General features: G+C 38.3%; 4 protein-coding genes and 2 pseudogenes across 14 annotated transcripts in view; 4 read left to right on the top strand and 2 right to left on the bottom strand.

Annotated features, from left to right (window-relative positions):
* LOC134534933 (cell division control protein 6 homolog) overlaps window positions 1–33,873 on the top strand; it is a 42,695-nt gene extending 8,822 nt beyond the window's left edge. For all 4 annotated transcript variants that reach the window (XM_063373668.1, XM_063373678.1, XM_063373696.1 and 1 more), the window contains exons 4-10: window positions 4,401–4,600; window positions 10,139–10,305; window positions 12,039–12,285; window positions 12,773–12,941; window positions 17,880–18,097; window positions 23,855–23,995; window positions 26,266–33,873. In XM_063373668.1, the coding sequence (XP_063229738.1) occupies window positions 4,401–4,600; window positions 10,139–10,305; window positions 12,039–12,285; window positions 12,773–12,941; window positions 17,880–18,097; window positions 23,855–23,995; window positions 26,266–26,364 (1,241 nt within the window). In that variant the 3' untranslated portion in view covers window positions 26,365–33,873. The remainder of the gene's footprint in view (window positions 1–4,400; window positions 4,601–10,138; window positions 10,306–12,038; window positions 12,286–12,772; window positions 12,942–17,879; window positions 18,098–23,854; window positions 23,996–26,265) is intronic.
* LOC134534953 (tRNA-dihydrouridine(20) synthase [NAD(P)+]-like) lies at window positions 21,984–48,737 on the bottom strand. 4 transcript variants are annotated; one of them, XM_063373716.1, is made up of 7 exons: window positions 48,418–48,737; window positions 47,021–47,159; window positions 45,246–45,578; window positions 42,522–42,809; window positions 41,279–41,606; window positions 40,908–41,026; window positions 21,984–24,030 (listed from the first exon to the last, which is right to left on the bottom strand). In XM_063373716.1, the coding sequence occupies exons 1-7, from the start codon at window positions 48,584–48,586 to the stop codon at window positions 23,958–23,960; spliced, it is 1,449 nt and encodes a 482-aa protein (XP_063229786.1). In that variant the 5' UTR covers window positions 48,587–48,737; the 3' UTR covers window positions 21,984–23,957. The 4 variants fall into 4 exon arrangements, with proteins under 4 accessions (XP_063229786.1, XP_063229795.1, XP_063229802.1 ...); XM_063373725.1 differs by having other exon boundaries at window positions 23,943–24,030; window positions 41,279–41,611; XM_063373732.1 differs by lacking the exon at window positions 21,984–24,030 and having other exon boundaries at window positions 34,471–41,026; window positions 41,279–41,611.
* A 3,655-nt stretch (window positions 48,738–52,392) lies between these two features.
* Window positions 52,393–63,814, top strand: LOC134534924 (uncharacterized). 2 transcript variants are annotated; one of them, XM_063373655.1, is made up of 3 exons: window positions 52,393–52,445; window positions 58,017–58,205; window positions 59,521–63,814. In XM_063373655.1, exons 2-3 carry the CDS (start codon window positions 58,040–58,042, stop codon window positions 59,931–59,933), a joined length of 579 nt encoding a protein of 192 aa, XP_063229725.1. In that variant the 5' UTR covers window positions 52,393–52,445; window positions 58,017–58,039; the 3' UTR covers window positions 59,934–63,814. The 2 variants fall into 2 exon arrangements, with proteins under 2 accessions (XP_063229725.1, XP_063229717.1); XM_063373647.1 differs by lacking the exon at window positions 52,393–52,445 and adding an exon at window positions 52,453–52,743.
* A 38,420-nt stretch (window positions 63,815–102,234) lies between these two features.
* Window positions 102,235–262,436, top strand: LOC134534912 (protein big brother-like). 4 transcript variants are annotated; one of them, XM_063373632.1, is made up of 7 exons: window positions 102,235–102,655; window positions 113,376–113,462; window positions 119,295–119,405; window positions 197,541–197,657; window positions 209,060–209,179; window positions 238,957–239,045; window positions 262,249–262,436. In XM_063373632.1, exons 1-7 carry the CDS (start codon window positions 102,245–102,247, stop codon window positions 262,268–262,270), a joined length of 957 nt encoding a protein of 318 aa, XP_063229702.1. In that variant the 5' UTR covers window positions 102,235–102,244; the 3' UTR covers window positions 262,271–262,436. The 4 variants fall into 4 exon arrangements, with proteins under 4 accessions (XP_063229702.1, XP_063229683.1, XP_063229692.1 ...); XM_063373613.1 differs by having other exon boundaries at window positions 238,957–239,049; XM_063373622.1 differs by having other exon boundaries at window positions 238,954–239,045.
* LOC134528648 (U1 spliceosomal RNA) lies at window positions 221,777–221,923 on the top strand (annotated as a pseudogene).
* LOC134528669 (U1 spliceosomal RNA) lies at window positions 221,883–222,055 on the bottom strand (annotated as a pseudogene).
* Window positions 262,437–288,358: the final 25,922 nt, after the last annotated feature.

Raw genomic sequence — 288,358 nt, 5'->3', positions numbered from 1 at the left:
CGTTCATCGATTTATTAGACGTCACGTCAAAACTCAACTTCTATGTGCGCACACCTTTTTAGTATGTATGTGTGTGCACACACTCAAACACACACACTCACTCTCACTCTCTCTTTGAACAAAATCTTTTACCGTTAAATTATCAGTAGACATTTGGACATACATTTTTGTGAATAAATTTGGCTATAACTTTATAACATTTTACATATGAGAAAATTGAGTGTTCATAAAATGAAATGTAAATTTGTTTTTTGCTGTCAGTTATGGTGTTTAAAATAGTTACTCATTTTGAATTGCGTGTATTTAGTTAAAATGTGGTGAGTACCAAAATAAATAACAAAATTAATAAAAAAACATGGTTTAAACCAAAAAACTTTTTTAAACATGGTTTTTTTTACCAATCCTGCTTTCAGGTAAGAAAATAGACCCTGGGAAAATAATGGAAGTAAATGATTTTACATGTGGTGCTGTGAAGTAGAATTTCAAGAGTTTTATGCTGTAAGAAAATTGGTTCTGGCATTAAAGTTCGAGAAGACTGCATTTTAAACTGTAGCAGGAAATACTTGAGAAATTTACTGAGGAAGCTAGGGTTCTGCTGAAAAAAGTGTTAGTCAAAGCGAAAGATTTTGATTGAAAATCCTGAATTAACTGCTTGGAGAGGGTGCTATCTTGAACAAATACGTGAGTTTTGTTAGGTTGGCAGAACTTTTGTTTTTGCTGTCATAACTTACACTCATGCTACACACAGGTTAAGTTCTTGGCTGTCCAATAGGGAAATAGGCATCATAGAATATTTGGTGAAGGTCCATGATTATTATTGTGTATGTAGGAGGTAAAGAGTATGGCTTTGTTCCGAATAATTTGCTTATTTTTAAGTCGAAAGCAGATGTCTGGAGATTACAACGATGATATGAATTTTGAAAACTTTTCAGTGTTTGTGGAAATTACATTATTACCCAATTTAACTGAAAAATGTATTGTATTGGATACCGCCAATTTTTGATTGTTCAGGTGAACAAAAAACCTACAGCATCATTCCTAAAACAATACCTCCAAAACTGGCTGACAGACATTAATATTGCATTATCTGCAACAATTTTGCATTAAGTAAGAAGTTTGTCAGCAAAAAAAAAAATTGACATATTAATTATGGAATATGGCTACGATGTCATTCGTCTCCTTCATACCATGTCGATCTGAATCCCATTGAACTGATATGGACAGACATCAAAAACAAAATTTGGGAAAAAAATATTCTTTGTTGCTAAATGAAAAAGAAATAATAATTGTGCAAGGATGATAAGAAGGATGTGAGAATGAACGTTGAAATCAATAAAATAATAATAATTGTTGGATGTTAATGAGACCAACTCGTGTCTTATGTGTTTCAATGAGTACTTAAATGCAAAAGCTTGGAAGCACTGAGCAAAAGTTGGGAGTGAGCCCTAATACCATATCATCTCCCAAAGGTGACACGAGCGGAAACAAGACGAATTTAGAGCACTCACTGGAGAACAGGTTGAGTGTTTGAGAATCGACAAGGCAATAAATAATCTTAAAGGCTACGGTGGTACATAGTTTATAAGCATATTCATTTTATTGTTGACATGGGATTATATATTAGATCAAATTATTTCTCCCTTTTTTTTTGTTACACAGAAATTTCCATTATTACAATGCAGTCTTACTTTAAACTAGTTTATACATCATTTGAATATAAGTGACATCATGTGATTACGAAGTTACTCTCTCGTTATGTTACCAAATGTTGCAACCTATCCTAGCCCGGCCGGGGATCTAACGGAAGTTAACATACACTATCAAAAGTAGGATACAATTTCGAATTTTAACCATACCAACTCCACTTGTACCCTTACATTAAATTACTTCTGAAAGTACATGATTATTTAATCATGCTAAACAAGATCAATTTCGGTACTGCTGTCATTTACAATTTTTGTTGTAAACTATAATTTCCTTAACAATAATTACAGACTAATTTCATAGTCCTGTTGGCTGGCGCATGTCGTCAAGAGGGTGAACAATGGTCGCCGAAAAGAAAAAGAAGCCTGCTACAGGGTCGCCGGTAGAAATGGTTGCATTGGTAGTTGAATTTGGTACTCGGGAGACGCCAGTGTGGTACTTAAACCCACTGCACAGAAGCACAGTGTAAAATTAGGATATAGGAAGTTTTCAATTTTATCAAAACAAAAGGGGAACGTCAGACTAACTACAGTGGAATGAGGTGTAGATTATTACTCACCATCGTGGGTTGCAACTCGCAGATTAATCCATGCAGGAAATGTGACACGACCGCGGGTGTCGAGCAAAACTACTATGCACTTCCGGCACTACTGAATACTGCTTAAAATCAATAATGAAAATACAATATTTTGGGAACACTCCCGGGTCAAAAGCGACTACATACTAAGTAGCCAACTGGAGAGATCACTGGAAACAAAATCTAACTAGCGAAATAATTCGCAGACGAAGTATCAGGACGTGATCTGGGCTCGGTCGAGACAGAAGGATGAGTTGCCTCATCATGGGAAGCGCAGTACATTAAAATGCCGAAAGGCACCTTGGGGTAAAGAAGAGGAGAGGATCCAGAGCTCTTATTGGCTGGTACCCCGTCAGTTAAAGGCCTAGATGTCAATCGGGGGAAGGGGGGTATGTGTGTATTGCAGGTGGACGGCAGTGCAGGGGCAACTCTTAAAGGGGTTTAACAGGCCGGGACCAGGGGCACTCTCGTAGCGAATTACGGAACTAAATGCTGTTCGAGAGATCGCGGTAGAGGCACTGCACATAAGCTAGGACCAAAGGGGCGACACTGGTGCTCTGAGACGAGAGGCTGGGGAAGTAGACTGGCTTGGGGTCGAAACGTAGGTCGCAGAAAGCTTGAATGTGCCACGCTCAGGCGGATAAAGACGGAATTGAGAATTAAACTTTAGTTCACGATACCTCCGAGAGGTACCGTTTGCGGTATAGCTGCGTAAAGGAAGACTTTGGTAGGAGCACTTCTCGGAACAGGGGTGGTGTTGTAAAGGGGGAGAGGGTATTGCACAGTCAGTGGGAAAACAGGGCTCCGGCCCGAGGCTACGTGCCTGGCCGGGGTGTAACTTGGGCCGAGAAGCCTGACCTAACTCTCCTACCGTAGCTGAGTCTCAGGTCGGAAGGCGACCCTGAGAAGCTTGCCGAAGCACATAACAAAACGTGAGTTCGTGACAGAATGGATCAGGAGGTACTAGATAACACGCCCGGGCGTGTTCTGGCCGGTGGGAACTAAAGTCTGTCCAGCAGAGTCGGCTGGACACAGTTATCCTGTGCTGATGGAGCCTGGGAAAGCACTGCCAGCAGCTTGGCAAAGTTTAAATGGGAGTGAGCCTTAGAAGGGAAAAGTTTAAATACGACAAATATTTAGGAGAAACAAAGTAAATTTAAATTGAAGCAAAATGTTTTTGAAATGGTAATCCGAGGGAATTTTTGGCACATTAAATAACAGCATTACTGCAGGTGATATGGATAGTGGGGAAAGCTGTTTTAATGATTCGGAATACCTAGTTCAATAATTTAAATTGTTGCCGCAGAATTTTTCATTCCTGTCCATACATAGTGGTAATTTTTTTATGACTGTTTCAATGTTTTAAAGTAGGACATATATCTAATTAATAGGTTCTGAAGCACTTCAGTTAAAATTCACTTAAGTGTATTCAATTTTAATAATTTGATAATAGATTTAACATTATAAAATTTTTGTTTTTAATTTACTGGAGAATAAAAGAAAGGAATATGTAGTTATTATCTTTTAGTTCAACATTAAAAAAAGGGTTGTTGATTGAGAAGTTTTCTTTTCATCATCTACCCTACCATCCCTGTCTAGGTGGACAGACTAGAAAAATACTTGGTAAATTTAAGTGTTTCTTTCAAGTGAGTTTCTCACACACACACACTCCCTCTCTCTCACACACTCTCTCTCACACACACTCTTACTCTCTCTCTATCAAACACACATGCACATTCTCTCTCTCTCTCTCTCTCTCTCTCTCACAGAGAGAGAGAGAGAGTTGGTTTTAGTGAGAAATTATTGTTTTCAGCAACATATTTTATACACACTTTTTACGTGTAATAATAATCTTGTGACAATTATTTATATATTTCTCTCTTTTTTCATTTTACTGTATTTTGCATCAAATGTTTTTGGACACTTATGTAGTGCGAGATCATAGTTGACTTTGATTTGAGAAACTCTTTGCTATTCGTGAATAATTTAATAATCAATTTGGAATTAGGTTGAAAAACAGGATTCGCTGTAACCTGCGCTAAGCCTAGAAGCCACGACTGTGGTAGAGTGACTGTGGACGCCCGGTGTAGAGGTGGCGGGGGTCGGTGTCGCTCCGCAGGGTCGCAGTTCCAGCGGGCTCGCAGGGCCCTGCACGGGAGCGCCCCGGAGTCCCTGCCCGCGCGGCGGGCCCAGCTGGACGAGCTGCGCGGGTTCCTGCTGGCGCGGCTCGAGGCGCGCTCCCCAGGGATGCTGTACGTGTCCGGGCCGCCGGGCACGGGCAAGACGGCCTGCCTCGCCAGCCTGCTGCGCGACCCTCAGGTGCCGGCCTTTCAGGCTTCCAATGAGTCGTTTTGGCATCGGTATCTGCCAGGATTCCCACCTTTCCCAGTTCTCTCCGCAATTGTTTCCGAACGATTATTATCCAGTATACATATTTTACTTTATTTTTTTCTTTGACTTAAATCTAAACTGAATTTTTTGGTTCGTTAATCATTCAAAAGGCGTGCTATCACAATTTTATATTTATATATATATTAACTGGTTGCCTCTAAATATTGTGTATCTTGGCACCAGCACTGATAGTTTTGAATCTGTTTTGTATTGGTTATTTACTTGTTTTAAAAAAAAATATGTACCTATTTGAAATTGGATCAGTATCGGTTTTTATCCGTTATGCCCGTCACTACTTCAAATCATTTTTTTTGGACACATGCCATTGCTAGTTTGCACTATATGTCTTAGGGGGAAAAAAAAAACCTTGGGAACAAACAAAGAAAGATCAATATTCCGTAGAAGGGATTCTCTGTTTTGTCTTTACATTTAACTTGGCTGATTTTGGTTTGTTTTCTGTGTGTTTGTGCATTCATCTTTCTTTGTTCATTCTTCAGGTTTCCTCTATGACATAAAGTGCAAACGAGCAATGGTGTATGCCCAAAATAATGATTTCAATCAAATATTACCCGTTGCTATAATCATTCAAAGAACGAGGTGCTGAGGCTTGTCATCTGTCAAATTACAAGCCTTTCATGTCCGAGCATTTGCTGACATTTCACTGCAAATGCCAAGCCACCCCAAGCCACTTCGAGCAATAATGAGTCTTAATGTCCCCACGTCACAGTATCACAAACCTCAGACCTGGCACGCCAAGCCACGCACGGTGCGATCAAGGCATAATGATGTAATATGCTGAGCAGTCAAATAGTCATTGCCCCTATGTTCAATGGCTTATTCGTGAAGACACTCCTATGTGTTTTGTGGAGAAAATTGATTGTTTGATAGATATCACCACAGCGTCTTAATGTTTTGCTCAGTTGGTTTCATATTGGGTGTTGTTGGAAAGATATGCTTTTCCACACTTGGCTAGGCCAGTGAGAATGAGGTGGCTGATTTATTGAAAGACCACAGTTCCCCTGAAAATAGCTACCCTATGTTAAACATGATTCTACCAAACATTAATAACAGTGTTTTGATAAGTAGCTGGGCATGAAACGTTTTCGTGAAATCGACCAACAAAAAAAGTTGCAAAAGTACCATGGCTGATGTGTTAGATGTCTCGGTTTTAAAGCATTACAGTAGAATCCCGCTGATGCGACCCCCCTTTGATGCGTCCATTCCGTTTATACGACCGTTTTTTTGAGAAACCGTGAAAAATTTAAGCAGAGAAAGTCGAAAATTTGAGTAAAATCGGCTGAAAAACAAGTCTGTTACACTTTGTTGGGCGCTATGTGTTCATGTTTATCTTGGCGAGAGCTGTACTGTAAGCAGGCAGGCATACAAAAGGAGGCTAAAAATAGATACCACCCCTCTAGACTGTCCACGTGGCAGTGTCTAGCCGAGCTCAGCACGTCCACTATCGCACAAAAAGCCGTCTCAGCTGTCATGTTATCTTACCCGCCCACACGAAAAGCCGCTGTGGTAGCTTCTGCGAGAGCATAAGAAACTCGTCCTGCCAGGCTGGCGGTAGCAGCGGCTTGACGTCATACGTGACGTGACGCTTACCTCTCCCATCCCCTTCTAATTCTTCAAGGCTCATCCCTCCCAGAGCCACAAACCATGTAAAAACACCCTCCCCCTCCTTTTCCAACTAACATTTCAACACATTCCCTCCCTTATTTCAACCTTCTGCATGAGAAACTGTCAGCATCCTCCTCCCATCGCACACCGCGTGCGACAAAAGCCAGGTTGTATAGTCCATTCTCGGTAAAATAAATATTTTTATGGGCTTATATGACTGTCCTTCGCCATTAATAAATACTTTATAAGTTATTATGATACAATTTGTTTATTAGTCACACAGCACTTTCTGCTGAAAAATCACTAATACCTCGAATTTTATTGAATAGAAAAATTTAGCAGGGCCGTAAATATATTTATTTTATTGCATAGTTACTTTTCCAACTGCATTCGAGCGTGTTTTTTTCTCTTTTTTTACGCTGTGAAGGGTCGTGGAAAAAATTATTGCTTGAGCTGTCAAAATAAACATCGCTGACGGCAAGGGCGGGAGCGCATCCTGTCTGTCTGTCGCTGTGATTATCTACTCCAAAAACATGTCACAGCATTTCAAGATAGCATTGTTCTTATATCTTTCGTTTATAGCCGATAGTTTTCTACCTGATCCACACAAGTTCCTTCGCCATGTTTTGAACGAAAATAACAACCAGCCGGCTAGCATAGCCGAACACGCATGACGCGAATTCACTTAGCGTGAGCATTTATCGGAACCCATTGTTCGGGGTATCCGAGTCCGAGGTGTAATATGAATTTAAAAAGTTGTCTTTTTTACACCATAGACTATTTGAATATGAAATCTATGCGAACAAAGGCAATTTTTTATATATTTGGATTTTTTTTGGGGGGGAGGGGGGGGGGGGTAAATTGGCCCGAATTCTCTATTGCGACCATTCCGTTTATAAGTCCGTTTTTCCGGAAAGCGTGAGGGGTCGCATCAGCGGGATTCTACTGTATTTGTTTGATATCTTTTTAACTATTTTGTCTAAATATATAATTCAAATAATTTCTTATTAGAGGTGTCATTTGTGAATGAATGTACGTCATGTATACTTTAATTGATTTTCACCTTTCTGTTAGAAATTTGTAAGGCAGTGAGTGTTGTAGAAATGTGTATAAAATGATAATCGGTCTATATCCATCATTAGTCTGTTAATGTAAGAAACAATGAACATATTAGGACTTAGTGTCTGCTCGACCATTGAGGTGTTAGAAGTGGATGAGGAATGGAACATTGAGATGGAGCAATGACAGAATTCATTTTTGAGAAAAATGGTAGTTCCCTGAGAAAACACGCTGCCACTCAACAGCACCTGATAGAATTGTGTTGGTATTTTTTTATGGTTCGGGGGGGGGGGGGGGGGGGGGGGGTGTTGCAAGGCAGGTGATGTGACTATTGTGGCCATAAAAAAGTCTGCATTAGCATAGTTTGTGGACCGCACATAAAAGACAACATGACTAGTATTTAGAGTATCGGCGAGGCAGGTGTGAGAATGAATGAATTGCGTAACATCATGTCACTCAGAGAAAACCAGCCAGCTCGCCTTTTTTACTTGCAGAAATCCTGATTCAACCCTGCCATGAATCGAATTTGAATTGTATTATCTGACCACTCTATCGCTGTGTCTCCACCAGGTGTGCAAATAGTGGAATTAATTTAATTGACATGGAATCCAAGTTCCTAATAACTAACAGTTTACTAAATCCCAGTTAAAACTGTATCTAGGTGTTACATATTATCTATAACAAAAATATTATCTTTTGTGTGAAAACTCCTTTATAACAAAGAGTCAGCAATATCAATTCATATTAATTTTCTTTCAAATAGCCATTATTCAATCATATTTAATGAATTGTTCAAACTGGACAAACAACTGTGTTAATTTATTTAATGAAACAATCGGTATTAAGAATCTTCATACCAACTAGCTGAATGTTCACAGCAGAAATAGTACATTGTAAAACTATGTCACAAGTATTGAATAATGCTGATAAAGTAATGGAGAAATGGACACGAACAAATCACTTTCTTAATGGACTTACATGTTGTACATATTTTACTATTATATTTATTTTATTAGGTTTGTTTAGTTTGGCTTGCTTTCGTAGTAGCATTTTTTTCACAGCATATTGAGTGATAGATGCAATTTTATGAAATTTGTGGATTTTTTCATTTCATAATTAATACAATAGAATTAAATACTGAAAATTATATGTATAATAATATATATATAATATATTATTTATTTATTAAGATTATACATTGCTATCTCAAACGCACAGCAGTTTTTGTGACAAACTAAAAATTCAGAAACAGTGGAAAATTTATTTTAGGTTTACCAGGTACCAGCTTTGTATTGATCTACCACTTTATAAAGTATCGCTCAATAATGAATACACAAAATAAAACAGTCACTTCAGTTTTGTTATACAGAGATATTACTACAATATAATGTGTAAAATAATATTGCATTAAATGCCTTCATTTTGATAATGCCTGTGAAATAAAAAATCATTTATGCATATTATGTTTGTCAAAAAAACTTTTAAAAAAATTGGTTGTCAGTAAAGTCAGTTTATGGACGATAGTTTAACATGACAACGTCATAACAAAACATTGATGAAATGATTGTATACTTTTATGAATAAAATTGAATCATTTTTATTTTAATAATAAGAGAATAAATACTTGAAATTATACTTGTAATCAGATTTTTAAAATGCAAGAATAATTAACCTTCATTGCCGAAATTGTTGTTGTAAGAGCAATGAAAACCACATTAACTTTTCACTTCACTTTATAAACAGTCGACGAAACAGTTCACGTGTAGATGACTTGTAATTAATTCTAAAAACTGGCGTTTAGATATAAAGTTTAAATATAATTATGAACAAGTTTTCATATGGATAAAGTGTAATCAAATATCTTTCATCAATTATATGAATCACCATAATTTTATTAATTTTTTAGTCAATTGTAACATAACCTATTATTACTGCACTCGCTGACAGCGTAACGGCACACAGTGTAACGTAACAATGAGTGTAACGGGACACAGCGTAATGGAACAATGTGCGTAACGGGACACTTTTGTGCATGCAACCAGCGTTTGATTTATTAGACGTCACGTCAAAAATTGGTTGTCTGTAAAGTCGGTTTACGGACGATAGTTTAACATGACGTCATAACAAAACATTAATTAAATGATTGCATACTTTTATGAATAAAATAGAATCATTTTAATTTTAATAATAAAAGAATAAATACTTGAAATTATACTAGTAATCAGATTTTTAAAATACAAGAATAATTAACCCCTTATTGCCGAAATTGTTGTTGTAATGAGCAATGAAAACCACATTAACTTTTCACTTCACTTTATAAACAGTCGACGAAACAGTTCACGTGTAGATGACTTGTAATTAATTCTAAAAACTGGCGTTTAGATATAAAGTTTAAATATAATTATGAACAAGTTTTCATATAAAGTGTAATCAAATATCTATCATTAATTATATGAATCACCATAATTTTAATTATATTTTAGTCAATTGTACATAACTATTATTACTGTACTCGCCGACAGCGTAACGAAACAATGAGCGTAACAGGACACAGCGTAATGGAACAATGTGCGTAACGGGACACTTTTTAGTGCGTGCAACCGGCGTTCATCGATTTATTAGATGTCACGTCAAAAATATGTGTGCACTTGTATTACAAATTTCAATTCTAAATTGTTCATTTATGTAGTGTTAAAAATGTTTGTGGCTACATAAATATTATTATTACAAATTTTTGTTATTATTAAAAATTATTTAGAGTACTTAATGTTTTATGTTTTACAGGTCAAGAGTTCATTTCAAACAGTTTATATAAACTGCACATCCATGAAGACACCAAATTTAATTTACTCTCGAATATGTGAAGAACTTGGAGTTAGAATTACAGGAAAAAATGAGCGAGACCTGCAGACTGCCATTGAAAAATTCCTGTCTTCCAACAAGAAAATGACGTAAGATTTTAATTTACAAGTACATTCATATTTCAGGGATGATATTGTGAGTCATTAAATTATATTTATTTTCGAAACATAAATGCAGTAAAAAATTTTCTTAACATTCTCGTTTAACATTACATTTTTTCAACCCAAACCTTAAATCTTAATGAGTGTTTACCCTGTTGTAATGGTATGACTATAAGGTTTCAATTATATGTGGATTTCAAAAATGTTGTAGCAAGTTTCCACTGTAATTGTAAAGTGTTTTTGCTCAAACTTAATGTTGGGTCTAGTTGGAATTGGGAAGACTTAATGTTTAAGGGCCCGTCTGGTTGGGTGTATGTGCGTTAGTGAGACAGGATAATAAGTGCAACACTGACTGGTGCTTCTAGCGTGGTATCGCCTCTGCTCTAAACTGGTGCGCAGTTTTCTTATTGTCCATAGGACAACTGTGAAATTTGAACGGTGACCGTAACATTGTATAGCACAGAAATTAAGATAAAGGTGTAATGCAAGTCACTTAAGTGCTTTCAAGAATCCGTATCAGTTTTTTGAAGCCTAAAAAAATTCTAAAAACATGGCTTGTAGTCATTTTAACTCTTCTAAAAAATACAGTTTAAAACCTTTATCCAAAATCAAATATCCTTTTCAGCCCTCAGGGAATTCTTAAATGCTTTTCGTAAGCTGACCCCACTTATATATCTTGAGTAGTTTTTAAATCGCATTGTTTTTCCTGAAGTTGTGCCTGGGTAGGCACACAGCGCCTTTAATAAGTGAATGTTGAATGGTTTAAATGGATGGTTAGATACGTAATGAAAGATTTATTTATTTATTTAAGTTCCTGTGAATTTTTTTTTCTCTTGTCCTGCAAACGTAATGTAACTGAACCAGTTAATGTAATTTTTTCCTTGGTTAATAAGCTCAATGTTCCCTCTGAAACAACCCCCCCCCCCCCCCCCCCTTTTTTTTTACAACTAACGTGTGCACTCACACTGTTTATTAACTGCTCAAAATATGTCATTGGTATCTGTTCAAAAAGGAAAAAATTTTACAGATTTTTTAGTACTGTTATCAGTTTTCATTTTTTTTAACTCTATTTTTTTGAGAGTTAAAAAGAAAAATAACTGAGGTTTTCATAATTATGTTTAGGAATGACACTCCCAGTAGAGATTCCTCGAAGCACCAAAGGGATTTGCAATGAAAACACCTTTATCTCTGCCATATATAATATTATGAATTTATGATGACCATTTGTCTCTCATAATTGTCCTGAAAAGGCTGCACGCCAGCTCAGAGCTTGTCCTTGGAGGCGATACCACGCAAGAAGCACCAGCGAATATCGCGCTTACATTCCGCATCACTAGCACAAATACACCCTTCGTTAGGTGAACCCCTTAACACTTTAATTCAACTGATCACAAATCCACAAAATATTGCTTACCCCGGCATGCGACTTCTCTGTGGTCAAACTAGTTTTTATTTGGTGCTGCCGTTTGTCGAATTGATTCCTTGGAGTGGCTGGTCCATTTTCCTCCATAGAAATATGTATTTAAATATTGTGTGGTATATATCTGTGTTTTTTATTTTTGCCAGCAGACCTTGACCTTTTGGTGCTGACTGCTACCCTTGCTGGGTAAAAATTTCATTTTCAAAGGAGTTAAATAGCTACGTCCCTTGAGAAACTGTGCAAGTTTCGCCGTGTGTCGTCCCGCGGCCGGCACCTCATCGCTGTGTGTCGATCGTTGCAGCCTGCTGGTGCTGGATGAGATTGACCAGCTGGACAGCCGCAAGCAGTCCGTGCTGTACACGGTGTTCGAGTGGCCGACGCTGCCCGGTGCACGGCTGGTGCTGGTGGGCGTGGCCAACGCGCTAGACCTCACCGACCGCGTGCTGCCCCGGCTGCAGGCGAGGGTCGGCGCCAGGCCGCAGCTGCTGCGATTCGAGCCCTACTCCAAGGCTCAGCTGGTGGAGATTCTCGTGGACCGACTGAGACAGGTGAGCTTTCCAGTTCATTTCAAGCCACTAATAATTAATTACACTGCAGAGGTCTTTAAGGGCGCCACCTACCTGGGCACACGTTCGTTGTGCAGAGCTTCAGAAAAAAACAGCACAATTTGAAAACTGTGACATGCAAGTACTTTTCTACCTCTTAATGGTGGTGAAGGCGGTGAAGTAATGAAGTCCTTGAAACTCCTTAATTTTTGATCCCATGAGATGGTAGGAATCATATTTCATTGATAGATTTTTGTGATGATTTTTTGAAGATCATTGGTGCTCATCTGTATTTTTTTTCTTTAGTATTCCCGGTAAAACTATATTGTCATTCGATAATCAGGCATGGCTGTGGTCTGGAATGTGTCGAATTAGACTTTTTAGTATACCACTGATGGTATGGGTGAACTCTTGTGTGCGTGGAACATCAACAGTAGTTCAGTTTTGAGGGAACGGATGGCGGGTGAACACGGGCCTCGTGTGTCAACAGCACGGCGCTGACAAGCTGTTCCCCGACACTGCGCTCCAGCTGCTTGCGGGGAAGGTGGCGTCCGTGTCGGGGGACGTGCGGCGAGCGCTGGACATCGCCCGCAGGGTTGTCGACATCGCCGAAACTCAGAGCCGTGCCAGGGAACTGCCGCTACAGCCAACAACTGATGGTACGGTACTATCTCGCCTAGTTTGGACTTGTACTGTGCCTTGTGTTCTGTCCAAGACTGCAGAGTAACCCTATGAGGCGTTACTGACAAATCGGATTCAAATAATACCTACTGCATTTGCCTGAATAAAGCCAACCTCAATCGCAAGCCAATCACTACAATTTGATGTATCTCCGCCAAAAATTAAAATTTTCTCCACATTCACCCATTCTTTTTGAAGCATTTATATTGGCCTGATGCTGAAGTTATTCCTCTGTTTGGCATACTGTAAAAATTTGAGGTTGCACCTAATTACTACCAGAAGAGTTAGTTTCTTGTAATGAAACTAGGCATGTGCAAATATTCTTATTTTTGAATGCGAATAGTTTATTGTGTTCAATTTTACTTTGAATACTAACACTTTGAATTAATGAATATTCAGTTGGTTGCTAATATTTGACATAGCATACCCCGTGAGTTTGTCGTATACCAACGTTCAGTGTTGTTGAAGTTATGTTTAACAGGACATCATAATAAAAAATATAATATTCTTTAAGTACTGTCTCACAAAACAGTAGAGGAAAAAATTGCTTGGATGTTTAAAATACCATACTATTTTCCACCTTTCAAACTTGAAACAAAATATTTTTTTGTATTTTTATCATCACATGTGCCACAAGTGGGAAAAAATAAATAAACGCCAACATCCATAGACTAAAACACGAAATAGACACTTCTTTGCAACTACTATTTAAAGAAGTGTACATTATAGTTTCAATGTCATATAAATCAATAGTCACAATCACTCTTATCACCATGCAACACGGTTCAGCTTACTTGCTGTATGGATGTATGACAAAACAGACATTTCAAAATAAACAAATGTAAATTTTGGTTCTGGATTCCAGAGTAAATTAGCAGAATATGTGTTTGTAATATTGCTGAACTAAAATACAGTTCATCTTGCTGCTATTAACAACGGGATCACGTGAATAACTAGGGTTTAATGAGTACTTTCAATGGTATGGTTTGTGAATACCACATTGACAAAAGAATTTCAAATTTTTTGTGAAATGAATTTGATTTTGCGAACTTTTTTTTTGGATCAGTACCTAAAGTAGCCATGATCTGGAAATTATGGTGAATAAAAGTTGATGTGAGCAGTTGGTTAGGTTAAGTTAGCTGCGTAAAACATTTTTTCCTTCAAAACTTTTAATCTTTTAACATTCTACTTATTTTTGTTGCTGACAACCTAATCAAACTTATACTTCAGTATCGGTTTTTTTCCAATTTCTCAGTAGCCACTACACTACATATTTACCATTTATTTCCTTACAGATTTAGATATAATGTATAATGTGTAAAAATTAGTGAGTGCCCGATATCCAAAAACCCGATACCGATACCGATTCAGATATTTCCAAATTTACCGATCCGATACGCGATACCCGATATTCCGATAATAGGCCTATCTCATTTCTAATACTGATTCTATAAAATTGTGGTTCTGGAGTATTGTTGGAGAGACAATAATGAAAAATGTTAAATATTAATAAAACATACTTATGTGAATGTATATTGATTTTATTAATTGTAAAATACTGTAAATTCACATAAAATGAAAGCTAATAACGAAATTATCATAATGGCCAACAAATAAGCTCTCTAAATTCAAATTCACTGCATGTACTTAGTCCAGTGTCTCAACTGTAATCTACGAAAAATACAGTCTGAAAAACATCAAACTTTTGTAACCTTTGTAAAATTTCATCATGTTAAACGACACGCTAGAATAGAAGGTCTTCAATTAGCAAATTTTTTGACCATTGTTCAAGTGTATCACACCATTTATTGGTGCGAAAACACGTTAAAAATATTTGAAAAGTAATTTCAATACAACTTTGAAACGTACTGCAGAGTTTATAAAACCACACATCTTTATTTATGTTATTGGCAATGCACTCAATATAGCCAACATAATACCTTTGCTGCAACTTGCCCTACTAAATACGTTTCATATTATAGCTTTTGTAAAACTTACGTAACGTCTTTGTATAGAACAGCAGTTGGCGACCATGAAACGACACGGAAAGAAAATGCCTGTTATATCCTTTACTTACTCTATGGTTATATCAAGCAACAACTTTATTCTTCCCAATGTTTACTTACAGCTACACCACTTATTAAATTAAATATCGTAATTATTTTTGATTATGTTTTCAATTTATGTACACTTAGTGAACTTCTAATATTCATCAAGCGAAAACATTTTGCGAATATCTGAAACAAATAAATATGCATTAATGACTGGGATTTGTGTACACATGGAAGAATTGAACCGTCGGGATGCATTGCAGTATCAGAAAGAAGAAATAGACTTGAAATTGTTTCAGTGGAAAATATGCTTGGAATTACAGTGAAAGTCCGTTGTAGCGAATACGGTCTATAACGTAAAGTCCGCTATAACGATAATTGCCATCGGCACCGTCAGTTTTGCATATGCTGCGTAGGATAAAAATTTCGGAACTAACGAATGCAACGTGGGCTCATTTTCGCTATAGCGATAGATTACACACCTGTAATTTTGCTCTAAAACAATGAGAAAAGTCTACAATTTCCTTAATAAATGAAAAACAGCTTCGCACAATTCCACGCGTCTGGCAAATAAACAACGCGCATGACGTGGCCGTCTTGGCAACACCGCACAAGGTGGGGCCCCGCAGCGAGCATAGCTTGCCTCGCGGCGACGAAAGCAAGATGGCCCCGCTGCGAGCATTACTTATTTAGAATTGCGCCGACTGTAGCCCGTAAATGAGCATAACTCGTCTCACACTTGCATCGTAAGCGTGCGGGGAGTTGACGAACACGGAACTTGTCGAGCTCGTCTCTTCTAATCAAAACGAAGCGGCGTCTGAAGATGACGACGAACCATGTGTCGTATCTGTTCCGTCGAAAACGTCAATGATGGAGGCACTTGACACAATCAGTTGTTTTTATCAGCATACAAATGCTTCGACGAAAGATTTGATGAACTTCCAAGAGGTCCAGTCGTTTATTTTGTCCGAAAGTAGTGAAATCAAGGCAAACGAAAATTGATTCGTTTTTTAAAAAGTGATTTTTAATTTTGTGGTATTTTCCAAGGGTCTGTACAAGCGATTATTTTTGTGTTACTAACCAATTGTCGGAAAAATTATTTTATATAATTTGTAAGGTTGTCCAACGTAATTAGAGATTTTTTAATTTTTTTTTGTATTCAAAACTCCGCAAATATGCACCCGATATCATCAGCTTAGCGCACGTCTCCAGCAAACCAGTTGCGGTCAAAGCGATAGGAAGCGGCCGGCATGACCTTGCGTGACCCCGCCCGCCCGTCTCTATGTAAACAAACAGCTGTGCGCTTAGCCACGATGTGCGTGACGGCCTTATCACGGCCACGCGGTCTCATATTTCGTAGTCGGCAAGTGCTGATATACCTTAAAAATTTTATTTTAGTAAGTTTTATGTATATTTCCTTTACTTTGGTTGTGAATTTCCATAGTAAAAACAAGTGAGAAAATAATATACTTTAAAAATGCTGCAAAAATAAGATTTTTTTTTTAAATTTTGGCTGTAACGAAAATTCGCTATAACATAAACTTTTGGCGCCGTTATAAATTTACGTTATAACGGACTTTTACTGTACTAGGTAATATGGTGACGTGAAGAAAGCTAAATTATGCCCGCGGAAAATAAGCTTGGAATTACAGTTAAGGTTATGTGAGAAGTATTATTGGCGAGAGCAAACATCGGTTATCAAAATATCGCAAGTATTTACCGATGTCCGATATTGAAAAATGTGCCGATATTACCGATCTCCGATATCGAATATTGGGCCATCACTAGTAAAAATCATTTTTTGGAATTCCATTTGTAGTTATTACTATTTTAATTTTATTTTTGAATTTCGGAATAATTTGTTGTTTGTATACTATAAAACTTATATTCACAGAGGCCTAATTGAAACACAAGATGAAATTGTGCAATGTTTTTGACACTCACAAATAACAAGTAGGTAAAAGTAAATCTCCTTTTAAAATAATAATGTTATACAGTACTTTGATATATCACTGTCTCTCCATACATTGGAAGTTAACGTTATATTTAGAATGGAAAATATTTTGAAGCGTAGACAAGATTACCAACATAAGAAGTTAATTTTCATAGAGTGTTTTCCTTTAGGTACCATAACAAAAATTGTGCTTCGACTTGCTTTTCTTTCAGATTTGTAAGTATGGAACATACCCTTATTCAATCCAATGGTGTACGCAGGGGAAAGGGGATGGTGGGATAGATATACCTTACCCTAAAATCCTAAAAATCTATCATTCCCACCAACTAAAGGAAAGAATTCCAAAGCAAACAGCATGCAAACACACACACACGCCAGTTTTCTTTTCTACGTATGTTAATTATCCTGCAACCAAATATTATTTTTACAGTTTTTGACAGAAAAATATACTTGCATATGGAAATTATTTTTATTGCAATATAATAAATAAAAGTAATTCAAGACACAGTAAATTAACGTAAGAAATTAAATATTAAATTTACACTGCATTATGAGCAATTGTATATTACATGATTTGTCTTTTTTATGTTCAAGTCTACTAAAGTTTTTCGTGGCATGCAATATAAGACCAACCTTGGTTATGTAAGCAGTTTTTAAGAATAAAAATGTGCTGCCACTGTCCAGGTTAGGGTTAATATGGTAGATTTTATGAATTATTTTTACTTAAACTAAATAAAGGGTAGTTCTGCACTGAAATATTGTTACTAACTGATTAGGTAGTGATTGTTGTTGAGTACCACGGTGTTACACATATAGCTTGGTTAAAAAAAAAAAAAAAAAAAAAAGTAATAATGTAATAGCCCCTGCCAGTCTGGATAAGTGAGAATTCAAATTTTCTGTTACTGTTACAGGAACCTGGAATGGTGTGAGGTCACCCCACAAGTCCCCTGAAAAGTGTATGGTTTCCCTGAACGAAGTGCTGTCTGTACTGAATGGAGTGTATGGCACTGCACAAAAACTTGACGATGGCAAGGACTCCGAGACATTCCCACTGCAGCAGAAAGTCGTGGTGTGCTCTCTCATCCTCATGTTGAAGAAAGGTCGTAACAAGGACATAGTAGCGGGCAAGGTAAGTTTGTGGCAGAAAAGTACGGACGTGCATTAGAGTTTTTATTTTACATCAAAAGTGGTGTTCTTTTTAGCTGAACGTGGTTTTTTTTTCTAGGTATTTTCTTATTTAAGGCTTTTTTTTTTTTTTTTTTTTTTAATAAAATTGTCACTTGTTCTTATAAAAATACCAGTGGATTAGGTAATTTTCACTACTGGGTCAATCCATACCAAGTGACCAGCACTGTTTGCTCGACCATTGTTAAAAAAATTTGATAATTTGTGCCTTGTTAGCATTATGTATTGACAGTTTAAAAATTACCCAATTAATTTTTTATTCTCACTGAATTGATTATGGCAGCCATTTTGTTGCCATGGTGCACGACAATTTTTACATTTACAAGGGTTTATCTACATTGCCATATCTTAGCTTTGGTAGGTCATAGCATGATGAAACAAAATCTGAGGTGTGAAGCACTTTATATACTACAATTCTCATCATAAACCATCATTCTAAAATCCCTCAATCTTACAAACTTTGAAGGTTAATTGCAAAAATTTGCATTTTCATAATTTTTTTTAGAATGAAGGCAGTATGTGTTGGGCTTTAAGATATTTTTGGTAGTACTTAAGAAATAGTAGTGTAAAAACCAATTATTTGTAGTGTAAGAATTTGCTACTTTTTTTTTTTGCAAGCTTGTAAAAATTAGTTTTTTCATATTTTTGATTACTTTGTGGCTTAATATCTCTGGTGGGCAGTTATCTAAAAATATGAAATTAGCACACAATTAAGTACTCCATGGTTAGACTCCCGATTATATGGTGAATCGCAATAAAACGAAATAACATTGAAAAACACATTAACGTGCGACAAAACACCGAAAAAAAACGTCAACACACGACAAAACACGAAAATAGGCAACATTCAGTAGCTATTATTATTTATTTAACATAAACTTCTGGTTTCCGTAGCATCATTATGGCTGGAATCAACTCAGCATGTTTTGAATTCCATTCTAGACCACTAGAAAATGAAATACAGGTTATATGTACAATCTCTGTGCTTTGTTTTGATTCTTCACTTCATAGAGTCCATAGATACTTACAATGCAAAGACGTGAAACCTAGATTAGGCGGAAAAAATCTTGGAGCATGTTCCAATAAGGATGGTATACTAGTACTTTGCGACACTGAAACAGTACTCTAGCCTTAGAGTTTTCACACATTTTGCAAACATGTTAATCTATGAAAAGGAAAAAAAAAAATTTTATGTTATTTTAAATACAACGAAGGCAGTTTCGTGAAATAACTAAAGAATTCAGGGTATATGCAATGCCGAAGCCGAAAGTATCACCTAGTGAATTTAAAAGTGACAGGTTTTATTTGTGTGACGGTAATTTAATGTGTAGGTACTGTAACTGTAGACTAGAACATGAGCACCGTGATACTCTTGTAAAACATGTGGCAAGTGAGAAACACAAGAAAGTAAAAGTGAGTCTGAATTCTAGTTCGAAACGACAGATATCAATAGCAGAATCAGTGGAGATTGGGAAGAAATTTAACAATGAAAAAGAAGAGTTTGTAGCGAAAACTACATATGCATTTCTTTCAGCAAACATTCCAATTGAAATGCTGGACCATCCCAAACTTCGTGAATGGTTTGGTGAATATGTCAAAGGTGGTGGTGACTTACCTACAGCCGACTGGCTGCGCAGAAAGTATATACCCACAATTGCAGAACAGAAACGTCAAGATATTAAGGCAGCAATCACCAACAAACCAGTTCCAGTTTTAAGTGACGAAACTACTGACGGGTGGTCGCTGTGTTTTCAACGTTGTCTTCAAAACACTAGAACCGTCCACAACACAGGCTGTTTTCCTTGCTGCATCTGTTGTATTAGACTGTGCTGATTCCTCTTCATGTGCTCGTGCTATTGTTGACACACTTCAAATGTATGAAGTGGATTATGCTCTTCTATCAGCATTTGTAACTGACTCTGCCAGGTACATGACCAAATGTGCCAAGACTCTTGAAGGATTGTTTGGTGACAATTTCAAACATGTGCAGTGCTGGGCTCACAAGATTCATTTGGTAGGGGTTATGTGGCAAACACATCTTGAAGAGCTCAACACGACTGTAGTAATGGTGAAAAATGCTTTCTTAAATACCAGAAAGCGAAAGTATCAATATCTAGAATTTCTCAAAACAAAATACCCTGCTGATCCTACAAAACAAAAGTTGTTTCCACAACCCGTTGTTACCAGGTGGAATACATGGTTTGAAGCAGCTGTGTACATATTTGAATGCACATTTCAAAGACATTGTCGAATTCTTTGAAAAGTTCAGTGAGCACAACAGTGGAATAAAATTTCTAAATAAAATGTCTGCATAAGATTTAGCTATCGTTCAAGTTCAGGCAATGTTTGTGGCAGACAACTGTGCACATCTGACTGAACTGATTGTCTACCTTGAAGGCTCATCCAACCCTACAGCTCATATGCTAGCTTTCAAAATTAAGAACCTTCAAAATAAGTTTGATCTGAGCAAGGGTATTTTCTCATCTTCTGTAAATGAAAGGATAAGTCATTTATCCACTGTTGGGCAAGCAAAGGTGACACTGTATCTAAAGCTGACAGCCCAGAAATATGAAAACAAACTGTCTGAACTTGTTCTAAATGACCCCTCAAGGAAAACATTTGAAGCAATTGATGGACTCTTCAATCCACAAAACGTAAGCAGGATGAATATACACACTTCAGACTTTAGTCAGCACATCCAAAACTTGCCTAAGATGTCTCAACTTCCCACTGATGTGTTTATGGAAGGGTATCAAGTGTTCAAGAAAATAATTGAAGAGGAACTTTCAAACCCAGAAAAGAAATGTGTTGATATAACCAAAATTGTATGTGTCTTGAAAGGTGACTAGTGACTTTCCCCATGCAGGACTGAAGGCAGTCTGGTTCCCTACATCTAATGTTGATTGCGAACGTTCATTTTCAAAGTATTCATTAGTTGTTAGTGATCGTAGGCAGCATCTTAAACCAGAAAATGCTGAAAGTCTGACAATGCTTACATTTCAGTAAATGTAAATGGATAGTGATAAGCACAGAAAAAATACATCTTTTTGAGTTGCAGATTTTGCATTGAGTATTGTTGTATATTGCTGTTTCTTGTAAGTTATAAAATGCTGGTTTTATTTAGTTTTGTTAATAAACTATGGTTTTTAACTTTTACTAAAAATAAAACCGATAACACTGAAATCTCATATTTTTAAAACGAAATTGATCAAAAAATAACACCATAAAATTGGGACTATTCATAAGTTACAGCCTGCTGTGAACTTGTAAAAAATTAATATGGATTGACCCTACAGCTTATTGCTAATACCAGAAGTACAAAGTATTGCACTGCTTAGAAAAATGATATTTACACAAACCACAATCCAATAAAAATGCCACAACTGTGCATTTTGCTTATGGTTGCCAAAATTGATATTTTGTAAATTTTATTTGGTAGAAGGCAATCATAACTGTGAGAAGTAACCAAAAACTGAAGCTTGTGAAGTGTTAATCAGTAAAAAATTATTTATCTTGTTACTGGAGGCTTAGAGTACAAGTAAAACCAGTATCCATTGTAATACAGGAAAATAACACAAAATTAAGATGAGTACAGGCAAACAACTTGTGCTGTCTTTGTTTAAGGGTAGACCTAACCTCAAAAAGGTTCAGAAATAAAAATGCCCAATCTATAAAGTTAATAAAGACAGCAACTGCTTAATGAATCATTCCTTTTTCCACAGTTTTTTTTTCCCCCATTATATACTACTGGTCTATAACATCATCACTTTTAAAAGCAGAATAATGATCACAGGCTTAATTAACAGCACGAGGTAGTACATTACAGTAATAGTGCAAATTGCTTTTTATTGTGCATGCAGTATACAATACTTATGTAATGTACTTTAATAGCAATTATTTATAAACAAAATAAAAATCTGAAGAAAAAAAATGCAAACAAAACACATGTATACCACAGAACAAAAATTCCACATAACCATAGGTAGGTATAGAAGAAGCACTTCTCAATGAAACTGTTTCTGGTTATAAGCAAAACTCCATATAGAGAACTCAATATATTGTTTTAAATATCAATTATGTATGTAACCTTCAGCGTCTGGCTGCTGGCATTCGTGTAGGAAGCATGCAAATTTTAGTTATGGTGCAGTGTTTTTCAACAAAAAATGGTGCAAATGGAGCAAATAAGAAAAAAAAGTTAATAAAATTATGTGTACTGACATTTTTCATCATTTTATTGCAATTTCCAGGCCCAAATGATTGCGGGAAAGATGATTATGTAAACACAATTTTGCAGTATTCTGCTGGGTTTTTTTTTTAAGTGAAATATTTGAGATTTCTGCCAAAAAGACTAAAATTCACATAATTTGTATTATAAATGTGATAAAGCATGTCCCTAACAGATTAGTGATGAATTATACTTATTGCAGATAACGAGATAACTAAGACTTTGGTAACTGGTAGATCTGTCCGTGAACAAAGCCAGCTGCATTATTCTCCACATAATCACTAAGGAATTACGGTCCCTTCACAGCAATAGCTGTATAATCTCATGTTCAAATTACTCGCTCCTTTACTAGTAACTTTGTAGGGATAAGAACATGCTTTTGCAGGTAGTACAGCATTTGCTAAGAGAATCGCAGCTTACTCCCTAAAATAAATGCAAAAAATACTTTTTGACATATATTATTCCAATTTTAACCTTTTAACCAACATTTCAATGGTTCTCTATAAAAGTGTTTTTACTTCAAGAAGGTCGTTATTTCCACAGGTCGTGAGTTGACTGTAAGAGCATTGCAAAAAAATTACATGTTTATTAAATGGTAGTTCAAATTGTTATCATTATCATTATCAAGCTTGCAGAAATACAGCAGAGTATACCAATGTTTTTTAGAAAATAAAGTTTTTCCAAAAGATTGTTTTGGTTTAGCTTATGGGCTCTCATGCTTGTCAAAATCTATGACAGGTTTCCATCATGTTGCAATTATAAGTAGATATTTACAAAAATTCCGATACCAGTTTCGAAGCTTGTATATGGAATTGAGTTCTTACATTTTTATTCCGATCCAATCAGTTTTCACAACGTTAAGGATAATTTTTGTGTAACTGCTCTTTTGTATACTCAGATACAAACATAAATAAATATTTTATATTTATTGTTTATTTTAAATTTTTATGAGTGGTGTATAAACATGAGAGTCCAAAATAAACAAACTAGTGTGGTTAGACACTATAAATTTAACTACTTAAATTACAAAATAAATAAAATAAATAAAAGTTTTGATACTTGTTATTCATACAGTTTTAGTATTTTTATACTAGGATGATGTTATTTATTGAATTAAAAATGGGGTAAAATTTTGTTAACATCAAATTAACTCTACAATTGTATGAAAATAACACTTGTTACAACAAAATTGTTTAATTTGAACTTATCTAATGGGATTCACTTTGGATGAACCGCACGCTGGCCTTCCCCCTGGTATTTGAATACACACACACGGGAAATACTAAAATATTTTGTAATGCTGTTTTCATAAAGTGTAATATAAACTGAATATTTTTGTAATTTGAGAAACATTTTGTTTGAATTTGGTTTTAATTTTATGACAATTAGCTTTTTGGTTAATTCGGTGTATTGACTCGTATTCTGGCGCTATCACAACTCAGGGTGAAATGCAGAGCCGGGTGTTGTTTGTCGCAGCTCCATGAGGTGTATCGGCGGGTGTGCGCCAAGAGGAACCTCCTGGCTCTCGACCAGTCGGAGTTCCTGGGGCTGTGCCAGCTGGTAGAATCCCGCGGCATCCTCAGGCTGCAGACGCGCATGCATCCCAGGCTGGCCAAGGTACCCTCCCCCTTCCTCTCTGCCATCCGTCTCTCCTGTAACAAAACCACGTGTGCCTGTTAGGCTTTTGCCAATCCTGTTTTTTGTATTCGTATTCAATTTATAATCAAATTATCCATAAATATTTATTATTTTACAAGTTGAATTTAAACATATAGTGAAACATTTGTTTCGGGCTCCACAGGTTTGTAATCATACAAATTGTATAAAAAGCATATATGTACTATGTTGTAAAAAAAATTGGTTTTTTAAATAAACCTCCTTAGGGATCGTCCATTAATCACGTGAGGCTCGAAAGGGGGGGGGGGGGGGGGGGGGGGAAATCACGAAATATCACAACGGGGGAGGGGGAGTGTAGAGAGACATCACTTGTATTTATTTTTTCGCGTGATTTCTACTAAACCGAAAAGCGATGCGTGACCTTGACTCGCCGTAGCCAGGCAACAATATCCCCGCCCGCCGCAACATGAACCACCCGGCTCGGCTTGCCAGTCACCAGTAAGACTGTGATTTTGGCGCCGAATACATGCGTAAATCACATATAAGCCTTTCCTTTATTATTTTTATGCCAGTGAGAATAAACCTACAACCTTAATGTGTGTGTGGACATTTTTATCACTGTGCTTAATTTTCCAGAATTAAATTAGATTATAACTATATTTAAAGATAATATTCTGAAATTTTTAAAAATATTTTGTACCAAAAAAATTCACGTGATTTATTGGGGGGAAGGGGGGGTAGTCTAAAACCTCACCACAAATCACTAGGGGGGAGGGGGGGTTAAAAATTTGCTAAAACAACATCACGTGATTAATGGACGACCCCTTAGCTTCTCATTTAAAAAATTTTGTGGATGAGTCCCTCTTGCTGTACGTATTGATACATGAATAATGGAAAAAAATTTTATTTAACTTGAAATATTGAATCAAATATCAAATTATTCATGAATATCAAATATTTTTTCTGATTGTTCGCACACCCCTAGTGCCTGTTGTAATTCTTGCTCTTGTAGTATATTGCAATTTTGGCATTTTATGGTTTATGATCATATAAAATTTTTTCGGATGGATTACTTCTGTTGATCTTGCCAGTTCACATTTCTGCACTGCCATTATTTTTAGTTTTCCCAGAGTTTATTAATAATTAAGAATAGTGTTTCTTGTTTTATAGCATGTTACTGTGTTTTATCGCATAGTCGTCGTACATTTATACTAAAATCAAGTTTAGGTGCAACTACTGCAAGAAAAGTATTTTTGTTGAGGTACAGTTATTCATAAAAATAAAACCTTAATCATTAATAAGTAGATTATACAAAAGCACGCCAAACAATTTAAATTAATAAGTCATGCAGTAGAAACATATTTCATTCAACTTTAAATAGAAAAATAAAAACAGTGAGCCATAACTACGTCGTAGTACACACTAACTAAGAGTGTGGGCTATCAAATGTAGTTTACTTGGCACTAGAGAGAGTGTGCGCGTTGAATGCAATCGACTACTTTAACATACTCTATAAGGGCATCAACAAAACCAAACATGTATGATGTGATGCCAACCAACGCTGGCTACATTTTTATAAGCAGTACATAGCAGCAATGGAGACGAACAAATAAAGATTAACGGTTGAAAACATCTAAAAAAATATTTACACGTCAGCAACTTTGTATTTCTGTCGGTTAAATAAAAAAAGTGGTAATATCTGAACGAATGAAAAAATATAAATTTTAAAATACAAGTTTTATTCTGATAAAGAAGTTTATGGGCAACATCTTGCATGGAAAAAAATAACGTACATCTTATTGAGAAAATGGCGGGGCCAAAACATTTGACCATATGGGATAGGAAATTGTATTGTGCAGGTACATCCTAAATGTGTTTTACTTTAATTGTAGTTATTGTATTTTTCCATTATAACTACCAAACTGCCTGATAGCAACTTTAAAACTGATTGCTGTTGCGTGTTTGTGCTAGAATTTTTTTGTTTATTTTTTTATATATATATTTATGCCATACAATAATAGTGCAACGATTATGCAATAAAACACTACATTTCCATAACAATATTTTAAAGACCAACGTTCATTTCTTTCTTTCTTTCTATAGAGCAGCTTATTACGAGTTTTAGATATTGTCGTAAGGTATTTATTTGGTTTTCCTGTTAAAAGATTGAAATTTGATAATCCGGCATGGCTATCCTGATTTTCATCAAGCGGCAATGTAAAGCTAAACTTGAATGACAGTCGAGCTAAGATAAAATTTTAATTTTGCAGGTAAGCCTACAGTGGGATGAAGAGGAAGTCTGCTCCGCGCTGGGAGATAAGCAGCTACTGGCAAGCATTTTGAGCGACACATCTTGTCTTGTTGCGTGATTTATTTATTATATTTAATTGTAAGTAGTTACTGTTCAGGCACAGTTTAATACAGTAGAACTTCATTTTTGCATACCTGAAATGTACGAATTTCCCTGATGTATTTTATTTTTTTACTTGCACCGTCAATGCATTATTTTCCTTTATGCTAAAGCATTTCCTGCAATTTACGTTGCAACAGCACTGCATTTAATATCAAACCATCAGAAAATGTTAAGACATCAATAATATGTTACTGCATGCAGTCAACGGCAGCTTTGTTTGCCATTGTAAACAACCTACTTTTGTGCCACGTGCCATGGTAAACAATACAGGTATGAACCAAAACTTTGGGGACGTGAACAGGAAAATTAAGTTCAGTTTTATATCTCTCCCCTTTAAACTTTTATGTATTATGCCAATGCATGAAATGAGTTGTAAACACTGTTTTTACACAAAGAAAACAGTGGATTAATCGGCCCATATCTGACATTTAGTTTAGTGTGGCCTATATTTTCTTCTAATATTTAAATAAAATATTTAACACTTCCCTTTTCATATTTTCCCGCTTTTTGCATATTTTTGTCCTGGTTCCTTGAAATATGTAAAAAGGAGTTCTACTGTATGCTGTTTGGTTTTTGTAACAAGTGTTACTGCTGTACATTTCCAAGGTGAGGGATGGGAGGACTGTCATTACATCTGTGAGAACATCAGTTTTTTTTTAGTTTGAATTTAATATATATCTAATTTAAATGGCAAAAGTGATGAAGCTATTGTTTATTTTTTTTTGCTAATTTTAAATTATTAATCTAGCAAAAACTTGTGTATGGTTTTATGTAATGGCATTAGATATTCCACATAAATGGTTCTAAATTAGAGGTGGGCAGGATCCCGAAACTAGGGATGAAAGTCGGGAAAGAGACCATTCCCGAACTTCAAGAAAGTAATTTTTCTTCTTGGATATACTTCAGGAAAACTAATTTTTTGAATAGTAAAAATTTCCTGCAAACTAATTTTTATATTATTAAAACATATGCTTACGTTTTCTTCACAGTGTACGTCAAGTAACAAACCACAACTTTGCACATGTATTGACTAGATAAAGCACAAAGATATCACCAAAAAAAAAACATATCTCTGAAATGTAATTTAACCCTCGTTCATTAAATGCTGTTATAAATAAAAACTATGACTAAATAAAGTATTCAATGTGATCAAACATATTTTACTTTTGATGAATGTAAACATCTTTACCATATCGTTAGGTTATGTTTGACAATGAACTTCACGAGAGCAGCTACGAACAATATTGCCAAACACGTTACATTTGAATGATAAAAAACTCAGTTTTTAACAAAGAAACTGAAAGATGCCTTCTTGGTTTCAAATATTTAAGCCATAAATTTCTGTTTCTCAGAAACATCGGAGCAGTTAAAAGTTTTAACATTTGGTCATCATGTATGATCAAAAGTAACTTATGGGAAATTAGTAGTGAATACTACTAATGATTTATTGGATGATGAGATGTTTTTGGAGACATATTAATGGTAAATATTTTTTCTGCATACCGTTAAGAGGCATAATTTCATTGCTTTTGCTACCAAACCCGAATCCTGACTGAATTACGTCCTGAAGTCAAAATACCATTCCCATCCACCTCTATTATAAATACAAACAATTATAAAGCAAGGAGGTTTTCAATTTCTTTTTGTTTGTTTGTTACCCCATTTCTGAAATGCTGTATTTTGCAGTTCACTGTCGCACATGTTGAAATAAAGCATTGCTAGTTATATCTGGCACATTACTATATTGAAACTGGGTATGTTCACATTTATATTGTAGTACAGGTGCACCGTCCTTTATCCTAAATGGTCGGGACCAGCAGCATTCCGAACTTTGGAATTTTTCGGATTTCGGAATTTTAATACAGGAGGCCTAGTAAAGCCAAGTTAGGTTATGTCAGATGTATTACGGATTTCAAGCAACATAGTACAAAGAAAAAACAAAGTACATAACATAAATAAATATTGCAGCATAAATAAATACCTGAAACAATCGCCAAAATAATTTGTTTTTAACAACTGATACTGTAAAACACCTGGAGAATGTTTATGGTGCGTCATCATCGCCGCCGATGTCGCCGTCAACTCTTACGTCTCGTGATCGGCCGGGAGCAGGATTTTCCTTCTCCTGAGATGAAGCAGCACGAATTATGGCATTTTTAAATGCCTCTTGAAGTGTCACTTGTTTTAGTTTAGGCTTCTGAGCAAGCAATTTTTCTTTAATCGCATACACAGACATTACTTCTTGCGCACTAGCAAGCAGCAAGCTGTAACTGGCGCTAGTTTTCCAGACAAACGGTAAACACAGCGCCTCAGCGTTGCCAAATTGCATGCTGCCTTGCTGACGCACTGCTACCAAGTAACTCGCTCGTACTAATCACGCGATGGCGACTTGAGTTTGCCACACAACTGCGAACAATATCGCGGACGTTGATGTTTCGAAAAAAATTTCTGATTTTAGAGCTGTTCGGGTTTTGGAATTTCGGATAAAGGATGGTGCACCTGTATCATGATTCTCGTAACCTCAATTTGTAATGCTACATAAGGTGATATGCAACAGCTTTACTAAAGTTAAATAGTTATTTTTAGTCTGGTTATTTATTTTCTAATTTTAGCTGTGATTGTTTATTAATTGGCATGAGAAAGCCACTTTATGATCAACTGCAAATTTTTACATTTTCTAAACCACTAGGAGGACATAATTGTGGTAGACAGCACCTGTAGAACAAAAAATATGTGGCTTCATGAAAGAGGCCTTGTTTATATTGATCGATTAAGATGTTTGTAATCTTATTTCTGTTGTGTTAATGGTAATTTAGTGATTGGTAAGCAGTTTGCAGCAATGATTTATATTGTTTTGTCTAAGACAATAAGTTATAATAAACTTATTTTTTGGGTTAAAATTTAACCAAAATATATGTTGATACTGAAAACAGTGTTAAATGCACTACCTTATTTTGGTCACTCGTAATTTGAACATAAAACTTAAAAAGTTTAAATATGCATGTGTCTTAGAAGCTAATATTTTTAAATTTTTATGTACTTTTTTTTTTGCAGGGCTGCATACAATTAGATATATTTGTTCTACAGCAAGTATTAGTGATTTTCTGGTAGTAATAATTTAAAAAAATTAATATAATATAGTGCTGGGCGAAGTTCAAAAATTCCAACGATTGTTGGCATATTTATGCCACTTCAAATCTCTAATTTGTAGGCCTTGTAGTTCCTCAATTTTTTAGTTCCTTTAACTTGCCCAACCCAGAACCAACATTTGAAATCTGCTGTTTTGGTTATTTTTGTATGTTTAGCTTACTACACAATTATATTAACATGTTTAGCCTGCTAAAAAAAAAAATCTCAATTCAGTGCCAATGAACATCTTAAGTATGTAAAAAAAATTGCCATAGAACATGAATTATAGGTTACATGGTACAGTATGCTTCAACCAGAGATAAGTAAATAGACCAGATGGAACATAAACACATCGTTTAGGTGAGGGGTTTGAAGTCAGGAGGGGAAAGGTCAGTGGAAAGGTCCGCCATATTGCTTAGTGAATAACATCATTGATTTCGCTATTTGATTACATTGCGAGTAGTTGAAAATTTGTTAATTTATGTATCGTTAATTTGGTTTTTGAGTGTTGTAGGTGAATCTGTTGTAATTTCTCAAAAGTTTGGTTATTTTTAGACATCTGCGAATTGTGATTTTTCAGTTCTAATCGAATTCGAATCGAATTTCAAAAAAATTCACGAGTTTCAAATTTTTTTTTAATCGAATTAGAGAATATTTATTAAAATAACATAGATCATTAAAAAATTTTAACATACCACCTTCGAAAAACTTGTCACATAATTCACAGTTTAAATCAAGTAACTAAAATTAAAGTGAGACTATATTGAAGAAGCACAACCAGATTTTCAAAATTTTAAATAAAAAAAATTAAAGTGATATGTCTGTAGCACTAACATAAAATCATACTAATTACTGTATTTTGTAAATTTACAGACTGGCAATCATTAGTGTGTTTGAACGTTTGACAGTTTTAGTTGGTTATTTTATAAAGTGGAACATGGCTACGCACATTATTTACAGTAAAACTTATTTCCACTTTTCATGGGGTCAAAGTAAAAAAGTTTAAAAAGCGGGAAAGTGTAAATAAAGGAATGACCATGAAAAATATCACAGCTTACCTTATTTAGCATGTTTGACTTTCAAGGATAAAAATATTAATAAAACTATCACAGCATAAGGAAGTTGTACAAAAGAAAAATAACATATTTTTATTTACCATTTTTATCGCATATGCATCGCACATTTTTTTCTAAAATCAAGTTTGAAAATTAGAGGTGAGACTGTGGGTGCTACTATTATGCAAAAAATAAAGTAAAGTAATCCAAAAAAAAACAAAACCTATACATGGAAAGTACGTTTATTTAAAAAGTATTCTTTGTGAAAGCACGCCAAATAATTTAAATTAATGAGTGATGCAATAAAACCATTTTATTCAACGTAAAAAACAAGAACGATTGTGCGGGTTAACGCGGTTCCTGACAGCGCGCGCGTGCATGCAGTCTGCGAGCTATCGATATAAATCTTCATGACTACGTGCGCGAGCTCTATACTGGAATACAGGAATCAACACAACCAAAATGGCGCTGCTTACGTTTTTATAAGCGGTATAAAGCTACTCCCGAGACATTAAAGATGAAGTTTATAACTTTTAAAAAGTCTTTAAAACACAATTTACACATCAGATTACTTTGTAATAGGATTAATTAAGTTAGTAAGCAGTTATATCACAACGAACGGCGTAAACTTCATAAAGCAATAGGCGCGTTGTAAACCACGGGAATTTATTGCATACATCAAATGAGGTTAAAACGGGACAAACAAAATTGTTCAAATAACAGGGAAACGTAAATAAGGGGCTTCGCTGTATAATTTTTGTAAGTGGAGGATGTAATCGTCCATTTACATTTTTTTTAAACATGCCAGGGGTGATGTCTTATATTAGTGTATCCGGGCCAGATTTTGCAAGTCGAATTATTGTAAAATGAATTCAATTCGAATTGACGAATCAAATATAAAAAAATTCAAACTCTAATTCGGAAATTTCGAATATTCGCAGAACCTTAGTTATTTTAGAAGTAGAATGTGTGAAGTTCTAGGAAAACTGAGAGCCAGTTACTGAAGGAAAAGCATAAGAAGATAACCTTTCACAGGTAAATTGTGTTTGATTATTTTTGTGAAATACTATTTGTATCGGCTCTATTAGTTGCTATCTATATGATATTTAAGATGCAATACGTAGACAATGTCGCAATTCCGTAGGACCAAATGTAATCAGACGGTATTGAAAAAGCAGTGTTACGCATCAAATGTTAATAACTGTTGGATGGATTCATTGTTGAAGAACGAGATATTAGTGTGGGCAATGGCTACCCTGAATTGTTGGCTGGGGAGGAGGATTCAAGGTTGAAGGCATAGTTTGAATTTATGGATTTTGGCAAATGTTACTTTGAGGGACGCCTCCTTAAAGAAAAAAAAAAATTTGGAATAATACCCTTATTTTGTGCAATGGACACTATTTTTTACTGTAAGCATAGATACAAAATTCATAATACTTTTGAGAAATTGATGTTAATATGAAACTGTACAAGACCCGTTAAGTAAGGCGCAAACTGACATTAATTGCTATTCTGTGTAGTTAGGTAAGTGTTATCCGGCATACTTTTCAATTATGCTAACTTCTCTTAATTTAGTGTAACAACAAATTACTTGATTTGCAGCTTGTTTTTACATTAATATTATTACGATGCTTAAATCATGACGCTGTAATCTTGTAGCAGTAGTTAGGTAGCCATTTCTTGCTTGCGAGTATCAAATGTTGTCATGTGAATGTGAGCCAATAGGTGATTACGTATTCATTAATTAAAAACGGTGGCGGCGTGTATGTATGTTTTGGACAACTTATATTTAAAAAGGTCAATTGACTACATTATAAATACTTTAAAACACTGCGGACGGTTAGTTAGGTTAGTATAGCTACATTAAAAATACTGTCAAATCATTTTAATGGTTGTTTAGGAATTTCTAATTTAATATGTAGCTATCCTGACCTAACAAACCTTTCACACAATCTCCCAATTTTTTTTAATGTAGCTATACGAACCTAATTAACTGTCCAAAATCATTATTTTAATGGTTTTAGAAGTATAACAACACGTGTGTGTTTGTTGTTTAAAACAGCTGTTTATGTAAACAATTTCTCAGCTACATAGGCGCCATATTGCTTAGTGAATGCCAGCTTCAAGAAGTATCGGTTATGTTCCATCTGGTCCATTTACTTATCTCTGGCTTCAACACTTATTAAGCGGGCAGTACTGGGTTTGTCGATTGGAATGTTGTGATATCTGGCCATTGTGCACTTTAATTAAAAGGCCAACAAAATAAACAAAGTATGCAAGCAAAACGTAATTATTTGCATTATGAAACAAAGGATGTAAGAGTTGTACACTATTAAAAACTAACTGCATTATAATTGTATGCAAAAATATATAAATGAGTGCCAATAATGCTGAAATAGAAGATAAATTTGTATCTTTGTCATTGGGTCTAGAAGCCAGCAATTAATGTATTTCATGATTTGAAGTTGGCTTAAAAACACTAAGGTGGTCCAATAGCCTTTTCTTTGGGTATCTTTTCTATTTTAAAAGTCTACTATTACAATAAATAAATATGTAATTATGAGAACTTAACAATTTCATTCCAGAGACAACTGAACATGAACTAGGTGAGAAAAATGGCATATTTTGAAGTAAATGGGGTCAGTGGGTCAGTCAATTTTTTTTTCCTCAACTCTTCCCAATTCCCCGGAACCATGAGAGGTAACTAACAAGAGTTTTACTGTTTAAAATACAAAGTAAGGTACTTAGTAATGAGGTTCCACTATTTGTAATATGTACAACTAATCACACTTGCTATAATGATTTAAGTAGGCATTCGTATTGAATGGTTATATTAATATATACTTTTATTTTGTAATGAAATGGTCGTATATTTAAGAATGTTAGATTATTTATATTGGATGTTACCGATATTAGTATATATGCATTGATTCAGCAACTTCTAATTGCTACTTGTTTGTACAAGAAGATTGTAAATTATATATTAACGGACTTTTTTTTGTAAAAAAACATAAGATTATCTATCACACATTAAAATTTCGGTAACAAAGGGTTGTTCATGTTAAACTTTAACTCCTTGCTGTATATGTCTTATTCAGATGAATTTTATTTTGTATGGTTCGACTACTCTTACAGTGAACATTAAAAAAAAAAATCATTCAACGTATTGTATTTTTGTGATTTGTAGCTACATGTAGAATATTTTGTTTTGTAAATAAACCTCGAGAAATTTTGTATTAAGTGTATTTCTTGTGAGATGGTGGAAATTGTCTTGCCAACCCAGGATACAAGTTTATTTAAATACACTAGAATCTCGTTATAGCGAGAACACGGCTATAACGAGGTCTTTTTGAGGAATTTACGGTGTGATCGCGCGAAGCGCTTTGGTTGTTTGTCTGCTTTATCTCCAACCCTCTCGCTCGCCATTAGACATCTTGCCGTTGACACCTGTCACATTCTTCAGCCTCGCAGTCGCCACCTAAGTGCGTGGCTTTAAAAATAGAATCCCGTCCTTTCTTTTATCAAACTTCCGTTAGTTGTCTGTTCATTAATATTATTCTATTCCTGTGAACTTGGTATAACAAATGCTGAACTTGCTGGGGATATGTGCATGTGTATTGCAACCGCTAGGCTACAAAGAGTGCAGTCCCTTTGTTTTGTTTCTGACTACGTCGCTACAAGATAAGCAGGCTATCATCCAAACGCCCAAACTCAGTGCGTGCGTGTGACTTCACAGTCACAGCATCACTGGCTGGCTTCAAGGCCAAGGTATGCTCGACTCGAATAAACCAAGCCTTTGAATATACATATACTTGTACGCACTTATTATTTAGAAAATAGACAAAATCTATTTTTCCCGCCATTAAACATAATGTGGATTTTTTTTTTTTTTTTTTTTTAATATAAATGCTCTTAATTTTTTGGGTCATTTTCATTAACAAATAATAACATTGTTTATAACTATGTTAGGCCAAAAAGTCAGAGCCGTCTTTATACTTGTTGCTAATTGATCGTGTTAATAACACACAGATATTTATAAACTTGTTTGGAATTATTTCAGTCGTGACACATTTACAATCACGTCACGTTATTTATTTTACTATCCAACAAATATGTAGTAGGCACTACCGTATTTATTTCCGAATCGCTGACAGTTTTCTTGTAACTTTTGTTTCGGTCAGTTGTTAAGGTATCTGTCCGGTTTGAGTTTAATTTAAATTTATTTTCTAAAAAAAAGTTAACAGGTTTCTTTTTTCTTTAAATGAAAACAGTATAGTTTTCCAGCGATTATTTCGTTTGAGGCGTACGTGCGTTGCCACTCTCCTGCTTTTTTTGTAAGGAATTAAATCGTCGCGCTACACTAGCACCACCTGTCTGCAACATCCCGAACCAACATGGCCGCCAGCAGACAGCCCACGTCGACAATAGATAGCAGGACAATGCTGCGTCGGCTGCAGGCTGAGATGCTATACTTATGTGGAGTGGTAGGGTATTCTGGTTATTATGACGCAATCGGTGATCGCATCCGTACTTGTGGGGTATCGTTTTAAAGAGAATTCACACATCTGCTCACATAAATTAAGATTTTGTTAATATAACCTGTTATTTTCCAATTATACGGGTTTAAACCCAATTTTTATGCTATTTTCGGTTAATTTTTATTTTTTGGGGGCCAAAATCTTTCCAATTCGGTTATAGCTTTGAATATATATATACTGTATAAAAGTCGCCAGCCCAGGTTAAAAATTCTAATACGGTTTTGAGGTAGTTGGTTAATTCACCGCCGCAATTGCCACCATCTCTAGGGCATCGACTTGTGGTGGTCCCTAGCGGACAAGTGTCGAACTCTTCAGACACCCCTTCCCCCTCCTGTTGAACGACGTTGAACTGCAGTGAATGATGGATGAGGGGTGCGGGGAATGACAGCGGGCGACAGTGCTGCACTCTAACGTATAAATAACAACTAAGACGATACAGGGCATTACGGCAGTGCACTGCAGCGGTGAAGTTCCCAAGCTGCTCATTATACGCTTCTGAAAAACGTAGCGTAATTCCTATACACTCGCGACTTCTATACAGTATATATATTCAAAGGTTATAGCGAGGATCAAACCCGGAACCGTGACACCTTGCTATAACGGGACTCTAGTTTAGTCTTTCCCTTATTTTTGAAATCTTCATCTAAGATCATTTTTATATTATGAATCTCACACAAATGTTAATATTTAAGAATTAATCTATTACTCCACAAATTCATATTCTATGTTTTTGTTTCAGATTACAAATAAATAGCATGAATCTGCTACCATATCGTACTTCTCTGAACCAACACACCATTGAAGTCTGCTGAGAGAAAAAAATAAATTCTTTGTCTCACAGTCCACAGACGGAAATGTAAAATCTCAACACTGATTATAATTTATGACAGAATCAATTAAGGCATTAATTCCAGAGCTAAAAACTGTACAAACTTGTAATGACCCATATTACAGTCTTCCTCATGCAATCCAGTAATAATCATTTGTTATAAATTTTTTTATCATATTTCAAGTTAGGTTTTCAAATGGTCTAAAGGGTTTTTGTTTTTTCCCCCCAAGTTATTGTAAAAATATTTCACCTGGTTTGTTGTATGTATTTATTTTTCAAGTTTTTGTTGTTTTTTTTTTGCTGGCTTCTTTGTGTGGGAAGGCATGCTGACGTAATTCTCCTTAACTTAATTTAATATTACTTTAAGTAATAAATGAGGGTATAGGCATACCTAGATAAAATAATCAATCCAATGGACTAAGCTATGTATTAAATAAAAGCACAATTCATATAATTCAGTAATCTGCAATATAGAAAGTAAATGAATTTTCCACTGCCGAGTTTTAAAACACCTTTCTTTATCTTTAGGGATGTGCGAAAGTGACTTTATCCACACGAAATGAAAGTGAAAGAAAATTTATCAAGTTTCGCGAAAGTGAAACGAAAATGAATTTTTCTATGAGATAAATATATTCTTAACGAAAGTTAAGCGAAATTTTTTAATTAACAAAGAAAAAAAGTGCCCCAAAATTTGCTCTTCAGTAATAAATTCTATTACATAAATCATTTTGGTACCTTTTGATGTATATATAAATATTACTATTTAATAAAATCAACATCCGCCCTAGACCACACAACACAGCCCCATGTCACTCGTAAATTTCAAGAATCAATCCAGATCTTTCAGCGCACAGACTATTTCCTTTACAGTCGTAATGTCGCAGTCTATGATAATATATTTATCACGTGCATGGTACTGATGAAAAAATACGTGAATACTGCGGAACGGCCGCCATCTTGCACCACTGTCACACATGGCTAGCTCAGGAAGCTGTAAACTAGGCAATGGACATGGTCAAAACAAAACATAACAAATGGTTGCTGCCAAGTGGTCATTACATGCAGTGACTTGTTGACCTTTTTGTCTAATTGGCTTTATATTATGAGGATTTTATATGCCAGTCAGAGTATGTAAAATTTAAATAAAGCAGACGACAATGTTTTTGTTTGGCTCTTTGTTTATGTGTATACGTTAAATACTAAATAGTGTACTAACAGTTCTGGAATGTATGTTTTACGAATATAGTACCTACACTACTGTTTGAAAGCAAATGAATCAGGTAATTTTTCAAATATTGCATGATTTTGTTTTGATACCTAGGCCTACTGTAATCACAGTTGAATTTTGTTTACTTTATCTGCCATGTTTGTTCAAATTATGATTTTACCGTATTTTCATTAACGTGAGTTTTTTTCATCACCACGTAAATTAATCTTAATGGAAATCTTTTTTCTAATTAATGTCTTTATATGATTTGCATATGTTATTACATTATTAGTAATAACAAGCAAATCATATAAAGACATTACAGTAGAATCTCAGTGCTAAGTACTTACAGGTACCTCAAGTTTTTGTACTTAGCACTGAAACATGCATACATATCTTTACAAAGAGAAAAAAATATATAAAAAAATAGCTACAGGAGAGCCGCAATGCCATATGTATTCGCAACTGCGACTTGCTTTTTTCCCCGTGTCTAGTTCTCTGAGTATATCCACTTTTTCCTTAAGCGTGAATTGCTTTCGTTTCTTTTTATCTCCAGGATCATTCATATTGTAGCACAAATACAATGCGGTGTTTAAATAGCGTAACCTGAAAATAAACTCAAAAATAACAATAAACAATCCCGGCACAGACATCAAACAGTATTTTTAGCGTAGCGTAACACTTTTGTCTAAATAATTAATACTTCTCTCAAACCTCCGTCTTTCGATGTATCGAATGGTGTTGTGTTGCTCACGTCGCATACTACGTACGGTATAATCTATGGTTGTGCGCGCAACTGTTTGTTAACTTTGTTTTGAGAATTTAGAGGTTAGAAAATACGTTGCGTTGGTATTTGTGTATCTTTGTTCTACTACATTAATCATTTAGCTGGAAATTTATTTACCAGTTTAAGTAAATTTTGTTGTAGTAATGCCACGCTACTAGTAGAATTTATACGTTATAGTGAAAATGATACTTTAAACTGAAACCGTTTTGCATGGCGAAGATACGATTTTTGGCGGAGACTTAAAAAAAATTTGTTAAGTGAAATATACTTTATAATAAGGAACGTTATTGTACCGGTATTATACTGTACATTTTTATTAAATTACGATTTCTTTTTCAACTAGAACAAACGAACTTCGGTAAGCTATTGAACTTTCGTTTGGCTCGAAATATTTCGCTAAAAACGAACTTCGACAGATGAAATTCTTACCGAAATCGAAAATGAAAGTAGCAAAATTTCGATTTCGGTATCGGTATACCGAACATTCGCACAACCCTATTTATCTTATTAACGGCACATTACAACCACTGTGCTACGAAGCCAGAAAAGACCGTAAAGGAAAAGAATATGTATTATAATTATTGGTTTTTTTAAAACTTGAAATTACTCTTAACTATGACTATTTTAGTTTACCAAATATATTCCAGGGTAGTTTCACTATCATAAAGTTTAATTTGGCACACAAATACATTTGATAATGTTCCCTTATTTTTATGAAAGTGACTATGCGTGAGTTCACCGTCTTCTAGGGATGTGCGAAAGTGACTTTATCCACACGAAATGAAAGTGAAAGAAAATTTATCAAGTTTCGCGAAAGTGAAACGAAAATGAATTTTTCTATGAGATAAATATATTCTTAACGAAAGTTAAGCGAAATTTTTTAATTAACAAAGAAAAAAAGTGCCCCAAAATTTGCTCTTCAGTAATAAATTCTATTACATAAATCATTTTGGTACCTTTTGATGTATATATAAATATTACTATTTAATAAAATCAACATCCGCCCTAGACCACACAACACAGCTCCATGTCACTCGTAAATTTCAAGAATCAATCCAGATCTTTCAGCGCACAGACTATTTCCTTTACAGTCGTAATGTCGCAGTCTATGATAATATATTTATCACGTGCATGGTACTGATGAAAAAATACGTGAATACTGTGGAACGGCCGCCATCTTGCACCACTGTCACACATGGCTAGCTCAGGAAGCTGTAAACCAGGCAAGGGACATGGTCAAAACAAAACATAACAAATGGTTGCTGCCAAGTGGTCATTACATGCAGTGACTTGTTGACCTTTTTGTCTAATTGGCTGTATATTATGAGGATTTTATATGCCAGTCAGAGTATGTAAATTTTAAATAAAGCAGACGACAATGTTTTTGTTTGGCTGTGCGCGAATAAAAGTAGGTACGTACGTTCTTTGTTTATGTGTATACGGTAAATACTAAATAGTGTACTAACAGTTCTGGAATGTATGTTTTACGAATATAGTACCTACACTACTGTTTGAAAGCAAATGAATCAGGTAATTTTTCAAATATTGCATGATTTTGTTTTGATACCTAGGCCTACTGTAATCACGGTTGAATTTTGTTTACTTTATCTGCCATGTTTGTTCGAATTATGATTTTACCGTATTTTCATTAACGTGAGTTTTTTTCATCACCACGTAAATTAATCTTAATGGAAATCTTTTTTCTAATTAATGTCTTTATATGATTTGCATATGTTATTACATTATTAGTAATAACAAGCAAATCATATAAAGACATTACAGTAAAATCCCAGTGCTAAGTACTTACAGGTACCTCAAGTTTTTGTACTTAGTACTGAAACATGCATACATATCTTTACAAAGAGAAAAAAATATATATAAAAAAATAGCTACAGGAGAGCCGCAATGCCATATGTATTCGCAACTGCGACTTGCTTTTTTCCCCTTGTCTAGTTCTGAGTATATCCACTTTTTCCTTAAGCGTGAATTGCTTTCGTTTCTTTTTATCTCCAGGATCATTCATATTGTAGCACAAATACAATGCGGTGTCTAAATAACGTAACCTGAAAATAAACTCAGCAATAACAATAAACAATCCCGGCACAGACATCAAACAGTATTTTTAGCGTAGCGTAACACTTTTGTCTAAATAATTAATACTTCTCTCAAACCTCCGTCTTTCGATGTATCGAATGGTGTTGTGTTGCTCACGTCGCATACTACGTACGGTATAATCTATGGTTGTGCGCGCAACTGTTTGTTAACTTTGTTTTGAGAATTTAGAGGTTAGAAAATACGTTGCGGTGGTATTTTTGTATCTTTGTTCTACTACATTAATCATTTAGCTGGAAATTTATTTACCAGTTTAAGTAAATTTTGGTGTAGTAATGCCACGCTACTAGTAGAATTTATACGTTATAGTGAAAATATGATACTTTAAACTGAAACCGTTTTGCATGGCGAAGATACTATTTTTGGCGGGGACTTAAAAAAAATTCGTTAAGTGAAATATACTTTATAATAAGGTACGTTATTGTACCGGTATTCTACTGTACATTTTTATTAAATTACGATTTCTTTTTCAACTAGAACAAACGAACTTCGGTAAGCTATTGAACTTTCGTTTGGCTCGAAATATTTCGCTAAAAACGAACTTCGACAGATGAAATTCTTACCGAAATCGAAAATGAAAGTAGCAAAATTTGGGTTTCGGTATCGGTATACCGAACATTCGCACAACCCTACCGTCTTCCTGTGAAAATTTTGTTGCATAGTGCACGCACGTCAGAAGAACTAAACGCAACTAAATAAGTATAACTTAAAAAAAAAAACCTACCTTAATTTTTAAATTTTTCAATTACAGTTAATTAGAAACATAATTAACATTTCTGGTCTTCATCCCACGTTCCAGCTTAAAATGAACAAAAACAAAGTGTTTTGTGTTTGGCTTGCACCTCACAACACCAGTCACAGGATGCAGCCATCCTTCACCAATGCCTCCAAGCTGACGACACCGAGGGCCCACAAGCACACGAGGGCTGCACCTTGTTCCGCCCAGCGCTTGTTCTTCTCCCTGCGCACACAAACAAACCACTTCACGTATGGATAAGGTGTACATTCCAACTGCCTGTCTGCCACTGTTCATACGCATGCGTATTCATCTTTCATTGTTTGATCCTTGGTTTTCATACAAACTAGCAATGGTGTAACTCCAAAATAACTATTCAAATATAAAGGTATGTTCGAGTTAAATCTGGCCAGTAGTAGACGAGAATGACTCGAGTGAACGGGCAGTGTTCGGCAAACCTGAATGGTCTGCACCCACCAATAAGAAGAGCTGTACTTCTTGCCGTCCAGGAGCACCACCGACTTGAACAGCTTGTCCTCTTGCACAGTGGTGTACGCCGGCTGCCCCGCGCCGTTCCTCCGGGCCCACAGCAGGAGCTGTGTCTTGGGCAGGTCGGTGTCCGCCCGGTACAGGTTCCTGATGAACGCGCACTGCAGCTCGGTCACGTCGTCCCCGTCTCCGTCCCCGAGCTTCCTCCTCTTGAGGCGCGGCTCCAAGGAGGCCGGCACCACCTCCCGGCGGCCTTGGAGCCCCAGTTCCTTCAGCCGCAGCTGCTCCCGGCGGCAGTAGTCGCCCAGCTGCCACACTGCGCTGCGGACCAACACACACACACACACACACATGTACTGTCCTACAGTATCACTCACAGTTCCTTTCACCACAGTGCAGCCCCTACAACACTCAGCATCCCGTAGCACGATCTCAGTACAACATAGTACTTTAACAATACCTCAATTTTTGTAGAACATAATGAAATAACTTTACACTAAACTGTTATTAAATGTAGGTATGTCTTGTAAGGAACTCAAGGATACATATATAATGAGAATTATGTTCAAATAATTAATAATCATTGTTTCAGCCATAGGGATGGAATAAACACTAATACTGACTTAAAAACAAGCTGACATGTGAGTTTAAAGAACAAATTATTGATGCCCCATTGTAACGAAATTCAGATTAAATTTATCCCAACTGAAACTTAAAAAGAAAGAAGGACCGAAAAGGTATAAAATTACAGTTTGGGTGTCCACATAAATCTGTAATAATTTTTTTTTCTTTTTTCATGACCAAAACTTCAATTTTTAACACTCATATTTATTTTAAATTGTCCTAAATTTCTGGGAAAGAAAATTTAATTTAGCTTACACCATTACCATAGCTCGCCTAGTTATTTCTCCACATTTATTTTATTTCAAACAGAACCTTGCATAAGCCATTGAATAGTGTGTATAACTATGCACTAAAACACTATCTAAGAAAACCGTCTGGGTGACAGCAGATTGCAGCATGACATTTTATCCTCAAATTACCATCATTGGGAAATTTCCATGTCTTTTCCATGATTTCAATTGAACTCGCATGACTTTCCAAAAATTGTTGGCGCCCTGAAAGTACATACTACAAGGGGATAACAGCAGCAGAACGTGAGAGAGAGTAGAATTAGGGCCCCACCGTGAAGCAGGTTGTAAGTTGGTTCCGAGTCCCCCGGGGTACTGACCACATCTGCTCCAGTGTCTGCGTCTCCAGCAGCTGCTTGCCCCGGGGCGTGTCTTGCAGGTCACGCAGCATGTTCTGCACGCAGTACTTGGTGTTGCCCGGCGGGTTGTCGTACTGCACCGCGTACCTGAGGTACGCCACGATCACGTCATCCAATGGGGCCTTCCCGCGCGGCCGGAACACGGAGCAGTTCCACTGCGCGGCCCGCGCCAGCATCACGCTCGAGCAGCCCGTCCGCTGCTTGAACGCTGCAATGTCATCGTAGCAGTCAATTTCCTTCGAGCCCCCGCTGTGGACAAACACGCACGCGCCACAGAGTTACTGTGCCGAGGTCAACTGCCAGTGCCACATGTTCTACAATAGCACAACCCTTGCAAAAAACTTGCAAATTAGACCACCATCTCTTATTCAAAAAAAATTGAGAGAGAAAAGAGAAAGATCTAGTGTGAATTCTATATCTGAGATAAAAATCTGTGTTTTGTTTTAAAAGTGTGATTTTTAAATACTAATATACTGAATTTGTTTTGATCAGTCTATAAATACTGTCTCTTCTGCACTAGTGAAATTGCAACAACAAAAAAAGTCTTGTGCCGTTACATTTATGACTATTTCACGCACAGAAAGTAAACAAACTATTTATTTACTAACATTTTATTATATTTAAAGTTTTTTATTTATATTTTTCGGTTTGAACGATTTATTTTGTGTAATTGAACGTGTGTACGTGTGTCGTAATCTTTGACATAATTCAAGCTGACAATTAAGCAGCATTTGACTAGACCCCTTTAGGGCCTTATTGGTTTTAACGGTGATTTAAGCTTTTGACACAGATTTTATACAAAAGAGTGTTTATTGTTGGAAAATAACATTTTAAATTTGTGACGTTTCGGCACTTTATGACGTTTTGGGTGAAGTCTGATTTTATTATAAAGTGTTAATTTACGTTAACGGTATTTTCGTTCCGGCCAACGGGAGGCCGAGTTGCAATAATGAAGAGTTTGGAACTAAAATTAAGAATGAAGAGTTAAAAAAATTGTGGCGTCACAGTCAAAATCACCGGGGTTTGGATACCTTGATAATCCGATTTTCAACGAAGCTATTTAGGTCATCCAAGAAAAAGGATGTTTCCAAACGACGTTTACATTAATTATATGTAATTATCATAGGGAACTGATGTGATCTTAGGAGTGAAAATACGTGAATAATATCTGACTCAATTTCCTCCACCGCAAAGACCGTGTCTATGAACAAAAATCGTCATATCTGTTTCTCTACAAATGTAAAACATTAGATTAATACGTGAAATTACGTCAACATACTAAAGACAGATGTGTTTTAATTAATTTTACTGTGAATACACAATCCAATTTCTATACCCAGAGGTTAAACGGGATAGGATCTCACTGTGTTTTGCCGGCACATATAATGAACTACGCCGCGGTACATCTTAATTGAAGTGAACTTTGAAAGTATAAACGATAATTTATTCATTTTTTCGTCGCACCTAAACTGAAAACAACAAACTTTACAAACGGGATAAAACGGATTTTTGTATATGTATTCATGTGTGCAACCTAATTCCTGAGCATGGTAAAACAAATGTTTAGTTGCCATATGTCAAGTTATTAATTGAATATTTATTATTTTATTAAATACGACCTAGAAATCACGTTTGTACTTTATTGTCTGTATTATGTATGTTAATATATCCCAATTATCCTTGTTTCGACAGTTTAACTATTTGTCCTGAAACTTTTACAAATTTTCTCTTTTGTGTATTGTCCTATCTATTCTTTAGAAACATCTGACATTATACACCTAAGAGTGGCGCCCATAATTATAAGAATACAGACATTTCAGTGGAGCGACCGATCAGCTGATCGATATAGAGCTAGGTGCAGAGCTATACTTTGGCATAGAGCTAACTGCAGAGATACCAAAACACAACATAACACTACATGTTATATTATTATATTTATATATATTTATTCATCTGTTTTTGCACACACACACACCTGAGTGAGGTAATACTTACAGTCTAAGAAGGTCTTAACACAGATACATTCATACCTGCAACCTCTAAACTGTTAAGGAAATACTTAATTACCTTGCTTTACAAATGAACTTAGTTACTCTGTAATGCTGTATTAATTCTGTTTAAACTTCTGCCTATGACTTAAAAAAGGCTCTTACTAATGACCTAGTTACAATAGAACATTTAATTCAGTGCACCTACTGTACCACCTGCACCAGTTATGACCAACTGGCAGCCCGCAGGCCTCATCAGGACTGTAACGTCTATCCGTATGGCTGCTTAAATAATCTTCCCATAAAATATCATTGCGTATATTCTCGTAAATTGGCTACATTTGCCTATAAGTAGGTTAAGTTGTCAGCAGATACTGTTATGAAGCACAGAAAAACTGAAAAAATATTACTTCTGTATTTTTTTTTTGTAATCTACGGATATTTTTTTTCAGAGTACTTGTTCTTAGATAAAAGGTTTAGATTAAAAGGTTTATATATATATTATTTTTTTTTTTTTGCGAATAATGTGTTAGAATAATTATCTCATGACATGCTACATTGGTTACTCTGAAGAATAATAGAACATTAAAAAATTTTTTTGTTAGAAATGTGATATTTTTCCATGTGTGACTGGCCCTAAGATCAGTTTGAAGAGTGACTGTAAGCAACATTACTCGTGACGGGAGAACGCACATACTTGGCTATGACCGGAATGTGGAGCTCCTGAGCCACGGCCTTGATGATGCTGTCGTGGTTGGCGTGCTGGGGGCGCTCGTCACGCGTGCGGCCATGGATCGCGATGGCGGCGATGCCCGTGGCGGCCAGCGCCCGGCACAGCCGCAAGGTCTCGCCCGGCTCCGGGAGGATGCGGATCTTGCACGTGACCGGCAGCCCGACGCCCTGCACCAGTGCCGTCAGGATCTGCTGGGCCTTGTCCGGCTGGGCGAGCAGTGCCGCGCCCATGCCCCCCTTCACCGAGAACTCCTTGGGGCAGCCCATGTTCACGTCTATGCCCGCCACATCCTGCTCCCTGCGCACCGATCACCACGATCAGGGTCGTCGGAGACATTGAGGGGTGAACAGATCAGAATGGAGCATTGACAGAATGTATTGCAGCACCCTTGACCTCCTACCCAAAAAAAAACCCACCGCACTGGCTTACGCCAACATCGACCACATTTCTCACAAGCTAAAAGTTTGGTTTGGAACTCGTATGTGAGTGGGAGACAGTGGGTGGTGGGTGGTGGGACATTGGGAGACGAGTGATCTCACCACTCAACCAGCGTGGCCCCCATGTTCTACACTTTCTTCAACCTGAGTACAATGACACTTCACTGTTTCTTGTTAATGCACCTCCATATCTTTCATGATGATATCACCTATGTACAGTACCTATGTGGTATGTTCTCACACCTGGCTACATTTCATTCCTTCACAAATAGATTATTAACTTATTAAAACTTAAATGGTTTTATTTTTTAAGAGGCAGGAAAACATTATGCAACGTGCACTGTGTAATGCAAAATGCAAGGTATAAAAAAAAAAGTTATATTGGATAGCACTAAGCAGAACCACAGAAAATATGCCCGAATACATGTAAAATACAAGTAATCAAAAAAAAGTGTAAAAAATTAGGATTATATATTTTCTAATAAATAGTGTCATACCTGACTAGGTCAAGATTGTTAAATCTAGGTCCAGATGAAAACTTGCTGTAAATAGACTTGTTTATAACACTTGTTCCCTGTTAGCCACTAAAACCAGGCACAACTATCATAATGATGAGGGTTAAACAGCTAATCTGAATAAATCACCTTCAGCTTGACACAGTTCACACGTAAGATAATGTTCTCGCATAATTACATGAAGCAACTTTGATAGCATTACAAACATCTATCCATGCCGTCACACTGGACAGCACCGGAGCAATTTTGCTGCTGAAATACCTGACCCTTGTTGTCAACAGGATTCAACTACGTATATCATCGAAAAGCAAACATTATTTAAGCATTTTTATAATGCAAATCTAAAGATCAATGCGACACACAGATTAATTCTTAACAAGTGTTCATCAAAGTGGCAAGAACAAAAACAAAAAATGTTCCCAGTTATGTGCTGGCTTTTATAGTATTCACTGAAGGAATGTCCTGTCCCTCTGTTTCTTGGAAGCTCTGACCTACAGGCAAATACTACAATGGTTTTACAACATTGCACTAAATCTCAGCTAAACCTCTGCCTAGAAATGAAACAGTCTTTAACATTTTGCAACAGGCCATGAAGGGTGAACAAATTCGAATGGAGCATTGACAGAATGTATGGAAGGGCCATACTTTTAGATTTTTTTTCTGCTTTCAGCAACCCTTCACACCAACTGCTTTAAAAGACATAAAATTTGCAATTATAAAAACCGAGTATATATGTGTTTAAAAACGCCCAATTTTGTTTAATAAGGCAAATGATGGGCATACTCACACCAGCTTGGCGACCTTCAAGGCTCTCTCTGGACAGCAAGTCCCGATCTGTAGCACAACGCTGGGTTTCTCACGCGGACACGTGCGGAAAATAATGGATCCATCCGACTGGTCGACGTAGTCCACCGTTCCAAGTACATCTAGTACAAGGCAAAAATGTTCTGTTATAAAAGCCACTACCTATGTAATTTTACTAAACTGTCAAGGGCATAATTGTGGGCATACAAGAAAAACAAACCAAGTAATAGATTTATATGTTTGTATGTTTGTGTAAATGTTGGCAGACATGTATGGTACTGATACTTGTTTAAAGTATGTAGGTATATAATGCTATTAAGAATATGCACAGAAAATTATTGACTTTTATCTGCCAAACTCCAAAACAAATCTGCCAAAATAAAAACCTCAACATAGTGGATTTTCCTACTACACCCATGATCATGCTGTTGACATATCAAAATAAACAAAAACACTACAAGCACTAGTGTACAATTAATAAAAACTGATGACTCATTCATCCTTACAAACACCCATCACTGAGCAGACCATCAATGGTAATAAGAAATATTATCAAAATGAAATTTCACAAGAATATTTTATTCACAAAACCATAAAAAATTTAAGGCTTAAACAGTAAAAATTTAAACATTTAATAAAATGATTTAAACAAATACATAGTTAACTATTTTGAGCACTAGCAAAAAAACTACAAACCTAGTTTGTAAATGCATGGTTTTTTTTTTTTCCTCAATACAAAAACTTTAAAATTGCAGCATTTTGAATGATCAAAACCATTCGTACTTCAAGCACATAATGACCTATGCACTTAAAAGTTCACAAAAGTGATAATGCAAGTCATCAGTATGAATGTTGCCACTATCACTACCTTGTTTGCACTGCTATGCACATAGGATAGCTTTTATCAGTTGGAAAACAGAAATAACAAGATTATGAAAACTAAACATTTCACTAAGACATTTAATAGAGATAAAGTAACTAATTTTATTTAAGCTAACATATTAATAGTATAAAGTTAAGCCTCAAAATGCCAAGGTTAATATAAAATAATAAACAAAAAAAGGGTGCATTACTTATGGAGGTGCATTAGTAGTTATACTTATTTGGCATGATTAAATAAAGTATAAAGTTAACTAAGTTGGTTGGTTTCAACATTACAAAATATATAGGTAGGTAATTGTAACAGTTTTTTATATTAAAAAGAAGTATAACCATATGTATTTTCCACTTGGTACATGAACTATATGAGTAAACTATTAAGGCAATATGAGCTAAAATCCAAAGTGATTTAACCAAGAAGTCGGCATTGGTAATGTTTTTGATCCATTCAAATAATTTGGCTAAAATAAATAGTGTTCTTCAAATGTATAATTTTCTCACCATTTTCTCTTCGTTTTGAACGCAACAATTTCCAATCAATAAGTTCTTCGCAGTACACAATATCGGCTCCGTAATCTAACGCCAGCAACCTCATTGGTAAAGTGCCAACACGCACCATAGGGGCTAGAATAAGTTTATCGGCGTAACTTAACCTTGAAGCACTAGACATTCTTATCACTTGTCACAACATTGAGTACCAGAATTAAAAATTTACTATAATTCGTACAGTTTAAACCTCAATTATACTAATTTTAATATAACATAACCTAATAGTTTTGTTTACTGATTTCTGTTTACGGTTCTGTACATAGAAAAGGTTCTGTCAGGGGGGGTGAAACCAGAATTGACCAATATGTTGCTTATATTCTCCCAGTAGTTGACGTAATCTCCGCAACGAGAATGGGTGCACTAGTTGCCCTTTTTTTTTTTTTTTTTTTTTTCGTTGCAGCAAGAAGGGCCAGGATTAATGTGATATGGGCATAATTCATAACTTAAGGTTCCCAGGTTTGTAATTTATGAAACTGCTATAAAGGTAAATCCACACATATAAAAGTATTGAAATGAAACCGGGTCGGGCCCCCCTAATGTTATCGTTATGGGTTTTTGACCCCCCTCCCACACACACACACACACACACACACACACCTGAAGGCCCTGCATGCAGGATTTTGGCACTAGATTTATTCGCTCAAAAACATCACACTCCTATACAGGCCACGACACTACTTAACAAAGTTCTACTCTCAACCAAAAACTATAGGTACACAAATTGTTTACAATATATTTAATATGTTGTAAAATGATGTTGCTGAATATCTTGGCTTATGGTTTGAATGACTAATGCATGAATTGTATTTTGCGAAACATTTGATATTGTTCGTGACCACTCACATTGATGATTAATTGAGTCATGTGAAGGACACATAAGTTTTTTAGCCAAGAGCTGCGGAGCGTTACACCGCAACTCCACCCTCAGCTCTCATTAAAGGCCACTGACTCTAACAGTTCACCTCCTTATATATATTCGCGTGCGCCTCGTGTGATTCGAAACAAAACATTATCACCAGACAATATATACATTTAACAAAAAAAGTAAGGTGCTTTCAAAATTAAACTTAATAATTTATATTACTAAGGGCCGTATTCCAAGACACAAAAATAAGGGTTTAGGTGTTGAATATGCAATACCTGTACCCTAAACATATTCCAATTGCACGATAGGATACGGCCAGTCCCTTATTTTTAGGGCACTGATTTTTGGGGCCGTATTCCAAGACACAAAAATTAGGGTTTAGGTGTTGAATATGCAATACCTGTACCCTAACCATATTCCAAGTGCACGATAGGACACGGCCAGTCCCTTATTTTTAGGGCACTTATTTTTGGTGTCCTATCTGTTGCCGATTTGATCCATAACTGTATATATTTTTTCTTTTTTAATGAACTTTAACGGAACTTTTACGATTACAATCCCCCCCCCCTAATAACTTAAAAAACAGCAAACATAAATACGGACAAAAATTCATTGTTTATTCTTGTACAACCAAAATTAAATATTTTATTTCACATTATAATTCCATCATTTTAAAAAATAAGCTAAAATTACGATGTATTCCATGAAGTATAACTTTTTATAGCCTCGCACAAGTCCTCGTTTATTAAAGCTGCTGCCGATCTGATACCTTACAGGAGTTCAGTTAGGACACGTTTTGGAATATGACCCGAGAGTTAGGGTACGGCAGTTGCCCAACAAGGCAGTCCATATTCGCTACCTTACTCAAACGTCTTGGAATACTGCCCTTGGTGTCCTATCTGTTGCCGATTTGATACATAACTATATATATATATATATATATATATATATATATATATTGACGCCGACCGCCAATGCTCCTCTATGTCGCATAGACCGCTATGCCTCATCAACGTCTTCTAGAAGCGTGTGCACCGAACGCGCCTGTGCGCGCAGCTAAGTGCAGTTCGTGCGACGAGGCGAACGCCATACAACGAGTGCTACACCGGCGCAAGGATCCGGCCGGGTGTGGCATATCCTTCCGCCGCACTACAACAAATTGTTATAATTATGTTTTTCCACAGGATTTTATTGAACATTATTTTTTATTAATTAATAATTAAGTCTTTGCAAAATCATGTTTCACGGTGCGATTTGTCCCGAACCTGGCCGGTTCAGTTTCCCGCGAAATTCACACGTTTCCGCGGGAGGGCTGGCGGGGGAGGGGGGTCGTGCGCGGCGACACCGCGAGTGTCCTTCGAGAGCTCAACCAGGCCGGCAGCCTGCGCGCAACGCGGAACCTTCAACCTTTGCATTCACCGACATGTAGTTTTCCATAATGTAATTTCTTTTCAACCTTTTGTACAGTTCCGCGGTCGGCCTAAATTTACCATGAGGTACTTAACTTAATTCAATCAGTGCTCCGAGATGAGTGTTTTACGTCATACGTAAGTACTGTGGGGAGAGTATGTGGTTTTACGTCGGCGCTTCACGCCCAACCTAGCCTACAGGCTACTTAGTTTTGGCCCGCACGGGGCAGCCAGCAGGCGACACGTGCCATCCAACTTAATAACGATTCAGTCCCTGGGACACGCCTAGACACCACGTAGAGTCGCCGGAGACACGGGCCTACGTGTTGCTAGCCCAGTTTATCAAGTGTAATGTGTTAGTGGAATAGTTGTTCGCCTAAGTGTAATTCGTCATGTCAGGGCTTATGTATCACCGTCGTACGGCAGTGCGCCACCAAACTTAATAACGATTCAGTCCCTGGGACACACCTAGACACCACGTAGAGTCGCCGGAGACACGGGCCTACGTGTTGCTAGCCCAGTTTATCCAGAGCTAGGTATTAATGTAGTGTATTGTGCTTCAAAATATCGTGTGCCATGTCAGAGTGTCTTTTGTAACTTTCGCGTCACGTATACGAGTCTGCCCCTCACGCGCATAAGAATCGTGAGCCGCCACTGAGGAAGTGAGTTGCGCGTGTGACTAGTCGCGTCGGGCAAACCGTTACGGCCAGAACGGGCAGCACCATGTATTGGGCTGTGCTGTATTAAATTCACCAACTATCTGAAGAAGTTTTGTGTTATTATTCAGGCGTCCCGAGTGGCCTCAACAGCTCGGGGGGCCCTACTGCGTTGACCCCTACCTCTAGCCACAAGGCCGAACCTTTCCTGAGAACACGAACCTAACAAAATCACGTCTAAATAATCAGAGGTAGCGGGGACGGCGTCAATATATATATATATATATATATATATATATATATATATATATATATATATATATATATATTCCTTTTTAATGAACTTTAACGGAACTTTTACGATTTCAATTTCCCCCCCTAATATCTTAAAAAACAGCAAACATAAATACGGCCAAAAATTCATCATTTATTCTTGTACAACCAAAATTAAATACTTTATTTCACATTATAATTCCATAGTTTTAAAAAATAAGCTAAAATTACGATGGATTCCACGAAGTACAACTGTATATAGCCTCGCACAAGTCCTCGTTTATTAAAACAGCTGCCAATCTGATACCTTACAGGGGTTCAGTTAGGACACGTTTTGGAATATGAACCGAGAGTTAGGGTACAGCAGTTGCTCAACAAGGCAGTGCATATTCGCTACCTTACTCAAACGTATTGGAATACCGCCCTAACAACACCTAAATACAAGAATATAGCAAGAAGTGTTCGCTGCATTGCACTGACTACTCTAAATGCACTTATTTCGGTATTTTCACTTATGAGATCAAAAATTTATACTTAAAAAAAATAAAGATTTTTATTTTAACAATTTTACATACTATTTGTGTAACTTATCTAATATAGTTATTTAATTTTATCTACGATCAACAAAAATTGACCGAATATAGCTTGTTCCTTTTTCGGGTACCTGCCTGGTTTTATAATAGCATATCACGTCACCTCTCTTTCATTTTTCTATGGTCAGTGATGAAAATATAAGTGAAGTCACTCATTGTATATTGGCATATCTCTGTGACGCATGTAAGTGTAAACAAACTTTTGGTTTGAGTATTGTGCATGTGAACATTAAAATATAAATATTAACATGTACATATATTAATGTATATATTTATTTGGGTTTCTGTTTTTGTAGTAAAATGTTTTAAATTTTCAGTGACAAAATTATGGTTAGGTGTTTTAGTAAATATTATTTGCTTATGGTATTTTTTTAATGTGGCCGGCACTTTATCGGACGGTGGATACAGGAGACAAAAAAAATACTTATGTCCATTGATTATTAAGTATTAGCTTCCATATTTCCTTCATCTCTTGTCTACATGTAGGTATTATTTCATTTTACGTGATTTACTTTCTTTTTGCTTTTGCATGCCATACATGCACCCCGCATGACGTGAGTCCAGGTTTTACCTGGGGCAACATTAGCTTTCAAAGTTCAGAGTTAAAGGCAGAAAAATCATTCATGGCACCAGTTGTTGATATAGCAGGCCAATACCCACACGAAGTTCACACTGCATTGTATTGTTGGTTTGGCATCATATTGCAGCAGATCGGCAGGACATAGCTGTGCCGACGTAATTAGTTCATTTCAATTAGTCAGCTACTGATCAGTGCTGTGCGTGGAAATCACGGTTACGAATGACATGAACCAAAGAAATGGTGAAGTGTGCAGTCACTGTAACAATTGGAAAGCTAACATTTATTTGTAATTATGTGAGCTTAATTATATAATTTTATTAGAATACTTGAATGTTTATGTGACAGAAAATAAATATAATTAGAGCTCATAATAAAGTGACTTATCATACTGCTACCTATTGTATGCCAATTGGCAGGGTGGAAGCAGTTTGATTTATGCATGAATATAGAAGCTCGTGAAGATGAGAGACAAATCTTTCCCACTCAATTTTCCGCAAAAACACAGTTTTATATAGTGTAACTTGCAATCGGAAGGTAGGCATCAACTTCTTTAAAACCCATTCCTCCACACACTGTCACACGGTAGCTAATTTCTTATACAAAAGTCTAAACACAGATATAAAAAATGATGCCAGGGGCTTCAAGCTCGAGACACTAAATTATAATTTTTTATGTTAGATTAGACCATGATGGTTCCAGAAATGGTGAGCCGATGAATATCTGTGTTTAGTCTTTTGTATAAGAAATTAGCTACCGTGTGACAGTGTGTGGAGGAATGGGTTTTAAAGAAGTTGATGCCTACCTTCCGATTGCAAGTTACACTGTATAAAACTGTGTTTTTGTGGAAAAATTGAGGGGGAAAGATTTGTCTCTCATCTTCACGAGCTTCTATATCCACCACTGATTAGCATGGATGAAGTTATGAAATTGTGAAATTTTTGTGATATTTTTTACAGTATCCATACATACTTACATATACACTATCATTATCTTACTTACTCACTATCATTAATGCTGCAAACAGCAAAACATTACTTATAAGAAAATTATCAGCAGCAAGTTCCAAATAATTATATATTTTCTACTTTGCTTATATTTTCCAGTGCATACCCAACAACGTGTTTGATAAAATGAATCCATGGCATGGAATGGGATGGTGCAGTGATAAAACTTTGGACTTGCATTCCAAAGGAGCTGGGTTGAAACATCTGTTGGGCCATTCTGGTTTTGATTTCCTCTAGTTTCCCAAAATCACTCCAAGCTATGGCAGATTCTGTTCCCAACATCCCTGTCCCCTGAAGTTGTGCGTTATTATCTCTAATTTTATATTTTTTTCTGTCGGACAACGCAAAAATATAAAATAATACTAGTTGTTTTCAAGCCATGAATTTAAAAAAAAGTAAGAAACTAAAATACTGGTCATAGAAGTTGCAAGTTTTTATAGTAGAAATGAGACTACTGGTGGAGGTGTATGTATATACATTCAACAAGATGTCAAATTTGAATTAGTTAAATTTGATATAAATAAATTATGTATTGAAAAGGATTTTGAATGTACAATGGCTTCTATAGTTTTGCAGGATAGAAAGGTCTATATAATTGTCACTTATAGATCTCCTTCTGGCAATTTTTTAATATTTTTAAATGGTTTAGAATCTGTATTAAGCAATTTAATCAAGATCAAAAGTAAAAATTCTGACATAATTTTATGTGGTGATTTTAATGTAAATTTTATGTTAGATAGTGTTAACAAACATAGATTATGCTCATTGCTTTTAGTATATAACTTAATACCTACTGTTGATTTTCCTACCAGAATTCAAGGCCTCACAGCAACTGTAATAGATAATATTTTTGTTGAGGCTCATAATGTTAAAAATTGTTTTACTATACCTTATATTAATGCCTTGTCAGATCATGATGCCCAACTATTATTTTTTAGTAATCCTCAGTTTGTTATTAGTTTTGAAAAACCTTTTAAAAGTACAAGGATTAGAACTATCAATAATACAACAATTTCATTTTTTAGAGCTAAATTACTTTTGGAAAATTGGTATGATGTTTATACATCAAATGATGTTAATTTACAATATAATAAATTCCACTCAACTTTTTGTAAATTGTTTGAAGAAGCCTTTCCAAAAAAAGTTGTTAGAGTTAATAACTCCTCTCAAAATAAATGGATAACTAAGTACTGGTATTAGAAATTCGTGCAATAGGAAAAAGGAACTCTATATTCTGGCTAAAAATGCAACTGATACCAGTATTAAGACATACTATAAAAGATATTGTATAATTTTGAATAAAGTAATTAAAAAGGCCAAACAGCTTTATTTTGACAGACTTATCAGTAATTCAACTAATAAAGTACTAACTTCGTGGAAATTAATTAGAGCGGAAATGAACCGTGTACAAAATAATTCCACTTTGGTGAAACTAACTGTGAATGATAGAACTGTTCAGGAACCAATTCATGTTGCTAATATTTTTAATTCATACTTTCTTAATGTTGCAAAAAAACTTAATAATAAACCTAAAATAGGCATCCAGCCAAATATAATTCCTCATCACGCTATCAACAAAACAAATAATGAGTTTTTCATAACACCTACTAACATAATAGAGATCTGTAAAATTGTAAAAGCTTTTAAACCCAAAGCATCCTCAGGAATTGATGAAATTTCCATAAAATTATTAAAGCAATGCATTGACATAATTAGTGAACCTCTTACTTTTATCTTTAACTCTTCCATGACATCAGGTATATTTCCTGATAGACTAAAATTTTCTGTGGTGACACCTCTTTATAAAAAAGGTAATAAAGATGAAGTATCTAATTATAGACCTATTAGCCTAATCTCATCTTTTGCAAAAATACTGGAAAAATTAATGAATAATAGATTAACAGATTATCTTGAAAAAAATAATATTTTATCTAAGTCTCAATATGGATTTAGAAGTGGGAAATCTGTTAATGAAGCTTTTTTCAAATTTTCCTCTACTATTCTTAAAGCACTAGATAATAAAGAGAATGTGGCAGGTATTTTTTGTGACTTAGCTAAAGCTTTTGATTGTGTTGACCACAAAATTTTGCTAAATAAACTTCAATTTTATGGTATTAAAAATACTGCGCTCCACTGGTTTACATCTTATTTGTCAAATAGGTATCAACTAGTAAAAATTTCTGATAATAGACATAGTACAGTTCACTCAAATAAAGGGTTAATTAATCTTGGTGTGCCTCAGGGGTCGATCCTGGGACCATTATTATTTTTGATTTATATAAATGATCTTCCTTCTTTTATAACTGATCAGTCTGAAGTAATTTTATTTGCAGATGACACTAGCATATTGTGTCATAACATTAAAAATCAAGAATTAATTCAAACATTAAATAGTGTATGTGATTAATTAAATCAATGGTTTAATGCTAATAATCTTACTCTAAATATTGATAAAACAAGTATCTTAAAATTTCACTTACATAAACAGTCTAACCCTGTAGTTCAATTGAATTATAGTGATACTAAAATTACAGAAGCAAATAGTGTTAAATTTTTAGGCTTGCATGTAAACAATACCTTGTGTGGCAAGGAACATATAGTTAAAATGATACCTAAACTATGTTCAGCTTGTTTCGCACTTCAATCGTTATCAGCAACTGTATCTGTTTTTTATTTAAAACAAATATATTTTTCGTTTTTTCATTCTGTAATGTCATATGGGATCATTTTTTGGGCATCATCACCCTATGCTAATGATGTTTTTTTACTACAAAAAAAAATTATTAGAATAATGTCTAATGTTAATCATTATGATTCTTGTAGACCATTGTTTAAGAATCTAAGGATACTTACTATGATGTGTCAGTATATATACTCATTAATTAATTTTGTAGTTAAAAATAATGATAGTTTTGATAATAACAGTGCAATACACACTTATGACACCAGAAATAAATCCGACTTGCATGTGCCAAGTAATAATACATCAAGGTATCAAAAAGGTGCACTGTACTCTGGCATAAAACTTTTCAATGCACTCCCTCATAAACTAAAAGCAATCTCCCATTGCAACCCAAGACTATTTAAAGTTCTACTCAAAAACTATTTATTAGAAAATTCATTTTATACATTAAATGAATATTATAATAATGTTTAGAATAACTTATGATGATTTGTTTGTATATTGATGTATTTAATATTTTTGTTTTAATTAGTACTAATTTGATGTGATATGATTTAATTAATTTGATTGTTTGTATTGTTCATTTTTTGTTGACTCTATTGACATGTTCTATATTATTTTAAGAATCTGTTGAACGAATTTTGGAAATAAAAAATAAATAAATAAAAAAAGTTCTTAAGTAAGCAGCAATGATGCTGGAAGCCACAAAACAAAAATTTTATAATTAATTTTTTTCACAGTTATATTTTGATTATGGTATAGTTTTGCATCACAAACACTTTTAACTGCTTATTTTATTTTAATATTCTACATTAAAATACAATTGGATATGTTTCACAGAACAATTGTTCCAGAGAACAATGTTTTTGAAAGTTTAATACATATTATAAAAATCAAATATATTTGGATAATTTTACAGTACTCAAATTGGTTAAGTATGTGTTTGAAAACATCCTGTAATAATAGGTAAACCCAGGAGATAGTTTGTAAATGTAAACTACAATATTTTGAGCTAACGGACAAGCTGTAAACACTGATGATACAGAGAATGCGTTTGTTTGTTTGTTCAACATTTGTTGAACTACAGGGGTGGCTCCTAGGCCGAGCAAACTGAGCTACTGTCCAGGGATCCTCGCTGGTATTTTTATTACAGATGCACCAGTAATATCAAAATATCTTAACATAAATTAGCAAAACCATCGTTGTGGTTTAAATTCCAGGTTGGCTAAAAAATGTTTTAAAAGTTAATTTTTCTAACTTTCTATGCGAGGTCAACCAAACAAATCATTTCTTTTGGGGCTTTTTCATGATGACCTCCCACCCACCCCATCCCTTCTGAAGCATTGCACTTTGCCAGAAAATATATTTTGGCATCATAATATACTAATTTTTTTTATTTTTTTTTTGGTTGGAATGAAATGTATGTATAAATGAATGAGCATCTTTAAAATTTGAAGTTGTTGCTGATTTCCATCTCGTGTTTTGTAGATCTGTAGAAGTCCACCAGAAAGATGTCCCAAGCCCAGTACTCCACTGCCTTTGCCCACCTGTTGTCGTCAGGAGCGACTGTGTGGGCAATCAGGTCGCTGCGATCAAACTCGTTCTACCACAGCTCGTGGGCGTACGGGACTCTGGGGGCCTTCCTGGTCAACTCGACAGTTGGAGTTTTGAGATATGGTACTGCCATTCACCGTCATTGCGAAGGGTTGTGTCTGCAAATTAAGTACTTGTACAGCATATGCTTTGTTTTCCCCGTGGCTCGTGGTGGTATTTCAAATAGCCAGTGTGCATCAGCATTTAATATTTCTTATTTTACCTGTAAAATCTGTAAGAAATTAAATTTTTTTATTAATATCCCTAAAAGTCCTTCATTTTTTGATAATTGCTTAAGTTTCCTATGACAAAAAGAGATACCGGTATCAGTACTTTCCTCAGTGACTTTACTACTCACTGTTTACTGTCTACCTATCAGCTTTTTATTATTTACCGGAATGCGGTGTTGCTGTGTGTAACAGAGAAACAAGTATTTTGTGAGTGAACAGTATCTGTGATATGTTAAGTTTCTGTTACTACTGCTTGATTACAAACATCGTTCCTTCTCTCTTGCACATGTAACATGTCACTTACTCCAAGCAGGACTTAAGAGGTAATATGTGGTCAGTGTTTCATTTATTTGTTTTCTCACAAGTAGCAACTGAAAATGAACATTATCAGTGCACCTAGCTAAAAGTTAAGATATGCTTGGAGATAATGCTTTTTTTGTTGATGTAAATATCTTACGTGCCGTTGTGTAGTAGACATTTTATTTGGCTATGAAATGTAATATGTACTTACATAATGATTTTTAGAATGACTCAGTTTGTGCTTCAGAATGTTTCGGTATTCTATAAAGAGTTGCATCAATTACATTTTCTCTTGTCATTTTGTAATATCGCAACAAGAGGTCTATGTATATGAGCACAATAAGGGTAATTAATAACCTTAATATTATGTACCCTACGATCAATGTCAAAACATAATCATAAAATAGTATTTTTTATTTTTTATTTCAATGTACAGTTCAATTTTGTTTATCTGAACTTACTGGCACCAAAGGCAATCCAGACACTCGAAAATCCAGATATCCAGGAAACAAAATAAAATTTTTATATAAGCAGACACAGTTTACTATGATAGAAAAAAAATATGTGTTTTCTAGTAAAATTACATAGTATACATGCCCTATATTGTTTACAAGTCATTAAAAAACTTTCTTCTGTTTCAAATGTGTATGGTTATTAAATGAAGCATGGTCAGGTACATTATCATGTGCTAACCGTCTTTGTTAGCATGGATGTAGAATACAGTTGTCATTTTTATGTGAATGTTCAATAAAATGCTAACAAATATGATCCAGAGATCAACGCGAACTGCATAAACGAGGTCTTACTTGCTGTTTGGTAATCAGTATAGATGAACTATGTGCAGGCACTAAAGGTGGCGTGTCCCGCAGGTAACCCGGAGTACGGACACAAAGTGGCCTCGCTCGGCAAGAACACCCTGCTGCTCAGCCTCTGCGTGGGCCTGCCGTGCGCCACGGCGGAGCTCTGGCTGTTCCACGGCTACCGCCCGGAGGTGGCGTACGCACACCTCGGGTTCGCCCTGCTGCCCCTCGTGGCCCACGCCTACCGCCGGCACTCGGTGCACCGGGTCCTGGACGGCGTGACCTTGGGGATGGTGGCGTCCTTGGCGCTCGTGGGATTCTTGGAGGGCAACCACTACGCCGTGGCGCTCGCCTGCTCCTACGCCGTCAACCACTTCCTCATCACCACCACGGGCTACCTCTTCGACAGCGTTCCGGCCCTGGACTTGTTCCACTACGGCCTCTGCTTCTTCAACTTCTTCCTCGTGAAAGCTCTGTACTGATGATGTCCGCGCGTACGGTATCAAGGTTACTCTTACTCACGTTTTTATATCAGATGTGCGAAGTTATCTATATTTTGTAATGCTGGAGGATGGATATCTGTAAAACAGACTGATTCTATTATGTAATGTTGGATATTTTTTATAAGAAAATGCTGCTTTTACGAAACGTCAGAATTTCCGATTGTTGTAGTAACTTTAAAGAATTTTTTTTGTTAGCAATGAGACTTCTTATTTAGTTAAAATGAAAAAAAGTTTTTGTCTCTTATCTGCTTTGTCAGAATATGGTGCTAATATTTTTTTTGCCTTCTGTAATTTATGTAGGCTTTATCAGTACAAAAACCTTCAGAATATTATACATCTCTTTATTAACTACAATTAGCATTTTAAAAGGTGTTCAATTATTATGTGATAGCCACCTCCTAGTGATAAGAAAGATGTTGGAAGTATTTCTCATTAGCATGACAGAATGGGATTTTTATGTAAATACTAGTTAGTTGTAAAGTGCGTGTTGAAAAATAATGAATATAGGTAACAAATAATTTAATATACATGAAATATTTATTAAAATTAAAAATTTTTTTTTAGTATTATGCAAATGAAAATTATTTCTGGTATATATATAATATATATTTATATATAATGATAAAAAAAGTATTTGACAAAAAAAATTTTAATGAAGAACCTCTGGAAAAACTACATTGAGGTGAATTGTCTCCTTAAATGATCTTTAATGAATTATAATGACATATGTAATCAAAACTGATTTTCAGCAATAATTTGAATGTTTAATTAATTTGCAAAGTTAATTTTTCGAATTTGAAAAGCAAAAGAATGATTAAAATCTCACAAATTAAATAAAAATAAAAGCTCTTCTTTACTTCTAACACTATATTTTGGTGAAAAAATCAAATGTACTTCTTAAAAGATATAAAATATATTAAAATTGTTGCTGGGTGTAAAACAGCAAGCGCTGCTACCTGCAGAGTGCCGGCCTCTGACTCCTGATGGGCGACTTCCAGCGGCATGCTGGCATTCTGCAGGTAGGTGCGGGTCGTTACCACAACGCCGAAATACCATAACGCCGAATGTCAAAATTGACCACAACGCCGACAGCTAGAAAACAGCTGTGTACCACAACGCCGAAATAACAACTGAATGAATTTGCGTTTAAATGTACCTTAACGCCGAAATACCGAAATCAAACCTAACCTTACCTAACCTAACCTAACCTAGCGTAATATAACCTAACCTAACCTAACCTAACTTAACCAAGCCTATCGTAGCCTAGTCTAATCTAACCTAGTCTAACCTAACCTAGTCTAACCTAACCAAGTCTAGCCTAACCTAACCTTTGTGGCAGTCCTGCAATGACATTTTTCGGCATTGTGGTACACAGCAGCTTTCTAGCTGTCTGTGTTGTGGTCAATTTGGCATTTTGGCGTTGTGGTGCGTCCCCGGTAGGTGCTATGTCCCAGCATTAAGCGATCATTAAGTCAGTGATGAGTGTAACTATATATAGGCTATTTCTGTTTGACCTGCTAGTAAGTTATGTTTGAGATTGTGCGTGTACTGAAATATTTCATGTTTTCTTACCTCCAATTTGGTGACATTAATTTGACAAACTATATACTAAATGTTAAAAAGATATGTTTTGTTTTTTTTTAATTAAAGACTACTTATTTCAAATTATACTCGACTGTGGAATGTTCAATAATTCAAAGATTTGCAGTTAAAATACAGTGAAAACTCATTACAATTTGAAGAAACATGTAGGTATGGTAATTAGTTTGTGAAAGTACAGTGGACTCCCTATAATCCATACTTTGGTAAACCGAAAGTAAGCTTAATCTGAAACCGAAAGTTAGACATTATACTGGAATAATACTGAACTACATTGGTTTGAAAAATCTGTTAAATTTTATTGTCGAAGAGAAGAGTACTTTTCCCTTAAAGCCAAATTACATTAGCACCTGAAAAAATGTACCTTATAAAATAAACTGTACAATCACACTTAATAATACATATTTATGTAATCACACGTTATGTAATTTAAGTTTATTTTAAGAATGTTTTTGCTTAATCCAAAAAAATTCTGTAATCCAAAAGGGGTCTGTTCCCAATCATTTTGGAATTTTGGGACTCCACTGAACTTTTTACTTAACTTTTAGTGAATTTAAAACATCTTGTTGGTTAGGGAAATTTATTACTACTTTATAGTGTAAAATCGTTTAAAGTACTTAATAGTAAGGTTCCAGTGAATGGAATGTGTTTTGAATATAACTTTATGCTGTTTGAGTATTTTTTACCGTGAATGGGCTAATAGTAGTTAGCATGTACTATTTGTAGTATCAAGATCGCCCTCATTCTAAATTTTTAGTGAATTATAAAATGGTACTGGTTGAATGAAGATCCATGATAGAGGCACTATACAGCCGAGCAAAGGGCAGAGCATACCAGCAGAATCACCCACTTCTTATACGTAATCTGGATTGCTGGTATGTGTGTGTATGTATGTATGTATGTGTGTATATATATATATATATATATATATATATATATATATATATATTTATTTATTTATTTATTAATGTAATTATTAATGCTACTGAGCGTCATGCGTAGTCTTGCCTAGTCCCATCCTCTTGCAACCTGTGTTACTTAAATATGATTCTACTTAGAGTAATTATTATATTATTTTTATTATATTGTAGTATGACCTCTAAAATGTCTTCGGGGTCACTAATGAGGATAACTGTACAGTTGGTGTACCATTTCAGGAAGTTGTACAAAATGTTACATGCATGTACATAATTGAAAAAGTAATTTTATGGATTTATAAGCTTTTTCCAATGTCATTTTTTGACTTTAAATTTTTTAATATTTTTTTTGTAGTTGTAGACACACATACTTTTTGCTATTCCATTAAATTCATGAGAGATTCCCATAATGTTAAGCTGGACTCACAATCGTCCGTCCATCAATCACGTAACCTGCAGCCAATCAGATAGCCCAGAAACCTACATCCGTCCGTCTGTCAAAACCTTACCAAGCTTTAACTTTCGACAGACGGATGAAATAACCTCCAAAATTTTAGCAAGATACCTATTCCCGGCGACATTTACCGTCTTATAAGGTTTTTATTTTTATGTATATGTAGTTGTTTATCTGCTTCCATTAAATGTTTTTACATATGTTTGAACATATTTTGAACAACTGAAAATATATATTAATAAATATCAGAGCAAAAAATATTGAATTTTATTATTTATTAAATGCTTAACTTTCATGTTCATCAATATAATATATCTATACAAAATAAATTTTCACCAGTATTTAAGATTTTTGGACTGTTGGCAGCATTAAAATGACAAAGTATTTAACGGACTTGAGGATGATTGTGAATGCTCGGCTTGATGGATAGATGGCTAACATGCGGCAGATCATTGCGAGTCTAGCTTTAGTTTACATCACATTTATTTTCTAGTCTTAAAGTAAATAATTACTGTTTTATAATGTAATATTTAATTAATGATAACCAAAATTAATGGTGTGAAAATGATTAAGTTAATTTTTAGTTCAGTTTTATAATTTTTTTTTGGGGAAGTATGTACAGTTTTTATTAATTTTGGACTGTGTTATAACATGATGTATAAAAAGTATATTTGTTGTATTTTTATATTAATAATGACTGATTCCATTACATGAAAGAAAAGACAATGTAGTTAAGCTAAATTTTATAAACAAAGTGTTCTTAAAAAAATTGTGTTATTAATAAATGTAATGATTATGATTTTATGATTATATTATTGTACTTGTGATACCATGTAAATGTTGTACAAGAGTTTGTAATGTTTATTATCCTAATATAGCTGAAGAAACTTTGGTAGTCGGTAATTTTATTATTATTTTGTACTTTTTATTCTCTTATACCCTTGGCACATCATTAAAGGTACTATATACTTACATCCACTGTGTTCTGTAAAATACATTTCAACAACTTATTTATGGACAATCATGCATTTTCACAATTTCCTTTATAAGAGAAATGGTGATAGCTCATTTAAGCCCAGTAGTAGTGGAGGTGGAGGTAGAGGGATAGCAAAGCTATCACTACAGCTGTGAGATTTTCATGTTTGGTACCAAGAGCCTTACAGTACATAAGTTGAGCCAGGTCTTTTTTCTCCAAGAGGGCTTTGCGAGTCAGGGGCACTCACCCTCTACATGTAAGAGTGTTCTGTATACCCATCTTGAGCGAGAAAAATAATCACATAATACTATTGTGTATGTGGTGATGACATTTTCATGTATTTGCTCATGTAAAAATTAGTATTCTTTGAACTATCATATTATTTATTACATTAAGGTATTTATGTTTTGAAAAATTAAGTTAAATAACCAGAACTTTCACATGAGTTTTTCACTTAACTGGAAAATAACTAAGATTTTAAAAATAAAGTATAGCAGCTCAGTTTGTAGTTTCCGTATAAAATGTCGGAAACAGTGGTGTTATCTTCAAAGCACTGAATTTTGTTCTTTTTGCAGAAGTATTACTGGTGTCTACGTGATACTCTTCCTCTCTCAGAGGTGTTGCTTCGTAATTTTTTATGCTTAAACCAGTGAAGTTAAACTCTATAGTCTATAAAAACACTCATTAACACACAATTCCGGTTAGTACTCATAATTAAAAAATTAAAAACACTTTCATTAGTACAAGTTTAAGTTATTGTGTATTACATTCGCATGTGGTTGTATTTTAGCAAAAATATAACAGGTCAAATTATTTATCTAAACATGGTGGCTCCTAACTCCCTTGTTTATTAGAATGATTTTTAACAGGGTGTTGTTATTTTTAAAAAGTTTAGTATAACAATGTGAGGGCAATTTCAAACACTCCACAATGTGAGTACTCTACAGGTAAGCCAGACCCATGAACAGTAATTGCAATAACTTGTGATATATGTTCTATTCAATTGTTATTAAAAAAAAATTTGTTGTTAATGATCCAGTACAAAGCCACAGGTTCTTTATTGAAATAGATTTGAGATAAATACATTTTTTTTTTGGGTGAAATTTCTTTGCTACAATTGTTGAGCATTAGGAAAATTCTGATTGCATGAGAGGTAATAGTTAAGGGAAGAGACGGCAGGTGAGATGTTAGAAATGACGCAGCAAACTTGCCTACTTGCGCACATGAGCACTAGTATAATTTCACAACTAAATTAATGTGCAATAGCATAATTTAGCACTCGCATACTTGCATATATTTTTTTGATCTGCGACCTCAGCCAACAGACAGTGGTGGATTTAGGGGGGGGGGGGGCACTTACCTTCGTGGCCCCTCCCCACCCACAAGGGTAAAATATGCACTGTATATTACGACTTATGAAGTAATAAAAAGGTACGTATTATACTAGGTCCAGACTACTGATGGCCACTCAGAAGTTAGTCCTAGGTCCGCCCCTGCCAATAGACCATCCAAGTCTGCGTTGTACGTAGTCTAGTTCAAATACCGAAAAGAATAAAAAACTAAGGTTATGTTACATTGTTTGCGACATGGCCCTGACCCCAGACGTTAAATTATCAGCGTTTATTTACTCATTCAATTATTCCGTGAGCCGCAGCCACCACATAGCCTTTCGGCACATTACTTGAAACACAATTTACGAGACGCAGCTTAGTACAAAAAAAAAATACCAACTAGGGACTTCCCCTGGAAAGCTGCCTTCCTATTGACTACAAGGATCATTCATACAACTACCATTCTGTGATTCCCTAGTCAGAGAGAGAGCTTTCCCACGTTCATAGCTAACATCTCTTCTAACAAAGGATGCGATAAATATCGTTTCTCGTAATTTCGGTGTCGGGAATCTTTCTTTCTATCATAGAAACCACTGTCCTGCGTTTTAGAAACGTCACCATAAACCTATGAAATACACACACAAAATATAATTTTAAATTAAGATTTAAAAAGAAATAAAATACTGAAAATCTCTCAAACACAGTAACCTCGCTAACATTGTGAAAATCGGTAAATACGTAGGCCTAGATATAACGCTTTTCTAAATAAAAAATAATTATATATAAGAATCATTAACACGTATATTTCAAATGATAAAATATAGGTACATACAAAACTAGGTTATTATGAGACAGAAGCTACTTAAGCCACCTAAATAACAATGCATTATAGTTATTTATTTCTCTCAAAAATATTTATAAAAGCTGGGTATGGTAGGCTCCTGCAATATTACACAGTTAATTTAGTTTTAATAGGCCTTACATTTATAAGTAGGGCCATGCAGATTTCGCGAAAAGATTTTGAGACTAGCTGAAAGTTAAACATTGTAGCATCGTCTGTGTTTCGTGATTGGGTGAGTTTCTTCCAGATAAATATCGATTCTAACAACACCAATCACAGTGATCTAGTGCGGAAGCAAACGCGTCTTGAATGGCTCGGCCAAATATGGCAACGACTTCTCTCGCAGATGGACGCCAGTCACAAGGAAGAAACCACAGGTGCGGGTATACCTTGTTGCAGTCTAATAGGTGTGCAGATCTTTTCGCGAAAAATGCCTGCCCCTATTTATAAGAATAATTTTCATTAAGTAATAAATAGGCTCTTAGACAATGTAAATGGTAGTTGGTAGACATATTAACTAAAAATGGGATGGACATTAAACATAATAGAACAAATAACTCAATACAAAAGTTTTTTGTTAGATTACAATATTTATTGATAAATATAGGCATTGTTCTCGGCACTTTTAAGTTTGTTCCATTTTATTTTTTAATTTATTATTTTTGTCAACAATTATTTTTTTTTGCAATAGTAGGTGTATTTGGTTCATCCTGGGACACCGGAGGCAGGAGGGGGAGCCGGGGAGCAACGGCGGCCATCTTGTATTACGTCACTTCCGGCGGCCATCTTGGATTACGTCACTTCCGGCCGCCATCTTGGATTACGTCACTTCCGGTCGCCATCTTGGATTGTCACTTCCGGCCGCCATCTTGGATTTGACTTTAACCTTTGACCCCGACGACCATTTTGTTTTCTAGAACATTCCACCTTATTATGACGTCATGTCCGTCATCTTGAAAATCCTTATTTATTATCCGATTTTAATTTAAAAAAATAAAAATTAATAATTTAATTTTAATTAAATGTTACAATTATCTAGCACCACACTCCTATACATTACGTTTACATCATCGAGCACCCCACTCTTCTACATTACGATTACATCATCGAGCGCCCCACTCTTCTACATTACGATTACATCATCGAACACCCCACTCATCCCTGTCGCAATTTTTCGTAACACCACCATCTTTAAAATAAATTTATTATAAAAACAATAATCTAAACCATTATCGTCTGCTGGAGGCAGCCATCCTGGATTCCGCCATATTGATTTCATCCGATGATGTCATCACCATCCTAAAGCACCTTAGTGTATGTAAGGCCGACTTTCTATCCCGTAAAAATGTTGTTATGATCCTTATAGACCATAAAATCCTCAGTCATTTTGTTGTTGTGACAACCATTTTTTTCTTAAAGTCTTATCATTTATAGGTTTTAACTAAAATATATGTTATCAATACTATCGTTGTGGATGCGTTAGTTAAAGTAATGATAATTAAAAAAACATTTATTACTACTTCATAGCCGTCACAGGAACCAGAAAATTTTCAGAGTCCTAACCCACAAGTAGATAAGTATCTCTTCTAAGTAGGAACACGTTTGCTTACACGTGTTTAAAGAGCTGCACAGAAGCAGATAATTTAAATGTTTGGGTATATATCCATCCCCCTCCCCTAAAAGTTTTAATGAAAGCAAAAACACAAGCAGCTTTAATCGTTCATGAGAATATTATGATACAAACAAAAATACCGATTCACATTTGTACAGTATTAGATGTTCCCCTATCTTCACGAGAGAGACCACATCCGACACATAACATTTTACGTTTCAACTTAATGTCTGATCGCTATAGTGTATATGATGCAGTTACAACACTCACCTCAGCCATTACCTACTGTCGCTACGAGCAAAGACATTACCTACTGCCACTACGAGATGCACTTCATATAAAAATAAAATAGTATTTTTTTTAAGTCGTGTCAAGAAGTCGAAGTAAATAAAATATCAAAAAAAATATTTAACACTATTTAATAAATAAACACACACTCCTTCACACCATCTTCTCCCCCCTTGTTAACACAATACCATTCAGAAAGCGTTACCGACCCTCTTCACAACACCCCGCTCCGCAGTACTTTCCATACTAACATCAAATACTTTGCCCACACAACTATACAAGAATCACGCAGCTCCAAAGTCGATTACCCCCCCTTCCCTTTACAACAGCGATATCCTCCACAGTCAGAGTGGAGGTGTTCACAGGTACATCTGCGATGTCTTCCCTGGAATCTTCGTCTTCATCCATCGCAAGAGCTTCTTCCTGGCCGCTAGCCTCCTGACAGCATGCGTAGAACTCATCCTCAACAATCTTCTCATAGGTGGCCTGACACATCTTACTAGCTCTGTTGATAACTACGAATGATACATCCTAAGGATGTAATTGTTCAACTGTCCCCACCCCTCTACCCTTTCTATTGCAGTCCTGTTCGTGCGTGCCAAGCACACACGTTACTGACGCAATGTCTTTGACGTCAGCAGACCTACCCACTCCCCCCTCACCCTGAACCATCCACACCCCAAATAGCTGCGTCATTTAGACCTGTCGCCACGCGTCCCCAGCCTCTTAATACCATTTTAAGCACCTTCGACGAATATCCCGACCTCTGGTAACTAGTGAAAAGTTTCAAACAGTACATAAATAAATACATTTTTTATTTATTTTAGACTTGCATTTATTAATATAAAAATTTACAACATTTCAAAACATTAAAATTGATATGACATCAGTCGATTTTATTCAACTGATTTTCACATTTATCGAATCCTAGCCACTTCACAAACAAGGGATCATCTTTCTAATACATCAATTTTTCTACTTAATAATCGCTTGGGTACTTGGTAGGCTGAATTTCTTTACCATAGAATCCGCCACGTATCGCCGAACCTCGTAAATCTTCCAAGTAGTAACATCTCGGATGGTAATTTCGTATTTTAACAACATGGAATATTTATATCGACCATTTATAAATACACACAAAATATTCAATTTTAGCTCTAAGTTTTATTACGCCTAGTTTATTTGCATCAAAATAAACAGTTTCCAGGAGTGAGTTATCTTTTACATTAACAGACACCATGCCAGTTTTTCTGTATTTTCTGTAACATATAAATCCACATATAACTCCCTTTTGCTACGAACTCCCTTCACATGACTTCCTTTAGAGCAGGAATAAATCACTCATCCACCCATCCTTTATCTCGGTGAACATAGTTGAATTATTTAGTTCGAACAAGGCTAGAAGACTTCTTGGCTACAAAGCTACAAGCTACAAGGTTCCAATCGGCTACGAGTCTACAATACTACCAGGCTACAAGACCACGAGGCTACAAGGATACATCAAACACATAGAAAAAAATCTGGGTATAAAAATACCAACTCAGCAAATTTAAAGCCTACTGTAGAGCAGAAATATCCCTGAAATATGTATTTTATGCTTCCTACAAGACCAAGGGGTTTTGAACCATTACATATTCAGCCCTGGCTACAGGCTTGACAACACACATTCAATGAAACGGGCACACATTTGGATAAAACATTCAACTCAGTAGGATACGATATCTAGGATACATTAACTAAAATACTAAAGGAAACGATAGGACCCAGCTCAAGCCGGCTACAATGCCTCCAACCACATTTGACTCCAAATGATTTTAGATACAATGTAGCACGTACCCGACACAATTGACGGAAAGACATTATGACTCTCCATTTTGTTAGTCATTTATTACGAATTTTACATCTTTAAGTTAGAAGTTGTTCTACGACAACCCAACCTTGGCTAGAAATTAGATTACAATAAATAAAACAAACTTTTTATCCAAAGTATAATTTGGTTTTTCACTTTTATACACATGCAGACAAAACAATTTATTATTGTATGTAGCATACATTTCTTATTTCACGAAGTATAGAGCATATTTGTTTGGCATTGATTAATTTTTCTTCATTTTTGCGAGGCAAGTAGAAGTCTTAACCTATCTACCAATGGGCTAGAATATTTCCATGTGGCATAATAAATATCTTCGGCTTCTAACATCTTACGTAAATTTTCATTACTAATACTTTTAAGACCTCTAAAGTTCCGTTTTTAATACCAGCCTCAAAGTCATTAAAATTGTAATCACCCCACTGACCATCATAAGCCTAATCTGAATAATTTAGTTTAATAAGTCGTTTCCATCATTTTGGTCTCAACACTTTATCACAGTATTCGATCTTGTGAGCTTCAAGTTCTTAATCATAGACTTAGTTCTTGTAAGCTTCAGGTGAATCATAGCAGTCTTCGACATTTTCAGCTTTAGGCTGTTCTAAAGTGCTCTCAATTTCATGGAGGCGACTAGAACTTGGTGTAAAATTTTTTTCAATTACCCATGTAAATGCTACTTTCTTCGTTAACTTTTGAATCCAAATAATTAACAAGACCTGGGATAGTACTATTAGAATCATCATCTTCACATTTCTCGTGATCATTATAGTTGTCTAATATTTTGCTACCATTTCACTTCTTTGCTTTTATAGACACACAATTCTTAACATTAACCAGCCTTGTTTAACCAGACCTCAAGGGGGGAGAGAATCATGTTACAAACGAGTGTTTCTCGGCTGTACTTAGCCTATTTAACGAATGAGTAATGAATATTTTTATTCAAGTACCACCTGATTAAAATGCGGAAATTTCTTATTTGGTGTCAGGAATTGACAATACAAACGGATATCTCTCAATATATTCCAAGACCAATACAAAAAATAAAACTCAATAAAAGATATATGACTCAAGAAAATCTGGAAACACATTCCATTAAATTAATTTATTAACTCAGAATCATTCCTCTAAAAGAATACAGATGTGTTTTTTTACTAATGTGAACACACATTTAAACTCTAATACTCTTATTTCAAACACAATTCATCATATTTCAAACACATCTCAGCATATTTCAAACAATTATCCACACAATTCACAAAAACTGCATATTTCAAGACCAAGAACAGAAGTTTGAAAGATGTTCTTTACTCTTCTAGAGCGACTCGTGATGTTACAATCATCTGGTTTTCGTCGATGCTATAGATGTTTATGCAGGCACGAGGATTCTGTTTCTCTAACAGAGGTATCTGGCGAAGTGGATTGGGAAACTCGTTAGTGAAGTTGAACTTCCCCTCCAAGTCATTGTAGCACTGACTAACATGCTCAGATGCTCACCCGCATTTAACTTGACCAGAATTACACACTTAAAACATATGTGCTCATCTAAGTATTTACAGATTGACCACCGCATATTTTTCTTTGATGCAGGTAGGTATTTCGATGTAGGAGCTAGCTCGAAGTGGATCAAGATTGTTAATGTGTAGTTGTAGTCGCCAGACAAAGACCATCCGGACCCTTTTCATAATTAGTATTCTTCCTCTTTACATATCTTAAATATGTATTCAGTAATGACATCCTCCACCTCACGAACTGCAAAGAGTGGAACATTCGTGGTTTTGAAGGCCCTCTTGTCTTCACACGTACCCATTGGCTTTTCACAATTGCACTCAAGCACGATGTAATACTTGAGTGGACCATCCTCTTCAATTTCCTCTAGAAGTTGGCTTATTAGTTTAACCTTGATAGAGTCCAAGTATGTACATGTGTCCTTGACAGAACTGGTATTATTTTCTACCACACAAGTCTTCAAGTTACCCCAGATTCCCACTTCTGCAATGATGAAGTCGTGGATGTTGGTGAAAACCCGCCTCTGTCACCAGCAATGTTCGGCTGGTGCTTGGCTTAGGTATGACTACAGGCTTAAGCGTGGCCATTCTCTGCTTCTTAGTTGATAGTGGATCAGGACCCTTGCACACTTTGGCATGTGCTTTCAACTTACCAGCCCTGGCGAACACTTTAGCATAGTTCCCACACAAATACATTTTATGGCTAGGTTTGAGACCGCAAGCCGTCTTCTCATGATGTGTGACATGGCTGGAGTTTTCGAAGGTTTTGAAGCAGAAGCTACACCAGGTGACTGAAGTCGTGAGGGCAGCACCAGTACATGTTGTAAGATATTACCGCAATTTATCACTGCGAGCAACCATCTTTCCACACAGATGACACTGCTTGAGGTCATGCTGCTGGTTGTCAGCACACTGACGTTCATAACGGTAGCAGTTATTAGCTGCCGTATAGGTAGCAGGGCAGAAACATCATTTCTGCATGGTTGATGTCATCACAACAATCGGTAGTCTGTGCTCAATGCACGGAACACACGAAGGAAGCCCGACGTACGGAGAACTATAACAGAAGTCCTAAGAAAACAATTTAGCTACCCATTACATGAAAATGTTTGCATACATAACTTCAAACCTACAAACTACAGCTTCAACAAACCAATCCTTAAGTTAGCAATACCTTACCCCGAAAAAAATCTCAAAATCACTAAAATGTTAAAGTACTGTAACTGACAAGTTACACAGAAGTAGTCAAAAAATATTCAAAGTCCTGGTAACTGGTAACTTTTAAAATTTTTTAAGTACACAGAAGAAGCTAGCAGAAAAAAAATTTCAAAGTTCTGATAGCTAACAAAATTATTTAAAATATCATATAGACAGCTATCTAAAAAAGGAAAAAAATGAATACACAGCCTCAAATCCACTCATTTACACGAAATCCAAAAAATTAACCCACAAACTACAACTAATCATACTACCCCTCAATATAACAAAGAAGCCCCTTGCTTGAAACCAACCAAACATAAAAATTGTTACAATTTTAGCACAAAACGTAGCTCATGTGCAGGTTTTCATAACTCCTGAGTTTCGGTAGGTATGTGATGTGTGCAGGGGTATGGGGTAAAAACATGTAGCAACCATGCAACAAGTATGATTAACCTGTATAGCTTGGACCAAGTACAACCACTTTTGGCTTTGCCAATTAGAGATGAGGTCGCTAGGTACTTTCACAATCATGACTCATCTCTCAAAAATGTCTGAGAGCCTGAGCTATCCACAACAGTCTCAAGCAATTCACGGCATCGTGGACCCATGAGTCCGTCAGCACACAACCATTATCTACACACACAGTTAAACTTCTACATGTCAATACTTGACATGGTAAATGTTATAGTTGTGAAAGGAAATAGTTAGAAACATTGAAATCCAATACTTTTTTTGGATTCAGAACATACACATACATGTGTGAAACTAAGCATGGGACTTGAGCAAAAACACTAGTTACTCACGAAACATTTTGTGTAAATAACTTCATACCTACAAACCTACATTAAATCCATAATTCATAGTGATAAATTATCAAACCAACCCACAACACCATCAAATTAATCCGCACATTAGCATATTGCAGCTACCCCCACCACCCTTTGAATTCAATCTAACATAAAAATCACTCAAATACCACCAATGTAAAAATTACAAGTCGAAAAATTATGCATGAGTTCATGTATGGAGGTGATCTCATCCATATCAGTATAGGCTCCTACACAAAAAGAAACAATTAAATGTATCACCCCGGCCACCAAATCATTTAGACCATCCCAAGACACATATAATATCTCTTATGCTGCCATTATTCTGAAAATCACAAGATTCTTTGTTTTTAATACCAGCTACATAGTCATTATCCTCATCATCTTCTATGATATCATCGACACAGCCATCATCATGATCAAGATACTCATCCAGATTACTGTCATATTTCGTAATCTTAGGCGTCGAAGCTTCTTCTTTGTATTGAAACATTCTTTATAAGTGTCCATCAATTCTCCAAGTTCGAAGGCTCCGGAGAAATGGGCTGAAACATATTCTCACTATTCACAATAATGATACTTCCACCATCTTCGGTCTTCCTTAAACCTTCAACATCCTTAATTTCAAGTTCTTTGTCGAGATCAGAAGAGCAACGAACATTCATTCCAAGGAATAACATTCATCAGTGAGCATAACTTTACAAGTCTTACAATGTCTTTTTAAGCTCGCTTAGAAAATACCTGTCACACCGATCAAAACTTAACATTTTATATAGTTGGTTTTTGACATCATTCCTTCTCAATGTAAAACCCCTGTCACAATAACAACACCAGTGACCTTTTCATGACTTTAATAGCACCGATCCAGAATCCATATTAGTTTCTACGACAAATGTCAGAAGCAACCTGAAAGTTAAACGCAAACACTAAACTTAAATAGAACATTAAAATAAACTATCAGCGAGAGTTAATTCCGAATTTTAAGTATACATGGTTAAGTAGTTCCGCTTATCACCAACATATTTTGCAACATGCCGATTTAAAGTAACTAATTATTTATTCCTAATGAAGTAAACCTTATACAAAGTACATAATATTAGTTAAGTAAACATAAATGTTACCCACATATGACTACAAATGTAGTCAATTCGGCAGCAAATGTAACCAATTTTCTCCATCTGTCTACAAATGTAACCCTGCAGCCTATGTATTCCGATCTTCAACCCACTTCCTTTTTAGAGTATGATGGGTGCATTCATACTGTTTATAAAGCTATGTTATTATGTAGCATGCAGGATGTATACTTGGTGTTCGCAAGAGAAGTAAGGATTCGATAGGTCTCAAGGGAAAGAAAATCAAATTTGTGTTGTCCTCGTAACAAGCTACCTTTTGCTTATATGTAACAAAATAGTGAATTTTAATCAAGTGTCATCGTTATTTTCATTTGTTTAAACTAACTGAAATTCTCAGCACATAACCAGTCACATGTAGAAATAATCTGACTATGGTGGATTATTACCACAGAATTCACTGAAAAATGCTATGTGAGAATCAATTTTATTTCTAAATAAGGTCACATTCGCCAGTTCTAAGAGTGAACATTATGTAGGATGTATACTTGGTGTTCGCAAGAGAAGTAAGGATTCGATAGGTATCAAGAGAAAATCATCAAATTCTTGTCAGGTAAAAAAGCATAAGCACACGAAAAAAAATTCTGACACAGTAAAGTTGAAGTAAACATAGAAATCCATCGAAATTTCACGTGAAAAAATAGGAGCACTCAGAGAAAACCATCAGGGAGAAGATTTCGTTTATAAACATCATATATTATCAATTTTTTTTTAAAAAGTTCAAATTTAATCCTGCTTAAGCAAAGAGTTCACAAGCTGACTTGTGCCAGAACTCTCATGTTGCTTAAGCAAAGAGTTCACAAGTTGACTTGTGCCAGAACTCTCATTTTGCTTAAGCAAAGAGTTCACAAGCTGACTTGTGCTAGAACTCTCATGTTGCTTAAACAAAGAGTTCACAAGCTGACTTGTGCCAGAACTCTCATGTTGCTTAAGCAAAGAGTTCACAAGTTGACTTGTGCCAGAACTCTCATGTTGCTTAAGCAAAGAGTTCACAAGCTGACTTGTGAACTCTTTGCTTAAGCAGGATTAAATTTGAACTTTTTAAAAAAAAATTGATAATATATGATGTTTATAAACGAAATCTTCTCCCTGATGGTTTTCTCTGAGTGCTCCTATTTTTTCACGTGAAATTTCGATGGATTTCTATGTTTACTTCAACTTTACTGTGTCAGAATTTTTTTTCGTGTGCTTATGCTTTTTTACCTGACAAGAATTTGATGATTTTCTCTTGATACCTATCGAATCCTTACTTCTCTTGCGAACACCAAGTATACATCCTACATAATGTTCACTCTTAGAACTGGCGAATGTGACCTTATTTAGAAATAAAATTGATTCTCACATAGCATTTTTCAGTGAATTCTGTGGTAATAATCCACCATAGTCAGATTATTTCTACATGTGACTGGTTATGTGCTGAGAATTTCAGTTAGTTTAAACAAATGAAAATAACGATGACACTTGATTAAAATTCACTATTTTGTTACATATAAGCAAAAGGTAGCTTGTTACGAGGACAACACAAATTTGATTTTCTTTCCCTTGAGACCTATCGAATCCTTACTTCTCTTGCGAACACCAAGTATACATCCTGCATGCTACATAATAACATAGCTTTATAAACAGTATGAATGCACCCATCATACTCTAAAAAGGAAGTGGGTTGAAGATCGGAATACATAGGCTGCAGGGTTACATTTGTAGACAGATGGAGAAAATTGGTTACATTTGCTGCCGAATTGACTACATTTGTAGTCATATGTGGGTAACATTTATGTTTACTTAACTAATATTATGTACTTTGTATAAGGTTTACTTCATTAGGAATAAATAATTAGTTACTTTAAATCGGCATGTTGCAAAATATGTTGGTGATAAGCGGAACTACTTAACCATGTATACTTAAAATTCGGAATTAACTCTCGCTGATAGTTTATTTTAATGTTCTATTTAAGTTTAGTGTTTGCGTTTAACTTTCAGGTTGCTTCTGACATTTGTCGTAGAAACTAATATGGATTCTGGATCGGTGCTATTAAAGTCATGAAAAGGTCACTGGTGTTGTTATTGTGACAGGGGTTTTACATTGAGAAGGAATGATGTCAAAAACCAACTATATAAAATGTTAAGTTTTGATCGGTGTGACAGGTATTTTCTAAGAGAGCTTAAAAAGACATTGTAAGACTTGTAAAGTTATGCTCACTGATGAATGTTATTCCTTGGAATGAATGTTCGTTGCTCTTCTGATCTCGACAAAGAACTTGAAATTAAGGATGTTGAAGGTTTAAGGAAGACCGAAGATGGTGGAAGTATCATTATTGTGAATAGTGAGAATATGTTTCAGCCCATTTCTCCGGAGCCTTCGAACTTGGAGAATTGATGGACACTTATAAAGAATGTTTCAATACAAAGAAGAAGCTTCGACGCCTAAGATTACGAAATATGACAGTAATCTGGATGAGTATCTTGATCATGATGATGGCTGTGTCGATGATATCATAGAAGATGATGAGGATAATGACTATGTAGCTGGTATTAAAAACAAAGAATCTTGTGATTTTCAGAATAATGGCAGCATAAGAGATATTATATGTGTCTTGGGATGGTCTAAATGATTTGGTGGCCGGGGTGATACATTTAATTGTTTCTTTTTGTGTAGGAGCCTATACTGATATGGATGAGATCACCTCCATACATGAACTCATGCATAATTTTTCGACTTGTAATTTTTACATTGGTGGTATTTGAGTGATTTTTATGTTAGATTGAATTCAAAGGGTGGTGGGGGTAGCTGCAATATGCTAATGTGCGGATTAATTTGATGGTGTTGTGGGTTGGTTTGATAATTTATCACTATGAATTATGGATTTAATGTAGGTTTGTAGGTATGAAGTTATTTACACAAAATGTTTCGTGAGTAACTAGTGTTTTTGCTCAAGTCCCATGCTTAGTTTCACACATGTATGTGTATGTTCTGAATCCAAAAAAAGTATTGGATTTCAATGTTTCTAACTATTTCCTTTCACAACTATAACATTTACCATGTCAAGTATTGACATGTAGAAGTTTAACTGTGTGTGTAGATAATGGTTGTGTGCTGACGGACTCATGGGTCCACGATGCCGTGAATTGCTTGAGACTGTTGTGGATAGCTCAGGCTCTCAGACATTTTTGAGAGATGAGTCATGATTGTGAAAGTACCTAGCGACCTCATCTCTAATTGGCAAAGCCAAAAGTGGTTGTACTTGGTCCAAGCTATACAGGTTAATCATACTTGTTGCATGGTTGCTACATGTTTTTACCCCATACCCCTGCACACATCACATACCTACCGAAACTCAGGAGTTATGAAAACCTGCACATGAGCTACGTTTTGTGCTAAAATTGTAACAATTTTTATGTTTGGTTGGTTTCAAGCAAGGGGCTTCTTTGTTATATTGAGGGGTAGTATGATTAGTTGTAGTTTGTGGGTTAATTTTTTGGATTTCGTGTAAATGAGTGGATTTGAGGCTGTGTATTCATTTTTTTCCTTTTTTAGATAGCTGTCTATATGATATTTTAAATAATTTTGTTAGCTATCAGAACTTTGAAATTTTTTTTCTGCTAGCTTCTTCTGTGTACTTAAAAAATTTTAAAAGTTACCAGTTACCAGGACTTTGAATATTTTTTGACTACTTCTGTGTAACTTGTCAGTTACAGTACTTTAACATTTTAGTGATTTTGAGATTTTTTTCGGGGTAAGGTATTGCTAACTTAAGGATTGGTTTGTTGAAGCTGTAGTTTGTAGGTTTGAAGTTATGTATGCAAACATTTTCATGTAATGGGTAGCTACATTGTTTTCTTAGGACTTCTGTTATAGTTCTCCGTACGTCGGGCTTCCTTCGTGTGTTCCGTGCATTGAGCACAGACTACCGATTGTTGTGATGACATCAACCATGCAGAAATGATGTTTCTGCCCTGCTACCTATACGGCAGCTAATAACTGCTACCGTTATGAACGTCAGTGTGCTGACAACCAGCAGCATGACCTCAAGCAGTGTCATCTGTGTGGAAAGATGGTTGCTCGCAGTGATAAATTGCGGTAATATCTTACAACATGTACTGGTGCTGCCCTCACGACTTCAGTCACCTGGTGTAGCTTCTGCTTCAAAACCTTCGAAAACTCCAGCCATGTCACACATCATGAGAAGACGGCTTGCGGTCTCAAACCTAGCCATAAAATGTATTTGTGTGGGAACTATGCTAAAGTGTTCGCCAGGGCTGGTAAGTTGAAAGCACATGCCAAAGTGTGCAAGGGTCCTGATCCACTATCAACTAAGAAGCAGAGAATGGCCACGCTTAAGCCTGTAGTCATACCTAAGCCAAGCACCAGCCGAACATAGCTGGTGACAGAGGCGGGTTTTCACCAACATCCACGACTTCATCATTGCAGAAGTGGGAATCTGGGGTAACTTGAAGACTTGTGTGGTAGAAAATAATACCAGTTCTGTCAAGGACACATGTACATACTTGGACTCTATCAAGGTTAAACTAATAAGCCAACTTCTAGAGGAAATTGAAGAGGATGGTCCACTCAAGTATTACATCGTGCTTGAGTGCAATTGTGAAAAGCCAATGGGTACGTGTGAAGACAAGAGGGCCTTCAAAACCACGAATGTTCCACTCTTTGCAGTTCGTGAGGTGGAGGATGTCATTACTGAATACATATTTAAGATATGTAAAGAGGAAGAATACTAATTATGAAAAGGGTCCGGATGGTCTTTGTCTGGCGACTACAACTACACATTAACAATCTTGATCCACTTCGAGCTAGCTTCTACATCGAAATACCTACCTGCATCAAAGAAAAATATGCGGTGGTCAATCTGTAAATACTTAGATGAGCACATATGTTTTAAGTGTGTAATTCTGGTCAAGTTAAATGCGGGTGAGCATCTGAGCATGTTAGTCAGTGCTACAATGACTTGGAGGGGAAGTTCAACTTCACTAACGAGTTTCCCAATCCACTTCGCCAGATACCTCTGTTAGAGAAACAGAATCCTCGTGCCTGCATAAACATCTATAGCATCGACGAAAACCAGATGATTGTAACATCACGAGTCGCTCTAGAAGAGTAAAGAACATCTTTCAAACTTCTGTTCTTGGTCTTGAAATATGCAGTTTTTGTGAATTGTGTGGATAATTGTTTGAAATATGCTGAGATGTGTTTGAAATATGATGAATTGTGTTTGAAATAAGAGTATTAGAGTTTAAATGTGTGTTCACATTAGTAAAAAAACACATCTGTATTCTTTTAGAGGAATGATTCTGAGTTAATAAATTAATTTAATGGAATGTGTTTCCAGATTTTCTTGAGTCATATATCTTTTATTGAGTTTTATTTTTTGTATTGGTCTTGGAATATATTGAGAGATATCCGTTTGTATTGTCAATTCCTGACACCAAATAAGAAATTTCCGCATTTTAATCAGGTGGTACTTGAATAAAAATATTCATTACTCATTCGTTAAATAGGCTAAGTACAGCCGAGAAACACTCGTTTGTAACATGATTCTCTCCCCCCTTGAGGTCTGGTTAAACAAGGCTGGTTAATGTTAAGAATTGTGTGTCTATAAAAGCAAAGAAGTGAAATGGTGGCAAAATATTAGACAACTATAATGATCACGAGAAATGTGAAGATGATGATTCTAATAGTACTATCCCAGGTCTTGTTAATTATTTGGATTTAAAAGTTAACGAAGAAAGTAGCATTTTCATGGGTAATTGAAAAAAATTTTACACCAAGTTCTAGTCGCCTCCATGAAATTGAGAGCACTTTAGAACAGCCTAAAGCTGAAAATGTCGAAGACTGCTATGATTCACCTGAAGCTTACAAGAACTAAGTCTATGATTAAGAACTTGAAGCTCACAAGATCGAATACTGTGATAAAGTGTTGAGACCAAAATGATGGAAACGACTTATTAAACTAAATTATTCAGATTAGGCTTATGATGGTCAGTGGGGTGATTACAATTTTAATGGCTTTGAGGCTGGTATTAAAAACGGAACTTTAGAGGTCTTAAAAGTATTAGTAATGAAAATTTACGTAAGATGTTAGAAGCCGAAGATATTTATTATGCCACATGGAAATATTCTAGCCCATTGGTAGATAGGTTAAGACTTCTACTTGCCTCGCAAAAATGAAGAAAAATTAATCAATGCCAAACAAATATGCTCTATACTTCGTGAAATAAGAAATGTATGCTACATACAATAATAAATTGTTTTGTCTGCATGTGTATAAAAGTGAAAAACCAAATTATACTTTGGATAAAAAAGTTTGTTTTATTTATTGTAATCTAATTTCTAGCCAAGGTTGGGTTGTCGTAGAACAACTTCTAACTTAAAGATGTAAAATTCGTAATAAATGACTAACAAAATGGAGAGTCATAATGTCTTTCCGTCAATTGTGTCGGGTACGTGCTACATTGTAACTAAAATCATTTGGAGTCAAATGTGGTTGGAGGCATTGTAGCCGGCTTGAGCTGGATCCTATCGTTTCCTTTAGTATTTTAGTTAATGTATCCTAGATATCGTATCCTACTGAGTTGAATGTTTTATCCAAATGTGTGCCCGTTTTATTGAATGTGTGTTGTCAAGCCTGTAGCCAGGGCTGAATATGTAATGGTTCAAAACCCCTTGGTCTTGTAGGAAGCATAAAATACATATTTCAGGGATATTTCTGCTCTACAGTAGGCTTTAAATTTGCTGAGTTGGTATTTTTATACCCAGATTTTTTTCTATGTGTTTGATGTATCCTTGTAGCCTCGTGGTCTTGTAGCCTGGTAGTATTGTAGACTCGTAGCCGATTGGAACCTTGTAGCTTGTAGCTTTGTAGCCAAGAAGTCTTCTAGCCTTGTTCGAACTAAATAATTCAACTATGTTCACCGAGATAAAGGATGGGTGGATGAGTGATTTATTCCTGCTCTAAAGGAAGTCATGTGAAGGGAGTTCGCAGCAAAAGGGAGTTATATGTGGATTTATATGTTACAGAAAATACAGAAAAACTGGCATGGTGTCTGTTAATGTAAAAGATAACTCACTCCTGGAAACTGTTTATTTTGATGCAAATAAACTAGGCGTAATAAAACTTAGAGCTAAAATTGAATATTTTGTGTGTATTTATAAATGGTCGATATAAATATTCCATGTTGTTAAAATACGAAATTACCATCCGAGATGTTACTACTTGGAAGATTTACGAGGTTCGGCGATACGTGGCGGATTCTATGGTAAAGAAATTCAGCCTACCAAGTATCCAAGCGATTATTAAGTAGAAAAATTGATGTATTAGAAAGATGATCCCTTGTTTGTGAAGTGGCTAGGATTCGATAAATGTGAAAATCAGTTGAATAAAATCGACTGATGTCATATCAATTTTAATGTTTTGAAATGTTGTAAATTTTTATATTAATAAATGCAAGTCTAAAATAAATAAAAAATGTATTTATTTATGTACTGTTTGAAACTTTTCACTAGTTACCAGAGGTCGGGATATTCGTCGAAGGTGCTTAAAATGGTATTAAGAGGCTGGGGACGCGTGGCGACAGGTCTAAATGACGCAGCTATTTGGGGTGTGGATGGTTCAGGGTGAGGAGGGAGTGGGTAGGTCTGCTGACGTCAAAGACATTGCGTCAGTAACGTGTGTGCTTGGCACGCACGAACAGGACTGCAATAGAAAGGGTAGAGGGGTGGGGACAGTTGAACAATTACATCCTTAGGATGTATCATTCGTAGTTATCAACAGAGCTAGTAAGATGTGTCAGGCCACCTATGAGAAGATTGTTGAGGATGAGTTCTACGCATGCTGTCAGGAGGCTAGCGGCCAGGAAGAAGCTCTTGCGATGGATGAAGACGATGATTCCAGGGAAGACATCGCAGATGTACCTGTGAACACCTCCACTCTGACTGTGGAGGATATCGCTGTTGTAAAGGGAAGGGGGGGTAATCGACTTTGGAGCTGCGTGATGCTTGTATAGTTGTGTGGGCAAAGTATTTGATGTTAGTATGGAAAGTACTGCGGAGCGGGGTGTTGTGAAGAGGGTCGGTAACGCCTTCTGAATGGTATTGTGTTAACAAGGGGGGAGAAGATGGTGTGAAGGAGTGTGTGTTTATTTATTAAATAGTGTTAAATATTTTTTTTGATATTTTATTTACTTCGACTTCTTGACACGACTTAAAAAAAATACTATTTTATTTTTATATGAAGTGCATCTCGTAGTGGCAGTAGGTAATGTCTTTGCTCGTAGCGACAGTAGGTAATGGCTGAGGTGAGTGTTGTAACTGCATCATATACACTATAGCGATCAGACATTAAGTTGAAACGTAAAATGTTATGTGTCGGATGTGGTCTCTCTCGTGAAGATAGGGGAACATCTAATACTGTACAAATGTGAATCGGTATTTTTGTTTGTATCATAATATTCTCATGAACGATTAAAGCTGCTTGTGTTTTTGCTTTCATTAAAACTTTTAGGGGAGGGGGATGGATATATACCCAAACATTTAAATTATCTGCTTCTGTGCAGCTCTTTAAACACGTGTAAGCAAACGTGTTCCTACTTAGAAGAGATACTTATCTACTTGTGGGTTAGGACTCTGAAAATTTTCTGGTTCCTGTGACGGCTATGAAGTAGTAATAAATGTTTTTTTAATTATCATTACTTTAACTAACGCATCCACAACGATAGTATTGATAACATATATTTTAGTTAAAACCTATAAATGATAAGACTTTAAGAAAAAAATGGTTGTCACAACAACAAAATGACTGAGGATTTTATGGTCTATAAGGATCATAACAACATTGGTACGGGATAGAAAGTCGGCCTTACATACACTAAGGTGCTTTAGGATGGTGATGACATCATCGGATGAAATCAATATGGCGGAATCCAGGATGGCTGCCTCCAGCAGACGATAATGGTTTAGATTATTGTTTTTATAATAAATTTATTTTAAAGATGGTGGTGTTACGAAAAATTGCGACAGGGATGAGTGGGGTGTTCGATGATGTAATCGTAATGTAGAAGAGTGGGGCGCTCGATGATGTAATCGTAATGTAGAAGAGTGGGGCGCTCGATGATGTAAACGTAATGTATAGGAGTGTGGTGCTAGATAATTGTAACATTTAATTAAAATTAAATTATTAATTTTTATTTTTTTAAATTAAAATCGGATAATAAATAAGGATTTTCAAGATGACGGACATGACGTCATAATAAGGTGGAATGTTCTAGAAAACAAAATGGTCGTCGGGGTCAAAGGTTAAAGTCAAATCCAAGATGGCGGCCGGAAGTGACAATCCAAGATGGCGACCGGAAGTGACGTAATCCAAGATGGCGGCCGGAAGTGACGTAATCCAAGATGGCCGCCGGAAGTGACGTAATACAAGATGGCCGCCGTGGCTCCCCGGCTCCCCCTCCTGCCTCCGGTGTCCCAGGATGAACCAAATACACCTACTTAGAATATTTCAAACACCAAATATTTCGTATTTAAAAAAATACTTTTTTTTTTTAATTTTCTGCCTACCTCATAGTGCAATTACAATAATTACATTACAGATAATTTTACATGTTACGCTTACTATTGAGAAGAAAATTCATCCTAATCGTTGTGTAATTGCATTTATATTTTACATTGCCTGCTGATATTTTTAAGATAACGTAAGCAATTTTATGAAATACTTTTGTTGTAGAAGTAAAGCACACGAGACAAAATATTGACATGTGTGCTCGTTCAGATACTTGGAAAATAGACTGGTACTGATAAATATTTTATGTTGTTTTGCCATTACAAGACAATAGGTATATGAAGGCATTATCTCAGAGGATGGAGCTATTTTGTGAAAATTTAAAAGAGAAACAATGTTTTGTACAGAACACAATATGATTTAAGTAGTTAATCAAAAGCAAAAAATAACTACTCGATCCGACTAAAGGTAGCCACAAGCTGACGTTTGCGGCCGCCATAATCGAAATGAACGCCATTGAACAGAGCTCTTTCGGACAAGATATCAGATAAGACCCAGAAGTCGCCTCTGATCAGTCTTTATCTGTTCTCGTCGCCTGAAGTACGTGTTGCATAGAAATATGTATTGCGTGAGGGAAAATTTTGTTCAGGTTTGAAATTAACATTTAATGCCGCGTCCTGTCTTCGTGGAGTCGGTTTGGACTTAACTGGTCAATCGTAATAACGTTATTGGATCTTCCTCCAATTCCTAATATTTTGTATTTTAAGCTGGTTTCCAAATCCAAATCACCTTAGAGTATGTCCTCTGGAGGTACAGCGTTCAATTCGTTGACTTTTTTTAATACGCGATGAGTTTCCCAAGAGGCCTATTCATCCATGTTTACAATAAAGATACATTTAAAGAGACTAGTTTTAAGACACCTCATCAAAATCTTCTCTCAGGAGCCTGACTTACATACAACTAATGCATTTCCTTCTGATGCCTCACTGCTTGGAGTTCTTCAGCTCGTGTCTCGTACTACAATAAAACAGATCCAACAGCATTATTCAAGTACTTAGTTCTAAAATAAAGTGCGTATATTTAAAACTGTACGCACCTCTTTATGGCACGGTCATCCGCTCTGCGCTAGTCCGCCCGATTTTAAACATTTTATTTTCAGGGCGTGTAAGATGTACACGGCAAGATGGCTGCTTGGTCCCGTGTTGAATGACTTGAATAAGTATCTTAACATGGTTTCAACGTAGGTATTTCATTTTTCTGAACAGCAAACTCGTTCTTGTATCTGGAGTTACATAAATAATGTAAGGCAGGCATCTCTTACGTTGCTAAGAACATACCGTATCAGTTTTAGCATTAACTATACGTGCTTTCTTCACCACCTCCATGGCGCATTTTAAGACAACTTTAGAGTCAGGCTTCAGGGAATGAATACCAGTTCATGCCCGAATGTATGATAGTATTTTTTTTTCTGGTTCGTGGCCTGCCCCTAACTAACCAGTTGTCAAAAAGAGTCAAAAAGAGGCATGTAGGCTAAATAATTTATTTTCTCTCCACTTATTAGGCAGGTAGAATCATTTATGGCAGTTGACTGAGCTAGTGGGCTTTCCAAATTTAATTGTTCCATCTTTCTATTAATTAAGTTTAAAAATAAATTTAATCAACGATGGATCAATGGATAATATTGTGCTCCTTTCACATAGTTTTTCTATTATTTTCGGTGGACAGAAAACGGAAGTCTTCAAACTCGACAGGCATATTCACATCGAAAAGATTGAAATTTTTAAAATGCTAGATGTACGCCTAGTATGTAAAAAATTGCATGTATATGTAATCTACTGCATACCTATAGTGAAATACATAGGTATCACATATTTTTCACACCTAATAGAAATATAAAATTTTCTAACTTGCAAGCTCTATAAATTTTTTAAAGATCTACAATTATTGTAATAGTTTGATGATTTGTCGAATCGCCATTGTTTATAACAAAGACTGTGTGGTAAGCATATTTTTAGTATATTTATTCACACATTCGCTTAAGCTTTTCCATACTTATTGGGCAGCTTATTGGCTACAGTTTTATATTAATTACGAAACAAATTTAAATTAATCAACCATGTACATAGGTATCTAATAATGTTGTTACGAGTGTAATACAGGTCCGGAAAGGATAGCTCTAAGTAATTAGAGTGTATTTATTACTAATAATTACACTAATTTCTAAATTAAAACAATCTAAATAACTGCCCACAAACTAATCACACTTTAATGAATCCACTATTTGCTCCCCCACTGTAGTTCCGCTCGACAGTGGTTCTCTATACTGTTGGTTATTGCCACGCACCTCGGTCCTAACACATTGTTGTACAATGCTCACTTCATTCAAGCATATAGGCCAAGCGTCTCCGGACCACAAGGACATCTTTGCCAGTCGTATCCTGCGAATCCTATTCTATCAATCGTTCCCATTTTATCCTGCCAATCATATCTTATCGTATCCTACCAAACTTATATAATTGTATTATGCCAATTTTAATCCTGCTAATCGTATCCAATCTTATCCTGACTATAGTACCTTTACTATAGTATTCCGCTAACCGTATCCTGCTAATCGTATCCCACCGTATCCTATTAGATTCTACCTATCGTATCTTATCGATCATTATTGTTATCTTAGTAATTTCAACGAATAAGAATATCCCAGTGATCATTTTTTCGGTGTATTCTATTGAGAGTCAAAACAACAACCATTTTTATCCATTTGTAACAGTTTACTATGTATGAATTTTAGATTGATAAATCATATTCGAATATTGCTCTAACTAGTTCCTATGCTTCAACTTCATTTGGCTCTAACTAGCTATATAATTACTCCAACGGCTCCAACTAGCTCCAACTAGCTTCAATAGCTCCAAATAGTTTCAATATATTCTATGTCTTAAACTGCTCTAACTGGCTACATTTGGCTCTAATTTATGCTTAAAAATTATTCAAATTAATTTTTGTTTTATCTTACCAATGAAATGAACCGCTCATCATCACTACAAACAAGGACACTATACAAGTAAGCTACCCACTGAATAAATGTCACTCAATGTCATTTAAACCAACCATATGGGACATATCGGGGGGCACGGCAGTGCCCCCGCCAAGTCGAGCGCGAAGCAAACACTGCCGTACCATCCTTTACTGGAACCATTTCGCCACATTTTCAGGCCCCTATTTGAGAACCTCTGGATAAGACCAGAACGCAGAAATTTTCGTCATCCAGTAAGCTATAAAATCACATACTTAAAATAAAATTTCAAGTCTGTAGGTCATTTAGTTCCGAAGTTAAACGAAAGCAAAGTTTCGCATTTATGACACTCACTCACTCACTCACTCATAATCATCAGAATAGAACTAGTACTTCCCATAAACTCAGAGAGCTGAAATTTGGTATAGAGTTAGGGTTTAATGGCCACCTAAAGGGAAAACTATAAAAACTAGGATAATCGAAGATCTGGAGTACCTGGTGACCCTTATTTGAAAACACAAGAGCCCAACCAAACTATTAAAGATCGACATACCGCCTTTACAAAAAATATTCAACTTTGTTTGCCTCTTCATTTGAAGTCAAAAATCGAAGGTCTGAAGAAGAACCTTCAGCTTGTCTCAGCTGTATTAGAGATATGGTAATGCCCCCTTCTACTATTGGTACATTAAAAAATCGACTGTCATTGCAAAAATCCAGCGTAGTGGGACACATCTTCTAATTTAATCTAGCCTATTGCTTCCCACTGCTGGGCGAATGCCTCCCCTTCTGCTTTTAATACGCATATAAATAAAATTAAAGGAAAACTCTGGATAAGACTAGACTGGCTTTAATAGGGGAACTGTGCCTAATACCGCACCGCTTCCTAATTCCGCACCCCATGGTATCTCGGCCGGTATGTGCTTCAACCTAGCGGCAATAAGCACAAATCGTTGCTACGGGCAAACAAAATATCGTGTCGGTGGAATAATATAGCGTCCTCACAAAGATTTGCGTGTGCTAGGAGAGAATGAATTTTTTACTGTGAGCTAAATATTTGTAAGGGGTCACTTCTTCGATTTGTTTCAACAACAAAGGTATGTGGTTTTTATAATTTGACTATATAAATAGCGTGTCATAATACCAAAGTGTTGCTAGTACGAGTGGTTATTTTAATTGAAGTTACGTTTTTTGTAACAATGGCCGCCTTTTGTTTTTCTTGCATTTTCCGAATACCGCACATTGAAGTAGTCCTAATATCGCATGGTGCGATATTAGGAATATCTTAAATTTTCTACGACTAGCAGCTTAATAAAATACAATGCAACCTGCATTACACCATTATCTAGTTAGATATCATACATTATTGTATGTGGCATGTTACTTACATAGTATATAAAACAAAATATGTCATATAATTAGAAAAATACCTAACTATTGAAATTACTTTTGTGTAGTTTGAAAATAGTAAACGATACATTGGTTGAAACAAAAACAGTTTAAAATTGTTAGCATTGATTAAAATTCACTAATTTCTATTTTCATCACATTTTTATGAAGAATAAAGTATCGAAATGTAGGCTACTGTAAATCACTTAATGTGTTATGGCGTTTTAATTTTTCTAATTAGTAAGAAACAAAACAGTTTCGTTTAGGGTTTATAAAATGGTTTATTTCTTTGATATTTTTAGTGTGTGTTCATTATAACCAAGCATACTATACCTAAAGTCAAGTTAGTAGAGATTTTGGTGGCTCTGAACAGTGCGGATTTGAAAGCAGATGAAAAATATCATGAGAACGAAATTAAAGGTGGGATAACGTTGAATTCCCGAAAAAAAACCGCCAAACGACATCATCGTCCAGGTACGATTACCACAAAAGTTAGGCCGATAAAACAATTAAATATTTAAATAATCTAAAAGTATTTGGTTTCTATATTCATGCCTGCTGCAGGCTTTTCAAGGCACGCTTGCTAGAAACTGTTTAGTCACACATGCACTAATGCAAGCAGGCTGCCTGTAATGCTATCTGAGTGAATGAACTGTGATGTGTAGCTTACAGTAAGGTACACATTGGAAATGGAGGTTAGGTTTTATGGCTTAACAGCTAAATACATTAAACGAATGGCTTTGGAACTGGCAGAAAAGAATGTTAAATGTCATCCTTTTTCTAAGGGAGAAGAAGCAGCGGGATGGAAATGGCTACGTTCATTCATGAAGAGACATCCACAACTTAGCCTCAGAAAACCCCAAGCAACATCACTGGGAAGAATAAGAGGGTTCACACAAGAAAATGTTAACCTATTTTTTGACATCTTTGAGCCATTGATGGATGTTATTAAACATTCCCCAAATAGGCTTTACAACTATGATGAAACAGGTCTCACTGTTGTGCAGCACAAAGTTAGTAGGGTGGTTTCAGTAAAGGGGAAACATCAGGTCGGAGCAGTATCTTCTGCCGAAAGAGGTTCCTTGGTGACTAGTTACGTGTATGAATGCCTCGGGTCACTATGTCCCACCACTTCTCGTCTTTCCTAGAGTCAACATGAAACCAGAACTGCTTGATGGCACTCCAAATGGTTCTATAACTGTGTGTCATAAATCTGGTTGGATAAAAATTGACAGTTTCCTTCAGTGGTTCTAACAGCAGTTCTTGGCCATTGTGAAGCCTAACAAAGAAGATCCTGTCATATTGGTGCTTGATGGACATTATTCCCATACCAGAAATCTTCAACTGCTGGAGCTTGCTCGTGAAAATTAGTGTGCACATTGTGTGTTTGTACCCCACTGCACACACAAAATGCAGCCCCTTGATGCTGCATTTATGTTGCCCCTGAAAACTTACTTTGCTCAAGCAATAAAAACTTGGCTCAAGCAAAATGTAGGCAGAGTGGTAACTCACTATCAAGTTGGAAGACTTCTGGGAGAAGCTTACAACAAGGCAGCTACTGTTGCAACAGCTACAAGTGGTTTCAAGAAAACTGGTTTGTTCCCTTGCAATTGCAACATTTTCGGTCAACATGAGTTTGTTAGCGAGCTCAACAGTAGCCCTCTATATGACGATCAAGTAAACAAACCTCATACGACACCGCCACTACAAAACAAAGGAAATCAGTCGTTAGGCCTATCAACAGCAAGTAGGTATATCCAACAAGAGCTTCATAAAAGTCCTAGTGACATCTGTTCATCATCTCAGCCAAGCACTAGCATGTAGTCAGGGATTCTAGTAGGTCCTGCTGACATTTCACCTGTGCCTTCTCTGAAATCCAACCAAACAAAAACATCAAGAGGGAGAGGTCAACCAACCTGCCCTGCTGCCGTACTGATAAGTTAGCATTACAAAAACAAGCTATCCGATTATGTGAAAAACATATCTATGAAGGGAAGGACAAAACAGCTGTACATGGGCTACAAGAAGAATATTGCACGAGAGAAAAAAAGAAGTTGTGAGACACGCAAAACTCTTAGCAAGAAGGAATCTGTTACGGAAAACAAGAGCAACAAACAAAAGAAACGGAAGACGAAGATATCACTGTCTTCAGAATCAAGTGAAGAAGAGATGGCTGAACATCTGACAGTTTCCACAGATGAAGTAGATAGTGATGATGAAGATTATGTGTGTCCTTACTGCAACCAGTTGTATTTACAAGACAGGCAGGGGGGGAAATGGGTTATCTGTACAAATTGTCGCATTTGGTGTCATGAAGAGTGTTCAGGAACAGATGATTACACTTCATTAATATGTGATTTTTGTTTGGAAGGGAAATGCTACAATTTTTTTTTGAAGATTTACGTGACTCGTATTGATTTCATTGTTCTAGTTTGAAAATGCACATTTAAAATTTAGTTTTAATTAGAAACTCTTCTTTTTCAATATACCAGCATAAGAACGATGTAAACTGAACCATGTGTTAGTTATTCTTGTTAATGGAAGATGTGCCAGATATATTAGTTTAAAAAAATGGTGTTCCAAATATCGCACACTAGTGCGATATTAGGAACACTGTTTTTCAAATGACGAAAGTGCATCAATTTTCTTTCTCTGTTATAAATTGCGAATTAATAAAAATAATACTATGTCCAACATAACATGTTTTGCAGTAATAACCCTAATGTGCAAAACCGTGGTTACTTATTTTTTTAGGAAATTTGTCTCAACATAAATCAGTATTTTCAAAATGGGTGCGATATTAGGCACAGTTCCCCTACTTATACTTACAAGTTTACAAGAAGAAATAGTCGAACGATTAACTTTATTCTACTTGAACATTACACAAATTAAATAAACAAATTATACACTAAAATATTAATTAATTTCGCTCAAAATTTGTTCAAAATATAATTCATTGGACTAAGAGTGGCGGTGATACCCGCACACGTCGCTAGATGGCGCTGACTGTATTTTAAAACGCGCTTACGTTTGTTTTTCCGATAACCTTATATGGCGATGTGGCAACGGCCGCGTTACAGTCGTTTACGACATTCTTCTACTGCGCTTGAAAACGTTTGCTAGGGATTAGGAGGGATTATTTGCATTTCGTTGATTTCGCTTATTATTTCGTGAGGTTTGCTAAGGTTAATTAGCAGGTTGTTATTATAACAATTCGAAGATTTGAATAGGTTAGGAAATTTATAATTAGTGACGTATTACTGATTAGTACTTAAATATTAGATTTAAAATTACTTTTAATTGAATACTTTATTTAATTGTTAGTTATTTAGTACTCTTAGTTTTCTAGGTTTAATTTACAGCTAGGCAGTACTTCGAATCGCGTTCGTGTTTATAAGTAAGTACTTTTCTAGTATTCTAGGTTTAGTTTATTTAGGTAGATATTACTTCGTTTAGTTTTAAAATATCATTAATATAGCTGTATTTCAGTACTAGGTAGGTAATACCTTTGGTACAAAGTTCATTGATAATTAATTATATTTGTAATAATAATTTGTAATAATTAGATTTGTAATAATAAAAAATTCTCTTAAAAAGAAAAAAAATTATCAAATAAGAAAATCTAATAAAATAAATCAATATGCCCACGTTTCTACAAAAAGAAGTGAAATCCCACCAAAAACATTCTGTAAAAAAATTAGTCAAGTCTCGATGGAGCTGCTTGTTTATCTCTAAAAAGTAATGAAATCTAGACAAAGTCGTGCCAAGTCTAAGGTTCCTTACTGCGATTTCTTTATTATTATAATTAATGTTGTGTGACTTGGCCGTTGAAGGGTACACAAGGGTACAAAACCAGGTGCTCCATGACACAATTGCACCAATCTGTCGCCAGAACCGCTACCCATTGACGATGGAAAATTGCCTCTTGGAAAACGTTGATTCAATAAACAGTCAATTGTAGGCTTGATAAAGCTGCGTATTTCAATAATACTTATGTTAGGCGAGCCTGAAACAAACAGTATAAAAAATTATTTCCAGTACAGACAGACAGACAGTCCGTCTGTACGTCTATTTTATGTTAGATCGGTGGTCGATTTGACGCTCCAAAAAGAAGAGAGCATAAGTCAGCATTGTCAATGCTGAATGCATGTGTTGCACAATCAACAACAGCCTAAAATGAGACACTAGCGTCCAATTACCAATACCAGTATGGGCTATTATCTCGCTTAACAAACAGATGTAACATTACGTGTAAACAAAATTGACTTGTACCCACTAACGTATTGTTACGATCGCGCTTGGCTGCAGTGCTGGCGTCGCCACGCTCGTTCGGCCTGTCTGCGCCCCCTTCCACCTGCATCCTCTCCCTGGTATCTCGTGTCATACTATCGCGCGACATCCTGACCGTCGCAGCGCGCACCTGCCTCAGATCGGGTTACTTAAAAGAGGCCGCACTGCGGAATAAAAGGACTCAGACGCCTTTATCGGCGTTCTTAGAGCAGCCACCGCGTCCTTCGAGGACTCACGACGCGTTTCTGGGCATTTCGACGGCGAAGGTCGCGAGATATCTCGGAGACATGCCCGATTGTTCTGGATGGGAACCTAAGGGCTATTTAAGGAGGTTGGGCCGACCTTCGAGTCAGTCAGTCAGTCAGAGACTGAGTGGGAGTCCTCCCGCGGCGGAGTTTCCGGGCGATATAGTGGCGAAGTCCTTGGACGAAGGTTCCAGGGCAGGGAGTGAGTGAGTTCAGTGGAGTCGGGAGTTTCCGGGCGATAGAGTCGCGGGCGCGGCGGAGTCCCGAGTGAAGTGGCGAGCGAGTCGTCGAGTGGGATCTCGGCGAAGGGTGTGACGGCGGCGGCGGAGTGCGGCGACGGAGTCCCGCGGCGGAGACCCACGAGGGGTGCTGCGGCGAGAGTTGCGCCGGAAGTGCGGCCCAGCGAGGTGTGTTAAACGAGTGACTGGGGAATTGACATTTCTTTACGTGTAATTAATTATCTGCCAATTTAGAAGATTATTTGTAAGTGACAAGTAGTAGTAATAAATAAAACTGTGTGTGAAATAAAATCTATTAATTGGGCTATCCTTACGAACCCGCAGGGAAATCGTAACAGTATAAAGAATGTTCAACGGCCAAGTCACACAACATTAACTACAATAGGTAATAAAGAAATCGCAGTAAGGAACCTTAGACTTGGCACGACTTTGTCTAGATCTCATTACTTTTTAGAGATAAACAAGCAGCTCCATCGAGACTTGGCTAATTTTTTTTACAAAATGTTTTTGGTGGGATTAAATATAGGCCTACCCTATATCCCATACAGTAACAATACAGCAATAAGCATAAGGGCTAATTATCTCCAAATCAAGAAGCCTTTAATACAGAAACCATGTCTGCAAAACGTCCAAAAACACCACTGTCGAGCATATATATCAAAATTATCTGAATTGCAGAGTCAAAATACACACAATAATAATATTATTCACCATTACCTTTGAACTAAGAGACCTACAATGATCATACTCAAGTATCATACTTAATGTTCTTTTTTAGCTTACTACTTACCACTGAATTATCAATCCTGAATTAACACTTCACTAAAAGAAATTCGGCACACATCCACCATCATCTACACATAATTTGACATAGGGTAGTTCCGGGAGTGATGTACCATGTTTTTTGTTTTATATATTATTCCGAATATTTGTGTTCAACGACATATATTATTAGTCCAAATGAAGCGCAGTGATGTTTCCTTTACGTTTTGGGACATAAATATGTTGAATCTGAATATTTTGTATAACTTAAACTCTTTAAAAAAAGGTTGCATGGTCCATCTATCCCACAGTCCTATGGGTGAGATGGTCCACATGGTATGGGATAGATGGACCAGGAATTATAAAATTTTATTTGAAAATCATAGTTTGCTAAATACAACATTTCACTTTAACTTTTTTAATACAATAAAGGCATTGCTAGGGACAGTAACAAAATAATAAATATGATTTTAAAACAATAGTAAAAATATTATTTTACTAACTATATTCAGGTGAAAAGGAAAACGGCATTAAAAATTACAATTAACTATCAATCAAACTAAAATCTAATTTTTAAAATATTGTGTTTCCAAATCAAATTTTTACTCTGCCCTACGCCTTCCTTTTAGTAATTTTTTTTTCCACATTCGTGACACACATTTTCATATTGACTGACCATTTTCATATTGATTGACCAATAATGACACATTAGCCTACACACTGAAACCACTCGTCGCACTTTTGTGTTTCGTTATAATCTTCTCCGCAAACAACACATTCATTTTCATTCCACTTTTCTGGTAGACCATCGTCACTTTCATCATTTAGAACTGGAGAGTCTTCACTTTACGATGAATGAGGCCGACTTGAATAACCTTTATTTCTTCTTCCTCTTCTCGTAGAAAAATTGATTTTCCTCTTCTTTTGCATGATGTGTCCTCCTGATGTTAAATTTGGCCTTTTCTTTTCTCTTTTTGTTTTTGTTCTTTTACTTGTTTGCTTTTTTCTCGTTCCGCTCTTTTGTTCAATTTCTTTTCTTTCTCTTCTTTTCATTTTTTTCTTCTCCTTTAACACTGCTATGTTTTCAGGAGAGTTGATAATTTTGGCTAGATGTGCTGGTTTACCTCTTCGTCGTACTAATTTAGCTTTCGTTACCAAGGCCACTGGAGAAATATCACACAACATTTTACTGGGTGTTAACTCTTTCGACGAAATGTTTTGCGGTATCTTTTCAGGTGTAGCAACATTGCATCCTTTTACGTAATCTCACTATCGGAAATCCCAAGGGACGGTGAAATGTTCTCTGTTGAGGTCCCTGGAAGAGAAGTCCATTGGAAAGATGAAATATTCTCTCCTGAATTTACTACAAAATATGTTCTAGAACTGATGACACTTTGTTCAGTCGGCATATCAACATGTTCAGTTTCTGGCTGGGTCCCATCTGAAGTTAGGTTCTGCCCATTGGTGTTTGTAAGAAAAATATATTCTGGGATTACATTAGTGTTGAAATGTATAATTCCAGTAGCTCTAAATGCAGAGATGTCATTTTACAACTGATGCTGACTTGTTCCAGGCAGCACTCAGCATTTCTCAGCATTTCTCGCCTTGTTAGTTTTCTTGATGGGTTGTTTGTCATGAAGTTGTTGCATGCCTTAAAGTAGTATGACTTCAGAGACTTAAAAAATATGTCTGATTAATCAAAGTTCTACAAACTCTGCAAATCTTGTCTCTGAAGTTAATTATTAAATACATTAGGGTAACACCCTTATTTAAAAAAACAAATGTGACACGGAGGAATAATGCGGTTTTTAAAGGCTGATTATTGATACCTGTCAAAAGTATCTAAAATGTTCGCCTTTTTGTCCTACTACTCTTTACCCCAACGTTTTCGAGAAAAAAATGAGTAGGTATAAAGTTTAGGACAAATACTTTGACGCCTGGCAGGTGTGCAGAAGTGGGTTTGAAAAGTTGCCTAATATCAGGGGCACTGAATGTTAAGTAATGTAAACACTAATGATGGTATTTAGAAGAAAACATAGAACTATTAATCAAACTAAAACAACAGTAGATGTAACTTAAAGCACATAAATGTGAATGCTGGACAAATAATGTAGCCTATGTCATCAAACACCACAAGAGATAAAAATTTAATACCACCTTTATTTTTGAGGAAATATATTTTCATATAACATAACGATAATATAATTAAAGGACGTTTTACTTTAATTGCCACAGTTTACAAAGTGTACAACTTAAAATCTGAAGATTGTGTTTTAAATATGGAAGTCGGGCAGCAGGTTTAACAACTGCCCGCACCTACATCAACATAAACACAGCTCCTTAATGTCCGTCATGCTACGATATACATGTATGTATATGTATTCCGGACACAAACTGTTTCCAGCCACTGTCTCTAGTAGCGGGGTAACTTTCATAAATGGAATGCATTACTAACATTTTGCGTGCTAAATGTTGTGAACTATTTCTTGGCAACTGGTTTCCAAATAAATCTTTTATAAAGAACAGAACATAACTTTTTCTTCTTCTGTGTAGTACGAAAGTAAATGGTCCTTTAAAGGCTAGTCTCCAAATGTGTGCAGAGTCAAGTCGATATAGGCTATCGTGCATTGGCCGATGCTACATGTCACTTTCTCTCCGAGTGGCACTTGATTCTGTCGGTTGTTTATCTATATTCAGGAATGTCTGACGAGGTTCATTGAAATGTACAAACATTTGCAATATTGACTTTCACCAAATAATAATATCTAAGGGCGTGCATTTTTCGCGAAAAAATTCCGAGACAAGCTGGAAGTTAAATCACTGTAGCATCGTCTGTGTTTCGTGATTGGATGAGTTTCGGGTTGTCAGTACACCAATCACAACAATTCAGTGCGGAAGCAAAAGCGTGGCTAAATAAGGTTTTGGCTTCTCTCGCAGACGGCCGCCAATCACAAGGAAGAAACAGCTGGTATGGGTATAGCTTGTTGCAATATAATGGGCGTTCAGATATACATTTTTTTTTTTTCACGAAAAATGCCTGTACTTAATAATGTCTTTCCGAGATTCTTGAAACGGCCCAGAGGCATACGCTTAAGCCTATTAGTACAGGTAGGGCCTATATGAGCGCGGCTTCAGTTTCTAATAGTGAACATTAGGTAAGAACATTGAATTCAACATCGGTACAAAGTTAAGTCTTTTAGTTAGTCAAGCAATGAATTAAAAAAAAAATACAGAGCTACGTACAAGCTGGTGGACAATTTTTTAAAACGTCCAAGAGGGCAGCGTAAATAATCCTCCTTCACAGCCAAAAAATAAGTCATGTCAGAGACGAACACATTTTTTTAAAGCCTGTGCAGGTTTTGAAAACTACGCAAGAAATGCAAAAAAAAAAAACGAATGAAGTGCAAGATGCAACCACAACTCGTTTATAAATAACGCAAGACGCAAAAATGCAACGCGAGCATTAAAAAACTTTCAACTTCTTGCGTTCCGGCTTAAAAAAAAAGTACAAATAACTCTCACCAACAAATAGAAAGAATTTGAAATCATAAACAACAGGCAAAGTGTGGTTCTATCTCTCTCCCTCCCCCCTTTTTTTTTCCATCCCGGGCCAGATATGAAATTATGCGTACTCTCTTGGTAGCCTGTAGAATGTTATGACTTATTTTTTATTGCGTGTAAGACCTAGATATAGGTACCTAAGTTTTATTTTTTTAAACTTTCGCACAATGAAAACAAATACTTAACACTTTTACAATCAAATTACTGATAATTTTACAGTTTCCAAGATAAACATGAATCATAGAAAGAAGCCCGAGAAAAAAATTTGTTTCTACATTTCTACTATCTCAAGGTGTTTTAGTGGTGGCAACGTCTTGCGAATTTTGTGCTTTAACAAACGATATATATTTATCTTTTTGCTTTTATTGTGTTTTGCGCGTTGGGAAAATGAAGATGGAAGGTATGGCGAGGGATAAAAAAAGGGAGATAACTGTGTCGAATGTTGTTTGCCGAGATAATGGTAGGCCATTATCGCGTGTGTTGAGAGCGGCTCTCTGGACTCTTCAATGCCCGGGGAAAAGAAAGGCCCGACGCCGGGTTATTGTTGCCGGCAGTGACGAGATGAGTGCTTGGAGTTCCGTGTCACAGGCGTGTAACTATCCCCCCTCCCCTCCGCTCTGCTGTTCCAAAACCGTTTGCAAATGTGATGGACGTCGTGCACCAGTCGCATGTCAGACAGATGCTGCATGCTTTGTGCGAGCAACGCTTGTCTTCCCCAACCCTTCCCCCCCCCCCCCCCCCCCCACACACACACACTTTTTAATATGACGTGATTCACCGCCGCGCGATTCGTAAATCCCCCCCTTACCCTCCTCCCGCACGTATGAAACCCGCCTCGCTTCCCCCCATCCGGGGAGGGAGGAAGCAATCGAAACTCGCCACCCCATTGGCCGGCCGCCCTCCCGCCCGGCGACCAATCAGAGCGGCAGGGGGGCGGCGCCGCGCGGCTAAAACGAAGGGAGGGGTTCATCATGTACAGTGTATAGAATCCTGACGCTCGCTCGCATGAAGAAAAAAAAATCTCTGTCCCCTCCTTTTCACTCGCCCTCGTGAAAAGGGCTTTAGGGACGACACACAAGGATTACAGATATGAATGTGAAAAGAGGTGGAAGGGGGGGGGGACAAGGGTGCTTCCCTTCCCACTGCTTGCATTTAAATACGAGCCGTGACTGCGCAGGCTGTTTTGACACATGTGTTACGTCGTAATCGGATATCCCGAGCCGCCTTTATCCGCCCGCCGGCACTCGACGGTTATATGCCGGCTGGGTCCGCCGCTACGAGCATCTCTGCCCTCCCTCATTCAGCTGCGTCGTCTATCTATTTCCTACCGACTCTATGGCCACGTCGAGTCTCTTAGGCCCGTTGTACAATGGCACGGAAACGTAGGCGGATCTCCAGGAACATTCGCCTGCCTCTTCCACAATGCACGGAAACGTAATAAATGACAACCAATGAGAATTCATTTCAAGGTTTCCAAATAATAATTTAATTTGAAACTATCTATTATGCTTCGAGATTATGGCACGGTCAGAATTTACATTTAGTATAGCTAATAAATATAAACCACCAAGTAATAAAAGAACACTATATATATACCTACCCTTGAATTTGAAACAAATTTTGACATACATAGAGCATAAACAAACATGGCTACCACCGCGGCCAAATTACTCGGCTTCTATTGGTCGCACGGAACAACGTAAACGGAAGAGCTCAGCATTGCCGAGCTGATCCGTACGGGCTCGTCTTCGTCTTCGTACCTACCATTGTAGAAACTCTATTCCGTGAGATCCATCTCCGTTTGGGTGATCCGTCACCGTTTACGTGTCATTGTAGGACGGTTATAAACTACGCAATAAATGCATGAGCACAAGCAACGCAAGATGAATAAAGTTAAACAACGACTTTTTCAAATACCTACTCGTTCATAAATTACTCAAGAAGCAAAATAAAACCGCTAACACAAATATCGGCCAACTTTCGACTTATTGCGCATTAGCTTGTGTTTCTGCCATTTGAGAAATTATTAATTTGACTATTCTTACTGTAGATTGAAAATTTTACTATGGTAACTTTGCAAGTAATTTGCTTGAATGAGCCATCTTTTAAAATAACTATAACCTGCTAAGTAAGCATAGTAATTTCTTTTGACAACATAAATAGTCAAAGCGTTTCCCCCCAAAGTATAGCGTGTTTTATTATATTTTGAATTTTTATCAGCAATAAAGCTTAGTAAGACTTATCTCCCCTCCCCTAATTCTCCAGAATTGGCCAGGAGAACGGAATCAACATAAAAAATCGCAAGGTCGTAGCCAGGATTTTGAGAAAGAGGAGGTCTAGTACATCGATTACTGTATATAATTTTTTATAAGTAAGTTTTCTTTATAATTGTGTTTTAAAACAAAATTTTCACACTAAAATCCCAAGGAACAGTAGACTTTTACAAGTCCAGCGTTTACACATAGAAATTGAATTAATTATTTTGCCAGAGAAAATAAAACTAAATATTTGGTTTTTTTTTTAAATTAAATTTATTACTACTTTATCTTAAGTCAATTGATTTATGATTTCGTTGAAACAAGTCATGAATTCACATATTAATTTTCTGTAATACATGGAGCACACATTTCAAGTTTGTATGAACGTGCTTACAAATAACACGCGAGCTAAACAGCATACCTGCCGCTTCTGTGTGTGAGGCATGTTGGGCTGGGTGGGAGAGGGAACACTGAGGACTGAAACAATCCCTCCAGAGTAATTTCTCTGTAACCTCATGTAGCTGAGTTGCTATGAATTTCTTATTATATGTTCACACATTTTCTTTTTTTAATCCGGGAAGGGAGGGTTCCAGACCCCACAGACTTACCCCCCCCCCCCCCCCACCCCGGCTTTGAACACCGCAATCAGAATGACCTGTTTCGAACTCTTGTCCTCTTAGAATGCGAGTATGTCTATAGCGTGCCACGACTGGGCGAGATTGCATCACACTAGCCACTCTCTGGCCAGGAAAGTCGTAGACACGTAGTTAACATTAGGTACCTCAGAAAGTGTCCAAACACATTACACCTGTTCAACCCAGTTTCCGCGGTTGTCTAGCATTTTCCCGTTTCTTTCCCGTCCTTTCTTTGCTTTCATTATTTTTATTTAATGCTAACTGCGGTATCTGGTTTCGCACGGGTAGAAAAAACGATATAACATAGCAATTTTTATTTTATGGATCACTATAAAAAACCAATATCTTAGTTAATAAATATCCTGTAAAGTGCCAGCTATTTTTTTTTTCCTTTTCGCATTTGTACTTAAAATTAAATTTACTTAACCGATCCTATGTCGATATGATGAAAAATATATTTTTCAGAAGTTGTTCACTTGCGATAAATAAATGAATGTGTACCTATATAGGTGTTTGAAAACGTCATTTTCCCCCTATTTTTTTGCGTTCTTGCGTTAAAAAAAAATAGGCTGAGACCAGTTGCTTGAAAAGACAACTCTTCTATAGTGTGTGTATCACAAACTGTATTGTCATCACAACCAGCACCGGTCTCTGGGTCCGACTGCCAGAACTTGGCATCGAACCAAGGACCCGCGGAGATTTCCAAGCCGCGGGAAGCCGCGCACTAGCACTTGTGAATTGGCAAGAATTGGGTCACGATGTTGATTATATAAAGGATGCCGATTTACTATGAAGTTAGTTTAATGTTGATTAATATGCGAGTTGCGGCCGGGGCTCGAAGCCGCTCTCTTACGTAGTCATTGGCGGTCCTATCGGAGCAGCGATGGGGACAACAAAATTATACAACTAAAAAACACCTGGAGTGATATAAAAAAATAATCTGTTTCAAACCGTACCTACATTGAAGTAAGTTTGGTTATATTTTGTAAAAATGTGTAAGTCTACTTTACTCTGTAGCATACAATATAATATTTTTACTTTTTAATACTTCATAAATGCGGTAAAACATTATTTAAATGGCTTTTTTTTTTGTTTTTTAATTATGATTTCCTATTTAACTGGGAGGTATTCCACACCGCCTAAATCTCTCCGGTCATCCGCCCTCGACAAAAATTCTATGCTGTGTCCGCCGCTGTGCGTAGTTCATAAAACCCGGCCTGCGGCCCGTTCCACAATGGCACGGAAACGTAACAAATGACAACCAATGAGATTGCATCTCAAGGTTACGATATATTAATTTGATTAAACTATAGCTATATATTATAATTCAAGATTATAGCATGAGCAGAATTTACATATATAATTAAAAAAATAAACGACTAAGTAAATAATAGAACACTAGATATTCTTGTACTTGGAACAATTTTGAACGTATTTAAAACATGAACAAACATGGCTACCACCGCAGCCAAGTGCTCGGCTTCTGTTGGTCTCAGTACTGCCGAGCTGATCCGTACGGGTCCGTCGCCGTCTGCGCACCGTTGTAAGAACTCTGTTCCGTGAGATTCGTCTCCTTGTCGTTACAGGGGGGAGACCCTAAGATGCACATTAAGTTCTGCCATTCCCGATTACACCCGAACAATTCACCTCCGTCCAACTTCGGGATTTGTTTTATTTTTGCGCAGGAAAAATGAATTCAAATATTAAAAGTGGTCGGTTAGGTTAGCTACATTAAAACACTTTAAAACACTATGGACGGTTAGTTAGGTTAGTATAGTATATATATATATAAATAAACCCGAGGTTGGCCGAAGGTGAATGGTTCGGGTGTAATCGGGAATGGCAGAACTTTATGTGCATCATAGGCTTCCCGTTGCAGGGACGGGCCTCCATGGCGCGGTGCGGGATAGAGGAGTGGGGAGGCGGCGAGGCAGCGGGCGAGCCTCGGGCGCCGGCCGCGAGGAGCGCTCGCGTCGCGGGGGGCCGGCCCGGAGCGCGCGCGCGCCAGTCGGTCGCCAGCCGCCGCGCGGGCAGCTCTCTCACTCCCTCCGTCCGTCTGCTCGCCTCGCCCTCGCCATGCACGCCATGAACGACCCGGCGGCGCTCGCCGGCATGCTGCCCTTCGACTCGATCGGGCTGTACGAGCAGCCCAAGCCGCGCTTCATCTTCAAGATGCCGCGCGTCGTGCCCGACCAGAAGGCCAAGTTCGAGTCTGACGAGTTGTTCCGCCGCCTCAGCCGGGAGAGCGAGGTGAGTTACAGTTTACCATTAAACATTTTTTCAACATTGGTTATGGATAGAGACCTGCAAAATTCGCGGATTCATTCGGTGATAGGCTAGAATTCAAACACATATACCTCTTAGATAATTTTGCTATTGGCTTACTGTTCATCTGGACGAATCTCAACCAGTTATTAACCCTCAACCAAAGAAGGATCGAATCAAAGACAAACCAGCTGAGACATCTTATAAGTCGGCAGCCAATGAACTTGCGTTATTTGCCCGAGTGTACAGGGGTATGTGCAGTCTATCCTGAAGGCCATCGAAACCGCGAATTTTGCAGGTCTCTAGTTATGAATTATCCACGGATGCGTTTACTGAGACTGCTTACCATGCACACGAACTCGCGCTGAATCAAACTTGGGGCGTTAACAAATACGTACAGAAATTCGTTGACGTCTGCAGAAAAACTTCCTTGCGCGCGCATATTTGTTTACCTTGATCACAACGGGAAAAAAAAACTGAGCTCGTAAGTTGAGACTCCGTCAGTGTTTCTACGAAGATCCAGTTATCAGAAACTAGGAAGAACATCAAAATAAAAGAGTAATTCATGACAGTGTAACGATAAGGCTCTCATTTATCCCCCCCCTCCCCTAAATTCTCTAGATTCACCATTGCCTTAAAATATCACGAGAATGCCACAAAGTCGCGGATGATCAAATCACAATAGCTGACTTGGTAATTATTAGTGTAGGCTATGTATGTTTTAAAGACGGCCCAATCACAATTTTTTTTTTTGTTTTAAATGTGTGCAGAACTTTTACAATAGATTCCTTAGGAAACCAGTGACCAATAAATAGTTTGTAATAATACTACAAGAAAGAGATTGTAACTTTGCACAATACATTGCTATGGTTGTTATTATTATGGTTACCTTTTTCGAGATGATACAGAGTATTTATTGCGCAAATTGGGGCATCATTTTATATTTTTATTGATGTTTCATTCAGGCACTATTTTTTTTTTTAAACACGGAAAAGGTAGTCGAATAATTAATAATTGAACTTTGTTTTGTTAAATAATCCTTATTAATGTGCCCAGTGAATACTGGAGAGCTATTCAGAGAACGGTTTACAAATAACTTTTAAGTAGCCTACTGGAGGAAATGGGACAACACAAAGCACAAATGCCCGGGTAAGAATCCGAACCCAGGATTTTGTAGCGGTCCATCCATAACAAATAGCTCAGAGTGATAACCTGTAATCCCAGCAGGGGGGAGGTGACATGATGACACCCAGCCACTGCCGGCGCTGCGGGGCGGAGCGGGGCTGAGTCACCGGGCGCACGTCACGTGTAGCGGGAAAAACACGCTCCGCCCCGCCACATACCGCCTCCTCCGCCCGCTTTCGCAATTCCCCCGGCAGTCACTGCCGTCCCGAGAGGCGCGACTCTGTGTGGACAATTACTAACAAGGAGAGGAGTTAGGCTGGGTTCACAATTGAAAAAATAACAGTAACAGTAACAGTAGGTCGTGTGCATAGGATATGAACGCCATGTTTCCTAACCTAACGATTCACAATAGCAGAAAGTTGGTCGTGTGCATGGGAGCGAGGTCGTGCGCATAGGAGTGAAATGAATATATTTTATTTCGGTCGCGTACGCATGGCACAACAGCCAATGAGAGAAGAGCAGGGTGCTTTTTTGGCGGGACTAGAAATATGTATATATTTATTAACCATATTGTGGTAAGAAAATGTCGAGATAATAATAGTAATATCGTTATTTTGAAAGTTAATAGGCTATGTTTATTTACTAACACTGCTAACAGATGTCGCATAGTTCACGAAATTTCATTGGCTGAAATTAACAGTAAGAATTCAATTGTGAACCAATTTCGCAGTTCGCACAGGTCGTGTGCACAGGTCGTGTGCATGGCTTGCCATGCACTCGCTTAATTTTTTTAATTGTGAACCCAGCCTTACACTGATAAACTGTGTAAAGAACGGCTCCGTTACAGATTCTGTATGGAACAGAGGTTCGAAAGTGTGCCAAATTACAGTTCACTAATTGTTTTGCAATTCTAACAGTTTCAAGCAGGGGCACAAATCTGTAGGATTCGCACCAAGTCATCTCTGAATAAGGTGCTTGTATGTTGTGTAGCTACTGCCCTTATTTTGACCATTAGGTATACATGCAATAAACACAAAAAAAATATACAGAAATATTTCTATAAAATTATATTTAAAATTTTTTATGTTAATCTTTTTATAGTAACAATTTTGCAAGAGTAAGCGGGAAGGGGAAGCTACACCCCGGTTCTACGTCTGTGGTTTCATGACTCATAATTCAGTCACATGACTTGGCCAGATTTTACAAAAAAAAAGAAAATTGCATAAACTACAAATTGATGGATCCTTAAAACACAAAATTTCTTACGTTAGTATGTGGGTGTGTTAACGAATTTAAAAGAAAAACAAAGTACGCGTGTTGATCAAAACGAATAATTTATAGGTCTACATATGTAGCCTGTTCGATGCAGTCATCTGCAGTACTTAGGTGCCCGCCTACAGTAGAGGTGTAGCTGTGCTAGTGAGTCGGGATGTATGTGCAACTCTCGATTGTGTTTATAGCGCGGCATCGCCTCTTAGCGCAATACTGTGGACTGGCGTGCAGTCTTCTCGACGTTCATAGGGCAACTATGCAATATGAGCGTTAACCATAACATTATATGGTAGAGAATTGAAGATTAAGGCGTAATACAAGGCCCTTGGGTGCTTTCAAGAATCCTTACCGGGCGTATGATGTCTCAAAACATTTCTGAAAAAAAAAACGTGTTTTAGTCACTTTCACTTTCCAAAAGATACGGAAACAGACCTGCCCTAAGCGCGTTCTTAAATGTTTTTTTCGTAAATCGCGTGGTTTTTCCCGAAGTTTTGCATTTCGTACGTGTGCTCAGCTTATTTATTTATTGTAGCTATTGGAGAGCACTGCGAAATATGTGGAACAAATGAACGATGACTTAAACGGGATTGACTTATTCACATATTACGGAATTACGAACTTAAAGGTTTCTTTGATAGGCCTCATGTGTGCGGAGACATCACGTCAATCCCGGTCTCCCAGCACGATAACGTTATTTTTATGAACACTTAGTATATGTATGAGCTGTAATATTGGAGCTCCTGTTAATAATATTTAATTATTACTCTGCCACATAATTTTTTTAAGAGGCTACCTTTGAATTGTCTATTTAAAGTAAACAATTCAACATATCAAAGATAGAGTTGATAATATAATACGTCATACTTCATGTAGAAAACATAATTAAAGTTGTAGTTTAATAAGAACACAAGTTGAATATTACAAACTCCAACCAAACACTAATTTACCTACAACTCTAAAGTTATGACGTATGCTTGCTGTAATTAAATTATGGATGACACAACATTTAGCCTATGAAACAATCACTGTTCGCTTGTCGAGGTACGGATCCTACCGACATTTAAAATGACTAATTTATTTGGTTTGAAAAATACCACCTTAAGGCTGTAAACCCAATTCCAGATCATTATTTTATATTTACGTTAATTACTGTTAAACTTGCTGACTTTTTGAGCGGCTCAACTTTCACAAAATGAAAAAATAATTATATCATATAGGCCCTACGTTTTGCATAATTAGCTGGCATGGTTGCACTTTTAATGTTTTCGTGCATTATGGATAAGGAAAATGAAATAGAATACAAATTATAACTTTTTATGTTAAAGTAAATTTTACTGGCTATTATGTGATATGGTTTAATTACTTTCAGAAAAAAATATATATTGTGTTTTACCTAGCCTTTTAAAATCCCCAAGATTTTTGTGATTCTTAAACGTTAAATAAAATAGAAATAAATTAAATAAATATTTCTGAAAGAGTAAAAACCATATTACACAGTAGCCAGCAGTATTGCCTTTAAACCCAAAACATTTTACTTACTTATTCCACACTGTACAAAAAAAATTTAAAAATTAAACTTTGCCAGCTAATTATGCAAAAATAATGTACCTACTATATATTTTTTGTTGAAGTTCGTGCTCTCAGAACGTCTACAAGTTCAACCGCGTTAAACATAAAATTATGACCCAAGCTCCGGAATTCCGGATCATTAAACTGACCTTCACGCTTCATGTAAGAAGGTATTAAGCCAGTACTACTTGTTCTGCTCGATCTCTTTTATTCCTTTGCAGATAACATTTCTCACGTAGCTTAATTATTTTATGGAAAGCCACTTTCATGCTGTCGCATGCTGTTAAGGCATGAACAATGTCTCCTTTCCTAGGGCAGGATGCGCTATTTACATACATACGTGATTTAGCAAGTGCACTGGATGATGCCACAAAACATACAGTTAAAAATTTTCACCTTCAGTTGACGAATAACACTGGTTATAAATTATCCGGGAATCTTCGTATATTTACGGTTATCTTCGTAAATTTACGGACGCTGAGTTCACTTACATTGGACATGAATCCAAAAGAATATTCTTGGCACAACAAAACATTCCAAAACTGGTAAGTATACATCGAGAACAAACACTCTTTTTTTTCCACGTGTTTGTTTACCTTCGTTTAGAACGAAACATACAAATCGAATGTCGAAATTCGGCGTAGTTTCTACGAGGATACAGTTATTAGAAATTACGAAGAACTTATAGTTTATCTAAGTTAAATTCTTCTTTGAAAGGTCCGTAAATTTACTGTAGTATCTAAAAGTGTAGAAGGAAAGAAAACACGACATTCATAGTCTTCAGAGGGACTCTTTAAATTGTTATCTTGCTTCCGGTCGCTTGAAATTGCGTAGAGAGAGTTTTTAAACAACATAAATAATGCACTGCTGACAGTTTCTCAGAGCGAGCATGTTAGGAATAAATTAGTAAATGTAGGAGGGTGATGCCAGTCACGGAGTTTAGTGGAGAGTCATGGTCCATTTAATTCGGATTCTGATCTTCAAACATTTAAACAGTTACGAACGATAATTGAAAGGAAGTGGCTGGTATAAAAAAAAATATTTTTTTTACTGAGCAGAAAAAATTATAATGGCTAATTGTAAAATATTTGCGCATATCTCACATATCTGTAGGTTGTAATATTTAGTTAATAATGATTCATCTCCAAAATACCCTAGGAATTTGTAGTAACAAATACGACATTAACTATCATAAAAAATTGACAGGTTTCAATTGCTTAATGTACATTAAGCAGGAACAATCAAATTAATATTTGGACAAGATTTGTGGCAGTACGAGGCTTACCTGTAGAAATTAGGAAAAACAGAGGAAAATACAAAAGAGAACTCAACTCATACAAGGACATGTTAACGGGAATTTAAAGGACAATGGATCAATTGAAAATAGTCTCAGACTAAATAAAGGAAATATTCAAACGCCATCCTAAATCTGCGCGTAACAAGTCTAGATAACCTAAAGGCAAAACCAAAATTGGGATGTTGGTTTTCGCTATTTGATGCGGTTATTTCTTCATATGTTTTCAAAATTACATTAATATACTTGGCTAATAAATTATACGCATTTCTTTGGAAATAATAGCCTATCTTATTTGTTAGTACCAGAGGGTGCAAATTTAAACTCAAATGTATAAATTATTCTTTATATACCTCGAAGGCAATTTAATTGATATCCTGATTGGTTCAGGTGAATTATCTGTGTTATTTATTCTGTAAAAATTATATGAGACATCAACCATTTGGTAAAAATGAGTTAGGTCCTACCAAAAATACTTTTAGAAGTGCAGGTCTGTGTTACAGTTCAAAAATCGTATCGAAATAAAAATCTTACACTTTTACGCGTGGCTGATATGAATTAAAATTTAGTGTTATAATCTTGAACCACATAATTAAAATTATTTGTATAAAATATGAACACAATAAAAATAAAACTGATGAAATCGCATGCTTCGTGAATATTCTCGAAGACGGTCAATCATACATGCGTGATTTACCTTTAGACAACAATAAAATTACTGAACTGCATAGAAAATTGTGTAACAGCTTTCATAGATACTCAGAACAAACCATCCTCATTTATGTAAGTTCATGAGGGAGTTTTCAACTACTTCAAAATCGAATTCTTTGTCAACAAATTATAATTCTGAACCAGTTTTATGAAATATGTTTGCTTTAAAGCAAGATAATATAGTTATTATAATAATAGTTCGCACTTTATCTAACTACTTTAATTTACAGTTGGTGTTTTGGACACCTGTGGAATTCCAATTGACATTTATACTCACTGGATATTCTGTGATCAGCCCGCACATAAAGAAAAATATATAGGCCTACATAAATAATTGAATCTTGTCAATGGATACGAGACATACGTGGAAAGTTCCTTTAAATGTTTGTCTTGATAGTGAGAGTCAGTAGAACAAGTAGGCTACGCTGATGAGAGCTCCCTACGAATTCGTATGAAGTATTAAAATACAGTAGGGTATATAACTGCCTAAAAAAGGGCAACTAATGATGATTACAACACAGAGTTTACTTTGGCCCCCATACAAAAATATTCCAGATGCATTTATGTAACCTCGTTGAAATATTACAATGTTTCCGTTTTTTTTTTCTTGAGTGCATGCAGCCTGTCTCAGAAACATGTATGTTTCCGAATACCTCATTAAATGAACTTTCAGCCTAAAAGCTGCTGAAACACGTACCCCGAAGGTGTTCGGCTGTATTTGTTAACTTCTGAATGATTGCGCTGATCATTGAAGAATCTTCGATGCAACCACTCGTCCTTACATGCATTCTTGCGGCCTTTCAGGGGTCTGTGGCGCTATCTATTAGCAACAATTTACACGCATGTCCTGTTTCTTATACCCACGCAGCTGCTGCACGCGCCATTTCATGTTTATATTGTACTGTAAATTGAATAACTTGAGCGTTTGAAAATTTAAAATTGCCTGAAAGTAGAGTGTGAAAAAAATTGGAAACGCAAGTATTGACTGTCGAAACAATATTTACTTGTTGATATATCAGGTTGTGTTAGCGTCTAAAGAACTTAAGAGGCCCGTCTAGTCGGGGTGTATCTGTGTTAGTGAGGTAGGATGATAAGCGCGACGCTCACTGTGGCTTCTAGCGCGGTATCGCCTCTAAGTGCAAGGCTCTGAACTGGCGCGTTATCTTCTAGTCGTGCATAAGACACTTTGAAATTATTTTATTCGGTGACCTTAACATTTAAGGGCGGCGAAATGAAGATAAAGGTGTAATGCAAGTCCCTTAAGGGCTTTCAGTAGTCTGTACCGGTTGTTTTATGCCTAGAATTACTCTGAAAACACGCATTTTAGCCATTTTAACTCTTCTAAAAAATACTGTTTAAAAACTTAATCCGGAAATCAAACAACTTATCGGCCCTCAGCGAACTCTTAAATACTTTTCGGAAGTAGACTCCACTCTGATATGTTGAGCAGTTCAAATCGCGTGGTTTTTCCTGATGCTCTGCACACCGTATGCGCGTCCGGGTAGGCGGAGACCTTAAATATAATTTCTCTCACTGGACGCAGCTTTGAAACTGGTCTTGGTTTAAGACTGCATTGGCGAAGAAAACATCAAAATAAAAGTGTACCGTACTATGGATATTATTTATTTATTTTATTTATCGTCTTGACTGGTGGCGAAGTTGAAGCGATACGCCTTTTCTTACACTTATCCACATTTAATGCTTTTACATTATACTGTAAAAATAAAAATTAAGCACGGAAAAAATGTAATTGATGATAGAATCGATAATAAGATAGAAAGCGGAAGAATAAAGCTCTAGCTTAAAGTTTAAAGATAAGAGGTAACCATTACAACATTTAACCAAAAATAATCATTGAAAGGTAACAAAACAATTAAGCATAGGCATACACGTGCTGGGAAGTAATGAACACTTTAAAAAATCCGGCGTTGCCAAAACAAGATAATAAGCAGTACTACATTTAAACCAGTCGTTCATACATTCACACACAGATTCAAGCAGTAGGATAGCCGCGCTGTGATCATGCTAAATAGGTGCTTGCTCCAAAGACGTTTTTAAGCCTGTGTTTGAAATCAGCTAGGTTTTTGATTGCCTTATCTCCTGGTCCGATTCGTTCCAGAAATTCGTTATAGAAATATAGTAAATTTACGGAATTTTCAACGAAGAATGGGTGTGAAATAAATGATTTATTCATGATTTCATATTACTATATCTTCATAGCATTTACACCCGATTCTAACGAGTGCGTTATTTTTTGTACAACAGGGCGAACATGCGTGTGAAAGGACAAAGAGTGTTTTCGCTGTAGACTTAACAAGTTTCGGAAGGTTATATTAAATATCAAGAATGACTTTTGTTGACCTTATCTTTTCAAAAAAGCAGATTTGGTAGTCGTAAATATACGAAGATATTAATTTACAAATATTCCTCGATAGTTTGTAATCAGAGTTCTTCGTAAATCTTAGTGTGAAAAGTTTTATCATTGTGATCGTGGCTGCAAAAGATCCTGAAAAACATTAGGTATTACTAGCATAGAGTTTCGTGGGTATGATTAGAATAATGTAAAAAAATATTTTTGTGCACTGTTACAATTTTTCATCTTAAATTTACGAAGAACGCTGGTTAAAAATTATTCAGGGATCTTCATAAATTTATAGTTATCTACTTAAATTGACGGGTCCTAAGTTCACTTTCTTTGAACATGAACCCACAAGAATAATCTAACCTTCAACACTGGCTGGGAATCATATGCAAAAACACACCTATTTCTTCCACAAGTGTGTTTGCCCTGTTTATAAGGAAAAGCCGAATTTTAGCGTTGAAAGACGCCGCAGTTTCTGCGAAGATCCAGTTATTTAAAATTACGAAGAAATCTTCGTTTATTTCTTGCTTGAAAAGTCAGTAAATTTTCTGTAATTTTTAACAGTGTGACTGAACTCTCTCGTTTATCTGACACACACACAACAGTAAACCTGAGTATAAGATAATAAATAAATAACGGCAAAATACAGACTCGGAATCTTTGCTTCAAGTTGTTTCTCTTTTCGGATGTCGGTTACGGGTGTGCTCGAGTAATGATTGATTTCTCGTTCGCCGTTGCTGACGAAACCATCCGACAACCTTCCGCTTGCTGTGCGCAGCAATGGCGTGGTAGTAGCTCCAGGACTGTTGTACGAGGACGTTTCCAGAAAACTTTTATCCGGCGAGTCGACAAGGACTTTCTCTTCCGTCGTGTTCAGGCGAGGCAAACAACTCGTGCACTCGGGAATTGATGGCTTTCCGCCGTTGGGTGTCCAACCGCGTCGTGATTTACTGCTCTTCGAAACCTCCCGGCATCACAACGGCGCTGGAGTCACAATGTCGTGAAGCGAGCTAAATAATTTACCAGCCAATCGCTTTCGACCGGCAATATTCGTGGGCACGACATACTTATTTATTTATTTTATTTGTTTATCGTCTTTTTTGGTGGTGAAGTTAAGGCGGTACGCCTTTTCTTACACTTAACCACTTTTCTGCAATTACATCAAATAGTGGAATATTAAAAAATAAGCATGATATAAGCAGATGTTGACTAAATATTTAGAGAACAAATTAAAATTTTAACTTAATGTTCAAATTTTAACTATTACAAAAGATTCAACCATAAATAATTTAAAGTAATTTAAAAATTAAGCATAGACATTCATAAAAAGGAAAGTGATTAAACATACAGCAAATAGTATCAAAAAATAGGTGCTACTACATTAAATCAGTCACTCGCATATTCACACACAGATTCAAGTAATAGGGTAGCGGTGAAGTGGCCTACACCGTTAAAAATGTTCACTGTAAATTTACGAAGAACGCTGGTTAAAAATTATCCAGGGATCTTCGTAAATTTACAGTTATTTTTGTAAATTTACAGGTACAAAGTCCATTTACTTTGAAAATGAATCCATATGAATCTCGTTATATTGGTATATAAGAAAAAAACATTTAAAATCTGGTTAAGACTCATAAAAAACACCCATTTTTCCACATTTGCGTTTACCCTTTTCATACCGACAAATAGAAGACTTCAGATGTTGATACACAGGACAATTTCTGCAACGATCCTATTATCTGAAATTACGAAGAAATCTTCGTTTTTTTTTTTTAGATAAATTCTACGTTGAAAAGTCAGTAGAATTAATGAAATTTTTAACAGTGTGTTTGAGAAATATATTAAATTTCCATCGCTTGGCGGGGGGTGCGCTACTGAAATGCTTTCGAAAGATTGTTTGACTCTTGCATTGGTCATGCCAATACTATTCGAATATTTTTTAACAGTGTTGTTTACTAAATTTACCTAAGAGATATTTTCGAAATGAGTTCACGCTCAGTGGCTATTTATCCCGAATGAATGTTAGATTTCTCTCAAGACATGTCCAACAAAACAAACGTTGATGAAAGTCGTATGTCAAACAAGAAACATTATATCTAATTTATTATTGTTCTTCGCACGTCGAAAAGTTCCCAGAGACAAAGTTGAACTTTATAATATTAACTGTTTTATGAATTTTAACAGTATGGGCAGTAGTTTAATAAAACCCCTTGTCGAAAATCAGGTCCAAAGCCGGGGGTCTACATATTTTTCAAGTCTTTTTTCCCCTGCTATCGGAGCCGTTTCCTTATATAGTTTAAAAGCGAGGTAACTTGTACGACGTGTGTGACGCGACGGAGACGCGTTGTGACGCCAGTGTTGTGTGCCCGCAGATCCGGTACACGGGCTACAGGGACCGGCCTCAGGAGGAGCGGCAGGTCAGGTTCCAGAACGGCTGCCGGGAGGGACACACGGAGATCGTGAGTAACACCATGCACATCATGCACATCATGCTCGTGCGCCATTTGTGGTTTACACTGGCGGTCCATAGAAGAAGATACAGTAGAGTCTATGGATTAACCAAGGTCCAGTACTATCCGAGCTGACCTAAAGCGACGTTTGCCAGCAAATACTGTTGAAACATTTGCAAAAAATAAAATAAAAATTAAAAGACATGGGCGTAGCCAGGATTTGTGGTGAGGGGGGCTAAGTAATAATTTTGGTTTTAATAGGCCTGTGTTTGGGGGTCTGAAGGGAGCAGTATGGAATCCTCGGTCTGGAGTTCCTCCCCGGAAAATTTTTTCAAAAGATGATGCATTAGTACGATTTTTTTTGGTAATATGATGACTTTCAGTGAAATTTTTTCTTTTCAAGACATGAAATTTTTAAATAAACATGACACGAAGTAGGCCACTACTGTTTATGATTGTGTTCTAACATGTGTTCAAAGAGAAGGTTAGTATACAATTTTCCATATTCTGGTGCCATAAATTGAGCTATATATTCGTTATTTTAAGCTGGTTAATGATTTTCTGTAAAAAAAGAAAGTGGGGTGGGGGGAGGTTTTTATGGTTCCTCCTTGACTTTCCTTGACAACGCCATACTTAAAAGATGTTACTTACTGTTTGTGCAAATCATGGGAGAGTCGTGAAAGTATCTACACGGAAGAAAAGTTGGAAAAAAATGTCCCTGATAAAATGATACCTTTCGGTCAACCGAAAACCGAGACGATTTTCTTATTCTATCCGTTTAATCCAATATTTTGCTTATTTTGGTTTACCGTGGTCTACATTAAGGCCTGTTTCATACATATACTGTTCCATTCGGTTCGGCTCGTTTTTGGTTGCAACCGAAAAACGAACGAAGCCCCATCACTCATACACGGTTCTCATACGGTTGATATTAGGTTTTGTGTTCTGTTCCGTACACTCAGTAGTGATGTTGCCACGTTGTTTCTCCATAGAAAAATTAAAAAAACGAAGGAGGGATACTAGACTTCATTGGGAGCACCCTCTCATCACTTTGGGGCAGGAATTTGGTGCATTCTACGTCATTTTTCCTAAGTTAAGACAGCATGAAGGCAATTTATTTTAATTACTTCAGGATTTCAACGAAATCATTTGATGAATTACACGTGAAGCTAAAGGACCTTTTTAAACGCAAAGTCACCGAATTCCATTTGTTTAGTGACGTCCAATTCATCATAGTCCTTCAAAATTTCATCGTCTTTCCATGTTTCCTGCGTCTTAAATATCTATCCTTATATTTTTCACCAGGTTTGTCCCACAGCACTGGTTTATATTGCACTCCAACATCAGGTAAACGGCTTGTATTTATCAGAAAAAAAACTGCGATACTTTCAAAAAATAGAGATTCACTCGCTGCCGGGTTAAAACAGAAACTGAACCGCGCGTGTGTGAACGCGTTGATTGCTTTCTGTTCCCCGGACAGGTGTTCGTACCTTACTGAGGGAGTATTTGGTGCTCTACTGCTTCTATTAGGTACCGAGTAGAAACCGAATCACCGTTTAAAACTTGTCGGCAGCGACCGAAAAAAACAACCGAAAACGAACAGAACCGAATGGAACCGCATATGTGGGAAACAGACCTAACTCAGTAAGTCTAGACTCTACCTATAGGTATGTATTTTTTAACAAAATAAATTTATAATGCACGGAAACTAAAAAAAAAATAACTCGAAAATTTTAGAATTTGTTTAATCATTTATAAGTGCTTTACAAGATAAATTTCCTCGAAAATATAAGCCTTAATAGTTGTTGGCAGCATCCAAGTAGAAAAATATGATGCCGGTATTGCGTATTATTGTGCATCATTCGGCCTGTTGACGGACGAACGGATGACTGACGCTTGACGACGGGCATTGGGAGTCCAGCTTTATACCTCTAAAAAACAATTTAACGTATAGGGATCTTCAGGTTTTTTCACTGCAGCTGAGTAGACCTAAAAACCCTAACCTTAAATTCTAGGGTGAGTTAATATGTCGTTGAAATTTCTAGGAATTGTTATATTTTAGGTGGGAAAGTGTGGGTTTCTGTTGAGCCAGCTCTTGTGTCCATGGGGAGCAGACATTTCTTTATGTAAGTATAAAGAAAGCAGTACCGTTTTATAAAATATTTAATAGTCTTATATATGGTGACTGAAAGTGAATAAATAGTCTGTCACTGAATTCGTTTCACTTTTTTTTTTTCAAAAGCTTTTCACAGTTTTTTTTATATGCCATGCCCAAGAAACGTTATACGATTATAGACCTACCGGTATTACAAAGCATTTATAAATTGTGAAGTAAAGACCATTTGCTCACAAGCAAAATAATTTTTATATCTACCTGATTTATTTTTTAAAAAAATATCTGAACTAGGTTCAGGACTTAAAAAAAAAAAGAAGTGTTTTTATGTTTTTACAATTTTATGTCAGAGATGTTGTCCAAAAGTGTTTAATTCCTTACACGTTGGTTTAAGTCAAGTGCCTATCTAGACTGAGTATTGTTTTGTCAATAACTGTAGTTATTGCACGGAGAAAATCCCCTAAATAAACCCGTGGCTGCAGCATCGGTAAAACTAAACAATACATTTCTAAACATACCTACACCATTAATTTTCAGCATGCTAGATTGTATATTCCTGTGTATTTCTAACTGTGACCTTTGACTGATATCGACTGATTCTACAGTAAAAAAAAAAAAATTCTGGCTGCAATGCGAATGATGTGTCTATGTATGTCGATAGTATGTGAGTTTTCATAAGTGGCCCTAAGACATCCAGAGAGTTGTAAAACCAACAAAAAATAAAACAAACGAACAATTTTTTAAGGCACGTTATAAAATGATATATTTTTTGTACTTTTATCGACAAACGTAAATATTGCTTTTTAAAAATTACCTAGGCATATTTAAAAAAAATATTTATATAAATAAGCAGCATGAGCGTCCCTTAAACAAAACTCAAATATTAACCAACAATTAATAATATACTAATATTTGTGACAGGATTTTTGCATGATTTAGGCTGGTGAATATTTTTGGATCATTCCGTTTTCCTCTCGAAAACTTCACTTTACTGCTTTACTAAGGCCTCATCAGGAACGGTGCCTAGCTGGAATCACATTATCCGACGGATGCGATTCGACGCTTAAATAAGGCGTTATTGTGACCATGCCGTTTCTACTCGAGCGAAAAAATCAACGGTTTACTACAGCCATCAATATGTGCAAGTTTTGATATGTAACATCTTAGCTTAGGAGAAATTTCGTGAATGGAACGTAAGTCGAACGGAACGGAAATGTGTTACCACGGTGCTGCCATCTGTGGCGGATGCCGCAAACCAAAGTTCACAAAGCTAAAGGGAAAATTTATACTTAGTATTAACTCTTCCATGAAATGAAGATGGACAGTATTTTAATAAAATGTTGTCGAAAATTAGGTCCAAACAAGGATTTTTGATTTTTTCAAGTCTTTTTTTCTCACTATTATTGGAGCCGTTACATTTATAGTTTAAAATTTTGGTTTGCAAATCGAATAATTCGATAGCCGACGTAGCTGCTCCAGCAACGAATTCTTGCGGCGGTTGATTCGCAAGAATACGTGTGTGTTCGCAAGAATGCGTGATTCGCGTCTTGAAATGTAGTTGACAACGAAATTTGCATAATATTTATCATGCTCGGAATTAGTTTAATCAATTCTACGTTCGATTTCGTGTCCGAGATTCGTAGATACCTACTATAAGTGTATTTGCAACGTGAGAACAGATGTATTTGCCCGTTACCGAGGTTAGATGTTACATATCTCTGGCGAGTACTGAAAGACTGGCTCACATTTAAGAAAAAATCTATATGTTTGAGACAATTTTTTTTCTTATCCAAATACACATTCTAAGATATCACAAAAAACTTGGTAAACAAAAGCATTAAAAATATACGACGAACTACACTTTAACCAATGTAGGTAGGCCTATTTGTTTAACAATTCGAAAAAAAAAATATTTTAGATAATTTATTAAACAGAAAGTCTGTCGCGTTCGCGAATTTCGTTCGCACTGATGTCACATGTTCCAAACGTGATCGGCTAGGAAATTGTATTTTTCGTTTCGTGCCCATCGCGTCTATCGCATCGCGTCTGTCGCGTTACTGTGGTTCCAGCATCCGCGGAAAGTACGCCACGTTGCATCAAAGTCCACTTACTCTTGAAATTTATTTATTTATTCGTCGGGTTTTGGATTGTGTCAAAGAAGTTTCGAACGAGTTGATTTAAATAAATGGTGAGTGCGCACTGCAATAGGGTCTAGCGCAGGAATGACTTGCATGCGATAATGCAATAGATTTTAAAGTTTAATAGCAGTCGATTCAGAGAGTGAAATCACGAATAACTGAGAAAAAAAGGGGACAGAGAAAGAAGTGGATTTCCACGGCAAAACTAAACCATACTTTAACACCAACCAGCAATATTGTAATGGACTGTGATTTATAAAAGTTATGGGAATGTTGTAGGAATACGGTACTAGCTTAGAAACTGTAAAACAATTTTTCTACTTTTGCAAGGAAAGCCCTCGAAAACTCAGTTGCAAACTATATCACTTGTAAAACTACAATATAGAGCTTTGTACCATTTGCAATTTTACAAAGCAGTTTTACAAGTGATTCCGTTGCCAACTGAGTTTTCAAGGACTTTCCTTGTAAAAGTACACAAACCTTTAACAGTGTAGTTCTCATTACAGGGCTCTGAGTATGCAATTTAGTTCGCTCAATCTTTATTTTTCTCAGAATAATGCCTAATTGGTAAGCCAAAAAATTTCCCAGACCATAAAGAAGATTTATCCAGAGTGAGCTAAACAGTGAAGATGGAGGTTAAAAATGGCGACCTCCTAACCGAATGAAGTATATCAGGTATGGATGCACTGAGCCAAATACATTGTTGTAGTAACAATGAAATTGCAATGATGTTAGTTTCTGTCCAGCTGATGGTATTGAGCCGAGTTGGGATACCCGAAACAATGCCTCAAACAGATTTAAAACGGCTGTATTTTACGAGAGTGCTGGCTGTTTAACGACTGTAGTACTAATTCATACCTTTTTAAACATGATCAGGCTTGGATGTTGCCAGTAGCGGATCCAGAGGGGGGGCTAAGGGGCTCAAGCCCCCTCCAAAAGCATCTGGGTCCACTATTGTTTTAGTGTTTGCCTCGATAAAGCCTAGCCTCAGCTGGGTCAAGCCCCTCCCAAACTAAAATCCTGGATCCGCCACTGGATGTTGCAATGTTGCGGGTGGTGAGGCAGAAAAAACTACGTCACAGCAAGCCATATGCTGACACTTTCTGCTACACTGATGTACTGTTAGCGTTACAATTTTTTTTTTCCTGGAAGTTTTCAAATAATTTGCTTGCAAAATTGTGGTGTTAGGCCTACACTGTGTTGCACTGTTAAAAAATTTTCACATTAAATTTACGAGAAACGCTGGTTAGAAATTATCCAGGGATCGTCGTCAATTTATACCGTTATCTTAGTAAAATTTGTTATACTAGCAAAACATTCAAAAACTTGTTAAGACGACTACAAAAATTTCTTTTTTATTTCTTCTACGAGTGTGTGTACCCTAAAAATAGAAAGAAAAAAATAAAAAGTCGAAATACGGCCTAGTTTCTACAAAGATTCAGTTATATGAAATTACGAAGAACGTGTTTGTTCATTTGAGGCAAATTCTTGGTTGGAAAGCTAAGTAGATCTACTGTAGTTTGTAAGCGTGTGTCTGTACCGTGCATCCGCGCAGTCGCCTGACCCCTTGGTGCTGTCGTGGTGCCGCAGGCGTTCGTGGCGACGGGCACCAACATCCAGCTGGTGTTCAACCCCAGCACCAACGGCTACAGCGCCGCCGACCCGGGCCGCGAGTGCGACTTCGACAAGGAGCACGGCAAGGTCAGTGCTGCCAACTCCTTCCAGCTCAACCTTCCCGCCGCCAAGTCCTCGCTCGCAGGCGGTGGCCGCGTCACACGGTAGCATGCACGCCATTTGGTGGGCGCAGTGGCGTAGCCAGGATTTGTGTATGGGGGGGTGTTAAGAAGCTTAACCCCCCCCCCCCCCCGTGTTAACGCGGGGGGTCCGGGGGTCCTCCCCGTGGAAAATTTGGATTTTAAGGTGTAAAATAGTGCTATTTTAGCAGTTTTCGGTACTTAAATTCAAATATTGTAATGGTAAAAATTTTATTACTTTTAATATGAAATTTGTTTGAGTGATGAATAAGAAATTAATTAAAGATTTGGTGCTTGGGGGGGGGGAGGGGTTTGAACCCCTAACCCCCCCCCCCCTGGCTACGCCCTTGGGTGGGCGGCATTTCGTGAGTGGTACCACGGTGCTGCCATCTGTGACGGATGGCGCGAACCAGAGTTCACACAGACAAACTGAAACTTTATAATCTTAACTGTTTTGTGAATTTTAAAAGTATGGGCAGTATTTTAATAAAATTCCTTGTCGAAAGTCAGTTCAAAAATTTTCAAGTATATATTTTTTTCCTTTTATCGGAGCCGTTTCAGTATATAACTTAGTTTAAAATTTCGCTCTGCAAATCTAATTATTCAATAATCGACGTAGCTGTCCGTCACCGAATTCTTGCGGTGGGTGCGGAAACTACGTCTGATTAGCGTCCAGAAATGTAGTTCAAAACACTATTTGCGTATATGTATCTACTGAACACCCACGGCGTTATTTTTAAAATAATTCTACGGTCTCGTATCATAAGTAGCCTATATTTGCAAAATGAAAACACATGAATATGCTCGTTACAGAGGTTAGATGTTACACAGCTCCGGCGAGTACAAAGACTCGCTCACGTGTTTTTTTTAAGTAGGCAACTTTTTATAGCTGCTAGAGTAATATTAGAATCACAGGGTATTAACCCATGCTTCGCTAGGGCAGTATACAGAAAGAAACACTCGCACTGTTCGTTATACATGCCCCTCCTCGTGGGTAAAATAGTATTTAAGTATTTCACAGAAGCTACTTTTAGCAGCTGGAAAACTTGTTAGAGGCCACGAAAGATTTGTACAGATGAGATCGATTCCCTCCATTACACACAAAACTATACTAAAAACAATATGTAGAAACAACACTACAAAAAACTCTATAAGAAAATTAAGCTTTGAAATGTTTTTATTTTGAGATTTGTATCCATGCAGTACGGACCACGAGTACTTGCAAGAAGTTGTTCCCATGACAATTCGAACAAGGCTTCGTTTGTAATATGGTACTAAATTTAAACAACATTAATTATATATAGTCTATGTTAGGATAAGGCTTAAAAGCCTTTGCCACGGGTACGCAGAAGGCATCAACAATGCAAAAGCCCGTAGCCATGGTGGCGAAGAAAGCATCAACAATGCAATGGCGAAATTTCATCAAGAATAATTAGATTCTTGTTTCAAGGTGTGGGTTTCTCGAAATCTCACCTAGACAGCGTGACGTTCCTCGTGGCTCGAAGGTCAAGTGTGCGAAATTTCATCGAGATCGGAGTAAAACTTCAGATTGGAATAAGTAACAAACAAACGGAGATTATACTTAATACATATAGAAGCTTATACGGCTATGTAATATCTAATTGTGGAACAAATTTCGCTGGTAAAGCCAGTTGTCGGGAACGCGCGCTCGTTCGTACCTAACTGGTGCCCGATGCAGACCAGTGGCGTGTGTTCCCTTGTTAGCCGTGGAGGGGGGGGGGGGGGTACTGTAGCTCTCCCCGGGCGCTTGCGGAGGGTGTAATCCTTGGGGCGCGTCCAATCGCCGTTGCGAAGCCGTGAGGGCTGCTCTCTTTGTACCAGCGTTTCCTTGCATTCTTCCCCGCCGAGAGTTCACTTCCCGGGGCTGGACTCAGCCAGGCGACAGGACAGGGTCATACGTGAACCACCCAAACACGCCAAGACACAACGCAAGTTCCAACCTCTGCGTTTTGGCTTGAGTTTCCGCCTTCCGTGTTTCGAAGCGGAGTGTTCCGCAAACTTTCTAAAGAAGCAAGCCTTATGTGCATAGAAGGCCACGATGCTGTTTTTATTATTACAACACATGGCGCTTGCACTTGTTAAATATTCGCGCAGTGAAAGAAAGTGACACTCTAAAATCAAATTATTGACAGTTTCGTGTGTTCTCATGAATATCCCTGCTAATATTAAAAATATTAAAGTGTGTTTGTCTGTTTTTCCTTCTTTCATGAAGAAACGGAGCAACGGATTGACATGTTTTTTTTTTGCATATAAATAATTTATGAGCAATAAAGTGACATAGACTACATATAATTATGAAATTTCATCACTGAGGGAGTGTAAAAGGGGTAAATTCGGTTTTATAATAGGAAATCTCAGGTGATAGGTTATAGACACACAAACAGTGAGTGTAGATATGTCATTTCTCTATGTCCGCCACACGGGTCTGGCAACTTCCTATCTTTCACCTTGGCGAAATCCATCCGCTTAGTGAAGCTCGCGGCTACTAGCGAACTAAAGACGCTATTAACAGTTTAGTTTATAACTTCGTAAATAGATGGTGTTGCCTTGAATTTGTAACGTGACATCGTTTGGTGCATCCATCACGTCTTTCCTAGGGGTTACCTGCCTTCCCACAAATGAAGCTGAAGATTGGCGTCCCATTTTTGGCTGATGTTTACCCTTGCACCGAGATTGTCAAATTAGTGGGACTCTAAAATCAAAATTTCCCGTTTTTCAAGTGTATGTCCTACAGACTTGAAACTCGGTAGTGACGTACCTTATATCAGTGCAAATATACACCGTTTTAGTTGCCCTTACCAACGAGTGGCATGCTCAGGTTGGCAGTGCTGAGTGTTGGACGTGTATAATCGCATTAGTTAGGTTAGTAATGATTTAATTAGGCGCGAAATTCTTCGTATTCTTAATTTAAGTTTAGTCTGGCTGGCAGCCTAGATATATTACGTACTGTTCAGGATTCAGCACCCGTAAAAAAATAGAGATAATACAGGATAATCTTTTTCAAAACTTATGTAAGAGTTTCTTTTGCGTCACATGCATATATTTTCATTGACCTTTCTTATATTTCATGGTTACTATCTTCCAGGCGTAATAAAAATCTTTCATTTTTAAATTTTTCGAACTAAATGAGCTCTATTTTTTTTTAAGTTCATTCATTCTTTGCCTCATTTATGTTTTGTTAGGCAATTAAACGAATTAAAAAATGTTGAGTTATTTACTTGCCTAATCAGGTATTGCACACTCTTAGAACACCATTGCTGACATTATATGCTCGTGTGAAATATTACATCACGAGTGGCGGGGATGGGCCCCTGTTTATTGGCTTATTCCCCGCGCCATGTTGCAGCAGTCGGCATCGGCGAGAGGGGGTTGTTGGCCAGGTAACACCCCCCCTCCTTACCCGAGGGGCGGGGTAAACGGGTGCGCGTATGTAAATGCGCGGAGAGCGAGACGTGAATGCGATGTTTGTTCGTGTGGATGTGGGAGGGGGGGGGGTTAGGGGAGTGTTAGGCAGTATAGGAAACAAGCTGACTACCCCCTCCCCCTGAACTGTTATTCCCCGGGCCACCCCGCCCTAGCGTGACCCTCGCCCATCGGCCCTAGCAGGCCTATTAGGGCGGGGTCGCTTGCCTGGGCGCGGGGAACAAGCCTAAACCTTCACTGACCCCCGGTCAGTCCCCGGACATTCCCCGAGTTCGCCGGAATAAAGAACACCGTCAGGGGCGTACAAGGGGGGGGGGGAGGGAGGGGAATGAGTGGATTTATTTCCTTTCTCCCCTCCCTAAATCTTAAAAGAATTTGAAAGCCAATAGAGGATAAAATGGTTCCATCCCCCCCCCCCTTTTCCCCCGTGTAAGTTCCTGAACACCATTACGCGAGATTTCATATACAGTATTTCCACGATTTTAGGGTAGGTATTTTAAATGTTTCTGACTTTACGCAACAAACGTCTCATTTTAGCTACGATCATGCAGACGTGCGAAAATCTAGGTCCTTCCCGAGAAAAAAAAGAACACTTAACCTACGTTTCAATTCTGCAACAGCTATATGTACATATATATATATAGTGTTGAAATGCAACAATACGTATATAAGAAAAAATAACATGTATTAGCCAGTGACAGGAATCTAACTTGGAAACTATTCGTATGAATCTAACTTGGAAACTATTCGTATGAATCCATCCTCGTAACCACTGAGTTAATAGGCCACAATAATGTGGTTTTTAAAATTTTGTATTATTAATGATGCGATCCCAGAATTATAAAAGGTTTGAACTTACTATGATTAAATTACATTGCCAACCTCTTATTCGTTACACAGCACAACTGATAGTACACACGTGGTATATAACGTAGCACCGGTGCGATAAAAACCGTCTGAAATGTTACGTCAAAGGTTATGGTATAGCCTATACCGCCAGAATGTCATCAATGGCCGGAATTAACGAAAAATGTTGTGTTCGTATTCACGCAGAATTTTATTGCGGAAATATTCACCACATTCAATGTTTACCTTGTCTTGCATCGCAAATGTGTGTTCATAATCAGCCCGCTGGGCTGTTTACTTGAAAAATGGTAACCTTTTAAACCAAAATTTGAAGGCAACTAGGAAGTCAAATTTCGATGATGGTTTTGCTAATTGAACTCAATAAATTAATGTATTCTTTCTTGATAAATTTTCTTCGAGTGGGTTTTATAAATGACTAGCTGCAATATCCGGCGTTCCCGGGCTGAACACAGGGTGAAGGGGACCTTTTTCGAAATCAGATGTAGTTAGTAATTGTCTTCTTAATTTGAATGTCAAGTGTGCAAAATAATTTATATCACTTTCAGATCCCGACAGACGTTGTTCTGCCAGTTTATAGTTATTTACCTGGTCTGTATGTAATTTAGACTTTATAAAGCAATATAGAATGAAGCTGAAAAATAAGAGATTACTAATATTGAAAATATTCCATTATCTAGCTAATGCTCGGCCTGCATTGCAATGCCTCATTCAGTTTTGTTTTGTAATATGTTTGATGTAGTTCCACATATACAAATCATCTATCCATCTCTCTATATATATTTATCTCTATCTACATCTATATACAACTATGTATCTCTCTATCTCTATTTATCTCTTTATATCTAAATATATACTTCCCGCTATCTCTATATCTTCTATATATAAGTCTCTATATAGCTCTATACATCTATAGGTATATCTCTTTATCTAACCCATTTCATTCTCTATACCTCGCTCTATCTCAACATATCTCTCCGTCTCTATCTCACTCTATATATATATATATCACTCTATCTCTGTCTCTCTTTTATATTTAAATAAATTGTGTCATGCGTGCGCACTTATACAACAAAAACAGACGAAGTGCCGCTAAATAAGATGAAATAAACACATTTTTTTGACACGATTCGTGCTCCAACTATTGAAAAATAGTTATACCGTCTCAGTAATCTTCATGGGCATGCATGCACATAACAAATCACCAAAATTTCATCGCAATCGGATGAATGGTATAGGAACGCATACGGCACAAACAAACGAAAATTAAAGACATGACAAACGCCTCAAACGATGGTGCGTTTAAAATTCAAGGCAACTCTATCTATTGACGAAGTTAAGAACAAAACTGCTATTAGCGCCTTTATTTTGCTAGCCGCTGCGAGCTCCACTAAGCGGACTGGTCTCACCAAGGAGAAAAATATGAATTTGCCAGACCTTACTATGTGTATGATCGTGTGTCAGACATAGAGAAATGACACTCACGCACTATTTGTATGTCTATGACCTATGATTTTTTCTGTTATAAAATGAATTTATCACTTTTTCACTCCCTTAGGGATGGAATTTCAAATTAATATGGGGGTCTATGTGTTAATACAGGTTATAAGCTAGCTGTAGGCCAAATTTCATTCAAATCCATTAAATAGTTTTTACGTGAAAGAGTAACAAACATCCATCCATAGTTACAAACTTTCGCGTTTATAATATTAGTAGGATTACGATCAAATATTGGTCGAATAGCGTAACTTTACGTGGTAGTAAAATATTCGAAAAGTTTTCTAATACTAATCGTGAATTGAATTTTTTTGACCAGTACTTTAATTTACACGCTAGAAGAATTTTAATTTTCCTTTCCCCCTTGATGACCATATTTCTAACAGAACACTAGACAAACAAGTAAAACAAAACAAAAAATAAACATCGGTGCGGGGCTTTTCACTTCCTGTGAGACAAAGGCAACTGCTTGCATTACTTTCCCAGGGAAATTACTTGTTGACTTTTCTTTGGGGGACTCGGTAAGTAAATTTGGAATCAAGCCATTGGAGAGTCTGTTGTAGGAATCCAAAGCCGATAAATACCGAAACGCTGTAAACCTAATATGCCAATAACGTTCGATCTCACGTCAGGACGATTTGTTTGACATAACTTTTACTTAAGGATTATTTATAACATTTTTACCCAATGCCTCTCTTGCATTTGTTGTTCGGCCACAAATATTTTCTACCTGTATTACAGCAGGTGAATATCTGTTAAAAATATTTGTATCAGACGACAAAAATGTAAGGAAGGTATCGAAATAAAATCATATAAATAGCTCTTAAATAAAAGTAATGACGAAACAACGAAAAAAAAAAAAATCAACAAGGCGTCTGAGACTGCGCCTTAAAAATCTATACATTAAAAAAAAGAATCAAGCTAAAATTAACTGTCAACAAAATATATACAGTAAGCACATAAAGAATTTCGAAGGATGAATCGAGTCTAAAAATAAAAATTAAGTTGTATAAATTAAATATACAAATTTTTTCTCATTGGCCTTCCTTATAGCTATTCATATTATTTATCTGTAATGAAAGTCATGCGCTTTTAAGGGATATTATTTTATTTTTTGGTTGCAGCGTTCCTTCCGATGTGACGACATTAGATATTATTTTTTCTTCGAAAAAAGCTTATAATTTTTATAAGCTTTCGTCATATTTAAACGTATTGTACCAACAATAATATTTTATTATTAGCAGATTTTAAATCTGAACGAATATTTTAATCGGTGAAATTATTTTGACGGAAATTTTCCTCAATATGCTGATAAAACACTAGATACTATAATTAAGAATCAGTGCCTGAAGTTTCAATTCTGATATCATAAGATTTTTCGTCTTAGGCTGGGTTTATAAACTACGCAAGAAGCGCAAGACGCAAAATTTCAATAACGACTTAATCAAAAACCTGTTTATTATTTCCGCAAGACGCAAAAAAATGCAATGCAGTCTTCGGGCAACTTTCAACTTCTAGCGTTTCCGCCTTCCATTTTAAAGCAAAGTTTTATGAATTTTTATTTTAAAAAAAAAACTCAGACACTGTGTAGGTACATAGAAGAAAATGTTTTTATTACATGCTTAACGTTTTCACTTGTTAAAATGTTTGTACAGTGAAAGAAAATAGCCCTTTTTTTAATCAAATAATCAACCATTTCTCATGTTTTCATGATAAACATGAATTAATAAAAGAGTCAGGGTGGGTGAAGGTGTTCGTTTTCTAGTGTTTTAAAACTCCAGGTTTTTTGGTTGGTGACCTTTTGCAACTTCCGTGTATTATATAAACAAAAGTGATTTTCTTGATTGGTTGCGTTACGTATTTGTATTTTGGAATAGTCCATACACCCGACCTCAAGGTCGTGGGACTCCCAACCCGACTTCAGGGCTCGTGTCGGACTAGAACCCACGACCCTCGCTGCACGAGTCAGCGATCACTGCGTCCCCGAGAAACGTGAACGCGGTGGGAATAGCAAATGAATCGGTGCGCTACTATAACTGGAACTGCAATGGAGGAATACTAATTTGTATATTCAGTACTTCGGGATATTTGTTTGGTTTCTGAGCGGTTTTTTTCTGTTTTACATTAAGAGCGCAGTGTGCCGAGACCAGTGTCGTAACTAGCCGTGGTACGCTGCTTCGCACTGGTAGATAAATATTTTTAAACCCGGCAAGTTTTTTTACTTTAAGGCCCGGTTCTCACACGCCATGTTGAGTTTCTTTTTCTCATCATTGCGACATTTGTTGTCCTGTCACAAATACATTCAATGGATAGTCCCTAAGTGTGATATAATATGTGCAAACAAAAGTCGTGCAAGTGGTATGTAAAGGATCTTTTGCGCGACTTTACCCCCATTATATTACACTTAGTGAATATCTGTTGAAAATAACCGTGACAGAATAGCAATAATGCAAGCGAGTTCTCGTGTTAAAATTTACATAAATAGGCCTTAGAGCAAAGTAATTTTATAAAAAGGGAATTATCAACTTACCTCTTGAGACCTAGTCTTAAGAATCAATATAAAAATATACTGGTATCAAAATTAACGTCAAGCTCCTTATACATATATATATATATATATATATATATATATATATATATATATATATTCGTATATGGGCCTCAATTTCAAATTTTAAAACCAATATTTGTCTTTATGATGGCAGAGATTATTACAGAAACATGGCATTAACTCTTGCAGTCTATTCTTGCACTGAAGTGAACAATTAATATTTCAATGGTAGGTACATTGAGTCTGCCAAACATTGAATGTGTGGGTTAATGTGCACCAACATTCTAGTGGAAAAGATCCTTTATGGTTATGAAGATATTAAATTTTATTTTACTATTATTATTTATTACAAATTAACTATAAATAATATTATAATTATACAGTAAGATTATTACCACAAAAAATATTCAAGAAATGGTTTAGTTACAATAAAAAAAAAGGAGTTATATCTTAGAAATCTGCCCTGATAGGTCAAAATGTTAAAATGTTAAAATTACTTCTAAATTTTTTGTAGCGTTTCCGAGTTTGTCTAAAAAAAATACACCATTTTATGACATTGTAAAGCCCTAAATCCAATAATGTGATGAGTTGTATTGCAGTTTATATTGGCGTTATCTCCAGTTTTAAGTCTTTTTCAAAAAAAAATTGATTGTTTCCTGTACAATTTTGTTCTTCAGAGATGGGGCTTTCTATGTTATGGAAGCAAAATGAGAAAGTGTGACATTGTTTAGTTCCAAAGATGAGGTTCACTCGCCAGACTTGCACGGACACTGCGGAGCGTGTGAACCGCGCGGCCTCCGGGGACGCGGTTACCCACATCCTCCGCCGCCAGGGGCGCTGCTGGCTTCGTGGTCTCGCGGTGAGGCCCCAGCCTCCCTGGCCGGGATCACGTGTCTCGTGTCCTGTCCGCGCTCCGAGCGAACACGACCACACGGCTCGGACCTGCTCGAGCGAGCGCTTCACGCATACCGGTCTTGAAGGGGGATTAGGCCCACCTATCTTGCAAATTTTTTTTTGACGTGACAATGTCTAATAAATCGATGAACCCCGGCTGCACGCACGAAAAAGTGTCCCGTTACGCGGTGTCCCGTTACGCTCATTATACGCTTGCGCCGCATCTCTCTCTCTCTCTCTCTCTTCCATTCTATTGGAACAACCATCGATTTGACTTTTTCGAGGCACATTGAACTTGAAACACCCCCATTCGTTTCCTACTTTTCCTATCATCGTCCTATCCTTAACAGAATAACACAGATTGAAAGAATTTAAATAGCAAACATGTATAAAAGTTATAGTTATAATAATCTGTTAGTTAAAGTAATAAACATATTTGAATTAATGAGTGCAAATAAAAGTAAATTTATCAATTAAATTGTAGATTTAATTTAACTCCTTCTTTGTATCCATACAAAATAGTGATAATTAATAAAAATGATTCAATTTTATTCATAAAAGTATGCAATAATTTCATCAATGTTTTGTTATGACGTTGTCACGTTAAACTATCGTCCGTAAACCGACTTTACAGACAACCAATGTTTTTAATTTTTATCTATAATTCTTATTTTACCAATTTATCCCAATTTTCTGGGGTGTTACGCCATAAATAATAATTTACAGACATTCTTTACCTTGTTGCAGCCACATATGTACTAACAGGCTCTAGTCTGTTAGCGCCGCAAGGAAATAACTTATTGCTTCACGCGGGCGACTACAACTACCATGATAATCACACCATTCCACAACTGTTGACTTCAACAAGTAGCAAAGGCCATGTCGAGCCAAAAAATTTAACACGGAAGCTTTACTGCAAGGGGGATCAAAATATTTAAAATTCCAAGATGGCAAGGCCTAATAAATTAGTAATAAACCCATTAAGGCAATCATGACTTGTGTTTCCCGTTTTTCCGAAATAATCCCGGTCAAATATAGTACACAGCCGATTCATCTTCCCCTTATTTCGTTTTATTGTGTAGTGTGTGCTTCCGTATAAAACACTGTCTTTTTTTAATGGAACAAAAATATTCAAGTAAAATTTAAGATAATTGTAAATTTTTACATTTACATGAAAACAACTGTGTCACTACAATAGTGTTCGCAGTAATACTGGGTTCGGATTCTTATTTGGAAATTTATGCTTTATTTTGTCCCGGTATCTCCAATAGTTATTTGTAAATTGTTCCGTGAATATCTTTCCTGTATTTATTAACTGCGGACATAATAAGCACGATACAACAAAATAAAAGTCGAATTGTTGATGAATATTCGATTACGTTTTCCATGATCCAAATAAAAAAAAACATTTATGCTTGAATGAAACATCAATTAAAATATAAAACTATCAGCCAATTTTTGTTAGAAATACTTAGTAATATCTCGAAAAATAAAATTTATTTCATGTAGGTACGCAAAACTAACCACAGACGTGTGTTGTACCAATTTGCAATATCTTTCTTTCTTGGCGACTGGTTTCCAAAGGAATCTTTCGCTGAAGTACGGAAACCGTTCATCTGCGAACATCCATTCGTGCAGTTGATGTAGGTACGCGGCAGCACAGGATGCGGACAGCGGCGACGAGGCAGGGGCGGCGTCGCGGCGCCAATCAATACCGGCGGCGCGCGTCGGGACGCCATGTTGCGCGCCGGGCGGGGCTGCCAAGATGGCGCCGGAGCGCGAGCCAGAGCGACGCAACTCGCGGCGAGGGCGACCGTGCGCGGAGGCCGCGATCACAGGAGGGCGACGTCAGGGCCTGAGCCTTCTTTCAGCTGGACGTTACAGAGGGCATTCATTTACATTCATTTACATTCGTTTACATTCGTTTTCATTTTTAAAAATGTTGTGCGGGAAACAAAAGCAAAAGACACTAATAAATACGTCACTCTTACAGACACTATCATTTTTATAATACAGTACCATTTGAATACTTAAATGCAAACACAAGAAATTGATTTGATTGTTAAGTGAAATTATACAAAATAAATCGATACCCTCCGGTAAATGCGCTAAGCAATGTGAAAATATAGCAATGTTTTTTTTTCAAGAATAATATTAGCTGTTAATATGTTTTAAGACTTGCTTTTTTTTTTACCTGTGATTTCAACTCTTTGTTGTCACCGTTTAAAGTAACTTTTTTTAAGTATCGTATACTTATAGGTATGCTTAAGGATAATTAGATATGTTTTCCAACTACAGAAAAAAAATTGAACATCTTTAAAGTTACATCTTAATGGCATACCGTAAAAAAATCACTCGGTTACCTTTGGGTACAAATATTATAATTGGTAACAAAACTTTATATTGGCTCTAATAATATATTCCAGTGCTCAAATCAGCAAAAATGAGCAAAATATATTATTGTGTACCATTCATATTTCATTTTTAAAAATGCAGTTCTTTCAACATAAATTTCCTTTTAAGAGCATTATTGTTGCAAACACATTAAGCCAAATTGAGAATTTTGTAGTTGTGGGTTTTGATGATAAATATTATGGTGTTTATAACGGTTCGGATAGAAAATGTTTCTAATACTATGTAAAAGTAATCAAATGTCGCCATGACTAAAAAGGTTTTTGAAAAACAGTGTACGAAATAACTTTTTCTTTCGTTTGATTTATACTTTGGTACACAATTCTGTCTCATGGCGAAGTAGTTCTACTCATTTCAGAGCCTTGGTGTACCGTCCACTTCTAGTTGCCAGCGTAGCCAAGAAAGGTCATTCCTACAATGAATTTTCGTAGAACCATACATACTCAGCCAGAAACACTTCTGATATTTAAATGTCAATTTCACGAACGATTACTTGAAAGAAAAAAAATTGTGAGAAATTTTCTTGGTTCCGAAAGAATTTAACCTAAAAGAGAAGTTTTAAGCGTCTTTCATATGCACTGTTAAAAAATTTTACCTTCAATTTAAGACGAACGCTGGTTACAAATTATCCATGGATCATCGAAAATTTACGGCTATCTTAGTTATTTAACGGATACAAATATTCTTGGCATATTAGCAAAACATTCTAAAACTGTTTATGTTTACAGGAAGAACACTCTTAATTTGTCCACTTGTGTGTTTACCTTTGTTTAAAACGAAATATACTACGGGAAGGTAAAATACGGTGTAGTTTTAAGAATATTAAGTTTTTTTAAATTATGAAGATCTCTTCGTTCATTTAAGTTTTAAATTCTTCGTTTAAAGTCAGTAAATTTACTGTGTTTTCTAATATTATGAACATACCATTTTTAAAGTTAAAACTTGAACCGTTTGAGAACAGTAATCAATATCTGTGCCTGCTTGTGCCACTGTAGCACTGAGGGTAGGAAGTGATGCGGTTCTATAAATCTGGAAGCTCTGGGTGAATCCCTTTCTGCGTGGTGGTTGTCATGGCAACAGCGGGTCGTCATAGCAACTAGCGGCCACCCTCGTTGTTAGTCCCACCCCGTGCTCTGCACAGCCGCCCAGGATCTTCATGCGAGTTGTTCAGCGATCTGAAGCTTACTGAAAGATATGACCTCACAATTGTGTCTAGCAGATTTATTTATGTCACGCTAAGCACAGCGTTTGCCATTTTTGAAGTCACTTGTGAACAAACGGAAAATGTTTTGTGTTATATTATAGTAAAAAAAAGTTATATCCTTTATTGATATAATTCAAAATTGACTTATTATTTACACGATTTATTTGAGACTGTATGTATTAAATATCATGCAATAATTTCGATGAAACATTTAAAATCGTTCTAGGTCTAAAAATGTGTAATGGCGTTATGCAGACGAACACCAGCCACCAATTTCTCAGTTCCCTGTAAGCATAACGTCAAATCCCACTCTGGAACGTTCATGGAAAATAGGCTTTCCAAGTTTAGTTAATTTGTTTGTGTATCAAGTGAGAGGAATTTGGTCTATGAAGATACATTTATTTTATGTAGATAAGCCAAATATCCGTGAACCACGAAAGCAAACGTCAGCGAGGCGTCCTCAAAGAGAGTTGTAACGAGGACAATGAAAACGATTCCCAGCGCCATAGATATGCATGCGCGATAGCGAGGAGTGGGCACTCGGGTTCATTGAAATTAGCCCGCCCCACTGTGGCGTGACGCGGCGCAGATAGGCATCTCGGCGCGTGCCTGCTGCGTGAGCGAGCTATCCGTGGACAGTCTGCGTGCTTGCGTGCTTATTCACTTGTTTACTTGCCCTTGTTTGGATGTCGCATTGCCTGGCACTTCACCACGCCATATACAGCTAGTATGTCAAAAAGAACATCAATATAGCTATGCATGAAACCAAAATTACAACAAAAAAAAAAACATTAACATTTAAATTTTCCAAGGAAAATACTTAAACTTTGTAAATTCCGCATTCATAAAAAACGCAAGGAAAACAAATGGAAATAAGGCTTTACATAAATATTAGGAAATTAGCATATTCATCCACTTGAATTGACTTCTGCTAATCACTATCACCGTTTTTTTCTTCAAAATTTTACTCAAACGTAACCAGATATAATTTGTGATTTTATTTCTAACGTCACATTGACTGGAAGCATAAGAGAAAAATAAATTTACAAAAAACTATAATATTTATACTTTTAATAAAAAAAACATATGAGCCAAAAATTGAAAGAAAAATCATGAATATTAATTTCAGCTGAGAAAAAACTGTAAATTAAACAAAACAGCCCTCGGTGGTAATTCAGCTGAGTGATTCCCTTGGAAAAAATGTTTAGAATAGAAATTTCCTAGAAGTACGTCTCGTAAGGCGACAAAAATGTTTAGTGTAGTTCATCACCATCAAACTCAGCTTACCATCAAAATTAAATTTAGAAAACTTCTTAATTTAAGTGGGATAATCCTTACTCGGAGAGTTTTAACTGGAAAACTATCAGTTTTACTAACGAACGTGCTTTATTCAAACGGGAAAGCAGATATATATATATATATATATATATATATATATATATATATATATATATTAATCCACCACACTTTCTTGTTATTTATTTCTCGAACCCAGATCATTTTGGCTCAAAGATAACTTTTGCACAGCGTGGGCCATGCAAGTTTCGCCTCATAAATTATTTACAAAATGAGAAATCTGCGAAATAGATTAAAAAATTCCATATTCAAATTGAATTATCACATAATCACGAAACCTTTTTTTAATGTCTATCAAACACCATGTAGGCCTACATGGCCACACTTTTTTTTTTGTTCTAAATGTTTACGATTTGGTTCTTGCTTGACATGACCACGAAACAGATTTTAACAACTTATAATCATCGTAGCCATGATCAATCGAAGTGTCCGGAAACAATTAATGAATGCTATATCTACTCAGTGGCGTGCCCAGGATTTTGCTCTTGGGGGGGGGGGGGGGGGTCAGGCAGAAGGCTAGGGCCTTTCCGGGGGGCCTGGGGGGTATGGTTACCCCCAAGCTAGGCGGCGGGGGGGGGGGGGGGGAGTTTATAAACTACGCAAGAATGCAAGATGAAAATTGGTCAGCTACCACATTATAGAGAGCCAGTTTATAAACGACGAAAAGAGCGATTACGCAACGCAAGTGTTTTTTCATCTTCCAACTTTCTTGCGTTTTCGACGGCGCTATTTAACGAGAAATGTTCCGAAAAATTTTAAAGACGCAGAGGTTATGGGCATAGAAGCCCACGATGATGTTTTTATTATATGCCTCGTGTTTACTCTTGCTTAACTTTTGCACAGTAAAAGAAAATAACACTTTTTAACATAATTTTGGATAATGTCTTTAGTTTTCATGATAAATATGAATCATCAAATGAAGCTTAGGTAGAAATTTGTTTTCAACTGTTTTACAATTTTTAGTTGTAGGTTTGGTGACGTCGTGCGACTTACGACTATAATTATTTTCTTGCGTTGGTTGCGTATTGCGTTGTTGCATCGTTGCGTCGTTGCGTGTGCGTCCCTTGGAAAGTTTATAAACGCAGCCTTATGTGACAACTGTCGCAAGGGCGTATCCGGGGAAGAGAGGTTGCTGCCCTCCTTACGAAGTGAGGATATAAAATAAGAAAATTATTAAACAAATCGCTTCCTTTTAGTTTTGCAGTAAAAATTAAACATGGCTAGAAAACTCTCTTTGCGAAAATAGGTTAAATGTGGTTAACCATGCATATCTTTCACCGTCAGTGGAGTATCGTAATTAGAAAATTGGTAACTAATCCTCAAACTATTGTTTAAAAATATTGTATAATTTTTTTTGTTATTGTTTGTTGTTGAAATTGTATCATGGGTATCTTTCTCCCTCATGAAAGAGGCTGAACTACGAAACAAAACATATCACCCCTTTCCCCTTCCGGTCTTTCCGCTTTGTGGTGGATACGCCCTGGGACTGAGGACTAGATTGCTATAAAACATAATTCAACCTCGTAGTGTGCGCAGTTTCATGTGCACAGAGATACACCCGCGTAGTCAGAGTTGCCTGCACGTAAGGCGCCATTCCAAACGTTTGTGATCTGCTAGTTCTTGACGAATAGCAAACGGTTCTACATTTCTACACCGATCGCAGCAAAGTTTTGCCTTGGTACGATTAGCGACCACGTGGATTTCTCATTTCAACTCTTACCCCATCTTTCATCCATTCAGACACCCTCCCCTCTAAACCTTTTACCCTGTCTCCCAACCCCCTTTCTGTTTTGTGTTCGCCTTGCATTTGTACCCCACCTTCCGTGGACTTAGCGGAGAACAAGATCACTCACAACAAGATTTTACTGGAAAAATACTTTTTTCTTTGCAGCATTTCTCCGTTTATAACTTTTATTGCATATCGTGGGTCGCATGGCTTAATTTAGCAAGCCCCAAGCAGTGAAAAATCAAATATTCAAAATTGTTTTAAAACTAGTAACTGCCAAAAAGGAAGAATAGACTATAAAGCTTTTGAGGTTGATTAACGGAAATATTAATAATCATGCAATATTTGATACGTTATTTGTAGGTTGACTTACCGAAGAACTTAAGTACAAATAACTATTTTTAGTGTGTTTCTTTAAAAGTCAGTGTTAACAAAGTTTATTTTTTGTAGTAGAACTTCTTTATAGCCGGTAGGGCAGGGCGATGACGTAATCAAAGGGTAACTAAAAATAAGTATTCGCTGTCTACGGGACGGATCAATATATATTTATATAAATACGCTGTCGTTCGCATAACACGAAGGTCTATTGCCATAAAATTGGGTACGTAATTCTCCAGCAAGGGTTTCGTTCCGCATCTCAAAAAGGTTTTTTTTTTCCTTTCAAAATAAGAATTGATTTTTTATTGATGTTTTTTTAAAAGCAATTGTGTCCCCTTACTATATCCCTAAAATCTGTTGAATCCAAAATGGTGTATTTGGCTTTTATTTCTTACCGTTTATCTAAGTTATAACAATTTATTTGTTTACATGCAGTTTTTCAATCATTTTTTTTAAATTCTAGTAGGCAGCAGTGGCCAACCCACGAGGAGGGGCATGTAAAATGTTTAGCTTGGTAACTTCCGTAGCGAAGCACGTACATCAGCTGGTGCATACGTAGAGACCCGGAAAATTCGCGGGTTCAATGACCTCCAGGATAGACTCCAATATCCTTTACACACTCGGGCAAATGCCAACTGTTCATTGGCTGCTGACTTGTGAGTCGTCTCGACTGGGTGGCCTGTGATTCGACACTTCTATGAGTGAGGGTCTCTAATTGGCCCTCAGTCCTCCAGATTAACAGTGAACCAATGACAGAAGCAGCACTAAGGTAGGTATGATTATTTGAATTTTAGCATAACACGAAATGAACCCGCGAATTTTTCGGGTCTCTATAGTATAGGTACGTATGTGTCCAATGGAAATGTACCTTGGATCAAGAGTTGGGATCGTCGCGGGCCGTGTCATCGGCGCAGGCGCGGGAATGTGTCGTGCCCGGCCTGTCCGAACCTGTCCGAGCCTGTCCGAGCCTGTCCGTGGATCTGCGAATACTCGCACTGCCCCTCCTCGTGGACATGCCTCTGCCGCGCCTCGAATCAAAAATAACTGTCAGATTCAAAACAAACGAGAGGAAATATAATCCAAAGACGCCATCTTGGTTTCAAGTAGCTACTCTGACAATATGATGGCAAATACATGTACCTACAGGTGGACTGAATTGAGATTAGAATGTGAATAAAACCATCAATAGTGCTATAGCCGTAAACCATCGGAAAAAAAAGTGGCCGAAAAAAAGTAAATTAAATTTAAAAAAAAATCAACTTTGAAGGAAGAAAAAATAATCGAGATTCAAATGGACACTGGAGAATATGCGTACTGAATAGCATGGCTCTATGCTTTACCGTTTCCACGCTACGCGAACTACAGACAGACCAACTCTCTTCTTTGTATGTATACAGATAGACGGATATATATCTATAGATATATAGATAGATATTTTTACGAACATCCCTGGATAGTTTGTAACTCGTGTTTTCTTAAAACCAAGCTTAAATTTTTTTTTTAACAGTTCACAGCATCTTGATGGAGGCTAGATCTGTGGGTAGATCCCCCCTCCCCCACTTTTGAAAACTTTCCTCTCAAGTGGCACTCGCTGGGCTTGGAGGCTCTCCGCTCTGCGCGGTCAGAGTAGCAGCTGCACGGTGGACGCCACGCGAATTACACTTTCCCGGCCAATCGCAGTCGACGCAGCTGTGACGTCAGCGCAACAAAAAAAAATTGGTTGTCTGTAAAGTCGGTTTACGAACGATAGTTTAATGTGACAACCTCATAACAAAACATTGATGAAATGATTGCATACTTTTATGAATAAAATTGAAACATTTTTATTTTAATAATAAAAGAATAAATACTTGAAATTATACTAGTAATCAGATTTTTAAAATGCAAGAATAATTAACCTTTATTGCCGAAATTTTTGTTGTAATAAGCAATGAAAACCACATTAACTTTTCACTTCACTTTATAACCAGTCGACGAAACAGTTCACGTGTAGATGTAAGTTGTGTGCTGCCGCTGTCTTTCTTCTCCTCGGACGCATAGGCCAATCGAGTGGAAGAGAGTTAGATGCGGCGCAAGCGTACAATGAGCGTAGCGGGACACAGCGTAACGGAACAATGTGCGTAACGGGGCACTTTTTCGTGCGTGCAGCCGGCGTTCATCGATTTATTAGACGTCACGTCAAAAGCAAGTCGGAACATTGCGGTAAGAAGTAGACCCATACCTCCACTATCAATAAGGAACAAGCTGCACGGTTTGAAATTACAGCATATTTACTTGGAAATTTTAACGTAGAATTCACGTCAAATAAACGGAAGAGTTGTTCGTAATTTAAAATAACTGGAACATCGTAGAAAATACGTCGTATTTAGACTCCCGTGTTCTGTTTGTCGGTATAAACAGGGTAAACACTTGTTTTGACAGAAATAATTGTGTTTTTGCAGTAGTCACAATCAGTTTTTAAATGTTTTGATTGGATAGGCCTACCAAGGTTATTCTTGTAGGTTCGTTTTTAAAGAAAGTTAAGATAACGGTATATTTATGAAGATCTCCGAACGATTTGTAACCAGCGTTCTTCGTAAATTTATTAGGAAATTTTTTAACAGTGTACACCTTTGATATTTATTTGAGTGTATATTAAATATATTTTTGTAACTTCTGTTAACCATAAAGATTACAACTATACTTGTTTAATATTAAAGTGTGTGTGAGTGTGTTCATAGGATAAAAACGACACCACATTAATTGTGTTCTGCAAACTTACGCTGAATAAAACGTTACAGATATAACGTGGTTTTATAATTTAAGCTAAATTAGATTTCTCTATGTGTTTTCGAACATGCCAGGTTTGGTTTTATTTATCAGTAACATTTTTATTTTGTTTTTATTTGACTGACATATTTTCTTGTATTGCTGGGACATTACCAAACACGCATACAATAAATAACTGGCAATTTATTAACTCTCATTTCACACATCCTTGCATGTCATTTGGCGATTGATTAGACGCGAAAAATCAGCAGCACCGATCGAAAACTACTGATGTGGAGGAGAAATAAAACACGAATGCCGCTCGGGTATAACATTTATTTAGCGTTTTTGAAAGACCTGTTTAATGTATTATTATTTGTCCATACAGTTTTGCACTATGCGGTGGAACAGCAGCGGTTGCCACTTTCTTCTCAGTGATTTCTTTTATGTCATTTGTTTATATATGTTCGATTTTGATCATTTTACTTAGTGCATTCTTGAGAGACCTGCATTGTGCACTCTTAAGAAAAGCGGTCGGAAGAATATTCAACCAAAAAAATTCTTAGAAAATTTTAGCCGCAGCGGTAGAAACGCATAGTGTGGTACAAGCCTAAGCCAAATAACTGAACAAACACGGCCATTGGCCGAATATTTTGCATCCACTGCGTTAATCCTAACGTATGAATCATAGTAGATAAACAGTGTCGGTTCTGGACCACCCTTGAGGCAGCGTCATCAATCGGCCGCAACGTAGTGGAGAATCGACATTTTGAACATACTGTATGCAGACCGTCTATTTCATTAGCCACCATTTTGAGAATTGAATAAGGTGCTAATACGTCAAGCTATTTCCCCTAATTTTCTGTCAGCTTGATTTGGTGTTAAATAGTGTGCAGATAGGTGTGGGGATGCGTGAAAGGACGGCGTGGAGAGTGCTCTATTAACAATAAAGGGTTGAAGGTGGCTGGCGCGTTCAGGCGGCGCGGGGGCCCCAGTCACAAACAAACAAGAGCGACAGCAGTCAGATGCTGCCGAGCAGTAATTAGAGCACGCGTGTGCAGAGACAAAGGGGCGTGCCACCCCGGGGGCTAGGAATGAGCCCGCTCCGTGTCTTTTGTGGAGCAGGGTGGCGGCAGTGACGCATTCGCACGTCCGGCGAGTCGAACAAACGCCCGCTGACTGACGCGGCAATGGACGCCCCCTGCGCGCGACGCTGGCAGCCCGGCGGGAGTCGAGCGCCTTTCTTTTGTCAGCGGCCGCCCCCGCTACTGCGCACGCGCTAGCCCTCCCCTCCTCTTCCCCTCCCTACAACCCTCCCCCTCCCCCCACCATTTCACCGTCGTCCCCACTGCAGTAGTGCGCCGACCAGCCGACTTCATGATGAATGGTAAATGAGCTATTACTATTTCTGTAATTACAAACATTTTGAAGAAGGGAAGAGTGAACAATCTATTTAATGTTCATCATCTAGTAAATTACGTCGTACCCACTACACTAAATATGAGTTTAAGTAAAATACCGATAGTGATAAATAACTAATTGCTGTTAAAATTATACAATCACCGTTTTCTAATCTCAGGCCTGTAAATATTTTCGTTGTAGGTCGAGGAAGGTAAATTGTGGATAATATAATTTGCATCCACGAATTTTGTTAGATATTAATTATATTTTATACTTATATAATTCTAACCGTTTTATATATTTTAATATTGGTATCGATTATAATCTATGTGTCTTATGTAGCTTTTTTCACAGAACTGCACCAAGTAGGCGGGACGTTTCGTTTGTTCGTTCGCTGTAGGCATGCTCCGTGTGACGTCACGAGTCGACAGCAGCGCCGTGGACAGAGTGAGCGACAGGGGGCTCGTGCTACGAGCAGGCAGCGGGACGATGTCAGTTGCTTGTCCGGGATGGACGACACAAAGACAGCATCTACCTGTAGGCTACGTCGATGAGCTGCAAAGTATAGCTGGGCGTGCTGCAATTAAACAGCGCTCGTTTAAACAAAACCAAAATTTGGAATATAAACCGATATGAATTTGTTATGTCAAGTTGACTTTTGAAGCCAAGATGGCGTCTTAGTCCTCTTAAATAATTTTTTTTTAAGTACATGCCTTTGCCTAGACACGGAAATTTTGGCAGATTCTTTTGGTAGCAAGGTATACTGAAACCATGTTTGTTTAACTTTAAATAACTTATATGATTGGATCACAGTTATTCTCTCGACACTCCCTGTTATGACCGTGGGCAAGGCAACCACCAGCCAGAAGTGAAGTGGCCGATTCACTTCAACTCACTCAGGAGAAGGGGAGGTTTTGCAGTAAGGAATCAGCTAGTAGAAAAGCTTATGTAAGTAGAGTACGCATACGATTGTGGATTTCAGCCCGATACAAAATGAATGCGCGAAATTTCCAGGTTTCTACCAATGCCTAATGGTTGTACATATATTTCTAACTTATTACAGATTTGTGATGAAAACATTTCCAAGAGGGGCCACAGTGGCTCCGTTACGGCTGGTTGTGCACAGAGGTGTCAAACTAAATACGGTATGTCCATAAAAGAATATCCCAGTTTAAATGGTACATTACAACAATTTAATTTATTCTTTTTACAACAAATCATACATCAAGTTGAAGGTAAACTAACCTAGTTCTTCTTACAAGTGTTAAATATGTGCACCTTTAGTTATACGGCACATATCCATCCTAAAGACCAATTATTCCCACACTTTGGTTGAAAAGTTCGGAGTATTGGTAGCAATAGCCCCTTCAGTTCCGTGTCTCAACTCTGGCAAATCATTAGGTAGCGGCGGAACGTAGACACGATCTTTCATAAAGCCGCAAAGGAGAACATCGGTTGGCGTTATGTCAGGTACCTGGAGGCCAGCGAACACATGCGGTCGTTTCGAATTGTCTTTGCCATCGGCGGATGGTTTTGCCACATGTGGAATCACAATTAAACTTTGAATGAAACGCATGTTCAACTGAAATTACACATTCACTCTTAGAAAATTGCAGGACACAAAACACTTTACGCTCAGGAGTCGCCATTTTGTGTAGGTGGTGCTGCAAGCGAGAAAACAACAAAGCAATACTCGCGCATGCGTTTATCTAAAACGGTTTGAGTTACTTTTTAATTGTGACCTTGAACCAAAACTCTACAACGCATACGTTGATACTATTAAAATCTAAACTGGGACATTATTTTATGGACATTCTGTACAGTTTGCGCTTTTTGTTTCGGCATATTCTGTAATCCGGCTGAAAACGAACGCATTTTAACCGTTGAAGCAAAATTCATAAACCTTTATAAATAAACCAGAAACGCAAAAGTGAATTTTTTTTCTTGCCATAGAGCAGTTTATTGTAAGGGGTGGCAACGCCTGTGAATTCAGCCATTGAATATAAATCATATTTACAGAAGTCGCCAAGCCATAAAAAAATTGTTGCACTTCAGAACTCTAGTAGGACTTCCAAACACGAGATGGCATTGGCATCGCCTCATTGAGTTGGTGGCGCTGTTGTGCGGTCAGCAGGGAAAGTAATAACCTATTCATTTGCCATCACTCTCTTTTTGTCTTAGAAATAACTTTTGCTGGTTTCATTAATGGCCCTGAAGAAAACAGACCACGGGCCAAGCTGCATGCTTTCTCCTTGGGATATCTGAGTTCATGTGAACTGGCCTGATTTGATGCTTTCCATTGTTTGATTTATTTTATACTATCAACGGGAACACATCAACCACTAATGTTGTTTGTCCTGATATTTTGACTGTGTTGGTTTTTCAATCCAACTTTGATTTAGTATAACGAAACTAAAAACTCGGCAATGAAAACTTTGAGGGTTGAAGACCCCTACAAATCTCATCATGAAATTAAACAACCAGAATTGTGTACGTATAAATCCCCACGAAATATTAAAAAAAAAAAAAAAAGGCTCATTGCGTTGGTATCCTAAATCAATTTGCTTATAAAATTTAGTGTTTTTGCACATGACTTGAATAAAATTCATAATATAACCTAATTTAATTGTTTATTAAAAAAAATTTTCTACCAAACATTTTCTTATTTAATGATTTTTAATGATATTAAATGCAAATTGTTTTGTCAGTCCTAACATGTTAATCTTTCATATGTAGCCGTCGTCTTGAAATACCCCCCCCCCCCCCTTTTTTTAAGCATATCTTTCATTAAAACCAATAAAATTTATTTTTTCCCCAGAACCATACAAACCTGAGTTTTTCAGTGTGTTAGAAAATCCAATTTTTTTAAAATTGATTTATGAATGCTGTACTTAAAAGGGCGATTGAAGACGAGGCTTTCAGTACATGCTGTGACCGCCTTTAATTTAATGAGGAAAAAACCTTAAATAGGGAATTTTTAGTAAAAAAAAAACTTTCATGAACAATAAAATGTATTATGAATGAATTTAAATCTTTTGAGAGAACACGAAATAGCCTGAGCAGTAATAAGTTAGGCCGGCGTGTTGAGCGTCTGGCCGGACGCAGAGCGGGGATGCCGGCCATTCCGCCACAGTACGCCCATGTTCCGGGGGATTATGTGCTCGCTCTCTCGTGGGACGGACAGCTCCAGCTGGCCGCGGGCCCCCGGGCCATTGTGGGCCCGCTGCCCCGGGTGTGTCCGGCGCAACTGCCCGCGCGAGGCCGCCGACAAAGGACCGCCCCTCCCCCCACTACCCGTCGCTTCACGTCAGTCACCCCGGCTCAAGGCTCCTCCGGGATGGATTCATCTGTGCCGGCCAGATCGGATCCCTAACAGCAAAATATATAATACATATATTTTTGCACTTTTACAAGAGAACATTCCTTGGAAACCCAATTGCCAAAGAGTCCAATGCAGAGCTTTATACTATTGGCAATTTTACAAAGTTCTGCCTTGTAGTTTTACAAATGATATCGTTGGGAACTGCGTTTTTTTTTTTACAGGATGTTGTCCCAATAACTACATTAGTTAAACCGTTCTCTGAATAGCTTCCCAGTGTTAACTGCGCGCATGATACAACAAAGTAAAGTCAAATTGTTGAATATTCGGCTATCTATTACATTATTTTTTTAAAATATATATATGCTTGAATTAAACATCAATTAAAATTTAATATCATGTTCCAATTTTCGTAATAAATGCTCAGTATTATCTCGAAAAGCGTATTTCATACATGCGAAAATTGTGTGTTGGAACAGATTTACATTATCGTTATTGTAGTATTAAAATATATTTCTTGGCAACTGTTTTCCAAATGAATCATTTGTAGGAATTCAGAAAAAAATATTTTTCCCCCGCGAGATGGCAGAGAAGCAATGAGTGAGCCAGCCGTGGAAACTGGCTGAGCCGCTCGGGTCGCGATGACGTTAACGTCTTCGCCTCGCAGCATCACCGCTGATTCCAACAGACGTTAATGTCTCCGTGACCTTGGGCCGACGGACGTAACTCGACTCATGTGCCACGGCCGCTGCGGTGGGCGTGTGAGTTACGCATCAGCGTCGGTGAAAAGCAACGGACTTCACATAGCGTCAGGAGGCGCGCTTCAATGCTCGACCACGGGCTTACCAAGGTCTCTCGATTCCTTTACGTTTGAGGCGCTACACATTTATTAGTTATACATCATATTTATTATTTTTAATGGATCAAATAGTAATGTGCAAAACACAACGATGTGTACAGACCAGTGCGATTAAAAAAAAAGGACTCCAACCTGATGGTGCAATTTTTATTTTTTCGTAACTTTATTTAAAAAAAGTATAAAATAGATGTTGTACCAATGAAAATTACAGTTTGTTCACAAGTAATATTATTCAAAATTATTTATGACTTAGCTCTGAGTGTGAATGACTTCCTGATGTTGGTATGGACGGAATCGTTAGTGTCCAGTACGGGCAGCGTAGGCCCTGTCTAGTGACGGCCCCCTGTCTGGAAGGGATGCGGGGGCGTGATCACTTGTGTGGGTGAGAAGGTGAGGGGGAGGGGGTGCTCACTAACCCCGCCCCTTGCCCGACACGAGAGTCTGGCACCGCGAGGTGTGCAAGTGCCGGCCGTCGCAGTCTGCACCAGGGGTTCCGGCCGGGAGCGAGTGGAGCTGGTATGTTCCCGTGACTCGCTGCGCGCGACCCCGGCACTTCGTCAGGACGTTTGGAAACCACGGCGGGCCGCGGAGTGGCGATTTTGAATTGAAAGGTGGCTCACAGTCCACACAGAACATTTTTTTTTATTCTGTTCATTTACAAAAGATTCCTTTGGAAAAAAAAAAACAGTTGCCAAGAAATAGGTAAAATACTACAATAAATATATTGTATTTTTGTACAACACCGGCTGTGGTTATTTTTGCATGTATAAAATACGTTTTTTTTCTAGATAACACTTAATTATTTATTGCGTAAACTGGCGCATAATTTTATATTTTAATTGATTGTTTCAATAATTTGTTTACACCACGAAGAAGATAATCGAATATTCAACAACTTTACTTTTTTTTATATCATGATCATTATGAGCGCATTTAATACTGGAAAGCTATTCCGGGGACGGTTTAAATTTTTTGTAACTTTAACTATTTGAGGTACTGTGACAACCTAAAGCATGCATGCCCGGCTTAAACGTCCGAACCCAGTATTACTGTGAGCACCTTTTTGACGTGACAACGTCTAATAAATCGATGAACGCCGGCTTCACGGACGAAAAAGTGTCCCGTTACGCACATTGTCCCGTTACGCACATTGTCCCGTTACGCACATTATCCCGTTACGCATATATCTCTTCCACTCGATTGGAACAACCATCGATTTGACTTTTTCGAGGCACATTAAACTTGAAACACTCCCATTCGTTTCCTACTTTTTCTGTCATCGTCCTATCCTTAACAGAATAACACAGATTGGAAGAAGTTAAATAGCAAACATGTATAAAAGTTATAGCTAAAATAATCTGTTCGTTAAAGTAATAAACATATTTGAATTAATGAGTGCAAATAAAAGTAAATTTATCAATTGAAATTGTAGATTTCATTTCACTCCTTTGTATCCATACGAAATAGTGATAATTCAATAAAAATAATTCAATTTTATTCATAAAAGTATGCAATCATTTCATCAATGTTTTGTTATGACGTTGTCACTTTAAACTATCGTCCGTAAACCGACTTTACAGACAACCAATTTTTTTTTCTTAGTGATACAGTTGTCTTGGTGTAAATGTAAGTCGACATGAACGTACAGCGTGGTTGTAGAAAGCCGAGGTAATGAGTAGCTACGAGAGGGAGGCGGCGGGTGGTATCAGACACCGGCGCTGCGGCCCCAAGAAGGGGGCCAGGTCGGGCGGAAAGTGACGCGAGCCGACAGCCGCCCGGGACCACCCGCGTGGACCAGCTACCCCTGGCGGCGCGCGGGGATCCGGATCACTCGTCCGGAACCTCTCCCTTCCGTATCTGCGCGTCTTTTATCCCTGGTTTATGCTCAATCCACTATGTATCTATGGTTGATAGGTTGTAATTAGATCTATCAACGTAATAAATGTTTTTTCTTTTTCGAAGGTTATAAGAAGCAAAAAATAATAATTTTACAATTTATTTATTTACCGTTGGCGAAAGAATATTACGTCAAATATACTCATACTAGCTACAGTACCCGGCGTTGCCCGGGCTAAACACATGGAGCTTTATTGTCTGCGAGTTAAAGCAAACTTGATAGCGCTATATGACAGTGTGTTGGACATAGAGAAATGTCACACAATTACTGTTTGTATGTTTATGACCTATGATTTTTTGTTTACCCATGGTGATCGGTTATTTATTATTTATTATTAATTATAAATTCTTAAGACTATTAATTGAAATAAAAACTATCATATCTCTCAAGTTGGAAAAAATTACACATAAATGCCAATTTTCATCGAAATCGGTTGACTTGGTGAAGAGTTCACTGGAAACAAACATCAGGACACTGGATTTATATATATTAAGATTACAGGTGCCTATCTTGGTTGACCTATTAGCCGAGTCGGCCTCCGTAGCTTAGTCGGCAACGCACCGGGCTGCGGTCAAGGGCGCCCATATGATAATTTGTAGGGGGGGGCCAGACTTAGGGGTATGAAGTATTTTTAATATTTTGGAAGACAACTGCGGCTTGTTACTAGCCATAAAATAGTTCCAGTTCTGACCCTATTAAAATTTTTTGTCCTGTTACTAAAATACTAGACTACAGTACTCATTCGCCATAAAAAATCTATATTGGCTTTTTTATTAATTAATTATTAACTATTTAATTGAAACAAATGAATTTTTAGCAACAAAAATGCAGGAATACAGTCCTTATACTTTTACAGCGTCTCGGGTACACGGATATCAAGAATACAGTCCTTCAACTAATTGCTCTCTTTACCCATAAATAAATGTCGCGTACAAATTAAATTAAAATAATTATAAAGTTTAAAAAATGTTGGTCAAAAGATTCAACTTTGGGAGAGAAGCGATTTAAATATGTTATCACAGTCAGAAAACAGTTGTTTTTAAATGTAAGACCTGAACTACGCTTATAATTATAGTCAAAAATTGTTTCACAATTAAATGTATATTACTATGTTTCGATATGAATCATAATTGCTTATCATTTAGAATTAGCACAGATGGATTCAGTAGTCGAGGACTATAAGTTTATTTAGTGATAGAAAAGCGCAGAAAAAATTAGTTTATTATTTAACTAGACAATTTAACCAAACAGTATTTAGAGGTTAAGGAATTAAGTGACACCAAAACCAATGAAAATAATCGAAAATTTCTAAATGCTGACATAACTCATATATCAGCTTTCCACAGAAGAGTTTAGTTCGGCGCAATTAATCCACACAAAACAACTGGACACTATGTCGACGCATATTTTAAGAATATAAGATCCACGTCGCAGTATAATTTTTTTTTTCGTGTCGTGTGGTGCGGGCCCCCATTTGTGGTGCGGGCCCATAGGCTACAGCCTAGATAGCCTGCGCGTAAATACGGCCCTGATAAACCCTTAAATAACATGTTCAGTACTTAACTTCAGAATTAAGAGTACATTAGAACCTCGATTTTACGGAGCCCGGACTCAACGAAGCCGCGATTTTACGAATACATTTTTCAGGAACCATCTAAAATTCGGAAAATTTGACACCAAAATATATTTAATAAAAAATTAAAAAAACACAATGAAAACATATAAAAATATTAATTTTAATGCACAGCGTATTCATATTTTTAAGCTAATACTACATCCATTTACCGTTAGTGAATATTGTATACGTTATTGCGTCATCAAACTCAAAATCGAAAAGAAAAAAATGGACTAGGTACACTATTTGTCGCAAAGTTCGAAATTTCTTCGATTGAAAAATTATGTCAAGGCTGTAAAAATATTAATTTTACCGCAAATGAACTATACTCAACATTCCTTACCCATTCCAACATTTCCAGCTCGTGAGCATAGCAACTGAGCTTCAAACCTTGTGAAGCGTGAGAGAAAGAAACGATATTGAGTACCTAGCTACTTCCTCTCCTTTCCGCTAATATCCAGCAACCCATGCCATTAGGCATTATCTTGACATGTGTCGCATTCATTACCTTCGCTGCATCGGTTTCCCAGTAAAAAACGCTCAAAAATGGTATAAGTGACGCAGCAAGTAGACGTGACGAGCGGGTTTTTAACTAAGCTTTTTTTAACTTACTATACAAACAAATAATTCCCTATGGCTATCACAAATTCAAGGGCTTCTCGCACTAAAATGTACTGTGTTTTTAATGGATGTCTGTCGTTACAGAGCAGCGTTTTTCTTCACCAAATAAGCCTATGATTAGAGACCGTAAATATTCGTGGATTCCTTTCAAGACAGGCTGGAATCCAAACTCGTTTAGCTTAATGCTGCGTCAGTGATTGGACCGCAATTTACCTGAAGGACTCTGAGCCAATGGCAAACACTCAACAAAAGAAGTATCGAATCATAATAATCGCAATAAACAGGTGTCCCGAGTCGGTAGCCAATAGCCAGGTGATATTTGCCCGAGTACATAGAGAATCGTGGAGTATATCCTAGTGGTCATTGAAACAGCGAATTTTTCCAATCCCTACCTATGATCACTTTTATGAAACAATACAGGTGTACACTGAACTGTGTGCTTGTTCTCCTCGATTATGTTACTAAAAGTGCGTTCATTAATATTTTTCAAGCCGATCTGTTAAAGATTAACTGATAAATATGATAAGGTGAAGTCCATAAAAATGCAAGGCAGGGAATTCTTCCAGCTCATCAACCCTATCCTGGATAGTCTTGTCTGTGTTCAGTCGTCTCTGGCAAGGAGTGGACAAGTTTGCAAACTCAAATATAAATTTATTTTAGTAGCACGCGTCTTACGAAAAGGAAAGATATCCAAGAAAGGCATGTCGGACAACCTACTGTCACCACACAAAAGTTAACATGATGCAATGCGTGGTGCAACTGTGTTTAGTCGCTGTGATGTCACTTTTATATCACTCGTGCAATGAGGCAAGTTGTGGAATGCTAAAAAAAATAAGGGGAACGCAGGGGAGGGTAGAGGGCAGACGGCAGTCATTGTTTTTACTATTTTATATTATATATATATTCCGTTCAATAAATTATAACATGTATCTTCACGGGGTGGGGTGTTTAAAATTTTATGAAGATAACGATTTTACGAATGCAATCCAAGCGACCGTGAGCGTACGTAAAATCGAGATTCCAGTGTAAATTGCTTCCGAGTCTACTGAAGGTAGCGGAATCCTTATCCCTTTAAACACTTTTGAAGGGGAAAAAGTGGTTTTCCTCTAAATTCAAAATTCCAACATAAATTTTACGTTGTAGACTTTTCTGAACAATAATTCTTATTTGAGTAACTTTAAAGGTGTTAGCTTACCTTAAAAATTGTGAATATTCTGAGCGGATGTGACGAATGAGGAAAACTAAGAAACACTACATAATAACAATGGTTTTTATCTTTACACTTTTCACTGATTTATTTACACTTAAGTTATCTTTACTGACTGAATACACTAAACTAAATCTAGACCAGATGCATAAAACTGTAGACCTAAAGACTATTGAAAAATCTCTGTTTTGAGATGTTATTTGTGAAAATACACATTATTATGACGAAAAAGTAGCAAAACATTTTGCCGTCTACAAGTACATGTCAACTGTCGCGTCGTCTAACTCTGACTTGTCTAAATCTGTTGCGTTGTGTTATCGAGTGAGCTTGGGCAGGATTACGAAGGGGAATGACTCGCCACGGGCGTTGCGCTTGAACAGCGTTTTCTCCCTGTTCACAACACCTTATATCGCAGCAGCAGAAACTAATGCTTCAACTAACATAAAAAATGAAGTAGACATGTAAAAAACGATATACAATAATATCTTCGTGTTGAACCACTTCTACATAATACCGAATTTAAATAATTTTCTTTAAAGTAAAACACCTGACTACACTATATTTTTTTTCCTTCCCTGAAAGCTAGGGGGGGGGCCACGGCCCCCCCCTGCCCCCGGGTATGGGCGCCCTTGGCTGCGGTGCGGGGGTTCTGGCTTCGAATCCCGGGTATGACGTGGATGTAATTTGTGTTGTCTTAATACACCAACAACCACAACTAAAATCTCATAATGACTCGGGGTGACATGAAAATACAACATTAAGAGGGGAGATGATTGGCACACTGATGACTGTCAGAACTTGCCAGTGTAAAAAAAAATTAGACGAGCGGTCAGAAGCATTATTCAGCTGTGGGATGCTGGAGGTCATGGGTTCGAATCTGATTACTTGCATTGTATATTTAACTTATTAACATTTTTAAATTTTTTATAAGGAAAACACAAAACAATTTTTACGACAGTAGTAGACGACACCGAAATAAATATAAATAAAATATGGCGGCCGGCGACGGTAGCGCGTCTCAGGTGACACTGGCACAGTCTAGTTCACATCCAGTGAACCATCGAGCAGGACTGCGGATATGGTGTCTGATCAGAGAAGCCTAAGATGTCCATCAAGTTCTGTCCCTGCCCGAACACGCCCGAATATTCACCTTCGGCCAACCTCGGGATTTGTTTTATTTTTGCGCAGGCAAATATTAAAGTGGTCGGTTAGGTTAGCTACATTAAAACACTTTAAAACACTATGGACGGTTAGTGAGGTTAGTATAGCTACATTAAAATAAACAGATAAATATAAATATATTTAAATAAACCCGAGGTTGGCCTAAGGTGAATAATTGGGCGTGTTCGGGCAGTGACAGAACTTGATGTACATCTTAGGCTTCCCGTCTGATTTTTTTTCCTAACCTAACTAAATCTAAGTGTATTTTGGAGGGGTCCGGGTTAGGGAGGGACCTAGGTGCGTCTCAGGCCGAAGCCTATACGCCTAGTCATGCTGGGATTAGCCATGCAGGGAGAGGGTCGCATGCATCATGTGTTTGTTTGTTTGTTTGTTTATCGTCTTTATTGGTGGCGAAGTTAAGGCGGCACGCCTTCTCTTACACTTAACCACTTTTCTGCAATTACATCAAAGATTTGAATATTAAAAACTAAGCATGATATAGACTAAATATTAAGAGAACAAATTAAAATTTTAACCTAATGTTCAAATATTAACTATTACAAAAGATTCAACCATAACTAATTATAAAGTAATTAAAAACTAAGCATAGACATACATAAAAAGGAAAGTAATTAAACATACAGCAAAAAGTATCAAAACCGAAAAAAAAGAAGAAAAAAAACATTAGGTGCTACTACATTAAAACCAGTCACTCGCACATTCACGCACAGAATCAAGCAGTAGGGTAGCAGTGAAGTGGTCATGGTAAGCAGTTGTTACAAAGATGTTTTTTCAGCCTGTACTTAAAGGATGCTAGATTTTTTGTTTGCCTTGTCGCTTGGTCTAATTTATTCCAGAGCCTGCTACTCACGGTTGCAAAAGATCCCGACAGACATTTGGATGAGTGCCAGCCTTGGCAGCCTTGCCAGCCATGGCAGCGATTGGCGCCATGACTAACTCCCCTGACTCTTAAATCTAGACTATAACTAGAGATAGGTTGGGCTCAGGTAAAACCTGCATAGACACAGGGAAAACCCTGGGCACATTCATGTGGGATGCAAATTGGCATGCATTACGTGTAGGAATTTACAGGAGACAGAGGATGGTCTGGATGAAGTGTTGGACAGAGTAGAAAAGAGTCTACCATGCGGGGGTTGGGCACTTGGAATCGTGGTCCGCTTTGCTAATTGTCCAGTACTGGATTTAGTGACCAGGGACGCAAGCGCCCCTGGTGGTGAGTGGTTGCACTGACCACTCACTCCGCCGCCAGTCAGAACCTAAAAAACTACGAAACTAAGACAGAAAACAGATAAATGACTTACAAACTAGGCATTTCGTTACGAAATATGCAAACACCCAACTCATGGATGGACGTGCAGTGCTTAAGATAAAACTAAAATAATAACTATAAACATTATTTTTATTATTTTTATTTTATTATTTTTTTAGTTTTTTAAATTATTATTTTAGAAATATATATTTTTTATGACTATTACTTAGTATCTAGGACTTATTACTAATTTACAAATCTCTAATATCTACTACTATACTATCTAGTTAAATATAGTGGAACTGTCGGTGTATAAAGTTACAGGTGAATTAAGTCAAGACCTATTCGCATTTTGGTATTGTTGCAAGCTTGCCCGTCTGATCATGGTCGAAGAGCCCCTGATTTGATTTTTTTTTTTCCTAACCTAACTAAAACTAAGTGTATTTTGGAGGGGTCCGGGTTAGGGAGGGACCTAGGTGCGTCTCAGGCCGAAGCCTATACGCCTAGTCATGCTGGGATTAGCCATGCAGGGAGAGGGTCGCATGCATCATGTGCTAGGAGGGGATTGGCCAGCCATGGCAGCGATTGGCGCCATGACTAACTCCCCTGACTCTTAAATCTAGACTATAACTAGAGATAGGTTGGGCTCAGGTAAAACCTGCATAGACACAGGGAAAACCCTGGGCACATTCATGTGGGATGCAAATTGGCATGCATTACGTGTAGGAATTTACAGGAGACAGAGGATGGTCTGGATGAAGTGTTGGACAGAGTAGAAAAGAGTCTACCATGCGGGGGTTGGGCACTTGGAATCGTGGTCCGCTTTGCTAATTGTCCAGTACTGGATTTAGTGACCAGGGACGCAAGCGCCCCTGGTGGTGAGTGGTTGCACTGACCACTCACTCCGCCGCCAGTCAGAACCTAAAAAACTACGAAACTAAGACAGAAAACAGATAAATGACTTACAAACTAGGCATTTCGTTACGAAATATGCAAACACCCAACTCATGGATGGACGTGCAGTGCTTAAGATAAAACTACAATAATAACTATAAATATTATTTTTATTATTTTTATTTTATTATTATTTTTTAGTTTTTTTTAATTATTATTTTAGAAATATATATTTTTATGACTATTACTTAGTATCTAGGACTTAATACTGATTTACAAATCTCTAATATCTACTACTATACTACTAGTTAAATATAGAGGAACTGTCGGTGTATAAAGTTACAGGTGAATTAAGTCAAGACCTATTCGCATTTTGGTATTTGTTGCAAGCTTGCAATTCAAAATCCCATGTCTTTCAGAAACACAACCGGCACTGGAGGTGAAGCCTGCCAGGCGGCCCATGCCCATCGGACATAGGGAGTCAGCCCTAACAGCACAGGCAGTGGAACTCCCGGGAGACAAACCTACACCTGCGTGCTTCGGACCATTTTGAATTAGCAAATTATTTCATTAATGTCTATAATTTAAGTTCAACTCGCGGGAGACTGATTGGCCGATCGTTCAGCCAGCCACAGCACACTACGGAGGTCTGTGAGCCAAGATTGAATTTGGCATTTTATATTTTCCATGCAACTCTGGATCTTGTTCGCCCAGTGATGAAATATATGGGTTTCTGCTTATGGCACATTTATCATAGAATTTTTGCGCAGTTCGGAAATAATAATGTTTTAAAAGTTCGAGTTTGAGCTCTCTGTGCATAGCCCTTACGGGGCAATACACAGGCGCATCTGTCGCAATACGAATACTCTTATTCTGAATTCTCTGCAGCTTGATTAAGTGAGATTCCGCTGCTGTTGCCCACACCGGCGCTGCATACGTGATTATTGGTTTTATTAGTGCGTTATAAATTATTATTCCGTTTTTAACAGAGCTACCTAAACGTCTGCTCATGACAGGGTAGAGGGCCATGAGCCTAGTGAAAGCTGTTTTTCTTTTCGCCTCTATGTGATCGCGCCATAGTAGTTTCCTATCCATGTGCACGCCTAAATATTTAACAACATTTTTGTGAGGAATTTGCTCATTGAAAAGTGTTAGTCGTGGTCTATCTTCGAGTGGCGGGAGATGTTTACGCGTAAAAACTATAGCTTCTGATTTAGTAGGGTTTACCTTAATTCGCCATTTTGTGCACCACTGTTCTATTGAATTTAACGCGGTTTGCAATCTGTCTGCTGCGAGTTCTAGAATACTAGATCTGCTAAACAATACCGTATCGTCCGCGTAGCAGCCAAACTGAACTGATCGGTGTGCGGGCTTAGGCATATCATGGATATAAATATTGAATAAAACCGGCCCCAAAATGCTGCCTTGTGGGACTCCTGCTTTAATTATTTTTAAATCGGACTGTGCTCCTTCTGTCGTGACTCTAAACGATCGATTTTCTAAATACGAGGCCAGTAATTTAATATAACAATCGGGGAAGCCAGTTTTATATAATTTATAAATTAAGCCTTCATGAAGTACTCTATCAAAGGCTTGTTCTATGTCCAAAAACGCTGCGAGATTATAGCTATTCTGATTGAACGCAGTTATTATATGTTCTGTCATACGGACCAGTTGATGCGTTGTTGAATGCGCGCTGCGAAACCAAATTGTTCGTCCGGCAGTACGTTATTTTCTTTAATGTGAGCATTTAGTCGCTGCAGAATGATGCATTCGGCTACTTTTGACAATGTACTCAGCAGACTAATGGGCCTATAATTTTGGGGCAGTGTCTTATCTTTTCCGGATTTATGAAAGACTATCACATTCGCTTCTTGAAGAGCCCCTGTCACAGGCACCGAGCGGCGGATACGCCCGAACATGGCCGATTCCTTACGATAGCAAGTTTCAAGCTTCATAATCCCATAGTCCTGTAAGAAATACATTGCGCCAAAATTAACTATAATATACTACTCACAAATTCACGAAACATTGTTATTGTGCCTTTAAAATATCCCGATTCGCCAGTACCCTTGTATTCAGTGTAAATTGATCATAAAATAATGGGTTCATGATTCGAGTTTATCAAAAAAAAAATTTGCTTCGTTAGTTGTTACGGACTTTGAATTTGATATTTTTCTCTATCATTTTTCAGTTTCAATTTTTATTTAAGAGTGAGTATTGTTCCTAGGCCTTTTTCTGCCACACTACTGAACGTTGCACTTTTCGTTTCACTCTGAGTCATCACATCGACTTACCCTACTGTCTGGAAGGAGGTTTCACTTTAAAATTTTTTATTTTAGTGGCCGAAAGCTGGATCCAGAATATAAAAAAAAATCTGCGTAAAACGTATTAACATAATTTTTAATTATGTTAAACATTTTTTGATGGTATTTCTGTGTGGTAATAAGCAGAGGAGGGCCAATTAACGAGCCCCTTTCATTTTTCCTGCCCAACCCTCGCGAGTATTTTTGCGCTGCTCCTTGTCGTCGAGGCCTCGCCATTGTTCGCCCCCTAGCGCACGTGGGCGCGGGAGAGATATGTCGTCGACCTGGTGTCTCGTATATTTATTGTGCACGGTCGCGTGTCGCGACGAGACAAGGAATCCGCGCGGTCTTTCATCGACCTCGCGCGCGGCTCGGCGAAGAGGTCACACAATGTTCCCCCCCCCCCTCCCCCCACCGCTCCCCGGTGGGCGCTGTCGCCGGCCATTAGTGCCGGCTGGCTTGTGACCCCCTCCCCTCCCCACCAACTTACTTCGCACTAATTACGCCATTACTCCCCCCCCCCCCCTCGTGTGACGACACCCGCGCTCAGAGCTCTCGGCGGGGCGACAGACGGACCAGTAGAGACTCCCCTCCTGTCTCGTCGAGACACTGGCCATCCGCCCACTCGCGTCCACTTCCGGTCTTCCTCGCTCGCTCGTCCAAGGAGTCCGCTGACTCGTGAATTACATATTCAATGGTCCTTACCTATGTACATAGGCTATATATTCGCATCCTTGCACCCATTCCGTGCACCTGTTGGATCATGTCTCGGATACTAGAGCCGGCAACAGCTCCGTCACCTCAAGGGTCAATCAGCTTCCCCGCCTATGCTCCAGGTGTGACTCGAACCTGCGACTACAATGTGAAGCTGTGTACAATTTAATCTTAAAATTCAAAATTGTATCATTGCAACGCGATCAAAAGTACACTAGTGTTTACGTTTGCCTGAGAGTTAGGCATTATGCTGCTGTAATTTTCTACGCCACCGACTGCCTACGTACCAGGCGTTAGGCTAGACGATATCGTCTAGCGTCGTGCATCAGTACGTGTTAGGAAATCGGTAGAGACCTGCAAAATTCGCGGTTTCGATGGCCTTCAGGATAGATTGCACATACCCCTGTACACTCGGGCAAATAACGCAAGTTCATTGGCTGCCGACTTGTAAGTCGTCTCAGCTGATTTGTCTGTGATTCTATCCTTCTTTGGTTGAGGGTTTATAACTGGTTGAGATTCATCCAGATGAACAGTAAGCCAATAGAAAAATTATCTAAGAGGTATTTGTGTTTGAATTCTAGCATATCACCGAATGAATCCGCGAATTTTGCAGGTCTCTAGAAATCGGTTATCACAACACATACCATCACTCGCAGATATTTGGCGCAACAGTTCGGAAACATAGCCTATATCGGGCCAAATTAGAACCGAATAAATATATACCTGAATGTATTGTCATTGTTAAGTCTGGACGCTGTAGTAGCTTGTTTGTGTGGTGCAAATAAACCCCTGACTGTGCAAAAAATCATTATCGTTTTGGCAGATCACTCCTACCATGTTAGAATATTGCATTTTAATGACATGATTTTTTTTATCCAGGAATCCACGTTTCACTATAAAAGCATTCCATTAATTTTCTTATTTTAGAAATGTTTTTTGCTAGATATGCATCGTGTTATCTGTCGTTGGTTACGAGGTAACAATTCATAGTTAAAATTTTGGCCTGACTATGACTAAGTTGATGTAGTTCAATTTTTTTTGTTTGCTGCAGTTTGGTATTGCACACAAAATATATTATGTTTTTTAATTTTTGAAATATTTCTCTTTTAAAGCTAGTCACTAACAAGAAGTATTTAACATAACGGCTGAAGCCAAGCCTTTAACACATAAACGTTCCCTTGTTAAAAAAAAATTAGAAACTTTTCAGTTAATGTAAAATATTTGTTAGAAGATATCTAAAGCATATCAAACTAGCCGTGAAATAAATGCGCTTATACCTACCCCCGAAAAGCTTAAATGATCTCGTTGATATACTGTTAGAACGTAACTGGAATGCAAATTCAAATTGTTTATTTGAAGAATTTCCGTGTGAGCGTAGATAGATATGAGATAAGAATTGTTTTGTGAACTTTCCTGCATCAACGTTGAATGGGTGTATCCCGGCGAGGAAGGTAGGAAGAGGGGTCTCCCCCCCGGAATCATAAAGCCCCTCGTAACTGTGAAACGGGAATGATGAACGTAATTTCGTGCTGCCCTTGGACACGAGTGTAAGTTACACTAAACATACCATTTGATAAACGACGTGACGGAAACTAAAAAAAAAAAAAAAGAGGCAGTTTTTTCCCCCTCCCAATTGTTATTCGGTCCTGAACACAGTGCATGTTCCTACGCTTGATTCATGGGTTATCACATGGTGAACAGCCGAGCTGTCAGGCCGCGGGAGTTAATTTGCCGAGATTTCCCCAGCAACAGCAGCAGCAGCAGCAGTGGAGAAGTGGCACTTGTCGCTGCGGCAATAATCATCTCCCCCTCTCCACCCCCATCTCTTACCTTCCAGCTTATTGGAAGGGTTGCACTGACCCCTCTCTCCCGCTCGCAGGGAAAACAATCGCCGTGGCAAATCCGGCGCGACAAAGGGCTTCCTCCTTTCTTCGCCGCCAGCCGGACTGCATACACATGTATATCACACACACTCGCTCGCCGGGGGCTCTCTTCGCCGATTATCCCCTCCCCCCCCACCATTGTCGACCGTTTTAATATCCTCTAAATAGTTTACCGTGGGGGCGAGACTGGGCGATGAATTCCTCACGACGGCGTTATTGAGCTATTAATCACGCCCGTCTTGTTCCATTGCCTGTCCGCGGCGCTGGAAGAACACTACAAAAATAAAGAATCAAAGAGCACATCAGGGACTACATCAGAGAACCACTCATCAGTTATATCAGAGCATTCTTATATTGTGGAGACTATATATATATATATATATATATATATATATATATATATATAATGGAACAGAAACTTGTAACAAACTTCCATACTTGCTCATTTGCGCACTTCCGCACTGAAATACTTGCACACATTCTTATACACTCCCGTACATATACAGTCACTTGTACGCTCATATAACTTACACAGTCGGACTATACATGTTTCAAATATTTGTGCAAATATCCTTTCCTTTTATCTGTGAATTTTCACTTCTAACGCGCGTGTTTTTTTTTTTTTTTTTTTTTTTTTACATCTCAGATCTCGGTATACGGCATTTGGTGGGAGTAATTTCGTAAATGCGACGGAATTTAAGGAACGGAAATGTGTAACAACCATGGTCCATGGTGCTGCCTACCATCTGTGGCAGTATTAACAGTTTAATGAATTTCAATTCCTTGTCGAAAAATCAGGTCCAAACCCGGGGTTTAGTATTTTTTTTTTTCAAGATATTTTCGCTTTTATCGGAGCCGTTTCATTACGTAGTTTAAAATTTCTCTCTTCAAATTGAATTTTTCTATAGTCGACGTAGCTGCTCCGGCAGCGAATTCTAGCGGCGGGTGCGGAAACTACGCGTGATCTTCACCCAGAAATGTTATTGAAAACACAATTTACGTATAGTTGTCACTCTCGGCATTATTTTAAAGAATGCTACCTTTAAATTTCGTGTCCGAGTTTGGTATTTGTATTGTATTCGCTCGTTACACATCACTGGCGAATACTCGAAGACCCCCTCACAATTTTTTTTTCCATCCACTTGACTCGTGATATGTGTGCGGGCTTGCCTGTCGCGGAGTGGTTTCGCGGAGTTGTCCCGGTCTTCGGCGACGATGACTCAGCCGCGGTGACGAAGGGGGTCGAGCAGGGAGGCCGACTCAGGCGTGACTGACAAATTGCCTGTGTCCCCCCCCCCCTTTCCCGCCCTTCACCCCTGTTGCACGTCGTACGATCGCTCGTAAACGCTCCTTTGAGGGCGGCCCCGGGCGCCCAGGTGACGCGCTCATGCGTCCCTCTTTGTCGTCGCTGCGCTAATGATGACAGGGAAGCGCAATACTCGCCGGCAACATCGGTCCCGAACATTGCCGAAGCTCGCCGCTCACTCGTGCAACTTCGCGGTCTAGTAGTCCCTATAACTAGTAATATTTTGCAATTTAATCGACAACCTAACAACTAAATAATACGAAACTCTTTGGACACTGTCCTGTTTGGATTGGATAGCCCACAGCTCACAAGGATGAAAGCCACAACCTTAACCCGAACAGTTCCGAAGTTTACCGAAGTAAAAGATTAGGCTAGGTTTTGTCAGTGTAATAAATAATAGTTTTTTTTTTTTTGGGAAAGTATAATCCGTTACTTTAGGTTATCGTGACTAAAATGAAGGGTTGGTTAGCTTTTTTAAAAATACTCCATGATCACAAAATATATAAATCATTTCAATATGAAATTTTTTCACGAGCGATCGGCAAACTTCGGAGAACTTCGGCACTGTTCGGGTGTGTTTCTCATCTCTATCAACCGTATGCTTCCCGTTTATTTTCCAAGCCAGAAAATAAATTAAGTTACATTTAATTGTTCGTTATTTTCTTTAGTTCACTTAAGGCATGCAGTATCATGATCTGCATGGACAACTTTGTATTTGGATTCCAAGCTAGAAATTAAAGAAATGCGTTTAATTTTGAAAGCTACACGTGTATTTATTAAATATATAAAAAAAAACCTAGACCGTTTTTGCTCAACTTAAAAATTACATTGGCCATACCTACGTACCAAATTATATAAAAATCCAATCAACGGTTCGAAGGTTATCGTCGGACAAAGTCACATACAAACGCCGATCGCTCGGTCTTCAAAAACACCATTTTTCAAGAATTCATACATAATCACGATTTTATAGTACTTAAAATGCCACTGAACCAACCAAACTAACCTTTCATTTTAGTTACGATCATCTAGACGTGCGAAAACGTGCCCGCTTGATTTGGGGGGGGGGGATAAATTTTTTTCAAGAATTTTTATTATTTTAACTACGATTTTTTCTAATATGTGACTGACTTAATCTAAACAAAATTTTACTTTTACAACAGAAAAAACAAATTGCGAGTGCGGATTTTTTTTTGGGTCCATGACTCCACGGAAATTACTTTTATGTTTCTCAATGATGAAACTGACCAATTATTTATTCTGCACATTGTATCGCAATATGTAATGTAACTTAAAAAAACAGCTGATGTATAAACAATGACGATTGGATTCGTTTACAATTTTACTTCATCTGATTCGCGAAAAGTTGTAATTTTGCGAGTGGCATTGCTATTCTGCGGCAACTAAAAAAATTGCAAAAGTGACACGTGTCACCTTTTAGACTTTAAAATGATGTAATTTTAATGATATATATATGCAAAATCAACTGCCAAAGTTACATTTCTAACGTTTTTGGGTGAACAAATAACGATAATTAAATGGATAACAGTACTGAAACATTTAAGTTTAAATGTAATACTACTGGCTACTTCATGATATAGTTTGCATTTTCTATCCCAAAAACTCATTTTATGTTACTTGGTTGTCAAAATCCTTACAAATTTGAGAATTTTGAAATGCAAGGTAAAATTATATAATATTTTCTGAAAGAAATTCTAAACATTTCTTCAAGTAGCCAGTAGTACTGCCGTTACACCTAAAAAGTGTTAGTCCTGTTTTCCAGTTAAAAATATAACTTTGGCAGCTAATTGTGCGAAAAATATGCGATGTATATATTTTTCATTTTGTGAAAGTTAAACCATTTAAAAAAATCTACGAGTTATTCTGTGATTACTGTAAATATAAAATCATGCCCTGAAATGAAAGGCACCCCTTAGTTCGTGATGTACATCCAAAACATATAAGATATTTTTATGTATTAATTAAGTTTTTCATTTATAATTTCTGTAATTTATTTATTAATTTATTAGCAGAGTCCTAAAAGATTCACATTATTTTGGCACCAAACTATCCTCCACATACGTGTGCATAGCCAAGTCTATGTTACGTGTACGCTATCTGATGTCTGCTTTCCCTTGCTCTCCGAGTCGCACGTGATTCTTTTCGGATGTTTTTCCTTGACTTGTAGTCATTCAGACCATGCCAAATAATACTGGGCTCCAATGACAAGGGTCATAATACACGACAAACATTTTCTAGTGTCACTAAATAATAACTGGAATTTCGCATGACCATAGTTAATTAAGGTGGAACAGCGATGGCCTAACAGACGACCCTCTTAAAGATTCTCTCAGCAACAAAAAAACTTTCATGTATTACCTTTTTATTTGCACATATAGGTATAGTAAGTTTTCAAAATACAAGTTTATGAAGCCATGATATTCTCATAGAAACGCTGAAAAATAATATTTATATCTTTGTAATCCCAATCACGTACGTCATCTTAAATCGGTATTTTTAAGAGTTCTACTTTTAATTTCATCATCGCATGCCACGTATTGTTCTAAATGTCTGTTATTGAGATTAGTTAAAAAAAAAAACATACCTGGCCCATTGAGAAGAGCGAAAATGTCAGCCGTCACTGGGTTGGATAAATAAGTTGAGTGTTGTCGTAAGTTTTTACTTCGAGCAGTAAGCCCGAGTATAAACTCGTTACCTTCGCCATAAAGCCGGTATTCAATAAACAGTCGAAGGAATATAACACCAAACGGATGGACACAGATGTTGGAGTAATTGGTGGCACCGGCGCTGCTAAGTATAGGTGACGGTAAATCAACGGGAAGATTTCGTTTCCTCCCGCGGGCGTTATAATTCCCGTTTGTTTGTTTGTTTGTTTGTTTGTTTATCGTCTTTATTGGTGGCGAAGTTAAGGCGGCACGCCTTCTCTTACACTTAACCACTTTTCTGCAATTACATCAAAGATTTGAATATTAAAAACTAAGCATGATATAGACTAAATATTAAGAGAACAAATTAAAATTTTAACTTAATGTTCAAATATTAACTATTACAAAAGATTCAACCATAACTAATTATAAAGTAATTAAAAACTAAGCATAGACATACATAAAAAGGAAAGTAATTAAACATACAGCAAAAAGTATCAAAACCGAAAAAAAAAAAAGAAAAAAAACATTAGGTGCTACTACATTAAAACCAGTCACTCGCACATTCACACACAGAATCAAGCAGTAGGGTAGCAGTGAAGTGGTCATGGTAAGCAGTTGTTACAAAGATGTTTTTTCAGCCTGTACTTAAAGGATGCTAGATTTTTTGTTTGCCTTGTCGCTTGGTCTAATTTATTCCAGAGCCTGCTACTCACGGTTGCAAAAGATCCCGACAGACATTTGGATGAGTGCACTGGGATAGATAGCATTGGGTTGCGTGTGGATCGCGTGTCATGGCTATGGTAACTATGTAGGTAATTAATACCGGCTGACATATAATGAGGTGATACCTGCTGCAGCACCTTATAAGCAAGGATAAGTATGTGCATTTTGCGTCTTTGTGCGAGAGTGAGCCATTTTAACTGCTGGTAGTATTGGGTTAGATGATCACGTAATTTAAGGTTAAAAATGTATCTTACGCAGCAGTTTTGGAGCTTCTGTAGTCGCTTAGCTAGTTTATCTGTTAGATCAGGAAAGAGGACATCGCAGTAATCAAAGTGGGGCATTATTAATGTTTGAACAAGCATGGTTTTAATACTAAGTGGAAGCAAATTTTTTAACCGTCGTAAGCAGTGAAGGGAAAAATGTACCTTCTTACAAATTTGCATTATCTGCTCCCTCCAGGTTAAGGTTGTGTTTATCAGGACTCCCAGATTTCTTACGACGTTAGAGAACTGAATATCAACTCCTTGGAGCGTTAAGTTACAGTATTTGTTAGGAATTAATTCAGTGAGCTTTTGAGGGGAACCAATTAATATTGCTTGGGTTTTATTTGCATTCAGCCTGAGTTTATTAACTTTTGCCCACTTAGAGACAGAATCGAGATCATCATTGACAGAACAAATTGACTGATTGATATTGGTTGCTTTTGCGTGAATATATATTTGCACATCATCGGCATACATGTGGTATTGGCAATGTTTTAAGCATTTAGGTAGATCATTTATGAATATAGTAAATAAAAGTGGCCCAAGAATTGAACCCTGAGGGACACCTGCTACTATTGGGAGCCACGTGGATACTTCGGTATTGAGAACGACACGTTGGTAACGACCACCTAGGTAGGAATTGAACCATGTACAAACACTATGGAGAGTGTTGTTAAATGAGGGGCTAGTTTTGTTTGGGTATAAGAGGTTGGGGGAAGGGCGGCATGGGTAGTTGGGTTTAGGGCCCATACGGACCAGGAGGGAGGCCATTTGGTGAGCGGGGCGCGGTTGTAAACGAGAGCCGACACACGGGCGCAAGGCAGACGCGAGCCTCGTGTTTGTAATAAACATTGGGCCGGCGGGTGTCGGAGGCGCCTGCCAGGCGGCGCGGGCTGTCTGTCCGTCCGGCAGACGGGCCTCCTTCCTGCCCCGTCAAGACGTCCTCGAGGTACGCTCGCGTCCGCTCTCCCGGGACCTCGCCGACCAGGGACGCCACCCGGGGCCAGGGTGCTACCGTTGCTATGGCAACGGGGCCCATGGGTCTAGGGTAGGGTGACCAAATCATAAAGTTGAAAAAACGGGACACATCCAAGGAGGGTTTAGGGGCGATACCCTCAAGCTAGAGTGGCCTCCATCGAGACGTAATCATTGAAACATGCTATTTTTTTTTGCTAATTTGAGACCTATAATTCTTTTTCAATTTACCTATGAATATGTAATTTAATTTAAATTGCGAGGCGTATAATAAATAAAAACAATAATTTTGCAGTGAATACTTTATTATAAGTATGTCTGACATACTTAAAAACATAATTAAACTAGGTAACTAAAATGGGTGAGTTCAACTGTCGAGGAGGGGGGAAGACGGCCCGAGGAGAGGCGCGACGAAAGTGCATCAACATCAACCCAACGTAAATACGGGACATTTAGGCGTCCCGGGAGACTTTTTCGGGACCCCGTGTACGATCGTTAAAAAACGGGACAATCCCGTTTTTTACGGGACGTTTGGTCACTAGTCTAGGGGGCCTGCGAAGGAAAGAAAAAAAAACTTAAAACAAAAAAAAAGTAGACAATTTTAAATAAATCAAAGAAAACAATTAAACAGTAATGCCTAAATTTAGTTACCGATTAAATATTACACCAGAGTAATATTATTCGGAATATGCTGTGCGTACAGAACGTGTCTGAATCTACAACTGTGAGTAACAAAACCACCACCAATTGACGTGACACCATGTTGACAGTGCAGAACACTTACACTCATTTATTTGCCACTATTCTAAATAAATTTACGTTGAAAATCGAAACACTGACTTAAAACTAGTTTTGATGTGTTTTAAAAATAATTGTGAAAAGGTTAAAAAAATATATATAACTATAAACAATGTACATAAAGTGAAAAACATTTTTTATATCTGTTAAAAAAAAGGGAGGGGGGCATCATAACTTCTAGCAACGGGGCCCACAGAATGATGTGGGGGGCTTTCCCGGGGCACTCCCCCTTCCCCCTCCCAATTGTTTTTACAAACCTACCAAACCAAAAAAAAAAACTTTCCCGACAGCACCTCATATCGCCACCACATATTAATTCCACTGTTCGAAATATTTTTGATTCAACTTTAAAGGAGAATAAATATATTTATTTGCAATAATTTCATTTTTAATACATCGTTATTGGATAGTACGCGAAATGCACCCTTTTATTTTAATATTTCACAATTTATATGTATGTATCTTTCAATACAAATAATTCAGTTCTTCTGCCCTCCAACTTTTATTTTGTGATCTAACACTGCGATATTCAAGTAAATATCTATAGTAAAAATGACTGCCAGTTTAGTACTCCCTCTCCCCCAAATGCGGCGCCCGGGGCACAAGCCCCATCTGCCCCCTCTTGATATTTTTTCTAATAACATATTTTCTGGTTAGTTTCATAAATTCTTACTATAAAATTCTGGCCGAATCGCGATAAAATATTTGAAAGAATTTCTAATACTATACTATGAATTAAAATAGATAATGATCTACGCTTAAATGACGCATACTAAAACTATTTAATTTTTCTTTTCCCATTTATGTCCATATTTTAACAGAACAAAAGAAAATCGGGGCAAAATAAATGAAATCGGCCGACGCGGGGCCCCGCTAATCGCGGGTCCCTGGGCGATTATCCTGCTTGGCTTACTGTCGTAACAATATGGAATTTTCTAAGTTATGTATGTTCTACGTTGCGAGTTTCTAAGTTATGACGATTTTAATTTATGCGGCTCTGGGTCGCGTGTTTCTAAGTTGCGAACTTATAATAAGTGATCGTTGTTCTAAGTTGCGTATTTATAAGTTATGGCCGTTTTAAGTTGTGTGTTTCTAAATTATAATAGTTATAAGTTAAAAATTTCTAAGTTTTTATGTTTCTTAGTGGCGTGGTTTGGTGTTTCTGAGTTATGATAGTTCTAAGTTGTGTGGTTAGGCTCTATGTGTTTCTAAGACATGACAGTTTATAAGTTTTAATAGTTCTAAGTTGTGATCGTTTTAACTTATGACAGTTCTGAGTTATGCGGGTTTTGCGAGAATTATTCGTTATAACTGCTCAAAGTTGTGTGTTTCTAAGTGATGTGTGTATCCCGCCCCCCTGGAGCCGTCACTGCTCAGGACACGCCCCTGAAGCCCCTGAGCCAGTTACAAACAAAGAGAAGTGTTGCCCAATCACGTGTAGCCCGACAAAGGATGTGTTCTTTGTGGGGAAAAAAAATCCGAGCGCACATTACACTGCAATATGGCATGCCCGCGCCAGATGTTTCTTACTTGTGTTTGGCGGCCGTCTGCGAGCAAGAGCTGGCTCGAAAGAGGGGCTGCATTGTTTATTTTATTTTTAATTGAAACATTCAATCCTTGAACGATTCTTGCAACGAGGAAAATCGATTTAAAACGTTACGTCCGACATACGCCATCACATACTTCTGTGACGTGTTACTACCCACAATTATTTCAATGAAATAATTTTGCGACAGCCTCAAAATTTGTGGTGGTTGTAGAATTGCATACAATTTAAACGTATTATAGATGCCCAGTGTTCACTTTCAAATACTTTCTCTATTATTTACAATAATTAGTGATAAATATCAGTACATATTCAATAAATACATTTCTAGGTTCGGACCACATGGCCGAGGCGTGACGCCATCAAATCAACATTGACTCGATCGCTGTGGTCCTTGTGGAAGTCTGCGGTCGAGTCCTTCGCACGGTTGCAAGCACGCTGTATCAGACCTTGACAACGTAAACGTCCCGGCTATGGTATGGGCGTCCCCAGCTGGGGAAGGGGTTGGGAAAGGAAGGGGGTGATTAAAGTGCCTAAAAACTGACTTGCTGAGGTGGAATTTGAACCCGCGACCCCCTCTAACTTTCCACTAGGCCGGCGAAGACTGCAAGCGCCTCGAAGCTAACGCTGTATGCATCAGATCCACTTTTAAGGGGGTTCAAACCTCGCCATTTCAAATATTTTGATACCGCTTGCAATAAAGCTTCCGTGATAAAGTTTTTTGTTTTGTTTGACATAGCATGTACCTTAGTTTTAGCTATTTGAAGTCAACACTTGTGAACGGGTGTGATTATCACGATAGTTGCCGTTGCCCGCGTGAAAGAGTAAGTTATTTCCTTGCGGCGCTTACAGACTAGAGCCTGTTAGTAAGTATGTGGATCTAGGCATAGAATGTCTGGAAGATATAATTTATGGCTTGAAATTCCACGAATTGGAATAAATAGTACATAATTAGAATTATAGCAAAAATATAGAAAATTACAAGATGGAGGAGCCTAATCATCCTTAAGTTCACATCCCAAGTTAAATTTATGCTATTTATTTTACGTGGGAAGTTGTCCACATAAAGACGGAAAAAAATATCTGTATGAAAAACACAAACATGGTGACCTAACATATAGGATGAGACGTAGATTAGCTTTTAGGTGCTTTGAAAGTAAAATCATGAAGTCATCGTTAAAAATATATTGTAAACAAGTTTCGTGACTTTTCAAATGAACTTTTGTTGACAACTTCAAACAAGTCATCCTTATTGCTGCCCGACTGTATACCTTACATCCCCCCCTTGTCTATCGCATGCGCAGGTCTATTTTCTTTTCGAACCGAATTCTCTGCTTTCTTTAACGACTTAATAGCTTCACAAAATGTAAAAGAAGTCTTTTGTTTAGAAATTGTTTAAACTTTTCCTATGCGGATACTCTTAAAACTGTTACGACATTCAGTCCAAACAAACATTTTTTATTGGGCTGTTTACAGATGCGAGCACATGTCAGTTCTGAACTCCCCTGGCATTGTTAAGTCTGCCGCGTACCAACTGGAAAACATCGACATTAGCTTTATGGCCTATGTTCTTATATCATGTAACGTGAGATAATTTTACTATAACGCATGAAATACAATCCCTTTATAGTACTAGTCAAATGAATCCGCTTGGATGTAGAATTTTTTGTGATACTTATATAACAAGCCCTTTGAACCTGTTTTCTTATCCATGTAGTATTACGCAGAATGTATCATTTTTAAGTGAAAGTAAATGATTTACAGTCAACTCTGCCATCTGTAAGCAAACTTCTTACAGTTTGGTTTAGCTATTTTATAAATAATTAGTTTTATCGTCTGTACCAACAAAAAATGTTTGAACGTAGCATTCCCCAAAGTACCAGACCTGATCTTTCTTAGTTTTAGGAAGCTATGAGTAATTTCTAGTGATTTTAATTATTCCAGTTTATCGGCACGGGTCATTGATGTAGTTATATGTTCATAGGAAATAATATTATGTGAACTTTATATATTTTTTACTGTACGATAGTTTGAAGCAATCTAAAATTTCTTCACACACTTTATTGAAGTGCCGTGGAGTCTAAATGAAAATTGTCGTAATTAGCTTCATGGTACTGCCAGAAGTTTTGCGCACAAAAAGGTCCAGCTATACCTATGTGAGAACTATAGTTCAAGCGGCTTGTCTTGACTGTAAAATTTACACGTGGTTTAAGGTTGCCCAGATCAGAGGCGGCTCCAGGAAAACATTTCGCGAGGGGCTGTCGTACAAAGAAAGAATGCAGTTGCAGAACATGACATTCAAGAAGGCAGAGTTATGTTTGGAATACTTCAAATGAAAGGTGTCAAATACGGAACTTTAATAGTTCTATGAAACATTTTTGAAAGAAAAGATTAACACAAGAATTAAAGTATTTAAGTAAACACAAAATCGTAAATATACCTACCCTCCAAAATAAAATTCGGGCCAACACCTCTGAGCCCCTCCCAAAACTCTGGAGCTATAGCTTGCTCAGACAGGGAAGAAGAAGAAGAAGGCGTGGAAAATATTTGAACACTGAAAACGACCTGTAGCGGGACCAATAGCCCAATAACTCACTCCGGGCACAAAGGAAACAACAACGCATCGGAACATCTTTCCCTCGAGGTTGAGTTTTACTGACCTGAGTCGATACGACGTCCTACGAGACCTTCCACCGAAGAAAGCGTTCCAGACAAGAGCGTGTTATCTGGGTTGTTCTCAAGTTGCGGCAGGAGGCGGGTGGCTGACCTTTAATGGTCCGACACTCTAAGTTAGAAAAAAAAATTTGAAACGGTTCCAGATAAGTCAACTATGACTGCGAATTTGTTTAAACTGCTGCAGTCGAATCAATGGATACATATAAAGTTTTTTCACTGACTCTTTACAGTTCACTTATTTTTCAGTGAATTCCGCTAAATTAGACAAACCAATAATTTTCATTGAGGACAATTCCTACCAATATTTTACCACATAAACGTTAAATAATAATTTTTAATGCAAATTATGTCACTAGATACTTGGTATCCACGATTTAAATTTTTTCCCGTGACCAGCTGCGTCATGATAGCAAAATAGTTAATTTAATGTTTTCACAACCTGGAAATATTTAAAACTAATGTTCTATATTCCCATTTAATAGTAGTTTTTGTGTTTTTCCTTGCCAAATCCGCTGACCTTATTCGACGGCACAATTTCAAAAGTCGCCAAAATTTCTGACAAGCTCTGGAACGAACTGGACCAGGCGACAAGGTAATCGAAAAACTTGGCTCCCTTCAAAAACAGGCTTAAAAATCATAGATGGAAAACCTCAGCACGACCACTTCGAGTCTTACCTACTGCATGAGTGAATGTGTGACTGGTATTAATGAAATCCCTTCCTTCCCTCCTAAAACGTAATTAGTTTTTTACACTTAATGTATTGTATTTTCAGCTGATTTATGCCTTTAATTAATTTATAAAAATATTACAATTATTTTTATTGATTTTCTAATGGTTTTGACTATTTAACTAGAGCTTAAGAGTTTTTTTTTTCTCAAAATATTTCCCATATTTACATCTTCGTTACTTTGAATTGATTATTTCTTAGCTAATGAAATAGTAGATAACTTACTATAAATTGTGGCGAAGTGCAAGCGAAGGCGTTATTGCCTTATCTTCGCCCCCTCCAAAGACGTTGAATGACATAAACAGTAAATAAATTAAAAACATGAGCTAGTCTTTCGGCACTCGCCAGTGATGTGTAACAAATTCATATGTAATGTTGTAAATACAATTACAATACGAAACTCGGACACAGGATTTAACTCGGAATCCTTTAAAATAACGCCGAACGTCATAAATTTATACAAATAGTGTTTTCAACTACATTCTGGACGCGAATCGCATGCAGTTCCACACCCGCCGCTAGAATTCGCTGCCAAAACAGATGCATCGACTATTGAATCATTTAATTAGCAGACCAAAATTTTAAACTATATAATAAAACTGCTCCGATGAAAGCGGAAAAAAAAAAGACTTGTAAAAGTACTGTACCCGATTTTGGACCTGATTTTCGACAATGAATTTGATTAAAACACTGCCCATATTGTTAAAATTCCATTAAACGCAGTTAATACTATAAAGTTTGTCTTTGTCTTTGCCGCCACAGATGCGGTTATTACACATTTCTGTACCTTGACTTCTTTCGCATTCACGAAATCACTCCCACCAAGTGCCGTATACCTAGAGCTAAGATGTTCCACGTCAATTTTTTTTTTCCTTCGTTTATTACCCCGAAGAGCCTGGCAGCTTACTGTGGCGGTATTTGGCTTTTAGGAGGGGGGAGAGAGGGGGAGAGACTGGGCGGCCGGCGCCCGCTGTGGCCCCTACAGCCATCATTCACCAGGGGCGGTGCCCAAACCCCCGTGTTATTTCAGGAAAATGGCCGCAATTAGGAGGCCTGCTTCTAGCCGGTGTCATTACCGCGCATGTCCCCGGCAGTCGTGGAAACTCCCCACCCCTCCCCCTCCCCCTTCCCATGATCGTAGGAGAGCGGCGCGCGGGCGGGGCGGACGAGGGTCCAGTCCGACCTCCAGAACCGGCAATTTCCCGCCGTAGCGCGCGGTAACTTTCCTGCCCCCCCCCCCCCCCCTTTCCGCCCTCGACGGGCCGGCCTGGCCTTGCGCGAGCTGGCGGCGCCTGGGATTGTTTCAAACGGCCGCTCCTCGTTTCCTGAACAGTATGAGTGGACCAGATGAGAGTCCACGCTTAAGATGAAAAAAAAAAACTGAACGTTACAAAGAGCTACTTCGGCAACTTAGTAGTGCTGCAAGTAAAATGTTGTATATTCTTTAACACATTCATGTGGAGCTTACAAAATTCTTACCTTACTTTTTGATACCACATTTGTAAATAAACTATCGTTGCATTACCTACTTCAAATTTTTTTTTAACATTACAAAGATAGATTTGGCGATAAAGTAGTGTTACGAGGATACTAGAGGCGAGGCAACGGGGCAGGCCAGTCGGCCCGACGCGGGGGATTGCCCGTCCTTCTGCGGCAATTAGATTAGGAGCGGCGTCTTTCTCCCTGTCTCTCGAGTGTTCGACACGTTCCCAGAGGCGTAACTAGGAGTCCACTGTTCTCGAAGCTTCGAGTGTTAAGTCGGAGATTCTGATAACGTGACACATTTCTAGAGCGGGAATTCCCAGGTTTACAAGACAATGCCAACCTCTGGCAGACGACACCGACGAGCGAGTGCGAGACTGGTGAGAGTGAATGAAATGAAGACGATGAGTGGCCCGTTGGCGAGCGATAACCGGTTGAAGACGGGCTACGTTTGCGAATATCGGAGCATCTTGTGCGGTGTTGTGTGTGCGGCGGACGAGTGAGTACATTGTGCGAAGCAGTGCATTGTGACCTGAACAGCAGAGAGAGCCACTGTCGAGCTGAGCTCCAGTGCGGACAGTGAGTAGTAATAGACCTATTAAAAGTGTGATTACTTCGTGGAAAGGCAATTACATGGCTATAATCTAATCAATAGTGTAAATATTATTTTAAGCTGCGAGTGTTACAAAGATGCTTTTACAGGTTGTGTTTGAAGGTAGCTATGTTTTTCGTTTGTCTTGTCACTTGGTCCATGTTCCAATAATTTCTTTGAACAAAAAATATTTTTTTTTATACATCCACAGGAATGCATTGTACAGTTTCCATTGTCACAGTTGATGATTAACAAGAAAAATGTCTGGCAACTAATTTCTAAAGAAATTCTTTATAAAATTTAAAAAAAAAATCTGAGTACGATTGTCGCTTGTGTACTTCGAGGAATCGTAATTGTTGGAGCTAATTACGTCATGGTTTCTATAAAAAAAATTGATTTCCTTTTGCAGAGTGTTGTGTAGAGAGGCGAAGAATCCTTAGCTTGTGTAGGACGTAAGAGTAGTCAGTTATAACCCTAAGACATTTCAAACGGCTAGGCACCGAACCTCCCGAGTGTATCATTTTTCGGATTATTCTTCATTGGCATACATTAGAAGGTAAAGGCACAGCTATTATGATGTTTTGCGTGAGTTACTTGGAATGGAAAGGAAAATGGAATTTACACATAAATAACGATAAACAAACATAGTTTGCGCAATTAAGGTAAGAAGTTAGGAAGTGTGTGTGTGCGTACAATCTTTGCAGTGTTAATAGCTGAATTGTCAAAAAAAAAATTGCCTTAATAAATTTTAAGGCTTTTTCCTTGCTGATGTCACTTCATGGCTACACTTTAACAATTCTTTTCAGCTAGTTATTTTCAACCCGTTCAAACTAACTTCTGGCCTTAACTTTTATAATACTACGGTTTGATTTTGCTAATCAGTTACTAACCAGAGTGACTTCAAAATTATAACAACACCTACTCCATAAAGTAACACCTTGTGGTTTGTACCATGTTTGTGCCTCAAAGCCCCAAACGTAGTTAGCAATATTTCGGAGCTAAATTCTCAGCCAAGTAATATCATGTCGTGCGGGAGTGCGCTTGCCCAAATAGCTGCGTTTGAAATGAGGTATTCGTGTCACTCGTCTACAGACAACCGGGAGAAGGTTCCTGCAGACAGGGAAAACTCAGGGAATGGTAAAGATGTAAAAAAAAATAGGTAAATTGACACTTAGTAAAAAAGAGTTTTAGTAATTTTTATAATATGTTGTACTATCTTAATATACTAAAACCATTTTAATCATAAAATAGTATCATTATTAACTCAGATCACTGACATTATTTTAAAGTAGGGAATACAAACAACTGTGTGTTAACTTTAAACACTATATCATTTATAGTAACAGTTAATAACGTGTTTCAATGTTTGATCAAATAAATATATTCGTTTACTTTTTTAAGACTCGCAGATTTGGTTACTTAGTAGATGCAAACTGTGTATTCTGCAGGAATTTTTTTATGGTCGATTCTGCATGTTATGTATGATTTTTTTTTAATGTCTTTCGATAATATATTGCACTATTTGTGTAGCCTTGGCAGATATTGCGCTGATACATGGAAAAAAAAGTTACTTTTTGACAGGAAAAACTCAGGGAAATTGGCTTCCAAATGTTTATCAGGATCTTTTGCAGCCACGAGTTGCAGGCTCTGGAATAACTAGACCAGGCGACAAGGCAATAAGAAACCTAACTACGCTTTAAACACAGGTTGAAAAAACATCTTTGGAGCATTCTTGCTATGATCACTTCGCGGCTAACCTACTGCTTGAATCTGTGTGTGAATGTGTGAGCGACTTGTTCAAATACAATACTACTTATTCTGGCAACGATGGAATTTTTCAAGTGTTAATTACTTTCCAGCACGTGTATGCCCGTGCTTAATTTTTAGTTACCTGTAATTTTTTTATGGTTAAATTTTATAATGGTTACCTCTTATCTTTGAACATTCTTTCTATATTATTTACCTATTTTATCGTCTGTTGTGTTTGTGTAAAGCTTATTTTTTTTTTTTGTAAAATTCCAATGTATGGTGTGATAGCAGACAGTGTGGTCAACTGTAAGAAAAGGCCGCCAATAAAGACGTTAGTAAATAAATAAATAAATAACAGCGTGGGCACTCTGACCAGGTTGAACGACAAGGCGAAGGTTTTGTCCAAACCACTCCGTACTGACACGGCTGAAGTGCCCTATTCAGTTTGGTGTCCTACGAAGGGCCACGCTACACTACGTGGTGGGAACGACCTGAAGAATGGACAGTCCCGCCGAGAGGTCGATGTTTGTTGCGCGCGCTGTACCTTACGCCCGGGAGGAAGGGGAGAGGCCTTGTCTTCCGCGGCTATTAGCCGCCGGTGGTGATTTACAGCACCGCCATAAACAACTGTCCGGCCGTTACGGGGCGCCCCAACTCGTCCCTGTACGGGAATACTTTGTCACGCTCTCCCTTCCATTGTTGCGAGCCCCGGGGTCCGCTCTGCCCCGGCGGGTTCTGCCCTCGAGGCAGGGGCGGCTCCAGGCCAATCGCCTGCCGCTCTGCCCCTTCTGGAGCGAGGTCCGGCGCGCCAGCTCGCGAGAGTTCAACGTGATTAAACTAACACAACTATTTTATATGCGCTCAACACTTTATTCTTAGAGACCGGACAAATTCGCGGGTTCATTGCAGCACGCCGAGCCGAGCTATACTTTGCTGCTCATCGACGTACAGGTAGATGCTGTCTTTGTGTCGTCCATCCCGGACAGGCAACTGCCATCGTCCCGCTGCCTGCTCGTAGCACGAGCCCCCTGTCGCTCACTCTGTCCACGGCGCTGCTGTCGACTCGTGACGTCACACGGAGCATGCCTACAGCGAACGAACAAATGAAACGTCCCGCCTACTTGGTGCAGTTCTGTGCAAAAAGCTACATAAGACACAGATTATAATTAGAGACCCGTGAATTTCGCGGATTCAATGACCTCCAGGATAGACTCCAATATCCACTACATACTCGGGCAAATGCCAACTGTTCGTTGGCTGCTGACTTGTGAGTCGTCTCGACTGGGTGGCCTGTGATTCGACACGTCTATGAGTGAGGGTCTCTTATTGGCCCTCAGTCCTCCAGATTTTTAACAGTGAACCAATGGCAGAAGCAGCTCTAAGGTATGATTATCTGAATTTTAGCATAACACGAAATGAACCCGCGAATTTTTCAGGTCTCTATTTATTCTTTTCCTAGCTTTAAGCACACGTGCTGACTGGCAGCCTGGAGGGTGACGAGTACTGTCACCCGCCGCCAGGGGCGCACGCGCCACTGGTGCCAACCCTGACGCGCACAAACACCAACGCGGGCCGCTAGGTCCAAGCCCTCGACCCCAGCAAGGTTGAAACTTTCTGCCCCTGATCAACCTATCTTCCTGGACCATCCTTCTTGTCCTGTACTGAACCTGCCTGCTAACTGCTTGCACTATGTAACCCCGCATGACTGAGCCCAGGGTTTCCCTAGGTGTCTATGTAGGTTTCGCCTGGGACCAACTTAACGAGTTATAATCTAGATATAAGATACTTAGTTTTTGTTATGTTAGGGGAAAAAATCGCCCAGAGCCCCGTTACTACCTGGACCCCGTGCCGGTTTTTTCTATTTTGCTGCTCAAAATATGGTACGTTACTTACAATTTTACCAGCGTGTAAACTAAAGTGCTGGAAAGTACAAATTTTAATTAATAATTTCGTATTGGGAAAACTTTTGAAGTATTTATTGCCGCGCATGATTACGCGATTCCACAGGAATTTGATCGTAATAATTTATAAAACTGACCAGAGAATGATTTATCAGGAAAGAAAATCGAATTGTTTTAAAAGATAAATTGGCAAAACCATCCTCAACATTTTTAATTCCAGGTTAGCTTGAAATTTTTTTTGTTTTAAATTATTTTTTTTTCAAGTTTTCCCTGGGAGGGCCTCCGTGGATGCAAACAGCCCAGAGCCCGCCGCTGGGTGGCTGTGTGACGTGTTTATCTTTGTGCTGTGCATGCACATAGGCCGGCAGCCCCCCGCCTCGCCACGCATCCACGGCTTGGCTGATCTGTACCACAATGGTTCGAAGCATGGTTCAAACTAAGTCCTTTTTATAACACAAAAAAGGTTTTTTTCTAAAAAAAATAATGTATTTTAAAATATAATATCGGAAAATTTTAATAAAAGGTCTAATTTCACTCTAATAAAAACAAAAGTTTGCTCATTGATGATTCTTGTGTGAAAAAAATTAACAAAAAATTAAATACTAATCAAGATCTTATCATTTAAATTATCTGATTAAGATGTAAATCATACCCAGCTAATTATTCCTCTAAAATAAAATATAAATATATTCAATAGGTAATTCATATTCTGTGGGAAATCCCTAACTGTTTTGTTAATCCCCATTCTGTGAAAAACACCCATCCTTTGGAGAATACTCTCCCTGTGGGGAAATAACCCTTTCTGTGGTTAAGTCCCAGTCAGATGTGCAGATTTGCTGGACTTCAGTTCTTTGATTCATAACTTTTCTGGTTAAACAGTGGCAGAATGCAGGATGTTGTATGGATTTCATTTTAACATGCTGAGAACCAATATAACTAAAGTTATAAAAAAATCCTTTTCTGCACAGCCTACAGGTGTGGGTAGATTTCGAAGTACCTATTTATTCTGGAAATATAATAGATACTTCAATAAAATTCTGGATCATTTTAAGATTTTAATGTACATAATTTTTTTGTTCACCAATATTACAAAATGATCGATTAAACATTTTCTTATTTTCATGCAGCAGAAATATTATCAATGTTTTTAACTCAATGAAACCAGCATTTAGAACGAATTGCATATTATGCCAAGTAAGGCAATGATTCAATTTTTTGACCTTCCAACACTATTTTTCATTCCTTGCACTAATAACGTGGTCAAATACAAATTTGTTTTACACCAAGGTTTAAGATAATAATAATAATAATAATAATAATAATAATACGGTTTATAATAAATTCGAACAGATTTGATACTAAGGAAGTTTTGAATTTTTTAAAATTTCAACTCCTGTTTTTGCGGTAATCAAAAATGGTTTCAGCCAAAGTTTTATTTATACATTAAAGTATAACGGATTTGGTAGTATACTTTCAAACCTTGTAAATTCCACCCCATGCAGAAATGGTTGGTTAGATAAAACTTTATTTTAAATAAGACAATATTTATAAATTTAAACAAAAATAAGAATTGATTCGATTATGTACATGGTATTAGATTGAAATAAATTAGAACTAATTTGATAGTGTACTTACGTGGTTCGGAAATTATGAATTTATATTTAATTCTAAAACTTTTTCTGAAAATTTTTATGATAATACAGACAATTATTGCAAGAAGTTAAAAAAACGTGGGGTTGGAATAACAAAATAAATAAAATGAAGATGGATCACTCAAACGGAGAAATATCCTCAGGAACATTTCCCAAATAGCGTCTGCTGCGTTCGCAATGAACGGAAACGTAACAAATAAACCAATGATATTGCATTTCAAGGTTATAAAATATTAATTTAATATAAAAAATATGCTTCGATATCATAATACGTGAAGAATTTACATTTATAAAAAAATAAGTACAAAGTAAAAATAGAACACTAGATTTGTTTGTACTTAAAACAATTTTTTATGCGTTTAGAACATAAACATGGCAACCACCGCAGCCAAGTACTCGGCTTCTATTGGTCGCACGGCGCAACGTAAACGGAAGAGCTCAGCATTGCTGAGCCAATCCACGCGGGTCTGTCTCCGTTTCCGTGTCATCGTAGAACGGGCCTTAATCGCAGTTATGGGCTGGTTTATCTTCAGCGGGTTGTTGAAAAAACAAAAAGTGTTTGGATTAACGTGACAGAAGACTGCTGGCTGGCTGGTGGCTGGCTGCTACAGGAAAAAAAGAAAATGTAATTATGTTTGGTTGTCCTTATATTGGATCGTAAATTCGATGAGCGACTTGGTGTTGCAGCCTTGGGAGTCACCGCGAGGTGCCGGCTTTGTGAGCGCTGATGGCAGTGTCGCAGCTGACCCCTCGAGCCGCTCGCCAGCTGTCCTGGCGGGGGCGTGGCCCGTGTTTAACGTAGTTAGGTTGGTAACTCGACTGCCCGCTGACCCCCCGCGGCCGCCGTGGGGGCGGGCCGGCGCAGTTGGCAGGCCTGCGACCCTCCCGACTCTCGGGGAATGCCCGGGACATTAATTGCTAATATGCAGATCGCAGCGGGCGGCCGAAGCTGTCCATCCCCCTCTCCCATTCCACCCTTTACACGTTATTTATTATCTCTTGTCCCTCGGCTCGGAAACGTCACGATGGGAAGGGGGGGAGAAAAGGGGTAGAGAAATTGTATAATTGCGTTTCACAAGGGCACGGGGCCGCCCCACACCCCACCTGACCGGGGGGCCATTTGCTCACAATACACGGAAAAAAAAGGGGTTGCAAGAGCAGAAGGAACGCGCCCCGGAGGGGGGAGGAGAACAGAAAATCAGCGTGAAGCACTTTTTTTTCTTTCGACTCGGCTTACTCCTTTCATTTCGTCCAGACCTCACCCCCTTCCCACCATCCCCTTTTGCCCTTCTGTGTTTATCGCGCCGCGCCGTTAACACGGAATGGTTACATTTTTATACCAGCTTCTTCTTCTCCTTCTCTTTTTTTTTTTCCCCTTTTATCGGCGGCACATCGCCGCCCAAATTCACTTCACACGCGAGGCACAAAGCACGCGGCGCGAGAGGGAATTATCAGTTGGAATTACAAGTCGCGGGGCTCTCGCTCGACGCGGATGTGTCAGTAGTCAGCAGGAGCCCTGGGGGGGGGGGGGGGGGGGGGGAGAGAGAGATAGAGGTTACATGTTGGGTGAGGGGGAATGGGGGGGGGGTACGCCGGGGTCGCGAAAAGGGGTAAAAACGGAAGGCGCGCGGTGCGACAGGCGATAGAACAAAAGGCGCCGCCCGGAAAGGGAGGCGCGGGCACAGCAGTCAACACTTGTGCACGGCTGACGGCCGAGATGACGTACGGTGGGAGGGGACGTTTTTATTTCCCGCTCCGACACCCTCTGTAGGGTCCTCCACCCCCGGACCTCCTACTCGCCGTGTGAGGTCGGCCGACTTCCCCCGGACACACGCCACTCGTCCGTGTCGGTCATCATCCAGGAGTCTCTCCGACCTGTTTGGTTCGACGAGTTCAGAGTTTCTGGCCGAGCCAAGTTTTTTTTCTTCTTCATTTTTACAAGTATTACTTGCCGGTTTCAGGGACGTCTAAAATTTCGTGTTACTGCACATGATTTTAACATACGTAATTCTATAACAGAGCAATATTAAATTGTTAAAAAAAATTTTTTTCTGCCAAAAAAAAAGTCCTGATTTAACGTTAACTCAAAAGCTAAATTTCATGTCAGTTATAGCATGTATAGGTACTCAAAAGCATGAAATAATGTGATAGGTAATAATTTTATTTTAAATTTTAAAATATTATATATCGTAACCTTGAAATGCAAACATCATTAGTTGCCATTTGTTACGTTCCCGTGCCTCGTGGAAGCAGCGGACGCGATAGTGGCATGTTCCGTGAGATCCGTCTGTTCCCCGTGTCGTCGTGGAACGGGCCTGAGGCGCGGCGAGAGATCTGGGGTCTCGACTGCTCGGCGCCGCGCGGGAAAGCGAGGGCCCGGATAGAGAGGGAGGGAGAGAGGCGGCGGAGGAGGAACCCGCGCGGCGCGGGTTTATCCGCGAGCGACTCGCTCTTCCTGGAAAGTGTATTCGGCGAGGCGCCAGGGCCCCGGGGCTACGGCCCGGCGGACTGCGTCATCGCCGCGGCTTCCCGGTACGGCACGCCCGCGTACAGTCGCGCGCAGGCTCTCCGCGGGGCGTCCACTTTCTTGAGAGTCAGTCACGATCAATGGCGGCTTCGGGAGAGGCTATCGCACAAAGAAAGTGTCGTAGTTGCAAAAAAACGAAAGTGGTCAGAATTTGGCCTTGGAATATTATTTACAAATTACAGGTTTCAAATACAGAACCTTAGTGGCTCCATGCAACTTTAGATGAGATAAAAGTTTAACATATGAAATTAAATATTTAAGTATGCATAAATATGCACTAATCAATAAAATTGGTCTCGGGAGGGGATATCGCTCCCCTTCTGCGCTTGGTTACGATTGCTCAGACAAAGTCAGAAAACTCACTGAAAATCCTGGAACACTAATGGAAATTTCCAAGTGATAGTAGTCTAAGGCATGGGCGTAGATCCTGTGTGTTGAATTGTGGGGGGGGGGGGGGGGGGAGGCTCAGGCCCCCCTGGAAATAAGAGGCCCCTCAGTGAGGGAGGCCATCCTGCATTTGCAAAAGCGTGACTGAAACGTGTTTGTTGTCCAAACTATGCCTTATGTAAAACTTTCTGTATATTTGAAAGTTTTCTGCTTATTGCATGCATGTAGGCCAACATATGGACAGCATACAACATAAAAGCACCGTATCCAAAGATGGAAGTGTCGGTTAACCTTACGTACAAAACTCATGGGCCGTGCCACCCCCCCCCCCCCCCCCTTCTCCTACTGGAAATTTACGCTGCCTCCCTTTACGAATCCTACAGATTCACACTCTTGGTCTAGGGGAAAATGTTGTGTTCAAGGCTGTCTCACCTAGCCTGTGAAATCATTTTTTTTATTTAAGGAGCATTATTAGGCTTCTACATCTGAAAATTCAAATATTTTGATACCACTTGCAGAAAAGCGTTGGACTGGGCTTTGGCTCTTTGTTTGAGTCAACACTTGAGAAGCTGTGTGAGAAGCACTATAGTTGTCGCCCGCGTGAAATAATAAGTTCTTTCCTCACGGCCATAGCCATACACACTGTGAAATGGTGCGTTCAAGGTATGTCTGCACTAGGCCTACTGTAAGGATGGCGGAGGCTGATTTTCTAGTGTTAAACAGATCCATTCTTAACTGGGCATACCGTCTGCCATCTACTGGACTGACATGACATGACAAAAATTCCAGGTTTTCACTCAAAAAATTCTTGGAGCTGTGCGGCATCACTCTCTAGTGTCGGTATTTGATGGAAAAAAACCCTGGAACAAAGGCAATATCTCGCAGTACCTTTTAATTTACAACAAATTATTATTATTAAATGTAATAAATTTCATAGCTGTTATGTAGATAATACCGATCTGGACTATCATTTGCTGTCCTTGTTCAAGAATATTTATCCCACTTTGACCGGGCTCAGATATCGTGCGGTTTATGTACTCTCCGAATTGCACCCGCCCATAGGGTCTTATGGCCCTCCGGGGCAGACAAACAACATAGCCTGGTTCACGTGACTAGTCTCATTCGAAAGTTTCTTAAAAGAAGTACCAGTGGTGCCGTTTCCCCAATTACTTCCTCCCTCCTCCATAATCGTCGTTTCTTGACAAATGCTAATGAGGAACACTCGAACGTGAGCAAGAGTTCTGGATGCGTTCCGTGTAGACTGTGAGGAGTGTACGAGGAATCCTCGATGACGGCCACTTTGCGTGAAAGTAGACCAAACCGAGTTCGCGGCCGATCTGAAGGACGGCGAGTTTACGGCCGGACGTGTGATTCACTTCCTGGAATCCATTCGCCAAGCAGACCAGAGCCATGATCCGGGAGGGAAAAAAAACGGGCGACCTAAGATGCACATAAAGTTTGGACCCTGCCCGAACACGCCCGAATAATTCACCTTCGGCCAACTTTGGGATTTGTTTTATTTTTGCGCGAGAAAAATGAATTCAAATATTAAGAGTGGTCGGTTAGTTTAGCTACATTAAAACACTTTAAAACACTATGGACGGTTAGTTAGGTTATTATAACTACATTAAAATGAAAATCAACCTGAGGTTGGCCGAAGGTGAATTGTTCGGGTAAGTTCGGGCAGGGTCCAAACTTTATGTGCATCTTAGGTTTCCCGCCTCATGGCACGAGAAATACTTTTAGGATACAGCGATTCATAACATCCCACCCCCGAAATTCATTCGAATTGTGCCTTAAATCAACGCAAGTAGGTATAAACTGTGTAAAACCCGTTTGGTGAGTTACTGTCGTGAAGGTCAGTTACATGCGCATGAAAAATAGCGTGATACGTTATTTCTCTGTATGAGATATGGGATTAAACATAGTATGTCATCACCATTTTGGTGTGTTTTTTCTTTACTAAATGAGTCTTAAGTTGGGGGAGTAAGGTTTGTGAGGAGAAATTATTTTCATACAACGAAATTATAGTACATCTTAAAACATTTTGCACAAAATCAAGAAAATAAATCCCTGTTTTCTTGCGGCCAAGAAATTTCTCTCGCAGCGCCTGCACTCGCGGGAAAGATGTTTTCGAGCGAACGTTTTTGGAGGAAGGGCAAATTGTTCTTAGCGAAGAAATGGTTTGTAACATAGTTTTCTAGTCTGAATTTCAGTGGAGTGATAATGAGTAGAAATTAATACTACTCGTAGCGTATAAATCAGGGAAGTGCGGTGTTAACCGGCCGGTAAATGGAAGGGGGGAAAGTGTCAGGAATTTGTAGCGCTACATTAAATCTTTCCGTACTTCACGCGAAGAGACTGATGATTCCAAAACCACAGTTGCTTATGTGTATGTGTAATGTTTGTAACCACATGTGTATCTGCTATATTCCCGTAATAAGTTATTTTAATTTATAGTGTTATTAACTTAACTTAACTCGGTGCTGTTAAAGATGGCGCCACACTCCTGGAACCACGATAGCGCAACGTGATGGACTCAACATAAGTAAGACAACAACATTAGTTGCGGACGCGACAGTCTTTCTGACTGGAAATATTTCTGTCACGGGCAAGAAGTTACTGACATGAGCGTTACAAATTTTTGTTTCCCCAACGATGGTTCAACTGGTGCATCGGTAATCCTATGATCATTCTTCAATTTTTTGTTTTCTAAGTTATTTTTGTGAAATCTGTTGCTACGTTAAGTCCGATGATTTTTCCGAATAGGCCTATATATTATCAAAATTTTGACCTAAAAATATTGTCTCAAATACGTTGTAAAACGTAAGGTATCTTACATGTAGTGCGTATATAATAAGAACTTTTTATATATAGTTGTTGGCTTCTGTGTGTGGTGCGGTTAAAACCGCATCTTCACAATAAAGCGATGTGGTGCTGTCGCGTCGCGTCTATGTCACAACTTATTTTGATTCCTGCTTACGTTTTGCAAAGAAAACTAATTACAAATTATCCAGATACCTTTGCAAAATTTTAAGACATATTGTCGTACTGAGTATACTCTAAACACGGACGTTTAGCCTGTACACGACGAAACACAGAGTTCGGCAGTCCGAACTCGGCGCAGTTCCTGCGAAGATCCAGTTACATGGGACCAAGAGATTTTCTTTTCCTTCGAGGTTAGTGGTAGCTGGCTTCCGGCTTGGTCTAGATTTTTTTTTTTTTTTTTTTTTTTACTTGTGGGAAATCGCCGTCCTGAATTTCAGGACTAGGTTTTGTGTTGTCCCATCACCAACTCCGTACAGTGGAAGGCAGTGGAAAACCATCGCAGAATCAGTCTGCCGTGACCCGGCGTTATCCGAGCCTACCTGGACACACACACACACACACACACACGCGGTATACAGAGCTCCAGAAGAAACCACACGGTTAAAAAACTGATCGTGGTATCCGAGTGGTGTCTGTTTACGAAAAGCATTCAAGAATAGGCCTACTCTGAATGTGTGTTTCGTTTTTAAACTGTCCTTTTAAAAGAGTGAAAATAGCCTAAACGCGTGATTTCAGAATATTTTTCAGCCATGAAACATCCGGTAGAGATTTTGAAAGAACTCAAGGGACTTGCAATACACCTTTATCTTCATTTCTCCGCCGTATAATGTTGCGGCTACAGTTCAAATCGCGTTAGCCTCGCGTTTAGAGGCGATGCCGCGGTTGAAGCACCAGCGAGTGTCACACACTTATCATCCCGCCTCACTAACACAAATACACCCCTGACTAGGTGGGTCTCTTAAACAGACTTCTAGTATTAGCCGTTACACACTTAATGTTTGCTTTGATAACCAGAGTGAATTGAGCCTCCACGGTATCTGAATGACCTTGCTACCGACAAGACGTAAACGTACTGTATTTTGCAACCGCAGGGCCGTTCAGAGAAACTAAGGTACCGGGGATAAACACTTTTGTCTGACCCGCTAGGTATTATCTAACGTACAATTTAAAAAGAACCCACAGTTCAAAAGAAAAATCTAAATACTGTAAACGTTTCAGGGCCATAACTCTGAACGTGATTATGTGCGAACGATTTCCTTTTTAATTATATTAGCAACTAGCTGAACATGCCCCTCCTCGTGGGTACGCCACTGCCGTTGCTAAAGCCGTTATCACGGATACGCAGAAGGCATCAACAATGCAATGACGAAAATTTCATCGAGAATAATTCAATTATTCTTTAATGGGTTGGGTGTTTTCTCGAAATCTCACGTAGACAGTAGTGACCTTCCTCTAGTTTCAGAGGTCTAGCGTGCAAAATTTCATCGAAATCGGAGCAAAACTATACATATTTGTTTAAGAAACACACAAACAGAAACTCTGCTCTATATTTAAATAGTAATATTTGTCGTATTAAAAAAAAGTGTTAACTCAAAGCACACGATTCCTGCTATCCTTTATGCACGACTGAAACCCAGCATGATTAGGTGTTAAAGGCTACGGCCTGGGACGCATCTAGAGTCTTCCCTAACCCGACACACTTTTAGTTAGGTTAGGAAAAAATTGGTTGTCTGTAAAGTCGGTTTACGGACGATAGTTAAACGTGACAGCGTCATAACAAAACATTGATGAAATGATTGCATATTTTTATGAATAAAATTGAATCATATTTATTGAATTATCACTATATTTTATGGAAACAAGAAGTAGTGAAATGAAATCTACAAATTTAATTGATAAATTTACTTTTATTTGCACTCATTAATTCAAATATGTTTATTACTTTAACGAAGAGATTATTTTAACTAAAACTTTTATACATGTTTGCTATTTAACTTCTTCCAATCTGTGTTATTCTGTTGAGGATAGGACGATGATAGGAAAAGTAGGAAACGAATGGGAGTGTTTCAAGGTTAATGTGCCTCGAAAAAGTCAAATCGATGGTTGTTCCAATCGAGTGGAAGAGAGATAGATGCGGCGCAAGCGTACAATGAGCGTAACGGGACACAGCGTAACTGGACAATGTGCGTAACGGGACACTTTTTCGTGCGTGCAGCCGGCGTTCATCGATTTATTAGACGTTGTCACGTCAAAAGATAATATTTGAACTGAACCGGGGGAGAGCGTCGCGGCCTCGTTCCTCGCCGGGCGGCGGTGAACGCGGTGCTGCGACGGACTGTACCGCGGGGCCCCAGACCGCAGAGCGCTACGTGACGTGTCTCGTCGGCGACTCGCGTGATGAGATGGCTGCGGTCTGCGGCCGGGGCCTGTTCCTCCCGTGGCCGTGCGCAGCGCTGGCTCGGCTGCGCTGCCGTTCTGCAGGCCTCCACGGCACCGGGATTATCACTGCTCTTGCTTCTTCACGAGATTTAACACTCACTAAGGCCAGATTGTGGCACTAGTGGCCACGTGCAGTATTTTAAATATATTTACTATGCATATAATGGAAAATTACACGTTATTCAAAATTTAAAACGAACTAAATTATTTTAATGCAATTTTTTTTTCAAATCAGCAAATATTTTTTTCAGTTTACATAAATTATTTCTTTGATTAAATATATATATATATTAAATATGTACCTATATATGTACATATGCTACCGGAGAAAAGGAAGCTCTACTTAAATTAGAGAAATTTCACCATCCAGCCAAAGACTGGTATCCTACTAGAGGCAAAGGTGCGAATATGAAGGATTCGCAAAGGCTTTGCTCGTGGGGTTGACCGGCACAGGTCATCTCACTGGCCTATGTAGTATTCAATAATTAGAAAACTTTATAATAATTTAAAAAAACGTATTCCTTAAAGCAAAGTCTCGGTGTTATTATTACATTAATCATTCTCGCGTCACAGTAACAATTACTTCCAAAGGGAAGGCCTTTCTATTACTGTACAGCAGGGTTGTAAAAAAACAGTTTTTAAAAATCAAACAACCTGTTTTTAAACTAGGTTTTTTTTTGTTTAAACCAGTTTTATTATTACATTAGTTATTTTGATTCTCAGCATGTTAAAATAAAAGCCATACAACGTTGAACCACAAAAGTTATGACATCCAAGAACTGAAGTCCAGCGAATCTACACATCTGACTGAGACATAACCACAGAAAGGCTATTTGCCCACAGGATGAGGACTCTCCAAAGAATGGACGTTTCCCACAGAAAGGGTATTTACAGTACATTCAGGGATTTCCCACAAAATACGCATTTAACAATACATTTTTTATTTCCTCATTTTTATACACTTTTGATAACAATTTACTAATTAATTTAATTTTAGAGGAATTTTAGCTTGGTCTAATTTACAAATTATTCTAATAAATAAGATCTTAATTAGTATATCTAATCATTTGTTCCCGTAAATCACAAGAAACATTATCTAATGAGAAAACTATTATTGTATTTTTATTGTATTTATTATAGTGAAAATAGACCTTTCATTAAAATTTATTAAGATATTCTTTTTTAAAAATACATTTTGTAAAAACGCATTTTTTAAAATAAAAATCACTAGATTTAAACCATGGTTAAAACCATTGTGGTTTAAATCAGCTAACCCTGCCATACAGAAAAGAAAAGAAAAAAAAACATTCTGTACTTTTATAGAAGATTCGTTTGAAAACAAGTTGCCAAGAAATTAAAGTTTTTTCCTGACTAATTCACGCCCTTGTTACTCGCAGGAAGTACGGTTTCTAGATCTTATAGCTGAGTGAGTTAGTCTCATTTTTTAAAAATATTTCTTAATAATTTTTTTAAATGATAAAAAAGTACAGATACCTATGGTGGGTAAAGCCAGGCCTTCAGACTCAGTCTCACTTGCTATTAATTAAGGTATTTTCCTGTATATTTATCCTGTTGGGTCTCTTGCGGTTTTTTTGGAAAGCAATTATTTTTGCCAAATAATTACTAAACTTTATTTTCGAGCTGTGAAATGTACCGCTAGTGGTAGTTATTATGAACTCTTGCGTGACATTTTATTGATGATATATAATGTATAGTAAATATTTAGTACGAAATATAGATAGTAAGTAATTGAAGGGAAAAGCCTTCGAGTAATAGTAATGCACAGGGGCAGGCATTATTCGTGGAAATACCTGAACTCCCAGACTGCAACACCAGCCGTTTCTTCCTTGTAACTGGCGACCGTCTGCGAGTGAGAAGCCATCCCATTAGCTTATCTGACCGGGCCACTCACGTGTTTGCTTCAGCGCAGAATTACTGTGGTTGATGTTATAACGGTAAACATTTACCGAAAGAAACTCACCTGGTCTCGAAACACAGACGATGCTACAGTGTTTCATAAACTTTCAGCTGGCCTGGAATATTTGCCCCTAGTAATGAGAGTGAAAGGAAATCAGCAAGATGGCGGCTGCAGCTTGGACGCGTCCGCGCACGGCGCATGCGCGGCGCGGACAGCTGCGCGCGCATGCAAATGACTGACGCCGTGTTTGCGCTGGCCTCCCCGGTGAAAGGGCGTGACAAACGGCCAGCGGGTCGACTCGCCGCCAGCCAGTTTCAATGGCTCGCCGTCAGCTACACTCGCCTGTGCGGCGAACTTTCAAGGAACTTTGTATGTTCCGTTGCAGGTCATTATTTTATATTTATTTACACACGGTGAAAACTTTCCGAATTTTCGAGTGTATTTTCACTTTCACAAAATTGAATTGAACTATCACTCAGTGAAAGTTAATGATGGTTTTAAATCAAACGTTTTCTTGAAAAATAACATGTTTCAAAATAATCCGGGGAAAGAAATTTGTATTTACTGCTTTAAAATTGCAAGTTGTATTATTCTGGGTGATGTGCTGAGTTTCTTGCGTGGTTCGTAACCCCGGCCTAAGGCCTGTTCTACAATGACACGGAAACGAAGACGCATTACGTAAAAGGAAATGGTTATTCCGAAACCTTTCACTATCGCGTCTGCTGCTTTCACAATGCATTTCAAGGTTACGAAACATTAAATTTATTTTAAATATATAGGTATATAATGCTTCGAGATCACAGCATAAGCAAAATTGACATATATAATCAAATACTAAGTAGCTAAAAATAGAACATTAGATATTCTACTTGAAACAATTTTTAACATATTTAGAACATAAACAAACATGGCTGCCATGGCAGCCAAGTACTCTGCTTCTATTGGTCGCACGGAGGAACGTAAACTGTAGAGCTCAGCATTGCCGAGCTAATTCGTACGGTTCCCTCGCGTCTGCGAGCTGTTGTAGAAACTCTGTTCCGTGAGATCCGTCTCCGTTTACGTGATCTTCTCCGTTCCCGTGTCATTGTAAAAATGGCCTAAGAACCCTGCGTGAAGGATAGACGCTTCAACGGGCTGCCCCTGGTCCATCTACATTGAAACAATCACGGGGACTGTGAGGCAAAGGCGCGGTGGGAATAGATTTGCCGACGAGGGCTGCGACAGTAATGAATAAACCGTGTACACGTTCAGCCACCATAAACATACAATGCTATCATTTCGAAACACTGTAAGTAAAGTTAATGTTGCTTCACGCTGCACTGAGAGAAAGGTTTGTTTGCCTCAAAAAATATTTGTTTATATATGGCGAAATAGATCTATTTTGTTAATTCAAACAAATATGTTGTAGTAGGAAAGATTCTGTTGACCCAACAAAATGATTTTGCCAACTCAAATGTATATTTGGTTAGGTGTAACAAATCATTTTGTTACTTACTGAGTTTGGTTAAGCTAACAAAATATTTTGTTCCACCAAGTAAATATTTATTTCGCCATATATAAACAAACATTTGTTTGATTAAAACAAACCTTTTTCTCTGTGTGATATTTTTGGTGGTCTACTATTTTTTATGGTGTGTGTGGGGGGGGGGGGGGGGTTTATGAATCCTCCTCCCCTCTGACAGATGGGCGTAAGCGTGCAAATATTTTTTGATAGTGTTTGACGTAGGCCTACATAGATCCTAGATATTAAAAAAAAATCATGAGCACTTTGACAACTTGCATTTTTGCCTTTCTGGCAACTGCACACTGCAGCTAATGGAGTAATGACAATTGAATAAGAGAAATTTGAAAATGTTTTATCCCCTGCAGGTACACGTATTCAACAATCCGAATTCATCCGTATCCGTTGTTACTTTCACAGGGTCCTTAATTTGCCTTTAATTGAATAATGCCACCCCTTAAGTGTCTTAAAAATTTTCAGTACGAATTTTTTAATAACTCCTTAATAAAGACTGATAGCGTGCAAGTAGCGGATAAACGCGGGTATCGTAATGTTCTTTTATTTCCGACTAGGCAGCAAACAACGCTTTCATGAATTTCGGCCACGTGATTAGATTTTATAAATAATAAAAATGTTTTAATTTAGTTTTTAAATTTTTTTATTCCAACTTTAAACTGAAAATGTGCGTTCCACTGACTGTTTAACTTATATAATACGTAAATGTAGTTAGAAATCGAATTAAATGATAGACACTATGACATTGATATTGATAAATTGATAGACACTATTCTTGGGTTAGACGTGTGTTCCAGAGATAATTCCGGACATTAGGGGGCTTATCTGTAAGGATTGGATCGACGAAATTATCTTTTGTTCTTTAAAATCCTTTATTTTTGATTGCCCAAGAGGTACGAAACACGTATCGAGGGCCGACCCTGGCTTCAGCTTCACCGTCCGACTACAGCGACCCAGCACACGGCTGGACACCCCTGCTCGGTGTTAAACTGCCCTAATTAATTGCTCCTGTGCAAACACCATTAAACGTTGTTTCTCGCTGCACAATGTGCTGGCTACCCGGATTTATATATTTTTTTGCCGCGCGGGTATAGTTCGTAACGGACACATGTTTTGTCTGGTGAGAGAAGTCACGAAGGGATGAAGACGCGGACTGTAAAAGGTTTGGCGATGAAAGGGAATGGAAGAAAGGGGGGGAAGACAAGGTTTTAGTTTGTCAAACGGACCCTGCCGGGCAGCGGTCTGTTTTTTTTTCACCCCCCCCCCCCTACATTTTCTCGTGGTTCCTGTCGCCTCTTTGTTTTCCAGGGACGTGCTACGCCCCTAATTCATCTCGCATACAAGTCCCCTGGCGTGCGTGTGCGTGTGCGAGCTACCTGCGCCACGCCGCCTAAGAAATGGAGCGAAATTATGTCACACGTCGCAAAAAAAAAAATAATAATGAAAGAAGCTATCTAAAGAAATCCAGTTCAGGCATTCATCCCGCCTAAAAGCGAATATTTTTCTCCTTCATAAACAAACTATGGTTGTTTTTTTTCTAAAAACGCAATGAATAGTTGAAACAATAAACTAGGAGCTTATGGTGACGTCAAAACAATTATTCTTTCGGCCGCCTTTTTTAAATGCTGTTCAAATATTTTAGATAGCTAAGGAACTCATTCGTTACATTAACAAGACAAATTTAATGCCGCAGTTGGGAAAAGGAAAAAAAATTTTTTTCCGAAGAATTAAAAAAAGGAAACTAGCCGGCCAAGAACTGTTTGGTACTAGGAGCGTATCCACAATATTATTGGTGGTTTGAGAGGCGTTATACCCAAGACAGGCCATTCTTCACTAAGACTGAATACAATATTTACGGAATTGTTAGTGGATTATCGATAGAGGACTAGTGTTAGTCCAACAATTTAATTTAAATTATCTGACCTCACATAGGTACATGCATTTAAAAGTTCTTTGAATGACTCGTGCAATGGGGAAGATTTAGTTAAAATATTATTTTGGACATGCGCCATTGTTGGTTTACACTGTATGCCATGGAGAAAACCCTTAATGATGGACAAAAATAAAATTTACACATAAACGCACACAAAATAAGCCAAAATCTGCCGGGTTTTCCCGTGCTTCGCTTTATTGTCGTTTTGTCCAGATTATCTGTTTAGTGTCACTGTGTCGGTCAAGGTTGTTGTTCGTATTCATTGTTCTTGTTGCAAACCCTCTGCATTTAAAAAATTTACCTTCAATTTACGAAGAACCCTGGTTATTAATTGTAGGGTTAATGGTATCTTCGTAAATGTACGGACACTGAGTTAAAAGAATATTATTGGTATATTAACAAAACTTTCAAAAACTGGTTAAGTCTGCACAAAGAACGCTTATATATATATATATATATATATATATATATATATATATATATATATATATATTAATTTTGAGTTTAACTTTGTTGGAACGAAACATACAACGGGAAAATCAAAATACGGCGTAGATTATGCGAAGATATTTTCGTTTATTTGAGTTAAATTCTTCTTTGAAAAGTCCATAAATTTAGTGTAATTTTTAACTGTGTATGTTTGTTTACAGTGCTTTGATGTTGTTCTGGCTAATTTCTTCCACGGGATTCTCTGAGCTGTCTTGTTTTCTGAGTGTTTGTGTATAGATTTTTTTTTTCTGTATCCGTTCTTGAGATTTTCTCTATGGCATAAAGTATGATATTGATCATACATTTTGTATGTCCGAAATATTTTTTTAAAATTAAGAGGGGATTAGGCCTAGCTATTTTGGATTTCCCCCTCTTTTTGATATAATAAATTTGAACTCTTTATCTCGATTTTTGATTTGCCAAGGCATTAATCATATCTCTTTACCTTTGTGCAACTACACATTTACTAACAGGCTCTCGTGTGTAAGCGCCGCCAAAAAAAATTGATTATTTCACGCTGGCGACTACAACTATCATGACTATCACACCAGTTCACGAGTGTTGATTTCAAATCGTAGTCAAAGTTAAGTCCTATGCCATGTCAAAGTAAAAAAAATAATTAGCATGGAAGCTTTATTGCAAGAGAGATAAAAAATGTTTTAAACTAGCTGAAGTACCTGGCGTTGCCCGGGCTAAACACATCATAATAAAAGGAACATCGCTACCGAGTTTCAAGTCTGTAGGACATACCTACACTTGAAAAACGAGAAATTTTGATTTTAAAGTCCTGTTGATTGCTCAATCTGGCTGCATCAAGGCTACGCATCAGCAAAACCCGGACGCCAATCTTCAGCTTCATTTTGTTAGAAGGCACCCCTAGACAAGACGTGACGGATTAACCAAACGATAGCGCGTTACAAATTCAAAGGCAACGCCATCTGTTGACGGAAGTTCTCAGCTAAACTGTTATTAGCGCCTTTAGTTCGATAGCAGCCGCGAGCTTCACTAAACGGATGGATTTCGCCAAGGAGAAGGATGGGAAGTTGCCAGACCTTACTATATGACCGTGTGGCGGACATAGAGAAATTACACAAGCTCACTGTTTGTGTGTCTATGACACACCGAATTTACCTTCTTTTTTTTCTTTCGCTTCTTAGGGACGGAATTTCATTATTATATATAGTCTTGTCACTCTCCGGTCCATGAGCTATCTATATACAAAAAAAAAAGGTCATACCAATCCGTTGCCAAGTGAAAGGATACACTTTCGCAGTTAATAAGTTAGCAGGGATTGCGAGGTGGCAAGGTCTAATCCCCTTAAAACACGCATATTCCCGCGCCGGCCAGACACTCGGTGGATCGTTGTTTTCGGGAGTGCTAAATGAGCCGCGAAGCAGGCCCGTCGCCTCCCCTCCCCCCCTCTAACACCGGCAGCTTGTCAGACACCGGGGGATGCTCCATTGTGGCGCTGTCATGTATACACGACGCGCCGCGTCATTAGCGCGAGCACACACACGGGGCCCCACGGAGGGGGGAAGAGGGGTCACGAGTTATGCAGATCATCGCCCTACCATTAGAGCGCCGAGGGATGCGAACCCACACACGTCCTCGTTTCAGGCGGGAGACACGGCAAACGAAAGGAACCAGAAAAAAGGGTTCAAAGATTATTTTGTCGTCAATACTGAAAATTTTCTGTCGTGTAAATTAGTGGAAATGAGAATATTATTAAAATGTAATTAAAGTTTGTCCCATAATTATTTTTTCATTTTAGGAATCGGTTATAAGTGTTATTGAATAGATATATATTTAATTAATAAAATATTATTAAATATAATGTAATAGTTAATCAGAAATGCAAATTATTTATAATTATGTATTTATCAATAATTAATAAACTTTATATGGCGTGTTTTTGACCGGGACTACCGGTTGACAAATGATTCTCTAACCGCGCGCTCTCCGCCCTCTATCTCGAAAACGTTTCAACGTATAAAAAAATGTTTGAAACATTTTTTGTAGGGAATTTAATCCTCTACAAAATTGATAACAAATACAACTCACGAAAAACCCATAGGAAACTAGATATTTGCAAAAAAAATGTGCAAAAAAAATCGATTTTTGTGATCTTTGACCTTAGATTTTAATAGTCGCGTACACCCTACCATATGTAGGTTTTGAGACAACTTTTAGGATGTCAAAATACAAGTTTATACAAGTTTATAACTGGGTATCTCAAATTCCGAGATTCTTACCTAATTTTGACTAAGATGACTGGACTATGACTCCAGACTACGCGGCGCGCGTAGCAGTTTCACGTGGACGCAGTGCGTGACGTCTGCTTGTCAGATGTGGTCTCGCACCTACCTTTTTTCCGCAGGATTTCACACCCAAGCAGTTGTCAACACGTCCCCCCAGTTCTCTCTCCCCACACCAGGCTGTTGTGGAAACGATCGCTTTCATCTCCGAAGACGTAAATATTTCTCGCAACTATACTGGCTTTTCCTTCTTCTTCTTCTTACTCCCCCTCCCTTTTTCGCCCTGCGGTGGAGCCAACCGTGGAGAAAGATAATGCTTCCTTGCCGGTTGACAGATGGAGTTGTCGGTTGTCTGGGTCCACTCCTGACTTTTGTCAGTTCAAACACAATGTAGCTGTCCGTCCACTCTGTATTCCCACCAGCAGGTGGGGGGGAAAATATATATGGCAACACCAGCATTTTTCTCCGAAGTTTACAGAAACATGTTTTAAAGTAGCGCTATTTTAAAATAGTAACAAATCAAAGTTAACTATACTCAATATTTTTTTTCTGAAGAACGGGTCATGTAAACATGAATCTCAAATTTGACAGTTAGGTATCAAAAGTAGTGCTTGGCAACAGATGCGTAGACCATTGGTTATACTTTTGAGAACCGACAAATTGGAAACGAGTCACGCTACGCTTGCTTATTTGACCAGCAATCCAATTGTTATAGTTTGATTAGCAACTAATTGCATAAAAAAGAGTTTTTGTGAAGTAAACTTAGAAATTCAACATTAGTCATTCAAATAAACTCTCATTTTCAGTTGGCCTTTTACAGCAAGGAAATTTTTATCTGATTACTGGGGATCAGTAGAACCATATGTACTGTATGTAATACCTGTCTGTTCGTCTGTTTCGCCTTTGTTGATATTGTTAAAAAAATTCTAAATAAGATAATATTTTTTATTTTTTTTACCCAGAAAATACGACAATCAGTCAGACAGAAAGCTATAATTAATTATGGTTTTTGGCCTTACTTAGAAATAACAAGCAACGTGTCCTATGTGACAAAATTTGCCACAGCACAAAATGCAATACGTAAATGTTGGGACATTAGTAAAAATTATTCTGTATAAATAATGACAAGAAATTGCAATCACCCAATATGGCGGGTGAATCCGTGTATTTATGGGCCTAAGTGCTGTCGCTCATTCGTAATCTCATATTCCCACAGCCATCCCACAAGTGTGCTCACGTCACACAACCCACGGTGATAGGTGCTTGACAAAGCGACGAACGGCCCAGAATATAATGTATGTTATTTGCATAGTAGGATGGCCAGAGACCGGGAAACAAACATCGCCGATTATTTTAACGATGGGCTAAAATACATTATTTTTTGTAATGCTTCTGCTATCGACTAGCAGTTAATCTGGATGTATTTAGAAGCCAATGAAAATCCTTCAACCAGTAACGTATCGAATCAAAAGTTACCCAGTAAAGAAGTCTTATTATTCATCAGCCAATGAATAGGTGGCATTTGCCCGAGTATCCAGAAAATTGTTGGAGGTCATTGAACCTGTGAATTTTTCAAGTTCTAACAATTACTCAAAAAAATTATCATTGCCTTCTTTTTAACTACCATTATTATTTTCCTTTCTCATTCTGTCAATTAAACGCCAATCTCACTTAGAAAACGCTTTTTTGTCCATACTAAATACCGCTAAAACCAAAATTTCTTGGAGTTCATACGCGTCTGTGTCCCCTCTGGCGGTTGTAGAAATTGCTCAGACTATTTACTCATGACCACAGCCGTCATAGAAACTGATATAAACTTAAAGGAAAAAAAAAGTTTTTGTGTTGAGTACATTAGCAGAAACTGTTAGTGAAATGTTCACAAACACCACCCCCCCCCCTTTTCCAGCCTCCCCCGTCTCATCTATCAGAGGTATAAAAGCGCACTTGAAATTCGTTCGAGCATCGGGTAGTTTCTGACCTTTTTAAGTTCCTGTTGATCCCCCCCCCCCCCCTCGGTGTGTCCCCGGAGGACGTCGTCACACCGCGCTGACGCGTCACATCGCTCAAAAATTGCTCCGTGGGCCGTGAGGCGAGTCCCTTTGTGCGCCGCGGAGCCGGGACGGATGAAAAGGCGTGTTCGCGCCGCCTTTTGTGCCGGGTCGCGAGACTGCGAGTGTGTGCGTAGTGATAATGTGTGTCCAGGTAAACGTCGAAGGATCCCCCCCTCTCTCTCTCTCTCTAGCCCGGTGTGATGCATGGCTGCTTTTGTAGGCACGCTTCGCTCCTAGTTGGCCAAACACTGCCGCGCCTTCGGAGGATGCAACAGCGGCACAAGCGGGCGATCCCGTCTCTACGAGTTGTCGCCACCTTAACTGACGGAGAATTTAACTCATTAGAGCATCGGAGCAGTTGGAGCGATTGCGGCTGTTGGAACTTTGAAGCAGTTGCAGCCCATTAGAGCCGATCGTGATTTCAAATAACTGTTATCTTCGTAGAAACTACGTCCTGTTTCTCGTCTTCCGAGTTGCATGATCCGTTCTAATCGAAGGTAAACACACACACGCGCACAGACAAAACAAGAGTGTTGTTACTAAAGACTTAAGTTTTGTTAATATGCCAAAAAAAATTATTTTGGATTCATTTTAAAATTATAAGTAAGAGACCTCCGTGTTTGTAAGTTTACGAAGAAAGCCGTAAATTAACGAAGATCCCTTATTAACTTGTAACCAGCGTTCTTTGTAAATTGAAGATTAAATATTTTAACAGTTTATCAATACTTATTTAGCTTCAAACACAGATTGAAAAGTATCTATAGAATATATATATATCTATATATATATATATATATATATATATATATATATATTTGTATCAGTCTCTTGACTGTGTGGATAAACAAAGCCCCCAGAATTGGGAGTCAGTGTTATAAGTCAACAGGTCGTTGACCAACATGTGCCACGTGGATACTCAAACAACTCGTGGAGTGGAGGGAGGGCATGTATAGATTGTGACGTAATCTGCTGGCGGCGGTTATCTTGGCTCCGAAGCTTGAATGCTTGGATCAGGTACTTCTCGTTACTGTGCGCTGTGATGAAGTGAGCGGCCACGCCACTTGTCCCCTTCTCGCGCGGAGACTCTGGGGCGACGTCTAACCCCGAGTCCAGTCGAGCGGAATGGAACCGGGAAGCAGCGCTGCTCTCTCCCCGGCAGCCTCCGCGACTCGCGCCTCCTCTGCCGGCTACCGCTGGCGGCGTGAAGGTCTTTACTTCCTTCCCTGCACGCGACACCGCGTGGCAACCAGCTCTCTCGCGCCACTGTTCGGTCCGTCATCAAGCTGAACACACACGCGGCCAGTGTATCTGTCATCATTGCCGCATCGAAGGAAACTTTACATTACTAAACTACAGCCATATTCGAAAGAATAAGTATGCACTGTAACTAACACAAGACGTTACACCGATATAACACTCGTTCTCTTAAAAACAAGACGTTCGGCCTTAGATGCACATTTTCTTCTTAAAATCTACTGTCATAGATTCATAGATACATCACCCAGATCGTAAAATATTTTAATGCGATGTGCAACATATTAAAATTTTTAAAAATGTTTAGCATTATCATCTTTATTAATAACAACTTAAGGTCTCTTCGTAATCTCTGAAGCTAAAATAATTTATCTTGTTCCTATATTGTTCGTATTTTATTTTTTCTTATGTTTTTCTCTAAATGTATTTCCCCGTTAAGTTTGTGGCTGTTTATATAATTAGATTTGTATTTGTTTAGTACCAGCTTGATTTGGGCAATGTATATTGGCTTGCCCTAAGGATTTATAGATAAATAATAAATAGTTGTTACAGATTAAAAAATTCGAAACTATCATGGTGTTACTCGGTTTCTTTATTTCCCCTTTAACATAAACTTGTACCTATTTGTTCGTGTGTCCACACCAGCAATGTGTGACAAATGGTAAGTAACAGATGGTCTCGTGCGCAGTCCACGCCGTTATGTTCGGTACACAGAAGAAAAAAAAACTTCTGTAGTTTTACAAAACCAGTTGCCAAGGAATACACTGTAATACCGACCACAAAAAAAAATGATAATGTAAGTTTTTGTACAGCACATGGCTATGATTATTTTTGCACGATTATATACTTTTTCGAGATAATAGACCTACTGAGTACCTATTTCTCACGAAATGTGGCACATATTTTAATATTTTCATCGTGTTTGATTCAAGTGTAATTATTTTTTAAAACATGGAAAAAAAAAAAAAAACAAATATTCAGTCATTGGACTTTATTTTGTTATGCCTGTTAATGTGCGCAGTCAATACTGGAAAGCTATTCAGGGAAAGGTTTACAAACAAATTTAACAAATGGAGATGCTGGGACAACTAAGAGCTAAAAATCCCGGGTAAGAATCCGACCACAGCATTACTGCGAACAGTATTTTGTAGTGATGTATGTAGTGTAAATGAGGAAACTTACAAATGCCGGGCGGTGTTGCAGGTGCACATCCGGTCTCACTTCATCATGAACGGCGTCTGCGTGCGGTGGCGCGGCTGGATCGACCTGGAGCGGCTGGACGGCGTCGGCTGCTTGGAGTACGACGAGGAGCGCGCTCAGGTGAGGGTCGCCTCCTCCGCCCTGAACACAAGCACGCACCCACTAGAGCTGTAGCAAACCGTATGTATTCGTTACTGAGTAACGGGTGCGGCATCTAGTAACGAGTAACGAAACGTTACACACGAATGCATTTCGTTACTCGCATCTTTCGTATGTTTCACGCATGCGCGCGCGTATTCGTTACAAAGAACGATGTTTGTTTATTAATAAAAGTATGATTTGGAAATTCGTCGTCCAAGTTTTTTTACTGTTTATTAAAGGTATTGTGTGTGTAGACAAAGTTTTAGATTCGAACAGAAACAACGTAAGAAAGTATTTTTTACAAATTATGAATATGTATGTTTTTGTTTTTTATAATCGCGTATTTTCACGTTTTATGTTCTTATCTTAAAAGATATATTATAATAAAGCCGCTCTAATGAGAGCTAATTGTTTCTTGGTTAACAAAAGCTGTTAATTATCAAATATTTTTAATTGTTTATATTCGATTTATTTTTATTTACGCGACGTCATACTGTACGCGTACGAAATACGACTCGATTCGATGCTGTTACATAACATAGCATGTGCCATGTCATGCGGTATCAGAAGTAACGAGTAACGATACGAAAGTAACGAGTACTAATTGTTATAGTAACGAATACATACGGGTACACATTTTTTCGTTACTTTTACACCTCTAGCACCCACACTCTCCTCCTCCGCCCCGAACCCAAGCATAGACCCACACTCTTCCTCCTCCGCCCCGAACACAAGCATACACCCACACTCATCCTCCTCCGCCCCGAACACAGGCATACACCCACACTTATCCTGCTTCAAGTTCAGTACATATATCCTTATAGGCACAGGCATAGATCCCAGGGTGGCCTTGGGGGCCCCACCTGTACTGACAAAATTGTAACTGCGAAACGGGGTGGATAAATGTAAACGTTAAAACTGTGTTTTATGGAAAACTTTCTTCATGCTATAAAGTTTTATGCTTTTTAAGTGCATATAGGCCAACTATGGTCAGTATACAACATACGAGCACCCCATACATTAATGGTGTACATAGTTTTTACGTAATTAGAGTAGTATATGATAGGGGCTCCGGCGGCAGGCTTCAGGCTGTGGTGTCTGTGGTGTTTTCCGCCATCTTGGATTGTGACGTCACGGCGGCCATCTTGGATGGTTGTGACCTTGACCTTTGACCTTGACCTTGAATTTGATCCTCAAAAATCGCCAAAATTGGGCAAAAATTGCCCAAAATTCCTCAAAATTTACATTTCTGTGGAAAAAAATTCCGCCAAAAATTCTCAAAAAATTCCACAAATTAAAAATTTCTCTTTTCGAGGGAAAAATTCCCGTTTCGAGGGAAAATTTCCCGTTTTTAGTCCTTAAAAATCCCAGCGGCTAGAAATGTCCATATAGAGGCTTAAGCATCCATGTCTACAGCCTCTGATAAGCCTCTGACGTCATCATGGAATATGTCATTTTGAATAAAGACGTCACCATTACAATTTTCGTTACAGCCGCCATCTTTAACTTTTTTATTTATTATCCGATTTTAACGGAAAAAAATTTAAAATTTATAAAAAAATTCAATTAATAAAAATTTAATAAAAAATATTTAAAAATCATACATTAACGACACGGAGCTCGGAGTCCTCAGTTCGAACCCGACGAGCGCAAAAAAATAAATAAAAATGACGACCGATCCTTCCCCCGTGGTGGGTGCTAGCAGACTGACTCCCACCACTTTTTTTCAAAGCATATATATCGTCACCTAGTATGACGTCATGTCCGCCATCTTGTCTTCGATGCTGGAAGCCATCATAATTGTATCGTCGGCTAGAGTGCGCTGACGCCATGTTAGTTTAATTCTTACCCGCTAGAGTGCAGTAAACATTTATTACCGAGGTGCCCCCGCCATCTTGAAATTTGACCGCCATCTTGAAAATCCGTAAATATTTAGCTAGAAATTCGGGAAAAGTTCCAAAATTCATTAAAAAAATCACTCATTAATTTACATATTGATTTGATCCGCTCCTTTCCTTGGTTCGATCTCTGAACGAAGCTAAAAATAAATTTAATTTAAATATCAGAAAAGTGTCAGGTTCAAGGAATTAAACACCACAAGTTCTTTTACAAACATAATATTTATTACATAATTTCTATTCTACTACAGGATCAGTTGCAAAAGCCAGCAATCTTATAATCATTAGTTCCGCATCGGTGTGAAATGACTAATTCTTAGCTCCAATCGGCTTATACTAGACAGAGACCAACCAGAACCTTTACTGACATAGTCCTCCTCTTCTTGACAAAGTTTCTGGATACCGTGTTTAACAGTTTGCTTCACATCGTCCGAACTGTAAATTACTGCTGCCGATGTCTTGAATGCACACGTCTTCTCTTTGTCATCAAACGGATATGGCTTTCCATATATACAGTCCAACCACAAGTTATATTTCAAAGGTCCGTTTGTTGCTACGTCATCAGTAAGCTGATTGATTATGTTCTGTCTGATATCATCAAGAAAATTACAAATGTCTTTCGACTCACCTAACGTATTTAGATAATAGTAGTCTTTCAATGTTCCACGAAATGTAGACTGCGCCAAGTAGAAGCCATTATCATTCACCTGCAGAGCACCGATCACAGTCTTAGGTTTAGTTCCATGCCCAGATGCCATAGCAATCGGTTGCTGCGCATCTGTTTTCTTGCTTGTACGCTTACGAGTCTCCAATCTAAAGCGAGGAGTCGAAATTTCTGAAGGTAGTTCAGCAGTAGGCGCACGAACTTCACCTTTACAGTTTTTCGAATGTCGTCGCAAATTATCAATTCGAGTAAACCATTCATAACACTCATCACAGCGAAACTTCATGCGAGAAGGATTCTTCATGCATTTGCTCCGCTCATGTCTTCGTGCATCATGGGAAAATGCGAACGACGTATCACAGTAGCTGCAAGGATACCGCGGTGATGAAGACGAACCTTTCAGACTCGATCCAGATACTGACGTTGTCGCCGACGTACCATTTCCAGGCATGCTCTTATACACATCGATGCATCGTTGTTGCACCGATACCTTTACTTTCTGCCGCGCAACAGGTCCTTTGCATGTCTCCAAGTGTTGCTGCAAATTAGCATTTCTTGTAAATTGCTTGCGACACTTAATACAGCCAAACATTTTTCGATAAGGGTTCTTAGCACATTCTCTATTCTCATGTCTGCGAGCATTTGAGGTGATAGTAAATGATGCGTCACAGTATTTGCACTGACGCAATGTACGCTCTTCATTAGTTGAAGAATCCATTGCTGATGATGAACTTCGGATGATGGTGGTATCACATCTGTTGAAATCTCCTCCAATGTTGACGTCGTCGTTGCCAACGGGATCTGCACATTCTCCATCGTAGCTGTCGTCAAGGTTCCCGTAGTCGACGGTACAACCTCCGAGTTTAACGTTAAAGACGGTAAAGATGCCATCGAGGTCTCAAGAACAGCTAATTGACACGACTTATGCACCAGAAGAAACAAACTAGGTGATCCTTACACCGCCGTCGTCAGAAACAAACTGAGCGTCCTGCTGTCTAGGACTCGCTTATATACATGCACCGTATTGGAATAATACGCTAGTCAAATCAAAAACCATGTACAATAATACTAGAGTCAAATCTACAAATTAAAAAAGAGGATCATTTGATCGGAAAAAAAATCGATCTCTCCAATATACGCCAGGCTCCAAGAGCTACAATTCACGTCATCAGATCCATCTACATTTTGCTCCTATGCTTCAATTGACCATTAGCTGCAAGTGCTCCAACAGCTCCATCAGCTCCAACACGTAATGTACGCAATCTACGCGCAATACATGCAATTTACACGCAATAAATGTAATGATTACACAGTACACACAGGAAACGGAACGTACACACAGTACACACACACAGGAAACGGAACGTACACACAGTTCACACACACAGGAAACGGAACGTACACACAGTACACACAGGAAACGGAACGTACACACAGTACACACAGGAAACTAAACGTACACACAGTACACACAGGAAATGGAACGTACACACAGTACACACAGGAAACTGAACGTACACACAGTACACACAGGAAACTGAACGTACACACAGTACACACAGGAAACGGAACGTACACACAGGAAACGGAACGTACACACAGTACACACAGGAAACGGAACGTACACACAGTACACACAGGAAACGGAACGTACACACAGGAAACGGAACGTACACACAGTACACACAGGAAACGGAACGCACACACAGTACACACAGGAAACGGAACGTACACACAGTACACACAGGAAACGGAACGTACACACAGGAAACGGAACGTACACACAGTACACACAGGAAACGGAACGTACACACAGTACACACAGGAAACGGAACGCACACACAGTACACACAGGAAACGGAACGTACACACAGGCTTAGTTGGAAATCAGAATACAAGAAATAAAAACATTAAATTTTTACTTTCAATATTTTATTACTTCTCAACATTACACAAATACAAGTAAAAGAAGCCATTATTGTATGTAGCCAGCTTTCCTCAGTTCTTTGAGTATGAAGGATATTTCTTTGATGCACGGATAGTTTCCTGCACAAAGCGAGCCATGTAGAAGTCTTAGCCGGTCAACCAATATGTTTGGATCTTTCCATGATGTGTAATCAATCTCTTCTACCACCATCTTACTTGCTTGTTTATTATAAATACTTTTAATATCACAATCGTCCCAGTGATCATAATAAGCATTATCAGATTTATTTATTATAACACGACGTTTCCATCGTTTCGGTCTCAGGACATCGCCACATTCTTCGATCTTGTCAGCTCTAGGTGCTTCATCACAGTCTATGCCTTTGTCAACAGCCTCAGAGTCACTGTAACAATCACTGTAGAAGACATCCTCTTCACCCAGATTACCGTATGAATTCGCTATCGATGATGTCGAAGTGTCTTTATCGTCTTCATGCTTCCTTTTTAGGAGTCCATCATTTTTACAAAGAATGGAGGATCTACTGAATATAGGCTTGAATGTATTCTCACTATTCACGGTGTTGATACTTCCATTAGTTTCAGTCTTCCCGAAGCCATTAGCATCCTTCAATTTATGTTCTTCCTCACGATCGGGTGAGCTAATACCATCACGCTCAGGACAAGGAAAATTATTGTCATAATGCAGATCACTCTTCTTTAGTCTAGTGGATCCATCGGTGTCCTCTGTGCCGTAAGTAGTCTTGACTTTACATGTTCTACCATGTCTTTTTAAGCTGTCAATTCGTGTTAACAACCTGCTACAACGATTACAGCTTAACATGTTGCGTAGTGGGTTTCTAGCACAATCATTCTTCTCATGACGTCTAGCATTCCTTCTCATGACAAAATCCTTGCCACAGTATCTACAGCGGCTTCCTTCCGATTCAGCTATAGATAACAAACCACGAGCCATGGTAGCTTCTGTGACTAATGTTAGATACAAACTGTCAGTTTTCTCCAATTGGAACCATTTCTTAAATAGAGTTTTTGAAATATTACATCAGCGAGAGTTAAGTTATCTAATGCAAAGCAAATTGATGCAAGTAGTTCCGGCTGTCGTCAACAGATGGCGCCACGTGTTGCTTGCAGGTAAATAATATATATTTCATAATGTGGGATGCGGAACGCTCACTATCGATCGCAAAGGGAGGTTGGCTTCTATAGTATCCAAGGAGAAAAAAGTTCGTCCTTCCTGCTAGTGCTTCTCAGATTTCTCACGGTCCGCCATCTTGGATTACGACGTCACGGCGTCCATCTTGGATGGGTGTGACCTTGACCTTTGACCGAAACCGCAGGAATGATCGCAAGCACACGGATTAACCATCAAAATATTGATAAGAATAATCAGAAGCATACGGAGAAAACCATCATAATATTGGCAAGAATAATCAGGAGCACACGGAGAAAACCACCACAAGTTTTCTTTGATATCATTAAAATACAAAAAAAAATTAATAAAAAATTAAAAATAAAAACGAAAAAAAAATTCAAACATTCTGCTAGCTTGTGAACTTCTCATTGTTGAGCAAAGATAGAGTTCTAGTACAAGCCAGAATGTTTCCTGTGTGTACTGTGTGTACGTTCCGTTTCCTGTGTGTTCGTTCCGTTTCCTGTGTGTACTGTGTGTGCGTTCCGTTTCCTGTGTGTACTGTGTGTACGTTCCGTTTCCTGTGTGTACTGTGTGTACGTTCCGTTTCCTGTGTGTACTGTGTGTACGTTCCGTTTCCTGTGTGTACTGTGTGTACGTTCAGTTTCCTGTGTGTACTGTGTGTACGTTCAGTTTCCTGTGTGTACTGTGTGTACATTCCATTTCCTGTGTGTACTGTGTGTACGTTTAGTTTCCTGTGTGTACTGTGTGTACGTTCCGTTTCCTGTGTGTACTGTGTGTACGTTCCGTTTCCTGTGTGTGTGAACTGTGTGTACGTTCCGTTTCCTGTGTGTGTGTACTGTGTGTACGTTCCGTTTCCTGTGTGTACTGTGTAATCATTACATTTATTGCGTGTAAATTGCATGTATTGCGCGTAGATTGCGTACATTACGTGTTGGAGCTGATGGAGCTGTTGGAGCACTTGCAGCTAATGGTCAATTGAAGCATAGGAGCAAAATGTAGATGGATCTGATGACGTGAATTGTAGCTCTTGGAGCCTGGCGTATATTGGAGAGATCGATTTTTTTTCCGATCAAATGATCCTCTTTTTTAATTTGTAGATTTGACTCTAGTATTATTGTACATGGTTCTTGATTTGACTAGCGTATTATTCCAATACGGTGCATGTATATAAGCGAGTCCTAGACAGCAGGACGCTCAGTTTGTTTCTGACGACGGCGGTGTAAGGATCACCTAGTTTGTTTCTTCTGGTGCATAAGTCGTGTCAATTAGCTGTTCTTGAGACCTCGATGGCATCTTTACCGTCTTTAACGTTAAACTCGGAGGTTGTACCGTCGACTACGGGAACCTTGACGACAGCTACGATGGAGAATGTGCAGATCCCGTTGGCAACGACGACGTCAACATTGGAGGAGATTTCAACAGATGTGATACCACCATCATCCGAAGTTCATCATCAGCAATGGATTCTTCAACTAATGAAGAGCGTACATTGCGTCAGTGCAAATACTGTGACGCATCATTTACTATCACCTCAAATGCTCGCAGACATGAGAATAGAGAATGTGCTAAGAACCCTTATCGAAAAATGTTTGGCTGTATTAAGTGTCGCAAGCAATTTACAAGAAATGCTAATTTGCAGCAACACTTGGAGACATGCAAAGGACCTGTTGCGCGGCAGAAAGTAAAGGTATCGGTGCAACAACGATGCATCGATGTGTATAAGAGCATGCCTGGAAATGGTACGTCGGCGACAACGTCAGTATCTGGATCGAGTCTGAAAGGTTCGTCTTCATCACCGCGGTATCCTTGCAGCTACTGTGATACGTCGTTCGCATTTTCCCATGATGCACGAAGACATGAGCGGAGCAAATGCATGAAGAATCCTTCTCGCATGAAGTTTCGCTGTGATGAGTGTTATGAATGGTTTACTCGAATTGATAATTTGCGACGACATTCGAAAAACTGTAAAGGTGAAGTTCGTGCGCCTACTGCTGAACTACCTTCAGAAATTTCGACTCCTCGCTTTAGATTGGAGACTCGTAAGCGTACAAGCAAGAAAACAGATGCGCAGCAACCGATTGCTATGGCATCTGGGCATGGAACTAAACCTAAGACTGTGATCGGTGCTCTGCAGGTGAATGATAATGGCTTCTACTTGGCGCAGTCTACATTTCGTGGAACATTGAAAGACTACTATTATCTAAATACGTTAGGTGAGTCGAAAGACATTTGTAATTTTCTTGATGATATCAGACAGAACATAATCAATCAGCTTACTGATGACGTAGCAACAAACGGACCTTTGAAATATAACTTGTGGTTGGACTGTATATATGGAAAGCCATATCCGTTTGATGACAAAGAGAAGACGTGTGCATTCAAGACATCGGCAGCAGTAATTTACAGTTCGGACGATGTGAAGCAAACTGTTAAACACGGTATCCAGAAACTTTGTCAAGAAGAGGAGGACTATGTCAGTAAAGGTTCTGGTTGGTCTCTGTCTAGTATAAGCCGATTGGAGCTAAGAATTAGTCATTTCACACCGATGCGGAACTAATGATTATAAGATTGCTGGCTTTTGCAACTGATCCTGTAGTAGAATAGAAATTATGTAATAAATATTATGTTTGTAAAAGAACTTGTGGTGTTTAATTCCTTGAACCTGACACTTTTCTGATATTTAAATTAAATTTATTTTTAGCTTCGTTCAGAGATCGAACCAAGGAAAGGAGCGGATCAAATCAATATGTAAATTAATGAGTGATTTTTTTAATGAATTTTGGAACTTTTCCCGAATTTCTAGCTAAATATTTACGGATTTTCAAGATGGCGGTCAAATTTCAAGATGGCGGGGGCACCTCGGTAATAAATGTTTACTGCACTCTAGCGGGTAAGAATTAAACTAACATGGCGTCAGCGCACTCTAGCCGACGATACAATTATGATGGCTTCCAGCATCGAAGACAAGATGGCGGACATGACGTCATACTAGGTGACGATATATATGCTTTGAAAAAAAGTGGTGGGAGTCAGTCTGCTAGCACCCACCACGGGGGAAGGATCGGTCGTCATTTTTATTTATTTTTTTGCGCTCGTCGGGTTCGAACTGAGGACTCCGAGCTCCGTGTCGTTAATGTATGATTTTTAAATATTTTTTATTAAATTTTTATTAATTGAATTTTTTTATAAATTTTAAATTTTTTTCCGTTAAAATCGGATAATAAATAAAAAAGTTAAAGATGACGTCAGAGGCTTATCAGAGGCTGTAGACATGGATGCTTAAGCCTCTATATGGACATTTCTAGCCGCTGGGATTTTTAAGGACTAAAAACGGGAAATTTTCCCTCGAAACGGGAATTTTTCCCTCGAAAAGAGAAATTTTTAATTTGTGGAATTTTTTGAGAATTTTTGGCGGAATTTTTTTCCACAGAAATGTAAATTTTGAGGAATTTTGGGCAATTTTTGCCCAATTTTGGCGGATTTTGGCGATTTTTGAGGATCAAATTCAAGGTCAAGGTCAAAGGTCAAGGTCACAACCATCCAAGATGGCCGCCGTGACGTCACAATCCAAGATGGCGGAAAACACCACAGACACCTCAGCCTGAAGCCTGCCGCCGGAGCCCCTATCATATACTACTAATTAGCAGACAAATTTGCTTTTATAACGTTCTTCTGCAGTTATGGTTAAGGAGAATGAAATTTAATACAAAATTGTAAATCTTTAAGTTTAAAGTAAATTATAACGGCGACTAGTTTTAACTGGCCTTTTAAAATCATGAGAATCTTTATGATTTTAAACGGCTTAGTAAAATTAAATAAATTTTACTAAATAATTTTTAAGCCACGCCACGTAAGTAGCTACCCGCATTGCCTTTAAACACTATTATTCATTCAATTTGGTTTTACTCATCCATACTGCACAAAAATGTTTAAAAAATTCAACTTTGTCAGCTTTTTATGCAAAAAGGATACTATATATATTATATATATAAGTTTTTTTGTTGAGGTTCGGACTCTCAAAAATTCAACAAGTTTAAACATGTTAAACGTAAAAATAAAATAATAACCTGGAACGGGACATATACCGTTAATACGTGTTAATCATCTTCAGTTTCGTTACTTCACTAGAGCTCGATTATTTCGCGGGTTAATCGTACACCAGGCTGACTCAACTTGCATATATAATTATAATGATCTATCTTTTGACTGCAATAATGTGTGCCCGTGCTAGCGATTGTTTAGGCCTACTTGTAATTAGCTGCTGTCTGCAAGAGAAGCCATTCACTGTGGGAAAAAAAAGTGCATTCTTACACCAAATGTTTGTGCAATATCTCCACCCATGCAAGTTTATTTTACACCTACATGGGTAGATGAATTTTTACTCTTGTGTTCAATTAAAAATTCTATCAAAAGTGTAAAAGTACAATTTCTATGGTTTGGTAAATGTGACATTAACTGTTGGTGTATTTTTACTCTGTGATTAAATTTACATAAACATACATGTGTATTTGTACCACAACTGTTAGTTAATAATTATGGATCTCAGATTAAATTTATATTGACAATGAACATTTTAGTTTTTACTATTGCCAAAAGTTTTTTTAACGTGTTTTTTTGTAGCTTATACTTGCTAACGAACCATACTTAACACCTTTAATTGTTCAAGTATGAGCATTTAACAATTTTCGTGCATCAGGGGAATATCGAACATACAACCTTTTGGGTTGTTATTATACCGTCATAAACATTTGACCATCGTGCACACTAATAAATTAATGAAAATACCACTTACTTAACGTAATGTAAATTTAATAGGGGTTACTTTTTTTTCAGTTCCTTAATAGTAGTAAGTTTACTCTAAGAAATATTTTACACTTTAACAATGACATATGTTTGTACCTACAAGTAGAGTATACTGATAAAAAAAACCTGACACTGATTAATTGAACACTTAATCATTTATGCTTCATACATGTTATTTAAAACTTTAGTTATTATAATAAAATTTTAACATTCGTGTAATTTTACCGAATTCTGTAGCACAATTTGGATTTATAATTTTTTTCTGTTGCAAAATTACACTTAATCTGTTGTTTTGATGCAGATTTTATCCCAGGGTTCTTAATAAATGTTATCTGAATGTTGTTATACGTCACGCTAGTGATAATAGTGAAATTTTATGTGAATTTTTTGCCGCTCTTAGATTACACTTAGTGATTTTTTGTCATAGGATACCTACTACTGTATTCGTCGCTGTTGTTGTGTTGTCCATAATATATCTTAAGTTAGGTTCATCGTTGGGTTTATCTGTTTCAATTTAGCTGATTTAGACTTGTTTTCCGTGAGGTTAATATTTTCATTTTTTTGTTTCTTATTATACATTTGTAATTTTTTTTCCCCATGACAAGCAGTGCAAAAACCTGCGATGGCGTAGAGCCTAGAAATTGTATTAAATGTAAAATTCCCCCATTGCACGGATCAGTTAAAGGTTACTTGACCCGACGCGCTGGAAGGTGCTGGAAGGTGCTGGAATGTTCTGGAAGGTGCTAGAAGGTGGTGTGGAAGGTGCTGGAAGGTTCTGGGAGGTTCTGGAAGGTGGTGAAAGATGCTGGGAGGTTCTGGAAGGTGCTGGGAGGTGCTGGAAAGTGGTCGAAGGTGCTGGGAGGTTCTGGAAGGTGCTGGGAACGACAGCGCCGTCAGTGCTTGTGTCCCGTGCGCGCAGATGGAGGACTCGATGCTGCGGGACCAGATCGAGCGCTACAACCAGAGACTGCGCGACTTCGAGGAGAAGCAGCGCGCCTACCGCCAGCACCAGGAGCGGCCTGGCGACCAGGACCTGGAGGTGAGCATCCTCGCCGGTCCCCCCCCCCCCCCCCCCGTTCCCCCGTGCCCGGGGCTGTGTAGCTTTGGGCGCCAGTTGCCACTGCACACTTTGCATGGCTGTGGTTATTTTTTGCATTATGAAATAGATTTTTCGAGAAAATACTGAGTAGTTCTTACAAAAATTGAAGTTTAATTCAAGCGTATTCATTTTTTAAAACCATGGAAAAGATAATAGAATAGTCAATGATTTTACTTTAATTTGTTTTATTTTGCTTGTTAATGTGCGCAGTCAATACTGGAAAGCTATTCAGGGAAAGGTTTTCAAATAATTTTAACTATTGGAGGTACTGGGACAACACAAAGTATAAATGCGCGGGTAAGAATCAGAACCCAGTATTACTGGGAACATTTTTTTTTGTAGTGTTACAGTTGTTTTCATGTTAGTGTACAAATTCCTGTAATTTTACATGAATAACAGTTATAAATTTTTTTTAAAAAAATAATTATAGTGTGGGATAATTTGGCCCAAGTAATGTTGCCTGCTAGGTACAACGGGTTAAAAGTTAGTATATTTACGCTTTCTAATACTGTTTTTAAATTCATACTGTTTGTGTAAAACCACACCAGCCCCGTAGGTGTGATATTGTCACAACATAACGTGTTTACCCTGATAGCAGAACAATAATTTCAATTCAATTGCGAATAAAATTAATTGGGAACCTTAGGAAATAATGCAATTTTTATACGTCTTAGATTTTTAATAGTTGTAGGGGTTTGAAAAATTGTAAATTTGGTAGATAATGGTTTGTCCCTCGGGCCCTTAGTTTCTCTCGGCGGTACTGGCAGTAGTCTTAAAATTTCCCATAAACTATATCAGTGTAAACAAATAACTCGTATCTTAACTGAGTATTTTCTTCGTTCTCGAAGACTTACTAGTGGAATGTATTTTTGGCGAAAAATTCTTATAGCTCATTAGACTGCAAAAAGGTAAGCCCGCGCTAGAGAGATTGTTCCCGTGTAATTGGCGGCCATCTTCCAGAGAAGCCATTACCCTATTTTACTGGGCCGTTCATGACGAATTCGCTTCCGCAATGGATAGCTAAGATTGGTGTGCTGAGAGTAGACATGTACTTGAAAAAAATGTGAGGGAGTCTTTATAGTACTCGCCAGTAATGTGTAAACATATAATCTGGGTAACAAAGCAAATTCATGTGTTCTCATGTTGTTCATTTTGCAAATAAACTTGTAATACGAAACTCGGACACGAAATTTAAAGTAGAATCCTTCAAAATAATGCTTAGCGTTATAAATAAAATGGTAAATAAAATATTAGCTTTGCAAATATCAAAATTTCTGGATGCAAATCACACGTATACTTTCTGCGCCCGCCGCTAGAATTCGCTGCCTGAATCGTAAACGTTGCTTCCCAACTTAAAACGTAGATCGCAATTAGCAGTATGAAACAACCGGAAATTTTAAATTATTAGACACGGCTCCGATAAAACCCGGGTTTTGGAGCTGATTTTCAACAAGTAATGTTAAAAAATTTTTGGCCATCTTGTTAAAAATCACTAAACAGTTAATACTATAAAGTTTCCGCGCGCTTTAGAAGTCATACTTATATGGCTTACTAAATTATTAACGCGAAACATTATAAAACAAATTATACCACTAAGTTTATGTTTGTATATTTGTTTTTGCTTAAATGATTGAAATCTGTAAACACTTTCCACAAGCAAACGTTAATCGCATTAAGTTGATTCAACAGTATTATTATATGATTGAATTAAATTGTTATTAAAAAGTAAAAAAAAGTATAGTAACGTGATTTGTACCACGCCCCTTGAGGTTATCGAGCGAGCTCTCAATCGCTGTGCTAGGAAGCCTCTTAGAAACTTCGAAGGAGAATATGTGTTTATAATCATTTTAATGCCTAGTTTCTTAGATATTTTAAACTTGGTATTACTATTTACTATGACTAATTTACCAGATATATTCCAAGGTAGTTTCACTATCGTAAGGTTTCATTTGGCACAACAATACGTTTGGTATGTCCCCCCCACCCTAGTGTTTACTTAAGTGACTGTACACGAGTTTATGTTTGCTATACACGTGGGTCCGCCATCATTGTGGCACAGTTCCGTTCATCGACTTCAGTTCCATTCTCGCGAGATCACTCCCACCAAGAGCTGAGCTGTTTACACACCAATAAACCCAGCCACCCACGAAACACAGGCAATACCGCGAGGTTGTTAAAACATTACGCGCAGATCTCAAGTCGGCGCGCGAGGTAAATGGAAGCGTGCCTAGGGAGGAGGGGGGGGACAAGTTTGAGAGGACGTAGTGGGCGAGACGCTCGCCTCTCTCGCAGCGCTCGTTAGCGCTCACAATGGGGACACGCAAACACTCCGGCTCGCGGTCCATTATGCCCGCCCCGCTTTTGTCTCGCCCATTACGCGCTCCAATTAGCGCCCTCTGCCCGTGTGGGAACCGACCCCCTCCCTCCTCCCCCTTTTTTCGCCCCCAAACACGCACACACACGCACGCACATGCACTCCCACAGCGCGCGTAATGCGCGTGATCCCGGACAGAGCGAGAGCAAATAGCGATTGTGCGCGGCCTCCCCCCCCCCCCTCTCCTACACTCTCCCCGCGCCGCGGGGGTGTTGACACACGCACCCCTGCGCATACTCTGTATAGCCGCCCGGGGGCACCCCAGCCCCTACTCTCTCTCTCTCTCTCTCTCTTCCTGTTCGAAACTTGCAAATACAATAATTCCTCAAGATCATTGTGGATCAAGAGGGGGATTCCATTCCCTTCTCTCCCTTCCCCTCCCCACCCTTCGCTACCCCCCCCCCCCCCTCTCGAGTGTTCTCATTGGCAACGCGCGCTCTCTCGCCAACACGCCTGGGCATGGATATGAATATTCACCGCGCTTGTCTGTATTGTGAGCATTAATGATCTGCGCCTATTTTACGTTGCCTGTCGATAACGTAAGCAACGTGAAATCATGAGCACAGGCTAAGAACGACTTAACCCTCCGAAATTACAGTGAGCTTAGAACCGTTTGGATAACAATTTTTGGCGCTCGAAAATGTAGCCTAACCAGCTGTTGGAGTCGAACTCACAACCCTTGTTAATTGAGTATGGCGCCTCAGCTGGTACAAACGCCGATTATAATAATTATAATATAGGTACTTAGGTCTTTGTGACCATTTGTTACGGGGAAGAGATCGATTGTAGCCACGTATAAAATTGAATAATACAGCGTATCTGTAAGATAGATGTTCTGTTTTCAATATTTTTGTCTCGAAAATGTGATATTTTTGATGAAAAAAAATGATTATTGCAATAGAACAATTTAATCTTTTAAGCTTAAGAGTATTAAGAATGTTATTTGCGGGTGCTACAATGGCTTAGTGATACCACCAAGGCGGGTCAAGGTTCTATTCCCGCAAGTTGAGAAACGCGGTGGCAGTTGCCGTGAGCCGACAATGCTACATTCATAACTCATCGTCACCACTCATCATCTCCACAGACCTCGATGACGTTAAGCCCTGATCTAGCCATTCAATAAGCGTAAGACAAATTTTGAGTCCCGACTTAGCTTGAAATTTTTTTTTCGAAGCGTTTGGTTTTAAAGTTTTCCAGCGTGGAGCCCCCAAACGTCATTTTCTTTGGAGGCTATTCTCCCCCCCCCCCCCCCCCCTCCTTTCCCAGGTACTCGGTAAGTTATTACTGCCCCTAAAAAAAAGCCCCAGGACCCCGCAAAGTTTGAGGCCGCCTCTGTTCTTTTGGATTCATTTGCGAAGAGCCCTGGACAACTGGTAACTAGCGTTCTTCGCGAATTGAAGGTGTTGGACAGTGTAGAACATGTTGAACAGTGTGTGTCTGGGTCCGGGAGACGGACGACCGCCGGCGCCAGGAAGTAGCAATCTTATCGCCACAGGAACGAGCCCGCGGGCTGGCGATAACCACTCTCTGGAAGTTTCTCACGGGACCGCTGACCTAGAATTAGCTGTGTTCTGCCGACAGCTTGGTCACAGCACTGCGCCGTTATTGCAACAGTCCGTGTCACGCGTAGATTGCAGTGCAGATGAGTAGATGGCGACCGCTGTTGCCAGATTGATACTTACTTCCCTGGACCCTGGTTGACATATTTTGTACACCATAGTTAATCGTAATAAGTTTTAATACAATTTTGATTAGATTATTAATGATTTTCCATAACCATAAAGTAGTGTCTACTGAGAGAAAAAATAATTTAATGCTAAATACCAATTATTACTTCACAGGAGAAACTATTTGTAACAGTTACTGTTAATAAAAAGGCATTCCACGAAAGTATGTGCGATGCCCAAACAAACAAAACTTCTTAAAATTGAATGATATAAAAAAGTTGACAAAAACTGTTGAAAAGCAAACATTTTAATTACATCTCATTAAAAAAAAAATTTATCATCAGATGATGCTCTTGATGAAATACACCAGAAAACGCATTTCAACAATTCTCTATATTTTAACAAAAAAATTAAATTAATATATATTAAATGCATCTGTTATTTAGCGATGATTCTAGCAGGAAAAAAATTAATGAATGTTGCAAAATGATGAATATAACGAACACTTTAATTTAGTATATACAAAATATACATTAAAAATTCAATTTATTTTAATATATTGCAAATGAAAATTATTGCTGGTATATAAAATGATAAAAAATTATAAAAAAAATTTTTAATGAAGAACCTCTTAAAAAACTAATTTGTCTCTGGTCATTCAATAATCATCCTTGCCGTTGATTGATTAAATATACACTTTCACTTGACTTGCAACTCTTGATCGAGACAAAGCCACGTACAGTTGGTCGTGTAAATATGTATTGAACAATAAAATATGTATTTCATATTTCATTGCATATAAAGGCGATACCAACAAAAACAGGAATGGCCATTCATCTACCTTATAACATTAATCATTCAAACACAAATCGACATAAGGGAAGATAATGGTCACACACATAATCATTCACACACAGAATTATACAAAACCACTAACACACAGAATCATACATTGAAGGTACTTAACTCACCGATGAAGTGTAGGAATATGGCTTACCCAACACCAAGATGCAGTCAAAATATTATATTTGCGCCACGGACTCGGCAGCAATGCTAGGAGGTACAGGTTAGCAAAGTGCAATAAAAATTATACAGCCTACAGCGTTACGCAATCATTAAGTCAGTGATGAGCGGAACTATTTATAGGATGCTCATTGGTCGATAACAAGGTCAGGGCCGTCAATGGCGTGGTGAGAGCACTGCAGACCAATCAACGTGAAGCAGATGTATACTTCTTCAAGTCTACTTTGTTGTCCAATTATTCCGCGAAATATTAGTGGTTCCAGATATTAGGTACGGTAATTTTATTTATTCAATTAATGTCGTCTTTTTGGTGGCGAATTAAGACGATAGGCCTTTTTTTACACCTAACCTAATTTTATACTATTACATAATACCTTGAAATTTTACAAAAACAAACATAACGTAAACATTATATGATAAAATGGGTAATAACATAGAAAGCAAAATTAAGCTCAAACTAAAAGTTCAAATATAAGATGTACACACTACAAAATTTAACCAAAACCTAATTCACAGGGAATTAAAAATTAAGCAAAGGCATACACGTAGCTACTGGAAAGTAAAAAATCCTGCGTAGCCAAAACAAGATAATAATAAGTATTATCACAGATGCAAGCAGTAGGTAGCCCGGTTAAGTAGGTGCTGCAAAGAGTTTCAATGGAGAATGCGCCTGAGATAAACTATGCGTTCTTCGCAGTTGCAGATACCTGGATATACGTGTAAAGTACGTCATATTCTGAATTTGGACTTCTGTGCTGTGCTCTGTATTCATCAGGGCGGACATAACACTTCCGGAGGCTGGAAGTTTTTTAAATTTTTTTTTTAGCTATGAATACTGAACAAGTGGGTAAGAAATTCATAGCAACTCAGCTACATGAGGTAACAGAGCAATTACTCTGGAGGGATTGTTGCAGTCCTCAGTGTTCCCTCCCCCACCCAGCCCAACATGCCTCACACACAGAAGCGGCATGTATGCTGTTTAGCACGCGTGATATTTGTAAGCATGTATTTCATACAAACTTGAAACGTGTGCTCCGCATATTACATAAAATTAATATGTGAATATACTTAAGTTTATATGTGTAAACGGTGGACTTCTGAAAGTCTGCTGTGCGTTGAGTCTTTAGTGTGAAAATTTTCTTTCAAAACACAAATATAAAGAATACTTGCCCACTTATAAAAAATTATTTAATGGATGTACTGGAGCCCCTCCTTACAACCCTGGCTACGGCCTTGACCCTTGTCGCATAAGCCATTAGCTTTAAAAAAATTTCAACTTAATTTTTTTTATTAAAGTTTGGCTCATTGGTGATTTTTTTTTAAAATCGCCAACCATCCCTCCATTCCTCCTCTTATGACTTTATATTCACATTAGGACAGACGTTTTTATTACAATTTTATACACTACGCCTCACCCGGGACTCTAACCCAAAACCCCTCTATCCGAAATCCGGCGAGCGTCCGACTGCGTTAGGAGCCGGCTTATGTCGGACGTCTGTCTCTGAAACGAGCCCTCGATACCAAACGTTCCCACACTGTATTATTTTTTTTTTTTTTACCTTTTTACAAGGAAAATCCTTGGAAACTCAGTTGCCAAACGATATCGGTTGCAAAACTGCAAGGCAGGCCTTTGTAAAACTGAAAAAAAAATGTTGACAAAAAGCTCTGCCTTGAAGTTTTACTAGTGATGTCGTTGGGGAACTGAGTTTGCAAGGACTATCCTGTCTACAGTGAAGCGCTCGTAGCGCAGCTGGGAGGAGCCGTGACTGCTTGCGGGTGCCGCGCGCACTGCGAGCCAGGTATTTTTTATCCGTGTGCGCATCGATCGAGATGACGGGCAATTTTTTTGTCGAACATTCCGTCATGGCGGACTGTATCTCTCGTCGTCGTGCCCAGGGCTGGCAGCACCAGGCAGCTCTCGCGGTCGCTCGCGGGCTAATCAAACAAGCCCCCCCGATACACGCTCGTGAATATATGATCTCCCGTTGCTGAGCCAATACTGCGGGCCTTGTGTTGGCAGCCACTCTCTCCCTCAAGGGGCTCGGCAACACAAGGGCCGAACCCTCCCCCGTGTGAATATATGATCCCCGGCCCACCTGAGACCTAACCTCCGGAGTGTCAGGTTGTGAGGACTATCCGCTATCCACACACCCCCTCCACCTCCTGCAGCAACACACAACTTACTTCGCGGGCCCGGCAGCGAGCATAACATTCCCGGACAAAGGATCCTCCGGAGGAGCGCTGTTTGGCTCCAAACAGCCTCTTAACTTGAGAGGCCCTTTTAGCTGCGAAGTGAGCCTGCCATCAGGGCTCGTCGGGCGAGGGGGGGTTCGGGCGCCCCACAATGGCCCATTCAGCTGTCACTGACCACGTCCGCCCGCGGGTTGGGAGGAGGGGGGTCATTGTACCCCCTCGCCGTTCCCCCCACCAGGACCCTCCGACCTGAAATTAATAATAGGCCCGGACCGGCGGATTCCGCGTTCCTGCCCCAAATTGCCTGGATATGCAGATGTCGCAGTCGCCTCCCGCCGGGACGGCAGTGTCGAGAAGCCATTGTGGCGCGGCCTCGTTATGTCGGCGCCCGGGGTCGCGCTTTCCTTCCGGAGGGTTGCTGCTAACTCACAAACACTCAACTAACAAACACATAACTTAGAAACACAAAATGAAGAATATTATATAAGTTTTGACAGGTCTAAGGCGTGTGTTTCTAAGTTATGATGTTTCTAAGTTGCGTGTTTCTAAGCTATGTGGTTTGGCGTTGTGTTTCCAAATCATGATAGTTCAAAGTTATGATTTTCCAAGTTATGACCTTTTTAAGTTGTGTGTTTAGGCATCATGTGTTTCTAATGTTTCTAATTTATGAGTTCTTAAGTTATCGTTCTAACTTATGACGGTTCTAAGTCATGTGATTTCCCCCCCCCCCCCTCATCCGAGAATTTTAAGTTACGGCTGTTCTAAGTTGCGTTTTTGTAAGTTACACGTGGATCCTTTCGGCAGAAGTACGCCATCAATCTTCTAGCGTTGTCTGGTGATGAGATGCGCGGAACAATAATTATTAATTCGATCTACTAGGTCGTGTAATCGACCCGAATGCGCAAATGCTAATGGTTTCGTTGGAAAGCGCAAAGAGTCAGTTCTCGTTGAGTAGTGTCAGGGTAGTGTGGTCACACAGAATCAGTGATATTCACGGAACTGGGTTCGTAAGAATAAGTTCGCACTGAGGAACTTGAGCGGAATGAAGACAACAGAAACAGAGAAGTTCTGTAATAGGTTAACGAGGTAGGCGTAATAAGACTTCAGTACCAATAACAATCTAATCGTACCATTGTTTACAGCAGAGACAGTTATACAGGTAGGTTCGATACCTATAACTTAGTATCAGATAAATATCCCTATATGCATTAAGAGTCTAGATAATATGTGGGTACCAAAACTTGGAAATTATTTTCACTCCACTTCATTTAAGTGAGTCAACAGTTTATTTTATTTGTACCCTGCTTTCATTTTATATTTTAGCATTATATATGTATATTTTTTTCAAATGCAACCACTACAGTTCGTATGCCTCGACAATTTTTTTTTGTCTCCAATAACACGAGTGGGGTACGAGTATTTCGGATACCAGCTTATTATCCACCAATCTCATTGCTGCAACGAGCCTCCGATAAACTTTATAATGCGGCGTAAAACCCACACATACGCCTTTCTTTGTCCTACAACAGATACGTGGTGGGGAACCTACGATTTACAAAGAGTTTTCAACACGCAGGAATATTTATTTTCGTGTAACTAAAACTTTATTGAACTTTCCCTGTTTGCCTGTGCAGTTACTGACCGCGAGTCCTTGCTGTGCTTGCAAACAGTTTGCCTCAATAATGACAGGGACCTTAAAATCAACACCTGTCGCGAAGAGACATGTATCATGTATCAAGTGACGGTAACAAAGATACTTATTTGCTGTAGTTTTCAAATATTATTTCTCGTATTTAATGGCTCAAGTTCCGCGCGTTTTTTTTTTTTTTTTAACTTAAAATAAAAGGCAAGTTATACGTGGCGGTTGTGTTGAAGTGCCTTTGTGAGTAGTAGACTCCCCGAAAAGTGAAGAAGTTGGTATACTTGAAACAAATACGATTTGGTGGCATTGCTATACTTGTAACATCCACATTTAAGATACCTACAGGTAACAGTTATTTTTTTTAGTTAGAGCATAAATTCGTTTATGATTTTTGTTCATATGTATTTTTTTTAAATACAGTAGGGGAAAATATGCCACATCTTTCCAGGAGAATTGTTCATTATCTTGTAATTGTAAACTACCTACACTTTAAGGTAGGTAGAAAATTAGTAGTAGACAACTAGGCTCTCCAAGTTTATTAGTTACACTTGTCAATAACCCAAAGTTTATAGGTAGCTCACAGGTAAATAACTTGTAAACTTGTTGAAATTTCACTTATCGTTACAGTTTTTTACAAAGAGTGCTTTCGTTGAAATTTGTACTTCTGTGAACCGGGTCTCTGGGAGTTATGGGAGACCCCGAGGTCAGCTCGCTCCATGTATCATCTGTGTTGGGGTGGTTGTTGCGAGGTGTAGGGGCAGGGAAGTCGGGCTGTACTCAACGAGTCAACTCGATGATGTCGAACTGGAGTGCCCGAACCCGCCGGGGACAGGCAGCGTGTCGGGAACCAGGAAACAGGCGTGCCAACATCGCGGCTGGGAAGGGGGTGTGAAGTCGGGGGCCTCCCCGCGGCGCGGCTAAGCGTGAATGGCCGCCCGCCGGCCGCCGATGAAAGCGCGCCGAGGGGGGAAAGTCAGGGCACTGTTGCTTATATTTTCATAAATACGGCGACAATGGGAGGAATGCCCCGACCTCCTCCGCCGAGGGCCTGCATTGTGCGCCCGGGCGACGAGCAGTTGACGTCTCCATCGCGGGCCTTTAGGCTTTGTGCCCGGGCAGCGGGCCGGGAAATGGCCCCCCGGGGAGAGGGAGGGCATCCCCTCCCCCCTGCGCACCCCCCGGGGGGCTGCAGGAATGCCAACATTGTAGCATTGTGACGTCGCGCCTGTTTTGTTTCCCCCTTTCCTCCTCTTCGTCGGGCGCGTCAATGCCTTCCGTCCTCGTAGCCAGAGGTCCTTTTAACGCGATTACAACCACGTGACACGGCCTGCAGTGCTACAGCGGCTTCCCAGCTCTTAGAGGCATTAGTTCGCTGCTGACTTACAGAAAGTCCATACAAATAATTTCTAAAGAATTAAGATAATTTTTCAGTACCTAATAATTAAGGTTTGGTCTCACATGCCATGTTAGTTATTTCATTGTCTCGTCTTTACAACTTAGATGGCCGCCGCGCTGCATCTAACGGTGTGTAGAGCTCTTGTGTTAAAACCGCTCGAGATTTATTAAATGAGTCTGATTAAGAATGGCATTTAATAGCCATTGTATGTTTCTATACAAGTTTCGTTCCGTGGTTTCCGTCTATAACATGTACTTTTTTTGGACAGTAGAAAAAATTTAAACGGTATAAAAATTCTACACACAGTGTTGAAAATGGTATAGGAAAGTGCAAGGCGCCGTTATCTTTAATATTCCTCCTAAACTGTTAGGGTTAACTCTTAGAGTCCTATAAAGGCGCGTTATCGCCGCGAAGCCTGGACACCAGTTCGGTGCCTGTCGCGTAGAGGCGAAATATTATCATTCTCATCCATCAAATGAAAAAAAAATGAAGGCAAAACGTGGGGAAAAAATGGTTCTAATTCCCCCTAAAACGCGGAATGAAACTATGCGTACGCTCCTGGCTGCTACATGCGCGAGTCCGCCATATTGAGAGCTTCGGCTCGTGGATGTAGCAGATGAGAATAACGCTATTTACCAGTAATCAACAGTAGTAGCACCGCCTGAGTCGGCAGAGCTCGGAGATAGTCTTTATGTCACCTAACAGTACTGTATTTTTGACGTGACAACGTCTAAGAAAACTATGAACGCCGGCTAAAAAATGTCCCGTAACGCACATTGTCCCGTTACGCTGTGTTCTGTTACGCTCATTGTACGCTTGCGCCGCATCTATCCTCTTCCACTTGATTGGAACAACCATCGATTTGACTTCTTCGAGGCACATTAAACTTGAAACACTCCCATTCGTTTCCTACTTTTCCCATCATCGTCTCTTCGTTAAAGTAATAAACATATTTGAATTAATGAGTGCAAATAAAAGTAAATTTATCAATTAAATTGTAGATTTCATTTCACTCCTTCTTTGTATCCATACAAAATAGTGATAATTCAATAAAAATGATTCAATTTTATTCATAAAAGTATGCAATCATTTCATCAATGTTTTGTTATGATGTTGTCACGTTTAACTATCGTCCGTAAACCGACTTTACAGACAACCAATTTTTTTTTTAATTTGAGAACACAGGTATTAGCGGATGGAGGGTAGTTGTGAGCGGGAGTCACGATAGGACGCCGGGTCTCAGACGACGACGGCGAAGACGAGGGCGGGAACCAAAGCGAGCGATGCCGCAGCGTCTTGAGGCCGAGAGTTTCCCAGCGCGGCAAGCTCAGCGGAGCGTGACGTCATCGCCCGTCACGCATGAGTCGACACGCTCTCCGCTTTTTACGTCGCACGGATACGCGCCAGAAAAAAAAATCAGAGATATAGGGACCGTAAAAATTCGCGAGTTCAATTACCTGCAGGATGTACTCCCATAGTTCTACGTACACTCGGTCAAATGTCACCCACTCATTGGCTGCTGTCTTGTGAGACGTCCCAACGTATCAGCCTGTGATTCGATAAAGCTTTGGTCGGCCGTTTCTCATTGGCCCAGAGTCATCCAGGTGAGTTGTGAGCCAATAGCAGAGGCAGCACTGAGGTATAACTATTTGTATTTTAGCCTATCATGAAATGAATTCGCGAATTTTTCCGGTCTCTAGAGATATGTAACGTTCTAACCTCGGTACCGAGACACTTCGTGTGTTCTCATTTTGCAAATACACTTATAATGCGAAACTCGGACACAACGTAACGTAGAACTCTTTTAAATAATGCCAAATGTGATAAATAGAGACCGTAAAAATTCGCGGGTTCAGTGACCTCCAGGATAGACTCCAATATCCACTACATACTCGGGCAAATGCCAACTGTTCATTGGCTGCTGACTTGTGAGTCGTCTCGACTGGGTGGCCTGTGATTCGACACTTCTATGAGTGAGGGTCTCTTATTGGCCCTCAGTCCTCCAGATTAACAGTGAACCAATGGCAGAAGCAGCTTTAAGGTATAATTATTTGAATTTTAGCATAACGCGAAATGAATCCGTGAATTTTTCAGGTCTCTAGTGATAAATAAACGTAAATTGTGTTTTCGAACACATTTCTTGACGCGAATCACACGTAGTTTCCGCACCCGCCGCTAGCATTTGCTGCCGGAGCAGCTACGTCGAATATTGAATCATTTGATTTTTCAATTTTTTTCATTAATACTTACCTGGCGTAGGGGCTACCCTGATCAAGCAGGGGGTTCCCCCAGGGTGAGGCTCTTCCCTTGCACTTCGGTTGAGCTGACCTCTGCGATTACCCCAAATGTGGGTAACTCGGGCGCGTAATTTTTGATATATACCGACTACCAAAAATTACGCGCCCGAGTTACCCACATTTGGGGTAATCGCAGAGGTCAGCTCAACCGAAGTGCAAGGGAAGAGCCTCACCCTGGGGGAACCCCCTGCTTGATCAGGGTAGCCCCTACGCCAGGTAAGTATTAACAGACTGATATTTTTAACTATATAATGAAACAGCTCCTATAAAAGTGAAAAAGTCTTGAAAAAAATAGTAAACCCCTGCTTTGACAATGATTTTTTTTAATACTTCCCGTCTTGTAAAATTACTTTAGTTTAATACTATAAAGTTTCCCTTTGGCTATGTTCGCGCCTTCCACCACAGATGGCAGCAGCTTTGTGGTTATTTCAATAGGTAACGAATTAAATATATACGTGATGAAATAATTTTAAAATTCTCAAGATGAATAACAAGCTCGAAAATTTCATCCAGTAATGTTATGCATTATTTAATTTCAAAATTGAGATTAAAATTGAAAAGTTTAAGTTAGCTCGCGATGTTTTCTATCGCACCGCCGTTGGCGTCGCGTCTGTCGCTTTGTTGTGATTCCAGCACGAATCCCGCGTCCAACCGTCGCGGTTGCACCGTCTCTTTATCCGCACGAAGGCCTTAACTTGCGAACCCGCGAAAGTCGTTCCGTAGCTTCATGCATATCGTGTTTTTTTATTTACTGTGCTCGACGTTTGGTCTACCCCTAAACAAAATGGAGCATGCACGCAGTTAAAATATGGCATTATACAAGAGCATAAAATTGCAGCAACATTTACTAAATTGTGAAGTTTTCCCGCCATTTTCAGTCTTCACTTGTGATTGTATTTAATTTCTGTAAAAATAAATTTTCATGTACGATTGCTTCCAAAAATTGTAGATATATATGTATTCTTTCTGAAAACTAATTTAAATTAAAAATGTCAATATTTGGCTCAATAATATAACATCCTATGATATTTCTCTAATATTTAAGTAGGGTTTTCTTTTTTCTGAAAACATATGCACACATAATTTAATTTCATCTTAATTTTTGTATCTACATACTTATTTTTTCCCCTGTTCATAATATGGATTGTAAAGTTAAAATACCTCATGTGGCATAAATAGAGTAGCAACACTCATACACAAGCTTGCTTTTAAGTGTTGAATTTCCTGATAAATTTATGTGATGGTGTAAATTAAAGAAAAAAAAAAATAAAATAGATCCAACAAGTATTAAGGCTCACCGTTACCCGAAATATTGGTTTAATAATTATTTTTTCATGCAATTATTTTGGTTTTTTAAGGTGCGCCGGATAAATACTTAACAGCCTTTGCTCTGTCGAATGACAGGCAGGTGGATAATCATACTTACCTACCTAATTAATAGCAACACATTCACTCACCAAAGGTTTATTTTTTTTGTGATTCACCACGGATCGGTAATTATGACAGCTTCTATAGTTTAATTTTCTAAATATTTTTTAATAAAAATCGGGAATTAGCTTAAAAAAAGACTTGATGGGTATATTTGATCGGTGAACTAAACTTTTATTAGCCGGAAGTAGGATGACGTAGGCTGTGGCGTTGATGCTTCTGTTTAGGTTACGTACGAAGCAAGTAACAGAAATTATCTTTCACTTCTCGTTCTGTATTGGAAAACACTTTGTTAGTATGCGTGTTTCTTTAAAACAACATTACTAGTACGACTTTTTAAAATCCTTATTTTTTTCTTTTTCTTTTCTTTGTTCAAGGTGAAAGAAATGTCCTGAGCTGATTCAAACTGATGTATTTCTGAACAGCTGAACGTTCTTGATCAAACAAAATCAATCGCCAACTCAAGTACATATATACTTTCTTCGGGCGCGCCAAAATCGAGTAAGTACCTCGTTTAGCCGAAATTTAATTTAGCAAAAATATAAAAAAAAAAAACTAATTCTTACCCGGGTGATCCAGACAGGCTGTTGTTCTCATCACATATATCCGTTTATACTCCGTCCCAGCTAATCTGAGCACTTTTTAATCCTTAAAAAGGGTTTTCTTTCAGTCACGAAGACTGTAAAATACGAAACCACTTGTATTGGTGTGTTTTTTTTTTTTTTTTCAGTTTGAACAAGTTTAATTTAGCGCAGTTGTCGACTGGACGGATCTTCAAGAGTCGATTCCACAGAAGCTCAGTCTGTCTGGAATGTACTGTATTTAAAAAGGGGCGCGCCAGGGGAAGAGAGGAGGCAGCAACGCAATATGGATCAGCTGCCTGTAGCCACCCCCGTGCTGAATGCCTCACCTCTCCCCTCCTTGGTTCACATCCCCCTCACCCGTGTGCTAACTGCGCGAGGGTTCTTCCTCCCCTTTATTTCCCCTTTGATCCCATCCCCCTCTCCACCCAGAAATACTCAGTACTCTCCTCGCCCACCACTGCGCTAATGAAGGGAAAGGGCTGATGTATGGAGCACCTGACAGCAGCTGACATGTTTTTAAAATTTGCTCCGCAAGTTGCTGGGTCACGATTCGCCCCCCTCCCGCGCCCCTCCCGCACCGTCCTCGCAGCACAGATCATTCCCCGGACTCTCTTATTAACCCCGGACCACTTGCCCCGACGTGAGTCACGCGCCCCGGCGGGGGGGGGGGGGGAGGGGGGGGGGCCGCGATGCGCGCGCACGCAATTAAAAACATGGCGCGAGTGACTCGACGGGAAAACAAGTGAATTTTTTTTTTGCTCGGCCTGCTGACGAGTTCCGCGTCGTACCTCCTGAAGAGGCCGAAACTCCTGTGATTTCTTCGTCTCTGGTAAGGCTGCGACGCGCGCAGTATTTATTGGACAAGCTATAGCTGAAGAACCATGTCTCGCCCGGAGCCTGTGCAACGTGAAGAAGCTTCTTCTAGTAGCATATATTTGAATTTTTTTTTAACTCATGTAGACAGCAGGGCCGGTGCAAGGTGAATTGGCGCCCTAGGTGAAAAACCTTAATTCTACCCCCCCCCCCCCCCCCCCCCGGCCGGACACACCAAAAAAAATTTTCCTTACCTCAAAATACATCAGGTAATCCTAAGATTTTGTCAACAATCAAATGTAAGCAGGCTTGTGTTTTTTTTTTTTTACTTTTTTACCTATTACAAATCATAAACAGGTCACCGTGGACTTTAAATAATTACTTATATCAATATAAACATTCCAAACTGTTACAAAAATCCATTTTCATCTAGTTTCAATAATCGTTAAACATATTATATCAGCTGTTATGTGTCGTGCTGCGCCGCCCCCAGCTACTTGGCCCCCTAGGCGGTTGCCTAGTTCGCCTATATAGACGCTCCGGCCCTGGTAGACAGTAGGTATAAAACAAAACAAACAAAAAAAATAACTTAATGTATTTTGAACTTTTTATTGCAAAGCTTGAAGGTACACGATGTTTTTAGTTTGTCCATACGAATAGTAAACAAATTAAAAAAATCCTGCGTGGCGTGCCTACTCTTGAGCTAGCCACGTCTAGTGTCCCGTGTGAAAAACACGGCGTTTCCCAGTTAACATCTGCCACACAGTGTGTAACTGCCCATGTGCCTTGTTGATACTCACACAGCGAATGCAAGTCGGATGAGAAACTGCACTCGCTTGAAATCGAGGGGCAACCGTTGCCAGGAGAAGCAGAAGGCAACAGCAATGCAATGGAGAAATTTTATCATCAAGATGTACCGAAATTCTGCTTTAAGGGATGCGGGAACGGCTGATGGTGGTGGTTTACCGAAATCTCATGTAGACAGTGGCCTTCCTCTTGTTCCGAAGGTCAACAGTGCAAAATTACATCGAGTTCGGAGTGAAACTGTACATTTTATAAGAAACAAACAAAATGAAACTAATAAACTAATAAAACCAAGTAGCATAATTACAAATGTGTAGATCGTAACTGTCAGAACGTTAAAAGATAAGTTTGGGGGGGGGGGGGGGGGGGGACCGACGTAAAACTGTTGAGTACCACAGTTTATGTTTTGAGGTAATGCACTGTTGAATGTCGTATTTACGATTTATCAAATTCATCTCGCTTTAAAGTATGGACGGCAGCAACGTTTTGTAACCTAGACTATTTGCCAGCATATACGTACTTCACGACACGTGTTTCATAGTTAGAATTACAGCAAAAATATGAAACAAAATCCAAGATGGCAGGGCCTCGTAAAACATACAGCTGGAGGAGTAGCCTATTAGTGAATTTGACTTTGAATGGGTGTATGTACTCCAAGAATTTCGGTTGCTGTCTCTAATAATTAAACCAAGCGTGATAGCATTTCGTATAGTGGATGTCTAGCTTTAAGATCGCGCGTAAGTGTTGCAGATAAGGTTCGTGAAACTACTTTCAAGACGATGATCCATCCACACAAGAATCCGTTTCAAAGACGCCGCCTGCTTTTTTCTCAGGGAAGGGCGAACACAGAAGAAACTGTTACCTCTCTGTCGGTGTTGCCTGTGTCGCACAGTTGCTCGTCAGTGTGACAAAAAGGAAGGGGGGGGGGGACCGAGCTGAATGAGCTGCCCGGAGGAAGAAAGTCTCGATTTCAGCGGACGCTTTATGTGCGCCTCGCGAGGACATTCGCTCACGGGTAATTTGCCCCGTTGGGAAGGGTGGAGGAGGGGGTATCGGGCCCGGCACAGGGGGATCAGTGCCCGGGTCTGAGGCACAGTCGCCGCGCCCAGCAGCGAGTGAGTGCGCCGCGTGATTCCGCCAGATACACTACCAGACACCGATAATACCATCTTTGGGAGTGCGTGACTTGATGTAGGCTTTTGGACATACGCCATTGCTAAGCACATGTACGTCTGTTGTTTTCGTCTTTTCGTTTTGCTGTGTTTTTTTTTGTCTCGTTTCAACTGTTGTGCTGAATTTTTGGGTTCGGTATTTTTGTGCTGTCATCATTTGTGGTTTTTTTTTTTTCCGTTGTGTTAGTGTATTTGTCATTTGTGTTTTTTGTAGTTTTCGTCTACAGACCTACAGGTGCTTAGCAATGGCGTATGTCCAAAAGCCTACATCAAGTCACCACTAATACCAGACACCGCTAATACCAGACAGCTTCGTGTCTGTTACGTTCTTAGAATGATTCGTGCAATGGGGATTTTCATTTGATACAATTTCTTGCACGCAAATTAAGAAATAAAAAGGAAAAAAAAAATAAACCCACAGTATGTTTGTGCATGATGACAGGAACAGATGCCAGTTCCCGAAACCTCGCAACTGTTTCGTCATAGGAAACCTATTGCGTTCGTCGGTGTTTTCGCGTTGTGTTGTCCATAATTTATGTTTGTCTTCTACGCTGTGTTCGTATATTTTGCTGCGTTATCAGGGTTTTGTTGTCTGCCTGCATTTACTGTTATTATAGTCTAAATGTCTTGTCGTGTTCGTCCGTGCTGTTATTATTTTTTTTCATGACTAAATTCCTTCCATGGAATTCTCGTGCGCTATGATATTTATGTTTGAATGTGTTCGCCTGTCTTGTCATCGTTGTGTTGTCCATAATACCTGTTCAGGTACATAGTGGGGTTCATCTGTTCGACATAGCTGATTTATGCTTGTTTTCTGTGGGTTTATGTTTTCGTGTTTATTTCTTATTTTGCATTTATGAAATTTTCCCATGACAAACAGTGCAAAACAGCAATGGCATTTGTCCAAAATATTTATTAAATTCATGATTTTTGAGTTGAAAACCTTTCTTTTCTCTCAGCGAAGATATTTTTTTGTCGTTGAACTAACCTCCAGTGCTTGAAAATTTCCTAATGTATTTGAAAAATATGTGTCACCAGATACTAAAAGACAGTATTTAACTAATCACTAATAAAAAAATTATTATCGTGTAACGCCATTAACCAGGTTATTTTTCATTCTTTCGCATGTGTTTTTAGTATAGGTATAACTGAGATGTCTCTAGTCATATTTTATTTAGCCTACCGTCGCGCCAATCATAATAGTACTTAGTCCAGGTGTCTCTTGAACGTGAAAAGCAAATAGTTTTTTTTTTCCTTTTTGAAACCAAATAAGTCTATCCAGCAGTCTGAGATTCAGGTATGTATTTCTATTCACTCTGCAAACGAGAATATTTTGTTATTCTTTAGCAGCGAGCCACAATAAACATCGCCTCCATATCCATATTGATTTCGTTTTAGTTGAGTAATATGTGAATTTTCTTTTTTATGTCTTCATCTCTCGTGCAGAAAATATTTTCATTGACAAGATTCTTCCCGAGCCGTGCAGCTTAACTATTGGAGGTACTGCGACAACACAAAGCATAATTGCCCGAGTAAGAATCCGAACCAAATATTTCTGCAAAAACTATTTTGTAGTGGTACAGCGGTTTTTTTTTAGATGTACATACTTACAAGTATGTATAATTTTACATGAATATTTCTGTTACAAATTTTTTTTTCCAGTGTAGCATAAGGCTCTGAACCGGCGCGCTGTAGCCTCAACATGGGCATAGAGCATGAGACTTGTGTGGTAACTGTAACTTGTTATGATTGTGAAATGAAGATGAAGACGTAATACAAGTCCCCGAAGTGCTTAGAAGAATCTGTGCCGGGATTTTCACGCATAACCATTATCTTGAAAAAACGTCTTTTAGCCATTTTCACTTTTCTAAAAATTACAGTTTAAAAACAAAAAATACTGAAACATCCGCCGTCAGCGTACGAATTATTAAATGCTTTTCGTAAGCAGACACAACTCGGATATCTTGATCAATTTTAAAATCGCGTCGATTTTTTTTTTTTTTTTTTTAGCTGTTTGTGTGCCCAGGTAGGCGGGGCCCCTTAAATTTGGTTCCACAAACGACGTCGACCGAGATGAGATTATCGCGTCTTCTTATTGACGTGTTCCGTCACCATACAGCAACTGGACTTTTCCCGCGAGTCCTTCGTGTGCAGCAGGGCACGGCATATAATGCGACGCGGCTGACACACACAAGAGCTCGGATTTGTGTTGTACCTGTTCGTATCTGCTGTTGTTGTACCTGTTCGTATCTGCTGTGAGGTCAGCGAAGGTAGGAGTTGTGGGAGGGTGGGGGGGTCGTTTCTTATCCAGGGCACCCTCATTTCCGACTGACACGCTTCAAGTGCCTCGCACAAGGCGAACAAGGCGCGACCCCTAGGGGGTCTCGTGTCACCGATACCCCGCCTATAGCGTCATCGTGCACCTGCCGACGAGGACCCCGGACGGGCGCCGGCCACGTCGAGGTCCCGCGAGTGTGTACTCGCACCTCTCTCAAGTGTGCACTCGCAGCCCTCAAGTGCGCACTCGCACCCCGCGGTACACACTTGGAGCTGGTCTCCGGCCCAGGGTCGACATATCGAGAGCACCGCTGACAATAGCTATGTGCTTGAAATATACTTTGCCACCCAACGAATCCGCCCAGTATTTTGGCCTCAATGGTGACGGAACAATTTCCTGAATTTAATTGTTGCATGAAAGAAGTTTCCTTCCAGTTTTCTAGTGCCGAGGCACAGAACTAACTTTGTTTGATGCGGCACCTTTTTTTTTTTGGGAAACTATCTTAGAATTATACTGCCAGTTTTTTTTACAGCCCCGCAACTATTTCATTTTTGGTGGTGAACCTAGCGCACATAGACAAATATTTTCTGTACTTTTACAGTAAGATTCCTTTTGTAAAGCGGTTGCCAAGAAATAGTTTGTAATACTACCAAGAAAGTTATTGTAACTATGTACTTAAACTGGCTATGATTTTTTTTTTGCATTTATGAAATACGTTTTTTTTTTCGAGATAATACTAAGTTACTATTACGAAATTTTGCGTGTAAATTAATTTTTTTAACTGATGTTTCATTTAAGCATATATATTTTTTTAAAAAATAATGTTAAAGATATTCCAATATTCAACAATGAGACTTGTACCTATTATGTTGTATCGTGCTTATTTTGTGCGAAGTTAATACTGGGAAGCTATTCAGGGAACGGGTTACAAATAACTTAAACTATTGGACGACACAAAACATAAATGCCGGGGTAAGAATCTGAAACAAGTATTATTGCAAACGCTATTTTGTAGTGATACAGTTGTTTTCTTTTACATGTAAATACTTACAAATCTGTAATTTGGCATTGGTATTTCAGCTCCATTTACAAAAATTTACAGTGCAGCGGGGGTTCCTGCAAACTGTATTGCCATCATATTGATAATGGGCACTGTCATCCGTACTTCTCAACGAACATCGAAGAGTTCCAGATGACGGAATGTAGCCTTATTACCTCTTCTACCTGTTGTCTACAAAGGCCTGGTGAACCAATTTCAGTACCTGTTAATATAATTTTCTTATAACTTTTTTATATCACAGGGTTATATTTTTTATAATTTGGAATGATAAAATTAATGCGAAATAATATATACCTATTCGCACGAACGTGTCGATTTTAATTTAGAAAAAAAATAATATATTTTTCTAAGAAAATTTTTATATGATGTAAGTGGTCGGTCTCCAACTATTAATAATATCCTACCTATTTAATGAGCGCGATGAAGTGGAGCGTCAAAAAAAATCAAACACAAGATATCAAAAGGCTGCTGGAAATTGAAGTTAGTTGCGTAACTTCAAACAACTTTACTGTATAACTTAAAGACGATTTGGTGAGTTTCGTGACCTGTAAAAAGCCTGTTTTTTTTTAATGTATCGAGTTTAGATTTGTTACGTTGTATAAAAATGTAGCAATTACAGGCTGCTGGTCAGCTGTTGTAGGAGATTCATACTGAAAATATTTATTTACTAACACTACCAACAGACGTTAGATTCGTCGCGAAATTTCACTGGCTGGAATAAATGCATAAGATTTTTTTTTCGTGAGCAAATTTCACACAGATGATGAGCACAGTCGTGTGCATGTCTTGCTATGCTTCACCAAAAAAAAATGTACTTTCACAAGGAAAATCTTTGGAAACTCAGTTTCCAGCGATACCACTTGTGAAACTGAAAGGCAAACTTTGTTCCTACCATTTTATTTGGTGCAAAGCTCTAACTTGCAGATTCACGTGTGATATTTTTGGAAACTGGGTTTTTCAAAGGTTTTCCTTGTGTAAGTACAAAAAATAATAATGTTTCCAGTGTTGTGTTTATTAATCGTGAATCCAGATTTTTGTGGCCGCCTGCCTCCGGATGTTAAAGCGCCATCTAAAAAGTGGCTAAGATTTCGTGGAAGAGAAAGGAGCCCGTGAGAATGGTTGTGAGGATCTGTTTGAACAAGACACTTGGGGCTCGAACCGTTGCCATGTATTGCTGCGAGACGCTGCTCCGAACACTGTATTGTTTTTGCATTTTTTTTTTGTAAATGGAACAGAAATATTCATGTCAAATTATTCCAGATATTCGTAAATTTGAACATTTACATGATAACAACTGTGTCACTACAAAGTCTCAGTTATACTGGGTTCAGATTCTTACCCGGGCATTTGAGCTTTGTGCTGTCCCAGTATCTCCAGTAGTTTATTTCTAAACAGTTCCTTCAATAGCTTTACAGCATTAACTGCACACATAAAAAGCGCGTAACAACAAAATAAAGTCAAATTTAAGTATTCGATTATCTTTTCTAAATTTAAAAAAAAAATAATTATGCGTCAATTTTTGTACTTTGAAAATGGTATTTCATGCATGCAAAATTAACCGTAGTCATGTGTTGTGCAATTTACATCTTTCTTGTAGTGTTACAAGCTATTTCTTGGCAGCTGGTTTCCAAAGGAATCATTTTGTAAAAAGCACAGAAAATATGTAGGTATTATGTGCGAGTCGCAGGTGCGCGGTGGAGGCGGAGATGGGCCGCTCTGCTCCCGGCGCGGTCTTAGAAGGGTATCATTACAGCAGTCAATGGGGGCAGGTAATCCTATTAGGAGCTGAGCCAACAAAGCGCCAGGTACCGCCGCGGCGCGACTCAAACATCTGCATGTCGGGCCGCGGGCAACGTCCTTCGTAGACCGCCTTCTACCCCCACCACCCCCCCCCCCCCAACCACCTCCAGTTCCCTCGCTGCTTCACTCCCAGCTGTGTTCGCAATTAAAAACAAACACAAGCAAGTGCGTGGCTGCCATGCGCAGAGTCAGATATGTATATACATACCTATACATAAGCGTTACTTTTATTCAATAGGTTTCGCGAGGAACCTAACATCTGTAGGTGGTGTTATTAAATAAGCATGTTAAGTGTTACATTTGAGTATTGAGTACAGCAGCTGATCACCAAGCAGCCGATAAACACTATTTGCTAGCTCATGCTATATTGCGTTATCAACAATATTTCAGGAATATTAAAAAAAAAGTTATTTCATTTTTACGTTGCCACATTTTATTGCGAGTTACTTATCCCGTTAGTGTCACTGATTTACTATTACAGCAGAAATTACCTGAGATATAAATTATCTAACATTTTCTTGCCAAGAAATGTTAGGGAAATATTAATAGATTCCCAAATACCGCTAAAATACCAACCTTCTCTCCTTTCATTGGCTCTTTGGCCGATGGGCACGGCAGTTGGCCGAAAGTTATTTGACGATAGGCACTTGACCGAAAGACAGCCGATAAGAAGAAGACCGACAGGCAACAGAAAGAAAAGCACTAGACCGAAAGGCAGTTAGCCGACAGGCAATAGACCGACAGGCACTAAACCGAAAACCTGAAACTATCTGGCTGGAAAAATGTCATAACTCTGACAAAAGGTAGTTGACGAACATACACTAAACCGAAAGGCATTTGGCCGTCAGGCAACAGACCGACAGCATTTGGCGGACAAGTAATCAACCGACTGGTAGTGGACAAGAAACCTGAATCTTTATCTTGCTAGGAGATTGTTAAAATAACTAAAACGGTCATTTTATAAATGGCTTTTCTATAAGAAAATTCAGATTCAACACCAGTAAATCATTTATGGTGAGCCGTAAAGTTATACGGTCACTACATATTTTGGGTTGGTGTCACACGATGAGTTGGTTATTCAATTTGATTGTGATTACTATTAGTTAAAGATTATTACTATAAATGTATTCCAATAGCTTTATGCATTTGTTATTTAGTCACAAATTTTCTCGTTAAATATTAACTACACGTTATTGTCGAGCTGCAAAATGTCACGCAAATGGTAATAATTATGATTACTTTTTACAGCTTTTAGATAAAAGAAAATTTTAGACTAAAAATAAATGCAAGATAGCTATCGTGATTAAAGCTCAGGAAAAGCAGACAGATGTTAGTGATGACGAGAAATTGAAAGAAAAAAATAAACATGGCGCTCGAGTTAAATAGTTAAAACGCGTTAAGCAGCTCCGAGAAGGTTAATGCTCTCCATCACTGTCAAGCTGTGTGTGCTACGGTCATTGGCTACGGTGGAGGTAAGAGGAACTGGCCACTTAACCTCATTAATATTTTGCAGTCAGGTGAGAAAAATATAACTAAAAATTTTCCATTTAGTCAAACATTGAATACTTTACTTTGCCTCTATTCACGATTGTGCACAGAGAAAAATGTGGGTTCCATACAAAACAATTAATTTATTTATTTATTTGGTGTAACAAATTTTTTTTTTTTGCTAACCATATTTCACGAGAGCCTAGCAAAATTTATTATGTAGGTAGGTAAACCTAACAGAATGTACAGTTGATTTGACGAAACTAAATTTGTCGGGTCAGCGAAATTTTTTTTACTACAAACTGTTTGAATTAACTGCATAGCATTATTTTTTCCGCCTTATGCAAACAAAACCTTTCTTTCGGTGTGCAGGCCGGCTTTTGTATGTATGCCTTTGTTAGTTTCTTGTCAGTTTTTTTTTTTGGGAGGTTTCAGTTTAACGTCGTCGAATTCTTCTACTGATAGACACAGAGACTTGATCCAATAGCACTGTCTAGAATTAAACCAGTCCGGAGCCGTTGGACAAGGCAGTTTGGGCCTTATGCCGATACAGGCATTCGGCAACGCACCGCCAGAGAGGAAACGTTTTCGGAGCGGTGTAATTATACTGTCTCCGGCGGACGTCAAGTCACGCGAGCCGCCGCTCGCAGCGCTGCTGTCGCTCCATTACCGGCACGCCACCGCGGCAACAATGGCGCGTCCATATGTTGCCGCCCTGCCTGCTGACGCTAATTCTGACGTTCGACCGGGAAGTCGTGGTCGCAACTCCTACTTCTCACACAATACAATTTCTTGGACATACGCCATTGCAGTTTTACACTGTTTGTAGTGGAAAAAATTCAAGAACGCAATTTAAGAAATAAAAAAATTGGTTGTCTGTAAAGTCGGTTTACGGACGATAGTTAACGTGACAACGTAATAACAAAACATTGATGAAATGATTGCATACTTTTATGAATAAAATTGAATCATTTTTATTTTAATAATAAAAGGATAAATACTTGAAATTATACTAGTAATCAGATTTTTAAAATGCAAGAATAATTAACCTTTATTGCCGAAATTGTTGTTGTAATAAGCAATGAAAACCACATTAACTTTTCACTTCACTTTATAAACAGTCGACGAAACAGTTCACGTGTAGATGACTTGTAATTAATTTTAAAAACTGGCGTTTTGCTATAAAGTTTAAATATAACTATGAACAAGTTTTCATATAAATAAACTGTAATCAAATACCCATCATCAATTATATGAATCACCATAGTTTTTTAGTCAATGGTAACATAACCTATTATTACTGCACTCGCCGACAGATGCTACTTTTTTAATAATAAAAGAATAAATACTTGAAATTATACTAGTAATCAGATTCATTTTCTTACGTACATTTGACGTAGAAATTATTTCATATTACACATCTATAAACAAAGTTTTCAGTTTTCACTTCTGTCGGTGCGGCGCAAGCGTGCAATGAGCGTAACGGGACACAGCGTAACGGAACAATGAGCGTAACGGAACAATGAGCGTAACGGGACACAGCGTAACGGAAGAATGTGCGTAACGGGACACTTTTTCGTGCGTTTAGCCGGCGTTCATCGATTTATTAGACGTTGTCACGTCAAAATGAAAACATAAGCCCACAGAGAACAAGCCTAAATCAGCTATGCCAAACAGATAAACCCAACGATGTACCTAAACAAGTACTTTGGATAACACAACGACAGCACAGACGAACACAATAAAACTTTAAATATCAGACAGCACAAGAATTCCGTGTAAAATTAAGTCATGAAAAAATATAATAACAGCACAGACGAGCACAGTGAGCTAACAACGAAGTGACGTTTTCAAAAATAACGCTAAATACAGGCAGACAACAAAACCTGGACAACGCAGCAAATTTAAGAACACAGTGATGAAGATAAATATATATTTTAAACTAGGTTTCCAACTTCTCCATTATAATCGGAGTGTTTGGTCTGACAAAATCTGTTTATTACACACGACATTATCAAGTCTTTTAATTGTTTCGGATTGAAAACTGAGCGACAGATATGTCCTCAGAGTAAAGCAGCACTCTTGACACAGGTACTTCGGCTAGTATAGATGGCAATAGAAGGATCATTGAGGTATTAGCAGGGACATGTATTTTCCGCGAAACAATCTGAGCTGACGTTAGACTGCAATAAAGTATTCCCGCACCAACGGTTTCTTCGTTTTAATTGTCTGCCGTCTGCAAGAGAAGCCATTGCCACCTTTCACCAGGCCAATCAGGACGAGTTTCCTTCCGCACAGAATTGCTGCGATTCGTGCGCCGACAGTGGACATGTACCTGAGAGAAAACCCAACTAATCACGAAACACAAACGATGACATAATGTTTTAAACACCCCGCTAGTCTCGAAATCTTTTCGGGAAAAATACATGGCCCTATGTACTAGTCTATGGGTTGGGTGTCTGACCTAGATATGAAGTCACAATGGTTGGCAATTGGTAAGCAAAATAACCCGCAGCTGAACAGAGGCTGGTGTTAGAAATTATGTTTGATAACTTCTTAAAGGATTTCGTTAGAAAGGAATGTAAAAACGCCATCACGAAGTGATCATTGTTAAACAGAGTTGTTTACTCATCAGCAAGGAATTAACGTTAAACTAAAGTAATACAAAAAAACTTTCGCTGTCCAGATTACAAAAGGGGATTTTTGACACAGTAAGAACTCACACGCACCAATTCCCTACTTCTTACCTCAAAGAGTGGGATAGACCACACTAGTGGAATACTTCTCTCTCACGCCGTTCTCTGCGGTATGCGTTTAAACGTATGTTTTGGCATATTTGTTTGTTTCTTGAATCAATCTCATTTGCTATTTACGAGGATTTTTTCATGTCAGGGGAAGCATTGTTTAGTTGTTTTTTGTTTTTGTTTAGCTGCATAAATCACTTTCAAAAAATATATGCAATGCAAAGACAAACACACCTTTACAAACAGTCCCTGACTTTAGTTAAAATACGATTTAGGATTCACTCAATTCCTTCCAGTAACTGTGTACCTACTAAATAAATTACTTTGTCATTTTTCTTCTCACATTATTGCCAGTGCGTATATTACAGACAAATAGTTTAGTTAAATTTTTATAACGTTAGAGATTCTTTAAGGACAATTTTTACGAATGTTACACTTTACAAGCATTGTATATCTTTTTTGTGCTGATATTTTTTCTCCAATATTTACTATTTTTTAAAATGTCAAGTGAGATTCAACCTTTTTTTTAATGGTCCTTCCGAAGAAGATAATTGTCTCGACAATGTATATCATTTAATATCTATATTAATATTTTGAATATTTGATCACAAACATCTGTATATAGTAAAAAAAAAAAGTTGGAATATCCTTGCAGTACGTAAACAATTCGAAGATTTTATGGTTTGAAATGTCACGCGTGGTTCAGGAATATCATTCAATTTTAAACCACCCTTGTCAAAATAATCTTTCTTCCACTGGACAGACGGGACAGTGTGTCTAATGATATGTGAAGTTTCGGCGCAAAACCAAGTGCAGTTTTTGTTTATTATTGCCTTTTTTGAATAACGACAGGACTTCTGGTGATAGAGAAAATTCAGAAAACACGAAAAACTCCAGGAATTGGAGATTTGTTTTTTAAACCGGGTAAACGCGTGGAATATGAAAATATCTTAGTTACCAAGCTATATTAGTATTTTTTTTTTGTATTATTGTGCTCTTTTGAAAACATTAAAAAAATACTTATATCCTAATTAAAAATGCATGTGCCGTTGATAATATGTACTTACATGTTTTTTTTTTCAACAATAATCAAAAGTAAGATATATAATGAGCTGTGTATTGACTTAAAGCACAATTAAATATCACGTCATTGGCATTGATCTGGCCACAGTTAATAATGCATAGTTTATACATATGACCAAATATAATATTTTTCTTTCCGAACTGGCAGTGATGGGAATAATAACATTTAAAACTGTTAACTGTGTAAGAAAACACTTTTAATCGTCAGTTGAGCGTAGTTAGTTGAGATTTGTTTTGATAAGTACATGCCTACATACGTGTATTGTATCTTGCAAGATGAATAGATGAGACGCGGGGGAAATGTATGTTTTGAAAAGGTAAAAGCTAAGGAAAATGGTTTAGAGTAAGTGTAAAGTGTATAGGAACCCTGAATAAATTAATGTACTCATGCATAGACGCCATTATGCTGTATTAAAAAAATAAAATTAGCGGGACCAAATAAATCGAGTTAGATCCACTGTCTGAGATGGTTGAGAGCGATTGTGTGACGTATGTGCGTGTGCACAGAAAAGTAAAAATGTTGTACTTTGAAGGGGATTAGACCTCGCCATCTTGGATTTTCCCCTCTTTCTGCTACTATGCTAATTATAAACTATATCGCTTTTTTTTGGCGTGTCAAGACATAAATAATATCTCACAGACCCTCTTTGCCTTGTTGCAGCCACATATTTACTAACTGGTTTTAATCTATAAGTGCCGCCAGGAAATAATTTATTATTTCACGCGAGCGACTACAACTATCATGACAATCACACCAGTTCACGAGTGTTGACTTCAACAAGTAGCCAAAGCTGAGTCCTATGCCATGTCAAACTATATAAAAAAAATTAGCACGGAAGCTTTATTGCCAGCGGTATCAAAATATTTGAAATTTCAAAATGGCGGGACCTAATCCCCCTTAACAATATATATTCCTTTGGATACAAGTTGCTACAAATAGTTTGTCACGCTACAAGGAAAATATTGTAAATTTGTACAGCAAATTGCCATGTTATCTTTGCATCGACCTTATAAAATACGTTTATGGAAGCAACAATGAATGTTTGCTTACGAAAATAGGTGCATAATTTTTAAATTTTTGTTGATGCTTTATCAGGGTTTCCACACTATGGAAAGTCAGTTAAAGTCAGGGAAAAATCAGGGAAGTTTAATTTGGTCATGGAAGATCGGGGAGTTAAGTTTGAAACCTAGAAAAGACATGGAAATTTCTCAACGGTAGTAATTTGAGGAGGCAATATCATGCTCCTGTAAGCCATCACCCAGACCTTGAACACATTATTTTCCAGATAGTGTTTTATAGTACATAGTCATATACGCTGTAAAATGGCGTATGCAAAGTTCTGTTGGAACTAGTGCAGCTGTGGGTTCGGAGGGGTTGGGAGAGGCTAGATTGTCTGTATTTCTATCAGAAATTTGCAAAATAACTAAATTATTTAAAAAAAAAAAAAAAATGTAATTTTGGTCATGGAAAAGTCAGGGACTTTTTTCTTTAGAAAATTCTTTATATACAAGCATATGTATTTTTTTTAACCATGGAAAAGATAGTAGAATATTCAACAGTTGCACTTTAGGGCCTACTTTGTATTATTGTGCTTATTAATGTGCGCATTTTATACTGGGAAGCTATTCAGGTAACGGGTTTCAAATATCTTCAACAAATGTAGGTACCGGGACAACACAAATCTTAAATAAATGCCCTTGGCAAGAATACTAACTCGGTAATATATAGGTATGTATATATATATATACACACAGATATAGAGTTTACTTTCATGTAAATGTAAAAATGTACAAATATCTGTAATCTTACGCAACTGCTTCAGTTCCATTTCCAAAAGTGACCGTGTGTGCGCGTGTGTGTGTTCCAGCAGCTGCGAATGGCCAGCAGCCTCCAGCATCACGTGACGACCTCCGCCGCGGGCCGGTGCCACGTGGGGCCGCAGCGAGTCGGCCTCTCACTGCAAGTATGCCCTTGTGCTCTCCCCGGCCTCCTAGCACTCGGGGGTGCCCATCTCCCAATAATGATGGAGCACCCCCCCCCCCCCCATAAACCAACAGTTCTTACCCCCATACACCAACAGTTGTTGGCCCCCCCCCCCCCCAAAATAGATAATTACCTAGGAATTTGAATATTAAAGTGTCTAACCAGGTGGTCCGAAGGTCCTAACACAGAAAATTTTCAAAATATGTTTGTCAAATATAATACTAAAATATTGAGCGAAAATTGACACTTTACGGGCAGTTAAAATGTCAACTGATAACTTTCTTTAGATTTCTTAATTTCCCCTTTCAAAGTGTTTGAAATTCCCCCCCCCCCCCCCCCAAATCCACCTCCTCACCCCCCCCCCCCCCCCCACCATCACCCCGGAAAATATTTTCTCAATAGTGCATCATGCGCCTTGCATCCCCGTGTGAGTCACCGTGCTTCACTCAACTCTGCATCTGCACTCTGCATCTGCACTCTGCATCTGCACTCTGCTTCCCATTCAACGTGCTAGTATCCTAAATTATTTGGCTTCTAATATTTTGTGTTCTTGCGCTTGATTCTAAATAAAATCATAATATAGCCATATTTAATATTAAATTAAGGTTTTCCCCTACTTAAAAGTAATTTTTTAATTGTGCCTACGAATTTAAAGTCAAATTTTTATGTCAATCGTTGCATGTACTTACAGCATGAATATACAGTTTTCATTAACCGTTCGCATGTAGCCTTCGTCTTTAACATTTTTTTAGTATATCATACATTAAATCAATAAAAATTAGGTTTACCAAAAACCATAGAAATCTGAGTTTTTCATGGTTTTGTAAAAATTTTTTTATTGATTTAATTAATTATGTACTAAAAATAAAGAGTTTAAAGACCCAAGGAGACATACGAACTGTTAATCTAAACTTATATAGCCTACCACATGATTTCATGCTTTGAGTAAATGCTAAGATTGACATAAAATTTGCCTTTAACTTCATAAAACCATTATATAAGTAAGGACTTATTTAGTAGGAAAAAATTCCAAAGCTATAGTTTCTCTGCTCTGCCGAGTTGCTGTACTGCCAGCTACGTCGAAATATTTAAGGTGCAATATAGTTATAGTTTCCCTTAAAAGGCGACAACCAATGAACAAGGGCGAGGACTAATGGCCGGAAAAATTCGCGATAGGACTCCACAGGACTCTGCATACTCGTTAAAATGTAACCTGTTCATTGGTTCGTTGGCTGCTGACTTGCGATACATCTCAACCGAGCTAGTTGTGGTTCGAGACTTGTTTTTGGTCCCGTAGCTCCACGAGTCCTTGAAGGGGCCCACCTAGTCAGGGGTGTATGTGTGTTAGTGAGGCGGGATGATAAGCGCGACGCTCGCTGGTGCTTCCAGCGCGGTATAGCCTCTAAGCGCAAGTCTCTGAACTGGCGCGCATTCGTCTCGTCGTCACAGGATAACTGTGAAATTTGAGCGGTGACCGTAACATTATATGGCGGAGAAATGAAGATAAAGGTGTTATGCAAGTCCCTTAAATGCTTTCAAGAATCTGTACCGATTGTTTTATGCCTGAAAATTACTCTGAAAACACGCGTTTTAGGCATTTTAACGCTTCTAAAAATACAGTTTAAAAACTTAATCCGAAATTAAAAGTACTTCGTAAATAGGCCCTACTCGGATATCTTGAGTAGTTTTGAAATCGCGTTGTTTTTCCTGAAGCTCTGCACACCGTATGTGTGCCCAGGTAGGCGGGCCCCTGAAGATAAAACTGTGAGCCATTGTCAGAAGCAGCACAGGGGTAGTGTGTATTTGAACTTTTCAGAGTATCAAGGAATGAAACCGCAAATTTTTCAAAATGTCCTCTGATGTTCGGCGCCTCGTGTTTAGCGTGCGCGCGAGATGCGATGATCGCTGGATGCAGCTGTGGCAGAGAGCGTGGCGGCAGTGATTCACTGGCGCGTCTGGACAGCTGCGGCAGGAATGCGCGAGTGACTCACTCGCCGCTCAGCCGTGACTACGCGCTAGGGCCGTGTTGTGTTCGACTGGCCGAGCGCATTGCACTGATGCTTAGAGACCTGCAAAATTCGCGGATTTATTCGGTGATAGGCTAGAATTCAAACACATAAACCTCTTAGATAATTTTGCTATTGGCTTACTGTTCATCTGAACGAATGTCAACCAGTTATAAACCCTCAACCAAAGAAGGATCGAATTACACACAAACCAGCTGAGACGACTTACAAGTCTGCAGCCAATAAACTTGCGTTCTTGCCCGAGTGTACAGGGGTATGTGCAGTCTTATCCTGAAGGCCATCGAAACCGCGAATTTTGCAGGTCTCTACATGCATGCTATATATATATATATATATGTGTGTGTGTGTGTGTGTGTGTGTGAAATTACGGAGAAGCGCAGCCTAAAAATTCCCCAGAAACCTTCCTAACACATATATACAAAAAAAAAGTGGGATAATGTGAATTGACGTGAAAAATTTTATTCTTATATTTTTGTTTTAAACGGCTCACGAAATACCGTTGCAATAAAAATAAAAGTAAAATTTAAAATACTCATACTTTTGTGCTGCTTCTGCTATCAGTTCACAGTTAATATGGATGTCTCCAGGCCAATGAAGAGACCATCTACCTCAGAGCTATTGAAAAACGAGTTACCCAAATGGGAGGTCTCAATAGTCAGCAGTCAATGGGCGAGTGACATTTGCTTGAGTTTGCGGAGCATTGTGGAGTCTATCCTGTACCCAATGATGGGAAACTGTGCTCAGCCTGGGGCCTCCAGAAAAAACGCTCCCGCACGAGAGGTGCCAGAGTACCTCCGAGGTACCAACGACCAACCTCGTCCGAAGACGAAACGTAGAGATGTTTGAAGGGCAGCCGAGCGGGAAATATAGCGTGGAATGTCGGGGTCTCTGACACTAACTAGATACACGATTACTGCGGTACCCTTGACAAGATCTTTGACGACCCTGAGCCAGTTACAAACACGTTGAAGAAGTAATTATCCAATAATGGGTAACTCGCCAAAGGGTTGTTATCGATCAATGATAGAGCCGTGCATTTTTCGCGAAAAGAATTTCAGACCAGCTGTGTGTTGAAACTTGTTTAACGTTGTCCGTGTTTCGTGGATGGCTGGGTTTATTCTAGGTGCATGTACCAAGTGCGGAAGCAAACGCGTCCTGATTGGTCCGCTTGCAGACGGCCGCCAATTACAAATAAACTATCGCTAGAGCAGACACAACTTATTACTAGACACCTGAAAAATTCGCGGGTTCATTACGTGCTATGCTAAAATTCAAATAATTATACATTAGTGCTGCTTCTGCCATTGGTCCACTGTTAATCTGGTGGACTGAGGGCCAATTAGAGACCCTCTCTCGTAGAAGTGTCGAATCACAGGCCACCCAGTCGTGACGACTCACAAGTCAGCAGCCAATGAATAGTTGGCATTTGCCCGAGTATGTAGTGGATATTGGAGTCTATCCTAAAGGCCATTGAACCCGCGAATTTTTCCGGTCTCTACATTACTAAGAGACGTGAAAAATACTCGTTATCTTCTGTTACTAGGATGAACTCCACGCTGTTGTACACAAATAAGTGGGTGTCTGTTGTCTATTGGTTGCTGTCACACCTTACCTTCCCCGGGACAAGTCTTGGGGGCGCTCCAATGAGGACGCAGCTCAAGGGTAAAATGGTATGCAGAGCAGGCTCTCTTCAGATGATAACGCGAGTTATTAACGCCTTGGTCTTCGGGGGTGACGCACCGTGCTTCGTCGCTGCGGCACCCACTGGACAAGGGGGAGGGGGGGGGGGGGTAGTGGTTCGCAATCAGACTCGTAATCCCGCCGCGCGCAGTGTTTGTCGCCGACTGCGTCGGTTCCCGCCGTCGCCAAAGCCCACGGTCAACACTTCCCCCGCTCCCCTCCCGGCCAATCACACACGCGCCCTTGCAATCCGCCCTTAATACCACAAGGGCCCGCGGAGCGCTCCTCGCCGCCGGGGCGAGGGACTCGGGCCTAAGTGGCTCGGAGTCCTCCGTGGTCTCGGAGCTGCCGTCGCTCCACAGTGGCACGCACCCACGCGGATCAGCCCGGCAGTGCGACCAGTAGAACCCGAGTGTCTGGGCGCGGTGGTAGCTGTGCTTCTTTACAACTGACATACAAGAGCAAGACTATCTAGTTTTCTATCTATTCACATATATTTCTATTAAATATTTAAATCCTGACCTGGTTTCGTTCTCAGATCTCACAATTAAACTACTTTTTTTTTTTCGGAAGCGTGAATTGCATTCTCATTGGTTGCCGTTTTATGGAGATTCCATGTACCTATTGTATAAGTGACAGACGGATAATGAAACTTAAATATCTTGCGGGGTCCGGATCCTCTTTCGTTTTTTTACTTTTCCGTGTCATTGTATAATTGGTTGCAATTGACATCAGGCCTGGCTAATAAACTGCGCAAGAACGCAACGTGCAGAATGTTCAGCAACTGCATTTCAGTGTAGCTTAACTGTTTATAACTTACGCAAGGCGCAAGAACACAGCGGAAATAGATATTGTTCAGCTTCCAGCTTTCTTGATTTTTGGCTTTCGTTTTCGAGGCCATATTTGAAGAGGGAGGTGTTCCGAAAACATTTAGAGGCGCAGATGTTATGCGCCCGGAAGCCAACGATGTTATTTTAATTATATACTCAATGTTTACACTTGTTAAATTTTAAATCAATGAAATAAAAAAAACACTTTTAAATCAAATTATTGACAAATTTCATTCATTTTCTCGTGATAAACATTCATCTTCAAAAGATGTCTGGGCTAGAAAATTATTATACTGCCTAACAAATATAAGCTATAAGGCTGGTGACGTCTTGCGACTTGCTTGCTTTGTAAACGACTGTGATTTTATTACGTTTGTTGCGCTGTTGCGTTCTTTGCGTAGTTTATTAACTCAGCCTGCCTAAGCCACAGCGCGACGTAATTGTTAGGTAAATTTTGAAATGAAGTCATCACCATGGTGCACCTGGACTATGACTACATAGGTTTACGTGTCTAGTTCCTATAATAACCCATAAGTGTAAACACTGGGTGGTTGGGGTGGGGCCCCTCCCAAAAATCCAACAGATTTTCACCCCTGCCTATAACCTCTATGGACACGAAACTGCCGTAATTTTGCACAAATTATTTCCAAACAGATACACTAAATTAAACGAATGAACATTTCTATGGGGTTCGTTAATGGGCAAAATCGGACGACGGTTGCAGAAATGATACGTTCCTTTTTAAACAACACTGTAATTCCCAAAAATATGAAAAAAAATTCGTCCGTTTGAAGGTTTTTAAAATTTATTTTTTTATTTTTTCGTATCGTCGGTGACGAAGTCACGTTGAATACTAGCATTCGCATCACTACACAGAAACACATTTTCTATACTTTTACAAAAGATTTATTTGGAAACCAGTCTGTGTAGTTAGAGAAATGGCTAGTCATGAACACAGGCGCTTCTGCATATTTGGACAGTTTATTAATAGAAACTGGAAAAAAATTCGTGGATTCGAATACCTATACATAGGACATACTCCACAGTTACAGTGATGTTATATTGCTTCTGGTGAGGTGCTTACTGGCTGGAAGACCTCCGGGTAAATCGTACAGCCCAGCGCGAAATGAACCTGCGTATTTTTATTGTCATTAGTAGGGGCAAGCATTTTTCGCGAAAAAAAATCCGAGAATCTATTAGACTGCAACAAGGTATACCCGCACCAGCGATTTCTTCCTTGTGATTGTTGGCGACCGTCTGCGAGAGAAGTCGTTGCCTTATTTGACCGAGCCTATCAGGACGTGTTTGCTTCCGCGCTTACTTACTGTGATTAGTGTCTTAACAACCGACGTGTACCTGTAGGAAACTCACCCAATCACGAAACACATACGATGCTACGGTGTTATAGCTTTCAGCTAGTCTCAGAATGTTTTCGCGAAATATGCATGCCCCTAGTCATTACATTAGTTATCAAACAAATTTTCAGTGATGATATTTTCATGAATATAATTTCATTTCGGTAATCGAATTGACTATTCGTGTTCTGGAACGAGCAACTGTCGAATATCAGATGCAGAGTAAGCAGTAATGAGCAGCCATAAGGCCGCGTTGCCTGGCCTTTTATAATGCAGAAGCAGGAGGAGGGGGGAGGGGGGGAGAGTGAACAGATGTAGCAAGTGCACGGAGTGACGCCGTGTAACGCGCGCGTGGCGGCAGGTCCCCTGCAATTAGTTCGGAACGAGCTGTTAATTGAATCCGCCTGATTAATGAGCGCAGCGCGACAGCTGCGCGCGCATGCAGATTCGCGGCGGTGGGGGGAAGGTGTGTGTGTGTGTGTGTGGAGGCGATGTATGCTAAACGCCGCGCATACATCACCGCCCTCGCTGTTTTAATGAAGCGGTAGTTCAACGCACCTGCCCTATGCTGAGAATGGTACAATCGCCAGTTTTCAGCGGGCCACCAAACGAGACGTCGTATTGGTTTCAACCGTTTTTATTCCATAACAGTAATGTATCGTTACTAATATGAAATTAGTTAAAGCAGATATCTCACATAAATAGAATTAAAAAGACCATAGCGTATTGTCTGTTTGACTGAAGTTACAGTTGTAGTCATTTACAAAAAAAAATAATTTAGAACTTAAAGCCTATGACTTGAAGCAGCTAGTGACTTATATTTCTAGGCATTCAATTAGTTTATATGATATGCATTAAGGGGCTCACTGGTGCTTCTAGCGCGGTATCGCCTCTAAGCGCAAGGCTCTGAACTGGCGCGCAGTCTTCTCGTCCATAGGACAACTATGAAATTTGAGCGGTGACCGTTAGCATTATCACGCCTTTTAGCCATTTTAACTCTTTTAAAAATACTCTTTAAAAACTTAATTCGGAAACATAATTACTAATCGGTCGTCAGCGAATTCTTAAATGATTTTCTGATCAGACCCCATTCTTATATCAGTTTTTACATCGTGTGGTTTTTCCTGAAGCTCTGCGCACCGTGTGTGTGTGCCCAGATAGGCGGGGCCCTTAACGCAAACAAATTTTGAAAATCAAACGATAAAAATTATTTTATGACATAGTAGTTGTTTCGGTTCCTAGGCCCCGTGAGTTTATATTTTCAAATAATTGCGATGCTACAGCTTGCAGTACAGATTTTATATTATATTTCATAATTCTCCAGGGCATAGTACCTGACCATGGACACCTATTCATTTCAACATTCTCGGACTGGCGTAATATTTACATTGGTAGTTACCTCCGTGAACTAAATAGGCATAATTCTCCCGGCTCGGCGATTCCAGACTGTTACCTGATAAAGGCACCAGCGAGATATGTGTTGTGAAAGCCAGCGGAGGTATAAAATATCAAGCCAGAAATATTCATATATTTCAAAACTAGATTAACATCAATATATAAACATTGAAAAATCCAATATGGCGAGCCTGATTTCCCTTAACGCCATTGGAAGAGAAAATGTATGATTTACTATACATATGTTGTTAAGCCGCTTTTTTTTACGAGATGTTTGCGAGAAATCTATTGAATGACTTTCGGCAAAAAAGACTTTTGGTCTACTGACTATCAATTAAATTACTAATAGAAAAATTGTTCAGGTTCAATGACTATCTAATAACTTTCAGAAAAACAAATAGAACTCTACTGCCTGTCTATTAACTGATTTTCGGCTAAACTATGCTTGTGGTATATTGCCTGTCTATTAAATGACTTTCAGCAAAAGAGTTTAGGTCTACTGCCTGTCTATTATATGACTTACATCAAAACGACTTGAGGTATACTGCCTGTGTATAAAATAACTTTCAGCAAAGCGATTTGAGTTCTCTTGACTGTCTTTTAAATGACTTTCGGCAAAAAAAAAAAAAACTGTAGGTCTACTGACTGTGAAATAAATTACTTTCAGAAAAATTACTTCAGGTTTATTGACTGTCGATTTTGTACCTTTGAGCAAAACAACTTGAGGTCTACTGCCTGTGTATTCAATAACTTTCAGTAAAAGATTTGAGGTCTATAACTGTCTATTAAATGCCTTTCAGCAAAACGGCTTGAGGTCAAACGACTGTGTATTAAATGACTTTCAGCAGAACGGGTTGAGGTCTCCTAACCGTCTGTTAAATGCCTTTAAGCAAAACGGCTTGAGGTCAAACGACTGTGTATGAAATGACTTTCAGCAGAACGGGTTGAGGTCTCCTAACCGTCTGTTAAATGCCTTTAAGCAAAACGGCTTGAGGTCAAACGACTGTGTATTAAATGACTTTCAGCAGAACGGGTTGAGGTCTCCTAACTGTCTGTTAAATGCCTTTAAGCAAAACGACTTGAGGTCAAACGACTGTGTATTAAATGACTTTCAGCAGAACGGGTTGAGGTCTCCTAACTGTCTGTTAAATGCCTTTAAGCAAAACGACTTGAGGTCAAACGACTGTGTATGAAATGACTTTCAGCAGAACGGGTTGAGGTCTCCTAACCGTCTGTTAAATGCCTTTAAGCAAAACGGCTTGAGGTCAAACGACTGTGTATTAAATGACTTTCAGCAGAACGGGTTGAGGTCTCCTAACCGTCTGTTAAATGCCTTTAAGCAAAACGACTTGAGGTCAAACGACTGTGTATGAAATTACTTTCAGCAGAACGGGTTGAGGTCTCCTAACTGTCTGTTAAATGCCTTTAAGCAAAACGGCTTGAGGTCAAACGACTGTGTATTAAATGACTTTCAGCAGAACGGGTTGAGGTCTCCTAACCGTCTGTTAAATGCCTTTAAGCAAAACGGCTTGAGGTCAAACGACTGTGTATTAAATGACTTTCAGCAGAACGGGTTGAGGTCTCCTAACCGTCTGTTAAATGCCTTTAAGCAAAACGACTTGAGGTCAAACGACTGTGTATTAAATGACTTTCAGCAGAACGGGTTGAGGTCTCCTAACTGTCTGTTAAATGCCTTTAAGCAAAACGACTTGAGGTCAAACGACTGTGTATGAAATGACTTTCAGCAGAACGGGTTGAGGTCTCCTAACTGTCTGTTAAATGCCTTTAAGCAAAACGGCTTGAGGTCAAACGACTGTGTATTAAATGACTTTCAGCAGAACGGGTTGAGGTCTCCTAACCGTCTGTTAAATGCCTTTAAGCAAAACGGCTTGAGGTCAAACGACTGTGTATTAAATGACTTTCAGCAGAACGGGTTGAGGTCTCCTAACCGTCTGTTAAATGCCTTTAAGCAAAACGACTTGAGGTCAAACGACTGTGTATTAAATGACTTTCAGCAGAACGGGTTGAGGTCTCCTAACTGTCTGTTAAATGCCTTTAAGCAAAACGACTTGAGGTCAAACGACTGTGTATGAAATGACTTTCAGCAGAACGGGTTGAGGTCTCCTAACCGTCTGTTAAATGCCTTTAAGCAAAACGACTTGAGGTCAAACGACTGTGTATGAAATTACTTTCAGCAGAACGGGTTGAGGTCTCCTAACTGTCTGTTAAATGCCTTTAAGCAAAACGGCTTGAGGTCAAACGACTGTGTATTAAATGACTTTCAGCAGAACGGGTTGAGGTCTCCTAACCGTCTGTTAAATGCCTTTAAGCAAAACGGCTTGAGGTCAAACGACTGTGTATTAAATGACTTTCAGCAGAACGGGTTGAGGTCTCCTAACCGTCTGTTAAATGCCTTTAAGCAAAACGACTTGAGGTCAAACGACTGTGTATTAAATGACTTTCAGCAGAACGGGTTGAGGTCTCCTAACCGTCTGTTAAATGCCTTTAAGCAAAACGACTTGAGGTCAAACGACTGTGTATTAAATGACTTTCAGCAGAACGGGTTGAGGTCTCCTAACTGTCTGTTAAATGCCTTTAAGCAAAACGACTTGAGGTCAAACGACTGTGTATGAAATGACTTGGAGCGAAACTGCTGGCGAGGCACCCGTCGAGCACACTCGCGCGGAGGTGTGTGGTCGACTCGGGGGCGCGCCAGCTGGAGTCCCAGGGCCGGGCGGGAGGGTATTAGCGCTTTATCGCCGCGCCCCGGGGCTGAAAGGGGTCGGCCGCTGCCCCTGAATGTGCCTCCCGGATAAACACCTAACCCCCGTCCCTGCGTCTCAGCTGGTCGCGCACACGGGCACAGCACTCTCCGGCGTCAACCTTCCACAATCACCACAACCCCTTCTCCGCGTCTTACTTCACGAGGTCACCAACAAAAACATTTTCAAGGATTTATTTCCCACTCCAGATGCATATGTTTTTTTTTCGAATTAATTTATTCTAAGTTCTAGATTGATACCTACCCTAGTTTTTTTTCTGTCGTTAACTAACGAAGAACTTATGATTTCACGACAGCAACTGCAAAGACGAGATCTGTCACGCCATGTATATTCTTTTTTTTTCTCGCCATTAATTTCATTTAAGGACTCGTTATAATTTTTTAAGATATATCCCTTGTATTAATGTAATTTAAAAATGTCGATAAAATAATTGTCAAGCTTGTCTCAGAGTGATCAGTACTCTTTCCCGTGCAGGCACATATTCCCTCATATTTGTGTCCATCTTCTCTAAGGAAGGGCGAACCATCATTGTCAATTCCAGGTAATATTCATTCGACATTCTGTAAAAGCCATAAACTTTCTATCCGACTGAGAAAGTTTTTTTGCTGCTACGATTATCCTGGAGTTCACAATATTCCTTAAATATGGATGAACCCTATGCTTCCTCTATATCCTGCGGCATTGATAATAATCAATCATTAATTACTCATCTGAATCTGAAATTGACATAGCAAACAACGGAGAACCAACTACACTGCTCGAATCAACACCGACCGACGCACAATCAGTCTTGTCCGTGTGCGGACAGAAGCTTCGTTCTGGTTGCTAACTCAGCTGTTTTGCAAGCCTCGTCTCAAAACAGTTTCTCCGTGTGCGCTCGGCCTAAGACAACACCGAGAATTCCTTGCGAGAAGTTTGGTCGGTCGAACGGTTAGTCAGTTGCAACCAGAAGAGATAAATGGGTGGTTCGACGCCGCCGTGACGGCTCTACACGGGCAGTGATGACATGTTCAGTTCGCGACTCACGTGTCGTGGACTGTGCTGTCAGCGCGGGCAACTGATCCGAGCCAGTAGATACAGAAGGGAAATCAACTTCGGACACCGTGGCGACTGGAGAACACGGTGTGTGAAACTAAACAGATACATATTCTGGACGACACAACGACGATATCACGGTCTAGCACGTTTTTTTTCTTCTGACTTCCAGAAAACCTTCCAGAAAATTCTCATCGTTGTCTTAGCGAGTATTATTTGACATCAGCTAATGGGAGATTTGTTTTCCGCGTGTTTGTTCATTATTCGTTTTTGTTGTTCATCCCTGAGGTTTTAGTTCTGTGGCAACAAGCGTGGCTATGGGGTAGTTTTGCATATATGATGTATCTGTTTTTCGAGATAATACTGAGTATTTCTTACGAAAAATAGGCGCATAATTTGATATTGTAATTGATGTTCCGTTGAAGCATACCTGCACGCCGTGTGTATGCCCAGGTAGGCGGGGGCCCAGTGCAAAGGATGCACCCAGGTGGGTTAACCCTGACGCAGCTGGTGCAGGGTTCAAGTCCCCGCGAGAGTACGTCCTGGAGCGCTATCAGGCAGTGCCATCTGGAGGGGAGGGGTGCGCGGCCCCCCGCCGCTGTTAACAGTATCAGTGTCGAGTGCCTGCCCTTTGCCGGGGAGGGCCCTCGCCATTACCATCACAATGCCCCGTTCCTTCGCTTCGGGCGCACAGACAACTCCTTCAGCGCCCGCCGTCGGAGGTGGTGCATCTGGCGACTTCTCCCGTCTCTCTGGGTCCCCCTCTTGCATTTGGCAATTGTAACAACGTTTTGAAAACCCTCACGCTTTTGTGCCGCAGCACGTTTCCCGCCTCCCGCGATTCCTAAAGCTCGGTCTCACGCGAAATTTTTTTGACGTGAATCTTCTTTGCTGAGGGCAGTGGCGTAGCCAGGATTTGTGTATGGGGGGTGTTTAAAAGCATGCCGCCCCCCCCCCCCCCCCGTATTAAAGCGGGGGGTCCGGGATTTGGATTTTAAGGTGTAAAATAGTGCTATTTTAGCAGTTTTCGGTACTTAAATTTAAAAATTTTAATGGTAAAAATTGTATTAATTTTAATATGAAATTTGTTTGAGTGATGAATAAGAAATTAATTAAAGATTTGGTGCTAGGGGGGGGGGGTTTAACCCTTAAACCCCCCCCCCCTGGTTACGCCCCTGGCTGAGGGCGCTATAACTCCGTTCACATAGTTAGGTACGTGGTGGGGGAACCGGTGGAGGAGGAGAGTGCGTCAGCGGCGACGCCACTCCAACGCACGCACTGGCGGTCGAATGGGAAGACGGCAAGGACGGGGTGATAGCTAGGTAGGTACGTAGCAGAGCATGCTATATGCTAGTCGTAACGGCCGGGTGGGGAGACGGCAGGGGATAAGTAGAAATGACGCAGCAGCGATGCTACGGAATTATCGTAACGCTGCTTATGTTTGTCTATTCAGTTTTCGTAACGGCTAACGATTGACGCTGACAAATTTCTTTTAATCTATTTTAAGTATCAACAATTTATTTATTCTAGTGGAAAAGAGTTATTGATTTTAGCTATTAATTTTATGTGGATATTTTGAAACTGTAAAAAAAGATGTATAGATAGACTTAAGAGGTTAGCTTTATAAGTTTAATTTATTTTTGGTAGGTATGTGGACACTGTGATTTGAAATGTCAGAAGATCTTACAGACTTTATAATTGTAAATTATTTTCGATTGGGGTGTTTTTTTTCTTTCCTTTTTTTCAGCAGAATATCGTAATTTAACATTATGCCTAAAAATAATAATAAAAACAGAAGCAGAAAAAGGGTATTATCAAAGGCAACGTGGGAATAAACCGCCATGAGAGGCGCCAAAAAGTGCCAGTAAACGAATGCTAGATTACAGGATGCAGAAAAAGTTTTTTTTAAATTTGAGATTATACCCGCATCCTTAATATTCTCAATTATTATCTCTTGTTCAATAAAAAATACTAATACTATATCTGTAAAGCTCATCAACAGAAAGTTTCACTTCTGCCGCGTGTGGACTTCGAGGACACCATTTCCCCCCCCCCCCCCCCCGCTTATTTGTCATACTGTTTATGGCTAATTATAAAAATTTTAACTCAACTGTTAAAATTTTATAATTTTAGACTAGTTTCCAACTAGGGCAAGAACTTATTTTGCCACACACACACTCCCCCTTTCTTTTTCAAATCCACCAGACCGACAACATAATATTGCTATCACATAATAATTACATTACACTATTCCAAAAATATTTGGAATTCAATTCAGATGGTAAAAAAAAAGATTTATTTGCAGGCATTTCATTTTTAATACATCACAAGTTGGATAGTACGTGAAAAATACCGGTTTTTAAATATTTGACGAAATACATAATGTAACTTTCAGTATACATAATTCAGTTCATCTGCCTTCTACAATTTGTTTTGTGTTCTAGCAGTATAATTTTCAAGTAAATATCTATAGTAAAATTATTCTGCCAGTTTTAAACGCAAGGGCCCCCCCCCCCCCCCCCCACAATAGCGGTCCCCGGGGCACAAGCACTTCCCCCCCCCCCATCAAGTTACGTCTCTGCTCAACAAAGACATTTGTTCTACCACAACTATATTCAACATATACTCTACTAGCTGCAGTACCCGGATTTGCCCGGGCTGAACACCGGGTGATATATTGTCCGCGAGTTACAGCAAAATGGATAGCGATATGTCCATTGTGGTGGACATTAAGAAATGACACATAATTACTGTTTGTGTATCTGTGACCTATGGTTTTCTGTTTACCCATGGTGATCGGTTGAAAGGTTTAGAAGTTGATGCGCTACAGCGCCATCTAGCGGCGAGTTACAAAAACAATGGTTAGTATAAAAATCTTCTCCATGATAAAAACACTTCGATGTGCCAACTTTCATGGCGATCGGTCAAACGGTGTAAGAGTTTATCGACGTCATACGTGCCAACATCCAATTATATATATTCTTATATTTCGAAATTTTGGGGCTTTCACTTTTGCGGAAAGTGGATGTTCAGGACCTCGAATGGTTTGGAACACTCCATCTCGAAAGAATAGATATTTGAAATTCCTGAAATTGTCGATATTTTGGGGATTTGTTCCCAGAGGGGGGCGGGGGGTTTGAGGACCCTGAATGGCTCGAAAACACTTAAAATCGAAGAGAGAGATTTTTAAATTTTTTTAAACTTTCGAAATTTTGGGGCTTTAACCACCTGGGGGAGGGGGGGGGGGTGATGTTAAGGACCCCAAATGGCTCGGAAACACTCCAAATCGAAAAAGATATAAAGGAATATAGGAATGTAGGCATTTACTGTACTCCTATCTACCATAATAACAATATTGACAAATAGAAAGCTTATTACCTACCTATGAATAATTATTTAATAAATTAATACATAACTGTATGTTTAAGAATTTACGTACATACATAATATTAAACTTCAAACTATACACACCAAAAAAAAAACTAAGAATGTTTGTGAAACTATTTTTTATTTGTCATAATGTTTAAAACATTTGTAGGATTTGTTTATATGTAAAACTGTGGTGGCAATATTCCGCTTATCCAAAGGAGTATAGAAATTAATAGAGATATCACTCCCTGTACACACCACAATTCTTTGAATCAAGTAAAAAAAACATAGTCCAAAATGAAAAAAAAAAGTATAAATAACAACTAATTTGACAAAAAAAATATGCAACTGGAATGACAATGTTAACATCCGCCTGAAATTTAATAGAAGTAGGTAGGTAATAATATATATATATATATATATAAGAAATTAAAACATACATAAATAAAATTATCTCACACTCAACCAAACATAATGTTTAATATGAAATAAAGGAAGATGGCAATTACACGTAACTATTCTAATTAATAAAAAAAATCAACTTTCCTGAAATAGTAATATTCAAATTTTTCAACAATATATTACATAATTGATAAATATTTCTGGTCTTCGGTCTCAGCAGCCCTAAGACTCTTGACGCTCAGCAGATTAATTATAAACACTAAATCAAACTCCTTGCAAATAAGTAGGTACTGTAAAAAAATAACAATATTGACAAATAGAATGAATAAATTTATAAGTTTAAGAATTTGTGTACCTACATAATATTAAACTTGAAACTATCCACACAATAAAAACCTAAGAATGTTAGTGAAACTATTTTTTTTTATTTGTCATAATACCTAAAATACGTATGTTTCCAAAATGAAACAAAGTATAAATAATGACCAATTTGACAAAAAAAATGGTACAACTCGAATGACATTGAAAACATACACGTGAAATTTAAAACAATTATGAGTGCCCTAGGTAGGGAGAAAAAATATATATAGAAGAAATTAAATAAAAAAAATCGGCGCGTGTACTTAGGTACGCGCATGAGAAGTTATACTTCTTTGGCATCATTAAAAAATAGTTTTTAATTGCATGCAAAAATATTGCGTGGAGTCCCTCCGCGTGGAAGAAGTGAAACTTCGTAATGTGGAAATGAAAATAGGAATGGGTAGAAATTGATTTTTAGTGAAATCATGTTGTATCAAATCAAACTAAAAAAAAATAAAGGAAATAAATTTGTAACGATTCAGAGAGAGCGAGACACCTATTGAATGTCTATAAAACTAACTTTTTTATGAGAGCAGATTTTCATAAAATAAATCATGAAATCATTCAACGATAAAAGCTGTTTATTTAAGTAAGCGGACGGGTTCGCCCCAAGGAGAAAATTGACGCGGTGAGACCTCGTGGACATAGAAAAATGACACACACTCACTATTTATGTGTCTGTGAAACATTTTTTTCTGCAATTTAAATTGTAATATACAAAAACGGTATTGAAAATTGAAACAAATATGGCGAAACTACAAACTGTCAAGATCTTTATTTTTTTCTTACTCTCTACTTAGTTCCTTACAATAGCAAAACGTAACGTAATGGCTTGAAAGCTATTGCTCGGCAGACATAGAGGAATGACACTAACAGTTTGAATATCTACGACACACATTACATAAAATTAAGATTTTTTTTTAACCCGTTTAAAATTTATTTTTTTAGACAAAAGATAGCCTATGTCCATCCCCAGGATATAATCTATATCCTTGCCAAATTTCATTACGATCCGTTCAGCCGTTCAGTCGGAAAAAGGTAACAAACAAACAAACAGACGAACAGACAGACAGACAGAGTTACTTTCGCATTTATAATATTAGTAAGGACACAGAATAAACAATTGTTTATTCTGTGGTAAGGATTAGTGTTATATCAAGGATGTAAAAAAAAGTCTTCATAATCATCACTTGCGCAACGTTTTACACACATGATATTACACTAAGTGAATATCCGTTGAAAATATTTGTGGCAAAACAACAAATGCAAGATAGGTTATCGAGGTAAAATTTTATGAATAGCCCTTAAATTATGCTAATAAATTACGAAAAAAATGAAGGAAAAAAATGGGTTCGTGTACTTTTGTATGTGCGTTAGAAGTTCTACTTACTTGGCGTACTAAAACGTAATTTTAATTTTTATGCAATTAATTAATAGAAATAAAATAACCAAAGGTTGGAGTGATATTATAAATACTGTTGGTAAATTAAAATTATAATTTCAACCAAATTAAAAAATAAATATTAAGTATTCATTATTAACGTAAACATGGATAATATTTATTATTTAATTTATTAAAATATTCGGGATAATTTTAATGAATAATATAATAATTTATAATGCAAATAACTTATATGAGAACATAACCTTTCACAGACACTCCCTGCCATCGACAATAGAAGTTTACGAGCAACCTGACATCGTTATACATACTTATATAAATACACTTTAAAAGGTTTATAAACACAATGAATTATCATTAATATCCATAATGAATAAATATTTTATTTATATGGACTAGTATTCAATATCAATCACTAATGTATATGATTTAAAAACACATACATAATTTTTATTTGTATGTAGCTTTTTTTTATCCCTGTCAATTTTTGTTGCATGCTGCGCGCGCATCGTAAAAATTCATTCTCGTCATTTTTTAATAACGCGCCTAAATAATTATAGCTAAAAAAAAATTGGAAATGGGGGTGTGAAACCGAGCCTTGAAGTAGATTAATTTGAACCAGTTCTTTAATGAATAATTCATCGTATTCGGAATCATCGGCCATTAAACAAAAATATTCTTATATGTACTGGATATTCTACCAGCATCGTATGATTCAGTATTCCGTCATCCATTACTAAGCATACTAACTTTCTAAGAGTTCAACGCAAAATAAATTTGCGTGGATACATAAAGCGTAATCTTAATCACGTGTGAAAGGTGCAAAATCAACAAGTTGTTATTGGCTTCTTGTGGGTGGAGTAATAGAATGGAATACTTGTTATAAGACATCTAGCCACTTGAATTCGGCATATTTTATCCAATTTAGAAAGATGGGAGAAAATTAATTTGCGCTGATATGTAAACGGGGGGGGGGGGGGGGGGGGGGGGGGGGGGTTTGAGGCTGGATTGGTAACATATTTAACCATCGCAGTTGTACGTCAATATAGTTCGTTACTGAAGCTTCCGCCACACAGGGCGCTATGTTCGCGATGTTCGCTACGCGAGTCAAATACAGCCAGCTGCATCTCAGGTGTCACTGGCCACACAAAGCTGTGTTCGCTGTGTTCGCTACGTTGGCAATCCTGGCGACGTTTCCGGTGTTTGATTCTCGGCTGTTTCACTACTTGGGATTTATTTTTAAGGGAGTGCTATAAAACTGATTTGTATTTATTCTGAATTAATTTATAAATTTGGCTTCGTACTCACACGCAACTGCTTGATCAAACGACGATATTATTTTATTTTTTGATTAACTTCATGAACGTATTTATTTTTACGTTCACATACTGCGAGAACCAGCAGAAAGTCATATTCGTCGGAATCATCACTCGAATCCCACGGCATGCATCGAATACCGTAGCTAGGATTTTGTGAAGGAGGGAGTCCAGTATATCCATTATATCATTTTCATGAGTAAGTTTTCTTTTTAATTTATTACTAAAATAAAATTTTCACACTAAATTCTCAGGGAACAATAGTCTTATAGAATTCCAACATTTACACATAGAAATTTAAGTAACGATTTTGCTTGAGGAAAGAAAACGGGACATATTATATTTTGGTTTTCCATTTTTTTAATACTTTCTTTTTTAAGCAAATTTTCTGATGATTACGTTTAAAAAAAGTTTTTAAAATCCATATATAATTGTTATTCAATACTTGAAACACTCATGTAAAGTTTGCATAACTAACATTCTCACGGGTGTGCAAACAAGCATTAGATGTAGACTACTTGAAAACACAATTCCTGGCGCGTCTACTAGCAGCAAGTCTCTTAACTTTCATAATTGCTCGCCGCACGACACAAAAGGTACTTACTTGCATTATTTCCTCGTTAAGATCTTTCGACTTCTTTTTTTTTTTTTTATGGCGATCTGGCACGCGCGCGTCGTTCGCCCGATCACGTTACAGCTTGCGCGGGGCTCGTAACGTAATCCGGGCGTGTTATCCGCCCGGCTGTCATCGCTGTCATCGCGGCTGACAGGCCACGGAGACCGGTCGCTTTCAGCGGGCTGACAGATGAGTTGGCTGCACTGCGTCCTACCCCCCCCCCCCCCCCCCCCCCCCCTCCGCCCAATCATTTCTTTTTACAACAACCCCACGGAACTTTCTCATCTCATCGAGTCACTCATCACGGATACGTACACGCTTTTTTTTTACAGCTGCCTTTTTGTATTACCGGGTAGCGACGTGAGTAATCAGTCCGGGGCAGCTCCCTATCCTCGGTCCGCCGTGAGACCGCCTCTCCTTTAGTCATTCCGTGTTATCCGACGTTCTCTGTGCTCGATGAGTCAGAAATCGACCGACAAGCTTCAACACAAAAATAACAATTTGAAAACTTGAAAACGTATGAGAGTCATTATAAAAGTAAACAATGTTTGTCTCTCTCTCTCTCTCTCTCTCTCTATATATATATATATATATATATATATATATATACACACACATACATACCTATATTTATATACCTATATGTGTGTGTGTGAACATACATATATGTGTGTGTGTGTGAAATAATGAAACATAACTTATTTAAGTTATACTTCTTTAGGCACGTTATGAAAAGAATTAGAGTGAATTTTTACGATGCGTGCACAGCTTGCAACAAAATTGACAGGATGAAAAAAAACTACATACAAGTACAAATTATATGTGTGCTTTTAAAGAATATTCTTTAGAGACAAATTGAATACTAGTTTATATAAATAAAAACATTTATTTATTGTGAATATTAGTGATATAAATTTTGTTTATACACTTTTTCAAATGTTTTTATATTAGTGATGTTATGTTCCCGTATGTATAATACATTTATGTTTTAAATTGTTACATTATTTAATAAATACTATATCTAGATTATTTTACTAAAATAAATAACTACATTGTACACGTGTTTATATTAATATTGAATACTGAATGTTTATTTAAAAATTGTAATTTGATTGAATTTTTACTTTACCAACCGTATATATAATATCACTGCAGCCATTTTTATTATTTTATTTCTATAAATTATTGGCATGCAAATTTAACGTCAGTTTTTATCACGCCAAATAAGTACAACTTCTAACGCACGTACATAATTACACACACCCAATGTTTTTTTTACAGCACATATGAACCTTGGCTGTTTTTCTACGTAGTCGCCATAGTTGACATAACGTATCACCAGCCTTCTGCATACTCAGTTACCACCAAGTCCTTGAAGTTTCAGGACTGAACTGAGTACATCTACAGTGAAACGTCTATCCTGTAGAATTTTTCCTTAATCCTTGATTTGAGTTCGCCAGTCACAACTGAAGGTCGACCCGAGCGTTTGTCATCATGAATATTCGTTCGCCCACCACTAAACACGGTGCGCATCATTTTCGAACTGAAGTTTCATTAATCACATTACCATATGTAGACGTCGGGTATCTGTCGGTGAATTTCGATAGGGCGGATGTTTTTCGAATTCAAAAAGCGCATTGAAGTACGAATTCCACACTTGGCTGGATCTTCAGTTGTTACACATTCCAGAGTCCCGATATGAACAGTAAACGACCATTGCAGGTCGCTGTCGCTGATAGCGTCAGGCTGGCGCGAAGGAATGGGCGGGTCCATGACGCGGCGATGGGGGTGTGGTGGTAGTACTGCGTGGCTCGTCACATCAAAACGTTCTTAACTTTCAGAATGACACTCGTACATGCGATTAATGGTCCAATGTGTTTACCAATGCTATGCGAGTATACGCATTTTAAATTGGAGTTTTACAACATTAATTTTTATTGAAAATAATATAGATAATTCTTAAGATGGAACGCTGAAAGTCTGGATTATGTTTAATTGAAAACATTTCTTCAAACACCGCGAAACTTATTCTGCCGTTGTTAAAAATGCTTTCCTTAGAAATAAATAGGAGGTAACACGTCATAAAATGCATGGAAAATAAATGGGGTTGCGTAATAACTTTATTTAATTGAAAATTATTTAAATGGTTAATGTTCCAGTTTAAATATTTTATCTATTGATTGCAACACAAACAATTGCTCAACTCCAACTTCAAAGGCATATACCAGCCCGATTTATATTTCCGTGATGAAATTGCAGACGAAGTTTGTCAGCCGCATTGTGAATCGCCCTGCATTAACAATTACAGCTGTGCAACTATTAAAATATATAGCTATGTTCAGGAGCGTACGAAGCAAACCATTGGGGGGGGGGGGGGGGGGGAGAACCACTTTCCCCGCTGTTTGCTTTCTAATTTTTTCCTTATGTTGATGGGAGTGATAATATTCCCATTCCCCTCTTTTATGAAGGTTTCTGTGTACGACCTTGAAACTCACTCGCATTGTTTATTATAAATTAAGAGCGTAAAATATCCTTTCTTGGTGTCATAAACGACTTAGATTAACCTTTGTACCAAGGTAAATTTCAAAGCCTTGTTTTTATTTCGAAATACGGTGAGCGATCAATGAGAGTAAGTGGTTTTTTGTTTATGCAATGTATAGATTAGCTGGAATGAACTTTATTATACGTCGTGGCACGTTATTCATTACTCTGGGACGTTTATTTTAAAGCGGTATCGAAAACTTCCAAATGTCTGTAATATTAATTTGTAACGTTCTAATCCCTGCCAATGGTCTGAAACTTCAAAGGTTGTTGGTCGGAAATTAAAGCCAGTAACTAAGTTGGAGTTAGCATAAATGTAGCATGATACTTTAAGGAGTGATCTGAGAAAATTCACATTAATTTCCGATGCCACGATTAGAGATCTATGTAGGACTTGAATTACCTACAGGATTTGTATGGCAAGCGCTGCATTAATGGAATTCGAATAATCTGAATAGCTGACCAATAAAAACGACTGGTTCACCGTGACAGTGAACTATTTTTAAAAACGTGTGAGTTACTAATGATCACTTTCGGGGTTAGGGCGTAGGTTTTAAAGCAAAAAACAAGGTGATTTGATAGTAGCACTCACTGGAACTTAAATCACGTTCCTTATAAAACTGACGAAGTAAAGTCTGTTTTGCAATCCCGACTTAAGTGCTATACCGTATTCAATTACTTTTTTTTCCTCCATTCAGTAACTGTATTTTGATGGGCGGATGGATAGCCCCTCTGGAATTTAAAAGCCTCTCACTAATGGGGCCCACTTGAGCTTGAAAATCGTAACGGTGTAACGGGAATGATACACGTATCCCTCAGGACTTTCCCTAGGAATCCTACAGATTTTCGCCCGTGCTAACTTTAACAGAATACATTCCGTGCATGTATTAACCTGAAGCAGATTATTAGCTGGATGTTTCTATAATACATAACTAGCCAATAAAATTTAGAATATCCTGAGATGTGTGCATTCCTACGTTCATCAGAGAAAACATGCATGCGGGTGTGTGAAGATAAATCTTAAGATTCGCTGACATGGAGTCAGACGCCTGAACAAACTGCGTGTGCATTTTTAAATTTTTTATTGCTAATATTAAAGTAAAATGTGGGTTATGATGGATATTTAAATTTATAAAAAAAAATTCAATTATTTTCCCCTAAAGGTATAGGTTTTTTGCACGTCCAAGTGATCGTAACTAAAATGTATGAGCTCTCGCAAAATGGTGTATGTTTTTTTTTATTCCTAACCCAAGTTCCACAAGCGTGCGGTCCACTTCAGATATGTACGTAATTGTTTGGATATTAAGACTCCATTTCAGTTAGTCATAGGTGAAGCACAGTGAATTTTTTATGCCATTGTTTTTGCGAGATGTGCATAAGGCTTACATGCTTCGGCCCGAGACGCACCTAGAGTCTTCCTAACCCAGACTCTCCCAACCTGATACACTTAGAATATGTAAGGTTGCGAAATTAAAATCGCGTGTAGTTTTACAGCGGACTAAATACGAACGGGTAGGGTCACTGGAAAAGTATCAATTCTTTTTGGCATCAAGTGGTTTTCTTTTGATACCGATACTTTTACCCGTATGTATGATTTTTGGGAGGTATCGTATCGAATAATCCTGGATATAGTAATTAGCTATTCTTCATATTTAAAAAAATGAGTTTAAACTGAACCAATATCTAGCTGTATGTATGGTTCGGTTCCATCACGTTCCATTGCCATTTTATTTATTCAAGACAAGCGAGTGAGTGAGAGAGCATTCGTTTCTTTCGCTTAGGCTATCTTATTCAGTTCTTGTTTGTTTAATCAACATATTAATTTACATTCTTTTTTATTTAAAGTTGATATATCGCTGGTTTTGATGTGTATTATTTAATGTGAATAATTTACACTAAATATTTAAGGAGACTTATCAATAACTCATGGCATCGTTACTTTACATTCGATACTTTTAAGAGTTCGATAATTTTCTTTTGCAGCACTCATGAGTACAGTATCGATACTTTTCGCTCGATAACGCGTGGTGAGGGCGCCCCTGGTAACGTGTGACGTTTTGTGTTGCAGGCACGGAAGAAGGGCGACCTAAGTCACGGACACCACCACTAGGAGCAAGATTATGTCGGTATTCATCGTCTTAGCTGTGCCAGTTACTCTGCTGTGGTCTGTTATCATTCTGTTGTGAATAGTGTAATGTAATGTTTGTAATTTATGTGTATACATTCTCGAAAAAAATATATATCTAATGAAAATCACGTAAAAAACTTTTCTAGTCTTTTTTACCTGCATGCATATACCTTAATCCTCAACTTGAAATGTTAAAAAAAATGAGTCTCTTCAATAAAAATAAATCCATATCTTGTGAAAGGTTTTGACAGTCTCCCACATCTTTACGACCAACTGTATGTTCATATTTTTTGTCTCAGCAAAAATATTAAAAACTGTAAAAAGTATCCAATTGTACAAATCAAAATGAAAGCCAAACCATTATTTCTTATTAGTAGAGACACGATTATTTAGCGGATTCGTTCCACTCTAGCTTGCCTATGTATAATCAAACCTTTTAAAAATTTTCATTGGTCGATAACAAGGTAAATTCCTTCTGCTTGTTTCACGTGATTGGGTGACCACTTTTTTTCCTTGTTCAAACTGGATCAGAGTTGTAAAGGGCGTGTCAAGAGCACTGTACGCGAAATAATCCTGGCTCTACTTATTAGGTTGTTAAGGGAATGGTAACACGCATGAACTTCATGTTTATTATCATAAAGGAATCAGCTGTTAGCTACACCATAAAGGGTAAAGATGTTTATTTATAATGCACTAGCTGATGCGCTACGGAAGTCTGCTGACAGAACACTCCCGCACGTCTCATTATACTTGCCCCTCCTCGTGGGTACGCCACTGCTGCGCCTCGAACAAACAGAACAAAAAAACTAAATCGAACTTTTAAAATCAACTCATAAAATAAAAAGAAGTTAGATTTAAGATAACCAGAAGAAACATCGGATTCAACAGTTTTCTAAAGGGCCTTCAAGTTCCATTTGTTTATGCAACAATACCTAGCTGCAATACGCGGCGTTGACCAGATAAAATATTGTTGTGAGTGGGAAAACAGAAAAAAAGAAAAAGATAGCTCAAATGATTCACTACAGTTTTATTTATTAACTAATATTTACACTAAGTTACAACAATAAAAATTGCCTATATAAATAAATTTAAGTTCATAATTTACGCTCCCCACCGGAGCATGGCTCGACAGTGGCTCTCTCTTACCGCTCGTCACTTGCCCCGCACCACTGTCTCAACTCGCTGCCTCGAACTACTCACCCTCCACAGCTGATGCACCAGTCTTCGCGCACGAAACCCGTCGCTCGTCGTCCATCTTCACTCACCAAGTGGTCACTCGCCTTCTTCACTTCACTCCCTCGGAGGCTGGCGTCGTCGTCTTTACACCGCTCAGCCCACTTCAAAGTGGCGTGGACTTTAAACCTGAAGCTCCAAGAACAATGGCGTCCTAATAAAGATCGCAGGCTTTCGCGGCCATTATCTGAATTAGCTTGGCTTCTGGGTTGTAGCCGCGTCCAAGGCGAATATATCGACTACGTTTCGCAGTCACCATCATCAGGGTAGGGTTACCTACTGAGGTTATCGTCGATCCATCATATTGCCATCCGGGGCAGTTAGTGTGTGCGAGACCAGAAACCGAAGTTTCTATAACTCGCTTAGTGCATTGTAAATCAGGTGCACCCCACACTTTTGTAGAATCACTTGGATCAACGGGCGGGGAGCGTGTCTTGTTGGATAAGTTTGGCACACGGGCCTGTGTGTGCGCTGGTAGGTTGTGTAATGCTAGAAAAGTTACGTGTACCTAATTCGGCGGGGGAGAGAAGCTCCCCACCAGTTAGATCGGCTAACTGGCGTGATGTAGTGTCGTGTTGGTGTGCAATAGAGGCTTGTCGGTGTGCTGTAATTTCAAGTGACCTAGTTAAATTCGGGTGTGGCGTGTAGTGTAAAGCTGTGCAAGCCGCTCCTACGAACCCCTGGGAACACAGAAACATGCTAGGGTAGTTAGCCCATTATTGCATGTAACAAGGTAGTTTAGGCCGTCACTCGCACAGGCATATCATCGTGTGGTCGTGTTGGTGATACGGTAAAATAAATTACATAGATTAGTAAACAACTGGCCGCCTTAAGGATCGAACTATTGCGTTCCAATATAGTTCGGTCAAAGTTAGGCTAAACCAGTATTTCTGTAGCTAGCCCCCAGGCTGTTGTCTTCTAAACCTGAAAAATAGAAAGAGTGAAATTAATAAATGAAGGTCGTCCTATTCTATTATTGTTCGAGCAGAGAGATGCCTTCGTCCAGTATTTTTTGTTATTTTTTATATATTTTTTTTCTATTATTTCATATATATATATATATATTTTTTTTTGTAATTTAGACTTAAAGCTACTGTACATGCCCCCAGAGCCCTGCCCTGACAGGCATGCATGCCTCTCGACCCGGATCCCCAGCGAGGGCTGGGGCAGCTCCCTCTGCCAGTTCACCTGCATGATTCTGCCTTGACAAGGTGCTACGACGTGTATGTGAATTGTCGCGCGTGTTGTAGTGGTGTGACTAAAATGTTACGTACCCCGGGGAAGGGAAAATAAATATTTATTAGGTGATGATAGATTTACGGAACTAGCTTTGTTAATTCAAAATCCCATGCCTTCCGAAATGCGGCCAGCACTGGAGGTGAAGCCTGCCAGGCGGGTCTCGCCCTTCAGACATGAGTCAGCCCTAACAGCACAGGCAGTGGCTGAGGTTATTACAAGTTCTTCTGCCTTTAATACGTCTGAGAGGAATTTTTCCCGTATGGCTGCCGCTGTGGCCCAATCACAGCCTTCCTTTTGTCCAGTTGGCCTGTTGGTTTGGCTAATCGGAGCTGGGCTTCTGTGATTGGCTGGGGGGTGCTGGCAAATCAGTGGCCTCTTCTCTTCTGATTGGCTGAGCTGTTTGGCCAACCATATGCGACCTATCGTTTTTATATGCAAAGCTAGGTAGCCCCAACTTTCCACTTTGACATCACTCACCTAGACGTTCAAAAATCTACACCTTCCTGAAAAAAAGAAAGAATTTTATTTATGTAGCATATTTAAATTAATTTTTACTTTTACAACCAAAAAAAATCTATCACGAACGTGGATTATTTGAGCGTCTGACTGGGGGTTGGTGAATAGTAGGTAGGGTTGCCGCGGATCTGGGAAACAGTGAAACTCAGGGAAATTAATAAAATGTGTCTTCAATACATAGAAAACACAAGGAAGTGACGACATGTTAGCTTCCAAAATGTATTAGTAATTTCTAATACTAGTATGTTTCTTTAACGTCTTAGAACCACTCTGTATTGTACTCACGCGTGAGTTGCTGAAAATATCTGTTTTCATCATAAATTAAACGTAAGAGAAACATCAACAATAAATTAATCAAATATGTATTGATTTGATGAACGTTCCAACGTCGATAGTCATTGTATGGCCACAATAAACGTATTGCTTCAAATTTTGATTCAAAATAGTGGGTTTGATTCACAAACTGTCATCGGTGGTCACATAGCATCGATGGAAATGATGACAGTGGAAACTGTATTGTGCTGAGAAAAATTGTTTAATTGCTGGACGTGATGTGTGGTCGAGATGTGTTTTGATAAGTATCTGTACACAGAAAATATTTTTCTGTACTTTTACAAAATTTTCCCTTGGAAACCAATTATCAAAAAATAGTTTGTAATACTATGTAACTTTGCACAACACATGGGTATGATTATTTTTGCATATATAGATTACGTTATTCAAGATAATACTAAGTATTTCTTACAAAAATTGGTGCACACTTTTATATTTTAATTGATGTTTCATTCAGGAATAATTTTTCAAACATGGAAAATATATTAAATAATTGAACTTTATTTGGTTTTATTATGCTTATAGACGTGCACATTTAATACTGGAAAATTATTACGGGAACGGTGTAACTATTAGACGTACTGGGACAATACAAATCATAAATACCCGGGTAACATTATAGCTGCGAAAACAGTTGTTTTCATGTAAGTGTACAAATTTACAAATATTATGTAATTTTAAATTAATTATTCTATTATATTAACAAAAAACAGCGTATGTAGTTAATTACATTTATGTTATGTACCAAGATTGATTCTAGAGACAAGGGAAAAAAAATTATTTGGTTGACATAGAAATCTCAAGGAACTTGTTTAGAAAAAGAGCGTGGGAACCGTGAGTTGGTTTCCGGATGCTACGGTTCCTGACCCACGATTCCTTGCGAACGACGGCACAGGCAAGCGTGGGAAAGGCGGGAGAGAGAGAGAGAGAGAGAGAGAGAGAGAGAGAGAGATGTCGGAGAGATCAATAAACCCGGTCGACCGACGCAGCGCGGTACGGTACATCGCTAACCGACCGTACAATAAATAAATAAAACAAGTGAATAATGCTCACTTGCAGAGTTCAACCTGAAACTAAGCGTGCAGCTTGGTTGTCGCTGTGTTTAGGGGGGGGGGGGGGGGGGTCAGGAAACTGGCGTTTCGCATGAAGCATGTAAATTGAATTTCACTGGCAAACCATAACACAGGAGATTTTGGCAGCGAAAAAAAAATCTAGGAAAAGTTTAGCACTTGACACCAAAGATTTTACCGTACTTTAACAATACATCTCTTTTAACTAGTGGCCAAAGTATATGGAGTCGCGGCTTTAGTTGCTACTTACACACAATAACAAAATAACAACATGACAGCTCGACAATATTTTACTAGTTCAACTTCCATTTTCATAAATACGCAAGCAAGGCATTGGCAGAGAGCGGGAAAATTTGCGGTTTCATTCCGCAACAGGATAAACTTTAAAGACGTTTACCGCTGGCCTGCTCCTGCGATTAGCCCACGCAGTTTATGTGGAGTACTCTGGGCCAATGAAGAACCCTCCAGGAATGAAGTATCGAATCACGCACAACCCAGCTGAGACATCTCACAAGTGACGCAGCCAATGTACAGAGGAGAAGGTAGAAGCATGTGCAGTCTATCCTGGAGGTCAGTGAACCCAGGAATAGTTCCCAGTACTCTGCCATATCCACCTCAGTCGGTTAGGTTAACCTCGTGGGGGACACAACAAGGAAGCTCCAGGACCTTAGACTCAATGGCACTGCTTTGTATGTGTAGAGGTATACAAGTAGAGAGAACACGCCGACTGGCTCATCACGTGGATCTTACAACCAACAGAACTTAACTAAATAAATATTAAATTAACTAACGGAAGGAAATGATTTTATATAAAAATACATATATATTTCGGTTCAGGCCATTTATTTATTTTTATTTAAATAATATCATTATGCACATACTTAACTTACAAATTTTCTGAGTATTCCGTTTCACAAAACATTAAATTATTAAAACTTAGCAAGCTTGGGGGCCCCGCAATAGAACAAAATATTAAAATAAAATAAATACATGGCTGGTTACACCAGTGGCAATTACAATAACAGCAACATTTAAAATTTTTTGAAGATAATAACTAAATTATATTTTATTCATTTAATTTGACAGTTAAAAGAAGGAAAGTTCCTTTCACTTGATTATCTTTTTTCAACGCGATGATAGAGCCGATGATGCCGAAAGCAGATTAACCTTCATGCCGAAACATGCTGGAAGCCAAAAGATAAAAAAAAACACTTTCCTTAATTAGTAGGCTGCATTCTGATGCCAATAGAGGAGGAGAAATGGCTCACTCCCGCCCCGTACTTATTGGACTACATCAAGCATGGCCCGGATGTCTCACGCCACCCACAAGGACAGCTAAAAGAAATTAACAAAAATCACCAATATTAAGACATCGGCCATAAATAAATAAATAACATGATTCCGGGGGAATCAAGAAAGAAAACTCACCCATAAGGCGGTAAGCGGCAATCAAATCACCGCATAATCCAGTGGATTAAAACTGATACTTGAATTATGATGTTTACATGATGGCTGACCGATTAGTAGAAACCTATAAAATTCGCGATTTCAAATCCCTAAAGGATAGACTCCATGATCCTCTATGCACTCGTGCAAATTACATCTGCTGATTGGTTACCGACTCGTAACACCTGTTGACTGGAATGATCGTGATTCGCTAATTCTTCTGTTAAAGATTTTTCATTGGCCCAGAGTCCTTCTGATAAACTGTGGCTCAATCACTGAAGAAAACTAATGTCAAAAGTATTTGGACTCTATCCTATCGCGAAATGAATCCGCGAATTTAACAGGTCTCTAGTAATTAAATATTAGTGTTAAAAATGTTTATATTTTATAAAGTCCTTTAAATTCATGTTTTTTTTTCTTCTATATAAATCTTGAAGCACTTCACTTTAGATTACAAATTAGTTTCACATTTATCACAATTTACATTTAGATATGATTAAAATACAAAAAAAAATACATAACAAAGTAATTATTTTCAATATTCACAAAATTGAGCCTACATGATGTCCAGTTTGCAAAATAAAAGAAAAAGCAATAAAAAAATCATGAAAACAGGTTGAGTACATGCAACGTTACGAAGTGCAACGGCACAGTACCTTGGTATTGTTTAGTTAAGAACTTCATCGGCTCACTCGTCATTTGGGGCTAATGCAAATCCACTGCATTATTATTTAATCAAGGAAAAATTATTCCGATGTTTTACCATGCAATGCATATTGTGTTCTGGAGAAAATTTTGCCAACAAACATAGATTGTGCTAGTTTCCATTAGCAATGTTAAAAAAAGGCAGGCAAATTTCCATAGCTAGATTTTACCAGACTATTTGCGCCGTGGTCATTCATTAGAAGTTCATTTTGTATGTTTCATCAGACAAAAAAATCTCTTTTCCGAAAAGTTATTTCTTAAAAAACTTACAATTAGAATTAATTGTCTATATAGGACAGCCAGAAGTAAATATAAGAATGCAGAACACCAGGAATCTGTATGGGAATTCATATGGAGGCATATCTTCCAAGAGATGTGGGTTTAGATCGATAACTTTGGCTTCGGTAATACAGAATCTAATTGCTCTAACCGACTTAATGAATCCCACAAACAAGAAAGACTTATTGAATAACTTGAGCATACTTATTGTAACACTATAATCACTGGAATATACAGTATGTCCATAAAAGAATGTCCGAGATATAAAATATAATAGTATCAACTATAAGCGTTGTAAAGTTTTGGTTCAAGGTCGCAATTAAATAGTAACTCAAACAGTTTTATATAAGCGCATGCGTGAGTACTTTGTTGTTTTCTCGCTTGCAGTACGAAATCAATAGAAGGTGAACCTGTAAACGTTATTTGGCAACAGGATGGACCCCTCCCCATTGGAATATTTTGTACAAGATTGGGGGAACATCAAAGTTCCTGATTGTTGGATTGATCGTGATGGTCGAGCCGACAGACCTCTTTTTCGCTGGCCTCCACGTTCTCCTGATATTATAACGCCATGCGATTTTTTCCTTTGTGGTTTTATAAAAGAACGAGTCTACGTTTCGCCGCTACCTAATGATTTGCCAGAGTTGAGACACAGAATTGAAGAGGCTATTGCTTCAATTACTCCGGACTTGTCAACCAAAGTGCGGGAAGAATTGGACTTTAGGTTCAATGTGTGCCGTACAACTAAAGGTGCACATGTTGGACATTTGTGAGAAAAAAAACTAGGTTAGTTTACCTTCAACTTGATGTATGATTTGTTGTAAATTGTCTAAATTAAACGTATAATAAACCATTGAAACTGGGAAATGCTTTTATGGACATCCTGTGCCTGAAAATAAAAACCCTGATACCCTGTAACCAACCATCAGCTGCGCTTGCTGCTGGAGTGGAGAGCGGGAGATTGCCTAAACACAGTTTCTTTGTCTACAGTGTATGACGTCACGTTTCTCGGAACTTCGAGAGTTAAGTCGGGGATCTGATGACGCGACACTTCGAAGGGCTACGAAACCCTTCCAGGGCGGGGCTGAGAGGTGTATAAACGGGGCGGATGACGTGCGAGGTCAGTGGAGTGAAGACGGTGGGAGACCCCTTGGCGAGCGATAGCGGACGGCGAGCGACCTGTTCGTGTGCGAAGATCGGATCATCCGGGACGGTGTTTTGTGCGTGGCGGACGAGTGAGTAGTGCGAGGCAGTGGGCTGGGACAGAGGTGCGATAAGACACGAAAAATATAGAGAGCTACTGTCCATCCGAGCTCCAGTGGGGAGAGTGAATAGTGGACTTATGCAAGTGTTGTTATTTGGTGGACAGACACTTAAATTGTGGTAACGATTTGTGCAAATATCAGTTAAAAAATAAAAACTGTCGTTAATAAATTGTGATATCCTTTCAAACCTGTTTTTACCACTCGTAACAATAGTTAATAGTTAGCTTAAGAATACGTTAAAGAAACAGCAAAGTAAATACAGCTTTGCGTTAAAATTAATAGACAACAAAGAAACAACACATTAAATCGTTAAATTAAGATTGGAAAACCAGCAAACATTCGGAAAACGAAATATGTGTTTGCAATGAAACATTTTATGAAAATATACCCTGCCGAGCTTTTTGGGCTGATAAATTTGTGGCTACAAAGTGTGTTCTTAAGGAATATTTGCGATGGCACAAACCTGATTTCTTCCCCTCATTGGCATCTGGTACCAGGATAAATTATATTAACACCTCACACTAGCATAGAACTCAGATAAGTTGATGGTTGTTGTCCATTGGTGCTGCCAATTTTTCTTTACGGCCGAATTGCATGTAACTGGAATATTTTTAGATTTTGTAATTTTGTTATTTATTTTCATTCGTGGCGTGTCAGAGGTACCCATGGTTAGAGACCCGGAAAATTCGCGGTTTCAATGACCTCCATATCCTCTACACACTCGGGCAAATGCCAACTGTTCATTGGCTGCTGACTTGTGAGTCGTCTCGACTGGGTGGCCTGTGATTCGACACTTCTATGAGTGAGGGTCTCTAATTGGCCCTCAGTCCTCCAGATTAACAGTGAACCAATGACAGAAGCAGCACTAAGGTATAATTATTTGAATTTTAGCATAACACGAAATTAACCCGCGAATTTTCCGGGTCTCTCTACCCATGGTACAACGAGAACGCATTTCAAGTGTATAGTGGTATGCAGTCCAACCTCACTTCAAATAATAACGCAAATTCTGCACATCACTGGTAATGATAAGAAAATGAAATGGCTAGGAACTTGAAAAATTTGCAGTTTCATTGACCTCCAGGTTGGACTCTACAATACCCTACAACCCTACATACTCGGGAAAATGCCACCTTCTCACTGGCTGCTGACATGTGAGACCTGACAACTGGGGTGCTTGCTATTAGATACTTATTTGGTAAAATGGGCTTTTTCAATGACTTAGAGTTCTTCAGATAAACTGTGAGCCAATCGCAGAAGCAGTATGAAGGTACATGTTTTTGGATTCTAGCATAACGCGAAATAAATCCGCGAATTTTTCCGGTCTGTAGGTATTAATAACCGTAAGCTACGATTATTTCGCGTATTCATTTCACTCCAGGCTAGAGACTCAACCTGCCTATGAGCAAGCAAGCCTTTTAAGAATGCTTATGTAGCGTCAACATGGTCTCCTTGTTAGGCGGGTTCCATGTGATTGAGTAACCACTGCTTCTACTGTTCATGACTGGCTCAGGGTCGTCAAGGGCACTGTAGTCCAATCATCAACGTGAAGTATATGTGCTTCAAGTTTACTTTACTACCCAAAGTATTTACGAAAACCTTCTTAGATCTATAAACAGAGACAGGAAATACAGCTTTGTGAACTATTTTTGTGATACGCTAAAATAAAACTACTTATATAACCTTTGTACTGCTTCCGCTGTGACCCACAGTTAATCTAGAAGACTCTGGACCTGTGGGAAATCTTCAACCAAAGAAGTATCGAATCACAAGTTACCCAGTTGAGACGGCTCATGTCAGCAGCCAATGAACAAGTGACATTTTCTCTAATATGTGAGGTCGGTTTGTCCTAGATGTCACTGAACACGCGGATTTCTTTCGGCATTTTCCATTTACCTGTCGTGAAATAATCTGATCGCTCATTATACTGCAATAAGGTATGCCTGCGTTAGCGTTTGTTCCCTTGTAATCAGTGGTCATCTGCAAGAGAAATCATTGCCCTATTTGACCTGGCCATTAAGGACACGTTTGCTTCCGCACTGAATGCCCAAAATTGGTGTGGAGACAGTAGACATGTGCCTGAAATAAACCCAGGAAAAAACGAAACACAGACAATGCTACAAAGTTTTAACACGCAGCTGGTAAGAAAATATTTTCGGGAAAAAAATGCATGGTTGTACCTGTGTGTAAGTAGAGGTAGGAAATATTCGCGATTGGCTAAATTTTAAAAAGTTATACCCTAACACTGGTTTTGTTATTGGCTCACAAATCATCTGGAGGACTCTGGACCAATGAGAAACGCTGAACCAAATTCTGTTAACGAATCACACGCTACTTCGTTTGAACGTCTCACACTACAACAGCCAATGAGTGTGTGGAATTTTCCCGAGTATACTTAGAACTGTGGAGTTCATCCTAGTGTCACTGAACCCGCAAGTTTTTCCGGTCCCTAGCCGTGTGTTAAAACATTTTATCATCGTTTGTGTCTCGTGCTTAGTCGGGTTTCTTTCAAGTACACGTCTAATGTTGGCTTATGAATCACAGCAATTATGTGCGGAAGCAAATTCGTCCGGATTGGCCTGGTCAAAGGAGGCAATGGCTTTTCTGGCAGAAAACCGACAATCACAACGAAGGAACCTTTGGGGCGGGCATACTTGATTGCAGTCTAACGAGCGCGGGAAGTGCGTGGCCCTGCGTGCAAGCAACCGGCTCGGAATGCCCGAGCAAGTGTCGAGGCAGGCGCACGAGCGGGTGGATCGATGTGCGGCCCCGGGCTCGGCCAATGGCGGCGCGGAGACCACGGTCTCCCGCGGTTGAGGCGTCGCCATGGAGACGCGCTCGCATGGCGTCCCGCTGACACGACCCCCCTCCCCTTCCCACTGGTCGAGCTCTGACTGCCGGCTCACCAGCAGCAACTAGCACCGACCAGCTCTGTACCAGCAACACAGGCGCGAGTGTGAACAGTAACCTAGCGGCAAGAGGAGCCATTACAAAACATTTTATAGATAACTATTGTTAAATTTAATATCACATCATCTGGCGTCAAACTTCTTCTATAGAAAATTTAAAAAAATAATAACTGGAGGTTTATTTTCACCTATAAATCAGTACAACGATTAAAAAGAAAGTTTTTTTTGAGAGAAAAGAAAGTTAATTCAAGCGAAGAAACAACATAACAGGGGATATTTTCCCGAGATAGAAGGATGTGGAGTCTATACTGGAGGAAGTATTTCAGTACCTAATTATTGGAGACATATATATATATATATATATATATATATATATATATGAATATAGGCTACTACACATTGTTGCCTGTACCAATTCTTGGAGCCACGGATATTTCGTGGGTTATTTTCACTACAGGCTGGACACGACTTGCCTTTTATATCGCTCGTTGATCGATAACTAGGTCCAATCGTTTGGCGGGTCACGCTTTTTTTTCGGTAAGTTATTTATCCTCCTTGTTTATAACTGGCTCAGGATCAAGCGTATGTCAAGAGCACTGAAGGACAATCGTCAACCAGAAGCTGATGTAATGTACTTCAAGTCCACTTTGGTGTCCAATGAATCGGGGAAATAATCATGGCTCTAGCAATAAATAATTAGAGATAAGGTAAATTCACGGATTATTTTCGCTATAGGCTAAAACTCAAAAAGTTATACCCCAATGCTGATTATGCTATTGGCTCAAAACTCATCTGGAGGGCTCTGGTCCAATGAGAAACACTCAACCAAATCTGTATCGAATCACAGACGTCTACGTTGGCACGTCTCACAAGGCAGCAGACAATGAGTGGAACCGTGGAGTCCATCCTAGCGGTCATAGAACCCGCGAATTATTCCCGTACCGATAAATAGGGGCATGCATATTTCGCGAAAAGATTCCGAGACTAGCTGAAAGTTAAAACACTGTAGCATCGCCCGTGTTTCGTGATTGGGTAATATTCTTTCAGGTGCAATCCAACTGTTAGAACACCAATCACAGTAATTCAGTGCGGACGCAAACGCGTCTTGAGTGGCTCAGCCATATAAGGCAACGACTTCTCTCGTGACTACCGCCAATTACTAGGAAGAAGCCGATGGCGCGTCTAATGAGAGTTCAGATTTTTTCGCAAAAAAATCCGTTGACCCTACCGATAAATAATCAAACTACTCCAAGCAGGAACGTATGCAGAATTTAATTTGTACCCCGGGGTGGGGTGGGGGGGGGGGGGTGGGGGGGGGGGGGCGAGTAGGGAGATAGAATCACTTGACCCGCTTTTTCCTTTTGTTTTGGTCAGAATTATAGCTTTATAGGATTTAGAGTGGGTTATATTTCCCCCCCCCCCTTACTCACCCCTCTTGCGTTCGCCCCTCTACTTAATCGTACTTAGCCTATTATCCGATACCGAGATCAGAGTTTTTTTAGTATTACATCGTGATTGAGTGCAATTTTGAAAAGCTAATGGGTATGTGTGAAGACAAGAGGACCTTCAAAACCACGAATTTTCCACTCTTTGCAGTTTGTGAAGTGGACGATGTCATAACTGAATACATTTATAAGATATGTGAAGAGGAAGAAGACTACATATGAAAGGGGTCCGGATGGTCTTTGTCTGGTGTTAAGCGACTACAACTACACATTAACAAGCTTGATCCACTTCGAGATAGCTCCTACAACGAAATACCTACCTGCATCATTTTGCGCTCGATTCCGTCACATCACCTCTTCCGGTTCATTACCGTTGCAGTATCGTCCAATGTGCTAAATAATCGCGGTGCTTCACATCGATCGCGGATGCTTGCATGTGTTTCCAGCGCGGAACACCGCCCGGGCGAACGTGACCGGGGCGGGTAGCCCTCACGCCTGGCGGCGCGGACAAACTGGTGGGATGTCACGCGCGGGTGGAGCAGCGGGTGGACGGCGGTCCTGCTACAGAGTGTTAGAGGAGGGGGAGGCACCCCCGCCCAGCATTTAACGTGCCTCGCGGGCCGTCACAGCAGGGACACCCGCACGCGAGCTTTCCCGCTTCCTGGAAGAACGGCATTGGTAGGGACTGGAAACATTTCGCGGTTTCAATGACCACTAGGAAAGACTCCACGATTCTATGTACCTACTCGGGCTACTATCACCTGGTCATTGGCTACCGACTCGGGACATCTGTTTACTGCGATTCTTATGATTCGATACTTCTTTTGTTGAGTGTTTGTAATTGGCTCAGAGTCCTTCAGGTAAATTGCGGTCCAATCACTGACGCGCCATTAAGCTAAACGAGTTTGGATTCCATCCTAACTCGAAAGGAATCCGCGAATTTTTCCGGTCTCTAGGCATTGGGTCGCTACTCACCGCGCGGGCCGCGGCCACGAGGTCGACTGTGCACACGTTTTTGGAGTCTAGCCTGGCGCCAGAAAAATAAAACGAATTATGCAGGTCCCTACTAATAACTAGGGATAGGAAAAATTCGCGGGTTCGATGACCGCTAGGATGGACTCCACGGTTCTACGTACACTTGGGCAAATGTCACCCACTCGTTGGCTACTGTCTCGTGAGACGTCCCAACGTAGAAGCCTGTGATTCGACACAAATTTGGTTGAGTGTTTCTCACTGGCCCAGAGTCCCCCAAATGAGTTGAGAGCCAATAGCAGAAGCTGAATTGGGGTATAACTGTTTGAATTTGAGCCTATCGCTAAATGATACCGTGAATTTTTCCGGTCTCTACTAATAACATGAGTAGGGGCAGGCATTTTTTGCAGAAAAAGTCTTAGCGCCCATTAGACTGCAGTATGATATGCCCGCGCAAGCCATTTCTTCCTTGTTATTGGCGGTCGTCAACCTTATTTGACCCGGCCATTCATGACGCATTTGCTTCTGCGCTGAATTATTGTGATTGGTGTGCTGACGGTAGATATGAATCTAAAATAAATTCGGCCAATCACGAAACCCAGACTTTTTTAACTCTCAGTTGGTCTCGAAATCTTTTCGCGAAAAATGTGTGTCCCTAAACATGAGCAAGAGTGTGAAAAATAACCGAGCGCCAAGGTATGTTACCACAACTACATTAACAAAATGTCTAATTAGGGTGCCTGTGCTTAATGCAATCCTAAAGTTAGATATTACATGTTTATCATCAGACGGCTGAACACATCTATTGACAACTCAGTTTTTGTCGGCCCAGTGCGATTACGATAGTTTCTAACAAAATAGTGTCTAGAGGGTCTAACTGATTACTGGGCCACATTCGGCACAGCTACTTCATGTATGTATGTAAACCACAAAATCTAGTTCGTCCCGAACAAGATGGCAACTAAAGCTGACAGAGGCTCGATTCTTGACGCTGTCGGAATAATTCCTCTAGGAGCATGACTTCGATCCAACAAAGAATTTATATACCTTATTCTTGACTCGCTAGCAGAATTAGGTATCGAAATAACGTCACAAACTGTCAGAATTTTTCCACTAACTCCTTTGCTGGCTGAATTTCAGTTCCTCTAGAGAGTTTGGCGCTTATATTTCTTCGAAAATTCAATTTGTTGAATAAGGTTACTCCATTGTCGTTTCGAAATACTTGGAAAATTTGTGTGGATGGTTGGTTAGGTTAGGTTATTTACATTTAAATGCCTACTGCAATATAGTGTAGCCGGTTAGGTTAGGTTAGCTACACTTAAAACATTGTTGGGTTAGATCAGCTACATTAAATGCTTCTTTGTGTGACTATTCGAGTATTTTTATGTATCAGCCCCTCCTCTTAATTTTTTATGCCAGAGATTATTTCCAGATTTTTTTTTTTTTTAGTAAATTAAGGAGAAAATTTTCCTCTGCCCAAAGCAAAAACATAAATATAAATAGAATTTTACGTTGCTTGGGCGTAACTATATAGCTCATTTTCTAATCTCATTTATTCAACTCGATACACACAAAACTTCCACCTTTACCACCAAGTTAATAGAAATGAAAGAAGGCGAAAAATTAATACACTTCCATGAAATATGCTCATATCCTCATTGTGAATGGCCTTCTACCAGTGATAACACTTAACGAAACGATGCTACAATTCAAAGATAATGTTCGCTAATCCGATGCTGTTGATTCCGATACCCGCTACAGCAGGTTCAAGAATATACTTTTGAACATTTCGACACTCTTTTGCTTCCGCGCTGAATGGCTCTTAACCTTCGACATGCCTCATACACAGAAGCGGCAGAAATTGTGTTTACAGATAAGTAGTCTGTATTTAATATCGGTTTGTATACGTGTTACTGTAAGCTTCTTGATACGTGTTTCATTTATTTAATAACTTTATTAAATATATACTTATGACTTATGCTAACAAATTAATAAAACAAATGACAAACGAACAAAGTATTAAAAAATATTACATATAAACCTATATAATATAATCTTCTCTGTTTAGCATTCTCAAGCAAAATCATTACTTCAATTTCTATGTGTAAACGTCGGAGTTATAAATTTCTTCTGTTTCCTGAGATTTTAATGTAATAATCATCAGTTTTCCTTTAAGATTCAATAATAAAGAAAACTTTCTCATAAAAATTGGTTGTCTGTAAAGTCGGTTTACGGACGATAGTTTAACGTGACAACGTTATAACAAAACATTTGATGAAATGATTGCATACTTTATAAATAAAATTGAATATTTTTTTAATAATAAAAGAATAAATACTTGAAATTATACTAGTAATCAGATTTTTAAAATGCAAGAATAATTAACCTTTATTGCCGAAATTGTTGTAATAAGCAATGAAAACCACATTAACTTTTCACTTCACTTTATAAACAATCGAGTGGAAGAGAGATATATGCGGCGCAAGCGTAAAATGAGCGTAACGGGACACAGCGTAATGGGACACAGCGTAATGGAACAATGTGCGAAACGGGACACAGCGTAACAGAACAATGTGCGCAACGGGACACATTTCGTGCGTGCAGCCGGCATTTATCGATTTATTAGACGTTGTCACGTCAAAAAATCATTTAACTGTTGTACTGGACCCCTCGTTCACAGGCAGCTCCAGCAGGGCGAGCATGGTTCTCTTCACCGCCCGTCATAGGGACGACGCATCATCGGTATGACGCTTCGCCACTAAAAGCGAGCATGGATCTTATTTCGCCTTCCAGCAAGACGCCTTAACCACGACAGACCCGTCATACGTAAGTCGCAATGGCTTGTCAGTCGTAGACCCGTCATAGCCGTCATAACCCCGTCATACAGCTGACTACGTGTGTAACTTTCATTTAATACTGGGAAATAATTCTTTCAAAAGAGTTAAATAATATATTTTCGCGAAATTTAAGGTTTTGCCTCAATTATATTTACTCAGCAATTACGTATATGATATAGGTATACGATGTATCTATAAAAAAAAGTTATGTTTTTCTCTGAACAAACTTCGAAACAACTTGTTTCCGATAATAATCACGCCGCATAAATAAATAGTTCCTATGTTTCGTGTGAATAAGACACATTGATTCTTTTTTCTCGTTATTTTTAACTGCACAATACTCAGTTTACCAAAATATATCATACTAAAAAAACTGCCAATCTGCCTACTTTTGTCATATCACATAATAAAAAAATAAAGGTCAGGACAAAATAACGTAATATTTCAACAAGATAGAAGATAACATCACATTAGTTAATTATTCTGTATAAAAGTCAAGTGTAAAACACCTATAAGCGTGTGGCTTATTAAACTTCTAAAAACAACTAATTTTCCCTTCAGCTTCCTTACATGTAATAAAATAATCACTTGTAAAAATAAAATACATACATTGATAAGGTTGAAAATACACAAGAATGCCGCTGATAAATACGTAGTAGTAGTCTGATGGTTATTTTAAACCTTCTTTTTATCGCATTTTAAACAGAAAGCATTTCCTCCCAAGATTTAGTGACTTTTAGGTTAGGCCTACTCCCCACCCTCGGTGGTGGCTAGGTTTGCTCCTGCTGTATCGCATATTGAAACGTATTTTATTCACCTAAGATTCGATAAAATACTTTCAGTGTGATAAAATGGTAACAATGTAGGAATAATAGTGTTTCACGTAGAGTTGAGAGGTTTCGTGTTTATAGTTCATACGAAAATTATAATTAGTTAGAGGAGAGGCTTGTGTGAAAAGAAAGTAATTAATTCCGTTAATGGGTATTTTTAGTTCCTCTACTCTTCTGGTTGTTATAAAATGCAGACACAATACTGTCAACTACAGTTTACTTAATAAATTATATTCAGGCATTTAATTAACAACACCGACTTCGTGTTATATTGTTTCAAGCTTGCAAGATGCTAAATAAAAAATATTATCAGCGTATTCACCCAATACATATGCTACGGTACAAAATAGTGTGAATAAAACTTGGAGTGCACTAGAAAATATGCTATAAACAAGTCTAAGGATAATGTAATTAAATATAACAGTAGTATTTTTTGGACAGTCTAAGGGGATTGGTGCACCAGCATCGTATTAAAAAAAACAATATATTTGTTAATGATTCAGCTACTAGAGAAGATTTGAACCATTCTGGTGTAAAATTATTTTTTTAATTTTTTTATTTTAATTAAGTTATTGCTGATTTTCGGGAATTTTTTAAATTCAAGCTTTATTAATAAACTATAAAGAATTCAGTGGTAAAACTTCCGCAGATAAATTTTCAGACACGGGAGATATGACTGTGACCATTATTTTATCTGTAATCATTATTAATTTAACGTATTTACAATTTGAATTTTAATAAATGAGCTGCTACGAAATTGCGTGATATTCATTTGCGAATTTAATAACATTCGCGTTTTCATTTGTAATTCAAACGCCAATATATCTGTCGGCTGAATGATTGACTTTATTTTAGTCTTTAGCTTATTGCAGTCGGACCTAAAGTAAAAACGTAGCTGTAGAAGTTTGAGCAGCGTGCAAGCTCGGATACGAGAAATTATGGAGCGCGCTGGACAGTAGTGACACCTTGCGACAGTTTCCCGAACTGTTTGCAGCCAGTGTTTTCTCTCGTTCCCACCCTACCTCAGCTGTCTGCTGTTTACGAAGGGGAGACGGGATTTCGCGCGAAACTGATATGAAGGTCAACGTACTCATTTTCAGTAGATAAGAGAACGTGTTTGGTCTAGCTCGGCGTATAATTGAATGGTTATTCTCTGTTATTATTTAGCACAGTGATTTAGCTAGATGTTTTTTGTTGTAAGCGTGAGATTTATTCAGGAATAAAATGCCGAAGAAACCTCCACCAAGCATAGTACACAAAAGAACAAAACAATCGAAAGCCATTAGAGCGCTTAGAAAAAAGAATAAAGAAAGATAAGAGATTATTTTATTATAGCTTTTTTCCATACATTTATTTTTCAGAGTTGCGTATGTACAACGCGATGGACGCGATGCGACAACATAAAGATGTGTGAAATTGTAAACATGCTTTTTTTTTTTCAGCAATGCGTGAACCATTCATAAACTATACTCAACATGTATCCGTATGATTACGTTTGAATTTTTTTTTATGACAGGCATCAATGTTAACAAGTTTATTAAGCCACAATATACTTTTTTTCAGAAAAATAAGTGTAGCAGAAAACACTCAACATAGTCTCACACAAAATCAGTTTACATGAATGCAGTTTTAAGAAGTAAGCTACGTAAATAATAGTTAAACATTATTTAATATATGCTGGTAACGTTTCCAAAGTATCAGCTTCGCCTTCATTCACGAACAATATTCGTGGCCTTATTTATTTATTTTGCTGGCGTTTCGTTGGTGACTGTTAGGACTGCAAAATTAGTAAACATTTTTCACCCTATCCTGAGTTAAAATCTAAGTGTGCGCGGTTAGATGAGGACCAGATGTGTATCATGCTTACGCCTTTACACTCTACTCAGGGGTGCCCACAAGGGGGGGTATCGACGCAGACTGCGTCATTAAAATTTTTAAGGGGGGGGGGTGGTTAAAAGACGAGAAAAATGTATATATTATTTACATAATTATAGCTTCTAATGTGAAAATACGATTCTGGTGCTTTGATAAATGAAAGGGGTCTTGTAAATCAAATTGGCAACCCCGCACTTTCCTCAACAAAAGCAGTTTGGTATCTGTCGGTTCAGGATGGAAATATTACCTGATATTACCAAAATTATTATTAGAAAATCAGTTTTAATTAATGCAAAATGTGATAAAATATAATACTAAAAAAGTATAATATTATAAAATAATTGAGTAAATCATTTAGAAAATGGCATAACAAATTCGGGGGGGGGGGGCATAATTGCATAATTAGTTTACGGGGGGGGGGTGAGTCATAGTGTTTGGGGGGGGGGAGGTGGGCACCTCTGCTCTACTCATGCGGGTATTAACCATGCGCGTAAGGGCGTGTTGCCAATGACCTGTACGATAGTCAATCCTCTACGGACTCGAAAAATGTCACCTGCTCATTGGCTACTTGACTTGTGGCCGAATTGAAGAAGCAGTACAAATGTTACATGCTTGAATTCATAGCGAATGGAAACCACAAATATTTACTGATGTAGTGGTTGGTAAAAAAAAATATTATTCGTATCGCGTCCATCGCTTCGCGCCATGGTGGCTCCTATATTATATGGATTTACAAAATATAACGATTCATTTACGACACTTAAGATAAGGTGTGTAGGATTTTAAGAATTCACTTGAATTAATATTTAAGAACATATTTCAGCATAACTTGTGAAGACGCTCGTACAGACGGCACCGGTTGTGATGACTCATTGTTAGGGACACCTGTATTTCGAGAATACATTTCGTGTCAAGGTATTTCACAAAATGCTGTAGCTTTTCTCCTGTGGTTATTGGCTGAGAGCGGTGAGAGGTGTCGTCCCGCTCTTGACGAGGCCAATGAGAATGTGGTCACAGTACTGCTGCACCCTCACAATTTGCCTTTCCTCTTATAAAATCTACAGTATTTTGTGAAATACCTTGACACGAAATGTATTCGCGAAATACAGGTGTCCCTACTCATTGTTACCAGAGCAGGGGCCATCTCGTGTACACGAAGTGGCATGCGAAACCTCAACACAACTCGAAAATCAGTGAGTGTTACATTGAAATGTGTCCGCTACAAATGTTCAGGAATTATAATTTTGAAATCGAGTAGAAATATTCCTGCAATTAGCATTAGGTATATTTTAATAGACATTGAAAGCGAATCATTAAGTAGCTTCAAAATCCAAATACCGGAATACAGATAGTCTGTAACAATACAGACCTCACCGACTAGATATGGTCCAGATTGTTAATACTAACACATTTGAAAAAAAACTGACTAGTTAATGAATATGTTGAAATTTTGTAAACCTGTTACTTAAGATGATTGGTGATGTAATAATGTCTCTTGGAAACTACATAAGATTTTAACTGCTTTTATTTCTCCATAAATTCGCAAATCACCATGGCGGCCAATTTACGATCACGATTTAGTTCTTAAATTTTAAATTAGTTTATTTGTTGAGAGCCTGGTACAATGTATCTGACCACTAAAGCGATCCGAGCCGCGTAGTGTATACTACTGCGAGGTTGCAGAAGTAGGCTCGGGTCGGGACGAATTTCGCTGTGAAGAAACAAAGGTTTTTAATACATAGAAAATTATCCCAAAGCCGAAATTTGTACAGTAGTAGAATGAACATTTCTTAGTAACACGTCAAAAGTGTAAGTACTGCCGCAAACCTTGTGTGTCACACCGAAAACGAGTAGTTAAGTCCAAAATTAAATTTTTTTGCAACGATCCACAATAATGGATATTGCAAATGCAGTTTATGGAGTAGACCTCAGTATGGAACCCAAAATAATCTAGAAACATTGCCCTATCTGAGGATAGTGATAAAAAGCACGAAGTTTAACATGTTTCTATAAAATAGACCTTTTAAATCATTAAAGTTAACGAATTCACTTTCATTCAATTTTAAGGAAATATAAATACATCTTACATAAACTTAAAGAGCCCAACGTGGAAATCGCTTAAAGTAATCGTTGTTGCACATTTATTCATCTTTAAATTGGTATATTTTTTAAGTGTCTCATACAATTAGTCTGACCACTAAAGCGATCCGAGCCGCGTAGTGTATACTACTGCGAGGTTGTCGAAGTAGGTTCGGGTCGAGACGAATTTCGCTGTTAAGAAACAACAATTTTTAATACATGGAAAATTATCCCAAAGGAAAAATTTTGTACAGTAGTAGAATGAACATTTCTTAGTAACACGTCAAAAGTTTACAGATGAAACCTTGTGATCACACCAATAAATGAGCAGTTGAGTCCTTAATGATAATTTCTACAATGATCCACAAAAATGTTTCGTAAATTTAATAACTTTAATACTTTTTTAAGTCGGTTCTCATTATGGCACCAAAGTAATATAAAATAAAGTCCTACATGGTAACTGTGATAAACACCTCAAAGTTAAAACGTCCTATTATTAAATTGGTAATTTTAATCATAAAAGGTAAGAAAAAAAAATATTTTTTTATAGAAATTTGACTACATGTTACATAAATATGTTGAGCGTAACGTCAAAATCACTTCATAAATAATGTCTGTGTTTTTTTTTTTTTTTTTTTTTTTTTTATGGTTTAAATGTGTATATTTTGAGTGTCTGGTACAATAGTCTGACCACTGATGTATTTCAAGCTGCGTAGTGTGTGGTGCAGCAGTGTTAAAGTCGCTCGTGCTGGGACGTTTTTTGCTCCAGAAAACTAAGGTTTTTAATGTATGGTAATTCCAGACTGAATTTTACTCTGAAAGAATAAAAGTTTCCTAACTGCAAGTGATTTTTGCTGCAAACGTAGATAAAAATCTTCCAGGATGCAATTTGCTTAGGTAAAAATGTTAGTATGATCGACTCTTTAATTTATAAATTATAAATAAATAACAACAATAGAACTTCCCGGAAAGTTGTGATAAACTGACGATATTGCGCGAGTAGCAGACCCGTACGTGACTACAGAGAAAGGCTATTTTCCTTGACCGTTAGGATTTCTGGGACGAACACCCTCTCACAGCTGGGGTCATAAAATACGGTCAAACTCTTGCAAAAACATCCACCACCGCTCTTTGCCACTAGCAATTCAACGAAGTAAGCTAGGCGCAGCACTCCAATGAATTAACTTAGAAAAAAAATTACTAAATATGTAATTCTATCAATACATTTTACAACACAACTTATGTATTATTTATTTTCTGGAAAAAAATAATATTATCATCCGAATTATGTTATAAAAGTGACAAAACTCAATAAGCACATTAACGGTGTATCGTTTTCTTCAATTGTTATATAGTAAAATAATTTCATACAATTAAATATATATATTTTATAATATAGGCTACATTAAAATTTTGCACAGTTCTGATCTAAAATAATATAATGTATTAGAAATAAAAAATAATTATATTTTTTGGTATTAAAATAATTTTTAATAATAAAATTTTTGTAACAAAATACGAACACACATATATAAAACCAGAGGTCCTCTAGAATTTTGATTTACAAGTTCCAAGCAGAAATTGTTTATTGTTAATTTTATTGTATCAAAAATCATTCATATATAAAAAAATAATATGTATATCTCAATAGATGTAACATGAATACACCCTATCATATGCATTAAATATATTTTAAGTAATCCATGAATAAGACCAAGTTTATTGAGTGTCGCAGTACGCAGCGTGTTTCAAAGCCCGCCGGCCGTGAAAGATCAGTACGGCCGCAGTACACTGCAACGCTCGGGCAGCTTTAATGAGGCAACTAATTATGCTAGACTCTTTATAAATATACTATATTAAAGCTAAAAGTATAGTTAAAAACATTTATTTAGACATTATTTCGCATTGGGCTCTTCAAATCGGTGTAAATCGTATTTTTATCTGGGTGGCAAAGATAAAAAAAAAATATGTCGTGAATTAATCGCTTTATATCATATATATTAAAAATTTAAATTTTTTCTAACATTAATGGGTGTATTAAAGTTTCTAGATTATTTTGGTAAGTTTATGGACAGTCTAAATTAAAAACTGTATAAATGGGTAGCATTTTAATGGACTGATGCAAGTTGCTGTCACCTAGGACTTAAATGCAAATTTTCGGTGATAACGCACAAGGTCTACAGCGGTAAACTTTCGGTATGTTATTAAGCATAGTCAACTCTACCACAGTACAAAAATTCAGCTTTGGACAAATTGTTCACAGGTTGTCTTGGTTTCCTGGAGTAACACGAAAGTCTACGCGGGGAAGGGCGGCTACCTGATCCGAGAATGAAGGATAGGGCGAGATGGGAAGCGATAAGAGCTGGTTGGGTGTCCGTGTTGGAGAGAGAGATAGAGAGAGAGAGAGAGAAAGGCGATTTTGTGGAAGACCTTCGAAAGATTCCCGTTAGATGGCAGGCCTCAGAGCTGCAACATTCGACAACCTCCCCTCACAGAAGCTCTCTCGCCACTAACTTGCCAAATCTCACCCGCTAGCTTATATACGTGCTGGCTGGCCATACAGTAGTAATAAACAAGCATTTATGAAACACTTAAGCTCATTTCCAACAAATTCTGACGAATGACTGTTTTTTGTCCTGCACCAATCCCCTTAAGGGACGTATCGTACACCGAGTTGTTTCGGTACCTTCAATTCGGCAAATTAACTTTAACGGTGACGAAAATTACCAAATAATGATTAAATCAGGTCTAGTATTGTAATGTTTCACGTCGAGTCACAAGAGTGTTTTTAAATTATTTTTTTCATCTTATGATTTAAAGTAATAACAACTGACCATTGAAAACAAAATTAATAATAACGGGCAACACGTTTCAGAAGATCGCTAAATAATATTGTCATATTAAAAACAACAAACTTTCACAGTTTCTAATACACTCCTTAACCTTTTTATATACTATTTAATAATCATAAACGACTTTGCTATGTAAAATTATTTTATTATATTTTGAGACTGAGACGTGACGGGTGTTTTACTGGGCAAAAAATAGTCTCTAAAACTTATATTTACGGAAAACCAACAGGCGTACAATGAAAAATGATATAAATATTGAATATAGTTGTAGAAAATATATAATTCGATAGACACATCATGCCTAAGTTTAATGGGACGTAGTTATGCAAAAAGGAACCAACCCACATAAAACCTATTCTGAATATTTTGAAGTTAAAGTTAATTATAAATTGTAATTCTCGTATTGATAACATAATGTGGGTATCATTTTAATGGTCTAGTATAAATACTGATATAATAATAGCAACAACGGTACGATCAACCTTGTACTATTTTAATTTATTTTCAAATAAAATATAACAAAATTGTGGGTTGGTTCCTTTTTGCATAACTACGTCCATGAATGTCCACAATCTTGTTTTCGTGTAGGTAGTTTTCTATTGGCTGTAAATTGCTAGCAAATACACCAACTGCCAAATAAAACACCTCCTTTCTGTGAATTTACTGCCAACCTCTGCATATTATCGATTGCCAAGCCGTCGTAGGTAAGGCGCCTTAGCGATGACGGGAGAGATATGACGATGGGATCCGTGCTCGCATTTTCACGCGGCCGCACAGTGGGGCCAAATCCGAATTCCCTGGCCAAAAGTCAAAAAGGTTTGACAGTTGGCGCGAATTATCGTACTCAGGGGTTTTCGGGGTCGCTGAGTTCAAATCCATTGTTGTTACATCGAAATTCGAAATATTTACTTCGAAATTACTTCGAAAACGGCGAAAATGTGCCTTTGACGCAGAAAACTGTGTATTTGCTGGGTTTCTGAGGTCCCTAATTGTAAATGTTTAAATTTTACGTCAAAATTTAATAACATTACTTCGAATTTTAATCAAAATTACTTCGAAAATACCACAACATTGATAGTAGAGTTAAAAAAATTGTCCCCTGAATGATTTCGAGGTCGCTGAATTCAATTTGTTTATTTTTACATAAAATTCGTACTAGTTACTTCGAAACTACTTTGAAACAGCCAAAAAGAAGCGTTTCACGCAGAAAACGGGATTTGGTTGGGTTCCCAACAAAACTGATAGCAAATCTATTAATGTTGCTTTCAAAATTCGAGATGACTTCTTCCGCAATTTGTTCGGAATAACTTCGGAAGTGTCAAAACATTATTTGCACGTAAAAAGTAGAGCCTCGGGGTTTTTGAGGCTGCTTGGTTCAAATACCATAAAACTTATTTTAAGCTCGCAGTTTTTACCTTTAAATGTGAAGTGGTCATTTGGAAATTGATTTGAAATATTGAAAAGTATAAGACTGACGAACAAAAACCAAATGTGATTAGGCTGAAGGCAGTGATTGCAAATCGTTTGCTTAGGTTTGTATTTGACACGCACATCAAAAATAATTTTGTAAACTTTTTTAATACCATAAAAATTAAAAATTAAATCGAAGCTTAACAAGTAGCTAAAATTAACTAAGAAATTATTTATGCTTCCACATTTTTTAAAGATAAACAATCAACAAAAATATATTTACTTAACAAGTAAAACAGTCTAATGATAATGAAATCACTTTTGATCTGTAGCTGTCTTTGGCTAAAATGGCAATGCAAGAAAAACCCTCAGTCTTCCTCAGATTCACTATCAAGAGTACTGGTGTCACTTCTACTGTCATCATCAGGTTGTTTTAAGAGGGCAACAACATCCCCACTCAGGCTGCCTGAGAATCTTTTGGGAGTTTCCCGTATAGCAGAGATAATCGGATCGGAGAAGGCGAGCATTAGATGAAAAACATCAGCATTTGTTGCTATGCGTGAAACTTTCCGAGATATGTCTTCGGTAGAGGCGGATCTTTGTTCCTTGCCTCTTGAGCTTCCTCGCTCAGCATTCCGATGGGAAGCGGACAAGCTTTGATGATGAGTTGCAATTTGGTATTCGCCTAATCACTGGCTGGCAGTGGTGCTATCTCTTCTGAAATTAGGAAGGTCAGGGTCGTCATTAACACACCG

The sequence above is a fragment of the Bacillus rossius genome, chromosome 1, assembly GCF_032445375.1.
Source record: "Bacillus rossius redtenbacheri isolate Brsri chromosome 1, Brsri_v3, whole genome shotgun sequence".
Classification (NCBI taxonomy): domain Eukaryota; kingdom Metazoa; phylum Arthropoda; class Insecta; order Phasmatodea; family Bacillidae; genus Bacillus; species Bacillus rossius.
The sequence above is the reverse complement of the archived record's forward strand: the minus strand, read 5'-3'. Positions and strand labels throughout refer to the sequence as shown.

What these genes read in the sequence shown, in the direction of transcription:
- LOC134534912 (XM_063373604.1), top strand. Translation starts at nt 102,245, where the DNA reads ATGGCAGAACTTTATGTGCATCATAGGCTTCCCGTTGCAGGGACGGGC. An exon ending in ACGACGAGGAGCGCGCTCAG is followed by an intron (nt 197,658 to 209,059) that starts GTGAGGGTCGCC and finishes CCGTGCGCGCAG; the next exon opens with ATGGAGGACTCGATGCTGCG. An exon ending in GAGTCGGCCTCTCACTGCAA is followed by an intron (nt 239,050 to 262,248) that starts GTATGCCCTTGT and finishes TTTGTGTTGCAG; the next exon opens with GCACGGAAGAAGGGCGACCT.
- LOC134534924 (XM_063373655.1), top strand. Translation starts at nt 58,040, where the DNA reads ATGTCCCAAGCCCAGTACTCCACTGCCTTTGCCCACCTGTTGTCGTCA. An exon ending in AGTTGGAGTTTTGAGATATG is followed by an intron (nt 58,206 to 59,520) that starts GTACTGCCATTC and finishes CGTGTCCCGCAG; the next exon opens with GTAACCCGGAGTACGGACAC.
- LOC134534953 (XM_063373707.1), bottom strand. Translation starts at nt 48,586, where the DNA reads ATGTCTAGTGCTTCAAGGTTAAGTTACGCCGATAAACTTATTCTAGCC. An exon ending in TTGAAGGTCGCCAAGCTGGT is followed by an intron (nt 45,579 to 47,020) that starts GTGAGTATGCCC and finishes ATCGGTGCGCAG; the next exon opens with GGAGCAGGATGTGGCGGGCA. An exon ending in CACATTCCGGTCATAGCCAA is followed by an intron (nt 42,810 to 45,245) that starts GTATGTGCGTTC and finishes GTTTGTCCACAG; the next exon opens with CGGGGGCTCGAAGGAAATTG.